At 41.5% G+C, this 218,519-nt stretch overlaps 3 protein-coding genes across 10 annotated transcripts; all 3 read right to left on the minus strand.

Moving 5' to 3' along the window:
* Positions 1–719: 719 nt before the first annotated feature.
* Positions 720–132,840, minus strand: TRPM6 (transient receptor potential cation channel subfamily M member 6). 7 transcript variants are annotated; one of them, XM_084773777.1, is made up of 40 exons: positions 131,832–132,840; positions 109,824–109,897; positions 105,576–105,614; positions 103,197–103,374; positions 99,123–99,336; positions 98,476–98,600; positions 92,443–92,614; positions 87,992–88,160; positions 87,349–87,472; positions 84,787–84,859; positions 84,563–84,663; positions 82,335–82,469; positions 80,250–80,303; positions 78,995–79,135; positions 76,934–77,068; positions 74,075–74,355; positions 71,672–71,900; positions 68,331–68,483; positions 64,571–64,717; positions 62,245–62,373; positions 60,648–60,899; positions 57,986–58,160; positions 57,763–57,877; positions 55,690–55,883; positions 49,719–49,851; positions 39,426–39,908; positions 38,770–39,347; positions 37,489–37,598; positions 31,436–31,553; positions 27,431–27,522; positions 25,623–25,681; positions 23,284–23,309; positions 21,589–21,639; positions 19,899–19,964; positions 17,676–17,962; positions 17,114–17,196; positions 16,206–16,411; positions 10,103–10,154; positions 4,494–4,600; positions 720–1,242 (listed from the first exon to the last, which is right to left on the minus strand). In XM_084773777.1, exons 1-40 carry the CDS (start codon positions 131,997–131,999, stop codon positions 1,109–1,111), a joined length of 6,162 nt encoding a protein of 2,053 aa, XP_084629903.1. In that variant the 5' UTR covers positions 132,000–132,840; the 3' UTR covers positions 720–1,108. The 7 variants fall into 7 exon arrangements, with proteins under 7 accessions (XP_084629903.1, XP_084629902.1, XP_084629905.1 ...); XM_084773776.1 differs by having other exon boundaries at positions 38,770–39,908; positions 131,832–132,839; XM_084773779.1 differs by having other exon boundaries at positions 38,770–39,908; positions 131,988–132,838.
* A 32,303-nt stretch (positions 132,841–165,143) lies between these two features.
* Positions 165,144–169,839, minus strand: LOC311608138 (uncharacterized protein C9orf40 homolog). The gene is made up of 2 exons (XM_084800447.1): positions 169,309–169,839; positions 165,144–166,492 (listed from the first exon to the last, which is right to left on the minus strand). The coding sequence occupies exons 1-2, from the start codon at positions 169,786–169,788 to the stop codon at positions 166,337–166,339; spliced, it is 636 nt and encodes a 211-aa protein (XP_084656573.1). The 5' UTR covers positions 169,789–169,839; the 3' UTR covers positions 165,144–166,336.
* Positions 169,840–176,208: 6,369 nt separating this feature from the next.
* Positions 176,209–204,640, minus strand: CARNMT1 (carnosine N-methyltransferase 1). Of its 2 annotated transcripts, XM_084769987.1 has the most exons (8): positions 204,218–204,640; positions 200,901–201,096; positions 200,034–200,197; positions 188,961–189,101; positions 187,879–188,057; positions 185,909–186,022; positions 179,454–179,557; positions 176,209–178,776 (listed from the first exon to the last, which is right to left on the minus strand). In XM_084769987.1, exons 1-8 carry the CDS (start codon positions 204,418–204,420, stop codon positions 178,675–178,677), a joined length of 1,203 nt encoding a protein of 400 aa, XP_084626113.1. In that variant the 5' UTR covers positions 204,421–204,640; the 3' UTR covers positions 176,209–178,674. The 2 variants fall into 2 exon arrangements, with proteins under 2 accessions (XP_084626113.1, XP_084626112.1); XM_084769986.1 differs by lacking the exon at positions 185,909–186,022 and having other exon boundaries at positions 204,218–204,554.
* Between the last annotated feature and the right edge of the window lie 13,879 nt (positions 204,641–218,519).

Genomic DNA, 218,519 nt, shown 5'->3' on the forward strand with positions numbered 1-218,519 from the left:
AAGGAGCTGCTCCCAAGACAGGGTTGCTTCCAGGAATACCTCTCTTCAAGTTCCAGACACTGATGAAGCATTCAAGTCATCGGAATTCTGCAATGGAAGTGGGGCAGGGGGGATACCTGCAAAGCACTGCAGTAGCTTTCCCCATAGGACTGGCCAAGGAGAAGGTAGATACGATACCAAACAGTGTTGAAAGGGAGAAGATGAACAGAGAGTGACAAGGGTCTCTAGCCATAGTGCTTCTGAGCTTAATAACGTGAAACCTTCTTGGTTTGCAGGATTGCATAGGCCATTTTCTTACAAACAAGACCACGTGAGAAAAAAATTGGTTTTAGATTGTCCTTTTCTTTCATTCAGAGACATTGGAAAAGTCCAAGCCTCATGTGATTTGATGGCAATACTCCAATGTATGTAGCGATCACCAGGACATGGACTTTTTATGGCTATTTATTCTCTAACCCAGGCCAACAGACACTCATCCCAGGGTTTTCCCTGCTGATGCTATTCAAATCTTATGTTGCTGTAGTGGGAAGAAGAAATCACATAAATACTATATATATATATATATATATATATATATATATATATATAAACACATACATACATACATATACACATAGACACACACACACACACACACACACACACACACACACACACACACACACAACACACGGCCCTTGGATGAAATAACGAATAGCAATAGAGATGGAGCCTGCAAACACAGTGAGAAAATAAATTAATTTATCCCCCGGTGCTTCAGTGCACCGCATTCTACTCCAACAGTTCCAAGTGGCCAGCTGAAGCAATGAGGTATACAGCAAAGTATTCCCAGCTGACTCATATAGTGTCTTCATGCAGAACCAGGGGATTAGAATGTGCGCCAAACATCTTGCTAGGAGGTCAAGATCCAGGAGGACCCCTCCATTATACACTGTGTCTTCCGGGCAGAGGGAAACAAGGCTCAGAGGACACATGTAAGGAGGTCCGCATTGTAAAGCTACGCTGAAAGAGATTCTGACACGGTTGGGACCATGTCAATCCATGCTTATCACCATGGGGCTTATGGTAAAGGGAGCTGAGGGACCATCCTCTTCCTTTGTGACCTTTTTCATAGGCGTGTGTGATCTTCCAGGGAACTTCTACTTGTGTCTCTTGCCGGAAGCCCCTCAGCTGGTTCAGTGTTTTTCTCAAGTCCTGAGTTGTAATTCGTCCTCGCAAGGGAATAATCATTTCTTCTTAAATCTACAAAGGAAAAAAAGACACTTTTAGTAGATGCCTTAGAACACATTGAGTCATGCAGGTAGACCGGACTTCAGGCTTAGTTGGAGTGTTCAGGGAGTTCCTGCTTGCCCAGGCCTTGGGCATATGGATTCCAAACATTCAACCATATCCAAACCCAGGGCTTCTCGCATCCCATGAGTCCATAAAACTCTTAATTCCCTATGTTGTCACTATGTGGGGTACTGGTCATCACCTAGCAGGGAGAGAAGATGTGACTGGCCAAAGTTCAATGAGGTCCAACGCGGACCTTAGGAAGGATCAAAGAGATGAGTTGAAATGGTGACTCAAGATTCCAGAGCTCAACTTTCCGCAAGAAAGCTGCCCTCAGCTCTATGGTGCCTACAAAAGTCCCATCATCTGAAGGTCACATCAGATGCTTCTGAAGCCCTTCCTCTTCTGTTCACAAAGGAAATGTAAAGAAAACATTAAATAGGGTAGTAGGCATTGGGGGAGACTATAGGGAAAAGGACATTAAACATTGTAAACATCTCTCTGGGCTGTGATTCCTGAGTAGATTCCAGCCGCCATTGGCTCCTGCCTCCCTTGCCTAGAGTTCTGATGTGCCTCAGCCCAGACCCAACCTCTTCTTGATAAGCAACCCAGAGGACTCAGGGCTGTGCTTTGATCTCTTAGCCCATCCACTGTGAATTCACATCATGGGCAGTTAGGAGAGTATAGCATTCTTTTTTTTATTCCTTTGACTTGTTAACCTTGAGCTAACTGGCCTCAAGGACTGACTGGAAGCTGTAGGTGATGGCTTTAGGGAGCCAAGGATGTCACTCAGGGGTAGAGTGTGTAGCTAGGGGTAGTGCAGGAAGCACTGAGCTCAACCTCTGGTACCAGGAGGAAAAAATATTTCTTTCTTAGTTTATGTTTTAATGTTAAATGGTGATTTTTCTAGACAAAAAAAAACTAACACGTGTATGTATAATGAGATATATTTAATAATATAACCAACATTTATTGAGCATATGCATAAGATAAATCTTCACACCAACTTTGTGAGACAAATACAATTATCTCTCGCTTGCAGATGAAGATGTTGAAGAACAAAGCCTTACAGTCAGCACATGAGTCCTACCTGCGTGGGTCTGGATTCCAGGTTCTTATGCATTGTCTTAACTTGCCTGTGCCTTAAAAACGAATTTAAAAAAAAACTAAAAGGTACTTCTTATTCTATTTGTATTCAATTACCAATGATACAAAATAGAGTATTTAATTACTTCAATTTAAATATTAAATTTTTAAAACTAGGGTTTCAGACATTGGGGAGAAAGAGATGGGGGAGTGAATGAGAATGAATACTCTAGAAATTCTTGCAGTTTGTAAATTTTAAGACTATTCACATATTAAGAAGATAAAAATGTTTGAGTTGGTAGGTCAGGATGAAAGAATAACAAAAGGCATGCACTTGCCTTTAGCGGTAAGAAACTACTGGTCGGTTAAATGGCTCAGCAGGTAAACGTGCTTGCTGCCAAGCTTCATGTCCAGAGTTCAATCTCCAGGATCCACACAGCACAGGGAGAAAACAGACAGCTGGCTTCCAGTCCTCCATAACATGCCTGCCTGTGCTCATGAACCCTAAGGCGTACTCAACAACTAACTAGACCCAATGATGGGAAGCAATGAGTAATGACTTGCATCCTCCTGTCTCCTGGAGGATTTGCTCTAGTCCTGGGTCTTCAAGAATAGAAGCTGCCCTGTTGAGGCTACAGTGAGTCAGCGTGGGCAGAGTCCAGTGCCTAAGGACAATGATTCCTGAGCAGATCCCAGGCCACAATTGTGGGATGACTCAGATATTCCTCGGCTCCTGCCTCCCTTTGCCTGGAGTCCTGATACCCCTCAGCCCAGCCCCAACCCCTTCCTGGGTTCCAGATGACCAGCCCAGAGGACACACATTGTGCATTCATCTCTTTGGCCATCTGCTCTGAGCTCACATCATGGACAGTTATGAGAATACAGCCTCCCTTCCCTCTGCTCCTTTGGCCTTCCCCTTGCAAGTACTCATCTGCCACTGCAGGATAACACACTCTTTTCCCACTGATGGAGGAAGGAGTAAAAGGCCTAACTCTAATCCCTTTCTTTTGCTAAGTCTTGCCTAAAAAAGAAATCCTCCCCTGATTTCAAAATTAGAAATTCTCTGTTTTTGTTATGGATGTACATAGGTCCACCCTGGGTTATAGTGGAAGATGCCCTTTTGCTGATTTCTAGTTAACGGTATGACTTTAAAAAAAAAAAAAAAAAAAAAATATATATATATATATATATATATATATAGAGAGAGAGAGAGAGAGAGAGAGAGAGAGAGAGAGAGAGAGAGAACCTAACTATGTTGCCCAAGCTGGCCATGCGCTCCTGGGTGTAACATCTTCAGCTCTAGCTATGGTCACACTGCCTTACTTAGGACTATACCTTTTGATATGTAAAATTCCAGAGTCAGGAGACTCTATGACCCAGGAAAGAGTTAAGCAGGGTGAGGCAAACAGCAAGCCCCCTTTCTGAAAAGTCCAAATAAACCCCAGAAGAGCCAGGATTTTGCTCACACACCGTGCATGCACACACACACACACACACACACACACACACACACACACACACACACACAGAGCAGGGGGCGGGGGGACAATCAAAATTTAATGTGCCAGGGTGTGGGAGCTGGGAGTGTACAGCCCAATAGCAGAGCGTTGACCTAGCATGGCAGAGTCCTGGGTTCTAAGCTCACTGCTGTAAAACAAACAAACAAATGAGTGAATAAAGGGGCCGTTGTTGTCACAGAATAAAGCAGTGCTTTAACTGACAGCTTTTCTTTCTCTCTGGGCCACACCCTCTCCGGTGCTGAATGGGCAAACTGGAACAGAATAAAAATGCTACAGGCATGCTGGCTGCAAGCGAACAGGACATTGGAAGGGCAGAGCGGTGCCTTCACCCTGTTTCCCTTCCTTTAAGTAGGAGGAACTATTTTTCTGTGGTGCGACTGTGACAAGCACTGGGCCCCAGGTTGTTTTATCACATTTTGGCAGAACCTCAAGCAATCCCTGTCCTTTTTTAAATCCCTCCTGAGACTTGAAATTTTTCAGTCAGAAAGTCAAGCTTGTGAATGGCTGCGAAGGAGATAAAAATGTGGTTAAGATTTTCACTCGATCCCAAGTTCTAATGACTGTTTTTCTATAAGAGTTTCTCAGAAGATACGGAGTCGAGCTGCCGAGCCTTACCGGGCAGCCTGAGCTTCCCACAGCAGGAATTACAGCGATGTTTTGCAATGAAGCTTCTAATTGCATCTTCTCCTAAATTGGCTGGTCCAAACACCATCCCTCTTGATCTAGAGGAAATATCAGAATATCAATTAGATCACAGCTGAGAAAGAGGAGTCCAACCAGGATTCTCTGAGATTGCGAACAGTATCCCTAGTAACCTAGCCACTTTAAAGGAGCCAACAAAGAACTGGGCGCTTTGGGAAAGTAACATTGTTAGGTTTGCAAATTTAAAATTCAAATGCACTTAAATCTTTGTACCCAACTCCAAGACCTACTGTGAAACTCATTCCAACACTAATCTGATAGAAGAGTGAATTTTCGATGTGCTACATTAAAACAAAATACAGTGAAACCCTTTTTAATGCATATGGGGTGAGAGAATGACATTCATTACCATATGCTGCACTAAAACACCCCAAAGGTAAAGGATAGAGTAACTTTGCTATGGAACACACCTTCTAAAAAGATGCCTAAGCATTGCCGCACGCCCAAATCCTTTTCTGAGAATGACTCTTCCCCAAATCAGACACTTCAGCGGGCAACAGAACACGGTATTCCTAGCATTCTGAAAGCCACTTTCAACCCTGCTAGCTACTCCAACTGGGCTCTTTGTGGAAAGTCAAGACAACTATTAGGCAAAAGAGTTTGTGGAAAGAATCCACAGATGCCCGGAGTAGGTAACAGAATTAATTACAAGTAGCTTCTCTCTCTGAGACACGTTTTGAACTTTCCAACATAAAGATCCTCAGCAGATTCCAGGCTTGCTGTTCACACAACCGTTATTCTTTAGAATTTGACCCTCCACACAGCACAGGACAGAGCGCACCAGAAATGCCTCCAAAGAAAGCTTATGAAAGCTAATATTTTATTTTAATGACATGCACAGTGGAAACAGCACATTTTAAAATCTGAACTCAATTACCGCTCTTAAATACCACGTCTTAAGAAAGAGGGGGAAAAAAATTTTAAAAAAGAGCCCAGCAGACTATCACAAAGGGAAACAATAAACTTTGCTTCTGAGGAATGTGGCTTTTCAAAAGGGACATGGTGTAAAAATGGACTTTTTTTTTCCATCCGAGGATTGAAACATTTATCTCAATTTCCACTTCCTTTTGGCAGAAGAACAGTGGCTCTCTGAAGATGTGCCAAGCTCAGAATGAGGGCTGATGTCAATTTGATCTCAGATTGCCTCGCGCTCTGTGCCGGGTAGGTGGAGAAAACCTCTTGGGAAGACAGGCTGGAAAGACACTGGGGATTAGCTTTCCTGGTCACTCAATCGCTCTCACAAAGCATAGCTCTCTGGTGGTATCTACCGGCAGCATAAGCCACTTCTTGTTAACAGTGCCTCGATTTCAGTCCAGCTGGAGCGACAGTACCTCAGTCAGGTGAAACTGGAGGTGGCAAGGAAAAAAAAAAAAAGAGGCAGACTTGGTATTTAGACCAGAGCTCTCTTATCTGATAAAGTGGGAGCATTTGTTCAGTCATTAGCATGGAAGACTCCCTTTGGAGTCTCTGGGTGACCTCATAGGAAAATTTCACTTGTTTGTGTCTCATACCATCCATTTCTGTCCTACTCAGAAGTCATAAAGACACCCAACTAAGATATAATATCTTCAAGTAAAATATGGATGCTATTTGTCTCTAGGAGCTTTGTGAAAATTAAAATAAAATCATCAAAATCCCCACAAAATTTATATATCAGGGTCATGATGACTCCGGAAGCAGGGAGAATGAAGGAGCTGCAGGGAGATTTCATTTGCATGGATACTCCACAGCATGCTCCAAGTCTTGCCTTCTCAGATAACTAAGTTTTCAAAGAAAACACAACTAGTTGTTTTGCAGATTTTTTTTTTTTTTTACAATACAGGAAAAGCAGGTGGTAGCTTGGTTCTACTTATAAGGAAACTCTAATTAGTGCCATCTATAGATAGTCACTAAAGCACATTTCATCACCATTTCGTACTTGTCAAATGCTCAAAACCATCAGGCAGGAGGCTAAACAGATACAGTCCCAAACTACCTAAGTGAGGCACGTCAGGGGGAGTTAGAAACCGCAGGAGGAGGCATGAGAAAAGATATTAGAATTATTCTACAAAGTCATAATCCCTGTGCATAAACAACTGTTCCCTTCCATTGACTCTTTGGCCTTACAAGGAAGTTAGAACCTTGAGTGAGTCTCCGTTTTCTCATGTGTAACCTGGGATTAAAACTAATGGGGGCGGGGGTGGAGCACATGGAGTTTCACGGAAGAGTTAGGGAACAGAAGGACTTGGAGGGGTCCAGAGCTCCACAAGGAGACCAGTGCAGGCAACAAATCCGGGTGGGGTGGGGGGAGGTGTGCAGAGACTGATTCACCAAGCAAGGACAATGCATGGTGAAGACCTAAACCCTCCACTCAGACGTAGTAGGTAGGCAGCCCAGCCTCCTTGTGAAACCCATCATATAGGAAGTCGGGGCTACTTCTGACATAGACTTTGGTCCCCACACGTTGATCACTTCTCCCTGTTGGGGTGGCCTTACCAGGCCACAGAGGAAGAGCATACCTGTATGCCATACAAGACTTGATAGGCTGAGGTCAGATATTAGGGGAGGAGGGATCTCCTTTCTGAGCACTCAGGGGAGGGAGGGTGGGCTGAGGAAGTGACGAGGGAGTTTGCTATAATGGAAAGTTAACAAATTTTAAAAACTGAGTTGTTGCATGGGTGAGATCAATTGCTTTAAATCTTGTGCACCTCAAGCTCGAATTTACATACCAGTTCACCAGAAGAGTTTATAAAAGTTCAGATTCCGGTTCAGTAGGTATAGAGAAGGCTCAAAGACCATGCATTCCCAGCAATGTCCCTGGTGGTGATGTTGACCTATGGCTCACACTTTGTTTAACGAAGATTTCACGTGAGCGTCATTGATTAATTAGATATAGTCCTAATGGAACTAATTAGTTGAGAGAGAGTAAAACTTAATGTCACTGTAAAAACCAAATTCACAGAGTTGGACATTTCCACAGTGGAACTATTCTGTGCATTTCAGGAGGCACTGTCCTCAAGTCATGGAAAGCAAACCTGCCATAATAATTTTATAGAATTACATTGAGGAACTTAAAAAAAAAAAGTACAGAGGTGAGCGCCCTATTCAGACATTGCAACAGAATGCCAAGCCTAAGCATGTTTTTTCTAATTCCCTGTGTGACCTTAATAGAAATTGAAACCCACTTCCTATAGAATGCAATTAAATACCCAACTGTCAGGTAGGATAATATAATCTTAGTTTCTAAAACGATAGAGTATTCAGGTCATATTAAGTGATATACACCAAGGTCAAAATTTAATGAACAATAGACGGAGTACACAAAAACTGTATTCATTATATATGCAAAAAGTCTGCACTGAAAAAAATTGTAAAGAAATTCTTCACAGAAAAAAAAAAGTTCCTAATACAAGCCCTTGAGCACAGAAGACTGCTAAAGAAATAATACACTTAGCTAAAAACACTTTAGCTGTGCTACACTAAAAAAACAAAATAGTTCATTATACCACAAGTCGAATATGGACTCAATAGTCAAATAAATATCTCAGGAGTTGGATGCTGCATTGAAGCACTGTGCACCCTCTGTATCTTCCTTAGCCCATCCGAGCCAACTAATACCTAACACACTTCTGGTAGATGAACATCTTCTCGGAGAACCCTGAAGATGAGTCATATTCAAATTTAGTAGAACCATTTGGTGAGAGACTGGTGCAGAAAAGCAGTCGACTATTTAATGAGATCCCGTAGCAGAAAAAGTAAAACTTACACCTTTCACTGTGTCAAAGATCTCCATTTATTTAGTCCCACATGTTTGCTGTGACCTGACAGCCAAGTGTAGTCTCTCAGTTTGACCAAAAGAGGAAATACTAACCCAGCGTGGCTAGCATAATCTCAGCAGTAAGGAGGCAGAGGCTCAACAATCCAAAGCTTAAAGCCACCGTGAGCTATACAGTGGTGAGACTTCATCACAATTAAAAAACCAAGTTCCTTAAGAACTAAAAGCGTTATTCCACCCGTGGTTCTCAAAGTACCCGTAGGCCTGGAGCATCAACCTCACATGCAACGGGTGAGAAACGCAGATCATTTAGCCCTACTTCAAAACAACTAGGTCAGAAACTCTGGAGGCAAAACCACAGCAATCTGTTTTCACCAGCTCTCCTGCAGACCATGATGGCAACACACACTTAAGAACTACTGTTGTTCTCCTCCATATTGATCAGTCGTCAGTCAGTCAGCACTGGCACGTCTTTTCATTCTACCTTTGACAGAACACCTAAGAGCCTTAGTGCTGAGACCTCCAAAAGTCAAAATAATAATAACAATAATAATAATAATAATAATAATAATGATGATGAGGAGGAGGAGGAGGAGGAGGAGAAGAAGAAGACAATGAAGAAGAAGGAAGAAGAAGAAGAAGAAGAAGAAGAAGAAGAAGAAGAAGAAGAAGAAGAAGAAGAAGAAGAAGAAGAAGAAGAAGAAGAAGAAGGAGTCATCCTGGGAACGCAAAAGATAAGTGAATGACTCATCCCTCTATATAAGTTGGCTCCGATTTAAGTTGGACAATGTGATGCCTCATATTTAAGCCATGTGGCTTTGAGCTCTAATAATGTGGCTACAGAATAGCACTCCATGTTCTCAACTAGTGCTCGGTTTGCCTTTAAAGAGGCTGGCTGGGGGCAGAGGCAGCCAGGCCACAGTGAAGGCAACACAGGAAGCTGTTTCTGCTCCTGTGTTGTTTTTTTATGTCAAACTAATCTCACAAGAGCAAGCCAAACTTACACCTTTTCCTCTTCATTCAGACCAGTAGAAAGCACAAGAGTCAAATTTGAAACTAAAGTTCGGAGACGGCACTGATCTTTATAATTTCCATTTATGCTGACTAACCCAGTTCTAGAATTGAATTTATTTCATTTTCATTCTTTCTTTTTAATCATTTCCTAATTGAGGTAGCTTAGAAAATCTTGTTTTTAAGTATAACAATCGTGACTTGAGTCTAAAAATCTTGTTTTACATTGATGTGCAATAACTATTGGGAAACTTTCCTGGGATCTAAAAGACACATATGTGTTTAAAATTCTCCAAAAAAAAAATTGAGACAGACCTCTGCTCACAATGTCTTGGTCATATCCACTCTCTTAATTTGCTTTTGAAAAAAGTAAAAGTACTGGGTTCAGTGGTAAACAGCACTGGCTGCTCTTCCAGAGGACCTAGGGTTCAATTTCCAACACCCATGGGGTCAATTCACAACTGTCTTTAACTCCAGTTCCAGGTGATCCAATGCCCTTTACTGGCCTCTATGGAAACCATGCATGTTCACAATGCATAAACATATATTCGGTCAAAACGCCCATAGATAGAATAATAATTTCATTTTTAAGTTATGAAAAAAGAACCATTAGGCAACATATAATCTATGCATATAACAAAACATTACATGATATGCAGTATAGTTTTTATATTTTTATGCAACAATTAAAAATAATGTTAAAGACATGAACAAACTGAATGCATTCTTCTAAATTATAACCCATAAGCCAACTCACTGTTTGTCTTCTGGTTTTATAACAGATGGGTCTGTCAAATTTTCTCCAACACCTTAAAAGAAGAAACAAACTTCACTTAGCAAATGAGCATTCGTTTTCTCAGAAAGGCGAAAAAAAAACAATAACCAAATTCTGTTTTCCATTTTTTTATGTTACATACAAGCCAGATGTGGTGACTTACCCCTGTCATCCCAGCATTCGGGGGGGCTAACCCAGGAGAATTGTCACCAGTTCAACGCCAGTCTGAGCTATATGGTGAATTCTAGGCCAGCCTGCTCTGTAGTATGAGACTCTGTCTCATTTACTCCAAAGTAAGTTAGTTAAAGACCATGCTAATTAAAGGCGCTATGTAAATTGTTCAGGAAAGTGTTTCAATATAGGGTGTCCTACATCAGCCCACTCTGAAATAATAAACACCTGGCCACAAGTTAGTGTTTTAATGGTGTCATTAGACTTGCTGATAGTGGCACCTATCAGTAGATCTATGTATCTGTCATTCGTTCACCAATTGTATGCACTAAGGCATCTAAATTTACTTTCTCTAATTCTCATGGAATTAAAATATTATCCTCATATCCTCAATTTACATCTTATCCTCATTTACATCAATAAGTACATTGATGTTCAAAGAGATTGAGGAATTTAAGATTGCTTATCCCAGTAGTGACCATAACACGATTAAAGCTGGGGCATTGCTGTGTTCCTCCCACCAGTTCATGGTCTCCTTAGATGGCCTCCCACAGCGCTCAGCGAGGGTGAGGCCCTGGGAGGTTTTGCAGGTACAGCCTCTATGCATCAAAGAGACACATCAAATGCTACATCTATATATAGCACTTATAAACAGTAGAATAAAACGACACCAAATTCTTGATCTGAGAGCCGGCTCCACCTGTGTGTTCAGCTGAGAAAATTCTTTGAGGTGCATGCTTATGCTCGGTGCACTTTGTGGAATGTATCTTCAATGAAATTTAGTTTTGAAAAGAAAAGAGCAAAGCCTAAAAAGATAACATGGGTGCAATTTAAGGCCAAACTTAATCAGAACTGGGTTCAATACCAAAAGTAAGCCTCTGTGACAACGTACAAGCACTGAGGGGGCCAGTTTCCAACAGTGATGACAGTTCATGGAAGCCAGTCAGACGACGCATGAGCCAGCTAAGGTGTGCCTAACCACTTCTGAGACCACTCCCTAACCAGGGCTTTTTTTTTTCCCCCTTCCCGAAACACTAACTTTTTAGGGTGATTATTCAAAAGTTGTATGAATTTTAGAATATTGTTGTGTATTGCCACTTGTTGGAAAAAAAGTTAATGTTTTGCGAAAGCGGAAGAGGGAAATTTCAAAGGACCCCATCCCTAGACAAAGTACTACAGAAACCGAGGACTGCTGAGAGAGAGAGAAAATTCATCTTCTCCAGGTGAGAGCTGCAATACTGGGGACCCAATACCCATCCCTGAAATCATGTGCATACGAGCAAAACTAAATGGGCTCTGCAAATTATATTTTACGCTTTTGTCTATATAGAATATATATTTTTTTCAAAGGAAAAGTGACCATGAATTTGAGTGGGCATTGGAGGAGGAACATGGGCATGCTTGAAGAAAGAGGTCACAGGAGAGGCTGGAGGGAGGAAAGGAAAGGAAGGAAGGATGTAAGTATATTTTAATTAAAATAAGAAATTCTTTTTAAAAAACAAATTATACATTTTTTTAAAAAACAAAAGCTCACGTTTGCAAAGCAATACCTTTTAAATATTTCTACTGTCGTCTCTCTCTTTTGGAATAGTAAGCCTTTCACATGAAACTGTAATTCTTACAAACTTTTCTGCTAAGAAATTGATTTCTTTTTTTTTTTTTTTTTTTTTTTAGGAAAATATCTTAAGTAGTCTAGAGACTAAAGCAGGAGTGTTCGCCATTTGTATGGGGGGAGGGGCTGGCTCACCACTCTGTGAACCTGGTGAAACTAAAGGGCCCTTTTCTGAAAAATGTTTTGATATATAATTTAAATATATCACACCTTAAAGGAAATCAACGATGCTGACAAAGTTATCAAGATATTTTCACTGCTGTATGACAGTACATACACCGGCTTCTTCATTAGTACGTTCAATAACAGGGTCTACCTGAGGCCGGCTGCTCACTAGCATATCTAACAAGGGACAGTTACAAACAGTGTTTTGAAATGTCTGCCCGCATCCCAAGGTGCCGTGTTAATATCTACTGCTCCTCTTGCATCACAGTTGATGGTGTCACTGTGAGTTTTGGTCTGGATAATAATGGAAAATGGTGAATTCCAGTTATGGGTTAGTAGCAATAAGGTATGAATTAGTTTTTCATCAACATTTACCAACACTCCGAGTGTGTCCTTTAACAGCCCCTAACCTGGCAGCTTTTCACATTGATTTTGAATAGGGCAAAAAAAAAAAAAAAACAGTTGGGCCAACGTACAAACACAAGGGAAGTATGAAAATCAGACCTGGTTAAGCCCTTGCGTTGTCAAAGCCATGAGAGGAGCTCTTTGTGCTCCTTTTCTTGTCACATAGACAAGAAGGGGCAGCTGATGGAGCCCTGAACAAACAGAAGCACAGGCCGAAGTGTATCCCAGCACCGCAGGTAGATAGGCTTCAGAGCCCTTACTGTTTTAATTAAGCACAGACCAACTTTAAGCCTGGAGCTTATGACAATGATTAAAGTTTTAGGCCCATGTCTAAATCAAGTTACATTTCAGCCAGGGTTATGTACAGTAGCTGAAGAAGGACAATTCATTGGAAAAGAAGAACATCTTTTGCAGGGTTAAAAGCGGGGAGTGGGGGGGAGGGGGAGGCGCCTGTCTAAATCTCATTCGATATCCCTGAGTTCCAGTTTTCACACTAAAAGTGTAGCATTCCCATCCTTATCAGAGAGAGCTATTGGGAAAATTCAATGTGCTGTATCTGACCCATAAGAAGTTTTAAATGTCGGCTGTTCTCCTCATTTTCTTTTCTCTATCTAGAACCTCTCGTGAAGTCAGATCTCAGCTTCTTACCAAGGGTAAAGTCATGTTTCTATCTCATTCCCCTAAAGTGTATTTCCTAACACTTACAGAGCACCTTGCAAAGAGGGGGTTAAAGAGTATTTAACCCATCAACCCATTTCTCTATGTTAAGGCTTAACTCCTAAATACACATTTTGAGTTGTTCTAATGGAAAACTGGCTTTGTGGTTTGTGCACAAAGAGAGAAGCCCCAAGTGCCAACAGTTCAGTGCCCTTCACATCCACCTAGCCAGGTTAATTCACAGGGCTCTCCCAGCCACGGCAGAACTTCCCAACCCAGTCCATCTGACTTCAGACTCTCCTGATAATTGGAAAATATAGAACAAATTTGATATCTAATTACTATCTTTACTGATGACCTGGGTATACCCAGAGAAGTCCCAGAAACTTTTGTAGAACCTTATCCAGCTTGGCAACACCAATGATCTTCGATTCCTTCTACACAATCACGTTATCTCTCTGTAGTAACATCACTCATGATGATGTAGGTAAAATTGCTTTATTGAACAAAAAATTAATATGGTATCACCAAAAATCCATTCAAAATAGGATAAGAAAAAAACTGAACATTAGTCTAATTTGAAATACAATTGTTTTTAAGTTCCATTGCTGGGAATTAACTATTGGGCCTCAATTATAATAATGATGATTCAAACCCTCCCATGTAAAAAGATTTTAAGTGGAAGAATACCAGAAAATGTCATTATAATTATAAATAATGGGAAATTGGTCACACCTCTCCTCAGAGTTGAGCCTCCTGGCCTGCTGTGGCCATTTCCAGGCTAACTGCTCATGTGTTCCTTCCTGCTTCGTGCCCTCACAGCAGTAAAGGCTTGATGCGTGTGCAGAACTTGCCCCACTTGAGCTTCTTAATGACTTAATAACTAAATGACTTAAGGCATAATATTATTTTTTCCATTTACAAATGAGGGAGGTGAGACTCAAGGCAAGTGGTCCTCAGGGCATACGGCTAGTTCACAGTGGATCCTGGCAGAGTACATCAACTTTCCAAAACTAGAAATACTCATAAACAAAAGGCAGTATAAATGTGAACAAAAAAAAAAATCTTAAAAACACAATTTTCGTTTCCAACTTTGTTTAGAGTTAGCCAGCAATAGTATTATAACTTTATACTTACTGTCATAGACTTATGTTCTTCCAGGAATTCCACCCAACAATTATCTAGTCCCCTAATACATTTTGTGATACCCATTCTGTATGTTCTGTGATGTCTACTCATGCCATCTTTGAAGGTCAATGTTTTGACATAGTTGACCTGCAGTGACCTATTTCAGCAAGTCACATAATTACTCAGGAAAAGAATAAAGTTAATTCCTCCCCCCACCCCCCTGCCCAAGACTATAATCACAGAATTTGTTCTGTTTAATGTCACTTTGGATTACTAAGAGACATAAAAATCCTCAAACATAAACATCATTAAACTAAACCCTATTCAAGTTGAAATACAAAACACACTAAAGAGTCATCATTAATTCCTTCCAGTTTTTCTTTGGTTGTTTGCTGTTGTTGTTTCTGGTTTTGTTTTTGAAAAATCTCCACCCAAGACTCAAAGCAAGAACACAAACAGTGGAGCACAGATGAAAACCATCAACATCTCTCCAACCAGAGCTACAAAACAGATGCCTTCAGCACCCCCACTCTGGGCATATATTCATCAAGTGCAAGCTGGAATCAGAAGCAGGATTCTTTTGGACGTATCCATTCAGTTTGTATCCCTTCCTGAAAAAATTGTGTTTGAGCTTAAGAAATATAATACAGTTTTGAGAACACAGGAATGCCAAGAGACAGACACACTTAATAATATGTTCAATGGTTTAAGTGTAGATGGGTCACTGAGCGTGTGACACAAATTTCAAAGTGAGTTTGCATATTCCTGGACATTGTTCCTGATGTCAATCTCAACATTTCCCAGCCCCCAACTTGGTGTTGGCAAGAACTGGAAAACTAGGAAAATCAGAAAAGAAAAGAAGAAAGTTTGGGCTGTTTAAATGTATGCTAAGATGGTTATTTCCTCTCAGAATGACACACTCAAAGAAATATAGCAGTGCAGCAAGGAGAAAAGAATATATAGGGTCAAACCAGCCTAAGTTGTACTTCCTGCTTCCCCTTTAAGAGCTGTGTAACCCAAGGCAATTTATTTAAACCTTCTGGTCCTAAGTTGTCAATAAAATATGTTTCAAGGTGCTACTTCTGGTATTAAGTGAGGTAACTATTATGACAGTTTCTAGGCCAAGTCTTTTATTTGAGTCCAAAGCTCCAGCCCATGAGTCCAAAGACCATAACACTTACTCTGTGCCCTCCTTACAAGGAACACCTTCTGGAGACTCTCTGTGTTCTGGGATTAGCCATCCTGCAGGAGGTCGTGACAGTGGGAAATACTCTGATAGGCTCCCATTAAGTAACAGTGCACTGCAGCCCTCTTTTGGGGCCAAGGACTTCCCTGAACTGTCACATCAAGGAATACATCAAAGAAAGCAAACTAAATTATAAATTGCCAAAGCAATAGATTCAGAATAATGGAAAGTATCCAGAATTTAAACTTTCCCATATATGTGAATACATATTACATTTTCTCATAAGCATAAGGCAAAGCAAAGGGATAACATTGAAACAAATGGTACAAAAATAATTCCCCATCTAGTTCACTGTTTAAGATCTAAATACTAGGGGGCTGGAGAGATGGCTTAGAGGTTAAGAGCACTGACTGTCCTTCCAGAGGACCCAGGTTCAAATCCCAGCACCTACATGGCAGCTCACACCTGTCTGTAACAGCCTTATACAGACACACATGCAGGCAAAAACACCAATCACCAATACACATAAAATGAAAAACAAATAAATGTTTAAAAAAATATCTAAATACTGTTGTCTGGCTACATTGCCCCCTCTATCTAAGAAGAAAGAATCAGCCTGGTACCCATGGTCATCACTGCACAGTATCTCTGAACTAAATACCTATATCTCTCTACCAAGTCAGGTAGAACACTTCCAGAGGCCCACCCCAGTTCTTGTGAGATTTCTGGAAGCTTTGCCTCCTGTATCTTCAATTAATTACCTTGCAAATCTAAAACCAGCAGCTCTCCCCGCGTATACTCATACGTCCAATGAGAGAAAGCCAACATCAGCTCCTCCAGGGTGTTAGTGGGAGCAATTTCATCACCATTGTTATTATTGTATTTCCGGAACTCCCCTGTCATATACTTCTCGATGGTTAACCATTGGCTGGCTGAATGGCAGTAGATCAAGAAAACCTCTAGAAACCTGTGAGGGAAGAAGAAGCCAATGATCGCCCACAAGGCAGCAAGCATGGCAGTTAGCCTACCAGAGCATTGGCCACAGAAGGCACCTACCCCTGGCCTTTCTGTGAAAAGAGGGAACACCACAGCCAGGAGGTTTGTTCCCATGTTTACTGGCCTCCCTTTTCTTTGAGAAAACCTTTCCAACTTTTTTTTTTTACAAGTACCGGATTCATCTTTTGTTGCTGGCCTCTATAAAATTCCTTATAAAATGGAGATAAAAAGGATTTATTCTAATTCCTCAGCACCAAGTTATGATCTGCCCCGATACGTGAATACAAGCATATCAAGACACCTAAGGGAAATTGTGAGGGTTCATGATTGCAAACTTCCTAATTGGTTTAGGATGCTAGGGAAGCAGCTAAGCTTTAAATAGACATGTTTTGGGGCCATGATACTCCTGGGTATTAGCAACTGCACCCAGCATCTGCCTGTCTCACCTAATTGAAATGTTGGTCATCAATCTGTCTGAACTTTTTTCCACTCGCATGATCAGGAACTTAAGCCCAGGTATGTCTGGAACATCTAATTCTATGGAAGAAAGAATCCCAAAAAAGGCCATTGAGGACTTTCCCATGGGTCTGGTATTTCTCAAGTCTAATGGGCTGAGAAGGGGTTAATAGGAATTCTTTTTATACTGAAGAACCACAGTGCCAGGTTTACCCACCTTGGTGTATAGGGAATGGTTTGTGGTTTTACTTGATTGAAGGTATAGATGAGTTTTTGAGCAGCTCTTTGCTGTTGAATTTCCTTTAAAAAAAAAAACAAGAATTAATTAAAATTATATTTTGTATATATTATCCATAATAATTATAGGAAAAGGGGTAATGAATTTGGGACAGAATCAGGGCCATGGGAGGTGTTGGAGAGAGAGAATGGGGTGGAAGTGCTATAAATAAAACACTGGTGAAATTCTTCTTAAAAGTTTAAGTATTGGTTTATTAACAAGATACTCTTACTATTAAAGATCAAACAGCTCCTAGACTGCCCAACATTTAATATTATTTAGCTTCTACCACTCTACACCCCAAAAGCAAGTGTTCTACATAACAAAAATAATTAAAACACACACACACACACACACACACACACACACACACACACACACACCTCTTCAAAAACAGATTCTCTTTGGCCTAGAAAAAACTATCTTAGACAAAGATGTAGCCAGACCTCAATAGTTTTAGGTGGTCCATCCCAGCTCTGGGTATTCTGAGTATCAGGCTTACCCTAAGGCAAAGATGAAGCACGGTGCTCTCCTGAAAGATTTTATACCACGTCTTCACCACCTCTGGGAGGAAGGACTTCACAATGAAAACCTGCCCAGGCTTCAGCACATCATCCTCGGACCAGGTGCTGAGGACTCGCATGGCTTTGCGGAGGCCCCCATCCATTTCCTCCTGTGACAAAACCTGGATCATAGCAGCTCTGCCATGCTGGGACCAAGAGGACATGCTCTTATCGAGGGTCAAAGGGGAACTTTCTTCAAGCTTGTAGATGGTCACTTCCTCCCCTGCTGCAATAAGAAGTGAAAGCTGGCTCAATAAGACACCAGGACTGGAGTGTGATCAGTGCCCTGAGCTCAGTTGTCCCTGTGACCAGAAGTGGAGGCTTCTAGCAGAAACAAGAGCAAAGTCAGGATATGAGCAGGCCTGGCTTGTCCTCTTGTGAAGGTGAGGAGAGGGAGGAAGAACAAAGGGTCAAATGGCACAGAAGAATTAAGTTGTACTTGTTGTAAACTAACTAGACAAAAACAGTATTGAAGCAGTATGAATATGTTGCCATTGTTAGAGTTTTTACTGGCTACATGGTTTGCTTTATAATCTTTATAAGGCTGACGTAGCAATCAATACGTATCCCACACAAGCTCCAAATCTCTGCCTTAGCTTCCTGACTGATGAGATTATAGGCATGTGATATGACAACTGGCTCAAGGCAAATATACCTCTAGAGACAGTTTAACCTCATGTTCTTCATTATGGCCCCCTCAGGAGCAGATATTTTATAGCTACTCTTCATATAATATTAATGCTATGCTATTTACTGTATGTAAATTATATGTGTATCCCTGTCTTATACATGCTGTTTTCTAGGTGTGGTTTTATTTGTTTCTCTTGCTCCATAAGGGGTAATTTTACCTCATCAATAATGCATGGTTTTACCCAGTGGAAATCACTCAGTACCAACAAGGTCATGCCCTGAGCTGCTACCTTTTTCTTCGGTACATTACAAAGCTACTGAAACCCTCCATTTTCTCATCAGCAGGAGTGAATGATAACATTTGTTTCAGTGGTTTGTTACACAGATCACATATGTTATTGGGGTTACAGCAAACTAGGACCTCAGATACAGATACAGTCCCACTTAAAAAGGCATCATATGCAACACACTGCTCCCACTTTGAGCTTATAGAAGAAACTTGGACCTCACCAACACAGTATTATTGCTACATAAGAGGAGTAACAATCCACAGAGGCTCCCTCGAGGTTGTGGCTCATTGGTTTCTTCTACCTTTGCCTCAAATATACCCTATTTGTTGTTGTTGCTGTTTTTGTTGTTTGCTTGCTTGCTTGTTTTCTGGGAACACCATATTAATCTACCAGAAAGGAAGCTCTCTACTCCCTCACCCTTGTATCTAATTCCTTATCAATAAATGTATCTGGAGAATATGTGGTATAGTCTCAAATGTCTATTCTCGATGCCCGAGTAAATGTCACTGAAGGGCTCTTTGGAGTCCTAATTCCTTTAGGACTTTTGAGGAGAGCTATTGATTTGCAAAATGAAACGATGGAGCCAAGTGGAAGAAGGAGGCATCTGCATGAACAATCAGAAGCCAACCTGGTCTCTGCCTCGTTGGAAGAGTGTGCGGAGAATGAAGATGGAGTGCAGGGCAGGGGTCTTTGTTATATTGTCAACTGCTGTGCTTTATCCTGCTAGGCAGAGAACCTCGGGTACCCTTGGCTAACACAAACTTGTTTTTCTTTACTGCTCCCGCTTTTAAAAGCTACACTTTCAGTCTGAAGAAAGAGCAACCCATGTACGTGAAACAAAACAAACAAATATAAAACAACAAACAAAGGATTTCTCTTCCCATGCCTGTCAGCTTTCAGCAAACTGACATGTAGCGCTTTCTTCTGTGTTCATTATATAAGGTTGGTTTGTTCTTTTCTTCCCTCTGCATGTCCAGCCTAGAAGCACTGAATGCCAGGTGCAGCATCACGCTTGCTTCCCAACTGCTGACCCTTGTAGGTCCCAGCCCCACAGCATCAGCTTCTAACTCTAAATGCTGGCCATTAACAAGAATTTCTACTTTGGGAAATGAATTTCTTTAAACTACAACATGGCCAAAATGAAATCCATGAGTCAAGTGAGGCAACGTGGTTTCCTTTCTGTCGCATGCCAGCATTTGGTCTACCCTCGCCTATCCTCAAGAAGTGGGAGATGTTACTCACCGAACAGCTGGATCGGTGTAAACGGTATGGTCTGAGACAGCCTCATTAAATTATTCCTTTCAATGGCTGCAAACAAAAACAGATTGACTACTTTGGGTCTGCATCAACGATGAAACTTACACAAAGCCCCACATACAAAAATACACATAAATTCCAGAATATTTCATCTCAAACATCCTTTATATTTTCCATTAGCAAAAATATTATAAATAATAGTTTTAAATATAAAATACACCTTAAACTGGAAGGATATCTTAGTCGTAGGAAATGTTTATATGAAGTCATATAACACCATCAAAGAAAGGGCTATCTTCTTGCTCTCCCAAATAACAAATTAGACACTAACTCACATATGTGAGTCTTTCTTATAAATGGATTTTAATCTATGTTCCACATTCTCTGTTGTTGTTTTTTTCCCCAAAGCAAGCCCAGTGCACAGTGGTCTGTGGGGACATCTACTGGTGGTTTTGTGAAGTTCTCCTTTTTTTTTTCCCAACACTAATTTTAATTAGAAGCAAGTGATCTGCATTTTCCTGCCAAGAGCCATAGCCTACAGATCAGAGACTGTATGAGTTACAGTATTCCTCCCCAGAGACTCTCTACAGCTGGTAGTTAGAGTCAAAATAATAGATTACTGCTGAGCTACAGGACTCAGTCATAGGAGCCTAGACTGAGGAAGCTGGAATCCACAGAACCATTATTCACCACAGAGGAGAATTCAGGATAAGACAGTCTACTATGGGACCCTAAACAAATGACCTTCATATAACAAGACTGGTAATTACAGTGCTGGTAAGATTGTGCTCACACTGAGTGCTAAACTCTGTGAAAGCCTTGTCCTTGTGTTATCTCAACCACTGAGAGCAGTGACCTCCAATGAACCACACATGGCACCAAGGCCAGCTGGGCTACATTGCTTTGCATCTCAAAATATTTGCCTCTTAATTCTCAACTAGCCCTTTGGCAGACTGTCCCTCAGAAAAGGCAAGGTCAGTCACTCCCACTCTGAAAGAAAGGCGGCTGAAGTGCTGTGAAGTATTTCTTAATAACAGAGACGAGACCCTTGACATCTCTATTTAATGGCATCTCTGCAAGGCACGTTTGTTGGCCTTATTCTGTGAAGGGTGGCATCGATCCAATGGTTATGTTCACTGAAGGAATGGGAGGGTACAGCCCTACCTTGAAGAAAGACTTTCAAGTCTGCTATTTTCCCATTCCAAAATATTAGCATCAGGCTGGGCTGTAGCTCAATGGTAGAGCACTTTTCCCGGAAGGTTCTGGGTTCAAGCCCCAGAATGGTAATAAAAAGGCAAGAGTACAAAGGAAGCTATTCAAAACACTAAGATGTCTAGTTTTTTGGCTAACTCCAAGCTGGCAAGGAAATTTTAGATACCAAGGGCATCTTCTCCTTCAAAATTTGGAACTTGCCAACACACACACACACACACACACACACACACACACACACACACACACGCAGAGTTTAATGTGAATTCTCTTACATCCCAACAACTTGTTTTTCTGAGTCGATGCCGTGCTTGGACAATCTAATTATTCTAATTACTAGAGTAAACAATTTTCTGAATTGAAGCTGTATTGATAACGTGGAGCTGAGGGATGCTCGTGTTTACAAGTACACAATCACACATATTTATCTCAGTTGGCCCATCTGTACACACACTCTTCCTACCTGAATAATGGTGGTGAGGCTCTTGAGGGCTTTTTAAGGAGGCTGAGATCTCTGAAATCATAGAAATGATTGGCATTTTAATTACATGGCTGGAGATAAGTACATGTTTGTACACTGCCTTCAGAGTTACCATTAAATGGCTTAATCAGAACAGCTTCTCACTATTCAGAAAAGTTTGCCCAATATCCTTTCATGCATTATTGTGTTTGGTATCCTGACAGCTTCCAATCACTGGTGTAATATCTCCAAGCATATTTATACAGGGAATTGGAGAAAGACAGGTAATATTAGCCTCAAAGATGTATTTCCTCTGAACCAATTACACCTCTGAGTTACAGAAGGCACACAGCTGCCCATCATGACATCCCAGAAGCATGATCCTCTAAGCTCCTTGCCAGCATGCTGGAACCCATGCAAATACAATATTAATGGCAAATTATTAGCATACTACCTCACTGACTGAAACTCATCACAAAACATAAGTCTGTGCAAACACATAAGAGGAGATGGCTAGTGTCACACTATGGGATTTGTTAAGCTGTACCAGTACCCTGTGTCGGGAACACCCCCTCCAATGTTAACTCACTCTTTTCTATCTGTTCCAGCTCTAGGTCATAAGGCTCCAGAGAAATCCTTTGAAACAGTTTTGCTGTTCCATGAAAATCAAAATTAAAGTGGAGAAACTTCAGTCTCATGGCAACACTGCTTTACACGTACTAGAAGAAACAGCAGAGTGAGCCCAACTCTACAGAGCTCTCTGGCTCATATTGCCAGATAGAGAATGGAGCAAGTGTCCTTTAAGGGGGCATGGTGGGGACTGTGGTCAGCAAAAACGGCTTTCATTTGTGAATTTAGTGTGTCATATAAACTTTCAGCTTCCAATCAGGCATGAGAGTGACTAAGGCAAGGTGCTTATCCTTCAGAAAAGTAAATACAGAGGACTAGAGAAAAACACATTCAACCATAGCCACAACAGTTTACTAAATGATTTAAAACCAGTGAGTACCAAGGCTTATGGCTTGCCCTAATGTCACCTAGAAGATAGAAAGTCATGGTCATCTGATAGTGACAAAGCCGAGTTTCAATCCAGACGTCAACATCTAAGGAGCTTCAAGACCTTAGTTGTATTTTCTGAACATCCTTTAACTAAGCACCAACTCACTACATGCCAGACAGCACAGTACTCTTTGTAAGAGGAAGAAAAAGATCACAGAGAGCTGTTGACTGTATGAACAGGCCCTAGCATCCTATTGAAACCATATAGGAAAAAGTTTCCACATGCAAGCACATGATTGGCTCTTAGTGTGTGTAAAACACAACACCATCAGTTGTTGAAGAGTCAAAATAAATCCAGTGGCTCTGCTCCAATTCAGAGAAACATCAAGAAAATTACAGTCAAAACAGGTTATTCAAGAAATTCCAAGGGAACAGTCCTTGGGTTCAATCCTCAGTACTACAAAATAGACAGACAGAGAGACAGACAGATAGGTAGATGATAGAAATGTAAAATCATATATCAGTCTTCATTCATCTAAGATATCTTAATTTTTTCTATTGAATTTTCTTTGTATGCATCCCCAAAACAAAGCAAAAAAGAATAGAAAGTTAAGATATACATAAGTCTTAACAGGACAATGAATTCTATCACCAGTAAGATGAAAAATCAAAAATAAATGTTTAAATATAAAAACTTACTGTCAGCTTCATTTGAGTTTCTTGTTCTGTTTAGGGGGAAACAAAATTATTTAGAAAATGCTTTTTTAAATCTTTCAACTACCAAAACACTGAAAATTTATCTGAAACAGCAATAAAGAGTATATATGTGTATACATATATAATCATGTATGTGTATGGAAGTCTTTGCTCTATCTTATCCCTATTTTACCAGTAGAGAAATTTGTAGCCATACAGTTATTTTCATAGAAAAATTAATGCCAGTAAGGCATGTAAACCACTTATTATCTATGCCCCAAGCTAATTGAGAAATGGTGGTGTTAGTGGTTTTAATTAGCTGTGTGATCACAGAACATACATAAGATTTAACTGTGTTTGTGTTGTTCTGGATCAATTAAACTAAAGGGTGCCTGAACTATGCGAAGCAGATGCCTACAAATGAGTCTGAGAATGTCTCTGGACAAGCCCACAAATCAGTTTCATTAGCCCACGTGGCCCCTAAATGTTCACAGGCTGAAATTAGCTCTCTTTAAATTGTTACTTGCCCTGCTCAAGTGCACAAGTGGCCACAGGCAAGTCTGAATAAATGCATTCAAAGAATATCTCCAGTATTTAGGGTCCTTGGGGAAGAAAGTACAATTACAATTATTGTTTAATTTCATGCTGCAATAACCCACAACTCTGCATGAGCACAAACTACTGAACCTTTGAGAAAAGAAAGTGATGTGTCCTTTAGGTCTTGAAGCAGCCTTACACGGGGCTATGGTGGCAGTTCCCAAGAAAGGCCATGTCAGTAGAGCTGAGGATCACAACTGAACATAACTTTCTACCTTCTTTTATCAGCTGGCCTTCCCGTGGGGTGAGTTCCCCTTACCTTCATGACTTTGTAGATATTTTGATGCTGAAGCCAGAAAAGCACACACACACACACACACACACACACATACACACACACACACACCATCAATACATACACACACACACACACACACTCAAAAACACCAACACACTCATACACAGACATACAGTCACATACCACACAGCAACACATACACACTCACAGACACACATATACACACCAATATGATCACACACATTTATACACACTCATGCACACATTCACACACTCACACACATCAACACACATATGCATTCACACACACATGTATATACCACATCAACACATACACTCACACACCCGCTCTCACATATCAACATACACACTCATACACACTCATACACTCTGACACATACTCCGGCACACACAAATACTATAGAAACACACCAACACACATACATGTACACACCACATGCACACTCACACACAAAGTGGAGTGGAAACATCATCCCAGCATAGTGCTAAACACCTGCAGCACTAGCTAACTGGGACATTGTGACAGGAAGATCACTTGAGGCCAGGAGTTTAGGGCAAGCCCAGGCAGCATAATGACAGCATGTCTTTTGAAAAAAATAATAAAATAAAATGGAATCATCTTTATTTGGTTGAGCTTCAAATTTTATTTCTCCTAATAAACAAAATTCAGGAATGTACTCAATTCTACAACCAAGTTCTCCCCTTCCCATCATCTCTCCGTCTCTGTCTCAGTCATGTCAGAGTTGATGCCTGCATAATCACAAGGCCACTGAAAACCAGGAAGTAAAGACAAGCCTGAGTCTGTAAGAGGAACACCTGGAGGGTGTGGCTTTCGAAGTCTAGAGAAGAAGGCCTGGAGTGACAGTATGGTGGGAAAGGGCACTTGCTGCCCTTGCAGTAGACTCAGGTCCAATTTCAAGCATCTACGTGGTTGATCCTAACCATCCACAACTCCACGCCCTCTGCTGGCCTCCATGGAAATCACACACACACACACACACACATAGATGCATACAGGCAAAACACACACTTAAATAAAGGTAAATAAATCATTTCTCAATACGGAGAATAAATTTAATCAGGCTTTCATGTTTTTTTAAAAGACAAAATAGGCGTATATTATCCTGAAAATCACATTCACAGGCTTACCTCTCTGAAGACACAATGACTGACCCAGGAATGGGGTTTTTTGTTTGTTTGTTTGTTTTTGTTTTTGTTTTTGTTTTTTTATTGTACAAAGGAATTGTTTGCCTGCTGTTGATGTATATGCTTTATCACTGGGTTCTTAAAGGGGCTTGGATGAGGAGCTATTGCCAGAAACCGAAAAAGTTGGAGAATATTTTTCCATTCTTGCTAACATAAGAAAAATAATGTCAGTTCACATGCATTTTTCTCTTCCTATTTTGACCAAATAAACCTGTATTCCTAATCGGCTTGGAGGACAGAATCTAAAAGCTCTTGCTGAGAGTCCCACAGAAATACTCACTGAAAACTCCTGTTGAGGCTGGTCCTCCTGGACCTCCACGAAGGGTCTTCATCCAGGTCCTGAGCAGAAGGGAGCAGACATTACAAGTGCACAACACACCCACCACATACGTGCAGGGACACATCAGCAAAGCACGCTCCTTTTCCCTATGCCCGGTTCAGTTTCTCTCTTTTAATAAACCAAGGAAACACAAGCTACGGAGATTGCAAGCATAACACCAGCATAGCTGATGATTTTAACTGAATGAAATTATTTTCATGGAGACAGTGAAAGGAAAACACAACACATGAGAAGTTTTACAGAAATAGAGATTAATCAGTTAATGGTCTAAAAGAAGGACTGGGGGTCCAACTTGGCAGATATAACAGATAATTCTTACTGTCAACTAAATATATTAAGAAACAGCTGAGGCAGGGGAAACACATGAGGCACACCTCTGTATGTTTGCATGGGGACATTTCAAGAGAGGGTCACCTGAAGTGAGAAAAGCCATCCTGAAGGAGGGTGGTGGCAGTACCCCATAGTCTAGGTTCCCAGACTGAGCTAGAAACAGAGAAACTGAATGTCAGCATCCCCTTTCTCTGCATTCTGGTCTATAGACTTGTGGGCAAACATGATAATTCTGCTACTCCCACTGCCAACTATGTTTTCCATGCCCACAATTGACAGTATGCTCAAACTACCAGCAAAGCAGCTTCTGGTCCTGTGAGGTTTGTTTGTTTGTTTGTTTGTTTGTTTTTTTCAGGGTATTTGGTAACATTGATCATCACATCCTAATATCCCTGACATAAGTATATCACTGCTCCCCATGAAGGATGGGAAAGAGTGTCTAAAAGAGCATTATGCTGAATTTTCTTCATTCTATTTCCTGTTTATCCATGTCATATTTCTTGAGACACGGTATACTTTAGGCATTGCACTAGGCATTTTCCTGTGAGTTATCTCAGTTGGATACTATTGATAGTCTTGTGATGATGGTGTTACGCAGAGGTAGTTAACAACACTCACAAGCTAACTGACACACACAGGAGAGAAAAAACTACAGAATCAGGGCTTGAACATAGGTTCTGTTTCCAAACATTCTCAAGTGAGCATTCATTTTATTTTCAAAATCTCTTAAATGCCACTGCTACTAGGACACCTAAGGATAATCTTATTGGTGGTGTTTATAGTTCCCAAGTTTAGTTATTCAAACCAAGACAAAATTTAGGTTTCGAAGGTTACTGTGTCACATAGCACACTCGAAGACAGCACTAAAGCAAGGCACACATTTGTAGGTGGCAGGAAAACAGAATGCAAAATTGGATTATCTGGACATTAGAGGAGCACAAAGGGACGTTCTTTCTGCAATGATTTCATCCCTTCCCCATGTCTGAGCAAATTCCTGCAGGCTATGCTAGATTAATCACACTTGGAATTCATTGTCTTCAGGATTGGACCACTCTGTCCTTGAAAGATTCCAATTGCTAGTAGTCTTTTCTCAGATTGGCTGTAACCTGTCCCACGGTAATTACACCATGATCTGCCTCTGAAAGGCATGCTGGAGAGAATCCATTTCTCGTGCATATGACAATATTCACACATCTGAAAAAGTGAATTCCTTCTCTTATGCTAAGCATCCCCAGAACAAGCAAACTGCACAAGGAAAGAGGATGTGGAAAGGTTTAAAAAGTAAGGATTAACCTGCGTAGTTCAATCTAATGTCAGTAAAGACAGAGGCCATATATGGGCTGTAGGAATAAAATCAGTACAGTAAAGAGAATTATTACATACACAAATATCTTATAAAACTATCAAAATAGTTTTACCTCTTCAGACTGCTTTAGGTAGTCACTGGCTTGTGTAGTATGTTGCTCAATTTTCTTCATTTTCATTTTTTGATACATATAAGGTTCTAAACCTTGTTTTTAAAAGAAGAAGAAAAATTAGAAAATTGGTTGAAATGTGTTACATTCAAATCACATTTCCCAAATAGAAAAATCTGGACACAGTAGATTTATTTAAACTTAGATATAGTTTTCTCTATTTTTAGCAAATTTTACCAAGTTTCATTTTTTCTTTTTTTCATAAGTGATTATGAAAACTGTATATTCTGTTTCTATTCTTCTACAGTGGCGTTCACACTTATAATAACTTCTGCTTCTCTTTCGTAAGTGGATTTTTATTATTGCAAGGCATGCACGTGAGGCATTTGCACATGGAGGTTAGAGGACAACTTTGTAACTTCTTGTCTCCCCTTCCACTTTTACATTGATCCTGGGGATTGAACTCACATCTTTAGGCTTGCACAGTGAGCCCTGTACCCTCTGAGCCATCACACCCACCCTAACTTTCAAAGTCTGGAATTTAAAAATCCATGATGTTTCTTTTTTCTATAAAACACATTCATCAATATTTACATTCACCATCTCCTGCACTTCATTACCCATACTTTAAAATATATTAAATTTTAGTTGTAAATTATTAACCCTTCCTTCATAAGGGCACCAAGCACAAAGTACAATAATAACAAAAGATGGGGTAAATGCTATTAATCAAGTTTAATTTTTATGCTTTTATTAGACTGGATAATGAAAGACTTTGTTTGATTATGATTACACTTGGTATCTACAAAGCTAAGAACTGTAACAAATGTGACAGACAATAACTATTTTTTCCATGTGGTTTTGTTCTAGAAAAAAAATGTTCTAAGAAGTACAAAGGAAGCTATTTCCATATAAATAAAATTACAATAAGTATAGTTTCAATTACAGGACTGTATTATCATTAAAACAAAAATATCGAGGCTGGAGAGATGGCTCAAAGGAGTACTGGCTGCTCTTCCAGAGGTCCTGAGCTCAATTCCCAGCAACCACTTGGTGGCTCAGAACCATCTATAATGAGATCTGGTGCCCTGTTCTGCCATGCAGGTGTGCATACAGGCAGAACACTGTATCCATAATAATAAACAAATAAATCTTTAAAATAAAAATCATTGAAAAACATTTCACATCTTCATAGGTTGCTTAGAATTTTTATGAGTATATAAAGAGAGCTATCTGAGAACTGGGGATTTACTTAGTTGATAGAGAGCCTAATATACACAGGCTCTGAGCTCAGTCCCCAGCACTGCCTAAACCTGGCATGGCAATGCACACCAGAATCCACAGCACGAAGGAGTCAGAGGCAGAAAGAGCAGAATTTCAAGGTCATTCTCACCTACGTATTAAGTTTGGGCTACATTGAGACCCTGATCCAAAGAGGGAGAGAGGGATAACTTTGCAACTCCCCAAATTTTATTTCCTCACCCATTTCCAATTATTTCTTAAGATGTTTCAAAAGAAACAATAAAGCTTCTCAATTCAATGTGTGTTCCAAGGATGACAACAGACCTCACCAGATCTGTTGGGTCCTTCCTTGGTGTTAGCCAGTTTCCCTGAACAAGATGTCTCCCCAGACCCTCCTGGCACATATATCTTCTTATATGAAATTCACTGGAAAAAATATAAGTGTTTAAGAATGATGTATTATGATCTAAGCATGAGTGTAAGTACCATGGAGTTCATTCAGTGTAAAGAACGAAATGATGTCATTTGAGGAAAATGAGCCGAAGTCATCACAGTAATTGTGGTGGTCTGAATGAAAATGGCCCCCATAGACTCCTAGAGACTGGGGTTATTGGAGGTGTGGCCTTGTGGTGGGTGTGGCCTTGTTGGAGGAAGTATGTCACTGAGGGATGGGCTTTGAGATTTCAGAAGCTCCAGCCATGCCAAGCGGCTCACTGTCTCTTCCTGATGTCTGCAGATCCAGATGTGTAGAACTCTCAGCTATCTCTCTAGCACCATGTTTGCCTGGATGCTGCCATGATGTCGATGGACTAAACCTCTGAACTGTGTTCCAGCTCCAACTAAATGTTTTCCTTTATATGTGTTGTGGTCATAGTGCCTTTTCACAGCAATAAAATCCTAACTAAGAGAGTAAGCAGGGCAGGACAAATATCAATGGTGTTTCTCTTCTGTGAACTCTGTTTTTAAAAAACATAGAATTACGATGATAACTATTTTGGAAAAGAGACTACCAGGAGAGGGAATGATGGCAAGAAAAGATAGCAGAGTAAATATGGTTGAATCAGTTTATATACATGTACAAAAATATCATGGCATGCCCATTTTCTAATATCCTAAAAAATAAAAACTAAGCACAGGTTATACTATTTATAAAATGCATAATATTATATATATATATATATATATATATATATATATATATATATATATATATTCTAAATGAATACTTCTAAATGAAAGGATATGATCCATCCTAAATTTATGTCAGGAGTTTTGTTTTTCTTTGCTTGCTTCCTGGCTTGCTTTTGCTTTTACTGTGGTGGAAGCTCTCACTATCTATCCCAGGCTGGCCTGGAAGACACAATCTTCTTGCCCCAGGCTTCTACAGATCAGGTTATTGTCAAGGAGTCCTCAGCCCAGCTAGAGTCATGTTTTATCCATGGATTTAATATATATAAAGGTATAGTCTCTTCACACATACTCTGGTGCCTCATATTTGACCATGTCCCCTGGAGGGGGAGACCTGGTGGCACTCAGAGGAAGGATAGCAGGTTACCAAGAAGAGACTTGATACCCTATGAGCATATACAGGGGGAGAAAATCCCCCTCAGGAACAGTCATAGGGGAGGGAAATAAGGGGAAAATGGGAGGGAGGGAAGAATGGGAGGATACAAGGGATGGGATAACCATTGAGATGTAACAAAAATAAATTAATTAAAAAATTAAAAAAATAAAGGTATAGTCCCTAGCTAACTGTGAGCTAAGGCAAGACAACTAATGCTGCCAGCTTTGTGTCCACTGGATTCACACTGGCTTCATAGAAGCTTCTGTGCTTTAAATACAAAATAGGGATCACCCACTTTGTCCTGGATAATTCATTGTCCTGAAGCCTGCACCATACATCAGAGGATGCCTCATAGTATCCCTGTCCTTTTTTCAGTAGATGCCAAAAGGACCCTCCTTTATTGTGCCAACAAAGCATATCTTCAGATTTTGCCCAATTTCCCCTGGGGAGGAGAAGGGGTTAGGGTTGGTACAAAAGATTACTATGTCATTAAGGACCACAGAGCATCTGAGCAAAGGGGGCTTATAAGGAAGTCGAGGACCCTGAAGTGCTTTATATTTAGTGTCTTAAGTAATTTCAAATGTGTTTGTCCTTGATCACATGCTTTCTTCTTTTTATATATATATAAAGATATTCCACTGCACAAGGTTCAAAGCTACATTTGTGTGTGTTCCTGTTTATAATCTGCCTAATATCACCGTATTTTTCATGCTATATCTTGCTTGTAGCTCTTCCCACACACATCTTATTAAGCTTAAGGGACATCCATCCACATGGAAACACCCTACATGAGACACATTGAATAACCAACAGTGGCTGACCTACTGATCCTTACTAGTATTTCATGACTTTTAAGGGTTATAAAAATGAGGCAAACTCTTCTCCCTACAAGTCACACTGAAGGAACCAACTTAAGCAAAACACTCTTGAAATATAAAAGATTATTTTTTAAATGTAAAAGATTTTGTCATCTAACTTTTAATATTTCTTTTCTCTATCCTGATAGCAATTCCTTTGTACAAATGAATTTTTATCCCTTTCAAAGGCATGACAAGCAGCAAAGAGCTGTTTCCCTTAGCAACTTCTGCCATCTCTTTACCTCATCTCTACACAAAAGAATGACAGAAGCCCGCAATGGTCTAAACATCACACCCTGGAGGATTCTGCCAGATGTTGGAATCCAAGGTTATGTAATCACATACTTATCTCGCTGAAGTTGGACACGGAGAGCCAGTTCTTGCTGTACTCCTCCATGGCGTTTGTCTCCCCTGGCTCTGAATTCACCTGGTCACTTTGATAGCAAGCATTGACTGTTATCACCTAGAGGGAAAGTCATTCGGTGGAACACAATGACATTAATCTGACAATATTTTACAGTATGTTAATAGAAGCACACAGTGGGTGGTAGTTATTAACCCTGGTCATATTTTGAATTACCTTAGACACTTGCAAACCCCTCATTCAAGCTAGCAGGACACACACATCCATGTACATTCTCTTTACAGTCGTGATTAAGAATGTGGAGTGGGACCGGAAGGAGCATCAAAATCACCAGGGCTCGCCATCAGTCATTAGCCTGCACCCTCAGGATTTCTACTCAGAAAAGCTAGAGGAGAGGTGGGACTCGGATCTCTAATGAGTTCCCAGGGGAAGCTCATACTGCTGATTGGAGATCATGTTTCAAAAAAAACACTGATAGAGAAGAGGGGAGATATTCCAATTCAAAGTACTTGCATTGGAATTCTGCTCGTATCAGAACTTGTGTGAGCTTGGAAAACAGTCTACTATTTCCACTGTTCACTGTCTCCAACACTGAATTAATAGATAGCTGGATTCCGTGCCTGTTTACACTGGTAAACTTCAAAGCAACAAATGAATGAATTTTTGAGTACTTGAGCTCGGGTGCAATTGCTAGTTTAACTCAGATCATTTGAAAGTTTATAAAACAAATCTCCTTAAATGCTTAACCCATAGGAGTCCAACAGGTCCTGGCATTGTCTGAGACTGCAGCCTTCATTGTCAAGTTAATTCTCTTCCCTAACAGATGATTTTACATAATGGTCTCCATTTTGTCTCTTTTCTTCTATTTAGTTTCTTAATTTAATTTGTGGGGATGGATTTTACACATGGGTACTGTACTTATGTCATTGCCAACTTTCCCAACTTCTTCCATGCTCCCAACTCCCTCTCAAATTCATGACATCTTTTATTATTGTTACATATATATGCATACATGATTATATGTGTATATACATATATGTATTATATACAATGAAATATATATACAATGTGTACATACATACATACATACAACATGCTGAGTCCATTTAGTTTTTATCATATACACATCTATTAAAGGTTGTCACTTATTGAGGGCTTGTCCCTGGAAAAGACTGATTCTCCCTCTCTCTGTAGTAATGAATTGCCTGTAGCTCTCCAGCTAGGGGTAGGGCCTTGTTGGGTAGCCTCCATCCATGTTGGCCTATCAACTACTGCCATTGTGTAGTTCTTGTGTAAACAACGATGATTTTGATATTTCATGAATCATATTTCCCTGTAATATATAGAAGATACTATCTCACAACCAATATCTTGGTCCTCTGGTTCTTCCAAACTTTCTGCTTCCTCCTTCTAAATACTCCCTGAGCCTTGGGTGTTGTGTTGTGGTGTTGATATCTACCAGTTGTGGATAGGCACCACGTAGTCAGCTGCTCTTGGCATTTGACCAGTTGTGGGCTTTTTATCATAGTTTCACTCTCCTTCATTAAAAAGAAAACTCTTTGATGAGGAGGGAGGAATAATGTGCTTCAACTTTCAAAATTATCACAAATGCCAACATGGAACACTGCAGCAGCAAAACTATGCCATAAGTGGAGACAGAAAAACTTTTCAAGGTACGAACATACTAAACTAATTTATATTTACCAAATCAGCCCTACAGAGAGTTTTGGAAGCCATAGTTCAGACTGAAGTAGGGAACGAGCAACCAAGAGATTATGTAAAAATAATAAGGTTATGATTACTAAAACACAAAGTAGGGCTAAGGGTACAAATGGAAAAATAACAATAATAACAACAAAATTACATCAACCAACAGGTACTTTTTAGTAATAAATTCAAATTTCATGGCTTTTACTCCCCATTCACCTAAGATTAGTAGGATAGATTAAGAAACAAAATCCTTTTTTTCATTATCTATGAAGAACTCAATTTACCTTCAAAGAGAGGTACCAACTAAAAAGACGAAAAGAAGTATCCCAGGCAAATGAAATCAAGAAGGAAGCAGCTGACATTATCCTAATAGCTAGCAAAAAATATAAATTAAACTAAAACTAATCAGAAGAGTAGTCAAAGGAACAATTAACCAAAAAGATACTGTAATCCTGAACACATATGCACCAAACACAGGTGGACTCCATCTCATAAAAAGGAGAATACTAGATGTAAAGATACAAAAAAAAAAAACTCTAGCTCAGTAATAGTGGGTGATTTCAGTCCCCCACTTTCTCCACTAGACAGGACATCAGGACAAAAAGAAAAAAGAAAAAGAAAGAGAGACCCATCAGAACTGAATGACAACATACATCTAATGGATCCAACAGATAGCTACAGAATATTCCTCCCAAAGACCAAAGAATACACATTCTACACAACAGCCCATGAAAGTTCTTCTAAAATAGACCACATCCTGGAACACAAAACAAATCTTAACAAATTCAGGAAATTTGAAATAAGTCCATGTGCTTTCGACCACAATGCAATAAAGCTTAAGATCAACACTAAATGAATCTCCAGTAATTACACAAATTCACAAAGATTAAACAGCACATTACTGAATCATGAATGGGGTCAAAGAAGAATTTTTAAAAAAAATAAATTAAAAGATTCCTGGTAATAAACTAAAATGAAAACAAAACACAACAAAACCTCTGGGACACAGTAAAAGCTGCCCAACAGGAAATTTTATAGACGTGAGCACTTACATTAAAAACTTTTTAAAGTCACAAATGAATGACTTAATGATACAACTTAAGAATTTGGAAAAACAAGAACAAACCAAACCTAGTAAATAGGAAGAAATAATAAAAAAAAATCAGAGCAAAAATTAATGAAAAGGAAGCAAGGAAAATAATACCAAGAATCAGTGAGTCTAATAAGAGCTGGTTCTGAGACAGTAAAAAAGATGACAGGCCCATGGCCCAACCAGCTAGAAGAAAGAAAAGGATCCAAAGTAACAGAGACAAAATGAATAGGGAAATATTACAGTCAACAACAAAGAAATTCAGAATATTATAAAGGAATACTTCAAAAGCCTGTACTTTATTAAGTAGAAAATTTAAAAAAGACAAATTTCTAGATTCATGCAAACCACTAATGTTAAGGCAAGAATAAGTGACCAGCAACTTAAACAGACCCACAACACATAAAAATATTAAAGCAGTAATAAAAAGACTTTAACTGCTTCTCATTACTGTAACAAAGAGAGATGAATATTTTAAACATAAGCTTATTTGGAAAAAAATAAATGTAAATAAAAAAACATGAGGGCCATAAAACGTGATTCTTACAAAATTAGATAAAATTATCCTGAGAATATATTTATAAAATTAACTGGACTAACATGAAAGCAGCACTAGAATTTGTAGGGCCTAATTAATGTATGCTTAGAGAAAATTTTATAACATTGAATGCCTGTATTCAAAAATAAAATAAATAATATTTACATTTAAAACTGCCAATGAGTAAATTGAAATATTATTTCTTTAAAAATTGGAAAGAAACTCCCAAATCATTAAGAAAATGTTCTAACTTTAAAGAGAAAGAGAAAAAATCAAGTCAAACTTAAAGTAAATTGAACAAGGGAAACAGAATTGAATTCAAGGGAAAAAAAATCAATAAAATTGAATTGATTTTTTTTCAAAAAAAAGAAAAAGAAAAACTAACAAGACAGATAAAAACCTACAGTCAGGCTGGTCATGAAACAAGAAAGATAATATAAATTTCAAATGTTCAGAAAGCAAGAGACAGGGTTGCTATAGGTCCTGCATGCAGCGGTAAAGTAATAACAAGATAATATTATAAGGTTGGTGGCACACACCGGTAGTCACAGCTTCTGCCTCAGTGAGGTGAGAGCAGCATGAGTTCCAGGCCAGCCAAGGCTACACAGTAATGCCATGTCTCAGAGAAGAGCTGGAGAGCGGCAGGGGAAGGGAGGACTATTACAGGTAACTAAGAAGAGGCACAGAGCCTTGACCCAACTAACCAAAAGCAAGAGATGACCCAAGTTATAGAAGGCATAGAAATGAACAGGAAACATTAAATGAAATGGATAGTCTTTAAATACAGGGACAGACAAAGCCAACTTAAGGCTCTGATCATCGGAAAACAGCCCTGTGACTGTTACAGATTACTTAATGTGTAGTTAAAGACTTTCCCACAAGGATGGTTTTATTGGATAATCCAACGGGATATGTAGTGTCGAATGGTTATCATCTTTTTACAAACTCTCAAAGGAAGCTTAAGATATATACAACAGTGTGGCCAATTATCCTGGGATAATCCTGATACCCAAACCAAAACTATGACAGTAAAGGAACTAAAGACAACGTCCCAGGAACACAGGTGCAAAAAGGACCAGCAAAATTAATATCCTAAGTAAGCATACACAGGTGGAGAAGTGGAGTTTATCAATATGCTGGTTTTATATATATATATATATATATATATATATATATATATATATATATAGAGAGAGAGAGAGAGAGAGAGAGAGAGAGAGAGGTATATTCACCACGATCACAGATAAATATGTACACACACTACAATCACAGATTTACTGTTTTAAAGTAACTACAATTATTATAATAAAATTTAAAAGTTTTTGTTACATATTTTCAATACTTAGACACCCATGTAACAGGACATATTCAAGTCATGAATGCTAAAAATTACAAAGAATTACTGAAAAAAGGTTTAAAAGACCCTGCTAGTTAGACACATCTCATGTCCGTGAATCAGACGCTTAGTTGCGGGTAAGATGTCAATTCTCTCACAGCTGGCATGCAGAGTCAGAGCATTCTGTTCCAATCCCAGAAGCCTTCTGGGTAAAAACTGGAATTTGAGACTAAATTTATATATAAATGCAAAGAACATAAAATAGCCAAATCATTTCTTGAAAAACGAAGGATTTCTTTTATGCATGATTTCACAACTTATAAAGCTTCAGTAGTTGGGATAGATTTAGTATTGGCATGGAGATAGACAAAAATAGAGCCACACATACTGTGGGTCTGGATAGTCAATTAGTTTTTGACAAATGTTAAGGTAATTCAATAGAAAAAAAAAGTCACATTTTAACCAAAAATGATAGAATTTTTTGATATCCATATGGGAGAGAAAATTCAATCCTTTCTTATCCCCATATATGAAAATTACCTTAAAGTGGACTCTAGAGCTAATGTAGAAACTATAACTATAGACATCCTATCAGAAAACAAGAGACAAAGTCTTAGGCTCAAAGCCTTGGGCTTGGGGGCAGGGAAGCAAACTTTTAGCTACAGAAGGAAAAAGTCAAATACCTGATCAAAATTTAAAAAATAATCCCATGTGCTTCTGACGACAGTTGTGACAAGGAAGAGATAACATGCCAGCTTGGAGAAAAGGTTTGCGAAAACAGTCATGAAAGGCTAGAACACACAGTAAGCATTTACAACTTCACAGTAAACAAACAAATCAATTTCTGCATTCTAGAAAAGACCCAGAGATATGTCCAACTGAACACATGGAGAGTCTCCTCAAAGCCTGGGCCAATGCTGACTAACCTCACGATGAGGCACACTGTGGAACCACCAGGGTGCCTGATATTAGGACGGAGCATCATGCAGGCAGATGTGGCAGCAGATCAGATGGCATCCTCCTAATCCACAGTTGGCACAGAGAGCCACACGGTGGCATCTTTGACAAGTACATACCACAGGACGCTGGCACTCCTCAACCTCTCCCAAGTACTCGACAAAGGGAAATGATAACAAATGTCCCTAGAAAGACTTGTTCACAAATGCTCACTCAGGCTTTCTTGGACTAGCTCTATCAGGAAACAACCCTAATGGCTTTCAGGTTATGAACAGATAAACAAGTCAAAATGTGTGTCTTCGCTCTTCCTGGAACGATGTTCTTGGCTGTACTCAAAAGGAACCAGGGGAAAGGCTGCTGACTCGGCTGCTCAACCTGAAAGTACAAAAGGAGGAATACTTACGGGTACCGGGAGTCCCTGGGTCTTCGTCCTTTTCTTTGACAGGCTCCTGTTCTTGCTTAGCAGTTTCGCTCTGATCCATGTTGAACTTGTCTCTGAGGATTTTGAATGGCCTAGAGGGAACATGGTATGCACAAGGATGCTGAAGGCGGTTTGCAGAGACGAGTTTGTTTTACAGAGGGCGCTGAGAGAAGGGGAAGAACGATGCTACCTTTAGTAGTCACAGACGTTGTTGTCGCTGCGGTAGCAGTGCCACTGAGCACACTTTTAAAAGTGCTCCCTTACTCAGCCGGCAATGGATATCTTTATCACGCCCCTGCCCTCAGAACTCAGGGATCAGCGCAGAAAAAGAGGTGACAAGAGAGACTGTTAAGGGCTGGAGAGATGGCTCAGTGGTTAAGAGCACTGACTGCTCTTCCAGGGGTCATGAGTTCAATTCCCAGCAACCACATGGTGGCTCACAACCGTCTATACTGTGATCTGATGCCCTCTTCTGGCTTGCAGGTGTACATGCAGACAGCACTGTATGCATAATAATAAATAAAACTTAGAGAGAGAGAGAGAGAGAGAGAGAGAGAGAGAGAGAGAGAGAGAGAGAGAGAGACTGTTAATGACAGCATGTGCAGGACCTGCACAAGTTCATGTAACACAAGAATTGCAGGAAAGAAAAGGGGAAGTAGACACTCATTTCCTCCCCTAACCAAGCAGCTGTGTGCAAATGGTAGAAACTGAGAGAGAAGGGGAAACGCTTGTCTCCAATGGAGTGACACTGGCCAAATCAACCACATCCCAGGCTGGACAGGCCCCATGCCCAGGAATAACTGCCAATACAAACCAATTCTATGATTTTTTTTTAATGCTTTTTACTTTGTTTGGGGCTTGGTTTTGTCGGTTAGTTGGTTGGTTGGTTAGTTGGTTGTTTTGGATGGTTGGTTGGTTTGTGGGTTGTTTGTTTGGTTGGTTGGTTTGGGTTTTGGTGTTTGATTGTTTGTTTTTCAAGGCAGGGTTTCTCAGTGTAACAAAGTTCTGGCTGCCCTGGACTATCCTCAAACTCAGACATCTATCAGCCTCTCCCTCAAGAGGGAGTGTGCTACCACCACCTGGCTGTTTGTTTTTTAAGAAAGAAAAAGAACATGGAATTGTGGGAGTAGGGGAAGATCTGTGAGGAGTTGGGGAAGAGAAGGTGATCAAAATATATTGTATAAAGGGTTTTAAAAAGGAAAAAAAATGAGAAATCGTATGACTAGGAAAAACAAAGATAAATTTAAAGCATTTGCTCCTTACTGCTGTTCTTCCAGCTCTTCTTCAGTTTCTCCTCCTTGTGGAATCTAAAGCTATGACTCTTGATGAGAGGTTTGTCTCTGCAGAGAGGATTGACCCAAAAGGTTCTTCTTGGGTGGGACCATGGTCCTGACACCACTGAGCACTCACTACCCGGGGCCAGTCTTCTTGAGCTGTCCAGTTCAGACCTGCCTCCAGTCTGCAGAGAGCAGTCCCCACCTGGAACAGAGTCACTGCTACAAGTGGAGGGCAAGCAAGTTTTCCACTTTTTTTCTAAACTAAACACACTTGTTTCGTCACTTTCTGAAAATGCCCAGTTCACATATCCACCTTCCTCTTGCACGCTGATGGCTCGGGAAGGAAGAGATGTCATTGTCACAGGAGCTGATATGCCACTGACCGTGACTGGATCTTCTTCTGCCTTGTCAGGATCGTCTGACACCTGCATGACTGCCTCACGTTGTTCTGTTACCAGTGCCTGGTGGGCGGCCGCAGGGGTCGGCCCAGGCAGGTGGATGGTGATATTACTGTGGTGTATATGTTCCAGTGTCAGATCGTCCATGTCTGCCTCTTCAGGTGATCTGAAAAGAGGGGAGGGGTTTCGTAAAGACAAAGGAACTTGCTTTCCAGAAGATGGGACCAGGAGAAACCGGCCATACTTAGAGTGTGCCTGTCTGACACGGGATGCCCCAGATGCAACTGTCCTCGATCCCATTTCTTGTTCCTCCTGGTCTTCTCTTACATGTGAGGCCTCTCTCTTGCTGTGTGTCACCTCTACGAGAGCACCTCTCTGCACTCTTGAGGGAAGCTGGCTTCTAGCAAGACTCCGAAGCAAAGAAGGGGGCATGCTATAGTACTGAAATTCCTTCTCTCCACGCCGCCCCGTGCTGCTTAGAACATCTGCACAGATGACATTGGTCCAGCTGTGGGGACGTTTTCTGCAAGTAGAGTGCTTTCGGCTGGACAAAAGAATCTCATCCTCTTGCAAGGTGTCAACAGCAGAAAGGACCTTTAGGGTGTCAACAGTCAAGGCAGAGAGGTCCTGTAGGTGTCCCACCTGGCTGTCCAAGGATAGTAGGGAGTCCTTTATAAAAGACACTTTTTCATTCATTTCTTTCAGTTGGAAGAACATCTCTGAAACCCTAATGGTGAAGATAGGAAGAAAATCAATAAACACATTAATCTGGTGGGAATTGTTCTTGATCTCTTCTCAGCAAAGTCACTGTTGCCAGAAGCTAAGCCTGCTTCCCGTGTTTTTCTCTAATATAGTACAGATCCTAATCCTAGGTGAGCTCGACTTCCCCCATCTTACCACTCCCACACTAGGAGAGGAAATTATAAAGCTATATTTCTAGTCCGTATGTCTTTCTAATGCCTCAGGACCAGCAATTCAGCTGCCAGCAGATTACCACTGCAGTTATCTGATGGGTCGGCCCATTGCTATTTGCTAATGCATCCATTCATTTTAATGACAAACCCTGGAATAGCTTCTACTGGCCAGATGATCCTTTGTCTGAGGTCCAAAGCGCCCTGAGCTTTCCCTTTTCCATATTATCATGTCCGTTAAGTTAAAAAAGGCTACACATTTGGCAGAGAGATGGGGGGGGAGGTTTGCGGGGGGCGATGCATACATGGAAGTAGTTGAAGGGGGGAAAGGGAAGGGAGAAAATATGTAATTGTATTATAACCTCAAAAAATTAAAAATACATATTATATATTAAAGACAGCCCATAAAGATTCAAAAAAGAAAATACATACAAACACAGAAGAAAGAAGATATGAAGACACAGTGAGAGAAGATGGCCTTGGTTCAACAAAAAGCAAAGAACTACAGCTGCCTGGAAGCCACCAGAAGTTAGCAAGACAAAGAATGACTTTTCCTAGAGACATCAGGTAGAGTGTAGCCCTGTGACACCTTGATTTTTGATATCTTGTTTCCAGAAACATGACACAATCATTTTTTTGCTAACATAAAACATTGAGTTTGGGCTAGGTTTCCTATAGGAAACCCAAGAAACTAATGCAGTTACCTAAGTATAGATAGCTGTGATGGTTTTAATTGTCAGTTTGACGTAGGTAAAAAAAATGGCTTAAAATGTATAAGTCCTTAAGGCCTGGGCTGTTGGTGTTCTGTTCAGGAAGTTGTCTCCTGTGCCAATGTGTTCCAAGCTCTTCCCCACTTTTTCCTCTAACCAACATAATATCTCTGGTTTTATGTTGAGGTCTTTAATCCATTTGGACTTGAGTTTTGTACATGGTGAGGCTGAGACGCTTCTGTAAGGCAGGAGACAGTCAACAGAACAAAGCAACAGCCTACAGACTGGGAAAAGATCTTCATCAACCCTACATCTGACAAAGGTCTAATTTCTAAAATATATAAAGAACTCAAGAAATTAAGCACCACCAAACCAAATAACCCAATTAAGAAATGGGGCTCAGAGCTAAACAGAGAATTCTCAACAGAGGAATATCGAATGGCTGAGAAACACTTAAAGAAATGCTCAACGTCATTAGTCATCAGAGAAGTGCAAATCAAAACAACTCTGAGATTCCATATTACACCCATCATAATGTCTAAGATCAAAAATTCAAGTAACACCACATGCTGGTGAGGATGTGGAGAAAGAGGAACGCTCCTTCGTTGTTGGTGGGATGCAAACTGGTACAACCACTTTGGAAATCTATCTGGAACTTTCCCAGAAAACTGGGAATAGGGCTTCCTCAAGACCCAGCTATTCCACTCCTTGGAATATACTCCACTCCTTGGAATATACCCAGAAAATGCTCCACCACACAACAGGGACATATGCTCAACCATGTTTATAGCAGCCTTACTCATAATAGCCAGAATCTAGAAACAGCCTAAATGTCCCTCAGTGGAAGAATGGATTAAAAAAAATTGGGGTACATTTACACTATAGAATACTACTCAGCTATAAAAAACAAGGAAATCCAGAAATTTGTGGACAAATGGAGGAAATTAGAAACAATCATACTGAATGAGTTAACCCAGAAACAGAAAGACTCACACAGTATTTACTCACTTATAATTGGACACTAGCCCAAAAGGCATGCCCCATGAATGTCTTCACTTACCAAGATATTGGGACAGATGTAAGGACATCCTACTGGGACTCTAGGTAAGAGAAATATAGGAGATGGGGAAATAGAAGGATCCAGAGGATCTTAGAAACCTACAAGAGGAATATTGTAATGGGTGGATCAGGGTCCAGGGATGTCTGCTCAAACTATTACACTAACCAAGGACAATACAAGTATTAAACATCAAACCCCTACTCTGATCTAGTCAATGGACAGGATATTCTCCACAGTTCTGTGGAGACCAGGGACTAACTCTGACATGAGCTCTGGTGCCCCACATTTGACGACTTCCCCTTTGTGGGGAGCCCTGGTAGCACTCAAAGAATAGGCAGACTACCAAGATGAGACTTGTTAGCCTGCGACCATAAAGCAGTCCTTCTTGGACATGGACCTAAGGGAGGGTAATAGGGTGGGGTGGGAGGGTAGGAGGAACAGAAGGATACAAGTGATGGGAGAACAATTGAGTTGAAATCTGAATAAATTAATTTAAAAAAAACATAAGGTAGAGATCACTAAAAAAAAAAAGATGTATAAGAGCAAATTATGCAAGTCTAACGAAGTAATTTTTTGGGGTTGGGTAGGTTTGGTTTTGGTTTTGGTTTTTCAAGACAGGGTTTCTCTGGGTAAGAGAACCGTGGCTGTCCTGGACTCACTATGTAGATCAGATCGGCCTCAAACTTGTTGAGATCCACCTGCCTTTTCCTCCTTAGTGCTGGAGTTAAAGGCATGCGCCACTATGCCTGGCCTAGGAAGCGATTTAAGACATGTGAAAAACCAAGAACTGTTTCAGCTTTCATTCCCTCCCTATGCTGTCGTTGTACTAAGATTTCAAACATCCAGAGTTTTCACACTGATCACAGGAGTTCTGATAAGCTGGTAAAGCACTGGCTACATCACAGGCACACGTTCAAGATTCTGAACTTCCTTTGGCTATCTTAAAGGTGCTTCTCATTGGGCTAAAAATCATCTGTGTACTCCATACATTCAGCCGTCCAGATAGAGAACAGGTACCCTCCGGAGTCAAGGTTTTGACTCAGGATATAGTGCAAGAGAGGAAGTAAAGGATAAAGTTAACTTTTAAGTTTAAATTGTTGGGCTTAAGAGATCTATAAAACAAAAATTCCTCTAACCTGTAAGCCTCACTTGTTCAAAAACAGATAACTTCCTGGTATGCTGGGGGCTGTTGTACACGTAAGATTACCAACCACATGTTTTTGCTTCTGCAAACAAGCTTGTTTGCCCCAACTGCACAGGAAGTGCTTGGTCACACTTAAGCAGGAAGTACATCAGGATATAGCTTGTCTCTCATTAGATAAAGACGGTAAGTATGAAGCTTTGTGGGCTTTGCCTTTATAACCTCTGACAAGTGTATTATGGTGTCATACTCTGGGAATCTCAGGTAACCACCTACTCAGTGTCCCTCGTCTTGGCTAGTGCCATGCCTGTCAGCCTGCTGGCTGCCATGCTCCCCACTGTGATGGTCATGTAGTCTAACCCTCTGAAACTTTAAGCCCACAATAAATTCTTTCTTCTATAAGTTGCTTTGGTCATTACATCTTATAACAAGAATACAAAATAACTAAGACAGAAGTTGGTCCCAGTGAGTGGGAATGCGGCTGTGACAGGCCTGACCATGTTGGGTTGTAGAAGAATGTGGAAGATGGAGATTTTGGACTAGAAAAGCAGTCACAAGCTGTAAGCAGCAGGGCTTAAGTGACCATCCTAGTAGGAGCTTGGTAGACTGTAATGCTAAGAGCAATGTGAACTATGTATGCCACAGCAAGAAGTTCATAGACTAACACTATTAGCAACTTAAGCTAGAGACCTTTTTTGTGATGTTTTGACCAAAAACATGGCTGCTTTTTATCCTTGTCCTAAAAATCTGCTAGAGGCTAAATTGAAGGGTTTTGTATTAATTTATTTGGCAGAGATTTCAAAAGAGCCTAATATTTACTCTGTTGTGTGGTTGTTAGTAATCCACATTTATGCAGCTCTATAATAAAAAATAGAAGTTGAGGCAAAAAATAAAATAGAAAATGTATAGTTTTAAGGATAAAAAAGAGCACCAGGAAATTTAAAGTTGGAGCCACGGGTTATGCTGAGAGATGAGAGACCTGATGGAGACAGTAGTAAAGAGAGTGGAAAACCCACCCAGCTAAGCTTTCAACATAGAGAAAGGAAACTTTGTAAAGAAAAAGATCAACAAATCAAAACTCATGAAAATATAATTCAAGGAGAAAGACAGGTTCCATTGCAAGCAGCAACAAAACTTATCAGACTAGGTTACACGGTCCTGGCTTTAGAGTCATGAAGTATAACCCAAGTAAAGGGGCCATAGAATCTTCTTCCACAATGAAGCAATGCCCCTGAGGTCAGCCATGTACAGGGGATGTCCATGGAGGTCATTGCCTGTAACTATGAAAGAAAAGCCTGTATTGTGTTGGAGACCTCTAGAGGCTGGAGATGCCAGAGCTGTGGGATGTTCACCAAGGAGATCTACAGCCAGGGAAAGGATCCAGCCTAAGAGAGTCAGCAAAGCTGGAAGAGAACAGCCATCCAAGCTCTGGCATCAGGCATGGTATTAGAGGATTTGGAGTTTGCCCCGCTGAAGTTGGATGTTGCTTTGGTTCAGTATTTCTTCCCTAGGCCCCATTCCGCCCCACCCCCCTTTTGAATGGGAACAGATCTTCCATGACACTGTATGTTGGAAGTATTTGATTTGCTTATTCGCTTTACTGGGGGTTACAGGTAAGAGATTGCCTTGCATCTCAGAAGAAACTTTGGACTTTTAAACTTTGTTCAGACTATGAAAATTTTTGGAAACTTTGAGAGTTCGACTGAATTCATGTTGCATTATAATACAGCTACAAGCTTGTGGGGACCAGAGAGTACAATGTGGTGGTAGTTGAATTAAAAATAACTCTTGTAGGTTCATATCTGTTAATAGACACCCTCTGGTTGGTAGAATTGTTTGGGAGGGATTAAAGATGGGACCTTCAAAGAGATTTCAAAAGCCCATGTCACACCTCTCTCTCTCTCTCTCTCTCTCTCTCTCTCTCTCTCTCTCTCTCTCTCTCTCTGTGTGTGTGTGTGTGTGTGTGTGTGTGTGTGTGTGTGTGTGTGTGTGTGTCCTTCTTGTGGATAAGGATGCAGGTCCTCAGCTACCGCTTTAATGCCTGCCTGCCTGCTACCATGCTCCCCGCCATGATTGCGCATGACGTTTCCTTCTGAAACCATAAGCCCCAATAAACTCTTCTGTCAGTAAAAATTGGCAAATTTATATTCTGACATTTATATCCCTTAATAAACAAAAAAAGCTTTTGTAAATCGCTAAGGAATAAAAAAAAAAGATCCCAAATGGCCTGAGAAGATAATTCCCCAAATACAAAATACAAAAGTAAGGAAAAATGGCTCATTAGGTAATAAATAAAAGTGAGATGATAACGATTCCCTCTACATTATAACATTTTAAACTATTTATAACATATAAGGAAGCTGTAGTGTCATTGTGTTAAAATGACAAATATTCCTTATAAGAGGAGATAGAATTATATGTGGTCATTAAAAGTAATAATTACATTATTGGTTGTTATTCTCCTTGTCTATTTCTGCTGGTGGTAGAAAGCTGTGGATTTCTATGTTCTGTCTTACACATCTTAATTCTTTGCACATGATTGTTTTAAGTTAAAAAATAAAAACTAAAATATTAGTTAAAGAATACTCTCAGGGAAGCTGGAGAAAGAGCTTCATGCTTGAGGGAACTGGCTGTTCTTCCAGAGAGGACTCAGGTTCAAGTCCCAGCACCCACATAGCAGCTCACATCTCTCTGTGACTCCAATTCCAGGTGATCCAACACCCTCTCCTGACCTCTTTGGACACTAGGCACACATGAGCTGTACATACATACATGCAGACAAGGCAACCGTGTACATAAAATGAAAATCTTTGCCAATGGGATTAAGCTGAAAAACAGCAAAGGAGGAAAGTTAACCAGTGATTTCCTAGCTGATGTGCTCATCAGCAGTCATGAAAAATACTCCCATTTTTCCTAGGGGCTGAGAGAAGGAAGTTCGCTCAACTTTGAGAAGAGCACTCAATTTTAGCATGTACCTCCAAAAGCAGTGCTCAAGTTCTTGCCTCTAGAACACACCTAAACCACAGGACTCACACGATCGCCCACCCCTTCTTTCTGAGACTGTGGTAGATAGGAACTTAACAAACAAAACAGGTAGTGTTTTTTTCATTTTCATTGTACTCTATATGGGCAGAGCCCTTTCTGGCTAATTTTATATAAAATCCAACTTCCGTAACTCACCAGTGGCTTAAAGCATGCGTGCTGACCTTCTGAAAACTACAAAGTTGGAACTGGCAAGGACAATGTGGGAAAGAGCACAAAGTATGTGTGTATTTCCTTCCAAATATGCTTAATTGGAACGTCTCCATCCAGGGCCCTGTTTCATCTAATTCAAAAACAGTACGGTCTGAGCAGCAGTAATGGAGACTCATTAAGTTCCATTAGCTGCAGACACATCGAATGGATACAATAGAATCCAGCCACTATTCACAGCAACAGGTGGCATGCCACAATAGAAACCTGTTAGGCGAATAACCTGGTCGCCTGAAATGGGCCCTCTTGCTTTTTTATGGGCACTCATTTTCTAAAACGCAGTGTCCTGTGAAGCATATTTTAATTATATTCCTAGACCACTGGCTGCATTAATTCAATGGAGCGACTCATTCTGACACATAAAACAAATCCTGACTATTGCATTTCCTCTGCGCACGGTCGGAGTGGAGGAAAGCCGGGCGTTGAGACTGCTTTACTCGTGGCCCATTAGCCAAGATTCTTTGAAATGAGATAATAAGAAACATAATTATAATCAGCCTGACAGTCCCATCCATGGGGTGGTGACTACGAGCAACGCATCACGTGAAAGTTCTACTTGCGCTGTCTTCTTTCACCACACCTCAGCTCTGCGAGGTAGGTATAACTGCCGTTCCCCTCACAGAAAAGGGTCACGTTCCCAATGTCACCGTGGCTGGCCATCAAGCCAGACAGTTAACATCCAACCCACCACCACAGCCAGTCATTTCCCCTCAGCAAGTCCTTTGGGATCAAAACAGGTTTGCCTAGGGAATCCTGCATGAAGGACAAGGTACCAGAGCTGCTCACAGATGCTGGTCAGCACAGCCTTAGCCAGATATGAATTTGCTGACGTTAAAAATGCACAGTGGGGTCACAGCGCACTTCGTGCTGGAGCTTCTACCAATCATAGGAAGCGTGGCATTACCCCAAACACAGTGCAGCCGATGTGCTGAAAGGAAAAGGATACCGCGGGCACCTTGCTCCACAGGGCAAAGGGAAAAGACACTTGGCAAGCGCTGCTGAGTGACAGCCGAAGCACGCGCTCCTGCTCAATATGTTATACACCTTAGTGCCCGTCCTCCATCCACACCTCAAAGGCGTTTCATTCTAGAAGGTAGAGAATGCCTTCTTTGGAGGTAGGTAAATGTGCAATGGCTTCTAAGATCTGCTTACAGTGCCTCTTAACAACATTGCTCAGTAGCATCCCTAGCACCCCTCATTTATGTTTCCCCAAAATGGCCTCAACAATGATGCTGATGTAAAAATCCTTGCCATTGCCACTGAGGATCATTGTGATATGAAACCATGATCATTGGAAGACATTCTACTAGAAAACCAGAGCCAGTTCAAACCCCCTTAGGAGTATCCATATTTTTCAGGAGTCAAGAACCACTTACTGTCTAACCTTCCCTCAGGTCTAAGAGAAATGGGGTGTCACATGAGGGTTAAGAGACTGAACATATTATGACCATCACTGCTGAAGTACCTTCTTTCTAAGTCCCTGGTTCTTGGGTCCTCAAGTCCAAGAGAAAGATGATGCATGACAGTGAGAGGACTGAAGGACTTGGAACCATCACCACCGATGTACTTGCTATGACTCATGGCACCGGGGCCTCACTCAGTATCACCTCGGCTTCTGATTACAGCCCTCTGCCAGGTCCAAAGAGGAGCGTGCACACCACACAAAGGCCTGAGCCCAGTAGCCCCACAGTGCTGTGTAAGCACAGCTGTCCAGAGACAGGATATGAAGGAGAGAGAAAGATGAAATGGCAAGAGTCTAAAGAGATTACTGAGATAAATTACAGTTCTACGCGTCCACAACCATCATTTGATTTTTTAACATTTTCTCAATACTGAAATTGATCTGAAGTTCAACCAGCTACATAAGCATATATTTACACAAGTATAATATCAACAGAAAAGTACAGAATTGCCTAAATATGGCATGCCTACTGCAAGAAAGTTCCTATTGTAAGTCTACTTGAGGTGAAGTTGTCTTTACGAACTCACGTCTATCTATCAGATTTGGGGGCATCAACAAAACACATAAAATCAGATTAAACATTCTATAGTCAGCCTCATGTATATTCAAAAGTAAAGGGATATATTTAATTTGTGTCAATTTGCTTCTACTTGCAAGAACAATTCTGTTTTTAAAAGTCCATAAAATCATGTGCACACCTGCACACTTTTAACACAATCCTGAACATGTACAATTATCATAGTTACACACCCACTGGGTTTCCTAATAGATTCCCTTTCCCCAACACATCTATCCTTTTCGCTCAAACCTCTGAATGGTCATCCTACAGCGCCCCCTTCCAGGAAGTTCAGGAACCACAAGCTCCCCGAGCCATAGCTTTACCTTAGGCTCCTGAGCACTCACGGCTCTACTCCTATAGGCTTGGTCGCTGCCCATGTTCTATCCTGGCTTCTTGTGATAAAACTCATGCAGATCATTTCCGGAGCCATGGAAATTTATTTTGTCATCACATACACAACAATAGCAGCGCATCATGTCCCCAAGTCACATCATTTTTCTCTTCACGGTCAACATGGTCACCTAAGTGGTCTGCTGCTGCTGACTCAAGCTTTGCTGTACTCTCCCCTTGACAATGACATTGTCTCCATCCCCACCAGTGGCAAATGACAACCAGGGGCTGCTACCGAAATCCACCCTCTCAGCCAGCTGCTGCCCTCTCTCAGCTGGATCTGCAGCTGCTTCTGGGCCAGCGCACAACCTGCAGTGACTGTGGGTGTCAGTTGTCTAAGAGCATCACTCCAGCATGTGGCCCTGCTGCCTACCTCCCTCATCTCCTTGAGGTCTCTCACAGCAACCTTCCTGGACTAAGCTATGTGAAGCCGAACAGCCCAAGCCACACACTGCAAATTCCCTCTTCTCCATCTTTTCTTTTTCCTTAAACTACCTCATGTTCTTCATAGTTTCTTATTTTATCATATTGGGTTTTTGTTTCCATGACAGGGTATCATTTTGTAGTCATGCTTGTCCTGGGACTCATTCTTTAGACCAGGCTAGACCTAAACTCAGAGAGACCTGCCTTCCTCTGCTGCCTCTATGCTGGGATTAAAGACATGCACAATGACATCCGGTTCTTCGTAGCTTTTTTTTTTAATCCAACCAACATTAACGTCTATATTTCCTCCATCTACTTCCTTGATTCTCTTGTGTTTTCTGCTTCTTCATTCCCCTTAACCCCTCCGCGTGCAAACACTGGATGTAACACTACCACACAGGAAATCTTGTCTCCCTGGCTCCACTTATCCCTGGGGATGGGGAGACTATGTAGAACCCAGTAATGCCCAACAAATGGATGCTGATTACATAATCAGTTTGCAATACATGCATCAAATTGTCCAGAACTCAGACCTCTGGGCTTTGGAAGTGGGCCCTTCTATTATTTCAGATATTATAGGACAATCATGATTTGGTAGCAGTTTGGGGAATTAAAGAGATATACTTTACCTTTCCGATGTCACTCTGATTTGTTCCTCAAAACTACGATTCAGACCTTCCGCCTTCTCATGAAAATATTTTTCCACACACTGCTCCTCAAAATCATGAAGCTTTTTCAGGTCGTCCTTTGTGAGGTAGAGTTCTGTGGAAATAAGCACGACACACACATAAAAGCTGCTCTTGGGAGGCTGGTACAGAGTGTGACACTCAGAGGCGTGGGTGGTGTCCCCTGTGGTACCTGTGCTGGAGGCTTGGTCCACCAGTGAGGCCTACATGGTGGGATCTTGGGTGACAGCTAAACCCTGAGGAATGGATTAATGGGCTGCCCACCTCAAACTAGCCCCTCTTAGCTCTCCTGCTTTCTTGCTTCCCATCTCTCTACGCAGTGCTCTCCATTGTCTTCTCTCTCCTTCCCTACCTCGTCTCCCCACTCCCCTACCTCGTCTCCCCACACCCCTACCTCATTCATTGGCACTACAGGAACTTATCCACCATGTTGTGGTGTGACCAGGAGGCCACTGCCAGAGGCTCACCAGAAACTGCAATCTTGGAATTCCAGCCTCCAAATGAACTAGACCCTTGAATGACAGAACTGCAGGCACTGATGTACCAACTGTCAAAAATCTACATATTAAATTTGATCTCTCAAAAATCAACATTGGCCAGACATTGTAGCAATAACATACAGGATCAAGATGTCTTTGCATGACATATGTATTATATGTGAAGAAATCACTTTTTAACTTTTTAAATTTAAGAAAAGGGGGCTGGAGTGATAGTTTAGTCTACAATGCACTTGTCATGCAAGCATGAAGACTAGAGTTTGATTTCCAGAACCCACATAAAATGACTTGGTGTAGTGGTACATTCTTTTATGCCCAACATCGGGAGGCAAATGAACTGCTCACAGTGATGAGATCACAGAGTGTTTTAAGCCAATGAACTCTATCTAGCTCATAAGGCAGCCACAGAAGGTGGCTATGAAGGGTCCCAGCACAGCTACAGTTAGCAGAGCGCAGTTGCAGTTTAATACAGTGTCTCTGTATTTGCTTACATTTCTCTTGAATAGAAGGACTACTTACATTCTGTGATGATAATTTTTGTGCATTTTACGGTTCTAAATGACAAAATACATTATTGTCTATGTATGCATTCTATGTACTCATGATATATCTAACTTACTCCATGTGTATTTGCGTGCCTGTGTGTTCATGGGTAAAGTGAACATGTGGGAGGGCACGTGTGTGCACATCCAGGTAGAGGCCAGAGGTCAACCCGGTAGTGTTACTAAAGCCAAGGGCTCTTACTAACATGGAACACACCAATTCATCCAGGCTGAATGGCAAGACTCCTGCCTTTCTCTGCCTCCCCAGTGCTAGGATTAAAAGAATGTACCAGCACACTAAGCTATTTTATGAGGGCTCTGAGACTCAAACACAAGGCAGCATGCTTATATAGCAAGTACTTTATAGACTGAACTATCACTGTAGTGCCTTTTTTCCCCTTAATTTTGCTCAAATTCCTAGGCTGTATCATTAGTACTTGAGAGTTTTTGTTTCCTTCTCATTTTCCTGTTTTAAACTTGTTTGATTGCCATTTTTTAAAATAACAGGCTCACTATGTAGCTCATTCTGGCCTCAAACCTGCAGATACTCTTTTTCTCCACTTCCCCATGTCTGAGATCACAGGCGTGTGTCACAATGCCTGGCATGGTCTTATGGTTTTGTTTTGTTTTTCAATTATTGCAAATCTTCAAAACCAAAATTCTCATATATATGTAAAAGTTGATTTTAATTTAAAAGGCTAAAACTTGGTTACTCAAAGGTCAACTGTAAGCCTCTTTTATTAAGTACCTCGCCTCGGGGATTTTGTGATGGCAGTGTGATAGGTGTAGGTGGCTTTTCTCCCAGGTGTAAGTGCTAGCTTATGTGACAGACACCTCCTCTCATCACACTGGGCTCCCAGAAAATCGGTACATACAACATGGTGAACACAGTGAACAAGCAGAAGCTTGCTGCCCAGTGCTTTCCTGTGTTATGCAAAATTCCCTGTATTCATATACAGCTAGAGAAAGAACTTCATTGTCTCTGTTCCCTGTTGACTGCTTTAGCTCCTAAAAGAACAATAAATGATTTACAGGTGAAAATTGAGTTTGTAGGAGGGTAGAGTATGCTGCTGTTGCTGGTGGTGATGGTGGTGGTGATGATGATGACAGAAAGTCCTCCCTTGTCAGGCTGAGCATAGATGGGCTCAGTTCTCCTCTGAAAGCTACCAACCAATAGACAGTCAACACTGCACCCTTCCCTGAGGTAATTAACTCATTAAGGACGTCCCACCCTGTGGTGCTGAGGCCAGTGCAGGCCTTCACCAAATGTTAGCATTCAGGTGGATACATTGGCATGTTTCTCAGTGAGTAGAATCAGAAATCAGCTTTAAGTGTGTTTCTAATACTTGGGAAATATCAAGAGGACACGATGTTGCTAAGGGGGCAAAATTGGAAAGTTCTTCATAAGTGTCTTCACTTAAGTCAGAAGAAAACTGAATATTAGTCAATAACTTATTAATAGTGACAACTTTCGTTATTTTCCAATTATATGAGCAATGAGGAATTAGTTTCAAATTGAAGATGTGTTTAGCTACAAAAACGTGCTTACAACTGAAATACACAGTGTTTTGTGTTTACATGGTGTGTAAGAATTCTTGAGACGTTAGGAAAAACTGGTCATTTCCCACAGCTGCCAGCTCTGAGGTCCTATAAGCATGAAGCTTTTCAGGATCAGGAAGCACACCAGCAGCCAATCTGCCCCAAACTCCCAAGGCCAGCTTGGAATATGTAGTTTTTAAAATTATCCACCAGGTGGCACTGCTGCCCCATTTGTTGCCAACTCTACCTTTAAAGGGGTGGAGAGAGGCCAGGATAGTAATGCTCTAGAGTTCCAGGTGAAGTCGCCTTGGAGAGAAAACTTTTCAGTCTTTCTTTTTCTACTTCCTACAAAGGGAAAGCCCCATGTTGGGATGAGGTGCTTAATTGAGCATGTTAGGAGAGCCAAAGGGGGCTTTTGATTGCTGGACTTCTATACTTTGATTGCTGGACCTTGGTAGTCAGCCTCAGGAGGAGGAAGTGGCCAAATAAAGGAACAGACTTGGTGGCTAGCTTTAGGAATGTGAGCTAATTTTTTTTTTCAGCAAGGCAGAGGGAATGGGAGAGAAGGGCAAGGCAGCCAGAGCCATGCTTGCCACACTCGAGCTGGCCAGGGTTCCTTCAAGATGTACATACACTCAAAACACTCATACACATAAAATATATACAAGTTAATAATTATTATATTATCATTATAACCACTTTTGAGTCTTATGTGGAAATCGTCCTATAAGTTCCAGTCAAGGGTGAGCCCAAGAAGACTTATCCACAAAGACTGGCCAGTCCTAGTTAGCCCACAGATCTTTTCAGGGTCACAAACTACCCTGGAGTCACCCTAGGTTTCCAGTAAGAGCCAGGATCATCTCTCTGCCCGAAGGGAAAAATATAAAGCTTGTGCCTCCACCTTAACTTCAGTTGTGCCTCCTTGTTTACTTTGTTTGTTATTTTGGTTTTTGAGACAGCATGTGGCCGCGCAGTCCAGGCCTATCACAATTCAAAGCTCTCCTTGTTCACCTCCCCCCCCTCCCCCCAGGGCTGGGGTGACAAGCTGCTGACGCCCTGCACTTGGCTTCCTTCCAAAGCACAAATCACTTTAGAGGAAATAAATAAATATCAAGAGTGACAAGATTCTTCAAAGAAAGCAAAACCTACTCAGAGGGCCGTGAACAATAGGCAACTGTTATTATCCTTCCAACCCCATGATAACACGTGGCAGGGGATAATGGAACCCTTAAGACCATGTGCATAGGACAATAGGCCTTTTCTGAAACTTCTGGAATCCGTAGTATCTAACAGCTCAGCTCAAGCCTTTTCTTTTTCCATTTCCCTCAGATCCCGATATCTACCAGGAAATACTTGGACAGTCAGGCTCTATGAAAAGTAAGTGGCTTTTGACTCAGCTCCTAATTCTGGGCTACTTCTGGACAAAGCAATCCTTTCCTGGTTCAGAAAAATTAAAGGATTCTCACTACATGCACGTATGTATACATACACACATGCATGCCATGGTACATGTGTGGAGGTCAGAAGATATTCTCCTTCTGCCATCTGGATCCCAGGACAGGACTCAGATTGCCAGGCTTAGAGACAAAGTCCTCGGAGGCATTTTTGAATTAAATATTTAGGATAAATATTCCTGTAGATATAGAAATGAGCCAGAAAAAAGGCCTGATGCCAACCATGGAATTGCTTGATAGAAACCATAGACAGCTGTGAAAACAGTAGGTGGAGTCCTCCTGTGACAGCTGTGATGGTCACACCATGCAGTCAAGATGAGAGCGAGAGAGGGAGAGTGTGAGTGTCAAAGCTTGCAGGCTTGTGACCTAGGCGCCACATTCCTCAACGGGTCACAGCCCACATGGGTTCACATAACTGAGTGAGGGTGGGGACAAATGTCCAACAAGAGTAAAAGGGTTGTTGAGTGTACAACAACCAACATCCAACTCAAAATCACACTCATGACTCGGGTGTGCGTGAAACCGTTCACTGTGCCATATCACGAGGCTTCGTTGCCGTCTTCATTCTAAGACTGCATCTGCTGTCATCCCAGGGACCACTGCCCCAAACACCCTAGCTCCAGCTCCAGACAAGTGCAAGTGTGGAACACTGGGAACTATAAGAACAATGTTGTCCTGCTCATATATGAACATGATTATTTAATTACCCCAAAAGCAAAGAATTGTAATGGGTTCCTCCTCAGAGAAATACTAAATAATATCTCTTTGAAGTGTTATCAGCAAACGTGCCTCTGCTATAGTCCTACATACCCAGGGTCACACTTGAACAAAAATATGAGCATCCTGCTTTAAATAAAACAAAATGAGAATACAGTTTGCCATATTTCTGCCCTTCATATTGGTACATCCTTTCTGGGCACTCATGTATTGGGGGATGGTCTGATGTCTTTTGACGCTAATTACAACTTGCTGTCTCTGTGACCCAACTTTTGCTTAATAAAAAGCCATCCCACCTGGTCAGGGCAGGAGATAGGTGGGGCTAGGAGAAAGAGGAATTCTGAGAAGATGAAAGGCTGCCACGAGGAGAAAAAAAAGAGACCTGAAGGGAAGAGAGGAAGGCTGCCATGGGTTAGATGGAGGAGAAGCACATGGCCGGCGTGGATGGAGAATCCGGCCCAGATGAAGAACATTTGCAAGTATTTGGGTTTATGCACAGGAGATAGCTTGATAGAAATTATTAGAAGCAGATGGCATGGGATTAAGACAGGGACTCCATGCCTGCCCCACTATGGGAGGTAGTTTAGAGGATTGATACCTGCCCTACCCCAGGTTAACTAAGGCTATTTTAAATATAACAAGTGTCTGTGTCTTGATTGATTGCTAGCCCGGCCTACTAATAATACTGGTAATTTAAAAACAATACTCATGCCTTGTTAGGAGGTGAGGAAAGCAGAGCTGTGATTCTGGCTGATCTGCTAGCCAAAGCTTGCTTCGCTGTTTCCCTGCATCTCAGACCTTTTGAATCACTGTTCTAGACAACAGAGCAATAAGTTCTACTCTCTAAAGAGATATTCAGAGGAGTTCCCAGGTCAGCAGAGAAAACCCAGTTTTTCTAGACGGTCTAAGCCTTCACACATTTAACCAAAGACACTGTCTCTTCTGCTTCTTTGTTTCCAAGAACCACTTAACAAAGGCAAAAATAATCACGAGCCCCCCCAGGCAAAGGTGAAGGTCTGCACCAGCATCGTCTCAGCACCCTCACGTGGTGCCCACACTGTAATTAGTAGCCTCCACATCTCCACCTTTTATCCCCTTCCCACCTTCAATCCCAGCGTCTCTGCCCCCTTGATTTTCTTCCTTCTGTTCCACCAGAGAAACTTACTTAGCCCTCCATCACCTTCCTCGTGGTCGTGTGGTGCTGGGCGGCAGCACAGCCCTCGGAGGAACAGGCACATGTGATTCAGCAGGATGAAGGGCGGGGGCAGCCAGGGCTTCTGGTGGTATGTCATGATGTAGCGATAGCGGTTGTATTTCCAGAGCTTATTCGAGATGGATTTTATATCTAAGTAAATGTTGCTGTAGGTTAAAAAGGAGAGGGACGGCATTTTAATCTGGGACCTTGAAATGTGACAGACTCTTTCTCCCAACCTTTCTCATTGGTTAACAGATCAGCAGCAGCAGTTAACCAATAACTATTATACTCCTATGATTTTTCTTTCATCAAATAAAATACAGTAAACAGTTTTTACCAAAAAAAAAAAAAATATATATATATATATGTTCATTGGAACAATGAACAAAATGCAGACGCTGATATCAGAGATTAGAAAATGGCAGCATTTTAGGCGAGGAACAGAAACTGCCGTGTTGCACACTCAGTGCTGTCAATGGGGCACCTTTGCTGTGCATGAAGGAAGCTCTTTTGCAGAACGTAACTCATTCTCCCATGTAAACAAGTGTGATATTCCTCTGTGCTAGGGAACGTATAAAGCTATCCCTCACAGGCCAGAAGCAAGAACCACTGGAGTCACTCTAGCCAAAGCATCTCAACAGAATCATATGAATGAAGAAGACATACGAGAGAATCGATTCCTCCTTAAATAAGCCAATACACAGAGCTTCCAAAGGGAACCTGATGAATTATTCACGTTAACATTCTAGTGGAAGTAGCCCCTATTGGTGCTCACTCTGGGTTTTCTCTTAAGTTACATCAGTTTTAAAGGAAGCCAATAAACATTGACACTGAAGAACTCCCAATGGAAATTTAAGAAGGTGGTAGAGTTCTTCAAAACAAGATATTCAAGATATTGCCCTGAACTGTTTATGTATTTAACACACAAGAGGGAGCAGGAATACCCATTGCAACATTCTGCTTAGATGTTTTTAATTAAGTTTCTTCCGAGGCAAAAAAAAAAAAAAAATGGCGGAGTAGAATTTGAGTCAAATTTAGCCGGTAAAAATATTGACAACCAAAACTGGACCAGTGATAGGAAGGAGCCACAACTATCCGTGAAAGAAGGATGGTGTGTCCCTTGATAGAAGTGTGTCCCAGGGCCCTCAAAGCAGAGGATTGACACAGGGCCAAGTTAGAATTCTGGTTCTCAGAGTGTGGTCATTGAGCTAATAGTGTCAGCATCACCTGAGTGCATGAGGACATGGACATTTGTGGGCTCTATCCGAGCATCGCCTGGACACATGAGGTCATGCCTGCCCATGGACTCCATCCCAACACTATCAAATGGGAAACTGTGAGGAGATCATTAGTCTGCAGTTCCACAAGCTCTCAAGTTTGGTCTCAAGTGCATGTCATCAATTCACAGGTGACTTTGCCTGCCCACCAGCAGGTGGTGACATTCACAGAGTATTTCAGGGACTTAAATGAAAAGAACTCTGTCTTCAAGGCCCCCTCGATACGTAATCAGGGGAAATGGAACAAGTCTATGTTGGGAAAGAGGGGGCTTCAAGAGTTTGCCACTGGGAGAGTCGGGACAATAAGCCAGGAAGTCAGTGAAGCAGCCCATAGAAATAAGATTTCCAAGATATATAAAAGAAGAAGAACATGAAAAGGTGCAGATAAAGGAAAAGTCCCAAGATGTAGGGTCATGTAAAATGGAGGAGTTGAGTCAGAAAGAGGAAGTGGGAAGAAAAACCAACTGTGAGAGAGAAGAAAGTGAGACCGACAGGGGCCACATGGGAAAAGCACAGGTCAAGCCCTTAGTGGGCCGTCAGCTCTGCAGAACTCTTAATTACACAGTATCAGCTTGGATCTCCTCTCATGCATGTACTTCAATTATGACTTCACTGTTTCAATAAGTTTCCTACCAATAGTTTTGTGTCCTTGCTTTAAAGCCACAGTAATAAAACACCGGACACCCATAAGAACAAAAGGTCATATACTCAATATAGCTATATTTTGGCAAATGAAACAATCATATATGTAATTAAGGTTACCTACTTGAAGCAGGCAATCAACAGGTTCACCATGATGATGTACTGCACAAAGAGGTAGACAGCCTGCAGGAACGGAGTCAGGAAGGAACCCGGAGGGCAAGGCGTTTCACTTGCACAAACTACAAAGAGACACAGTGAAAGGATTCTTGTGAACACGTCTCAGATTCGTTTTTACTCTGGGCATCTACAGGGGTTGTTTCTGCATGAGGGCAAAGCTCCATGTGTACCATCTATCTCGGAAGCGTAGACCTCTCCGTACATCATCCAATACGGCTCGAACACAATGTCCCGCGCCAGGCGCCATGAAGGGGGCTCCTTTGGTGAGAGGATGGCTTTGCGCGCCACGCCGAAACTCAGCAGGACAATAGCCATGATGATCACAATGTAGAACATGTTTGCTGCCTGCAAAACAGCACAGCACAACCAGAATTTACCACAAACTCAGCCCTAGTAGTCATCCCCACCACACGTGTGAACAGCTAGAGACTCTAGTCAGTGATTAAAATGCCTCCATCCAAAACAGCTGAGTTCTCTCTGGCTACGTTATTTTCTTTTCTCCACACCAGTGGCTCTCAGTGTTCCTGAAGCTGTGACCCCTTTATACAGTTCCTCATGTTACGGTAACCCCCAACTATAAAATTATTTCGTTGCTACTTCATAACTGTAATCTTGCTACTGTTATGAATCATTATGTAAATAGCTGATAAGCGACCCCTGTGCATTGAGAACTGCTGTTCTTCAGAGTATGTGCTTTAGGTCAGTGGCATTGATGGAGCCACGTGATGTGCAGAAAGTAGAAACAGAGACTCTCTCTGTAAGCAGCGATCAAATGTTAGCTGCTTTTGACTGGCTAGCACCCAACTTTTGACCAGTTAAAGCAAATATTTGGTTAGAACAAATTATTCCAATGATTCCTTGTTCCCAGAGTTACCTCCCAGAGCCACGTAGTGTCTTCGGGATTGATTACACTAGTTTCCTTCCATATTCTAAAATACATCAGCTCAACCTACTTGTTCACTACGCAGACTCAGAAGTCACCAACATCATCTCCCCTCTCTCCACATTTTTTATCTTATGAAGTGGTGACTACAAGATCCAAGTATCCAATGGGCTAAAGAGTGGTAACAGTGACTTTGCCTGAGCTGGACTTTAACTATCACTCTTGTTACTGCCATAGAAGCCCCTGCAAATGACTAAGTGGCATGGCTAAGCCACACACGGGAGAAGTTCTTCATCTTGGAGTCAGCACTCAAAGAACCTATCAAACCTGGCTTCAGGGGGAAGTGACCTGTGCCAATCACTGCGATGTACAAATTATCCACATAGATCTTCTAACAAATGGGACATTAACAAAATCAGAGGATGCACTTTTTGTCTAAAAGAAAAGGGGTAAGAAAATAGAAAAGCTAAGGGATGGGCTGGGGCTCAGCCATAAAGTGCTTGTCTCCTATGCATGAGGCCCTAGGTTCAAATCCCAGTCCTGCCATGAGAAAGAAGAGAGAAAGCGACAGAAGCAGAAGCAGTAAGGTCCATCTTGAGGCTCTTCAGGTCTTTCTCCCTCTGTCTTTATTTATTTCTGGACTACCCCTGTCCCTCCAGAACTTTCCTTGTTTGCTAGAAATATACGCCAAGATAATCTTGATGTTGTGTTTCAAGAGGGTAGATCTTTGGGTACTTTCAAAATTCTAGATGGCAAGAGCTGGCACAACGTTCAGCAAGCTCAGAGGACAGACCAGAGCCAATCCACCCACTGTGGAAGCCTAGATTCCCCACACATGCTCATGAGTGATTTACTTTATAATTTCCACTTCCCGGTATGTAAAAAGTAGACACTACTTATTTCATAAAGTTGCTGCAAACAGTATATGAGTTAATATATGCAAAATATCTAGTATAGTATGTGGTGAATCGTGAGGTCTGCTTAAGAGTAAGAGTGAGTGATAAAATAACGAATTAGTGCTTTCAGAGAGTACATTCTTGGTGGTGGCCTTACACAAATCAAAACACAATGTGACTCAATCCCACATGGCCAGCGCTCACAAAAGACTAAACTAAGTGTTCCTATTAACTACCCTGACCATTTTATATACACATTTATGATTAGGCAGAAATGAATATGCTTCTAGAAACAATTTCAAACTTTAACTAGAGGAGATGGCTCAGTATTAACATGCCTACTGGAGCTGAATTTGATTCCCAGGATGAATGTACAAGGCAGACATGGTACGGGACAGGTGGCCCTGGGATCTCACTGGCCAGCCAGTCTAGATAAAAGTGAGCTTCAAGTTCAATAAGAAGCCTCTGTTTCAAAACAGAAGGCAGAGAGCTATGGGGGCTTGAATGAAAATAGCCCCCATAAGGGCTCATATATTTGAATATTGGTCTCAGTTGGTGGAACTGTTTTGGAAGGATTAGGCAGTGTGGCTTTGTTGGACAGGGTGTGTTGCTGTGGGTGGGCTTTGACCTTTCAAAGGCCCACACCCTTCCCAGTTAGCTCTCTGTCTGCCTGATGCTTATGGGTCAGATGTAAGCTCCCATCGACTGTTCCAGCACCATGCCTGCCCACCTGTTGCCATGCTCCCTACCAAGATGGTCACGGCCTCCAACTCCCTGGAACCACGAGGCCCCAAGTAAATTCTTTTCTTTATAAATTGCTTTGGCCACAGTGTTTGTTCACAGCAATAGAAAATCACTAAGGCAAAAGCAGTAGTGGAAGCCACCCAACATTGACTTCTGTCCTCTACACAGGCAAGCACAGGTAAGGGCACCCAGAAACAAGCATGCTAGACATCCTTATAACACAAGAGAGAAAGTTAAAGTATGAGACTTGAAACATGAAGGTGGAGTCACTGAAGGGGACATTTATGTATAAAGTGAGACTATACACACCATTTTTGCAATCATGGTCACGTACGGCCCTGCATGTTGATTCACAGCAAAGAAGTCCATGAGCCGAGAGAACCAGAATATGATGTCTATGCAGTAAATGAGTCTTCCTATGGTGTGCAAAGGTGGGTGTCCCCACCGTAGGCCAAAGCCAACGGAAAATAGGCCAATAGCCACAGTCTCCATTAGGTTCCAGTATTCACTCAGCCACATCTTCACCTTTTGAGAAAACTTGCTTGGTTCTGAAATGCAGATCTAAAGGCAGAAGGAGAGAAAGGTTTAAAGAAAGGTACAGCGTGTGGATGGACTAGAGTTGTAGAACAGTCACTTGAAACACACAGGGCCTTTGAGCCCTAGTTTCAGTGCCCAAAACCACAGCTGGAGAGGGACGCCATCAATAGCATCCTTTTAAGTGAATTAATCTGTCATTTAGACAGTAAGCCAAGTCTTACCAAATTTTGCATACTAAGAGGACCTGAGGCTCAGATAACCCTTGCTAATGAGTTATTTAAACAACTCTATAAGTATATATTTAATGACTATTATCTAAGATTAATGAAGAATTAACTTTAATATCTAGAATCATTACCAATAACCCTAACCACCACTTGAGAACCTAGAAATGACAAAAAGGAAGAATTTTGTTCCAGCTTTCATGGATCCGAAGCAAATGTCCTGGAGCAACACCAGGACATTTCAGAACTCAGTACTGCAGAGCCTCTGCCAAATCACACTTCTGCTTCCTGAGCTGAGAGCAAAGAATACCAGCTAGAAACCAAGCAGTCCGCTGATGATCTGGTCCTCCAGCTGCTCCTGAGTGAGCTCCTAGCAAACCACTGAGAACATGATGTTGGAACTCGCTGGTATAAGCAACATCCCTTGCAATACGATAAGACACACAGCGATGTAAACAGTATGATTGTTTCGCCCAAAACATAAAAAAAGTTGGTAGAATTCAGATAGTGCTTCTCTTCTATAAAACTCATTAGCAGATGACACAGTATAATCTCTGAGAAAACACGTATTTAGCATGGAATCTTGGCCAAATTACCACTGGAACAAGACAGACACACACATATAGCTAAGACAGTCAAAGTCATAACTATTTGGATTATATTTACAATGCATTAAGAATGATGCAAATGCAAAGTAGAATGAAAATGGTTATTTCTTTCACTGTTTCTGCCAAAAAGATATTCAGCTTCAGTCTTCAGGGGTAGTTACAGGAACTTCCACACACTGAGAGTGTGTTCCTTATGTATTATGCAACTTTGGCCATTCATGTGACACTCCTTGGGGTAAACTGACAGTATGTGGGTAAGCTAATGATTAAAACTCCACACCACAAAGGAAGCCACATTGTGGAAGGCAACAGCTGCAGAGTTCAAAAACAAGTAGAGGGCATTGCCTCTTGCTCCCTGAGTACCAAAGTTCAACACAAGGTATTTGGCATAAGGAATGGCATCAGAAAATTTTCCCTGAGCAACATTCCTGTGTATTGTCTCTCCTTCACACACTTGACGTGAGTCCATTTTCATCCCCAGAGCCAAGAACACCTCTTCCGGGGTGTCCAGAAGACACAGTTAGAAGGAGCACTCACCTCCCTGACCTTCTCAAGGGCATTGGTGAAGATGTAAAGGATGACAAGCCACTCTTCCACGCTGGGTTGGGGCTGCATCTCCACCAACACTGTGTAAGTGAACAGCATGAGGAATGCCAAATAAGCCATCTGTGAGGGACACACATTCCCTGCATGTGAGCTCAAGTGACCATGAGGGATGATGCTAAGCAAAGGCAGACAGCCCAGAAGCACAGACAGGAACTTCCACATGGCAACATGAAAATACAACTGGAAATTACTTCTGATGAGTGATTGCTCAATGTCAAAGAAGGCATAGGTATCTATGGTCTAGGAATGAAAGTCACTGATTGCTGGCCCAGGAAGGAGATGTCAGCCCATTGGCACTAACTGTTGAGGCACGCACACTGGCAAGCTAGCAGCAAGCCAGGAAAGGACCTCATGCCTTCCCTCCAGTTTCAGCTTGAAACACATGTATGCCAAGATGAACAGCGTCACTGGATGCCTATCTTCATGGTAAGCTCACATTCATTACCTCAGGAGTGTTATTTTCTAATTATTAAATTGTTACTCTGGATAAGGAGATGGAGAGATGGCTCAGCAGCTAAGAGCACATACTGCTCTTGCTTGAGGAACTGACTTCAGTCCCTGGAACCCATGTTGGCCAGCTCACAACTGCCTGTAACTTGAGGGTATCTGAAATGGTCTTCTGGATTTTGGGGGTACCTGTACACAGACACAGACATGCCCACACACTCACACTCACACACACATGCACACACATACACAAACACACACTAAATAAATGGATAAATGCATAATCAAATGTTTTTAAAAGGTGAAAAGTAATCAAGGATGACACCTGATGTCGACCTATGGTCTTCACATACAAGCATGCACAACTGCACATATGCACCCATGTGAATATGAATATGGACACATGAAGAGCTTAGTAATCTAGGTATAGTATACAATATCTGACATAGTCTCCTAGGTATCAGACAGTGTTGAGCGCATGGTACAAGCCCATACAGACCGCAGCACAAGTGTGGGAGTCAGGACAGCTAGTGGGAGTGGGTCCTTTCCTTCCACCTTGTCGGTTCTTGGCCGCATATGTTCTCGCCTAGGAGCCATCTTGTTGAGCCAACTCTGCTTTACACTGAGTCATGGATGTTCACTGAACCTGGAACTCACTAATATAGCTGGACTGGCTGGCCAGTGAGCTGGAGGGATCTGTCTGTTTCTACCTCCCAAGTGTTGGAATCACAGAAATGCTGCACCATCCCAAGCTTTTCACATGGGTGCTGGGGATTTGAACCTGAGTCTTCTTGCTGTTTTATAAGCTACTGAGCCATCTTCTCAGTTCTAGATTTGATATTTAGAAGCAGATAACTGTCATTTGGAGTTGCACATTATTTAATATGTGCAACATGTATGGCTGCCAAGTCCATATTCTGAGATTATACATTACGTACATTTATATAGACATCCTGTAATTGTCACTCTTCAGATGTTTGCAGAATACGACACATTGGACGTGAGTCACCTAAGCATAGGTAAGCGTTAGAAAAATAAGTGCTATTAAATAAACGTGAGACACGCTCGCTCCATGTGTGCTTTCTCTGAATGGCCACTCTCCACCGCATATCGGAGTCTGGTCCTACAACTCATGTTCCCAACTTTAAATCGTCCTCTTACATTCAGAGCATAGGCTACTGAAGGCAAGAAAACACATTATTCCAAAACATCGATTCAACTGATGGTTTTTATGGATTACTTATTTATTTTTTGGCTGAGAAAGTAAGAAAAAAACCCATCATTCAATTCTACACTCAGGGCTGTTACATTCATTATACTTAAACACTCCAAATGCTCAGTCTTGGCTACACTGCGTGTAAACACTCTGAGAGAAAAACGTGACCTGAGAATGCTCTCCCACCTCTAATTCCAGCATTCGGGAGGCAGCGACAGGAGCATCTACTGCAAGTTCCAGGCCAGCCTAATCTCCCCCTACCTAGTAAGTTCCAGGCTGGCAAGGGTGTATAGTGAAAGTCTATGCCAAATTAAAACCAAGAGTGGAAAAAAAACAAGAGGCCAAGGCTGGTGAGAAAACAGGATGCCATTTAAGAGCTTAAAGTGCACGTGGTCTAACCTGTGCACACTTTTTTCTTGTCTTCTTCCAACACTCTCACCCTCCTGCTCTGCCATCTCCACTTTTATGTTTGTTATTTTTAATGGGACTCCTAAAATTTTAAGAAATTTTTATCTCAGGTTAGCAAATAACATACCATTAGTAACATTGTCATGAGCTACTGATAATCATTAACACTACTGTAACGACACCAACCGTGTAAAACCAAAACTTGACAAAGGGAGCGCTGTAGAATTCGTAGACTTTCCTCGTCCAGGGGAGACTCTGGGGCCCAGTTCTTAAGTCTAAGTGCACGTGTTCATCCATTTTCTCATCAGGGCCTCTTTCCAAATCATAGTCTTTCTGAAAAGTAAGCAACAATGCTTTAAGGAGAGGATAGAACGCAGTGGTAGAACTCATGTTGTTTGTATAAGATCCTGGGTTCAATTCCCTGCTCCTCTGCCACCAACAAGAATAATACAGGACCATAACTATATCCTGAACCCTCCTACCACCACCACCACCACCACCACGTTTTGATACATGGTCTCACCATATATGTCTAGCTGTCTTGGTACCCCCAGAGATCTGCCTGCCTCTGTGTCTCCAGTGCTGTGACTAAAGCCTTGCATCACTGCAGTCAGCCATAATTATCCCTTGTTGAGACAACTAACCTTAGTTATGAGCTTGACATATGGGAGAAATGGGATTATCAAGCAAAGAACTGCCTCCATAAGACTAGGCTGGCTACCAATCTATGTGGGCCAGCCCAGCCCACCGTGGGCATGGTCAGTGCCACCCCTGGGCAAGTAGGCCTTGCTGTCAATGGTTAATTCTCAGTCATACTTGCCTGCCCAACTGACTATTCATTTAAAATCCACTCTTTTCCTTTCTGTATCTTTTGCTACTGATCCTGGCTGACACCCTTATCCTTACTGCCCTTGATGGCCTTGCTGGTCCATGTTCTCCTGGATTCTAGCCTGTCTTCTTATGAAACTATGCTACACAATTAAGGCAGTGATCGTCCAACAAGCAGCTTGTCTTACCACGCTGGTCACAGACATTCACTGGTTCTCTGGTGAGTAAAAGAGAACGATGCTTTCGCACAAGGCATACGAGAGTCTCACAATCCTCTACATTTCCAGCCATGCCTGAAAACACTCCCTGCCTGTCCAGTACCCGCCACAACCACAAGTCCGCTAAATGGCCCCATGTGCCTTGCTTACTCTCTGCTTCATTACTTCCTGCCTCTGTGCCCTGTCTACACCTCATGAAGCTGTCACCAGTCCCTAGTCCTCACCCACTGGCCCTACTGAGAAGAGTCATTCATTCCTCTTGCTCCCCGGGTTTGCCACTTTGTTACCTTCATGCAGCTTAGTCCTGGGATAGTTTAGCCACAGAGGCCATGCTGCAAGAGACTAGTAGCTACACAATTTAAATGTCTCTTAGCAAAATTATTTTGGAAACTTCCGAAGAGAATTCTGACTTAGCATGGGAGTGTGTCCACGCAGTCCCAGCTACTCAGGAAGCTATGGCGAGAGGAACACTTGAGTCCAGAAACTCAAGGCCATTCTAGGAAACATAGCAAGACAGTGCAGTACACACACACACACACACACACACACACACACACACACACACACACACACACATACACGGAGGAGGTCCACCTCCGTTAATAGAACCTTACAAAGCACGTGGAACATCTGATAATATAGCTTCGGCTCCCCACGGGAACAAGAAGGAAAACTTACTACCACAAAGGCACACTAAACCTCATCTATTTCGATTGCTGCCTCCAGCTTTCTCCCACAGTTCACACTGTAAACAATGTTCCTCAACTAATCAAATACACGCACCTAATTAGTATGCTAAAAATCTTTGATAGCCTATCAAATCTCCTAGGTGAAAATTAATAATTGTGGGGGGCGGGGTGGGATGGGAGTCTAGTCAACAAAGTTTGCTTAAAATGATTCCAAAGGATAAAAAAAATCCATATTTATGACCCCAAGCTATTCATAATAGAATGTACCTTCACTAAGTTTTTGAAATTGAAGAATGCTAAGGTTTTGTGGATAGTTTCCTGATAATAAGCCCATCGTGGCAGAGGCCATATCTGACTTATGTAAATATTCATTGACTTAATCAGTGAATGTGACCACATCTAAGCCACCTGGGGGCACAAGTGCTCTAGAGGGACACCAGTCAGGAGGTTCAAGAACTTACTATATTTTTAATGTTAGGAACACACAATAACTGCCATTCTGTGAAGGAACTCCGAGTCTCCTTTGAGAACGGCTCTGAGAGGAAGGCACCCATTCTCCACAGTACCTTGAGTGTTGATGAGTCCATCATTCTACAGAGTCTGCAAGAGCCAAAAGTGGAATTGCATCCACTGGCAAGCTATGGCCTGTGTCCTGTGAGATTTGCATCTATACTTTTAAGTATATGGTGATGAACAGCTTTCTTCCTTGTTCAATTTCTACCAGCACCCTAAACTTGGCATGCACAACCAAACAGGCAGATGCTCAAATAGAGGACCACTGCACCAGGCCTTGGAATCTCTCTCTAGGGGTGGGGTCATCAAGGCATTCCTTCTCTTCGCTGGGTTTGGATCTGGGACTGGTACAAATGTAATCATGTGTCTAGCTCAGACTTTTAAGAGATTCTTTATACTCTCTACAGCCAGTAGAATGTACTCGATTTCCCAGGTCCAAGGGTTCAAGATGGAACTAGGAAGAAGGGAGGGAGGAAGAGGGGGATCACACATACACACATAGATAAACAGGAGCAATAACTAAAGCCCTTAGTGACCCAGGAGACGCAGATATTCAGGGCATCAGAATGTACAGATGCTCAATCAGTCACCAGCAACTGTCATCCACATGACACTAATCACAGTCAGTCCGCATTTAGTATTTGGTGAATAATATTTAAACAAGCATTAAATAAGTACATCATGCATGCTAAGGCACATCAGATAAGATGTTAAAGGCACATCATTCGGTGTAAGTATCAGAGAAGATGTTTATCACACCGTGGGGCAAAGGGCAGCTTGATGAGTCATGGTCGGAGTGGGAGCAGCAAGAGCATTCAGTGTCCTTGACGCTTGGCTGTGACAGTCGACTGCTCAGGAAGTGGCTCTCAGCCAGAGGAAAGCATACTCCAGAGCAAGCAAAACTGCCAAAGCCTCCAGATGTGACGGATGAGATGTGTGGGGCACAGCATGGAGGATCAACAGAAATGATTTGTTACATTTGCTTGGGGTTCATACATGTGTTACAGCATGTGTGTGGAGGTCAGAGGTCAACCTGTTTGGGTCATTTCTCTCCCTCCTCTACATGAGGGCTGGGATTGAACTGAGGTTGCCAAGCTGGGTGGCAAGCACCTTCTCACCCACTGAGCTGCCTCTCTAGCCTATCAACACAAATTCTAAATGTGTGTCTCTATAGACGAGAACCTGACGGGTGGTGTTCTGGGGGGCAGCGTTGATGGAGTCTTAAGGTGGTAAAGCAATCTGTTCTGCCATTCGCACAGCAATGCTGAAACAGCTGTCAGACACGATGACTCCCTTTCTCAAGCAGAAATGAGATACGTTGCTTACATACTCTACCTGACCAGTATATAACAAGATGGAGATGACATGGAGAAAACTAAAGGCTTGGTTGATGAATCAGCCCTAGGCTTCTAGACTAATATGTAACCCCAGGGCAATCTGTAAGTTCACTGGACTGAAACATTGGCCAGAAATTCAAAGCCATTCTGGGAAACATAGCAAGACAGCAGCACATACACACACAGAGAGGTATGTGTGTTGTATGTGTCTGGGCAGTGGGGGGGGGGCGTTAATAAATACTCTGCTAATGTTAAAAAGGCAGACATTTTGTTTACCAGATGCCTGCTATAGATAAGCTCTATGCTTGTGTATCTGTGCGCACAATTACGGAAGCTCTCTTTCCTATGGTAGTGTACTAACCGCACAAGCGCTCTCCTTGGTGCTGCTCGGGCTCTGATCACTGTAATTCCATGTGAACTGGAAATCCTGGGATTGTGGGACATGGGACATCTCTGCTTTGCTTTTAAATTCCAGTGTCAAAATCATGGGTGGTAAAAGGATACTGATGATTATCTGCAAAGGAAACAAGATATAGGATGAGCAGAGGACAAAGGACGCATGTGCCATCTTTACAACAGACATAAAAACCAGTGCGTGTAGATAGTCAGAGCCACTCCCAGATCAACTCCTGTCCTGAGTCTATGTATGTTGTAACTCTCGACAAATGTGTTGCTCAGCTCTGCACAAAGGCGGACGGAGAGGTGCTCATACACAGGTGTTTGCAAAGGCAAAAACCTAGTAACAATCTGAACGTCCAGCCATACCAGGACAGATGATATGGCTAACAGACAACCTAACAGTGCAATGCCTTGTTAGGATTGAATAGGCAAATGTAAGGGCTGGGACGCTTTCTCGGTGATTCAAAGCACTGCCTGTTCTTGTACAGGACCTGGGTTCAGTTCCCAGCATCTACATGGCAGCTTACAACAGTGTATACAACTCCAGGCTCCGAAGATCTGATGCCTAATTCGGGCCTCTGTTAGCACCAGGCATGCATGTAGTATACAAACATAAATACCTGCAAACACTCATATATGCATAAGTAAAAACAAATAAATGTATTTTAAAGACAGATAACACATTAAATATGTTTTAGAAAGGATAAAATTTAAAAATTAAATATACATACTTTAAAAGTTTTTTATTATTTTTAATGTTGTATAGGTATTTGATTGTACACTGTATGGCATGCAATATATCCAAAGTTCACAGAGGCCAGAAGATGATGTCATATTCCTTGGAGCTGAAGTTACAGACTGCCGTGTGCAACCATGTCAGTGCTGAAAGCCAAGCCTGAGTCTTCTGGAAGGGGCTACCAGTGCTCATCACCACAGTACAATCCCTCCAGGTCTACTTAAAAGTTTGAAATTACATATATGGCATTTGTTTCTTCTGAGGAAAACTGTACCTGAGTAGGCAGTTATGGGCATTCTTTGGTGATGACTACATTATTTTAATAATTTAAAGTCATTAAATAGATATCACCATATAAAATGTATTAAAATGTATATCATAAACTTAATACTATAAAAGACCCACCTCTCATATTGTACAAACCTGTTGTCTTCCAGGAAGACCTAATGGAAAGATGGCTCAAGCAATTTTCACTAGGCTACCATATTTTACACATTAACAGCCTTATGGAAAGAATTTTTTATGTTCAATGTTTATATCCTTGCAAGAGAAATAGTTTAAAGTATTTACTACATTTGTGAAGGCCAATTTGGTGACTGCTCTGTCTTTCTTCCAACTAAAGTTAGGTCTTAGCAGCTTGGAATTCACTGGCCAAATGTTAGATTAATCTGCCAGCCCACCCCCATGATTTTGTAGACCAAAGTAAAGACTTGCCAAACTTGCTCCTTCCCGCATGCTGAAATGACTTTCTAAGTATGTTTTAACCTCTGATCTGTAAAGACTTTCTAGGCTTTAGTTCTAACACAATTGTGTTTTCTGACCCAAATATGTTATTCCTCCAAGTGTAAAAAACACCACAGTCAGACGTACAGTGACAGCATTGTGTTATGTCTGCTTCTAGGGAGGCCTCCAAATCCTCTGGCCTGGAGAAGCAGTGTTCCGCCACAGACGGACTACAAATATCTACTTCTGGGGACAGATGGGAGTCTGTCATACTAAATTATTTAAATCACTTTTTCCATCCCAGTGGCTCTTCCTGGTGCTCCTACAAACTCCTCTACTTGGGACTGTTCTGACAAGGACATCCCAAACTTATTCACAAATCTGCTTCAGAAACTCAGAGACCAACATAGATAACTGGACTATTGGTGAAAAGAGTCATTAGTGGAGTTTGAGGAGTTCATGCATCAAGCTACTTCAGCCTCATAATCAACACATGTCGGAGGAAAACATTTAGAATTACCTTTCAATCCCCCCTTTCTCTCTCTCTCTCTCTCTCTCTCTCTCTCTCTCTCTCTCTCTCTCTCTCTCTCTCTCTCACACACACACACACACACACACACACACACACACGTATATAAAAGAAAAAATTCCACTAAGTTCTCAGAAACAGCATTTTTGGAAAGTAATGTGTGTAAGGGGCAGTGCTACCTCAGGTTCTCAGGCTACCTCAGGCTCTCAGCCATAGCCTTCTCATGACAAGGAATTTCCAAGCAGTTACTTCCAGATCTGGATAAGTGGAGGCAGACCCATGGCACCTCTGCTTTGTCACCTCCAGACCTGAAGTTAAAGAGGATCAAAGGAGAACTTTGGGAAATGATGGCTTTTTCTATGGTATTTTGTGAACCTATATAAGATAATTTTTGATTGGCATGTTTCGTATTTCTCTGGTCTCACTACCATGAATCAAAATACATGTAGCCTTTCCTACCTTATGTAATATTTATTTTGTTGAGTTAGTATCATATATCTAACCAAAAAAATCATATTTTTGTAATAGCTATTCTGTTTAACATATACTATGATTTTAGGAATTGTAGGAAGAAGACAATTAAAACGCAAAGTACAGTCTCACATAGACAGGTCTTAACATTTGTGTTTCCACCACTTGTATTGAGTTTCACAGATGTATGCATTTTGAGGTTGACCAGGTGGAAAGCTTTATGCATAGGTTCCATGATAAATGTTATAAATCTTAAGCACTGAACTAATGTGCTCTTGATTACATAACTGAAGAGGCTGAGAATTTAGAGATGATGAATGGTGTGAATTGTTGTTAGAGGGGACCCTTATGAACTAGCCCTGGAGTCCCTGAGGCAATGCACTGGATTAGGGGAGCAATAAAAAAATTGCTAATTCTATTTCGTGGTCTTATCTATTGATAATTATTTGCTTTATGATGCTGAGAACCAAACTCAAGTCTTTATGTATGTCACTCAAACATTCTGCAAGTAAGCTATGCACCCAACCCCTGTCAGTATTATTCTTAAAGCCTCATTCGTCTTGGAATTCTCAGATACACTGCCATTTGGCATAGCAAAGTGCTTCTTGTATTTGCTTTTTACTCTGAGCACCCTCACACAAGAGTGGTTTGGGGGTGGCAGGGCAGGTACAATCATCCAGTTTTGAAAAGTCACTCAGGCAAATTGGTTTCCAGAGATTTCTAAAGGATGAGTGAACTGCGCACCTGCAGGAAGCTGGTGTGTGCCAGAGGAACCCATCTGGAACTCAAAAGCACTGACCTTCACACTGCACCATCGATAGGAACATATGGCACGAGAACGTACCTTCAGCCAGGAGTTTTTCCTCATTTTCAGACGCCCCATCCACATGTCTGTCAGCAACATTTGGGTACAGGAATGTGACACAAAAGGCCGCAGTCCTCCAGACACGGCCAGCTTCAAGCAGGTGGAATTGCTCCAGTTCTTCAGTTCATAGGTCAACAGCTTCATGGCCATCGGCTCGTTCTGCTTAAAGGCTTTCTCCAACACATCCAGGGCGAGCTGGCCAAATTGCCTAAAGACACAGTGGTGAACACAGAACACAAAAGGTCAGTCAGAGCCCTAGAAATGTCTCCAAAGATTTACTACGGCACGTAAAAAACACCAGTTAATTGGGCTGTGTGGTCAAAAGAGAATTAAGCTGTATAATAAACAATAACTTAATCTCTGCTACAGAAGCTAAGGCACCTGCTGTGAAACAGATCTGTTCCCCATATGGAAGGAAGACAACTTGTATTTTCCTGGTAGCCCAGAATAGAATTTAGTGTTTGTGTCAGAAGCTGTTCCATGCTATGTGATATGCTACATTCACCCTGGTATGGGCAGGTCTACAGGGAAATTCTAACAGAGAAATTCTGACAAAACAAAAACAAATAAACACACACATACACAGACACACATGCACACACACATACACAGACACACATGCACACACACAGCACACACACACATACACAGACATGCACACACACACATACACAGACATGCACACACACATACACAGACATGCACACACATACACAGACATACATGCACACACACACATACACAGACATGCACACACACATACACAGACATGCACACACATACACAGACACACACACACACAGTGTCCAAGAAACATTGTGTAACTAATATTATTTTTTTCTAAAATCCTTAAATATTGAAGAAACTAGACCCATGAGCCCTCAGGAAATTTGCCAGGAGGCTTCCTTCTCTGAAAATGCGCTAGGTCTGTAAATCAAGCTACAGATTAGCTTCGATCATTCACTGAGCTTCACTGTTCACAGGTCTATAACACTTTAGTAATCAGATTAGTGGAACCATCTCTACTCTTTTTCTTTTTCACTTATTTATCTATTCATTTTGTTGTTGTTGTTGTTGCTGCTGCTGCTGCTGCTGCTGCTGCTGCTGTTGCTATTGTTAATCTCTACTTTTTTTCATTTCTACCAGTTACTTTCTGGTTCTTTACTACACTGTGTGTTTTTTCCCAGCCTGAAAGACACCTAAGGTAAGCAGCAATCTTAAAAAACACTGAAGACTTTGGGACTCTGGAGGGCACCAATGTTATCCACTTCAGTAAATTTCAAATCCCTACCCAGATCTAGCCAATGGACAGGACATTCTCCACAGTTGAGTGGAGACTGGGGACTGACTTTCACACAAATTCTGGTGCCCCATATTTGACCATGTCCCCTGGATGTGGAGGCCTGGTGGCACTCAGAGGAGGGATAGCAGGCTACCAAGAAGAGACTTGATACCCTATGAGCATATACAGGGGGAGGAGGTCCCCCTCATACACAGTCATAGGGGAGGGGAGTAAAGGGAAAATGGGAGGGAGGGAGGAATGGGAGGATACAAGGGATGGGACAACAATTGAGATGTAATATGAATAAATTAATAAAATATATTTTTAAAAAATCATTAGCCATCCTTAAGGAACTGAAAGCTAAAATCAGTTGGCTGACCTGGACAATTCAAATATAGTTATAAATAGGACTCAGCTCTCCTCAATGGAAGGTCACTTCCCTCCTGTATTCCACAGAATTCCTTCAAATCTTTATGGACCCTTTAACTACAAGAGTGCATGGCTAACGCTGGCTGATCAGGATTAAAGATACCTAGAAATCAGCATTATGTTGTATCTATGATGGTGTTTCTGAGACTTGGCATGTGAGACTAAGTGGACTGCATGAGGAAGATGCCTTTTCAAAGTAGGCACTACCTAGTCTTTCAATGGGCCGGGGGAGGATAAGTACAGAAAATAAATTGGCCTCCACCCCTGAGAGGTGAGACACCTGTCACCAGCCCTGGAAAACAGCAGTCCAGGATCCAAAGCCTGAAGATTCCACAGCTTACAGCAGAAACACCCTTCCCCAGATCACAGGCCTTGCATGGGATCCCTGGTTCCGGGGCCTCTGGACATGGGCCTAGCCATGTTTCTGGCACCCCTGGGTCTCCAGCCTCCACAGAGGTATGTCAGGAGTAATAAATTCTCCTATAAATCAATTCTCTTATAAATCTCCTCCTATAAAACTATCTATACACCCTACTGGTTCTGTTCCTCAGGGGATGTTTGAATAAAACACAATTCTCAGTAAGTCTATTTATCCTATGGTAAAAATGAGTGAGAAAAAAAATGTGTCTCCACATTCTCAAAACTGTTCAGTGTGAAGAAAGAAGACTTACTTGGAGTAATTTTTCAACTCTTCCGAAGTATCATCCACCATGTTGCTCTCCTTGGCTTCCCGGGCCATGGCTCTGTAGAGAATACTAGCAATGACCGCTTTGACCGTGGCCTCCTCGCCATGCTGCCAGAAGAACATGGCCATCTTCTGCCTCTTCATCAGCACAGCCCACACCAGCAGATCATTGTACGGATAGATGAAGCCAGCAGCCTCGGGATCCTCTGTTAGGCTGTGTCTTTCCTTGAACTTCTTCTTTGATTTATGAGAGTCTTCAGGCTTGTCCTATTACAAAGGAAAACACAATCCTGGCACTAAAGGGCACAGAAGCCAAACAAACAAAGAGCCCATATACTCACCATAGTGGAACTGTTGTTAGAATGTATCCAGTAAAACTTATATGGTGTGCCCATTGTGTAAGGCATACAAAAGCAATCAGTTGGGGATGTAGCTCTGTGACACAGAGACCAAGTGATGTGCACAAAGTCCTGGATTCAGTTCTCAGGACTATTTTTTTTCTAACTAAGCTTTATTGAACTACAATGTAGAACTGAGAAGGCCATGAGGACTGAGTTCAAACACAGACCTGACTCCATAGTGAAATCTTGCCTCAAAAATATGTAGAATATCATTAGTATAAACCAGTAAGCACAATTTGTGTTTTGATGGTAGTCTATTTGGTTGGTTGGTTTGTTTTGTTTTTGTTTTTGTTTTTTTAAGACAGGGTCTCTCTGTATATCCTTGGCTTGGCTGTCCTGGACTCACTTTGTAGACCAGGCTGCCCTTGAACTCACAGAAATCCACATGCCTCTGCCTCCCCAGTGCTGAGATTAAAGGCATGTGCCACAACACCCAGCCCAGTAGTCTATTTGGGTAAATAAGAATTTTATTTTTAAAATTCTCTACTTCTACCTTAATAAGTTGGTTTGTCATTGTTCCTTTGAAGAGTATCACTAGGGCTGCCAGCATACATTCAAATAGATCAGTCTGCTTTATTTTATTTGATGACAAGAAACATTGTGGCCCGCTCACCCTTTCCAGCTCAACCAACATGCCACTGAAGTTCCCTGTGTGCCTTTGTATGGCCTCCTGTCTCTGATTCAGTGTCCTATATAATGTTTACCACCTTGGGAAAGGTGGATCCATTTCTCAGTCAACATTTTATCTACCTCTACTTGCTCACTTTCCCAGATCAACCAAGTACTTAGCAAAATGCTTCAAAAATAATAAAGGTTTTTAAATAATTATTTGTAGTTTGAGGCATTACAACAAAAACTGTTAGAGCATTCTTCTCCTCATCCTAAAGATAAAAAGGATGTTTATTAATGGTGGCCAAGGACTGTGCCAACAGCTGTGGAAAGGAAGCATCTTATGGCTAATGGTGTATGGTTTCCATGGAAATACTTATGCAATAGCCTCCTGTCCCAGAGAAGAATGGGCTAAAGACACACACTCATTATTCTTTGTTATACTACAAAATTAGGCAAAACTAACTTCAAGAAAGACTTAGTTAGAGAAAAGAAGATACAAAAGGACCATCTCCCAAGAACTAAGAGCTACAAAGGGAGTGGTCCTCATACCAAGCAGGCTTCAGTAAGGAAGTTAAGAATGTCCTGTTACAAGCTGGAGACCTAAGTTAGGCTAGGCTCCGGGGAGGATATGAGAAGGACTCTAGAGAGATTCCTAGTAGCAGGGACCACAGAGACTGAAGAGGGCAACATCTAACTAGACAAGTCTGCTAGTAGAGGGAGGGGAATACCAACCCACCCACAAAAACTTCTACTCAAAATTCACCCTGCCTATAAGATGTGAAGGGATAAAGATAGAGCAGATAGACCAGAGATTGAGGGACTGTCCAACCAATGTCTGGTCCAACCAATGTCTAGCCGAACCCAAGACCCACACCCCCATGGGAGAGAACCAACCCCTGATACTATTAATGATACTCAGCTATGCTTGAAGACAGGAGCCTAGCGAAGTTGTCCTCTTAGAGGCTCCTCCCAGCAACACCTTGAAAGAGGTATTAAAACTTACAGCCAAACATTGGGCAATATGTAGGGAGTCTTGTAGAAAAGTGGGGAGAAGGAGAAAAGGATCTGGAGGTAAAAGGAGCTTCACAAGAAGCCCAAAAGAACCAACTAACCAGGGCCCAGAGGGACTTGCTGGGACTGAAGCACCAACCAAGGACCTTGCATGGACTGGACCTGGTTCCCCTACAAAGATGTAGCCAATGGGCATCTCATATTTCATGTGGGTCCTCTAGTAAGGGCGGTGGGAGCTGCCTCTGACATGGACTCTCTTGACAGCCTTTTTATCACATTCCTCTGATGAGACTGCCTTGCCAGGCCACAAGGGAAGAGGACAAGCTCAGCCCTGATACAACTTGATGAGATGGGGTAGATGGGAAGGGGGCTCCCCTTTTCTGAGGAATAGGGGAGGGGGAGGGGAAAGAGGGAAGAAGTGTAGGACTGGGAGTTGAGAAAGGATGTGGCTATGACCTGGGTATAAAGTGAATAAATAAATAAGTTATTTTTTTTTTTAAAGAGTGTCATGTTAGGCTAATGGTTATGAGTATTTAATACCATGGCATCCATAGCCTGACTGAGTCACCAACTTCACAGGGCAGAGGTGAAAACAAGGAAGAGAACCTGAGAGACAAGCCCAGACAATCACTGGGTTGTCAATGCTCCGCGTGGCTGAAGAACAGCTGTGTCAGCAGTGACACTTGGGAATTATACCATCTGTTTATGACGCTGGGGATTGACTCTTCATTGGCATCTCCCTTTCTCCAGCATGAATGAAGAGGCCACCTCAGTCTGCAAAACCAGCTTCATCTTCAACTGTACAAACAAAGGCCTCTTACCTTGGATTTGTAGGGCTGGGCAGTCCTGAAGAACTGGGAATGCAGTGTGCTTTCCGAAGATTCCTTTCTATTTCCCACGGAATGTCTCTGATGAAAAGGATGCTGGGAAAGGCTCTGGGCAAAGCTGCTCACACTCTGGCATGTGTTGTTATTTTGTTTTATCAAGAAAACAAAAGAAAGAGGTTTTTTTTTAAATTATAGTAGTGATTTTCTTTCCAGACAATGATGAAAACTGTATTTGTGTCCTCTCAAATAACACTCTGTCTCTTCTTCTAACGAACACTTCTGTTTCCTGACATCTTAGAAAATATATTCTTTTGTTCCCTGTTACGCACCCAAATTCCTCTCCTACATGGAAATTCCATTAGAATCAATAGATGTTGTAGCCTCAGACCTAGTTCAAAACAGGCAATAAAATTTTATAGTTTTTGATAAGGAAAACTTTCCATTCCCAAAGAACTCTAAGGTTAAAGTGAAGTTAGAAGGTTCTAGAGTTTTTCCAGGTGATATATAAAGTCTCTACTTCATGACCATCAAGTGATGTGTCAGCAGGAAGAAACAAATATATAGACATTGACATTAAGAGCATTGGATACAAGCCCCAGGTTTTGAAAAACTCTACCCTCCTTCAGTTTCTGTTCTATGGATGAAAAATGAACATAGAAAGAATAAAGTCAAGGCTTTTCAGTGACAAAATCCATGTTATTTTTGTCATTATTGTAATATCAACATGGCAATAATTACAAGGAATATTGTTACTTAATCACGTAAAGCTTTCTCTGTAGCAAGGCTGTGGATGGGTTTGGTATGATCACAACTTCATGGACCAGACATTAATATGTCCATTTGCTAGACCAGAGAGTGGGAACACAGACAGGTTGTGTTTCATATACCAAGTAAGAAGACTGCTAGGATTCGATGTCAGACCTCTCTAAATCCACACTATGTAGATGTTAGCACTACAGTCTGGTCACAGTGTACACTGAAATATCATCACCTACACTCAGGAAAAAGAAACTAGGGAGATGATCCATGTCATACTGATGGACCATTACCAGGAAGAACAGGAACGGAGCCTCAAATAAGCAGCAAAATAGTCACGTCAAGGTCACATGATGATCTTCTCCACACTGTCACACAGTAGTGTCACTCTTCAAAGGCAGTGGCCAATGCTGGGTGTCTTTTGTCCTCAGAAATCTTAGCAGAAGTTATTTCCTAGCTGAACTGTGGATTTCCATGTATTTTGCATGTTGGGGCAGGGGCTGTTCATTTCCTAAACTTAAATTGGGCTATCTCTTCCTTCGATTCTTTATAAAGGTCCTGAATAGCTGGATATCCCGGGTTCTTTATGAAACCTCCTCCCAAGAAATTTTCTAGTCTCATCCTTGCCCAGCGGTGCTGTAGAGCCCTGCCATGAGATCTGAGTGTTGTGTCCTTCTCTGTGCCCACTCTGCTCTCCACATCCGTGTCTAGTGCTCCTTTTCTGGCGTCTATATCTCTAAAAAGATCTAGACTCCTCAGCTATGGTTCAATGATGGCGACTCTCCCTTTATAATCTTAGTCCCCCAAAACTATGACAGAAAATATACTCATCTGTAAAGCTGGTTCTTGTTTAAGCTCACTCTGCTTACATCTTCTACTATAATCCTTACATGCTTAGCCCGATAGTCTCCAGACTATAGACCGTTACTGGTTTATAGAAGTAAATCTATTAAGTATTTGACCTTTGACCTCTTTGTTTTCAAGTGGAAGAAAAGACAGAGCAGCTGTTCTTTAACCAGATTCCATCACACCACCTACCTCTTCAATGTCAATACAGCATGTATAACATCCCACTTTGTATTGTGGGTGATTTACTTATCAATCTGTTTCTTCTTCTAAGAAGTTTCTTACCCATCTCATGCCAGCATGCAAAACTTTAACACAGCACTCTATAGACAGCAGGTGATACGCGCCCTCAGATGGAAGGCTCATTGCCCCTGGGACTCCTTTGGCCATTTTTCTAAAGCCACAGGTCACCCATCCCCTTCCCTTCACTGGAGTACCTTGTAACGATGTTACCTTGTGTTTTCTGTAGAGGTTGTTGTAGAGAACCCTGAAGCTTTTCCTTGTATAGCTGCTTCTATATGCTCCACCAATGAGGTACTCTATGACCAGCCCAACGTCAATGAGTGTTATTCTGTAGCTGGAGAGAAGAGTATGCTGCGAGGAAGAGCAAGGAGTCACAGCTTTAGGTTTTCTTCTGTCTCTTTTGCCACGCTCTCAGAGGACAACACGTTTAACTTACCCATCCCTTCCTCCTCAGCATATCACGATAAAGTTGTAGGAGATCGTTTAGGCAAGTCACTTTGCTAGAGCTTAAATCAATGGAGTTTACATTTATATCAGCATAGGCAAGTTGGCGTACTGGGAGTTTGCCAAGTAAATACGTTCCCGTCATCTAACTCTCCAACTAAGTCAATGGAAGCAGAAGGCTCATACTCTATCCAATGAGATACTAAGCTTCAAAAAATAGGGAACTTTTAAAATGTGACAAATGAAAGACACTTGAAATTGTCAAGTTGCAAATTATTCAACATTCGGTGAGAACATTCTGAGCAAAACACAAGCCAGGATATTAAACCACCCTAACTCCCTACAATGGAGCTTAGATGTACAAAAGTATTGTTTTGTAAGCTGCCACTGATACTCAAAAAATGATAAAAACAAACAAACAAATAAACAAACAAAAAAACACTAGAAATCACCACAATAGGCATCACCAAAAGGCCTGTGCTGCTGATGTTCTATTGGCTATGTGATGGATAGATTTCACTGAGGTGCTGGTCCATTGCTTATTTCTTTGTTTATTTTGGTTGTTTCTTTTGATATGGGGTCTAATACGTAGCCCAGGCTGCCCGTAAAACCTGGATCCTCATTGCTCAGCCACTTGAGTGTTAGAATTATAAGCATGAGCCACAAAATCTGGCCTGTTTGCTTGTTGTTTGTTTGTCTTTTTGTTTGTCTGTTTGTGTGGTGGTGACAACTGAACTTCAGGTCCTCTATAAGCATTGTGTCACTGAGCTACATCCTTTGATCCATGTTTGTCATAGCTAATGGTACTTATTTGGTGGTCCAGACTTTAAAAAGCAGAAACAAAGTGGGGAAACCTAGAAGACTAAAAGTTGGTGATTAAAGCATCTATAATACTACATAAAAAAAAGAGTAAGTAATTCACAATAAAATCCAGACTTACATTTCATAAACTTCCACTCCACTATCTCAAAGCTAAGGCACTATATACAAAGAGCATTTTCAACTTTCATAGTGAGGTTACCTGCTTTACATCTTGGACAAGATGACGCAAAAACATATTAGTTGGTCCTTGTTTCTGTGATTAAAAAAAAAGAAAATGAATGATTTCCTTTAATGGTCATGGCTGGAGGCACCTTATTTCAGAACATAGGTAACCAAGAATATAAAAAAAAAAACTTTTTCAACATCTTTGGTAATGATTCTAAACAAATCCCAAAGAGAGAGTTTCCCAAGAGAAGCTATGATTATTTATAATTAGTTTTCAAGGCATGTGTATGGATAAAGGCAGTAAGGATGTTAGTTTTATGTAGTAGGAATCACAAATTATAAGCATTTTTGACTACCCCTTATCATATACAAATTCTATTAAATAATCCCATCTCTGCGCACAAACGCATTCTGTAAATGGGTATTTTGCTGAGTCCTTCCTTATGCTGTTCATCTTTCTAAGGATTCAAGGAAGTGCTCACAATAGCAGTGAGGAGTAACTCATATCCTAAAAGGTAAGCAGCAGTGTGAAGATGTGTGCACTAAGAAAAAGCTGCAAGTACTGCAAATTCTAAAAGACATCGTTGTTAACTAACAGGAGAAATGAAGAGGACAGAATTACAATAACCTTTGAAGAGAGGACACTGTGAAAGGAACAGGAAGGGCAATCTAGGGAGGTGCCTGGCATGAGCAGTGGCCATTTTCACAATGGACAAGCCAGATCAGTTTCAACAGAGTTTTAGACAGGGAAGTTTTAAGAACATCTTTTATTTTTACATTTGGTGAGTGTGTGTGTGTGTGTGTGTATGTGTGTGTGTGTGTGTGTGTGTGTTTGTGTGTGTCTGTGTCTGTGTGTGTGTGTGTCTGCGTGTTTAGATAAGCATGCACACATGGAGGTCAAAGAACAACTTGCTAAAGTCAGTTTTCTCCTTCCACTGCTCAAGTCTCAAGGGTGGAACTTCATTGTCAGCCTTGGCCACAAACGCCTTTACACTGTGAGCCATTTCACTGGCCCAAGAACATCACAGTAATGTTAGGTTTATGTCAAGACACTCCAAGAAACTGAATAAAAAGCAAGTGGTTCTTATCCATACTGTCTCTGTCTTAAGATAAAATGGAATTGCAGGCAAATATGCGGAACTAGAAAACATCATTCTGAGTGAGATAACCCAGACCCAGAAAGATACACAGGTATGTACTCAGAAGCAGATATGAACCATAAAGTAAAGGATAACCGTGCTACAATCCACAGACCCAAAGAAGCCAAGGAGGGCCCAAGGGAAGATGCTGGATTCTCACTCAGAAGAGGAAAAAAATAGACATCTGAAGTAGATAAAGAGGGAACTGGGAGGGAGAGGGGGTGGGGAGGATAAAAAGGGTAGGCATCAGGTATGGGGAGAGTCGAGAGTGTGGGAAGCAGGGAGAACCAGGAGAGAGAACGGAAATTGGTTGGAGGCATCTCTGGGACAGCAGAGGCTCCCAGGAGTATACAGGGCGAGGGGTTACACTAGCTGAGACCTACAGAGTAAACTAACCTGGGCCCATGAGGGGCTCACAGAGACTGAACCACCAACCAAAGAGCATGCATGGGTTGGACCTAGATTCACCACACATATGCAGCAGGTGTGCAGCTTGGTCATCATGTGAGTACTGTGACAATGGGAGTGGGGCTGTCTCTGACTCTGTTGCCTGCCACTGGATCCCTTTCCTCTGGCTGGGCTGCATTGTCTGGCCTCAGTGGGAAAGGATGTGCTTAGTCCTGCTGCAATTTGAGGGCCTCCCCTTCTCTGAGAAGAGAGCAGGGAACTGGGTGGGAGGGTTGAGGGTGAAACTGGGAGGAGAGGAAGGAGGAGGCTGGAACCAGGCTGTAAAGTAATTAAATAAATAAACAAATTAAAAAAGGAAAATGCAATGACTCACATGGACACAGAGAGAGAGAGAGAGAGAGAGAGAGAGAGAGAGAGAGAGAGAGAGAGAGAATTGATTGTGACTTAAGTTGGAAAGTAAGTCTGGATTTCTGAAAACTATGTTGGTACATGAGCATTTGAGGAGACAGGCAAACCCTAAGCTAACTACAAATGAATCCTGAACAAGTTGACAGGAAGTGTTGCATACTCACTGTGTTGTAGAGATCTTCCAGGCGGGGGATGGTGAGGAAACGGTGGAGGTTCACTCCATTTTCTATCAAGAGTTTCACAAAATCCACCCGATCCATCACTAAGGCATCTAGCATTGCTTGTTCTAGAGCACCAGGCTTTGGGAGGTACAAATAAGGAAGTGGTATGAAGACAATTAGCATTAAAAAATTAAGAAAAATACTGCATAGATGTCATCATTATAAAATATAATATCCCTTAAAAATGTTCAGGGCCTAACTGAAAACATAGTCAAGAATGTTTCATGGTTTTGTGTGACAAAAACCAAACACTGTAACATTCTCAAAGTTCCCTGAAACTGACAGTGAGTCATAAAGGTAATTCAAATGAAAATCAAGGGTTTTCTGGGTTTATATTTAGTCTGAAAATGAAAGTAAATGTTGACTAATTCATTTGACTGGTGATTTTTTTTTTTTAAGTTTTGGTTTCAATTTTGTTGTTTGTTTATTTGTTTGTTTGTTTTGGTGCCATCAATCTTCCATTTAAACTTTACCTAGACTGGGGGTACAAATGGCATATTAAAAATATTCATCTAATTTTCCCCTATCAAAAATTCCACTCAAACTGTAGCAGAGGGATTTATTTAAACAAATCAGTTCACAAGTACTGCATGGGAGGCTGAGGCCATGAGAAAAGCGGGTGTGGAACGTGCAAAGCAGTGGTTGGCTCAATAGTCCCCCCAAACCAAGCAATCCACGTGAGCAGCACCAGGACACACACAGAGCTATGCTATATAGCAACCATACTACAGTGAAGTCCATGTACACATGCTTGGTCCAATGTGGGGACTTGGAAGTCATTGTCCCCACCTGACCCTTTACCACATGCAGTAAGGTTTGCACCTCACAGTCGGTATAGACATTTCTTTTCTGGCATTATCACCAATGGAAGAGAAGACAAGAATGTGCTGATACTGAGGGGAATCCTTCAGCAAACAATATCCCATGATCCTTTGATGAAGTGAAAACTACACTCACAGGGCACAAAATATTTCCCTGCCTGTCCTCCACCCTTGATTGAGATGTTCAACACAAATGGATCAAAAATCTAGGAGGAGCCAAATAATTCAGGCGGAAAGGCTCCAAACAACTATTATTGACAGTTTCAGACAGATAAAAATCAGATCTATTTCAGGTGCCACTCAACACAGAAAATCCACTCAGCCCTTAGGGATCAGTGGGCTAACCCTACACTACCAGAAAAACAAGGCTTCCCTGAGGCTGAAAAGTTGAGAAAACCCACAAAGTACAAACACAAGAAAAGCAAGAGATTAAATGAGCAGCAACTGACTAAATACCCAGAAAACAGGAATCCAGAAAAAGTAGAGAAAACAAAGGGAATAGAATGGACCTAGGACTGCAGGTTTGAAATGATGTGCATAATGAATCTATAGACCTGTGTAAATGAGAAAGGCCCCAGAGGTTCATATAGCCACACCCTGTTTCCGACTTTAGTCCTCTATCAGACAACTGTAGGCTCTCAAGCAGAGCCAGTAATTTTAGCTAAAGTGACTACAAAGTACCCTGGACAACAGTCATCACAGCCCACACATCAGCAGTGTGACCTGAGGCTGACTGGCATTCACTCTGATGGGATACTGACCTCTAAGGTGAACCCCAAGTCTTTCCGAGGACAACTTGGGAAATAAGTTTTTTTTTGGCAGTAATTACCCCTTTTATCTTTGCTTGCCATTTGTTTGGTCACTTCAGACCTCTCTGGTTTTTTATCTTGGTTTAGTCACAAGGGCTTCCAGTAGACAGTTTAGCCTTATGATCTAACCTGGCACTTTACAACAAAGCCGATGACAGAGGTGAAGGGCTCAGAATGCACTTGCTTTTAGTCTCCTTGTGATAGTCTCTACATGTTCCACCATAAATACTACATTTTAATGTAAAACAAAGCACTAAGAAAAGATTTAAGTTCTAAAAATTAAAACCCAAAACACACTCATTAAGAAATAAATTTTAAAAACTTCTCCATTGTGTTGATCTTTTAACTTCCAATTTAAATTTCCTTAACGCCTGGAAATTTTTGTTTTCAGGAAGACAAACCAAGGAAGAGACATGCGTTTGCTTCCCTGGGTGCTTGGCTATCAGAATGACACCTATGTCTCCTCCAATTCTCTCTTCATCCCGCCCTAATACACCAATACACAAAACACTTTTTTCAAATAACCTCATTTTCATTATACCTTCCAATGTTGTCCATAAATTAGGATGTGTTTCTTGGCAATGTCCATTCTGTCCCAAGCCATTGCCAGATTTAATTGTTCTGATATTGATAAGCTTGTACCTAGAGGGAAAGAAAGGAATAATCATATATTCTATTCAATACAATGTGGGTGAGAAGCACAGAAGCCTCTAGAACATGAGGACAGGAAGTGAGGCAGAACTGCAGGTCTGCTGGGTCACTCACCCTTCAGCAAAGCTGTGAGGATTGCCAGGTCAAGGTCTTGGTGCTCCTCGGAATCAGCATCAAATATGGTAATCTATGATGGGTGAAAGTCAGAAAGCCACACAGTTTAGAAACTACCTTAGAACTGGCTTCAAATGGTACCCAGAAGATCAACATTCAAACCACCAAAGAACATTGTCCTTATTTTGTCGTTTCAAAACATCATGGTTTTATTTCATTTATACAAGAAAAACAGAGAGTTAGCGCACCTGGTGAAAAGACAAACTTTTAAAAACCCATGTGTAGTGGTGCTTACTACTCACTGCCCTAGGGAAGGAGACTCTGGGCTAACTCCCAATACAAACCAACTCATCCACCTTCAGAATGAGAATGAGAAACTAAGACCTTTGCTTCATAGTAGTAAATGACTCCTCAAATGCTCCCCCATAAACTCAGTATGATGATGACCATAGACCGCGTGGATGATAGATGATGACCGTGGACCCCATGGATGGTAGATGATGACCATGGACCCCGTGGATGATAGAAGATGACCATGGACCCCATAGATGCTACATGATGACCATGGACCCCGTGGATGATAGATGATGACCATGGACCCCGTGGATGGTAGAAGATGACCATGGACCCCATAGATGGTACAATGAGCTGCAGCCCTTGCAGTGTCAAAGTGCCCAGGACATCCTTGTGTGTGAATGACTTTTAAAATAAATCAGCATATAATGTCATATACCACCATGACAATGAATGATGTTTTTGTGGTTCTTGTTTCCTCCCTGTCTCCCCACCCCCATGCTCTCTTGCACCCAACTTCTCCCCTTCTCACCAATTCTTTCTTCTTTATGTCCCACGCACACACACCTCTACACTTCATTATGTAGCATTGTCCCTTTTTGGTCTCCTTTCTATGGTTGTGAGCCTAGCCTTTAACAGCTGAGCCATCTCTCTAGTCCTTGGTCTCCTTTCTAAATGTTTAGACTCTACCCACATTTATACATGCACACAAACACACAATACACACACACACACACACACACACACACACACACACACGCACACACTCTTTCCAGATGAAAGTATATTTCATGTAATACAGGAAGCTACTTTAACAGAAGAGTCAGGGATGACAAATTCTAGTCCACATTGGGGACATATCTTAAAGCCACTGAATCTAAGTTATATATACACAAAATGAGAAAGAATCTAAAAAAATAAGTAAATAAAACTCACTAACGGTCTCAACATGCTACTGTGTACATAAACAAAATGAACTTTCAGCCACCAAATTCCACGGAGCTCAGTGGCTGTGGTGTGAGTGCCCCAGTTTCCTTCCTTCGCCTCTCTTGATCTTTCTGCTCACTGCTCGGTAATTATATTACATAATGACAGAAAGAAGCAAGCACTGTAGCAAGCTCATTCATGTGACCTTTTCTTCTAATTATGCAAAGCACGGCAGGGTGTCACCTCTGAGTTCAGATCTGCCATTTCTTAACTGAATGACTGGCCAAATCACTTAAATTGTTTACATTCAACTCCATAATTTCAAAAGTGGAATTGAGCAACGATTGCCATCTTGAACTCATTCCTGGGACTATTTCAGATGAAAGAGCAAATTTAAAAACATGTGACTACTTATAAACAGGGTTGTGGTCACTGAAGATGCCAAAGGGCTTTTTGTGTGCATTCTTGCCAGGCTTAACTTTGCTCCATTGGTTTTGTAAGGTTAGAAGCTTTAGCACCAACACAACTTTTTTAATGATTTCGCTAAGACTCCCATTTCTGGAGAGATAATACAAATGGTAACATATCTGCATATTTACTCTAATTTTCTGTTTCATGTCATCCTAGTAGTCATCAATTAAAAAAGAATTGGAAATAGTTCCCTAAAATGCAAAGCAGTTTCCCTGAATCCATATTATAGTCACGCTCTTTCTTGGCTTTCTGCTTTGCTCGAGATGGGGTCTCACTATGTAGCTCTGGCTAGCCTAGAGCTCACCATGTAAACCAGGCTGGCCTCAAACTCACAAAGACCAACCGCCTCTGCCTCTTGCCTCTCTGTGTCTGCATCTGCCTCTGACTCTCGGCCTATGCCTCCGTCTGTATGCTGGGATTACAGGCGTGCACCATCGTGCCCAGCTTGAACTACATTTTCGATTGCACACCTTATTCTCAATTTTGCCCTTGTCCAGTGCATACACGGAGGCCTCCTGCAGGTCTCGCTTGGGATGCTGGGACGTGGTTGTCTAGCACAGCAGGTGAATTCACTAGACACCTGGAGCTGCTAGCGGCTCTTTCAACCCTTACAGGTGTTTATGTTTGGTAACTCTTCTGTAAATCTACATGCTTTGTCCCAGATAGAATCTGATATTTAAAGCACAAAGAATAAGAATGAAGGTGGGGCAGTAGGAATCCAAGTTTACACACTCAACGGTCAAATTTTTCAAAATAATATCCATCAAAGTTCAAAATAAGTATTCCATGTAATACTTATTTTTTTAAATGTAAAAACAGTTGACTTCTGAAAGGTGGCCTTTTTTAAAGTCATCAGCTCATAATACTTACAGAGTCTTTGTGTGCCATGCACTCCATTAGAATCTCAAAAAGGTGCTTAGACTGTCTAATGCTAAAGTTGAACATGTTCTGAATCAAACAGAAGATCTCTTCTTTCACCTGAGGGCGCAGAATCCTGGCAGAGAAAATAAATGGGCATAACTTGATGCAACCCACAGGAGAGACCAAGCCAGTAGCACCAGTGCAAGAAACCCCACCTGGGTACCCAACCCAGAAGGCTGTCCTCAAGACTGCGCATGCGCAAGAAGCAAGTGCATGGCGGGAGAAGAGGGCTGCAGAGAAGGACGAACTCTAATGTGGCGGTATTCATCACCCAGGCCCCCTGAAGCAATACACGCTAAGGTAGTGTCCTCAAGCCGTCAAGGCTCCAGAAAGCAGTGGCTTTTCTTAGTTTGGACATAATAGTCTCAAACTGTCTGGACGCCTAAAATTAGGCCATTGCTCAGCTAAGAAAACAGTGACTCTCCCGGATACAAGCAGGGTCTGACACACAGTCCAGACACTGAGAGAGGAAATGACAGTCTCAGCCTGACCTGTGACAGTATCTGACCCACAAAAAATGCACAGCTTGAAAGCCCAAAGTGGAAGAACGAATAGTCACAGTGTTTTCAAAGCGGAAGGGACAACAACTCACCCCCCATCCTCCAAATGTTTGTAAGTGAAGGCCAAGAGGTCCGCAGCTCTGCCTGTGCCCTCACACACCACCACCGGCTCTTTGTTCTTCACCGTCTCCCATACCAAGAGGATGACATTGGGGCCTCCTTCCACCACCAGCCCCACCACAGGCACACCTTGTCTTGAGCCTGTTTCAGGTCACAAATAGTACCACACTGTTACAGAGTTGTCCTGTCTATGTCAGCCAGCCACATGGATTTCTACACTTAAACCCTTCAGCTACCACGAGTATTTTCCTGCTTCATTAAATCAAGACCAAATCAGAAACCTGGACTTCAGACAAAAGGCAGCACAAATATGGTGAGGGAATCTTCAAGCTTTTGCCAGGTAAAAGATCAATAAAAGCTTTCAACAATAACAACAACAAAAGGGCCTGAAAACTTTTTAATGTCTCATTGTTGCAAATTCTAAAAGAATTTAAAAATAAGCAGAACTATATAATAGATAACAGTGTCTCCATCATCATCAAAAACAGCCAAGCTTTGTCAGTTCAATAAACTTTTAATGGTGGGAAGGGCAACCCTCAATGTCTTTTCTATTTCCACGTGGTACATCTTTCACTATTTGAATTTCTTATCATGATTAAATATTACCTTATCAAATAAAGGAGACAAAAAAAGCTGCAGCAACTATGGGGCCATTCTTTTATAAAAGCTACTAAATGGAAAAGTTATAAAATGACATTTTATAGTAATACATGCTATGTATATTTTCAAAGTCCTAGATATAAATATGTATTTTATAGATATATATGCTCATGACTATATGTATAGCATGTTCTATAAGTGAACAGAAATATCTGAAAGAATATACCATAAACCACTTACAGTGTAGAAGATGATGATTTGGAAAAATGTTTAAAAGTGACTTTTTGGTACTTTGAAACAAATTCTAACTATAGAGCTGAGGTTGGCCTTTATAATATATCCTGCATGTTACTTTTACACATATATATACTTTTACATATAAATTGTGTGTGTATATATATATACATATATATATATATATATATATATATATATATGGTTTTACTTTTACAATATTTTATCCTTGAGCAACAGAGAAGTTACATTGGGTAAAATGTCTTCAGGGCCATGCTGTGGCCTTCCTTGTGTCATCGCCTACTCTCACAGATAGTGGGTTGTGGTAGTTTGAACGAAAATGTCCTCCATAGGCTCCAAGAGAGTGGAACTATTATGAGGTGTACTCTTGTGGAGTAAGTGTGGCCTTGTTGGAGGAAGTGTGCTGCTGGGAATGGGCTTTGAGGTTTGATATGGTCTGTCTGCTGTCTGCTGATCTGGATGTAGAACTTTCAGCTATCTCTCCAGCACCATATCTGCCTGTGTTGCCAATGCTTCCCACCATGATGGTAATGCGTAAAATCTCTGAAATTATAAGTCAGCCCCAACTAAATGTTTTCTTTCATAAAAGCGGCCATGATCATGGTGTCTCTTCACAGCAATAAAAGCTTAACTAAGACAGGAAGTAAAGCAAAGCATACAGGGGTCTACACAGGCTGACTTTCAAGAGAAGCTTGTAAGCACAACCCACTTCCTGAGGTTCATAATATCCTAAGATCTTGGTTTCCAGGGGCTGCTTGGGCCTCTGCTCCAAGTACATCTATCCTCTGCAAAGTATTGGAAAGTAGAGAGGAAGTAGAAAGATATTTAGTTTCTAGTGGGGTTACCTATACTGACAATGCTCCATCCTATGTCTCTAGTGAAATGAAGCCGTTTTTGCATATTATAATATAAAATATATTACAAGTATAACGCACAATCGTACAGGACAATCAGTTATAGAGAAATCAAATTGTACTTTTTAAAAGACACTTAACAAACATAAAGGGGTAACAAAGACAGTCCCAAGATAGATCACAGAATATTTTATCAACTTTAAATTTTTAAATGCTAGTGAGCAAAAAACTACAGTTGCCGAGAGACATTGGATTATGGAAAAAGCTGCTGAACTAAATCAACCTGTTTATATTAAGAATGTCCTTTTTTTGGTTTTGTTTTCTTTTTTTTACACAGGGTTTTTCTGTGTAGCCTAAGCTGTCCTGGACTCGCTTTTGTAGACTAGGCTGGTCTTAAACTCAGTGATCCGCCTGCCTCTGCCTCCCTTAGTGCTGGGATTAAAGGTATGTGCCACAACATCCAGTTTATTAAACATGTCTTAACTTCAGAATGGAAGGTAGGAAGTGTGTTGTGGTGGGGAAAAGGTTTTGTCTTTGTTTCAACAGGAGAGAAGAAAAGCTATGAATTCCTTCAAAATTAAAGAGTAGATTTGACCAGAGGAGACATCCTGAAGGTATAGGCAGGAAGAAAGAATCCAAGAAAAACAAAAAGACAGGTAACATAGAGTGCTGATCCCTCTCCATGGGAACAGCTCTAAGACTGGCCGAGACATGAGAAAATGTCTCTGCATAGCTAATAAATACGATTGCCTACAGAATACTCAGGAATTATCATGCCATCCTTTCATAGAGTTGGGATTTTTTTTTTCCTAAATACCAGTCTCAGGGCTTTGTACATGCTAAACTCTACCAGTGAGCTATACCTCCAAGCCTAGAGAAAAAAATTAAGAAAATCTCTTAGATTCTACACAATAGCGTGGACATTAAATTATGCTATTGCCAAGAAAATATATTATTCTTAATAAAGACTGAAAGACTATCAAAAGAAACATTGACAACAATTTTATGCCTAAGAACGGTGTGTGTGTGTGTGTGTGTGTGTGTGTGTGTGTGTGTGTGCATGTATGTGTGTGAAAAACTTCTAAAAATTTATATGTGAAAATGTTAATGGTTTTGACTGCAAAATTGTAAAAAATCATTTAATGCATGCTCCCCAAGTGTTAGAAAATGCAATACTTTACCACCAGAAAAAGAAATCAATAAGAGCATTTTGGGGAAGAGAAGAAAAAAGAATTTTATTCCTGCTAGGGATAACTTAAGTCAATAACTTATTCCTTCAAAAATAAATACATTTAAAATTGTTTTCTCTAAAACTTTCTTATTATAAAATTTAATCAGTAGGAGGGACAGGACAAAGGTTGACCAGTAGGTACCAAGCTGAAATTACATAAGACTTCAATAATTCCAGTGGATATTATACAGTAGGATGAGTATAGATCAAAATAATGTGGTGTAAATGTCATAAAGTTCATAATAAAGACATGAGAGATGTTTAACCTGATTAAGGCACTATACAATGCATTCATGTTACCGCAATAATGTATACAACTTTATTTTGTGAGTCTGTTTAAGAAGATACATTCAATAAATATTTTCAGTTAAAAATTTAAAATTCCAGTTCTAGGAAGGCTCATTAGACACCTGCTGGCTGCTGGCTGCCAATAAGAACCAAGAAGACCTCCCAGTCCTCCATGTCCCTCTCCCCTGGGACCTCTCATCAGGGTGCATGATGTGGAATTCCCAAGTAATCAATAGAAATATTATGTTAAAAAATAAAGGACTGAAAGTTGAAAAAGATAGTCCAGCCTGAGCTATATGGGGGGAGAGCCTTTCTCAGAAAAATAGTCACTTAATAAAAGGGATAAATACATAAAGGGAAGCAACTCAAGACAGTTTCATTCAGAAGGAAAAAGAAACAGACTGTCAAATCCTGTAAACAGTGTAACCACATATATGGATGTAACTTAAAGAGTTGCTTCAAGCCGCTGTTGCCTTAACTACCCACCACGATGGACCATCCCGTGGAACTGAGAGCCAGAACTTGCTCTATCCTTAGGAAGTTGCTGTTGTCAGGAGTACTTCATCACAGCATCAGCGGGGGGAGGTGGGGGAATAAGACAATATTGAACACATTTTTCTCAGTTTTTACAACAATAGTTATAAGTAAACAAATCCTTACACTTAAAAACTTTAAAAGCTTAGCAGCTGATAACTCTGTTGCCCAAGGTCACAGACAGCAAAGACAGACTTGTCTGTGTCTCATACCTGCTGTGGCCTCAAAGGAACAAGAACAAAACTAAAAGGAGCTCCTTTTCCAGACAACACTCAAAGGATGCAAAGAGACAGAGCCCCCTGCAAGGTACAGATGTCTCATGGAAGACTTGGTTCAGTGCAACTCAGGGCCCATTTAGTGATGCCGAAATAAAAGGCCTCCAACCCTCCCGAGACCCTTTCTGTAAGGGCTCTCTAACTTGCCTGCCTACTCCTGTTCCACAAATGTCAAAAGGCCGCCTATTATTTCTCCTCCGTCCTAACGTCCCCAACAATTCTGTATAAGCCTACGTCCTGCCTTCTTCTATCTTTTGGCTCACGTGTGTTAAGTGGCTCCTCTAAGGCAGCAAACCGCTTAGGTCTGTCCACCCTAAGCAAATGACAAGGAGGCTCCTTATTTACCGGCAAGCCCCAGCCAGAGGCCGACCTCTGATGGAACTTACAGCTGTGTATCTTCTGCATTGAGAGATGATTCTCCAGGTCCCGCCTGAGCTTCATTTCGTTTCCGTACTTGCCCACAGTCCCATCGTCACACAGGATGAAGTGGGAGTGCATGCAGTTGAGTGTGGTGAGCTTGCTGAGTGGGTTACCCAGAGTCTGGTACATGCACACCACCTGAGAGACAGCAAAGGCAAGAGGGTATCAGAGCTCCTAGTCCTTCCCCAGACTTCACTGATCTAAACCTTGTCCCTATGCACTAACGGAGGACCTTTCCAGATTAAAAGTCCAGTTTACTATTTAGGACAATGTTTCTCAACAAGCATATCTTTTTTAAAAAAATGTCCCGTCTCTTATAGGTCAAATGAGGTACTAGGTCAATATGCACCTCACAGTGCATGAAAAAGACATGTTCCGCAGTACCCACACTTACGCTCCCCCTTTCAACAGGATAAGCACACAACCACGGGATTTGGTGTTATGGTAGTCATATCAATAAAATGGGTCTAGGTACTGATTCCTCATTTTTGTACTTACCTTGTTTCTGGCCACTAAACTTTAGTTCAAGGTTGGATACCAGGCCAAGCCTACACTTCTCTTCAGAAGTTGTTCTAGTACACTTCAGAATATCATTTTGGCACTGTCTTCCACATATTCCAAATGAAATGTGGAATAATAAGCAGCTACATGGCGTCAAGGACCTTTTACATTTGTGGACTCTCCCTTAAGCCGCTGCACTTGTTATTTCCATATGTAAGACCAGCCTAACTTTAACTCTGAGTAATTTCTATCTCCCTTTTCTCGTGTATGAGTGAGGATAATGCCCATTCCAATGGCACGGGGTTTCTGTGAAATTTCAAAGAAACAACGGGCACTAGACTTTAACAGTTAACTTTATAATTCAAACTACAAGTCTAATGCCATGAACCAAAAAGAAAATCATTGGTAGGTTTACTACATGTTTTGTATTTATAGAAAGTGAGGATAAATAATACAAAGTAAAAACTGGGCGAGATGATGAATACTGGCAATATTATTGCTGGGCTGAATTATAATAGTGGGCAAGGAGGTGTACAGAGATCACAAATCTCATAAACAACCAGAGAATATAATCAGAAGACTTGGCTATTGCCAAAATGGAGAGGGAGGGGTAGATAAAAATGAGTTCCATTGCACCCTGTTGGTAAAATATAAATTTTTACCACTCTCTAAAAGACAATGTGTCGATGTACACAACTGCCTCCAGTTATTCCTAGGGAAATAAACAATCTAGGATTAAGTTGTATATTTTATTATAATATTAATAATATTGGCTGAAAATCTGAGAAACAGGAAACTATGTAACTGGACAATCAGGGGGATAATTGACTCAATTATAGAACAACAAAATACTATTAGCCATGAAAAGTCAAAGTCTGTTTACTGAAGCCTAAACAACAAGAAATTTCTCTAGGAAAAAAAAATCAGGTACAACTAGCTCATAATGCCTTCCTTTGTACTAAAAATCAAGAACATTCAAAATACTAAGAATATATAATTATATTATATATATAATTTATTATATATTATATATAATTATATAATTCCTGGTTGTTTCATGGTTCTTCTTACTCTAGGTAGTTTATTGTATACATATGTAATAATATAAAGGTATATATAAAAATAAGAAAATATTTAATAAAAAAATAAAAAGCTAAAAACAAAAAAAAGTCAAGAAAGTTGTGAGAGCAGATAGAATTTTGTTCAAGTACTCAGGATACAAAAAGGCTCCACTTGACAAAAATGGTACCTTTGAACATGAATCATCCATCACTCACTGGATGAATGGATGGGATGATTGGAACACTTCAATTTAAACTCATGAGCTTAGAACAAAGCCATTTCCACCTCTGAAGGATGATAGGTGAGCATCTCAAGGTTTTGAAAACTTGCCAAATAAGGTATCGCATATTATTCTGCTCTTCCTATGTTCTTGTGTACCATGAGATAAAATAGCTGTTAATGAAACATGTTGTTCTTTATAGGATGTTTAAGCTAATAAGTATACAAAGAATGCTATGATTAAATATCATTTGTAACCTACGTTGGTTTTGGGTTTTGGGTTTTGTTTTGTTTTTTGTTTTTGCAAGTTGATACAGGCTAGAGTGATCTGAAAAGAGGGAACCACAAATTAACAAAATACCTTGATCACATTGCCTTATAGGCAAGCTATGGAATGTTTTTTGATTGACAATTGATTTGGAAGAGTTCAGCCAGCTATGTGTGGTGCCAACCCTGGGCAAATGGTCTTGTGGTGCATAAGAAAGCAAAATGAGCATCTCAGAAGGAGTAAGTCAACATGCATCATTCCTTCATCGTACAGTTTATTGAAATTCTGATATTTAATATTCAATATCTTTATCAAACCCAGAAAATTTCAGTTATGAATAACAAGTCCTAAGCACTTACACACCTGTTAGTATGAAAAACTGAACATTGTTCATTATACTTATTTTAACTTAAGAATTCTGTTGCAAATGGTGCTGGTCTAACTGATGTCTATATGTAGAAAAATGCAAATAGATTCAAATTTATCACCCTGTACCAAACTCAAGTCCAGGTGGATTAAGATCCTCAACATAAAACCAGACACACAAAATCTGTTAGAAGAAAAAATGGAGAAGAGCCTTGAACTAATTGGCACAGGAGACAACTTCCTGAGCAGAACACCAACATCCCAGGCACTAAGATCCACAATTAATAAATGGGCCCTCATGAAACTGAAGAGCTTCTGTAAGGCAAAGGACACTGTCAACAGAACAAAGCAATAGCTTACAGATTGGGAAAAACATCTTTACCAGCCCTACATCCAACAAAGGGTTAATATGCAAAATATATAAAGAACTCAAGAAATTAAACACTAACCAACCAAATAATCCAATTTAAAAATGGGGTACAGAATTAAACAGAGAATTCTCAACAGAGGACTATCAAATGGCCTAGAAACACTTAAAGAAATGCTCACCTACATTTACACTATGGAATACTACTCAGCTATAAAAAAACAAGGAATTGTTGAAATTTGTGGACAAATGGATGGAACTAGAACCAGAGGGTTCTAGAAACCTACAAGAAGAACATCATGATGGGTGGACCGGGGACCGGGGGGAGGGCTGCTCAAACTATTGTACTAACCAAGGACAATACAATAGTAAACATCGAACCCCTACTCTGATCTACACAATGGACAGGACATTCTCCATAGTTATGTAGAGAGCAGGGACTGACTTTGACATGGACTCTGGTGCTCCATATTTGACCACCTCCCCTTGGTGGGGAGGCCTGGTGGCACTCAAAGAAAGAATAAGCAGGCTACCAAGATGAGACTTGATAGCCTATGACCATATAGTGGGGGTCAAGGTCCCCCTCAGTCATAGACTAAGGAGAGGGGAATAGTGTGAAAGCGGGAGGGAGGGAGGGATGGTAGGATACAAGGGATGGGATAACAATTGAGTTGTAATCTGAATAAATTAATAAAAAGTTTTTAAAAATGAAAGAAAAGAAGAAGATCATAATGAGAGAGTTAACCCAGAAGCAGAAAGACTCAAATGGTATATATTCACTTATAATTGGACACTAGCCCAAGGGGCATGTCCCATAAAAGTCTTCATTTACCAGGAAATTGTGATAGATGTGAGAACATCCTATTGGGACTCTAGGTGAAAGAAGTATGGGAGAATGGAGAAATAGTAGGATCCAGAGGGTCCTAGAAACCTACAAGAAGAACATTGTGATGGGCAGATCTGGGCCCAGGTGGTCTGCTCAAACTATGGCACCAACCAATGTCAATATGTGCAGTAAACATCGAATCCCTACCCAGATTTAGCCAATGGACAGGACATTCTCCACAGTTGAGTGGAGAGTGGGGACTGACTTTCACACAAATTCTGGTGCCCCATATTTTACCATGTCCCCTTGATGGGGAGGCCTGGTGGCACTCAGGGGAAGGATAACAGGCTAACAAGATGAGACTTGCTAGCATATGATCATATAGAGGGGGAGGAGATCCCCCTCAGTCACAGTCACAGGGGAGTAGGGGGAAAGCAGGAGGGAGGGAGGAAGGGTAGAATACAAGGGATGGGATAGCAATTGAGATGTAATATGAATAAATTAATAAAAAAGAAATGCTCACCATCCTTAGCTATCAGGGAAATGGAAATCAGAACAACTCTGAGATTCCATCTTACACCTATCAGAATTTTTAAGATAAAAAACTGGCAAGGATGTGGAGAAAGGAGAACGCTCCTCCATTGCTGGTGGAGTGCAGACTTACACAACCACATTGGAAATAAATCTGGTACTTTCTCAGAAATTTGGGAATAGTGTTACCTTAAGACCCAGCTATACCACTCCTGGGCATATACCTGAAAGATGTTCCACTATACACAAGGACATTTGCTCAACTATGTTCATAGCAGCATTATTCATAATAGCCAGAATCTGGAAACAACCTAGATATTCTTCAACCGAAGAATAGATAAAGAAACTGTGGTACATTTACACAGTGGAATACTATTCAGCTATTAAAACAAGGACATCTTGAAATTTGCAGGCAAATGGATGGAGTTAGAAATGATCATCCTAAGTGAGGTAACCCAGACCCAGAAAGACATGCATGGTATATATTCACTTGTAAGTGGATATTAACCCAAATTTGATCTCTGAGAGACTCCGCCCAGCAGGGAATTAGGACAGATACTGGGACTCGAAGCTAGACTCTGGGTGGGGTGCCGAGAGTTTTAGGGAAGAATGGGGAGATGGAAGGTCCAGGAGGGAGCAGGAGCTCCACAGGGAGACCATCAAGGCCTGCAGATTCGGATACAAGGGTCACCTGCACAAACGGATGCACCAATTGAGGACAATGGATGCAGAGACACAAGACCGTCAGTTTGGATGTAGCCGATGAACAGCTGGTTCTCCACATTGGTGAGCCGGACTTCTGCTGAACCTCTGACATGCACTCTAGTGCCCATGATTTGGGCATTGCAAAGAATTCAACCCCCAGAATGCACATTTTTAAAAAATCAGGGTGCTATGAGGTGGGATAAAAGCTAAGTGTGACAGTACATGTTTGTACTTCCAGCACTGGGGAGACAGAGTCGGCAGCCCCTGAGGTGGTCTCGCTGGCCAGTCCAGCCTACTCAATGAGATCCAGATCAGTGACAGACCTTGTCTCAAAAGAAAAAAGGCAAGGCATGTAGGGCACCTGAGGAACAATATCAAGACTGTGTTCTGGTCTCCACACAAGTCTACATACCTATATGTGCACCTGTATGCACACATACATACATCCTTACACACACATATTCCTACACACATACACACACATACACTCTCACACACATTCACTCACTGTTACACACACACACACACACACACACACACACACACACACTCAACACACAGGAATGAATAAAACAGTGTATGCTGGGGAAAGAGAATTAGAAGGTGCCAGCTAAACTGTGATTTGTACCCTGTGCAAAACACTGCAAGGATCCATACATTTAGCTGTGTGAAGAACGGACCCGCTGAAGAATCTGACAAGGAGAATAGCACGGTCCAATTTGTACCCCATAGGAATGATTCTGCTTTTGCACTGAGGCTAGACCACAACAGAGGACAATAGTGAGAGAAAAGAAGATGCTTACAGGTGTTTGTATGTCAAAGCACGGCCACTTGGATCTGCCTCCGCTTGGAAGGGGGAAGAAGTCAGATTCCCGGGATATTCCAAAGGTAGAGCTGAGAGTTGATTGATAGGGTGGGTTTGAGGCATAACACGATAGGGTTGCCCTAAACTTAACCCAAGCTTTTTGTCTTAGGAAGATACAAGATGGGACTGGCATCTTGTGAGAGAGGGTGACAGCTGCAGTGGGAAGGCAGATGACAGTTTGGGATGTATCACATTTGAGGTGACTTATCAGACATTTGGGTATATTGGAAAGTAGGCACTTCAGAGGCTTGCTCATTTTCCTCTGTTGTGGAAAGCATTGTCTACTCACGTCTTTTCCAACCAGTTCTCTCTGGTTCTCAATGACACCCCAAGGAGGGATTCCAACTGTACAGATTTTCCTCAGAGACATAGAAGAGTGGGCTTTTAGGGCATCCCCAACGTGCTTGGACACTCCTATGGAACAACCAGAATAGAAATTGAAATTCCGCTCACAGAGCATGCTGAGCAGACTCTCACAGACACAACGAAATGATGATGTGAAAACATCACTTTTAAGCTAGGCTCCTAGCACGGTGGGTTAGATGCTGGCTTCTTGGCTGTCTCTCTCTCCTCTCTTAACCGCTCTTCCTCTTATCTCTGAGCGAGGACCTAAATAATTCTCCTCTTCCTTAACAAATTTCTAACACTGGACACTTCTCTTGCCTTGCCAGAGGGTCCCGTTTACTGCTTGGCATCATGAGGATTCTAGTATTCTCCCATGAACCAGTAAAATACCATGCAGATTAACTCTGATGTAAAGGCATGTGGCTCAGAAATGGGCTTTTGGTTTGCATTGTTTTGCCTTTCTCCCTAATATCACCACATGTCCTGTGAGCGCCACAGAGCAGAGATTCAGTAACAAGCTACCTGACGCACGCACAGTTAGAGAGAAGAAGGAGAGAGGAAGGGAGGGAGGGAGGGAGGCATGAGCTTTACCTGAGTTTATGCCTTCTGTAATGATCCATGCTCCTGTGGTCTCTGCAGCCTTGACCAGACCCTGGCTAAAGGTCTCTTTGATCTTGGAGGACATCTTGAAGTTCTGGAGACCCCCGTGGACAGAGATCACAAGCTTGGGCAGTTCCATGTTCCACTCCTTCACCATTAAATGCAACAGGTGATCCGATTTTGTATCACAAGAAGTTCTAATGTACTGGAAGGACAGCACACAGCCATGAACAGAAGGCAGGGAAGCATGCAAGTCAGTAGAGACAACGAACACACAGCAGGGCCACTGAGGTGGCCACAGCCTGGCAGGATGTGCCCAGGGCCTCTCTCAAAGTTTAACTTTACCTAATGGTAATATTTGTTTTTAAAGGTGCCACATTCCCTCCAACTTCCTTCTGGGAATTGTAAATCACTACAAGGAAGTTGGTTTGGCCTCCACAGTTCTTCAGAAGGCTGGAGATGAGGCAAAACCACTTCCTCAGTCCCTCAGCAGAGCCATCTGGAGAGGGCTTTACAAGGCCGATGAAATGCGGCTTTTCATAAATGCCACGGCTTTGCATTTACTTGATCCACTTCATGTTTTTGTAAAATTTTAAAAATTCAGGAGCATGAATATTTATGCTATCTTTTTTAATGCACCTGCTAATCATTTCTTTGTATACAATTATTCCCCTGAGGAAATTTTTTTTCAAAATAATCACCCTCATCTGTGAGAGTCTCAGCCCAAAAAAGAAAGAAAGAAAGAAAGAAAGAAAGACAGAAAGAGAGAGAGAGAGAGAGAGAGAGAGAAAGAAAGAAAGAAAGAAAGAAAGAAAGAAAGAAAGAAAGAAAGAAAATTAGCAATGTCACATCAGAGAGAGCCACTGAGTCACTGCAGCTCCTCTGACATTCCTGGGCGTGACTGGCTACAGGCCACTTAAGTTTTGCACAGTGAGGTGAGTTTGCCTTCCTCAAACAGAATCCTAACCAACCACAGGGATAAGCCAGCATTATGAAAAGAAAGGTGGGCATTAATAGGAAACCATGAATTACAGGTCTATGTCCTCTCCCAAAAAACAGAAGGAGAGAGAGCATGGGTGGAACCACACACACAAGCAAGTACAAATGAGCACAGTGGCCTCTAAACGGATGACAGCGACTTAAAGTGTGTTACCGTTCATCCTTCAACTCGCTACTATAGGACCCCTTAATTTCATAATTAAAATATTGGAATTTCTAGCTAACAGCTGTCATAACACTGATGAAGAATAGTAGGCTGATCATGAACCCATCTGCGAGAGGTGCCACTGAGATGCCAGGCGTTACAGCACACTGCAGTAGCAGGGCAAACACAGGCAGACGCTTACTAGATGGTCTTGTTGCTGAGACCAATGGCGAGGGCAAAGGAGCAGCCTGGGTTCTGCCTGCCTACCCGTGCCTCTAACTCTTCTCTCAGGTGAGCTCTCTTCGCCTCTAAGTCCTCCCCCATACTCTCCATATGGACTATCCAAGGAGGTGCTCTTTCTTATATAAACATTGATGAGGAACTAAGTTATTAGCACTGGCCTCTTCCGCCCAACGGACGACTGAACACCTCTCTTCTATTTCTTTTCTAAGTGACTCACTCCTCTGGACAGAAGCTAATAGACAGATTGTCTCAGATCCGTTGTAGAATGAGGTGAGAGGGATTCTGGGAAGCAAACTGAAATAAAACAAAAAATAGCCTGTCTCTTTAGTGCTCTTCATGTAAGCCTGAAGGATAGAGGAAGCCCAGGCAGCCCTACCCTGCTGAGACACGTAGTAAAATGTACTCAGGTAAATACATTGTAACGACAGCCAAAAGCTGAGTCTAAAGCAAGCTAGTTGTAGGGACTGCAGAGATGGCTCAGGGGTTAAGAGCCCTAGGTGCTCTTCCAGAGGACGCAGGTACTCAAGTCCTACCACCCACATGGAGAGTTATAACCATCTGCAACTCCAGCTCCAGGGGGTCTAGTGTTCTCTTCGGACCTCCCTGGGCACCAGGCACACATGCGATGTGGACATACGTGCAGACAAACATCTGTAACACTTAAAATAAAGGCAATAAAAAAAAGCTAATCATCAAGAGATACGTCTAGCCATATTTTCAATTGTCCTGAATGTCCTTTGACCTTTTCACAAGCCAACCGGCAGCTTCACTGGGCCCATTCACCTTGTTCCCCTTCAGATCTCAGCTTAACACACACCAGCCTGTTTTCTCGACTTTTGAATGCTTTCTCACGGCACACAGTGTCACCTCATGGAAGGGGCTATCTTTTTCACATTCGCTCAAACAACCCGTGTTACATTCTCACGGCACCCTCCACTTCGTGATGTATGCATATTTCTTTCCTGTTTCCCTCAAGCAATGTTAGTACAGGAAACCTATTCTCTTTGGGCCATAAGGAGTAGAGAGGGACACAGTGAGTAATGAATGCACAGAAAAGGAAGTACATGGAGGTGGCTAGAATAAACAATGCCTGCGGTTGTGGTACAATAAAGAGAGTTCTTGGCTTGCACATAGAAGGTCCTGGGTTCTATCCCCAGTATTGCAACAAACAAACAATAACAACGAGAGAAAAACAAAAAGACATATATATATATATATATATATATATATATATATATATATAGAGAGAGAGAGAGAGAGAGAGAGAGAGAGAGAGAGAGAGAACACCAAGTGTTCTTTACCTGTTCTTCTACAAGATTCAAGTTCAATTCTTAGCACTCACAGTAGGTGGTTTACAACCACCTGTAACTCCAGCACCAGAGCATCCAATTCCTTCTTCTGGCCTCCACCAGCACCCCTACACATGTGTCAGACACACACACACACACACACACACACACACACACACACACACACACACACACAATCTTAGGGGGGAAATGACAAAAGAAAGGAGAATCAAACTTGAAGGAAAAATTGCGCAGAAGGGGTTTGGAAGATGAGGGGGATTTTTTTTCTGCCAACAAGAAGACATATCCACTACATGTGCACTGTAGCTCTATGAAAAGGAACATCTTTTTCCATCCAGCCATTTGATAGTCGCCTGCAGAAGATGGCTGGCACTCAGCTTTCCTAGGGTAGTTCCACTTGGGACATCTGCTGCTAAGAAAACAGCAGGCCATTAATTCTCTCAGAAGAGAGCAGCTGAGGGACAGCTGGCCTCCTAACACTGTATGCTAGAGTTTGGATCTGCAGTATCCCCAAATGCACACCAGTAAAGGCCCACACACCAGCCTGTGGCAGGCGTGGGAGATGGTACAAGCTATAGAAGGTAGAGCCCAGTGGGAAGAAGTTAGGACAATGGGGTTGCAGCCTGTAAAAACATTGTTACCCTTGTCCCTGTGCCCCACTTTTTCCTGGGTGCTGTTTAAAATCGGGCTGTGCCGTGCCCAAGTCACTGCATGTCGTGGAAAACCACAGTGCTACAGGCTGCACCTCGCCTGAGCGACTCTGTTTTACAGGGGTCATTTACCGCCACTTTGCCTGTAAATGCGCAGGTGGGGTGACTCTTCACATTGATTGGCCACACAAATAGCCCAAGGAACAGACTGTGAAACATACCCCTAAAACTTAAGCGAGTACAACTCTACAAATTTATAAAGTTCACTGAGACCATATAAGGGCACATAGCTGTATTAAAGTCATATCAAGAAAGCTAACTTTGAGAACTTACTAAACACACCATACTGAAGAAGGGGTAGAGCACCCTTACCGGGACTCCATGATGCCAAAACCACCTAACAATAAAGTGATGATGAACTCTGAAATACTGTCATCTGATCACCCTCGGCATGTGCAAAGGGACTACTGTCCCAGGAGCCTCAGCCCAGCTTGGTCCCCACTGTTAAATTGTCATCCGTTCACCCATCTGGACCTAGTCCTATACCTGGAATGCAGACAATGCCCCTCATACCTAAGGGAAGAGAGGACAAGGGTGGATTTGTCAATGACATTGACACCTTTTCAATGAAGCCACGTCATGTGGCTCTCTGGCCTTAGATGTACATTGGCAGGGTCTTTTGTCCAAGACTAGTGAAGTGGTTGGGTGATCAGCAGACCTTGGAGTGGTAGATATGCTCTCCATCTTGGAAGTTAATGGTGCCAAAGGTGTCCGTAGGGCTCTTCACTGTGTGCTTCTCAACAGACCACTGTTCATTTCCATTGCCTTCAACAGCGGAGAGGCTCCAGGCATAATCTAGCCCATGATGTTCATGAATCAGCCGGCCACAGTAACACCTGAATTCAGGAAAACAAGTCACTCAGAGTGGAAAATTGGTGCAGTACTTCTAATCTTAATAACTCTTAAAATTTCACATTAGGCTCACTAAACTTGGCTGTAAGCTCCTTTACCCTGTAAGCCATCTCACCAGCCCATACTTCTCCTTTGTAACACGGATATATACTCTGTCAACCATGTGATAAAGGATCATAACTATATGTAACTGGACTTTATTTCTTCTCTCTCCTCCTCCCTCTCTCTCTCTTCTGTTGTTTCATTTGTTCATCTGGCTTTTTTTTTTTTAAGATAGAATCTCACCAGGATGCTCTAGCTAGTATTGAAATCCTGCTTTGGAAATAAGTGATTCTTCTGCCTCAGCCTCATGAGTAGTTGGACCACAGAAGGTGCCATTAGATGTGACTCTACATCCTTTTAAATAAAAATAGTTGGGATGAGGGAAACAAAAGCTTTTTCTATTGATATAATGTTTCAGTGTTCTTCATCTATTTTTCCCTTCCCTTTATAACTCTACTAATATACAGTATATATTTATATAATTTGTAAGTAAGCATGCATACAATACATACATTTGAATACATATCTCAAAATGTTCAGTGGTGTGATATCGAGTAAAGCATGTGAACTCCATGTTTTGTTTTGTTTCAGGGAAGGCTGTGTGTTTTTGTTCTGTTTTGTTGGGTTTTTTTTTTTTGAGACAAAGTTTCTTTGTGTAGCCTAGGCTATCCTAGACTCACTTTGTAGACCAAGCTGGCCTCAAACTCACAGAGATCCACCCGCCTCTGCCTCCCTGAGTGCTGAGATTATAGGTATATGCCACTGTGCCCAGCTTCAAAGGCAGAAATCTTTACCATGGTCCCTAACATATGTATATTCATTTATAAATAATATTATATGCTCATATCAGTCCACATAGTAAATGTTGGTCAAGATAGAAGTTGAATTATAAATGCACTGAATCATTCACTGTTTTTCTGCTCATAATTATTATAAAATATTGTAAGTGACTAAGTAACCTGAACATTCATCAATAAGGATGCACATATGGGCCTAGGTACATTGCTCCACTGGAAGAATACTTGTCTTAGCACGAGAGAAGGCCTAGGCTTGATCATAAACATGGGGCATGGTGGAATACACAAATAACTTCATCAGTACAAAAGTGGAGAAGGGTGAATCAGAAGTTCAAGGTTACCCTTAGCTCATTTACTAATATCTGAATAACAAGTTTAAGGACAGCTGGACCTACGTGAGACCCTGTCTGAAAAACAAGAAGCCAGCAAGTCAGGTGCGGTGATGAACTCCTGTAATCTCAGCTACTAATGAGAATAATACCAAACAATTAGAAATTGGAGGCTACCCTGGGCAAGTCAGCAAGACTTCAAGACTCTCTCAAAATTTAAAAATATAAAAATCAAATAATTTAAAAAGTTAAAGTTCCTGAGTTTAACCAATATTAACTTTGTTCTACTGACAAAAAGGAAAGGTAAACCCATTTGTTGACATGTACATTAAAATATGCATCACTATTAAAATTTGTACAGCAGTTCAGTTTTGTTTATTGTGCAGTGTAGGTGTTTTGCCTGTTTTATGCAAATAATCATATGTCAAATGTCTCACTGTATAGCCAGCACAGAGCTACATTTTATCCAAATACAATGCGATAGGAAAATAAAATGTAATGTTCCATACATGCTTTATGTGGTAAAAGTTCTTGTCAAATATCCTAAGATGTTTCCATGTCTCAATAACTCAGGACTTCTCTTAGATTCAAGTACTATGCTCAACCAAGCCAACAAAAAATACACACACACACACATACACTCCCCACATCCCTTTTGTACCTCCATCTTTTGCAAAGGAAAATAACAGACGCCTTACTCTGAGTCTTTAACTGTGAACAGTCGGACACATCTGTCACCCACTCATCAACAGAGCTGTTCCCACTGATCCAGCCAGTACTCAGGTGCCTGCTTTTCCCCCTCACTCTTACATGGGTGTCCCTCACTAAGATGTGTGCTTCAGTGAAGTGGTCAGCCTTCCCTGATAAAGGAGACGGTTTTTCAGTCTATAATTTATAAAGACCTGAGCTCCCTGCTGGAACCTTCAAAAAAGCTCTTGAGACCTGAAGAAACCCTCCCAAGTACTTCTCAGCACAGTGCCTTAAAAGAAAAAGGAAGCTGATTTGTCAAAGTCTCACCTGACCAAGTTCTGGCAGACTTGGCAGCCTGGAGTGCATCTGAGTCAAAGAAATAAAATTATGGTTAGTTTACTAATATATGCAGCAATAACTTAAAGCTTATCTAGTAAATATTTATCATTTTCTATTGTCTAAAGATAAGAATTTGTTAAATATTTATGTATAATTTACTTCTCATGTCATTTCTTGTATATAATTCTACTGTAGAAACAATGATAAAATTAATAAAACGTGGACAATGAAACCAAAACAGATTTGAATGCTGTTGATTCAGTGACTCTTCTAAGCCCCAGTTCTCACATTTAAAAATAATTTTAAACACTTTATGACCCCCATAAGGTAATAAGAAGGATTATCTTGACTAATACATCTGAAGTAGCTCACGCTGCCTGGTGCATTGGTACATGTAATAAAAATAGTACATCAGTTACTATTTCTCACAAAATACCTGATACAGGCAACTTAAGGAATGAAGGGAGGGTTTATTTTGGCTCACAGTTTGAGGGGACACAGTCCATCATGGTGGTAAGTCATGAAGGTGGGAGTGTGAGGCAGCTGTTCTCACTGTGTCATCAGTCGGGCACCAGAGAGAAGAATGATGCTGCTCAACCTTTCCTCTCTTATTCATTCTGACTCCAGCCTATGGGAAGGTACCAACCACATCCTGGGTGGGTCTTACCTCCTCACTTAAACATCTCTGGAAATACTCTCATAAACACACCCAGAGGTATGGCTCATTAATCCAGTAGGTGATTCTTAATTCAGTCAAATTTACTAAGCTATTTAATCCAGTCAATCTAACAACAGAGGTTAACCATTGAAGGTAGATAGTATTATTATCGTTGCTATTACAGTTACTAAACAGCAACGCTAGCACAGAATTCTAGGAAATCAAATAATAAAACATATTTTAAAATATTTTAAAGTCATAAAACAGGACCAGTGATGTAGCTCAGTAGATAGAGTGCTTGCCTAGCACTCAAGAGGCTCTGGGTTCTACTCCTTGTACCTCATAAAGTGTGAATGATGGCACACACCCATAATCCCTACACTTCAGAGGTGGAATGAGGAAGATCAGAAGTTCACTTTCGTGCTCTGTGACATAGTGAGTTCCAGACCATCCAGAGACACTGTGTGTGAGTGAGTGAGTGAGTGAGTGAGTGAGTGAGTGAGTGAGTGAGTTGAGTGAATGTGTGTGTGTGTGTGTGTGTGTGTGTGTGTGTGTGTGTGTGTGTGTGTTTATCCACCTGCACTGCCTAGTGCCACTCTGTTCATTAACACTGTTTTGTTGGAGTGTTTCGTTTGGTTTGGTTTGGTTTAGTTTGGTTAGTTTAGTTAGTTTGATTTGGTTGGTTTGGTTTAGTTAGTTTCTTTTGGTTGGGTTAGCTTAATTTATTTGGTTGGTTTAGTTGGTTTGGTTTAGTGAACTGGTTTGATTAACTTTTGGCTTGATTGGTTTCATTTGGTTAGTTCAAACTGGTTTGATTTGATCTTGTTTGGTTTAGTTGGAATGGTTTGGTTTATTTTAGTTAACTTTGTTTCATTAGTTTTAAGATGGTTTCATTTGCTTTGGCTTATTTGTTTGGCATGGTGCTGATAATGGAAACTAAGGCTTTGTACACGCCAGGCTCTGCCACAGAGCTCCAGAGCCTCTTCTCATTGTTGTTGCCTGGCAACTCTTCTTTCGTATACTATTCTATTTTTCTTAACTGGGGAGTCTATGATGTCCTAGGTTCCATCTCCAGTGTCAAAATAAATAAAAGGAAAAAGAAGGGTTAAATCTGCTTTACTTTTCTATACACATACATATGCATATAATTTTTTCAAATCTCTTAAGAATTCTTTTATTGAACATGTAAAATGATTCAGGACTTAATATAATTATTTTCCCCATTAGTTTCCTCTTTACAGCTCAGAGAAACTTTCCTGGCTTAGCCATCAATGATTATACTTTCAGTGTAATTTTTTTAAACATAGTTTTTTTTTTAAGAGGAAAAAAGAAGACGTTGTTCATAAAATAATAAAATAAGCTGTTCAGAACCTGGCATTCTAACTTTCACTTTTTCCAGTACCAGCCTTTGTGTCTTTTCTTAAAAAGGGGAAAAAGAGGTTATAATTGATTCTGTTCCGATTTGTGTTTTTATTAGGAGCTAAAATAAGATTTAGTAAAAGAAGAAATTTTGTTGCTACTAAATAGTGAAATACTAGTATTTTTTGTGTGAATCTGACCCCACCCTCACCCCAGTCTAATGTTTTGAATGGTTAATTTCCAGGCCCACAGCCCTCAGCTTGTGGTCCTGTGGGAAGGCTTACAGCCTTCAGGAGGTGTGGCCTGGCTGGCAAATCTATTTCACTTCAAGGCAGACCCTTGAAGGTAATGACTCACCACTCATTCCAACCACAGTTTCTGTTTTCTTGTCTGGACAGTATAAACAATGTCTTGCCACCCACAGGAGGCAGAGTGGACTACCGTACATGTTGTGCTAAGACCTTCTCAAGTTGAAAGTCAAAATAAATCCTTCATCCCTAAATGCTTCCTCCATCCATTTTGTCACATGGATAAAAAGTGACAAATACACTACCATTTCCCTACCCGTTACAATGACAAAAACACATAAAGGCTATCCTTTTGAGAATCTTACTGGAATCCAAGAAAATGGACTGTATAAAAGGAATGGCCGTAGTATCATCTGTTACATTTTTTGTAATCGCACAAACATAAGAGACTTGGGTTTTTTTTTTTCTCCATAAAATGTAGAAGTCTTGAGTCTTTCATAGAATTATAACCGATGGAGCCAGGTATAGTGGCGTGTGTTTATAGTTCCAGGTCCAGGGAGCTAAGGCAGAAGAATGATGAATTTAAAGCCAACCCGGGATGCATACTGACACACTATCTTAAAATAAATATACAGCAATGGTTTTCTTCTCTCTGATAACTGGGGCTTGATTGCAGGGCCCCATGCACACTAAGTGCATGCTCCAACACTGAGCTCTGTTCCAGATTCAGCACTCTCCTTGCATCTTAGGGCTGACTTTTCCTGAGGTCCAAGATGATGATGAAGATTGTTTCCCACTTAAAAGTGAGAGGAGTGACTTGGGACTCAGCCTGCTTTGCTACACCTAGCATCACATCACATGACACTATAAAAGATGAATGGGGGGAGGGGGAACGGTGTTACCTTGGCATCTATAAACATTTTGTAAACAGGTAAAATGAGAATTTCCAATCGCAGGGCTTACCAACCATAGGTGATTCAGTGAGGGTGGGACTGGTGAATGTTTAACAAAGGCAAAGGACACCATTTTAGTCCTTGCCAGAGGACCTTAACCATGCTTTCCACGTACTCATGACTTCTAAACTTTAAACGAATATGAGGCCAATGACACGAGGAAATCTAAAATAGACTGGCTACCCTAATTAAAATATTTCTCTCCTACTTCCATATCAATTTTCCACCAGGTCAATGACATCCAGTTCTAACTTCACGGGCCTGATTACCCTGAGGAATTTTCCGTAGTCCTTTCTTCCCCTGTTTCTCACCAGCTGCCTTGCTGAACTTTGCTCTCCAAGTGGAGTTTCCATAGGGTTGTTCAGAACGCAGCGTTCTCTAACTCAGCTCTGCTGCCTACAGTAAACACAAAGCCCCCCCCACCCCCAGAGGAAAATACAACTAAGCCTGGTGACCCCTTTAGATCTCTGCTGTGTCCCTAATGTGTCCTCAACAACCATCATTTCCCAGGGGTACTTTAGCTGGGATAAAGAATAGTCACAAAATTTTGAATACTCAATATGCAGAGAATAAAATTGATTTGCCCACACTTGGTGAGTTTCAGCCTTATATCCCTATGATACCTATCCTGCCTGAAAGGGGTGCTGCATGGAGTGGAATCCACCACAGTGCAGCAAGTATTGTTATTGTATGTATTTTTCCCTCTTTTGAGTTGACTACTTACTTAAACAGGCTTTTTAACAGGAACATATTGGTGATAGGCACAGGGACTGTTGTGAGACAATTGACAAAGTCTCTTTTCTTATTAGGTTTTCTACAACATTTGTGGCATGTTTTTATGAAGTAAAGGAAGAAACACATTGAAGTGAATAAATACCCTCACTTCATAGATATCATCAAACCAAGTGATATTTCTAAATTTCTTCAAATGCACTAGCAGAAGGAGGAGGAGGAGGAGGAGGAGGAGGAGGAGGAGGAGGAGGAAGAGGAGGAGGAGGAGGTAATTGAAAAACTGTACCTGTGAGGGTCTTTTGAGCTGGGTATGAATTTGTTACATTCTCTCTTGTAGAATACTCCTTCAATCCAGGATTTCTGAAACAGAGAAAAGCATTATTTTGTGATCTGTTTTAATGAAATGAGAGTACGGTATAACAGTGGTAATTCAGATAGGCAAGAGATGCATAATTATCATGATAATCATTCAAACACTGAGACCAAGGGCTGGCGACACAGCCCACTTTGCAAAGCATTTGGTGCACCAACATGAGACCTGAGTTCAGAGCCTAGGTCCCAGCAGAAAAGCCACGTGTGGCAGAATGCTCCTGTAATCCACACTCAGGGAGGTGGGGAGAAGAAAATCCCTGGGGCCTACTGAAAACTAATCTAGCTGACTCATCAACAGAGGAAGACAGCAATGTCAGCTACCACGTGCATAACCACAAATGTGTGCATTCATGTACACACACACACACACACACACAAACACACACACACACACTGCCAAGACCAACCAAAGCAAAATAGGCTAAGCACTCAGTAGCTTCTATAGCCAAATGTTCACACAAAATACAAAGCTAATTCACACAGAATCTCACCTTAAGTAACAAGATCTTAGTAAAGCTGTAACTGATACATTCTCTTAAACCTAAGACTGAGTTCCATATCTTGTGCCACAATTCTAACACATGCATATTATACGTCAATACTTTTAACTTATCAGTACCTAAATACCTATACAGATAAGGTATCAAAAGACTGTAAAGTATATCTAAGGACAGTTATAAAGTATATCAAAGGACAGTTATTATCTTGGCATATTCTTTAGATAATCTGTGAGCACATTTTACCATTGGCAGCATCTCTTCATGATACAAAACCTACATGGGGAATTGGGACTCACTCTTCCTTCTAACAAAGAGCATTAATTCTACAAAATTCAAGTCTTATCCAGCCTCCTCCACAAGCTGCATTAGAAATCTGGAAACACAAGAAAGCTTGGCTTTGTCAAAGTATGAAAAAAGTTTTTGATTTAGGTTATATATTTATTTGTAAGATGTCATTTTTTATGTGTAAAAGCGTTTTGCCTGCGCAAGTGTGTATGTACCACATGCACACTTAGCTGCTCCCAGGAAGCCAAAAGATGGCATCAGATCCCCTGGAACTGGAGATGTGAACCACAGTGTGGATTCTGGAAACCAAAACCAAGTCCTCTGAAAGATCATCAAATGCTTTTACCACATTTCTCCAGCCCTCTAATATGAAAATATTTTTATGCCATAAGGCCTAAGATCACATGTGTGGATGTATCCTTGGGCAGCCATACAAACTATAACAGAAGGCGAAGGAAATATTCTTTTTCTAAGTTCACACTCTCTAAATCTGAGAGTTTACTACTAAAAACAACAAAGATGTCAGAGTGTAGATTTTAAGCAGAATAGAGAGGGCAAACGTGGATCCTGTGCATTATTAGCACCTACATCCATTTAATCAAAACTTTCCAAGTGAAGGCCAGGACCACCTTAAGTCTGTCTAGCCTCCTATCCCTTTTGCAGTCTACAACTATTTTTGTGTATTAAGAACCACCCAATAAATTGAGGGAGCCACTGAAAATATAGATCTGGAATAATGTAAAGCCACATAATTTAAAATAAACTGAACGGTCAGGAGCTCATAGCATATTTATTATAACAATAAATGGCATAATTGTTTAGAATCATTAAGCTCCATCCCTATTAAAAAATATTAACAGTTTTACCTAGCTACTCCACACATATATTTAAAATCTAATTTTTGCAAAGTGACAACAAAAAAAAAAGCTACAAAGGCATTAATATGTCCTCAAGCAATTTCCTCACTCTGAACTTGAAATATTTGAATCTACTGAATAATTTTTTGAGAGTTTTGAACAGGCCTTCATGCTGAATCCTTGGAATTGTGTAGATTCCCGGTGTTAAGAAAAGTAGGCATAGTGGTGCACACCTTTGATCCCAGCACCCAGGGAAGCAGAGGCAGATGGGATGGATTGCTAGCCTGGGCTACAAAGCAAATCTGGCACAGCCTGGGCTACAAAGCAAGTCTGGCACAGCCAAGGCTACACAAAGAAACTCTGTCTCGAGAAAAGAAAAAAAGAAAAAGAAAAAGTCAAACTAAAGGAGAAAGAGGTAAAGACTGATATAACACCTCATGTGCACAATTAGCTATTAAGAACAGTTGTAAACCAGACACAGTGACATCCAATATTGCCCCAGCTACTTCAAAAGCTGAAGTAGGAGGACCAACTGGCTCAAGAGTTGGAGACAGCACAGCAAGATGCTATCTCTAAACACAAGCATATAACAAATAAACAGCTGACTGACTGCTAGTTTAGGAGCCTATATACACACACTAAGCAAGCTCAGCTCAGCCTATTCCTTTTTTCAAAGAATTATTTTTATTTTTGATGGATATGAGTGTTTTGTATGCGTGTGTGTAACTGCACTGCATGTGTGTCTGTTGCCTCCAGAGGCCAGAAGAGGGCACAGGGTCCTCTGGAACTAGAGTGTTATGGACAGTTGGGAGTAACCATGTGTGTACTGGGAATTGAACCCAGGTTCTCTGAGACTCAGTCACAGAGCTATTGGACAGTTTGTTCACTAAATGCTTAGATTTCTTCCAAGGACTTATTAGGTCTCCACAAAGCTTAGCTATCATCATCAGCCATTGCACAGGCTAAAATGAGCTTTTGGTTGTGGGCAACTTAACTTCCATGGTAATTTTCTCCACAGAGCAAGGTGGAGCCCTCCAAATCCTCCTCACTGGACTTCTCATAAGATGATGCAATGGGCTTACAAGTCCACTTTCTCCTTAAACTCCAGGGAAGGTAGGTCCAGTGCCGGTCATTTATGTTGCTCCAACCCAAAGATTGGTGACTGAACATCCGAAACAAACACACTAAAAATAGACCGTCAGGTGCCCTCGTATAGAATTTTCCTTTCAAAAACAGGAAGCCTGTGACATAATAAGAACATAGAAACTTTCTTTCTGCAGTTCCTGTATCTTACCTCAAAACACAGCAAAGGCCTCTAATCCCGGGGCTCAGGAGGCCGAGGTAGAAGGATGGATCGTTCAAAGCCTGCCTGGGCTACACAGTGAAGATATAACTCCTTTATAGATTGGCTTTTTTCTTTCTTTCTTTTCTTTTTCTTTTTTAATTTGACCTTGGGGGAGGAAATTTTAACCTTAAGTTAAAATTAGCTTTTACATCCAATCTTAGACCTGAGGTAAAAGTGAGGAAATACAAAGAAACATACAGAGATGGGCCCTGCAACAGCCATCATCCACAGATGGTTCTACATCATGGTATTGCTTTTTTTCTTTGCAGGGCTGGTGATTGAAAGCTCCATATCACACATGCCAGGCAAGGGCTCTACCACCATGCCATGCTCCCAGACCCTGGCGCTTTGGACTGTCTTCAGAATACAGATTCTCTCTGGGGAATCTCTGAAAAGACAGTCTTAGAGGAGCCCCCTTATTTTCAAACCCTGGTCTTTTTTTTGTTTTAACATCCACAGGGTTAAGTGACTGAGGAAAAGGAAGCAAAGGAACAGATCATTTCTTTTCTTCTTAAAACTTTTCCATACCTTCAAAGGGCTCACAAACACCTGTCTGATGACGATGGCACTTGTTCTAAGAGGCACACAGCACAACACTGACACGATTTAGCGGCACCCACTCTACTGTCTTTATTTACTAACTTTATTATGGCCTAGTTAAAAGAAAGGCAATGAACTATAGATACAAGTCAGTAGCAGTATGTTTGGTTTGCCTAGCATGTACAAGACCCTGCACTCCCAACCCAGGCCATCTAAAAGAGAAGGGGAAAAGAGCATTGTCTGGACTACAGCAGTGCATCAGTAGATAAGCACTTGCTGTGCAACAGTGAGGTCTGAAGTTAAAATCCCCAGCACCTGCAGAGTGTGTGTGGTGCCACCTGTAGTCCCAACATGCTGTAGCAGATATAATGAGTCTCTGGAACAGTCTATGTAGCTAGACTAGTGGTATCAGTGTGCTCTGGGATCAAGTGGAAGACCAAGCCTCCATCTGCAGGATAGAGAGCAACCAAGGTACCCAATATCAACTTCTAGCTGCCATGTGCACACACACATGCACATACATATACATACATACATATGCACACATACACACACATACATATGCACACATACAGAGAGAGAGGGGGGGGGAGGATGGAGGGAAGGAGCGAGAGAGAGATCAAACCATTCCCTGTGGATTCTACTTAAAGAGGCTAGTATCATATGTATCTTGGAAGTCACAATCTTTAGGAAACAATAAGAATGCCTCAAATGAAAAACCTAATCATTTCAGATTTCAGAGGGATATTTGGTGATTTCTGTGTAGGACTTCTCTCTTAGAGAAATCCCTTCATTCAAACTAAGCCTCCCTCAGATGAACCTGGCCTGTCTTCCCTGGCCACTCCTATGGGAGGTTCAGCTCTGGGAAGTATTGTATGCATATTTTGTGATCTCTGCAAGAATGATTCCTCTGACTCAATTGACCCAAGAGGAATAATTTCAGAAAGAAATAGTATCCAAACCCAAAATACCTAGAAATGTAGCAACGGTTCCACAAACACTACCATGAAGTGTATTGACTGATTTTCCATTAAATGTTCTTTCCAGGAGGCAGAAAGAAAATGGAGAAGTACCTATTATTCTTTCTCTTTTTTGAAAGTAGCAACATCAAAAATCTCTCTCTCTTTTTTTTTTTTTACAACAACCCTAAAAGGGAATGTCAGCCAAATGACCCACAAATGATTAAAATGCAATTTCTTCTGTGTAAAGATCTTCCCACATTGCTGTGTTAGGCAAAAGCATTTAGAATCTCAGAATCAATTTCTAGGCTACATGAACTCATGGGTTAATAAAGAATACATTTATGTGTTAGCAGCAATAGCAGTTACCTCCCATATATAATAAAATTGCAAATGAAGTGCGACTGTGTCCCTTCCTGACCCTCCTTACATCACTTAAATCTCTCAAGCCCTTAGGATTTCAAAAATATCAGTGAATGATAACTTTTTCCTCAGTTGTCACACACAGTCATCCTGTCTTCTAAGGAGTAAAAATGCAGGTATAAGACACTTAGAACTTCTGGGCATGTTCAGTCATTTTGGCAAGAAAAGAAGAGGAAATAGAAACCTCTTCTATTAGTTCTTTTACAAGTGTCCCAGATAATTAAATAAAGAGCTTTAAAGGGAATTCCAGGATACCTGTTGTATAATAGTTCTAGCCTGTAAGCCTTTCCAGGCAGTCATAAAAGGCCCTCCCGCTTCCAAGGAGCCAAATACCTCCAACCGTGTTGTTTATGAGCTCAAGATCAAACCCACAGGCCTATGTACGCTGGGCAGTGATCAACCACCGAGCTACATCCCAGCTCTACAGGTGGTCTTTATGCTCAAAAACAAACAAACTATCCAAAACATTAATAAGACTACACCCACGTCTGCTACATAGTCTAAGACACACGTTCTGCGACAGCTAACTGCGTTATTTTCGTACTGCTGTGACACATACCTGACTGAACAACTTCAGGAGGAAAGGTCAGTCATGACTCGTAGTTTCCAAAGTGTTAGTCTGCCATTGCGGGAAGGCAGGGAACACAGGAGCACAGAGGTCCTGGCCAGCCGAGTGGAACAGAAAACAGAGAACTCACGCCCAAGCAGAAATAGATATTACCTTCAAGGCCCACCCAAGTATCCTAGCTCTGCTAGCTAGGCTACATACCTCCAAACAGCTTCACAGCCACCAAAACAGCAGCAGCATCCCCTGCATCCCTGGGAACTAACTGTTCAGACACATGGTCTTTGAAGGGTGTCTTTGCACGCAGATTATAACCCTCATAAAATTATATGTCTAAAATAATTAACCAAAAGTTAAACTTAAAGGAAATATAACCTTCTGGGGGGATATATAGGGAATTTCAGGCTGAAGGTGACTTAGTTAGCCACAGTAACACCTGTGCTGGGTATAGCAGGGCAGAAAGGACGCGAGAACTTGGCTTCATAAAGTCGGCTGCATCTGGACACAGTGCACTGGGTTATCAGTCCACCACTCATGAGGCTGGAGACTGCCAAGAATTCCAGGCCTCCTTGGGCTGAACAGTAAGAAACTGTCTCACACTGCGGGTGGGAGTGAGGATAAATAGTAGAAACGCATGCCATTAAAATTAGACAAATTCAAAAAATCTCTTCCAAAAGCAGGAAATGACGGTATGTGCTCTCAACCCTAGCAGTCAGGAGGCATAGGCAGTCTGTGAATTTGAGGCCAGCCTAATGTACTTAGCCAGTTCCAGGATAGCAAACACTACATAGAGAGACATTAGTTCTCAATGTGTGTGTGTGTGTGTGTGTGTGTATGTGTGTGTGTGTGTGTGTATAAACAAACAAGCAAGCAAGCACTTCCTAACAGAATAAGAGAAAAGAGAGAGCCAGTGTGGTGGCTCATGTCTATAATACCAGTATTCAGGGGCCAATTCAGGAGAATCACTGTGGCCCCAGGACTAGCCTGTGACATATAACAAGTTCCAGGGAAGCCTGAGAAGCAGATCTAAACATGTAGCTATATCTAAGTCAAACTTCCAGTACCAAAATGGGTTATATCTTGAGTCATTGGACAAAGGGGCCCATAAAACCCCCCAGACATTACAGACTATTGTCAAGACAATGGGTTGCCCTCCACAACCTAATGGGAAAGCCCAAATTGCAGAAAACAGCACTTAACTTATATCCTTGAACACAGAGAACTGGAGCTAGTGCACAGCTAGAAGCTTCAGCCCTACTGACTAGCATTCATGGTGCTGGAAGGTTCTATGTATGCTACTGGAGAAGAAAGGTAATCATAAATATCTCCCAGCTACAAACTCTGAGACATAATGTCCCTGCAAGATCTATTGGTACAATAGTAGCATAAATGTGATGAGTGCAACCAACGACTTAGATAGGTCATGGGACTAGAAGAAAATGTACTACTATTATCCAACTAAAGGAACATAGCAATAAAAGGTGCTAATGACACTCTGCTATGCTCATCTATTAGTATCTCAGTCAGCCATCCCCAGAGAAGCAGTAGATGGGAACTAATACAGAGATCCACACATGGACAACGTGCAGAGAGTTAGAGACCTTGGGAATCTCAGCCCTAACTAGATGTCTTTATCACACTCCCTTCCCTCGGGGCTCAGGGAACCCTGCAGAACAGGAGGCAGAAGGATTGTAAGAGCCAGACATAATAAATGACTCCAAGGAAACAGTATCTTCCAGGTACAACAGGACTGATGCACAGAGGAACTCACAGAGACTGTGGCAGCGGGCATAAGACCTGCCCAGGTTCAAGCCAGAAAGGGTCCTAGCCTTGAGGGGGAAAATGGTGTCTTAATCTAACCAAGAAGTGCTTTGCAATTAATACCTGCTGGCAAAGGGACAATCAGTTGTCTACCCTGGAGTGTTACTGGGTGTATCAACTATACTCCAGGACAGGCCCACACCTAGTAGTAATTGATCAACACAAAATGAACTCCATGGTTTCCCCCTGAATGTTTTGTTTCGTCTTATTGGTCTTTTGAATGTTCTGACTCTTGTTTTTGTAGGGTTTTTTTTTTGGGGGGGGGGGGGTGATGTTTGTTTGTTTTTGGTTTGTGGGTTGTTTTTTTTTTTTTTTTTTAAATAAAGAGCCAAAAACCATGAAGTTAGATGGCATGGGAAGTGGAGAGAAGTTAGAAAGAACTGGAGAAATGGAGAATCATCAAAATAGATTGTATGAAAAAATTTTAATTAAAAAAAGCAAAAGGTGTAGGCGTGACCAGGTCGATGGCTCAGCAGCTAAAGGAACATGCTGCCGAGTCTAACAACCCAAGTTCAGTGCCCCAGACTCACATGGTAAAGGGAGAGGAATCCACAAGTTATCTTCTGACAACCACACATGGCACATACATGTATACACACATAAATGAATACATATTATAAAGTTATTGTTTAAGTGTGGGTGATTTGTCTCTATTCCTCATCAGTAACAGCTCATGTTGAAGAGCAATGTTTTTCAAGTTTGGAGAATTTAAGATTCCTTAATACCCTAAAAAAAAAAAAACTACTAAGGATCCTTGACAAGTTTTATTGAGTTATGTCTGCTGGGATTGACCCCAGTGACTAGAGAATTGAGACACTGTCATGTTAAGATGTTTATAAAAACCATGTGGTCATGGAGGAACAGAGAAATGTAGAATCAAAATCCAAGTACACAGGGACTAAAGGACCACTCTTATCTACATGGTGACCTAGCACCTGAATTCAAAGCAGGTTTGGTCTCAATGAAAATAGATGTATTGTTACACAGGTAAGAAATCTCAAAGAGATACTTCCTTTGTGATTAAAACTGCAAACAAACTGAAGAGGATGGCAATTCTGTCCATGATGACCAAACTGAATGAGAGATGGAGAAATTGGGAGGAAACAGCTAAGTAGAAGAAGGCATTCTGGGGAAAACCAACACTGCTGTAAACAGCAGTCATGTGTGCACAGACACAAATACACATATGTGCATGTATTCATTCTCTCTCTCTCTCTCTCTCTCTCTCTCTCTCTCTCTCTCTCTCTCTCTCTCTCTCTCTCTCCCATTCAAAATTGCAGAGAATTCTCATTCCCTTGAGACACAAAGAGTTGTTGACAAACTTATTTTTCTTGGCATTTTTGCCTGAGACTCTATTTTCCATGTTCTACAAAGTCACAATTTAGCTCTGAAGGCTATAACTCTCAGTGCTCACTTTTGTCACTCTTGTTCAGAAAGAAAAGGCAAGAAAAAACCACAGTGTATTCACCACCCTTTCTCTTACTACTCACACCCTACAACTCAGTGCCACAGCAGTGTGTTTTCCATAGTGTGTCTTGCAAAGCTTTGGCTCACCATGCACATAAAATTCTCTTATAATTTCACATCGTTTGATTGAAAAATTCCACCATAGACTTATAGACTTATATATTTGAATGCTTGGTTCCCAGTTGTGGAACTGTTTGATTAATATTAGGAAGTTCAGCCTTGTTGGAAAAGACGTATCTCTGCAGAATGGAGATCTCTCTCTCTCTCTCTCTCTCTCCTGATTTCCTGATTGTGGGTCAGAAGTAAGCTCCCAGCCTGTCTCATGCCATGCCCCTCGCCATGATGTACATGGACTCATTCTCTGGAACTCGAAGCCCCAGTAAACCTCTTCCTCTATACATTGGTCATGATGCTTTGTCACAACAGTAGAAAAGTAACTAAGACATAATTACAAGCACCCACTAGATTTGAGATAGACTGTGGACACTGAAGAAGGTATACAATGTTCTTGCTACATAATAAATAGGAATATCTCTTAAAATTGAATTTAAAAAAAAATAATCGCCTCAAAATTACTGCATATGCAGATACCTGCACTCAAGGAACAGGAATTTGAGGTAAAGGGAAGACATAGAGGGAAGAAAGAAAAAAAGCAACCTTACTCTCTTCTGTAGCCTACAGGTGACTCCAACCAGAAAAATGGATAAGACTTTTTAAAGATTTTTATTTATAATGAACCATTTGTTGGGTATGTTTGGCCCACAAAAGCCAAGAGGGCATTGGAGCCAGTGTTGTAGGCAGTTGTGAGCCACCCAAAGTAGGTTCTTGAGACCAAGAATATGTCCTCTGGAGGAGCAGCAAGTGTTCTTAACCAGTGAGCCATATTCCCAGGCCAAAATATATATACTCTTCCTTGGTAAATTACTGCAGGGGCCTATTATTATTCTCCAACAACAAACTTTCTTGAACATTCATTTGCTGCATATAAACACTCTATCTCCATTTTAAAGGCCACCTCAAACCCTGTACAATTGTGTTGTCACATAGCAACAAATTTTTAAAAGGTAGTTGTAATGTTATAATGGCACATCCTATAATTTCATTCTATAACCCCTCGAAAAGGCTAAACCGGGTCCCAGCATGTCTTTTTTTCTTAGGGAGTGGAGTTTTTCTTCTCCCAGTTCCAGAGATCAAACTCAGGCTTCACATACACTAGGCAAGTACTCTACTTCTGAGCAATCTTCCTACAATACACTTTTAAGAGGTAATGCTGCAAACGGTACAGAACCAATAAAAGACAACAGATGCTAGTGTGAAAGTGAGCTGGCGTCTCTCCCCTGTAGCCCAGTCACCACTTTCCCTGTTCAAAGCTAAGCTCTGTTGCACTTCAGTGAACATTCCTCCATGTTAGAGAAAGTTCTCGCCATAATGCACTTCTATTGCCCCAGATAATTAACAACTTGTAGTTATGTAAAGAGTTAAACTTCCTTCCAAAAGGGTTTTTGAAGTAACTGAATTCTTCCACTTAAAAGTAATAATGACAAAGGAAATAGGTAGCAAAATACATTTTACTGCTAGAAAACCAAACTCCTTTCACTGCCTTGAATGTTTACAAGTTTGAAAGCCCCCGTAGTTGCACCCTGAAAGCATGGGATTATTGAACAACAAAGACAGCAGAAGTCTTATCTAAGAGAGTATTCTGTGCTCAGGGATTTCTGACTATACATCAACTGTGGTCATGTGCATTGAAGGGGAGGACAAAGTACAGTGACCTCTTGTTGCCACTGATGATAGCGAGTCTGCTCATCTGTCTACAATTCAACTAACTGTGTACACAGCACATAGCCAGTCACCTTGTCAGGTGTGAGAAGGAATACCACAGTTTAATTGCAAACTTAGCCTGTCCATCATTTCCCCGACTAAAACTGCCACCCGTCATGGTCTCCTTATGGTGCCTCATTGTACCCAAGTGTCCATGTTAGAAACCAAGACGTTCCTATCCTTACTGAAGTGCACTCTGAGTTAAAAGGGGGGATTACTTTTCCTCCTCTCTTTCTTCTCTTCTATTAATGAGTACAACTTTGCTTCCTCCCTGCATTCTGCTCCAAATCTTTACGACTAATTGCGGAGTGTGTTAGAAGCACAAACCACATTGTCCCTGCTCTCTCCATTCCCGGTTCCAGGAAAGGTCCCAATTAAAAGATAATTGTCAGAAAAGTACAAAGCAGATACTGGCTGTAGTGGAAGCGGGAATCATGTTTTCTTAGATGCACAGGTCTAGTACACTTGGTGACCTCTAGATTACGACACCCACGGTCCATGTTTTCAGAGCTGGCCATTTTTCAAAACTAACGAACCACCCTGTCCCCACCTGCTGGACTCCAGAATACATTCTCAAAAAGATACCGTGCACTTTCTCTTTCGGCACCAAACAAGATGAATACCATTTATTTTCCAATATCTGGCTTGTTGCTCAGGAAAAAAAAAGTGTTTTCTTCTCCTATCCATGTGTTAAGTTACTAAGTCTTTCAACCAAAGCAAAACCAGACCTCTAGCGGTTGCTGCTTCCTATTCAGTCATCCATGAGGAGTGCTGGCCCTATCTCTGAAATAGCATCTATATTACCAATATATATATATCGGTATCTATATCACCACTAACCTTGACAGTGGCTCCACTTCCCTAGATAAAGTCATCGTAATGTTTTATGTTGATTGTCCCTAGACCTTCCTGACTCTACTTTGCTCTCCTTTTGCCCGGTCTCTGCAGTAAAGCCTGGAGTCTTCAGTTCATGTCTCACTCACTGTCAATCATATCCTGCGTGTTCTCCTCCCTGCCTCACTCTCCATATTTTATATGCACCTGAACATCTTCCAAGGCCCTGAATTCACCTCCAGGAGTTCTCTTCAGCCGGCTCTCCCTGCAGGCTATGCTCTACTCCTCTGCTGTCTAGAATAAAATCTGGATCAAATTCTCCTCTGTGTGCCCACCATACACTGGTGCATGATGGCCTACTTACGCCCACTGGACTCTGCCCACTGGCAGACAGTGCCACACCCTCCTTTCCTACCTGGGCTGTATGCCAGCATGGCCACTGCTTTCTGTCCTGCAAAACAAAGGTGTAACTTGGAAGAAGTAATGTACTGTGCCATATACGTGTGTGCAAATATTGAGAGTCTCCAGAGGTGATAAACTGTTGTCAATTCCTCTAAACATCTGGCCAGGGGTTTCTCTGAGGAGATCAGAGACACAGTTGTTTGGGTTTTTTTTTTGGTTGGTTGGTTTTTGGTTTTTTGGTGTGTGTGTGTGTGTGTGTGTGTGTGTGTGTGTGTGTGTGTGTGTGTGTGACTCTTTTTCTAGATTTTTGAAATTTTCAATAAAGAACACTCCTTGTCTAATCCCCACCTTTTTTTAAAAAAGTTATCATGTTAAGATCTTTAATCTTAATTTTTAGGTGTTATTTTAAAAATAGGAACATTTTGGGCCATTGATGTGCTCTTTATGGTTATGTTTTCTATCCTTTCCACCCTGTCCACCCTTCTGTTTGTTTTTGCTCAGATGTTGGGGTTAGAGTTTGATGTATGCTGGGTTTTAACTCTACCAAGAGCTGCTAGGGGCCTGAGATTCCCCAATACAGTTTGTTCAAACAAGAGGACCTGAATTCAAATGTCCAGAAAGCACACAAAACCTGAGGCCAAAGGCTTGTTTCTGTCAGCCCAGCACTGATGGGTAGAAAACAGATTAGAAAAAAAAAATCTTTATTTCTCTACTGGGGCAACCCCAGAGCTCACTGGCCAGCCAGGCTAGAAAAATCAGTAAGCTCCAGGTGCATGGGGGACCCTGTCTCAGAAAACAAAGGGGAAAGTGATCGAGGAAGACTACACACACACACACACACACACACACACAGAGGCACATACATGTACACAGACAAACATGTATATACACATGACCCACACATAAAAATTAATAAATATAGTAAACCTTTCAGATTTTAACATCAAATTTTCCACATTCAGAACAACTGATTCTCCTAAAATTCAATGACGAAAAAAAAAATGCTTTGTGGGAGTGAGGGTGGTTCAGGAAGTGAAGCCTCAGCAGTCGGTCTGTCAGTAGGAAAGCAGGAATGCTGTGACTAACGGAGGTTGGCAGGCATGAAGTATTTGCTAGGCCCATTTCCCGACTTGTGTTTGTTGTTGTTACTCTGGTGTTCAAAGCCCCGGTGATGGTCTGTGAAGGTTGAATGCACATAAGGCCACTCAGGAAGGAACGAGGGCACTGCCACCACACAGCACCTCCCTCTTAAGAGTCACCCAGCAGCCAACTACAGGGCAGGTTCCATTTCCACTGGGCTTGGATTCTTAAGACGGCCCTTCTGTGTTCGACTTCTCGTGACATTGTAAGATGAGAAGGAATGCATTCGATCCATAACGAAGAGCCTTTGACTCAAAAGGGCGGCTACAAAAGAAGGATTAAACAAAAAGAACAGCAAACTTCCTACTCCAGAACGCATCACCCAGATGCTTATAACATCTCATAACGAGCAACGTTTCACTCTAGCTGCTTCCAAGCACGAACCCAAACTATAAGAAGATAAAGCAATTTAAAGGAACCCACCATCGTGCTCTACAAACAGGAATTCCAGTACCTTCTAGATGAGCCCCTGTACCAGCTGCACCACAGACTTGCCCTCTTCTGACCCGAGGGGCCCAGATGCCAACCGGACACCCCAGCACAAGGACAGTGAAAGGCTCCTTCGGGGTTCCTGGTCCTTCACCTGCAAACCCTGCTCTTCAGCTAGATGTTTGCTGAACTGAGGTGGTAGCCAGCAAAACACAATTTCTGTCTGAAGGTCTCCGAGATAAGACCTCCTTGTGAGGAGTGCTTACCCAAACAGCGGGAGTGGCTACAAGAAACTTGAGAAAAGCCAAATACGGGCTCCTCTGTGTTCCCTGAAAGAATAAAAATCTAGTTTGAAAGTGTCTTATGTCAGTTTGCTTTAACTGAAGCTGTCGTTAGAATAGCACTAATATTTTGGAGATTTTTAATTGCAACGTTTTGGACCCCTGGAGCTAAGGACATGGGTGTTCCCCTGTAATCCCAGCCAAATGGGAGGCTGAGAAAGGAGAATCATTTGGGGCCACGAATTCCCTCTGACCAAAATATAGAGCTTTTGTCTTTATTTTTTTTTTCATTAAAGATTTAAAATCTTCTTCTCTATACATTCAAAAATATCTCCTTACTTGGTCTTGGAGTCAAACAGGAAAGCTGGCTGTGTAGAAGGCACTTTATCTAGCATAGATAAGGTCAGAGATTGGGATTTGTTTTGTTTTATTTTGCTTGAGACTCTTTGTGAAGAACAGGCTGACAGTGATGACAAAGGCTGCAGAGGATTAATGGATACCAGCCAAGTGTCTGTGAAATGCCCTCTTAGGCTTAGATCCATCTGGGATGAAAACCATCTCTCAGAGATGTTTACAAGGCTCAGCTTACAAAACTGCTTGATCCTTAAATCGGTGGATGATATCTACTTTCTGCAGAAAGAAGAAAGAGGTCTCCATATTCAAAATCTAGTCCAGCTTGTAAAATAATATTAACCGTGGGGTGACCATTTATTTTGTCCTCTCCAGGCACTCATCGGCACACAGCCAAGTACTTAATCTGCCCAGGAGCACCTGAATGCAATTATATTCTTTCTACCAATGAGGTACTAAATCTATATAAAGGGTGAATAATTTTCCCAAGGGACCCAACAGCTCATAAAAGTACTGCAACAGTAAGATTTATATGATGGCAGTCGGACCCAGGGTTTGTCTGTAGGTGCTCGGATCTAGTATTCATATTTGGGCAAGCTGACTCAGGATCCATAGGCAGACTCATTCAGGTTCATGCCCTTAGCAACTCAATGCATGCTCACTTATCTGCAGAACTCATGGCTAATTCCAAGCTATGACTGGTGACATATACTTTCACGGTTTACATTCTTGGACATGAACTCAAACCATTATATAAAGCCCAGGCAGCTGATCCCAAGTACCACATACACTGCCTTCAGATGAAGTTTCTAGACCGTTAACCCTGACCAGTCCACTACTACTTAGGATTTCTTAGTAAGAACAATAACCCCCAGATTATCCCCATTTGGCATTAGTCTGCCTCTCGTTTGCATCCAACGTAGGTTTGGGAGTACCATGTGTGATTTCTTTCCCCAAATTACTGTTTCAGAAATGCTCTAAGGAGCTGGAGAGATGGCTCTGTGGATAAAGTACTTGCTGTGGAAACATGACATCCATGTTCAGACTCCCTAGGACCCGTAGTCCAAAGCTCGCCAGCTTTGGAATTCACTACTTGGAATTCAGCAGTCGGCAAGAGGAAGTTTGTCTCAAAACACAAACTGGAAAGCAAGGACTAGCACCTGAGTTGTCCTTTGACCTCCAATACCCACAATGGTATACACACACCTCCATCTCAAGCAGGGTTGGGAGCTTGAAAGAAGGACAGATCTGGGGATATGAGCAGTTTTCCAGAGGACCTGGGGTCAGTTCCTGGCATCCACATGGTGGCTCACACTCATCTGTAACTCCAGTTCCAAGGGACCGGATCTCCCTCTTTTAATCTCCACAAATACCAGGTACCCACATGGTACACATCCACACAAGCAAAATACTCATATACATAAGATAAATGCATCTTTTAAAAAAAAAACGAGAATTCAACAGCGTGTTTTATGGTTTTAAAATTAATATCTTGAATGTTGTTTCATACTGTGAGGACCCTCATCTATCAAGCATGGAAAATGCCCAGCAAAATTCCTGCAACACAGAAGAATGTCCTCTGTGCAATTCCTGAGACCCACAGAGATGACAAGAGGGTGGTGGCCACTAAGCATTGCAAACTGACTCTTCTGTGAGGGTGAATACACAGATTTTCAGGAGATGATCTCAAGTTCTGGTTCAAATATAAGTGCCACAGAAAGGATCTGAGTAGACAGTCCTCCAACGAAAACATCCAAACAGCTGTAAGCACACAAAACAAGTCAAAGCCAAGAGGTGGTCTGTGCATACACTACGATGGCTATTGCCAGAAAGTTAAAAAATACAAAAGTTGTGGGGGAAAAAAATGAAACTATCATAGACTGCTGGTAAGAATGTAAAATGGTACCGTGGCTCTAGGAAAGAAGTCTATAGCTTCTCAAGAAGCTAAACAGTTTACTGTGTCTCCCAGCAATTCTACTCCTAAGTGTCTACCCGAGAAAAATGAAGACAAACCCACTTAAAACTTTATATGAATTCTTTCATAAAAATCATCCTTGCATGATCCAAGAAACAGAAACAACCCAATGTCCATCAAATGACTAATGAAAAGATTATCATTATATATGGGTGCAATGGAAGAGTGTTTAATAAAACACAGAAATGGAGTGAGTGCTTACATGCTCTGCAACATGGGTATCACTGAACACATCTGGATGAGATGAGCTTGTCACAAACAACTGTCAATAGCACGAAACCATTTAAACACAATGCCAGAAGGGAGGCTGACAGTGACAGAAGGCAGAGCAGTGGTTGTCGGGTAGTGCAGAGGCTGGAGAAGGAGGTGATAACTAACTAACACCAGTGGGTTTCCTTTAGGGTACAGTGAGTATTTTAATATTGACTGCAGGAAATGGATTCTCAACTCTGGGACTGTATGAAAACCTATCAAGTTAGACATTTAAGTGAATTTAAGATAGATATAATCTATCTTAATAAAAGTGTTCACTGATTCTTCTTTAAAAATGCAAAAGGCTGGAGGGATAGATGAATCAGTAGTTAGAGTCCTTGCTGTTTAAGTATAAAAGCCTGGGTTCAGAGTCACAGAACCCACATTTAAAAGTCAGATGTGGCTGCTCACACTTGTAACAAACCACTGGGGCCAGGGGCCAGGGGCGGTGCAGAGACAGGCAGATAAATCCCAGGGACTTGTTGCCTAGCTAGTCTAGCCAAAGCTGCAAGTGCCAGGGTTCAGTGAGGAACCTAATCTCAAAGAACAAGGTGAAGAAGTAATTGTGGACATCTGACGTCAACCTCTGGTCTCTGTGTGGGCAAGCGCACCTGTGCACAGGCGCACAAACCCATATATCACACACACACACACACACACACACACAATTTTTTCTTAAAAATAAAAAAGAACGCAACACAGACAGAAAGAAAGCCTCCCCTCAGAAAATAAACAAAAATATGTAGAAACAAATGAGGAGCAGCCTGTGCGGAGACCACAAATCATAGATGTTGCTAGCATTTCCAAATATTTATCGCTGATATATCTTGATTCTTATTTCATCCCAACAGAGAGGACTCCATGAAATGGTAACACAATGTGCATTCTGAAAACAGCACGTGGTGGTTTTTTTCAGACACTGTGATCTAATCATAAGCAAAGAGTTCTGCCTCCCCCCCCCCCCCCGCCCCGACATCCACTATGGTTTTCACGGGCAGGTTGAGCTCCTAACTGTAAAGAGGGTGAAGAGAATGTCAAACACAACAGGCAGTGAGCGTCCTCCATGGTCTCCTAACACAGCTGCTGTAGAAAGTACTTATTTCTCAACAAGCTCTTTTCTTCCTTGGTCAGCTGTTTGCTTAAATAAAAAGGGGCCATTTGTCAGAAGTCCATAACTGGCCAAGTAAGGTAAGCACTTTGGGGAACTATAGTTCTTCAGAGACCTAGGCTTTGAGTCTAGCAAAGGAAATTACTGGTAGTTGAAGGAAAGATAAACCTGTTTTTGATATGATACCAAGTGTGGGATCTGAATCATCTTGTGAGAACAGGTGAGGTTAATCTACTAGCAATCAAACCACCTTGTTGGGGGAGCTTGATTGTTGCCAGCTGAAAAGATCCCATGAACAGACTCTGGGAGGAGATATATATATATGAGGCCAAAACTGGAGGAGGGGCCTTTGGAGACTCGGGATAGTTTTGGCTGTTCATCGTTCCACTTTGAGATGCTCCTAGAGAGAACTGCAGGAGGGAAGGCTTTGGGTCTCCAGCTCCTGCTGAGGTTCTGGGTTCTGGCTACTCCAGGTCCCAGCAGAAGAAATCCTGCTGATTACACCAGGAGAATCATTGCTCAGAACTGATATCCTTACGGTTTTGTTATTATCTAATCCTCTTCCCCTGTTGTTTAGGTTAGTCGGGTTATAAAGGACGTGTGCTCGGTTAATAAGTTGCTAATAAAATATATTGGTTAAGAAAACTGAACCTACAGTTAGTGCCCACACACAGTTTAAGAATGGGCCAGAAATAAAGAAAAACCCGTTTCACCAGCTTGATCTTACCATTTAAGGCACTGAAGTTAGAAAGTTGGGATGTCTGAAGTCCATCTGGCTCTGGGCTATCTCAAGAGGCCCTGGAGCCAGCCTGCGGCAGAGAATGCAATGCCTTCCACTAGTGAGTTCACTAGGGTGAAAGCTATTCCAGGCTTTCACAGGCTGCTACATCGCTCAGGTCAGCAGGGGAAAGGCAATGCAAGCACGGCTAGGAAGGCGGCTCGCTGAGCTCTGAGTAAACTGCTTTCCTAGTCAAAATGGATTGCAGGTAACTGGAATCGTGGCTCACTAGGCAACATTTCCACAAGCACAGGATCTGAGTTTGATCCCCTAACACTCCCAGAAGAAGTCAGACACTTTACATGCTGTTATCTCAGTGTTGGGGAGGAGAGGCCGGAAGTGTCCTGGCCTCCCAAACCATCCAGCATAACCCAAGCAGGAAAACACCAGATCCCAGGGGGAGACCTTGTCTCAAAACAAGGTGGACAGCCATCCTGAGGAACAACACCTGAGGCTGACCTCTGGCCTCCACAGGCATGTCTACAGAGATGGACTGTAGGGCTGAGGTAGAAGGACACGCTAGCCAAACCCTGAGAAAGCATCCAGCCTCCAAGGCAAATTAAATGAGTGCTTCGCATTGCTGGAAACTGGTTAGGACACTCTGAAACAATCTTAAGAGTTTTCCTATACAGATTACACAATCATCTTTTTCCAAAGTTTGGAGGAGGGAGTCATATTAATTTGGGGGTGGTTTGGTTTAGTGCACTGTGTTTTCAAATGCTGATTTCTGCACTCAGAGATCTGGTTGCAGTCCTGGATGTTGACACTGTCGTCATTACTGAAGCAACTCCTGTCTCAATGTTGTATATGAAAACTGTTCTCCATCATTCTCTGATTGGTTAAAAAAGAGCTGAACAGCCTATAGCTGGACAAAAGAGGTAACACGGGACTTCTAATCCCAGGAGGGGGACCGCAGGTGGAGGAGGGGGGGAAGAGAAGGTCGCCATGAGGGAATTGCCATGAGGATATGAATGGAGCAGGAGCAGCCAAGGCGGGCCTAAGACGGCAGGTAATGGGGGAAGGGGGAAGACACTGTGGCTGGGAAGTAGGGCCGGGCCAGCATAGTCCGATAGGAATAGATGAGTGTCTGCCCAGCTACAGTGCTTGAAACTTACTAATAAGTAGAATCGGTCTCTGTGTCATTATTTGGGAGCTTGAGCAGGCCTCTAACAGTACACAGCCCAGGCCGGCTTCCATTCAGGATCTTTCTGCATCTGCTTCCTGAGTGCTGGCCCTATAAGCATGGGCCACCATAACCTATAACTGGTCTGTTTCTATTGTTAATTGTGGTAAAACATCCAGGATATAATATTTACCATCCTGTATATTCACATGGTTATGCAGCCATCTCTGGAACTGCTCTGTGCTCCAAAGCTGGGACTCCAGCCCCACTCAGCAGCTCTGTCTTCTCTCTCCTCCTCGTCTGGCAATCACCATTCTACATTTTATTTTTATAAAGTTGGCATCCTTTTAGCTCATACGTGCAATCGTTTGTTTATCTTCCATGACTGGCTCATACCATTTAACACAGTGGCCTCAGTTCTTATTCATCTGCTAGAAAATGTCAAAACTTCCTGGTGTGTGTGTGTGTGTGTGTGTGTGTGTGTGTGTGTGTGTGTGTGTGTGTTCTTTCAAGACAGGGTTTCTTTGTGTAGCCTTGGCTGTCCTGTACTTGCTTTGTAGATCAGGCTGGCCTTGAACTCACAAAGATCCATTTACCTCTGCCTCCCCAAGTACTGGGATTACAGGTATGTGCCACTGGGCCCAGCTAACTTCCTACCTTTTTAAGTCTATAAATATTCTGTTGCATATATGTACGTGTCATGACGTTTGTCCATTCAGAAAGTCTATTTCTTTATCTCAAGGGTGCAGTTCTGAGGGTCTGATGGCACACAAGCTAACAGTTATGACTTTATGGGGAGGGAAGCATGGGAGAGCTGCTTGACTGGATGACACGTGCACTCTAGGGAAGGTTCAGAAGCTAACAGTAGCTGAGGCTGAACTCAGTCCCATTGGGCTTGTCATCCTTTCTTCATCTCAGTAAAAGTCCTGCATTCCCAGGTTCCGAGTGAGGCCTTATCACATAGCTGACATTCCACAAACTTGTGTTGGCTAGATGAATATAGAGAAGTGATAGTCATATGGAGAAAATGCTGTGTACATGGTCTTAATTTGAGCAAGCACCAAATATATTGACAAAAATTTTTTCCTCTAGAAACTATTAACAGTGCAATATATACAATCTGATTCCTTTTATGTGAAAAATAAATGCACAAATTAAAATAATGGGTATATATACATATATATCCTAAATAAATATATGTTTATAAATATAAAAATATAGATAATTGAGCCAAATAGTGGTGGCACATGCCTTTAACCCCAGTACTCGGGAGGCAGAGGCATGTAGATTGCTGTGACTTCAATGCCAGCCTGGACTACAAAGCGAGTCCAGGACAGCCAAGGCTACACAGAGAAACCCTGTCTCAAAAAAAAAAAAAAACCAAAAAAAAAAAAGATAGATAAATAGTAGATAAATAGATAACTGGTCTACAAAGTGAATCCAGGACAACCAAGACTACACAGAGAAACTGTCTCAAAAAAAAATCCAAATAAATACATAAATATTAAAATATGTCCTAAATATAATCTATAAATATATATTTAGGATATATATAAAAATAATGGGGATATATATGTATATATATCCTAAATATATATACTTAAAGGATATATTTATTATGTATGTTTTATATTTACATATTTCATATTTATAAATATATATCTAGGCTATATACTTATATGACATGTTTAGTATATATGCATTCTGTATATAATATATGTATACATATATCCCAATATATAATTTGTTTGATTCCATATGGTTACAACCTCTGATGAGAAATAAACAGCCAAGCAAATTCTCACAAATTAAACCCAAATGCCAATCCAGCTAAATATTTAATGCTATATTGGTTGTGGAGGACTCCAAAGCAAAGAACAAATTAATGCATCAAAGTCATACCGAAGCCTGAGAGATGGTGCATCAAGTGAAAGTGTATAATCAATTATCCTGCAAGCCTGATAACCAAAATCCTTCCCCAGATCCCACAGGGGAAGGAGAGAGCCAACTCCTGACGCTTTATTTGCTCTCACATGCACACCCCAGCAACCCACACGATAATATTTCAGTCTGTACACAGGGACAAAGGAACTGAAGACTGCATTTCCTGCTGAGCAGTTCTGTAGAACAAACCAATGTGTGTGGCTAAGATTATCCCTGCTTTCTACACCTTGACATGGCTTCAGACCTCAATTCTACTTTTGCCCCTCGCCTTCCTTTTTTTCCCCGGAGGAAGGAGGCTGTGGGAAGAGTGATGACATTTAGGACAGTACAGAATTAGTAAGTCAGGCGGGTGGTGCAGACCCCTTATTCCAGCTACTGAAGAGACTGAGTAGGCTACAAAGTGTAGCTCAGCGGTAGAGAGCATGGGAACTGGAAGCAGTATTTTTAGGGCACATGGTGTTTCATATCCCACTTAATCTTCAAATAGTACTTTCCAGTCTCCCCAAATGTGAAAGCCAAAGCTAAGCTCCCAGGGTCACATGTGGTGATGGAGCGGAGAAGACAGCAGAGAATGCGTTCCTAGCAGCCAGCTCAGGCTGAAAAAAAGCCAATGCGTGGCAAGCCTGAACTATGCCAGCACATCCGGGGACAATAAATGATAGTATTTCTCAAAGCGCCGAAGTCAAGAAAAACCCAGGCCGCTTGCGCCCCAGCTGTCTTACAGGACACCCAGCCAGGCACAGCACCCTGTTTCCTCTCAAGCGCTGTCCCTCTCTAGGACCTTGGAACTTCAGGAACTTCAACCGCTCGCGCGCGCTCAGGGCCCACAGTGGCTGTGGACAGGGGCCAATGCGGACATCCGCAGGCCCAACTTTTACCTTGACCTTCATTCTTGCCGCCACAGGAACTCAAGCGGCAGCGGATTCCTCCGGGACCCAGACGCCTCTCTCGGTACTCTATTCCTCCAGGACTCCGATTCCGGAGACCCGGGCTCACACACGCGCCCAGTCACCCCGGCCCGGGGTTCGGTTTCCGCTCGGCCAGGACCCAGCTCTGGCTCTGTCCCAACTCCCGGAGGAAAGGCTACGGGTCCTGCCCTTCGGGAGGGTCCACGCGGTTGCCAAAACTTCAGCTATGATAATCATCTTCGGGTGGAGACTAGAGGACTTGAAAGCCAGCATTTCGCAAATCCTACCTATTCTAGATCGCAGATACGCGTGCGCCTGGCTCCACCCACAGCCACCTGGGGCCCCTGGGCCTGACCTGTGCGGATCAGAGAGAGCTCAGCTGCAGTCCCGCTTTCATCCTAGATTTTCCAGTCCTGCTACCAACACATTGTCTGGACTTTCGACCGTGGAGTCAAAAAATAAAATAAAATCTGGACTCTACCTTCACGTGGACACTGCCTTCTATAGCCCTGTGAAGTTGTCACGATGCCTTTTGGGCTCTGCTGCCTAATATGTAGGAACGGGATGGCTCCAAAGAAGTAGACTGACATCAGATGAGATAGTTACTCTCATCAGACAGATTTTTAGCTGTAGGTAAGGAGACACGCAATTTAGGTTCTCGGTGTTTCTTAAACGCCTCTGAGTTGCTGAGCATAACAAGCAACCCTTCTTATGTACTTACCTGTACAGAGAGAATAATAAAGAAAACCCACCTTCCTCACAGAGGTGAACGAAGTCAGTTACCTTGGTCTATTTATGAAGTATCAGACAAATGCTTTTTGTGCGTGTGCGTGCGTGTGTGTGTGTGTGTGTGTGTGTGTGTGTGTGTGTGTGTGTGTGTGTAACTTCCGTTATTTTGGGGATTTCCTCTAACTAGGCAGTTTTGACTAAGGCTGTGGTCAGTAACTCCAGATGTAGCTCTGCATGTCGGAGGAGATGACACAGAGAAGAGGTGATGCTCAAAGGATTAACAAATACTATAATGAACAATACAAGGTCTTTATCACAGACAGGTGACGCTTAATTGACTCCACCTACTATTAAGTCCAATCTGGATTTTCTGCCTGGTGAGCCCGCGTTTACAGACACAGTAAATAAAATTTGCTCCCTCGCTTCTCAATGTAGTTTCAGTGATCACTTCTTTGTTAAATTAGTACATTGACATGCTGTTGCTTTGTCTATTAAGAAATGAAAAGTCAAGCCAGGCACAGTGGCTCACACCTGCAATATCAGCACTTGGGGAGGCAGAGGCAGGTTGATCTCTGTGAGTTCGAGGCCAGCTTGGTCCTCAAAGCCAGTCCAGGACAGCCAAGGCTAAAAAAGAGAAACTCTGTCTCAGAAAAGAGAAGGAGAAGAAGAAGGAAAAAAGAAGAAGAAAGAGAAGAAGAAGAAAAGAAGAAGGAGAAGAAGAAAAGGAGGAGGAAGAAGAAACAAAGGAAGGAAGGAAGGAATGAAGGAAAAATCATTTCCTCTTGGTTCATCTCCTCAAATAGTTAATGATCTGTAGACATTTAACAAGCACAGTCACTCTTATAAGGCAAACCAGAGCCTATGTGTCCTCCATAGACCATCTCTGTTAGCTCTCTTCACAACCCTGGGAACTTAGAAATCAACAGACTCACCCCAGAGGGGAAGGATTTGGAGTAGAACATGCTGACATCTCTGGGTGCCCTGTGACTTTCATCTTCTACTTTAATCTCTACAATAATCATGCACGTTAGCAGTCACACATGCTTTTCAGATCAAGCTTCGAGACACGCTGAGCCCAAGGTGACTCTAATTGCTTTGATTTTCTAATGCACTGGTTTACCAGGTGCTGTGCCACAAGTGTGTTTCCAAAGCCAGAGCTGCTACTCACTCCACACCTGGTCAGTTATGCCCAGAGACAAGGTATTAAGGCCAGGAAAGTAACTTGATTAGAAAAAGCACCTCAGTCAGAAGTTAGAGGACACCAGTCACAAAACCCAACTCTCAAGAAAGCTGATTTAGGGGTGTCTTCTAGGAGCCATTAGTGGGTGTTTCTGGGCTATGAATATGAGGTGGGAGCAAATGATGCACATCCGATTGGAAGTCCCAGTCACAGATATACCTCTTCTGGTCTGTTAATTTAAAAATCAAAGGCCATTATTTCCTTGGGCTGCTCTTGCCACAGATTAATGTAGCTTTCTGTAGCTATTGCAAAATTAGCAAGTAGAGGCCAGCTGAGGTCTTCGTGCTGTTCACCAAATTCACAGTAATGGGAGAAAGTATCTCAAATGACTCACAAAACAGTCCCTAGGGACCTGTGCTCAATGCTGGGCTTCACACTCCCCCCAGAATTTCTAAGACAGAACCCAAGAGTCTCTTTCCCAGGTCCCTCGTTTAGTTGAAAAGATTGTCATGGCTAGCCAGGAGCAGTGGCACACACTTGTAATCCCAGCACTCAGGGAGGCAGAGGCAGGCAGACCTCTGTGAGTTCAAGGCCAGCCTGGTCTGCAAAGTAAGTCCAGGACAACCAAGACTACCCAGAGAAAGCCTGTCTAGAGACAACAACAACAGCAACAACAAAAACCATATAAACAATCAAAAAAGCATTCTGGCCATAGATGCATCTCTAGCTATGAAACGTAAGTTTCAGAATGTTCATTACTTGTCTGGAGCGGGCTGAGTCAGACCAACAAATAGTCCATGAAACAAAGACTGTCTGTCAGACAATGCTGCATGCCAGAAAGTCAAAGGTGAATAGATATTGCTCAGCCTTCAAAGAGCTCAAGTTTATATGACAGTGAACAATCAAAACTGAAAGCACGCCTGGGCACCATCCACAAGCCTCAACAACTTAAAGGGCTTCATTTTCTCCCCGTTGGCCACGCCTCCACCCCCTCTTTCTTCCTCTGTCCAGTCTTAGGCTTTCTTCTCTTTTGCCTGATCTCTCCTTTTACCGCGAGCTTTCAAAGTGTCAAGCCTTCTAACGGGCACGTGCCCATGGAGAGTTGATATCTGATCTAACAGGTCTTAAGATGGGGCTTCAGCATTAAAGCTTAAGCTAATGAGTTTAGAATGGAGGTGAACAGCTGATTTGTTTTTAACTGAGAAGGATGGTGCCCCAGGGATGCTTTCTTTTCTTAATGGGCCCCAAATATCAAGACCGTCAAGGGGTAATTTCTAGTATACATATTTGGTTCTGAAGGAAAAAGGTTGCAGGCTTGAATCTGAATTTAGTTTTGGTTTCATTTCCTTTCCGTGGAAGGATGGACTGTTAGGAGATTTTCCGAAGTAATACCCCTCCCCCCCCCATTCTTTTAGGACAAACTAAGGGGAAAGAAAAAAAATCAATGACTTTTCCTTTGCACCAGGAAGAAAAAGCACCATATATGGAAATCTTCTTGCCCAGTTCGTTGTAGCTCGCTGTCACGCCCGGCTTGTGGTTTTCACTTTGAGCCACCACTCTTTTCCTTTCAGAAGCACAGTATCATCCTGAAAGGCTGCGAGAGGCCTAGTTACAAATGTAATAAGCACTTGTACAATTGGGGAAAATATAAAAGTATAGGCTATTAAGGCACTCAGACCAGGTGTGCTGGCTTATACTTGTATCCCAGCACATCTGAGACTGCGACAGGAGACTTTCTGGCATGTTCAAGGCCAGGTTAGGCTATAGAGCAAAACCTAGGCTCAAAATATAATTTTTGAAAGTTGGAGAAAGTAAAAAAATAAAATATTTAAATTTAAATAAAAAAAAAAAAGGAAAAAAGTCACTCACTCCTACTTTTGGGCGGTGGTGGCGCACGCCTTTAATCCAAGCACTCAGGAGGCAGAGGCAGGCAGATCTCTGTGAGCTTGAGGCCAGCCTGGTCTACAGAGTCCAGGACAACCAGAGCTATTACACAGAGAAACCCCATCTTGAAAAAAAAAAAATTGGAGAAAAGTTAATATTAAAGGACAGAATTCAGCCTTTTCTGGGTAGCTGTTTCTGTTTTCAGACATTTGTCCTGCTAGTTCTGTCAGTTTGTCACAAGTTAAAGTCATCGAAGAGAGGGAAGCCTCAGTTGAGAAAACGGCCTTCGTGAGAGCATGCTGTGGGCAGGCAAGCCTATAAGAGCATTGTCTTAATTAGTGTAGATAAGGGAGGAGGGCCCTGAGCATTGTGGGTAGGGACACTCTGGGCTGCTAGTTCTTGGTGCTAGAAGAAAGCTGGCTGACAGATGGGGCCCCAATACTGAGAAGGAGACTGCACATGATGCCCCATCCCTCATCCAAAAGCTCTCCCCAGATGATAGCCACTCACAAAGGAAAACGTAGTCTCCTCCACTAGAGTCTCACTAGGTACAGAAACCACCCTTAAGCAGACTCCTCACCCAGCAGTAGATAGCCAACACAAAACAAACTCACGGTAGCGTTGATGTTTTGTCTCATAGCTCTTTGTTAGTTGCACTGTTCTACCTTACATGTCTTTTGGTTATCTACTATGATTGTGTGTGTGTGTGTGTGTGTGTGTGTGTGTGTGTGTGTGTGTCTGTGTGTGAATGTATGTATCTCTCATGTTTTTTTTCTATCTGTTTGCTTTGTTTTATACTGATTTTTTGGGGGGCCTATTTGTTTTCTAAAGAAAGATGTGAAATTGATGAGTCAGGTAATGGGGGAAGGGAGTCTGAGAGAAAACCATAATCAAGATATATTGTATGAAAAAAAATATTTTCAATTTAAAAAAAGCATGCTGAGCAGGCAGGCCATGAGGAAGAAGCCGGAAGTAGCTCTCTTCCACAGCCTCTGCGTCAGCCCCAGCTCCAGGTTCCTAACCTGTTTGAGTTCTTGCTCCATCTGCTTTTTTTTTTTTTCTTTTTTTTAATTTGGAGGGTGGTGTTCATTTTTGTTTGGTTCATTTGGTTTTTCAAGACAGGGTTTATCTGTGTAGCTTTGGCTGTCCTGGACTCATTTTTATAGACCAGGCTGGCCTTGAACTCACAGAGATCCACTTGTCTCTGCCTCCCCAAGTGCTGGGATTGCAGTCATGCACCACCAAACCCAGTTACCCCAGATGCTTTCAATGACGGATGAGCTGTTGTGCGGAAGTGTGAGTGAAGTAAACCCTTTCCGCTGAATTGCTTTTCCTCATTGGTGTTTCATTACAGCAACAGAAACCTTGACTAAAATGACATTTATGTGCAAACTGCAAGTGGAGCTTAATTCCATCCAATCAGTCTCTTAAACTGTTGCAAACCCAAATTCCTGTAGCACAGGAAGCGCTGTAATCTTTTTCACTTCCTGAATAATGCTTATCTGGTGTGCTCCAGGGTTGTCTATTTGCCATGAAGACAGATGACTTCTCCTGCCACACAAGCGGAAAGTAGAATGTTCTTTTTGGGTTTGTTGTTGTTGTTGTTGTTGTTATTTGTTTGTTTGTTTGTTTTTGAAGATCTGTTTCTCTATGTAGCCTTGGCTGTCCTGTAACTTACTCTGTGGACCAGGCTGGCCTTGATCTCTCAGAGATCTACCTGCTTCTGCCTCTTGAGTGCTAGGACTAAAGACATTGGCCACCATCACCAGGCTCTGAGTGTGTGTGTGTGTGTGTGTGTGTGTGTGTGTGTGTGTGTGTGTATGTGTGTTTAAAATATTGCTAATTGGGATGAGGGACTCTAGCAGTCTGGATACAAGCCATATCCCTTTTCATCACAATTCTAATCCCAGGACTTCATACTTCCAAAATCCACCAAAGCCAGGCATGGTGGCACACACCAAAACCCCAACACTTGGAAAGCTGAGGGAGAAGTGTTGTCTCAAGTACAAGGACTGGAGTTCAAGTCCTCAACACCCAAGTAAATGCTAGGGAGTCATGGCAGCCCATTTGCAATCCCTGCAGGGTTAAGATAAGGATTCTCTAGAGGAAGATGGCTGCCACCTAGACTAAGCCAAAGCAGCAGGCTCTGCATTCAAATGCGAAACCCTGCTGCAACACAGGTGATGAAGAACAAATAAGGAAGACACTGAGCATCAACCTCTGTCCTCCATATCCATATGTGCACACATGCGTGTGCGCACGCGCACATGCACACACATGCACACACACACTTTTTTACTTTAAAAAGTAGAAAAAAATAATTATTTTTCTTTTCAGTGCTAAGGATTAGACCAGGGGCCTTGCACATGTTAGGCAAGTAGTCTACCACTAAACTACTAATTATATTGTAATAACATATGCATTATATGTAAATTGGAATGTTAGACTTTGTGTTAGAAAAGGGAAAATTTGGACACAGGAACGTGTGACAGGAAACACATGGAGAAGGCAGCCGGAGCAGATGACCCCTCACCACCTGCACAGGTAGCCACCCCACAGATACTTGATTTCAAACTCATAGGCTCCACAAATGCAAGGCAACATAACCATGTACACCATCAAGGCTGCCAGATATCGTGCCCAAGCAGATTAACACTCTTCTCTACCAGTCAAATGGCTGTGGCACAAGTGTAAACACTATTTACACCCTCTTTTGCCCTTAAGAGTGTCTGTCTGTGCAGCCACTTTCCCTCACGGGCCACCCACAACCCTCCCTGTGAGCCCTCAGCCAGGAGATTTGTCTACTTGCTTTCACGTCTCTAAATACTCCAGACTTCCCTTGGTACAATAGCAAACAGGATATGCATTTAAAAGCTTCCAAACAGTTTTGTTTTGACTCGTTTTAAGCTCTGTAAAGATAGGCACTTCTCCCTTCACTCCACATTTACAGCTTTCCTAATCAGGCCGAATCCAGGGTCCCAAACACACTAAGCCAGGAGTTGTTCGCATTGCTCCTCCCTAGCCATTTTAGGGTTAGGGTTAGGGTTAGGGTTAGGGTTAGGGTTAGGGTTAAGGTTAGGGTTAGGGTTAGGGTTAGGGTTAGGGTTAAGGTTAGGGTTAGTCTTTAACATGACCACACTGCCTTAAAATCACCCTCTCCTACCTTAAGTGATATTTGAAAATAAGTACAACTTATGCAGTCTCCTCACTTTCATTGTTGTGACTAAAGGCCCAAGAAAAAAATAACTTAAAGAAGCAAAGGTTTATTCCAACTCATGGTGGCAGAATGTTCAATCCATGGTCACTTGGCCCCATATAGTCAGATAGAACATCGTCATATGTGGTAAAGGAAGTTCTCATCTCATCCAGACAGGAAGCATAAAGAGCATGAAGGAAAGGGGCCAGGAATAGCATCCGCCCCAAGAACCCATCCTGAGTGACCTAGTTCACCCAGAAAGTCCCACCTTCCGAAGTTTCTAGAGCCCCACAAAATACTGCTGTTACCCAGTGAACAACCTTGTAATGTGTGAGTGTGTTTAAGGCAATTCTTCATATCTGAGTCACACTAAGTCACAGTTTATAGGACTAGGAGGTTTTCCTTAAAAAGCGCAAAGCTCTAAGAAACATCGAGCCGACGTTTTAGTGTGGCATGGCGATGCTGACGCCAGCATGAGTGTCTACAGAGAGAAACGGAACACACTGCATGGGTGTTGCTATCAGCTGTCCCTACCACGTTTGCCAAAGATGAAGTAGCACAATAAAAATAAAGACAACAAAAGGAGACTGTCACTGCAAACAAAGCCAGTCCCTGTCCAGACACAGGTGGCGAAACACTTTGGGCTGAACACTATCAAAACTGCGTGGCATGCAGGTTCACAGAGCCTTGCCGTCCCACCCAGGCCAGCACAGACAGGACTAGGAAGCTCAGCCTGTGCTGTATGAGACACCAACGGGAAAAGCAAAAACTAGTTTTTATGCTCATAGGACTGATTTCAAGGTCAGAGCCAGCCAGGGAAGCAAAGTCATTTCGGGAGGACACTTGCTCTTCGTTCTCTCTCTATCAAGGAGCCTGAGCATTTGATGACACCAAGTTCGGCTTCCATACGAGCTGCATGTTTGTCAGCAGTCCGGGGGGGAGTGACGCCCACTGAGGACTGGCAGGAAAAGGTGTTGCCTGGTGGCTTTACATCCCAAGAAAATATAGTAAGAGCTCTTTCTCCACATAGATACTGCTCTTTGGTTAAGTTCTAAATCGTGAGTGTGCGCAGCACTCAGAAACCTCTCCGGTATGTGTAAGTGTGTGGTAGGTAAGTTCTAGATCCAGAAGCCTCCTCACCTCCACCTCAAAGGGGCTCGGGGCACTACAACCATCTCCACTGCCAAAGTCAGTATAGAGAAGGCTCTGAGCAGCTGCACCTCCTTTGGCACAACTTATAAAAGCCATACACCGTAACTGTAGGCAGGAGCCAATCCAAAGGGTGTAGGAAAGACAAAGGATGAGAAGAAAGGACAAGATGGTGGGAGGAAGAATGAGCTACTGGCAACTCTATCTAACATAGCAGAGTCCCCAGTTAAAGTGCATCTTCCCTTAACTTGCAAAATGTCTGCCTCTTTGCCAACCACATCCTACCATCATGTCCAGAAAGTACAAATACTGCTATGAGCAAGAATTAGTTGCAGCCAGGCCTGTAATTCCAGCACTCGGGGCAGCAGAGTCAGACAAATCTCTGAGTTCGAGGCCATCCTGGTCTACAAAGCGAGTCAAGGACAGCCAATGCTACACAAAGAAAACTTTGTCTCGAAAAGAAAAAAACAAAAAAAGAATTAATTGCATTACTATCTGCATAGGTCCGGAGCTAGAGCAAGAAACTTAGAACCTGAGTGCCAATCTAAAAAAATAAGAAAATCTGTTCCTGGTTTCATATGACTTATTTACAAAAAACATCCTAGGGAGAAAACAGTATGTCTGGCTTTCCCAGCATAGTCCATCACTGAGGAAATCCCTCCGGGCAGGAGTTCAAGCAGAAACTTGGAGCAGAACACTGCTTACTGGTTGGCTACCCATTGCTAATTCAATTTGCTTTCTTATACCACCCAGGATGACTGCCAAGGATGATGCCGCCCACAGTGGGAGGGACCCTCCTACATCAATCATTATTCAAGAAAATGCCTCACAGACTTCCTACAGGCCAACCTGATGGAGACAGTTTTTCAACTGAGACTCCCTCTTCCCAGTTTACGCTAGTTTGTGTCAAGTTGACAAAAACCAAGAAGCACACCAGTTTTTTAAATTTTTTTATTTTTATTTTTATTTTTATGGGCTGGGAGGGAGAGGGCCACTAACTGTTTTCTAGGAGGAGTTTAGAATACTGAAATAAGAGAGCAGAAATAATATTAGTGAGAAGTTTGGGACTGGAGGCAACAAATTATCCCATAAGGGAGCAGTAACCCACCTGCCTTTGCCTCCTAAATGCTGGGATTAAAGGCAAGCACCACCAAGCCCAGTGTGAGGGTCAATTTACATAGGATTATGTGGAATGCTTGCAAGTTGAGGACCCAGAAAGAAAACAGTTCTTCTCAGACAGGCCCTGCTTATCCAGTGAGATAAATGAGTGTTTGTCTCATTCCTCATCTTTGAACTCTTTGATGACAACTGGGCTCCACACTGGACTGCTGCTCCAATGCTAGGAACAACTGGGAAAGGTCTATAAGTGGTCTAACCTTTGATTTGCTCTGTTTGGTATCGGTCTATAGTTATAAGGAACTGGCAAGAAAAATTCATGGGACCTCTCTTTGTACGATTTTTGCTAGTTTCTGTGAGTCTATAATTATTTCAAAAGGGAAAGGGAAAGAGCTCCAGAACTTTCTGCAACTTTGTTGCCTTATATGCAGAATCATGTGGTTTTCCAACCACTTTTACTCCTGCCTTTTCACATAATCCCCACTCTAACCCTGCATGGTCTCCAGGCCACACTGCTTAGCATGCAGTGTATGTCACACTTACTGTATTTCGTTAAATCATGGGCCTGCCACTTTAACACAGTTACATCTCCTTAACACCGAGACACAAGCACAAAAATATAAATATATTACTGCTAACTAGCCGTGTCATACACAGCAATACACTGGCCCTCTCAAAGTTCTGTGTGTTTGTATCTCTTTCCTTCAAACTCAGGGTACCAAATACTTCAAACTCCATAGATGGCTTGAAACAATTACTTAGAGTACCTGAAAATCAGAACTATTAAAAGAAGTAAGAGACAGTTAAAACACAAAGTTTAAAACAAAAGAAAAAAAGTATTTAAGAAGCATAATATAATTTGGTGCCTAGAAAAACATTTACTAGCCCAGGACTATAGTTTAAAAGCCATAGAAGCCTCCTTAATCCCAGTTATTACTATGAGCCGGTTGTTATCAACGAAAAAGCACAAAGGTTAGTCACCAGTGTGTTGTGTCAACATTTGCCATAAAAAATATATATATCCAAGAGTTCATTGAGAGGAATGTTGAGGAATTCTAACTCCAGAATTCACCTTTCCCCCAAATGTAAAAGGTAAGTACATTTGCTTAAATTGAAAATGGATGGAGGAATATAATTTACACATTATGAAGGGCATATCCCTTCAAAATCAGCGAGCAAAAGTCCACGCACTAAGATATTCAGACTAAGCAGAGTATGTTCTCAGACCAGGTACCTGCTCATGAAGCTGATGCTTACAGATTAAAGGGTAGAACTAGCAACATCCTAGTTTTTATTCAACTTGACTGCTGCTGACACAGAAAAAAATAGAAAATATTCAATGAAATAAGCAAAGAGTAGAAGTTGTGTATCCACCCATGTTAGAATAAGACAATTTTACTCATATTTTCTGGAATTTTTGCATCTTCAGAAGTGTTGCTTTGCCTTTTATTATAAAATAAACAGAGATGCAGAAATCAATCACCCTAGAGAAGTGTTACCAGGTGAACATGCTTATAACTACATCCTGGTGACAAAGGAAATCCTGCAGGAAATCATCAGCTTCTCAGAATGTCACGTTCCAACCATGGGGCCACAACCTGGCCTCACTACTACACTAGCAGTTGTTTCAGTCTGTGATCCTGGCTTTTGTTTATTTGTCTGTTTGCTTGCTTGCTTGTTGTGTTTTGTTTTGTTTTGGTTGGTTGGTTTAGTTTGGTTTTAAGACAGGGTCTCTCTGGCTGTCCTAGAACTCTCTATGTAGACCAGGCTGGCCTTGAACTCAGGAATTCTGAGTTCACCTGCATCTGCCTCCTGAGTACTGCAATTAAAGGTATGAGGCACTACACTGGACTCCTTTCATTTCTTTATGATGTTTTTCAGCTAAATAAATATTCCTAGATTCTATACTTAGTTTTACCCATTTTTGTAAAAATGATCTTTTGTATTTCCTCCTGCCCCGCCACAAGTTGAATCTTCCCATTTTATTAGTTATTTGTCATTAAAAACTGGTGTAAACAGTTTATATGGACTAGCCTATGTACACAAAAGTCACATTTTAAAGTTAGATTTTTTTCCCTTTGGCAATATCATACATGATATAATGCATTCTGATTACTCTCACCTCCTACCTTCTCTTATCTCCTTCCCACCTTTATCAATCCCCTTTTCCCCTCTCCAGCACCCCACCCTCCCAAAGCCCTTTCTTTCCTGTATTTCTTGTTTTTCTGAGTTATCATGGGTTTGGGGTATCGATTGGAACTTCATAGGCTCACCAGTGGGTAACAACTAAAGACAATGACTCCACCTCTTTCAGAATCTATCAGTAGTCAATAGTTCAGCAGTGAAGGCATGTGCCTGCCTCACACACACAAAGGTATACACAACACAACATAGCACATACAGAGAAGATTTAAAAAAAAAAAAACAGAAATACAGAGAAACATCACGCATAGATTTAAATTAAGAAAACAGAAATACATCACTCCCCTGGCATATGGAAGAAAGAGGAACCTAAGGTTAGCAGTAAGAAGCTCCTTGGAGAGAAACAGTGTGCTTTCTATGTCTGGGAGCCATGTTATGACTTCACCAACCAAGCCAACAATTAAATGTCCTTCCTTTCCACAGTGTAAAGAACTTGACATAAAGTAATTCAGGATTACATCCACTGAGTTCATTATAAGCATGTAAGAATAAAAAGAAAAGTCAAACATCCATTAGAAAAATGAAAAAAAAATGTACAAAAGAGCAATGATAGAAGATACTGAAATGTCTAGATTTCAGAATTTATTAGTAAACAGTAATGACTAGTAAGAAACAATGGGATATTAACTTTGCTTCTGACAAGCAAAACTAGAAAGCTGGCAGGGCTAAGTTCTGCATTACACTTTATGCACAACTCTGGATATTGGATGAGTGCTGGGGTTCATAAACAGCTAACATTTAGCAAAAGAAAACAGAAAAACACCGCACTTCTTAGTCAGATTAAATACATGCCCACATCCTGAGATCCAGCGAGACATTCTTAAATAAATATTCCAGCAAACACTGATGTAGAATAGCAGGGGGATGTTCAGTGTACCTTGTAGTATAAGGAATCAGGAGGAATATTGATTCCACTAACAGATGGAAATAAAGCATTTGTATGATTTACCAATCAGAAACAACAAATTTATAACACAGTAACATGTATAAAAATTTGAAATCCTGACTACTTAGTAAAAATAAAGAAAAAGGGAAGAAACAAAACATAACTTCATTTATAGTCCTTGAAATATATTCCTCAAAGCTACGAATACAAATCCTAATTTGAATGGTTTCCTAAGGTCTGCGTGCTTGGTCTCTGGGTGGAACACTTGGGTTGGGAGGTAACAGAGCCCTTAACAGGTGGGACCTGGTGAGACAAACTGAGGTCATTGGAGACATCCCTGTGAAGGGACAGTGGAACCCCAGGCTGTTGTTTTCTTCTCCTTTGCTTCTTGGTATGAAGTGAGCAGGCTTTGATCACCATTTGTTTCTGTAATCGTGTCCTGTTTCTTCAGAGGTCCAAAGCATGGGGTCAACTGGTCCTGGCCTAGAACCTTCTAGACTGTCAGTCAAAACAAACCTTTTCTTTTTTAAGTCAATTGCTTTGGGTTTTTTGTTATGATAATGGAGCACAAACTGACACAAAGGCCTATAATTCCACCTGAGTCAGAAAGATCTCAAGTTTGTGACCCACCTAGGCTATACAGAGACCCCCCCCCATCTCAAACACAAGCCCACAAAATTGTCAAAGATACATTTGAATATTCCTCATAAAACGCAAGCAGCTTGGACTGGAGAGATGGCTCAGAGGTTAAGAGCACTGACTGCTCTTCCAGAGGTCCCGAGTTCAATTCCCAGCAACCACATAGTGGCTCACAACCATCTATAATGTGATCTGATGCCCTCTTCTGGCCTAATTGAAACAGACAAACAAAAAACAAAAACCAAAACCAGAGCTGCCTGAGAATACCTCTAACCTCGAAGTCCTAACTACTGTCTGTTCTCTGATTTCTTTCAGCAGAGTTTCATTTCAACCTTTTAACTTATTCATCCGACTCATTCATTTATTTATTCAACAAGGACTTATGTGTCCACTCAAATATTAGGTTATTGTGGTGGTTTGAATGAGAAATATCCCCCATAGGCTCAGTTATTTGAACATGTGGTCCCCAGTTGATGGCACTGTTCCGGATGCTTCTGGATCTTTAGGAGATAGAAACCTTGCTAGAGGAAGTACACCACTGGGGGTAGGCTAGCCCCCCACCACTTCCTGTTAGTTCTCTGCTTTGTCTTTACAGTTAAAGATGTAGTCTCTCAGCTTCCCACTCTAGCTGCCTCTACCATTACAGACTCTCCCTCTGGAACCGTAAGCAAAAATAAAGCTTTGGATAAGTTGCCGTGGTCATAGTGTTCTATCATAGCAACAGAAAAGTATAGATGTGAAGGAAAAGTCATTGAGACCTGTTTCCTGGAACTTGTAATATAATGATGGGCACAAACATTAACCAATGAGATCGTTCAAATAATCTGAGCAGCACTGATTCCAAAAGTACGAAGAAGATGACAGGTACAACTAATCCAAAAATTGCAAAAAGAATGTCCGTGAGATGGGAGAGGTGTGCCGGGAAGTCTATGGCTGGGTTGGCCTTATTTAGGAGGTGGCATGCCAAGAAGGAAAAGTTATGGTGGAACACTGCATAATCCCAAAGCAAAAACCCAGGAAGTAGCATCTAAGCAGGGAAGTCAGATGAACCAGCAGAAAGGAAACCTCAGACACCTTGGAGGACCTCCCGAGAAGTTTTGATTTTTATCCCATAGACAACGGGAAGCTCCTGGGAGCTTTTGACTCGGGAACTTAATAGATTTTTCGAGGCTAGATATCACATCCACATGCGCACACAGCATTGCTGACATCTTGGGCCACAAAGTGATGCACCCTGTCCTGGGTTGGCCCATGGATTTCTCAGGAGAACTGGTTCCTCTGTGCTGGCCTCCTCATTTCCAACTTTCCTCCTCTTTTTCCTTCCACCTCTGCAGCTGCAAGCTTGACTTCATTGCATCACAACCCACATTACAGCCATCCTCTGGCTTCCGTTGCTCACCCCCTAATGCATTCATTTGTTTAATTAATGGTTCACCAAAGATTTGATATGACTCCTTCTGCCTAACCACAGTGAGGACAAAAGCAGAATATGCCCTCCTATCACCTGGAGACAGAGAAAGTTGTTGTATTGTAGCATGTTATCTTTTACTGTAAAGTTTACTAGCTTCATCCTGTTTTCCTTTGTCTTCTCAATATACTCTAAGCTCTTAATGGCAAGTATATTATAGGTGATCCATAAACGTTTACTGCTTAAGTGAATGTATGGACATTTGGGAGAATGTCACATGCATAACCACGAGAGTCGTCATCAGTCTTGAGTTGGAGATATGAGATAAAGAAATGCCCTCCCTCAAAGGGAAGGAAAATGCAAAAATGTCAGCTCTTCCCATGGCTTGCAAAGTAGTCCTGTGAATTGCTAGACAGCAAAAACTTTAGCCGGCATAAAAAGTAAATCATCTATTGCCTGCCCTATGCTTTCCCATCACAATACAAGGTACCTGTGGACAGGGTTGGGGGAATGGAAGGTGGCTGCGCCCATATAAATATGTATTTACAGAAACAAGCAGGAGGTAGGGCAAGGCCCTTGTGGGCTCTAGTAATCCACCCATGCCCTGGACAGTGTTCCCTCTGTCAGCCTTCAGGCCTGCCCTGATGGCTGACTCATAGTCTGTTCTCTAGTCAAGGAAATTTTGTTGCTACCGCAATCCACAGCATTCACCTTTAAACTCTTACAGTTTAAAGTTGTGCTGGGAACGAGAGAAATGTAGACCCTGGTGACTCTGCCTTACTTAGCATTTTTGAGCAGATCCTGGGTTTTTACTCTGGTTTTCTGACCCCCTTGTTCTTTCCTGTGAATGGAGGCTTTTGACTTTGTTTCTTTGCTCTGTTTTTCAAGACAGGGTTTCTCTGTGTAGCCCTGGCTGTCCTGGAACTCACTCTGTAGAATAGGCCAGCCTAGAACTCAGAGATCCACCTGCCTCTGCCTCTGCCTCTGCCTCTGTTTCTGGAGAGCTGGGATTAAAAGTGTGTGTCACCAGGAGGCTTTTCAATCCTGACTGGAAAAATGAAGGTGGAGTTGCTGGAATACTGATCACGAGCTAGAATGGGACAGCCAGTGGCAAATGCATGTCGTTGCCTGCCTTTATCCTTCCCTCCCTCGAAAAACAAGTCAGCAGAGAAGTATTTGCTGAGAATTTACTTTATCCTAAGCAGTTTGAGATCTTAAAAACTTAGAATACCTTTTTGACATTGGTTCTCAAAGTTGGCTCGACCATAACTTCCTTGGTGTCTAAAGGTGCTGCTATTTGCACCCCAACATTAGGGACTCTTCTGTGGTTGGTTTCCAGAGTTGTCTGGGAATAAAAAGTACCCCTGGCACATTTGAAAGCCACTGCTCTTGACCAGCACTCTTGGTTCCAACCAATTCAACATGCTCTCTCCTTACATCTTCCTACCCTCCTCCTCCTCCTCCTCTTCCTCCTCTTCCTCCTCCTCCTCCTCTTCCTCCTCTTCCTCCTCTTCCTCCTCTTCTTCCTCCACCTCTTCCCAACAGATACTACTTGTGACCGTGGCACCTCTTCTTAGAACTGGAATTGGATGAATATTTCACAGATGGAGAGTGAGAAGGGCATTGAAATCATCTTCCTTTGTGTTCGACACTGGCCATGTGGTTGTGAGGCATCTATCTGACCTGGATGCAGCACTGCCCTTATTTCCACTTGAGGACTCGCCTCTCCCTCATGCGGTCACTGGTTCTGCCTGTGGCTCTGTCCTTGCCAACAAGGCTATCAAACCCATCCTTTGACTGTCTTGGCCAGGGTTCCTATTGAGTGGATCGCCCCCACCCTGAGTGGGTGTCGCGATTTTGCTTCTAGAACTGCTCAGGCGAAGATTAGCTTTTTCCTGCTGCATCTGGAACTGAAAGAGCATTTTATGGTTCCTGGAGACTCTAGCAGCTATTTTGCAACCTCAGGAAAAAAATTAACCCAATAACAAAACAAGGGAGGAGGGAGAAAGGAGGTAAAGAGAGAGGGAGGGAGAGAGGAAACAAGGAAGGCAGAAAGAGATATTCTGAGCCGTACAGTCTAGCTATTTCTCATACCAGGAGCATCTTCAATATGTCACCTGCCAATTTTACTTTATTTACATTTAAAATTATTTGGGGAAATTAAAATATTTATTTACGTGTGTGTGTGTGTTAGATGTGTCTCATACATGTACTTACACGCACACATGCCAGCACACCATGGCACACATGTATAGGTCAGAGGACGACTTACAGAAGTCAGCTCTCTCCTTCCTCTATGTGGATCCTGGGGATCGCATTCAGATCAATAGGCTTAGCAGCAAACACCTTTACCTACTGAACTGTCTACTAGCCCTAATTTAGTCTTGCAAGTACAACACAATGGATTTCTTCATGACATTTTCATACACATATATATCATATATATGTATATATATATACACAAACATACTTTGTTCATTTTTTTCTTTCTGTTCTTCCCTCATGTTTCTTTCTCCCCAAATAATAATCTCCTTCCTGTTTTCTATTTTCATATATATTATATTATATTATATTATATTATATTATATTATATTATTATGCTGTGTTATATCTTTTAATTCTGATTATTTTGTCACAGTGTTCTGTCACTGGTCACAAAAATTATCTCAAACCAAGATAACCTACTTCTGTTTTCCTCAGAGCCAAACAGAACCAGCCACAACTACAGAGGCCCTGCTCTAGAGATGAGTTCCACTCAGTCACTAAGTATGCATGCATCATGCCTGCTGTGCCAACGGCTGTGCTTCACACTGTCCTTAGGAAGCATGAAAGTGTTTGAAGGAAGAGCGCCAGCAACAAAACTACTGAACGAAACATTCCCGCCAAGGGCAAGCAGAGTCTTTGCTTCTGTAATCAAAGACCTGCTTCTATATGTACAAATATAATTTCATTTTTCAGGAAGAAACTGAAATATTATTCGGCATGACATTCTCTCTCTCTCTCTCTCTCTCTCTCTCTCTCTCTCTCTCTCTCTCTCTCTCTCTCTCTGTGTGTGTGTGTGTGTGTGTGTGTGTGTGTGTGTCTGTGTGTCTGTGTGTCTGTGTGTGTGTGTCTCTGTGTCTCTCTCTCTGTCTCTCTGTGTCTCTGTCTCTGTCTCTCTCTCTCTCTGTCTCCCCCCTCCCCTTTCTATTTTTTCTTTGTTTTTGTTTTGGTTTGTTGAGCCAGGGTTTCTCTGTGTAGCCTTGGCTGTCCAGGACTCTCTTTGTAGACCAGGCTGGCCGGAAACTCACAGCGATCTTCTTGCCTCTGCCTGCTCCTCAAGTGCTGGGATTACAGAGGTGCACCACTGTGCCCAGCTGACCGAGACATTTTCAAGTAGATTTAGAGATAAAAATATTGCCTTGCTGAATAGGAATGCACAACCATAAGATAATAATACTTCTATTTGGATGGGAATTATTGGTCACTTGACATCTGACACTGGAGAATCCATACAACTTCCATCCTGCTGCTTATAACAGACAAAATAATGTATGTATGTCCTTTCCTTCACATAAAATTATCCCCAGTCTATTTACCGAGTGGTCAAAGATCACAATCGCATAGAAGACCATCTCCTAATAGGTTAGTTAACTAAGAACATTGTTTCATCAATAACAATAAAAGTTTGTTTTTCTAAGAAATTGAAGCAATGTGGTTTGCCACCCATGTCTCCCTGCACAGCTTGATTTCTCTATTCAGATCTAGGTTCGCCTAAACACAACTCACCACCTAAAGGCAGTTGCCCTTGTGACAGCATGTCACCATCACATGCGCTGAGCATTTTGTGATGTATAATATCTCACATTATTAAAAAAAAAAAAAGAATGTAAGTAGAAGCAATGAGAATGTTGGCTGACTTACCCTCTTCATTCCCACAGCCAGTATACTCTCAACTCAGTCTTCAGACACTGAATTTTGTCCTTCAGATTGTATCCACCACACCATCAGATACACCTCAGCTGGTGGGAATAGCGGAAAGTGTGCTGTAAAGAGAATTGCCCAACATACTTCCCAGGTGCTTACTCTACCAGGGAGAAACGTGAATGTTCACCGAATAAAAAGCATTTAGCTTCACTTAGACCAGAGGAAGTGATTTCACTTTTAGCAGGAACTTGTGAGGAAGGTTGTGTGGAAAGAAAATGATTAACGCCCCTGTTGACATGCGCTAGAGCTCTCCAGCTGCAGGCGCCTGGCTGCAAGACCTTATCAATCCTGGGAATGTGAGTTGTAAATTCCTTGTCCCACTGAGCCTGTTTGTCCCCACTTCTACTCAAGTGCTCAGATACTCTAAATAAAAATGTGCCAGTGACAGTGGCTAACTTCATGAGTGGCCACTTTTTAGCAGGGTGTATTTCTGAGAGATTTTATTTCCATTCCCACTTCTGTGGCCCATAATAAAATATGGATTATCGCTTTGACCGTTTTCTTTAAAAATCCAAAGGTTTGTAAGTAACAGTAGCAGAATCTGTGTTCCCGTAGCCTTGTTTGTCTCTTAATGACACTTACTTCTAAAGCAAGTGGCCTTTTGGACTGTCAGTTCTTACTCCTCTGGAGCCTAGGTTAATAGACAGAAGGCGGATGGTGAGCAGTAGCAACACCTAACTTACAGGCACAGGAAAGTCCCCAAAGATTCACAAGTTCTCTGTCTACGTGGTTTGTTATGAACCAAAACATTATGTAATCCTTCATAGACACTTCTAGAAGAAGGGAGATATACTCACCCCGTAAGAGGAACGGCAGAGATTTATTGGTCAGCTATCTATGCAGTGTTTAAACCAGGAGCCCGCGAAGATGGCACGAGTACAGTCTTCTCTCTGGCTCTCCTCCAGTGCTCCACTCCAGCAGGGCAAAGTGGATCATGTGATGCTGGCTAAATGTGCATTGACCGTAAAAACCGGGGTTCAAATTCGGTGCTGCGGAAGAGCAGAAGAGCTAGCCTCAGTTGTGTTTATTGTGTTATAAACTTCACTTTCCCGATAGCCCTGGCTGGGACTGCTGATTTAGGAGGAGATTGATGACTCAGAGCTCTTACCATTTTTTTTTCTGCCAAGTTAGTTCTGAGAAAGCAAAGGCATCTTTCAATCCTCATTCCTCCACACCCTACCAAGCAAACCAAGCTCTAATGATTTCAGCGCTGCTGAGCATTTAAATGGATTTGGCCCGCCTCCTTCTCTTCACCTATGCATTGCTGTCATTCTGTGTGAGCTTCAAACATTCCATAAAGGGACTGAAATGCTGTGGGTACTCACAGATTCATCTGCCACTCTCTCTTTCTTTTTGCCTAGCTACATTTAAGTCAGAAATTGAGAGAAAATAGTCACATGTGCATGCACGCATGGGCACACAGACACACACACACACACACACACACACACACACACACACACACACACACACCCCATCATTATCATCATCATCATCACCATCATCTATGTAGTTAGTACTCTCATGGTGCCTGCCTGCTATATTGTAAGCATAAGACAAAATCAATTCTCATTATTCATCTGTTGTCAGACTGATGTCCCCAAGTGTGTAAAATCATGGGACAAATAAAAAATTTCAGAACTTACTCTAGACCTCTGATTTGTCTAGATATAATGCAAATCAAGGGCCTTGCAAATATCCCTGAAAGTATATGACTGGGTGACTATTTCTAGAGAAACTAGTGTTATAATTTTAAGATCCTAAACTGAAGCGTCAATGACACCGAAAATAAAAGGAAATCCACTGCTGCACAGAACTGAAGATGTGGAGGGCTGGAGAGATGGCTCAGCAGCTCAGAACACTTGTTGGTCTTCCAGAGGACCTGAGTTCAGTTCCCAGCAACCATGCTGAGAGGCTCACAACCATCTGGAATTTCAGCTCCAAGAGACCCAACTCCTTCCCTGGCCTCCACAGACACCTGTACATGTGTGACAAATCCACAGAAAGACACATAAATAAAAATAAATCTTCAAAAAAAAACCATAGTGTTCTGTGGTAAGCATGTGGTATAGACTTTAGAACTGGATTATAGATATCAGGGAAAGACGGTATAATCTCCATAAAATGGCAAAGCCCAATATTAACTCTTTTGAGTTACAATGTTTGTGCTCTTATCACAAACATTCTAAGCTGGGTATCATCAGAACAGAACACACACAGGCGCCCGATCATAGTACACGCTCGGCTGAATCAGAGCAGCCTAATGATGACCATATAAGGTTTTAGCTGTGTACAAAAAGGACATGTAAATGCCTGAAGCCTATATTGCTTTTTACACAGTCATAACTAGTCTTTCTCTTCTTGATTTAGCTTTTCATAAGCTGCAATAACCCAGAAGTAATTATTCCAAGTGATGTCATCCACCTCCACACAGAAGAGCTGGTGCTGGAAGGCAGAGAAATCACAAGATGAGATCGTCCTCACTTGGTATTTGGGAAGACAGGAGGGTCAAGTGGGGAAAAAAAGGACAGAGGACTCACGTTATGATTCCAGTCTTCAATGCTCTCCAAAAGTCCATGTGCTGAAGGCTTGACCTGTAGCTAGTGATGCACTGGGAGCTGGGAAAAGGTCAGGCAGGACCTAGTTAGAGGAAGCAGGACGTTGAGACGTGACTCGAAGGGTATATTGGGTCCTGGTTCTTTCCTCTCAGCCTTTTTGCTCCCTAGATCACATGAGTTGAGGAACTTTGCTCCACCAAGTACGTCCCAGCGTGATATTCCACTTTGCCACAAACCCAGTGCCACAGTGCAGCCATGGGGGAAAAAAGCCAGGAGGCAAAATAAATCGTTCCCCCTTTAACTTGGTCTACCTCGGTTGTTTTGTCACAGTGATGACAAGCTGCCTGACACAGAAAGTTGGCACTGAGAATTGGGGCTTGTGGCTGTGTCTGGTACACTGAAAACACAGAAAAAGCATTTCTCATTACTATTCAGAGAACTGGGAGCAAGGAACAAAAAAAGAAAAACTTTCACTTCCCCTTGATGGGGAGGGATGGGGGGGAGACACAGAGGAAGGGAAAGCAGGCTATCCAGATGAGACTTGATAGGCTGTGGTCATATGGTGGGGGAGGGGGTCCCTTTCTGTCAGAGGTCTAGGGGAAGGGAAGAGGGTAGAAGAGGGCGGGAGGGTGGGAATGGGAAGATACAAGCGACGGGATAACAATCAGGATGTAATCTGAATAAATTATAATAAACTAATTTTTTTTAAAAGAAATACTTGAGAAACACGCAGTTTGATCAAAAAAGAAGCACATTGAAAATTTCACCCAAGGAGGGTATAGCACCTAAAAAGATGAGTAACATTAAAGGGGACTTGCAAAATGGTGCAGCAGTTGAGAGAATGCACTGTGCTTGCAGAGGTTCTGAGTCCATTCAGAGTACTCACCTCAGGAGGCTCACAGCCACCTTTTAACTCCAGCTCTGGGAACTCCCACACCTCTGTCGTCTGCCTCCATCTGCACATAGGTACACACATCCCACATAGAAACGCCTACACATAACTAAAAATTAGACAGCTAAAGAAATCAAGTACTCAAAAAAAAAAAAAAGAAAAAGAAAAAAAAGAAAGAAAAGAAAAGAAAAAGAAATCAAGTACTTTGAAGGAGAGCAGTTGGAAAAATGTTATCAGGGTATCTCACCAATCAGAAAGACCCTTCTCACCACATGCTCCAAGACGGAAAATGTGAACTCTTTGGGCTAGAGAGGTGGCTCAGCAGAGGACCCAGGTTCAGTTTCTAGAATCCGCACAGTGGCTCACATCTGTATGGAAGCCCAGCTCCGTGGGATCCACTGCTCTCTTCTGATTTCCATGGGCATCGGGCATGCACATGGTATACACACATCCACGAATGCAGACAAAACACTGATATACATAAAATAAAAGAAAGATGTATTTTTAAATACAAAGTCCTTTCAAAGACTTTTGTTTGAAAAACCCTGAGGACTCCAGCTCTCAGAGCCACTTAGAAAACTGTCTCTGTGTATATCTTTATGTCTAGTTGTACGGGACTCAGGTCACCCTGCAGCTATGGTTTGAGCAGACCTAACTAGTGTAGTCCACGCTAGTAGAAGACAGTAGCATTGGCTTTGTGGGCACATAAAATGCAGGTACTCTCAGTCATGGAGAAAGAGGCCAAATGATATATGCTGGGCGAGACACCCTGGGTCTTATAAAAGACAAATAAATGTTTGGCACTATAGGACAAGAAGTGGAGACCGACGAACTAGCGCCTCAGTGGCTATGTAAGAATTGATAAGTCTACATAAGCAAATGTAATTGATCAGCTGAGGAAGATGGTTTCCATTGTGTGTTATGAGAGAACGCTGAGGCAAAGCAGGTGTGGTTTAGTGTGTCTTTGTAGCTGGAAGTTTGCAGCAGTGACAGGCCTTCTTGTTCCCAGGGTTAGCTAAATTCATCTCTCTGTCTGTCTGTCTGTCTGTCTGTCTGTCTCTCTCTCTCTCTCTCTGTCTCTCTCTCTCTCTCTCTCTCTCTCTCTCTGTCTCTCTCTCTCTGTCTCTCTCTCTCTCTCTGTCTCTGTCTCTCTCTCTCTCTCTCTCTCTCTCCTCCTCCTCCTCCTCCTCCTCCTCTTTCTCTCTCATCCTGTCTCTCTCATTCTCTTGTTTCATTCCTTTTCTAAATGTCCTACAATGGAAGCATCTAGGTCATGAGCTGTTGTGTTGTTTTTTTTTTTAATGGGGAGAGGTGAATGCAAGAAGTTTACTGAAAGTGCAAAGAAATGTGTTAAAAGCCTAAAAGAAAGGGGAACCTAGGACACCTCCCCTCAAGCTAAGAGACAAGTGCACAGAACTCTTCAGATGTGGAGAAGAAGATGCGTGCACCTTCTTGCTGTTGTTGCCCTTGTGTTGCTTTCTATAATCTTGCTTTTTGACTTTCAACCTGTGCTCTCTTAAGCAAATGCAATGAAGAGATATCTATGTCTGGCCTACGAAAGAGAGTGCAAGGCTCCCAAGCCTATAGTCAAACACTGTGCGTTCAATCTCCTGGCCCTCAACTTTGATGTAAGCCTTTTAATTACACTAAAAGAGAGATAAAAAATGTAAGAGAAACATTTATCTGAAGAATAGCATTTTCTTTTGTTTTATTTCTTTCATGAAATTAGAATAAAGTTGTATGTAAATTTTTCATCATAAATTTCATGTAAAATGATGTCCATTAATGCCAGTGTGGTGGTGCACACCTTTAATCCCAGCACTTGGGAGGTAGAGGCAGACAGAGCTCTGTGAGTTTGAGGCCAGCCTCGTCTACAGAAGCGAATCCAGGACAGTCATAGCTGCACACAGAAACACTGCTTCAAAAAAAAAAAAAAGCGCAAAAATACCCACCTATAAAACGATGTCCAAAAAAATAATAAATAAATAAATAAAAATATAACAATGTCCATAAATAAAACCGTATTTCTGTTTACCGCTCCCCTTTCCGTCCACAGTTGCCATTCATCTGTCTATCCAGTGTCCATCAAGAGAGGCCAGGTGAGATGTTCATCTTGTGCTATTAAGCATTACTTCTAAGTTATCCTGGCATCATTTAAAAAAAAATCACTATGTGTTAAGCTCTTTGTTTACATATTTATAAGCTGCTTCTTTTTAATAAACTGAAAGTCCATATATATGTATATATGTGTATATATGAAATTGTCAAATAATATGTTACTTAATATGTTATATATAATTATATATTATTTTATTATATGTAATATTTATATCTAACTATATGTTATATTACATAATGATATATTATCTTTGACAGTTTCATATGTGAATATATGAGCACATTCATTTGTGAGTCTTGAGCACATTTATACAGCACCATATTTTTCTTCATTACTCTCTCTCTCTCATTCAAAACTTGGAAATTTCAGGCTCAAATAAAATCCAAAAGACAGAAGTATGATAAAACAATAAAAAAAAAAACCTGGTGGCAGGGGAATCAAATGTGTTTAACAATGGTTATGAATTGCTTTGAGTAAAAAAATTATACACCCAAATGTATTTGTACTATAGATAAAAAATAACAAACCAAAATATTGGCTATAGTTGTCTCTGGGGAATAGAATTTCAATTTTCCCCTTTGCACTTTGTGTTTCCTAAATTTAGTTCTGCATAGATAGAGAGGTCAGCACGGGGTGAGCACCTTTGTCAGATTCCCTGCTACTACCCTGGCCTGGAACTCTGCATTCAGAAGATGCCAATAAAGCAGGGCTGGAATGCAATTGGGTAGCAGCGAGTGATCCCACACTTCTGCACCTGCCATTTTACGAGTCCACGTTAGAAAACTGTGTCACTGTAAGTAAAACTATTGTCTTGAAATTTTAATAAGCATCATGCAATAGCTCCACCTTTCTCTGGAGGGCGAGCCAGTGTATTTGAACGCTGGCTGAAATGCTAAGCTATATACACACTATACACAGGGCCACGTTACTTCAACGACCTCGAATTTCCAAAGACTCATAAGCCTCATGAGTATTCAAAGCATGTTCAGGACAAACCGTGACTGCAGCATCTCTCTATCTTGGATTAAAACACAAAATGAAATAAATATGCAGATGAAAAACAATTAGATAAGTATAAGGGTAAAAGAATGTCTATTAAACTCATCACTGGAGGCCAAAGAGGAATGTGTAAATCTATGCTATTGGCTTTACAACATGAACAGAAAAGTGTTTTTCCACATTTCACTTTTCTGAAGGAATTGTGTTGTTTCTGCTTTAAATGATTGGAAGAGTTATCCCACAAAATTACATGACTGCACAATTTTACTATTGGAAGGTCTCAAGCTATGAATTCAGTGTCTTTAATAGACATGCGACTGTTAAGATTACTTATTTATTGATGAAAATACAGTAGTTTATGCCTATAAAGAAATTTATTGGACAGGTGTGGTGGCGCACACCTTTAATCCGAGCACTCAGGAGGCAAAGGCAGGTGAGTTTGAGGCCAGCCTGGGCTACAAAGCAAGTCTAGCACAGCCAGAGCTACACAGAGAAACCTTGTCTCAAAAAGACTCCCCCCCCCCAAAAAAAAATTATCCACTTGATCTAATTCCTCACAATAAAGTTGAATGTAATATATATGCTGTGAGTGGGGAGGGTTGTCCGTGGAGCTGGTTTGTGTCTGTTTCTTTCTTTATTACTGAACCCAGGGCCTCGTCACACACAAATAGAGCAAACATTCTACCACTGAGCTGCATACCCAGCTCAATAATCCCCAGGGCTTCAGTGACACCATGAGCCACTGATTCTGTTTTCTCCTTGTGTTGGAGGCGTAACCATCCCTTTTGGCCCACTGTCAAGTCCACTGGTTCCTTCCTGTCATCGCCTTTGCTCTACTTAGCAAATCTACCAGGTCTTTTTATTTTATTTAATTTTTTTAACCTCTAAAGGCACTATTTACAGTTTAGGTGTGTATGTGGCTCAGTGAGTAGAGTGCTTGCCTGGTATGCAGGAAACTCTAGGTTTGATTCTTAGCAACACATAAACCAGGTGTAGTCCCTGTACACCTGTACACACCTGAAACACACCTGTAATCCCAGCATGGAGGTATAGGCAAGGGGGTCATAAGTTCAAGGTTCTTTTCACCCACTGAAGGGATTCAAAGCCAGCCAGGGCTAGAAATCCACCCTCACTACCTCCCACACATACACAAAAATACAAAAACAAAAACTTTATTATTTTTCTTCAAGTGTGTTTTTCTGAGAAATCACAATTTTAATAGTTGTATGAATTCTGGTAGTTCTAACATTTGCATCATCTTGGGGGTCAACATGTGTTGACTATCTTTTCCTTTGAAAGTCCATCCTCTTTGGTGTGTCTCATATTTGTATGTCTCGTATTTTAAATGGTGTCCTGGTCATTATAAATGTTCCACTAGAGAATGCTAAGTGTCTTTCAAAGTATGCCTCCTTCTGCTTGTCCTGAAAACATGGGCGCTCTGATTGGTCCCTCTTTCATTCTTGCCTCAAAGCTTTAAGAGAAGAGACACCACCTAGTAAACTCCTTGGTCTCAGTCACTTTGTCTGGTAAGAAGGCCACTTCCACTTAACACTATTTTCAATATTGTTTAAAGACGGTGATTGTATTCTATCTAAAGCTACTCATGAGAGATACAGGCGGCCACTGCTCGCTCAAGCTGCATCAACTCTCACGTTCTTTTTCCTCGTTTACATACTTGCCTCACTGAAATTCTTTAAAACGTCATTTCACAACTTTGTTATGTTCCATTGCATTCATTTTAACTTGCCTAGTATCTACTTACCCACTCACTGTTAGTTTTCATTATTTTTTTTAGTCAGTGTACAAAACAATGGAGTTGGTGCCATCTTCATACATTTATCACTGCATTTTGCTCACAGCTGCCCATCGCCCTGCTTTGTTCTCCTTCCACTCATATGCTGGGCAGCTCCTCACAAGCACTAAATAGTCCCTCTTCTCCCATGCCACATACACATATAAATTCTGCATATAAGAGAAAACATGCAGCATTCATCTTTTTGCCCCCAGAATCCTACCTGCCTACTCAATGACATGTGAATTTGTATATAATTATCTCATAATTTTTAGGAATTTTGTTTAGTACTAGAAATTGAATCACCATGCTAGGCAGCTGCTCTACCACTGTGCTACATCTCCAGCCCTCTAAGAAATATGTATTTTAAAATTTTTATTTTTTATTATTATTATCATTATGATGATGATGGTGTGTGTGTGTGTGTGTGTGTGTGTGTGTGTGTGTGTGTGTGTGTGTGTGTTTCGCCAGTGCACCACATGCATGCAGTTCCTACAAAGGACAAAAAAGGGCATCAGATCACCCAGAACTGGCATTACAGACAGTTCTGAGCCATCCTATGGGTGTTGTGTGTCAAACCAGGGGCCTCTGAAAGAGCAGCCAGTGCTCTTATCCACTGAACAATCTCTCTAGGGACCTCTAAGACATACTTTTAAAATATAGTCACCAACTCAATCATTATAAGGTACTTTGTTTACATATTTTAGGTATATTGAGACAGGGACTCACTGCATAGTCCAGGAGGCTGAGACTCTGTAGCCAGGCCTGGCCTGTAACATGGCAAGCCACATCTCAGTATCTCACATCCTGGGAAAACAGGTGTGAGCTATCACACTTAGCTTGTGACAAGGCTCTAAAACTGTATTAGAAATTTACCTTCTGGAAAGTCTTCTCATGTGACAAGCATTATGTGAAACCTTTACTGCTTTAACTCAGGAAAATGGTACCTTTTTTAAGTTTGAGAGTCACAACCAAATAGAATTATTCATTCTTCATGGTAATCCTTATTACTTCATTCTGTAAACCATTTGTTCCTGTTCACTACTCACTTAATGGACTCAGTGTTTCAAAAAGAATTTTCACAAATTACATATAGAAATGAAGAAAGTGTATTTTCCTACTTGTACAAATTAGGAAAACCAGGGTGAACATCAACAAACGAGATCAGCCAATTGCAAGAATAAGAGGAAGAAAAGTAGAAAAAGTGAGGGAATTTAGAAGAAAGGTTATTGGAAACGATACTTTTATCACACATTTCTACTGGTTGGAGACGTTAATCACATCTGTAAGATCTGGGTAGCACCTAACAATGGCTGGTGACATACTTGGATACGTCACCAAGCTGGGAACGTGGGGTCATTTAATAATCCTGCCAGCACAAAGCCATGCCAAAAGATGCAGCAGTCAGCCTGCATATGCTGCAAGAATGTTACTGTTAAGGTGTGTACACTGGAGAGAATTCCACAGATGTATTTCTCTTTCTTTCTTGTTTCTTTCTTTGTTTCTGTTTGTTTTGAGACAGGGTCTCTCCACCTGTTCCTGGCTGTCTTGGAACCCACTATGTAAATCAGGCTAGACTGGAACTCACAGAGATCATAGGTCTGCCTGCTTCTAAAGGCATGTGCTACGCAGTTTCACTGCTGGATTCTTAAAGGTGATCCTAGTCAGTGTTTGCCTGGATCAACTCTGAGGCAGGTGCCGGTGTCCTCATTTCCTGAGAAGATGCCAGGGCTCAAGCTGCTCAGGAATGACAATATAAATACTGAGCTGAAAACTAATGCTAGCATTCACATAACAAGCAAGAAAGCTTTTTTTAAAAAAAATGGAATGAGCGCCCGGCGTGGTAGCGCATACCTTTAATCCCAGCACTAGGGAGGCAGAGGCAGGCGGATCGCTGTGAGTTCGAGGCCAGCCTGGTCTTCAAAGCCAAGGACAGCCAAGTCTACATTGAGAACCCTGCCTTGGAAAACAAAACAAAACAAACAGAAACCAAACTAAATCAAAACAAAAACCTCAGTAGCTTTTTTTTCCCACATACCAGTAATGAACTCGCTGAAAAAGAAAATTGGCGGGGGGGAATGCCATTTTCCAATAGCTTAAAACAATAAAAAAGACAAAACAAAACAAAACAAAACAAAACAAAAGGAAGGAGCTGAAAACCCCCTACAACAAAAAATGTTAAAACAAAAAAGATGAGGAGTTTAATTTCTTGAGTTCTTTATATATTTTGGATATTAGACCTTTGTCAGATGAAGGGTTGGTGAAGATCTTTTCCCAGTCTGTAGGCTGTCGCTTTGTTCTACTGACAGTGTCTCCTGCCTTACAGAAGCTTCTCGGCCTCATGAGATCCCATTTATTAATTGTTGACAGTAGGCCTGGGCTGTTGGTGTACTGTTCAGGAAGTTGTCTCCTGTGCCTATGTGTCCCAGGCTCTTCCCCACTTTTTCCTCTAACTGAATTAATGGTTCTGGTTTTAAGTTGAGGTCTTTAATCCACTTGAACTTGAGTTTTGTACATGGTGACAAATAGGAGTCTAATTGCATTTTTCTACATGTAGACATTCAGTTAGACCAGTACCATTTAAGAACTCAAGAAATTAAACACCACAAAGCAAAACAACCCAATTGCGAAATGGGGCTTGGAACTTAACAGAGAATTCTCAACAGAGGAATATCAAATAGCTGAGAAACACTTAAAGAAATGCTCGTCCTCGTTAGTCATCAGAGAAATGCAAATCAAAATGACACTGAGATTCCATCTTACACCCATCAGAATGGCTAAGATCAATAACTCAAATGACACCACATGTTGGCAAGGATGTGGAGAGAGAGGAACACTCCTTCATTGCTGGTAATTATGCAAACTAGTACAACCACTTTGGAAAGCTATCTGGCGCTATCTCAGAAAAATGGGAATAGGGCTTCCTCAAGACCCAGCTATCCCACTCCTTAGAATATACCCAGAAAATGCCCTACCACACAACAGGGACATATGCTCAGCCATGTTCATAGCTGCTTTATACATAATAGCCAGAACATGGAAACAGCCTAAGTGGTCCTCAGTAGAAGAATGGACTAAGAAACTGTGGTACGTTTACACTATGGAATACTACTCAGCTATTAAAAACAAGGAATTCCCGAAATTTGTGGACAAATGGATTGATCTAGAAATTATCGTAACGAGTGAGTTCACCCAGAAGCAAAAAGAGACAAACGGTATATACTCACTTATATCAAAACACTAGTCCAAGGAATACGTCCCATGAAACACTTTACTTACCAGGAAAGTGGGTCAGAGGAGAGGACATCCTATTGAGACTTTAGGCAAGAGTAGCATGGAAGAATGGGGAAATAGTAGGACCCACAGGGTCCTGGAAACCTACAAGAACTACTTTATGACAGGCAGATCTGGGTCCTGGGGTCCTCCTCAAACTAAGGCACCAGCCAAGGAGAATATAGGCAATAAACTTTGAACCCCTACCAAGACCTAGCCGACGAACAGGATATTCTCCACCATTGAGTGGAGAGTGAGATCTGACTCTCACACGAACTCTGGTGCCCCTTTTCTGACCACATCCCCTGGATGGGGAGGCCTGGTGGCACTCAGAGGAAGAATAGCAAGTTACCAAGAAGAGACTCGATAATCTTAGAGCATATATAGGGGAAGGAGGTCTCCCTCAATCACAGACATAGGGGAGGGGAGAAGGGGGGAAATGGGAGGGAGGGAGGAATAGGAGGAAACAAGGGAAGAGCTAACAATTGAGATGTAATATGAATAAATTAATTAAAAAAAAGATGAGGAAAATAACTACCAAGAGTGTTTAATCTGTTGACACCTCATTGAAGTGTTTTCACTTGAGAGCCACACAACTGAGTTACAAAACAAAGTGCACAATACCCTCGTTACCTCAGCTGACGGTTTTATCTCCACACTCATGCTTTGGTTCATGTGGCGCTCAGAATGCAGACTGAATAGATGCAATGAGGAGAAGACTCCCCACGCTCAGAGCGCAGGAACTACTATTGTGAGTCAAAAGTAATGTGTAGGTTCAATGCACTCCTCACTAAAATTCCACTGACACTCTTCAGGGATCTAGAAAAAATAAATAAATAAATAAATAAATGAAAACAATCCTAGAGCTTATATGGATGCGCAAGGGATGGAAAGCCATAGCAGTCCTAAGAAAAGTCTGCCAGAGGAATTGTGAGTGTCTGACTTCAAATTACACTAGAGAGCCAAAGCGTCAAAGACGGCGGAGTTCTGGCCCTCAAACAGGCATGTAGCCAAAGGGGTAAAATGAGAAGCAAACATAAACCTGTACAGCAATGGCTACCTAAATTTTGTCAATAATGTACACTGGGCCAGGGAAACCTGCTTAATGAATGTGCTTGCAGAACTGGGTACTCACCCACAGAAGAGTTGTTAGCTCTGCATCTCTCAAGCTAAACAGAACAAATCCAAGGTGGACCAAAGGCATTAAAGCATGAAATGGTGAAACTGCTAGAGGAAAGCATAGAAGCAACACTTCAAAACGTAGGTCTAGATAACATTTTCTGAACAGTATTCCAACACCACAGAAAGCAGCCCAAGAATTAACAACCAGGATTACATGAAACTGAAAGGCTCCTGCAATATCAAAGAACCTTCAGTAGGACAAAGAGATGGCCAAAACAATAGAAGACTTTGTCAGCCATATTTCAGACAAATAGTTCAGGAGCTAATAGCCAGTATACAAAGGACTGTGACACTAACTCTCTGGCCAACCAATAAATATGCCTCTGAACTGAACAGGCCAAAAAGTATTTTAAGAGTTTCATGTGTTTCACCAGCAGAGAAATGCAAATTAAAACTACTTAGTGATCACGTCTCATGCCAGTTAAAACGGCTATCAAGAAAATAGATACTGGGCTGCATAGATGGCTCAGAGGTTAAGAGCACTGGCTGCTCTTCCAAAGGTCGTGAGTTCAATCCCCAGAAACAACATGTGGCTCACAACCACCTATACTGAGATCTGGTGCCCTCTTCTGGCGCAGGCAGAACATTGTATAGCTAATAAATGAAAATAAATTTAAAAAAAAAAAAAAGACATGCCAAGCTGGGTGTAGTAGAACACACCTTGAATCCCAGCACATGGACTGTGAGGCACAGATGTCTCAGTTCAAGGCCAGGATGGTCTACATAGAGTTCCAAGATAGTCAGTGCTACACAGAGACAGTCTCAAAAGAAAAAAAGTGAAAAAAAAAAAAGAACCCTTATTGTTTATAGGAGTATAAACTAGTGCAGTTACTATGTCTGTGAAGTTCTCAAAAAAAAAAAAAAAAAAAAAACCCAAAAAACTGAAATAAAAATGGAACTACCATATGACCCAGCTATAACATTTCTAGGCATGTATCCAAATGTCCCTACATCCTACCAGAAATATGTGCACATCCATGTTTATTACTGGTCTAGTCATAACAGGAGCAAAAAATAAAAAAAATCAGTCTCGTCGTCTACCAGCAGACAAAGAAAATGTGCTACATACTGACAATCAAATTTTATTTTAAAAAAATAATAAAGTAGTAGGAAAATGTATGGAGTGGAAAGCACTAGGTGAGGTGACCCAAGTTCAGAAAAACAAGTAACAAATGTTCTGTCCTAAGGATCTGATCTGCTTCTAGCACATTTATGAGGCACAACGCATAGGAATGTGTCACGAACTAGACAGGGTCTGTGATGGTGGTCTCAACCTGGCAAGCCCACAATGACCTGGGAGATAGGCCTCAGTACACCTGAGGTATGATTTTGACCCTAATTGAGGTAGGAGGTCTTGCCACTGTGGGTGGAACCATCCCTTGGGCTGGAATCCTGGACCATATAAAAAGAAGGTGAGGGCCAATGAGTTGGCTTAACAGGTTTGGTCCCCAGAAACCATAGTGAAGACGACCAACTCTCAAGTTGTTCCCTGTCCACCATGCAGTGACACAAAGGCGTCCACACACATACACAGATAAATAAAGGTATAATTTTAACAAGTTAGCTGAGCATACACATGCATTCAGTACCTCCTGCTCGACAAAGGATGCAGTACGACCAGCTGTCTCTGCTTCTTGTGGCTACGACGCAAACATGGTGGATTACAGCCTCAACAGTGAGCAACATTAGACCTTTTCTGCCATACGCTGCTTTTGTCAAAGTTTTCATCACAACAGGAAAAGACACTAAGATCCAAGGAAGGTGAAGAGGTTGAAAGAACAGTCCACAGAAGGTGAAGAGGCTGAAAGAACAGTGACATGCAGGTAGAGCCCTATGGACAAAAAAACATCAAGGCAAACTGATGAGCAGATGGGGGTGGGGAGCAGACAAAGCAAAAGCATGAATGAAAATGTCATACATGCTAATTAAACATAAAAATGTAAAAACTACTCAGTCTGAGGTAGATACTATTTATTATTTGTTTTTCCTCTCATTGACATCAACTATCTTTTCTGAATTTTGGATTGGATTTAATGTCAAAAATACACAAATGTAGACAAAATTATTCAGTAACAAAGACAGAATTATTATACATTATATTATGAATACAATATAAAAATGAAGTCACCAATACATAACTCAAACATAAAGTGTACTTTATTAACAATAAAACTATAATATAATAACTTAATAGTAACCAGTCAAATAAGACAGCAAGATAAGAAAAAACTAACAGCATTGCTACAATTCACACTAGCGATCTCCTTTAAACAGGAAAGGCTACTAGTCCAGTGGTTCTGGTCCTATCAGCATAGTACAAGAATAAAGAATCCAGCACAAACAAAAACAAAACAAAAAACTTTATGGAAAGTTACCTTCAAATAACTGAATGAAATCTCTCTAGAATGGGGCTCAAGCAGACATGCTTAAAGTGCTACCAGTGTTGAGAACGGCAGATCTAAAGTAATCAACAATAAGAAAATGTCCTCAAAACAAAAATCAACACTGACTATATCATTTCTTTCCTTTTATCTCAGAAAAGGTAAGGAGGGTCAGGCCTACTGCTTTATTCATGTTTTGGCTGTGTCCATTGGCGGCAGTATTTTAAGAAAGAGCAAATACTGAAAGTTCAAACAAGCTACCCAAATGGAAATTCTCACTAGTTTAAATTTACACTCTTTTAAAACAATATTAGATTTCAGTAACAATCTCACATTTTAATTTTGCATAGATACTCAAGTCTCTTATTTGTTCAATCAAGGGGAGCCAACCAGCAAGTGTTTTACCAGCATCGGTTGGATAATGTATTCATTCCATGTGCCTTGTGGTGCAAAAGAACACGGGACAGAACGACAGGAAGATGTGAATGTTCTCTCTAAAACTGCCCAAATCCCCTTTTCCAAGATAAGCATCTTCAAAGTTAAAGCGTGAGCAAAACTCTTTCATTAAAAACGCAGACACAAAGCCTTGCCTCCAGCTGGACCATATCCTTGACAACTCTCCACTAGGAGATGAAGTAGTAAGCTCAGTTATTTAGCTTCAGAATTCTTCATTTTTCAGGTTTAAAAACAGTTTCATGTCAAGTATGGAAAATAACTTTTCCCTCAGGTCTCCGCATGCTCAATGGAGCCCGTCTTCAGCTCCTCCTGTCAGGACTCCATGTCAACCTCAACTTCTTCGTGCTTGTCCTGGAGTGTTCCCGTCAGGCTGTTTGCACTCAGGTCGTCAAGAGCTGCCAGGTCGATAGGTGGTAGCGGGTTCCTCCAGTACTGGAATGTGTTATACTGCCAAAACTCCTCACTGTGCTGTAAGGAAAGGAGGAGGATACAAATAGATGACTGGATTAGAAAACCACGCTCCCATAACTGTGGAGAATGTCCTGTCCGTTGGCTAGATCCGAATGGGGGTTTGATGTTTACTGCTTGTACTGTCCTTGATTAGTACAGTAGTTTGAGCAAATAAAATTTAAAAAACAACAACAAAACCCACACTCCCAACACACACACACACACACACACACACACACACACACACACACACACACACACACCAGGAAATAAATGCCTTGTTTCAGCAGGGCAGGCTGACACGCCCATAATCACAACACTCAAAGTTTAAGGCCATCCTGGGCTACACGGTCTGAAAAAAATAAAAGAAAAGAAAAGAATATATATATATTTACATTGATTTATTTAGGGATAGGTCAGAGAACAACTTTCAGGCAACAGGATTCCCCTTCTATCATGTGAGTTCTGGGGACTGAACTCAAGTCCTCAGGCTTGGCAGCAAGCGTCTTTCTTGCCAACCCAATAACTACTTTTTAAATTCCTCATTTAAAAAAATAAACTCAAATATATTTTACAGAAATTTCATTTTCAACAAATGGTTTTGATTTTGGACAAAGCACTTCACATACCCAATGAAATCTGCGGGCTTGTATACACTAATAGTTAATTTTTAAAGAATTTTTTCCAGTAGCATCGTTTCAAAAAAAAAGTGTAATGCTTTTAAATTTTTATTTATATATATTAGTGTTTTGCCTGATGTATGTCTGTGTACCGTGGGCATGCAGTGCCCAAGGAATCCAGAAGAGGTCACGAGATCCTCTGAGACTGGAGTTTAGAGACTGTTATGAGCCACTATGTGGATTCTGGGAATTATACCCAGGGCCTCTGGAAAAGCAGCCAGTGTTAAGTTTCAATGATAAATATGAAATTTAAAACACATACACACGTTATAACCTACTTTTGTTTTTTCTCTGATGTTTAGTATTGAGACTAACAAAAGCTAAAACATTTCATGGCCTTCTATAAAGTTTGGGATATAAATCTGATAAAGTGAAAAAAATGCTGAGTTGACAAGTGGTATACCTGACAAACCAAGCCAATGAGCAGTGGCCCCTAGAGCTAAAGTTTACTCTAAACGATAAAAGAATTACTTTAAACTGTGAAGTTAAAATTGGCACAACATCCTCAAAATACTCCATGCAAAGAACGCAGCTCTGGAGCGCCAACAGACTGACAGGTAGTAATTCTCAACTTGAAGTCCCTTGCCAGAGCGACGTCTAATACTCTGGGTTAAGTTTACACTTGCTACCATAACGACATTGCTCACGCGGAGTGACAGTGGCATGTACTATTGCTCCAACGATATCAAAGAAATAAAAACAAGTGAATTTAACTTTAGTCTTTACTCCAATATAGCCAAAACATTGCTTCAACATTTCAAAACTTAATGGTATGATACTTTTCTCCCCCTCAAAATTAAGGGTGTCTCTTGCACTTCTATACTCCTCAAATATGGCTGCATGGCAATGCTCAGAGAGCACGTGAGGAAGTGGAGAGCAGGGTGAGCATTTCCCTCAGGAGTCTATGGGGCCGGGCCAAGGACTGAAGCCCTAAGTGAGCAGGCAGAAATCAGGCAGACATGATGTCAGCTTCCCTCTTGTTATGCCCCTTTCCCCTCGATGACTACGTCTTAAACCAAAACTGTATTTGAAGGCAAGAGAGATACAGAACTCATATCTTCTCATGGTTCTGGAAGGAACTCAAGAAGCAGACCGAGCAGAGCATTCCCGGTCCCCAAGGTCGGCTGCTGGCAGCAACTAACATAAAGTAAGACCTGTCAAGTCTAGCCAGCTGTGCCCAGCAGAGTTCAAGCAGGCATGGTGTCAGCTTATTAAAAACTCCCCCTGATTAATTTGTTTCTCCCTCCCTAACTCCCCCCCATCACTGTGCACATACAGACTGCACCTACAACATCGCACCCAGTATGTTCTGGTAGGAAAGAAAATCTGCATATGCATGGCTTGCCAAAAATGGTCTGAAGAGAAAGGTTTCACCCTAGGCTGGTCTTTCCATCCACTACTTCTGGAAGACTATGATTCTCTTTTCAGGAAGTTGGTTTTGAACTTCTAATAGCAATCTGAAGAAATGTCTGGATAAGGCCCATGCTTTCAAGAATTAGATATCTCCAATTTGTATTTTCACCTAAAAACAGTCACTGTACTATTGAAAGATAATCTCTTCCCACACCTTTAATCCCAGCAGTCTGAAGACAGGGGCAGGTGGATCTCTGAGTTCAAGGCCAGCCTGGTCCAGGACATCACACAGAGAAACACTGAAAAATAGAGAGATTTTCTCACAACCCCAGCGGGGAAAGTGGTTCCAGCTAAAAAATTTCCGTTGCCTTATCAGATTTCTCATGAAAAACAATGGCAAAAGAATCTCAAGTATTTATTTTTTGCATGGTTGTTAACTTTGACTCTAGTGACTAAAGGCAGACATTGGACAGATACGTTCCAAGGTGGTTGGTGTGAGTTTGGCTGATTCTGAGAGTTACACTTGCTTCTTCACCCCCAACTCATACAAGAACTGCTTTAAAGAAGGCTCTCGAGTTCCTGTCAGGCCAAAGTTGTGTGATGCATATAGACTATGGATTGTAAACTCACTTGGGACTTACCGAGACATGCGTTTAAAAAGTAAACATTTCATTCCACCCGATATGTGACAAGTTACTTCATGTGTAATGCAGCACAGACCCCAATCTTGCATCTTAACCAAATTTTGGGCGCCTACATCGTTTACACCTACAACACATAAATTTGGCCCGTCGGACCTACCTGGCTGTGCGCCCCGACGGCTCCCGGCGGGCTGCCGGCGCTCTCCAGCCCGTCGCCGCCCCCCGGGGCCCGGCTGACCCGGGGTTCCTCCTGCTCGTCCGGAGGTGGCTCTCCCGGTTCCAGGCCAGAGTCCCGCAGCTCCTGGCCGCCGTCCCCGCCGCCGCGTCGCTTGCGGGGCGCAGCCGCTGGCTCCGCCATGGTCCCCGCGTCTCCCAGGCGTTTGCGGGGCCGAGCCGCCCCAGACGGCTGGACCCAGAGCGGCGGCTCCTCGGGGAAGTCGCTGAGCAGGAGCCGCTTCCAAGGCACGCGGAACGCGAGCGGCTCAGCCGCACGCCGCTTGGCCATGGGCCGGGGCTGGGCGGCGGGCGCGCGGACAGCGGCGGGAGGGCGGAGGGCGTCCCGAGGGCGCCAGGGACGTTGGGAAGCTGCAGCACAGCGCCGGAGATTCGAACCTGCGCCGTGATGCGCGCGCACTCGCATCGGTCCGGCGCAGCCGCTGGTTGGTGGAAGCTCGATGCTCGCGTTCCCGAGCGCCCTTGCGGCCGGAAAAACGAGCCCCGAGGAGGCGGGGCGTGGAGGGTATGAAGTTTGGAGGAGGCGGGGCGCGGCCTCTGGTCCTGCGTCCCGGCGGCGTCCACCTTACTCACATGGTTTTTCAGGTTCCTGCGGTCCCTTTGCCTCTCCAAGGCGTGCTTTGCCCGAGGCCCCGCTTACTCTGAAGCGGCCCGCGGGATTCCAAGACCTTCTTTCCAGTAGGCGGTGTCTGGCAAATAAAATACAGACTGTGACGGGTTTGCATCAACCTGTATTTTAATCTTTTGGTAAAACCACTAACTTGGGGTCATAACTCAAGGGTAGAGTGCTTGCCTACTGTGCCCAAGGCTGTAGGTTCAGTCCCCAATGCTATAAGGAAAAAGCAGCAACCAAACAAAACTAGAAGAAAATAAGGCCATCAGTATTCCGAAGAAATAATCTTCTAGGGCGAGGAATATGTTTTAGCTGATAGGTACTGAGCGTCTTAAATAAATAAAACCTTACTGGGTATGGGTGCGTTTCTTTATGTGCACCATGTGCATGCTTAGCCACCTGAATCTAGTGTAAGGGCCAGACAAACTCCCCCATTTTGTGTTAAACCTGGCCAACGGCTGAACCCAGATTCCAGGAAAAAACACAAAGTAGTCTAAACAGAAAAATTCCCTAGCAACACAATCAGCTCACCTTGGGAAAGCACCCAGAGTCCAAATACACTCTCAGCTGGTCAAGCTGTCCAGCAGATGGTCTGGCACATAGCAACAGCCAATTAGGAGGATCCAGGCCAAAGTTCCTAACACCCTCTTCCCCCACCCCCAGATACATTCTTAGCCATCTGAGGTCTGGCATGACCGCTTTAACCAATCTTTTCTATAGGTCAACTTGTTCCTACACCTGTTACCCAACAGTGCAAGGTGTCCTCTGATTCATGCCCTATGTGTACAAGTTCACACACACAGAATAAATTTTATTGTGTTTATTAAGAGATTTTGACAGCTGTAGAGCAATCCTCGACTTTCTTCAGGATTGTCTACACTACATTTGGCCCCTGACTCTTCCATATGGACCCATCTGTAGCATTTCCCTTTGAGTCTTCTGAATTACAGTGGCGTTACAGATGTTTCGGGAGAATTTTCATCTTTACACTATCAAGCCCGCATAATTCAAGAGTTCTAGTAAGAATCTAAGTGTCCTTTATTAGAATATTAGAGTTTTTGTGAGTGTCTACCTTTTGACCAGGTTTAACTCTATCACTTTATATAATATCTTCTTTACAAGACCTTCAAAGTAGCCCTTGGGATCACTTTGTCCTCAGTTGGATCTGCTTAGTCAAGGGAATTTGTCCACTTCACCCAAGTTAGCATACTTTCTTCTTTGTTTTCTATTTTCTGTTTCATTGATATCTGTTCAATTTGTGTTTACTTTTTTCCTTCTCTAGTTTGTTCTCATGGAGCCAAAACTTGAGTAGAGCCTTTCTGCTTTAGTTTTTTTTGTTTTTGTTTTTGTTTTTGTTTTTTTTTTTTTGGTTTGTTTTTCTTTTGTTGTTTTTGTAGACAGGATTTCTCTGTGTAGCCTTCGGGGTCCTGGATTCGCTTTGTAGACCAGCCTGGCCTCAAACTCAAAAGATCCATCCTCCTGCCTGTGCCTCCCCGAGTGCTGGGATTACAGGCGTGCACCACCGTGCCCAACTATTATTTGACCTTTTAAAAGACATGCTCTTGTTCTTGTAGGCCAGGGTTGTCTCCTCAGATCCACTACATTCCTGAAGCAGATGCTGGGACTGTGGACACGCAGTGGGCCCAGCTGTTGTCTTTTCCAGTCCTAACATGGAAGCTCTGATGCTCCCAATGCTCCCACGTCAGCTACAGTCTGCAATTCCTGGTACGGTGTTTTCATTGTTCTTGCGGCTTGAAATACCTCTGATTTTTTTCTCTTTTTTCACTTCTAATAAGCAACTTGAATGGCTTAAATTTCATTTTATTTAACCCATTGGCACTTTAGCTCCACCTCATTGCATTAATAGTCAGATGGTTCCCCTGAAGGCAATGTGCATCTTCACCTGGTTTTCAGTCTGTGTTCAAACTTTCTACTGCTTATGTAAAACATAACCCCCTCCATAGCTACTTTCAGTGTCCTCTACCAATTCTGATGTCCCACAGTTTGGTATAAAATGCAAGCTACCAAACTTGACATCCTGAATTCCGGGCCTGTATAGGGTAGGAGAAACCGAACTGAAAAGTCATCCTCTGACAGTCACCTACATGCTGTGTGGCTGGCGAATCTACACACATACAATAAACAGATGTAACAAAAATAAAGTGCAGCCTCCTTTCTTTTTTTCAACCCTATCAGTAATGAAGCAGAAGGTGGTTTTTAATTATTTCCCCATCCTCTTGGTAAAGGAGGAACACATACTGTTTAGTGTTTTTGAGAGTTTCACTATTTCATGCAGACTGTCCTCCCATCCCGGATTCAGGCAGTCCTTCTGCCTCTGCTTTACCCAGTGTGGCGCCACCTGCAGGAACCTCTGCTCTTGGCTTTATTCTGCTTATTTGTAAACAGGTCTGTTGCAGACTGGAGGAACCTTACAGAGAAGTTGTAAATGGTTAGGCTTTGTTTTGCAGACCTTGCACAGACCCCAGTTTTTAAAACGATTGAATCAGATATTCCCAATTGAGCAGGTTCTCCTCCCCTAAGCATCAAATCCATGTCAACATTTCAGCATGTCCAACTCTTGTCACCATACTGGAAACTCCAACTCACACTTGTTATTGTCTCCCACACAAGAAGCAGGTTCCTGGTAAGTGCGGCTCTTTTTCAAAATTACTGTGATGTATTTAGTTTTTAAAACTAGACTATTTCCTCCCTTTCCTCCTTCCACCCTTCCCCCAACTCTTTATAAATTCAAAGCCATTGTGTGTGTCTGTATTACTAAATATGTAAGTACTTATATTTAAGTACATGCTCAGCTTGTATGTTATTTGTATGTATATATGCAAAATACTGTGTGGTATTTACACCTAATTGGTGTGTTCTTCCCTGGGGAAGACTTTTTCCTGCTCTCAGCAGTCCTCAGTTGCCTAGTGGTTTGTTGTTTTGTAACTAGGGTTGAGACCTCCAGAGCGTCGCCCGTCCCATCCCATGCCAGCATGTCTCCTGGTGGTGTCCTTCTTCAGTTCATGTTTAGGCAGTCACGTTCTTGAGACATCATGGCAGTGATCCTCAACCTTCCTACTGCAGCAACCTTTAATACATTTCCTCACATTGTGGTGACCCCCCGCCCTAAAATTCTCAATGCTACTTCGTAACTGTAATTTTGCTGTTATGAATTATACTGTAAATATGTGATGTGAGACCCTAAACAGGTGAGACGCACAGGCTGAGCACCGTTTCATGGGTGGTTTCTCTGACACTGGGCTCTTTGTATTTTCACTGATACACTCAAGTGTGTGGTATATATTAGGTAGTTACTATTTGTTCAAATAGTAACTGTCCTTTCTTCTTAGGTCATTACTGTATCCCACTGCTTTCCCTATTGTTCTTCTACTCAGGCATTCATACCAGACATAGCTGTGTTCCCTCATAAGCTTGTATTTACTCATAGTTCACTGTTTGATTAACCCCTTTTGAGCATCTGGTATGGACCAAGTTAAACAACCTTTGCCCTCCAGCTCTCAGTGAAGCTTGTATTGAGGGAGATAGATATTAAATAAGGACATCTAATAAATGTGATCGAAAATAAAGGCAGTTAAAAAATGTTAGTGGGTAAAAAGGACCTCTACTTTGACTGCCCAGTAAAGGCCTAAGGAGAAGTGAAGGGAAAGTGAGCATGACGCTCAGAAGTCACAGCTAGTATGAAATGTTCCCAAGTCCAAAACTCACAAAGGCAAGCCTGCCTAAGCAAAGAAGCTACTCAGCGGTCTCTCCTCAGTACTAAGGTTTCAGGCGGCTGTTTTCAAGTCTGCCGTTATAGCCAGCCTATTTTTCATCTTACAATGCATACTCTTCACCTTTACAAATTTGTTAGACCTTTCCATTTATCTGATAATGTCTCATCCTATGTGATCAGTTTTAATTGTTCTCTGCTAATTTCATAGTGTCAGTGTGAGGCTCTTTTCCATGTCCTGCTTTTTGACCCACATAGCAACCAAACAAATTTTACTTTTATCTGTACACATGGGTCTGTGTATGGATATGTGTACCTTTGAGCCCATAAGTGGTGTCAGATTCCCTGGATCTAGAAACACAGGGAGCCTGACATGGGTGCTTGGAATTGAATGTGGGCCCTCTTTAAGAGTAGCATGTGAGAAAGTAATATCCCACTCTCCACTCTACTGTGGAGAGTGTTCTGCCCATTGGCTAGATCTGGGTAGGGGCTTAAGGTTTACCGCCTGTATTGTCCTTGGCTGGTGCCTTAGTTTGAGCGGGACCCCTGTGCCCAAATCTGCCTATCATAATGTTCTACTTGTAGGCTTCTAGGACCCTCTGGGTCCTTCTACTTTGCCATTCTCCCATGATTCTCTCATCTAGAGTCCCACTAGAATGTCCTCTCCTCTGTCGCAGTTTCCTGGTAAGTGAAGGCTTTCGTGGGGAGACCTGGTGGCAAACAGAGGAAGGACAGCAGGTTACCAAGAAGAGACTTGATACCCTATGATCATATAGAGGGGGAGGAAATCCCCCTCAGGAACAGTCATAGGGGAGGGGAATAAGGGGAAATTGGGAGGGAGGGAAGAATGGGAGGATACAAGGGATGGGATAACCATTGAGATGTAACAAGAATAAATTAATAAAGGAGGAAAAAAAAAAAGAGTAGCATGTGCTCCTAATTGTTTTTCTCCAGCCCCGTGTAACATTTTTTGATTGGCCACATACTGAATTTTGTTTGACAGGTATTAGATATTTTTGTATTCCTATAGCTATTCTTGCTCTGGCCGGCTGTTAGATAGTCACAGCGTGACCCTCTATGAAGCAGGATGGCATGTGCACAAAGAGAAAGCAAAGGCTCCTCCTGGAGGATCAGAACTAGAGGCAGAGATGAGTGTGCCAGTATTAAACAACAAATTTAAAGAAGCAAAGATGAAAGTAGACATGCTAGGCAGTTTTATGTCAACTTATCACAAGCTAAAACCACTTTTGGAAGAGGGAACATTAATGAAAACACATCCCCACCCACTTCCCCACTAGACTGGCCTATGGGGCATTTTCTGGATTGATGTGAGAGGGCTCAGCTCAAAGTGCTCTATGCCACCCATTGACAGGTGATCCTGGGATACAAGAAACTGAGCAAGCTATAATGGGCAAGCCAGTGAGCACTGGTGCTCCATGGCCGCTGCATCAACTACTGCTGCCAGATTTCTGCCCTGTTTGAGTTCCTACCCTGACTTGCCCCAGTGATCAAATATGCCATGGAACTCTGAGTTGAAATAAACCTTTCCCTTCTCAAGTTGCTTTTGGACACTGTTTTCACACAGCAACACAAGTCCTAAGACAGTAATAGTCAAGGTTTTATTTACATGGTGAAATAGAGTAAAAGACTAAACTAACAAAGGGATCTATTTCCCTTTCGACCTTCCCACAACATCGCCAAGGTCAGCTGCATTAACAAATATGTCTTCACCACTCAGAGGACCGGAGGAACTTCTGCAGTTTTGGGGATGGGCAAAACTGGGATGGAGTATAAACATCAGCCAATGGTGCATGTGTTAAAGGCTTCATCCCCACTGATTGCCTAACGGCCTCATGAATGGATTCATCTTTTGATGACTTCATACTTGGATGGACTGGCTATTGGAAGGGGAAATCTAGCCCGCGGACTAGTTCTGTCTCTGGCCCTTCCCATCTCCTTCCCTCTGCTTCCCTGCTGCCATGAGCTTCTCTCCCCACCCTCCCCATACCAACCAAGTGAGCAAGGAGTGAAACTGTGAGACAAAACAATAAACTTATCAACCTTTTTACTTTAAAGGTATGTTGTCACAGTAATAGGAAATTGACAATCCAGAGAGAAAGGACTAGGCATGGAGAAAATACCAAATGAGAATAAATAAAGTGTGAAGTCCTCCCCCAAGAGACACTGTGGAGGCTTCTGGCAAAAGTCCTCAGAAACGCCCCTCACTCCAATTGAGAAGTCAAGAGTTTAGGAATATGGTCCCAGATGATAAAAATGCTCTTCCTGAAACCTTTTTCCTGCTTTTAGCGTCTGTAGTTCCTTTACCTTAACAATACTAAGGATCAAGGCTAATCTTTCTTTCCTTGACATACCTTGGCAAACTCAGAGGTCAGATACTCACTATTACTAACTTTCTAGAAGAATACAGAAAATAGGATAACCAAGAGTTGAGAAGAAAAAAAAAAAGAATTGAGAAGAAGGTGCTTAAGTAATATTCCCATTATGGCCATTATTTCATTGAGGGAAACAAGCAAGAAGGGTTATTATAGCAATTGGCAAACTTTAATATTTAAGAAAAATTAAGTCCATATACACATTGAAAATATAGGAAATTTCATGCAAACATGAAGCTTCCAATTCAACCTTTCTGGCAATGTTTAGAATGTAAAGTACATAGAAATCCCATACACTTCACAGTTCCCAAACTTGATTATTTCATACTGTGATTTTTGCAGTTCCCTGTATATTTTATGTGCCCTATCTTGTTCATTGATCACAATCTAAATCTGTACCACCTCAGAAAATGGAAATTTAAAACCAGCAAGCACATGATCACCTTATGAAGATAAGAGTACTTATGTATAGCATTAATTTAAGAAAAAATTTAAAACTTCAAGGCTAATACACTCCAGAAGCTAGACCTAAATTTAAGAAATACAAAATTAAACTCCTCCAGTGACACTTCCATTATTGATTTATACCACACTTTCAAGTTTAGAATATATGAACTTCAAAAGTCACAAGAGAAAGTGATGCAAATTTATAAAGAATATTTTTAAAATATTCATATGATGAAAACTAAAAATAAATGAAATAACTGATTTCAGAGTTAAGTAAAATATATAATTTAGAAATATAAGTAACATTATTAAAGTTTAAAACATAACAGGAGGAAAAAAAAACCCTTAGGTAACAAAACCAACCCACTGGTATCTGTTCTTGTCTTTGTTAACAAAAACCAGGCTGTAAAAAAAGTACTACTCAATGAATAAAAAGCATTCCTAAATAAAAACTAAAAAAGCATGCATTCCTTGCTGTTCAATGGATGTCTTTTAAAATATATTTAATTTAGGGTTTTCTCCCTTTAAAAAAATAATTCTGGGAGATTTTCCCACCTTGCAAAAGTAAGTAATGAGAATTTCCACCAAATGAACACTTGTAAAGTACAGAGCGATGGAAGAACCAGGAATAGCTTTAAAAGAAAAGCAGACCTAGGAAGTAAAATGTACTCCGTGGAGCCATGTTCTGCATAATGGGAGGACAGATGACAAAAATTTCCACAACCTGGAAAGGTAGCAGCTCGTATAGACTCCCAAACCTAAGCAACACACGTAAGGCTTCCTGTTACAGTGGGGCCACGTGGCAGTAATGCCAGCAGTACATGTCATTCATCTACTCTGAATGTCACAGAGGCCACACCATTTGTGCAATACTCGGCAAGAGCTTTCTTTTCTTGTAGAGTTAAAACACCTGTCACCTCTACCTTCCTAGCTAAGGGAAACAGAATAACAAACATTAAAATTAACAAGGAAAGCTCCATCTGACACAGGCCTCCTTAGAGGTAGAAAATTTACAGCAGCTCCCACTGTTTCAATTCCAACTCTATCAGGGGACAAAACGGCTATTAATTTGAAATCCATACATGGCTGCTGCCTAGGATATTAAAGACACAGACCATGGGCATTAATTTATCCCTGAATTTCATACTCAAAACTTCTCACATTAATTCTATTATGACAGTTTTATTAGAATATATTTTAACTAAAAAAGTGCTTGCTTTCATATGCCACATACTTAAATAAAGACACCATTGTAAACATCACACCGACAAACTTTGTAATTCATTTCTAATTTGAAGTTATCTATTTCAGATGGGCAGATTTTATTATTTTTCCAGTTTCTTAACACTGCTTTTAAAAAAAGCTTTTGTGGCTCTGAATGTTTCTCTTACACATTTCAAAAGGATCCACAAATTAATACAAGATTCAGTTTAGCATGGAAAAAGACTGAATTTTTCTGTTACTGTATTTCATTGAAATTTCACCTGTAATAAAACTGAATTAGCATTTCATACAAGACATATTTGATGCTTATTCAGCTGAATTTTTTTTAAACTAATTTTAATAATGAAAGAATAGTTTCAAAATCCTGTGAGTATAGCTGACTTAGGTCCAAGGAGAACAAAGTTCCAGTTCCAGATGCTGAATATAACAGAGGATCCTTAGCCTCTGCTAAACACAACACAGGCAATGCAGAATCCAAGAGGGAGACGTTTACGGACTTTAGACAATCAATCATTAACACTGCAGACTTGCAAAGGCTTCATGAATACTGGAATTTAGGTTTATTTTCTTAAAGACAGACAACTCTGGGCTTCAAAGAAAAAAGTACTTGAAGATATTTCCTCCACTATATATCTGCATGGGAGATACTTTCTTCATGTTTTTGAAGTTGTGCAGTATAAATCTGCATGGTATAGTATATTTCTGGAAAAAAGCAATAGACATCATTAAGAAAATAGACACTATTTCTAAATTTTGTTAGGAATAAGAAGGCACCACTGATTTGAGGTTGTGTCCTGTTGTCACTGATAGTTGACTGTGAATTGTTTATTTCGACATTTATTCTCATTAAACTTTTTTTTTTCTGGGAAATATCATGTAAGACCATTATTGTGGCTTCCGGACCACAAACAAAACACATTCATAGTAGTATTTCATCATAGAGAGATCATTCACAGTATATGTTGACAATACAGATTCTTTTTCCACCTGTAATACAAACAACAATCACAGTAAGATCATGATAGCAACACTTGTAATAAATACCAAGAAGTAGTAGTGGCAGGCATTTGATCATAAGCACATTTAAACAGATACCCCAAAAGAATAGTAGCACCCATAATTCCTTTACAAAATAAACAGGTCATGTAGTTCAGCATCACTCCATTAACTACAAAGTGTTATAAATGCATTCCTTCTCTTCGTTCTTAAGAATAAATCCTGGGGGGGGGGGGCGATAAGTCAGTGGAATCATCCTAAATAAGTAAACAACCAACAAAACTGCCAAAGTACCATGAGGTCTTATTTACTACAGGAAGTGAAGAAAGGAGAAAGGCCAGGAAGTAGAAAATAATATACAGAGAACTGTTTGACACCTGCCTTCGTACCATCCACCTCCTCCAGAGCCTAGTCTACTGGAAATCTGTCAGTGATACCCAGGCCACTGTCAGCTACCATTACTGAAAGTCTATTTTAACAGGAATTTTAGCTTCCCCTTTACATACATACTGTCTCAAATCTTTACAATTAAGAAAGCTATGCAATAGTAATCTCCTAGAAAAAGGAGAAGCAAAGAAACAAGGCAGTAACTGCTATGTTGTCTGTATCCTGTTTAGAATTAAAGGCTCTCCACGTTAAATTCTGGTAGTGTTTCTTTCCATTCTTACCTCTAGCTGGAATCCATACTGCAGAACAACGTTTTTAATATCCTCATAGCTCAATTCTATAGAAAGTTCATTTGCCAGATTTTCAAAATGGTATAGAAGAGGACCTATGGTTTCAAGATATTATAAATGAGTTCATGAATAGCTTTGTACACTGAATTCTAGATGTACTACTTGAGTCCAAGATAAGGTAAAAATGAAAAGAACAGTCACTACATTTGCTGAAGCAATTGTTCAAACCTTTGTAACACAAACCTTGTCTTTACCTTTAAATGAGTAAATCATAAATCCTACACCCAACTAGCTGTACTTAAACTCGTCAGACAATACTGAGATGATTTAAAAAAAAAAAAGGCAAGGGAGATAAAGGTAATAGGTCAAACAGTTTCTGCTCCTTTATTTTCAGGTAGGGTTTTTCCAGTGTAGTCCTGGAGCCTTACACAATAGATTCTCCTGCCTCAGCTTCTCGAACACTAGGAATCTAGTCATGCTGTCCCCCCTTCTATTTTTACCCTACCTAGACCACTAGAATAAATAACCATGAATATACTTTATATGTTAGCACATTCTTCGAAATAACAGTTCCTAAAAAACCTACTGAGACAGCTTCTGGCCATCTGTTCAGTTCTAAACTGTATCAACACCTTTTTACAAAGCAAAAAGCCTCACAGTAATCTTTATAGCTTTTGAAGCGTATTCCTGCAAGTATGTAGATGAACCACACGGAGGCCAGAAGAGGGCATCAGAACCTTCTGGAACTCTAGTTACAGAAGGGTGTGAGCCACCATAATGTGAATGCTGGGACTAAACCTGGGTCCTCTGCAAGAGTAGTAACTTCTCATCTTTACCACCCCCTTGCTTTAAGAGCATCTAAAAATATAGTTTTGTAGGTATACACACATTCCTGTAAGTCATGCTTTCCTTCCACTGTCATGTTTGAGCTCACAAGCCTATAAAACCCTATCCCTCAAACTTTAGCTATGCTTCAAAACTTGCTTGTCTTCAGCCTGATTGTTCATTCCTCCTAATCTTGGTTGTCAACTTGATTCACCTGGGAGAGGTGTTGGCTCAGTTTATTAACAATTAAACTTTATTATACAACCCAACTAACACACACAAGAAGGAAAAAAAGGTTAAAGGGATAGAAGAATAAACCTCCTGGAATCCTTCGGCAGGACGGGTCCTTAGGTGTCTGTCCCACGAGCTGGTCCAGTCCCTTCCTCTCTCTCCGCGCCTCCTCCTTCTCTCCTTCTACCTCTTGTTTTTCTCTCCCCCACCTTCCCAGTCATATGCAAAGGGCGGTCCCTTCTCCCTTCGAGGGTCAATTAGGAAAACAATAGCCACGGTGGGGTTCCTAGGTAGGCTTCCTGAATTCCAAGCCCAGGAAGGCTCCAAACAGTCTCTCACAAGGTATTCATGGTGTGCCCCAAGGGTAAAGCCCGCCAAGACTGCTTCCACCTGCGACAAAGCTTAATCTTTCCCACAGAGAGGTCTATCTTTCAACTGAGGACTGTCTCCGTAAGACTGACTGTGGACATGTTAGTTAGGCATTTTCTCATTGCTAATTGATATAAAAGAGCCCAATCCACTGCGGCAGTACCATTCTTAGACAGGTGGGTCCAGGGCGTATAGAAAAAGTATCAAGCAAGACAGAGGTAGCAACCCAGGAAGGAGAATTCCTGTTGTTTTTCTCTTCAAGATGCTGCCTACCTTGACTTCCTGCCTTGGCTTCCGCTCATGATCAAATATAATGTGTAAGCTAAAATAAACTGTTTCATAGTATGACATTCTTTAAAACTCATTGACTGAAGTGTTATATCACACACTACCCTCAAGTAAATATCAACATTCTCTAATTTGCAAACTAAGCATCAACAATATGACACATATGTGTGGTCTATGTGCCACACAAAGGTCAGAGGATGACACAGGATGTCCTCCTCTATCACTCTCCATTTTATTTCTTTGAGACAAGGTCTCTCACTAAACCTGAGACCATATACGGTGGTGGCCAGCAAGCCCCAGTGATCCTCTTACCTGTCCCCCACAGGTATTAGGGTTTCAGGCATGTGCATGGCAACATCTCGCTTTTCGTTTTATAAAATTTATTCTTATTTTATTTATGTGTATGTGTCTGTGTTGAGTGTATGCTACATGTATGTGTGCAGGAGCCTGCAGAAGCCAGAAGAAGGCATCAGATTCATCCAGTGCTTAAGATGCAGGCTGTTGTAAGCTATGCAACAAGGGTCTGGAAACCAAACTCTGGTCCTCTGAAAGAGTAGAAAGTGCTAGGACTCAAACTCAGGTTCTTATGCTTGCAATAACAAGCACTCCTATCCACATAACCAGCTTACCAGCTCACAAAAAGATGTCTTTATAATCTTCTTTTCAGACTGTACAACTTAAGTGTTATACTATTACCAGTCAAGGACAGTTAACTGTGGTGTGAATATGTTCTATAGTCTTTTATATAAATTGTGATTTGACAAAGATCATCTCTTACACAAAGACATTTCTCGAGGGTCAAAGACAAATATTTTTACAGATTTGGTTCAAACTGCCTAAAGAGTTACAGATGAAAGGTCCCTTATCTGAAATGTTTGAGAATAGAGGTATTTTAGATTTTAGAATATTTACATATACAAAATGAGGTATCTAAAGGAAGGAAACAAGTCCAACCAAAAAGCTAGGTTTTTTCATCTATACTTAATTGTACAGCCTAATAGTTTGTCTGGACAGTACTGGGAAACCCAGTGCTTTGCTTATAGTAAGTAGGGTTCTACCAATGGGTTATATAAACCTATACCCTAAAACTAATTTTGTACAGTATTTTTAGTGCATGTACATGCTGCCTGTGGTCTGCTAGATGAGCTCATGTATAGACTTTGCTACTGGGCATGTCAACATTTTAGATTTTTAAGCAATTTAGACTTTGAAGATAGGAAAGATCTGTACACATTTTCACTCACAACTGCAGGAAGAGCAATGTTTCAAACACGTTAGTAGGAATGGGAAGCAATGGTAGTTAATCTGGAAAAGATGTTAGTAGAGTCTGGCAAAATTTGCTATGCACACATCACAAATAACTAAGGAATTTCTTTACTAGGGGCTAACTCAAGAGAAATGAAATCTTGCAGCACACTAAGATTTCTGTGACAAATGTTGATAACAACTTTATTCCTAACTAGCAGAGACTGAAAAAAAATCAAATGTCCATGCACAGAGAACAGATAAACGAAATGTCACCCATCCAGTGAAGGTTCACTCAGCAAAAATGGAAACAGCACACTGGTTTCTGAAGCAACGTAAGGGAGTCTCAACAGCATCATGCTAGTTAACGTGAGCCAAAGACAGAAAGTGCCACATTATATGGTTGTCTTATGATATTTTGGAATGGGGGAAACTGGAATAACAGCAACCCAAAGAGCAGCTGCCAGTTTTTCCCCCAACTAAGCATCTTTTTCATATTAAGAGAAAGAATAAAGATGTATTTTTCCTTGATCATGAAAGAGAGTAAGCTCATAATAGAAAGTTAATGCAATGTGGAAAAGTGTGGTTCTGCATTCCGCTCCATTGCTGGGGGTAGGGGTGGGTCCCAAAGCCAAGAGAATGAAGCAGGATCACGAATGGGCAGGGTTTACGATTACAGCCCTTCACCAAGAAGGACGAGAAGCAGGGCAGTCTGGTAGCCAGTGCAACAATCAGCTGGCAGCAGGAGCAACGTGGAACTATAAAACCAAAGAAAGCCTTCCCCCGCCCCCCCATTTGCTTTGGTCATGGTGTTTCATGATTATTATTTTTATATCATCTTTATTCTTCTTTATAGATTCTTTATTAATTTTAAAGGTTGTTTCTAATTATGTCTACATGTATGGGAATATGAGCATGAGTACTGGTGACTGAGGAGCCTAGAAGCACCTGCAGTTGGGAGTTGGGGGCCACCTGATGTGGGGGCTGGGAAGTGACTTCCAGTTCTCTGCAGGAACAGTATGCAGTCAGAACTGCTGAGCCATTTTCCAGTCCTGATTTATAATTTTTAATATTCTTTAACTTATACATGCAAAATATTCTATTTGTGAAGTATTAAGCTAGAGTAGGTTTTTTTTTTTAAGATTTATTTATTTCTTAATGTGCATGATTGCTATATCTGCACACCAGAAGAGGGCATCAGATCACATTATAGATGGTTGTGAGCCACCATGCGGTTGCTGGGAATTGAACTCGGGACCTCTGGAAGAGCAGGTGGAGCTCTTAACAGCTTCGCCATCTCTCCAGCCCTAGGGTAAATTTTTTCATTGTTAATTCCTCAGATTATTTTGAAACCCTGTGGCTAGAAGGTCTAACTGTCTTCTAGTAAGGAAGGTACCTGCTCCATGACTTCTGTTGCCCCCAACACATTAGACAGTATATCACAACTACCTTTAGCTAACAGCTCTCCTGCTTATATGGACCAACTTTTTTCAGGTATTTATTATACAGCTTAAATGTTCATAGACAAGGTTGCTTTTGTATGAGTTCAATCCAGTACCTTAAAAGAAGAAAAAAACTTACCATAACTCAGTAAGTAGATCCAAACCTTCGTTATTTAAATAACATACTAGATACAGTGTCATGTGGCAGTTTCAGGCTGCGAGCCTGCCTCTTACCATAAGCTACAGGATTATCCTGCTGGTTATTTAACTCAAGACCTGTTTTCCCCCACTATTCAAACAGTGCCTTTCCATTAGGGTCGCTCTGAGGGGCTGAGGATGTAGCTTAGTGGCAAATGCTCTTGTCTAGTGCCCAAGGCCCTACTCTAACTTCTAGAACCACAAAACAGAACACAAGATAGGATTGCTAGGAACTGAAAGTATTTATAAGGTTACCTAATTCACACGAAACCATTAAATTCTCAGTAGGATCCTTCATTTATTCCTTGGGCCAAGTTTCCCAAGGCATTTACTTTGAAAGACCTAAGGTTTAAGATATTTAATTCTTATGATGACTGCATTTTACAACTTGTCCCACAGAATTCTGAAGAGAAAGTGGGAAGACATTCTACTTCTAGTCTTGGTCCTGATGAAAACAGTTCTAGTAAAAATAAAATAATTACACAGTATAGTTGACAGAATCTCAGCAATAAGTGAGGTCTTTCATGTATCTATCCTTTTCTGTGGTAGAGCCTCATCATGAAAGTCTTCTAACTTGGTTAGGTTTCTGAACATAGGATGCACATCACACTTAAGGAAAACATGCACACTTACATGGACATTTATTTCACCATACTTCTCTTACCTTTAAGAGAAGAAAATAGGTGCTGCATGTGGTGGCGCACAGCTTTAATCTCAGCACTCAGGAGGCAGAGGCAGGCAGATCACTATGAGTTCAAGGCCAGCCTGGTCTACAAAGCAAGTCCAGGACAGCCAAGGATACACAGAGAAACCCTCTTTTGAAAAACCAAAAAGAAGGAGGAGGAGGAGGAGGAGGAAGAAGAAGAAGAGGAGGAGAAGGAGGAAGAAGAAAGGTAATTCCCTTTAGATTCTTGATGAAGGAACATATAATACAATTCGATTTCTATTATGAAGCAGTAGGCTCAAAGTACAAGAGATTAATATATATATATATATTGCTTCTTAAACTCATGGTATCTCATTTACTGGGATACTATGACTGATACATTCCATGATGGATGTAAAACCTTTTCCTTCCTTGGGAGCACACAAGGGATGGGATAACAATTGAGATGTAATATGAATGAATTAATTTAAAAAATGGTATTAAAAAAATCTTTTCCTTCCTCCAAAGTTTAAAAAACAACAAAAATATTTTCTTTTTAGAAAAAAAATTAAAAATGGATTCTTTTCTTATATGATACATCCCAATCAGTTTCCCCTTCCTTTCTTCCTCCTTCCTCTTCAGAAAAGAGTAGGGCTCCAAGAGATGACAGCAAGATAAGACAAAAAAAAAAAAAAAAAAAAAGAAAGAAAAGAAAAGATACAATAAGAAAAGACAAAAGCCCTCATTATCAAGGTTGGATAGGGCAACTCAATAGGAGGCAAAGATTCTCAAGAGCAGGCAAACCAGTCAGAGAGATACACCCACTCCCACTGTTAGAAGCCTCACAAGAACACCCAGCTAACAGCCACAACATACATGCAAAGGGCCTGGTGTAGACCCATGCAGGCCCTGTGCTTGCCATTTCAGTCTCTGAAAACACACTTAAAAGAGTGAAATGCCACTGTCTGCACAGAGCGATGGAAGGGAAACAACAGACTAAGTGTGGAGTCAGCAGATCAAACGTAATATTCTCTGAAGGTAGGACCCACAAGAGAGGGTCACTCCACTGCTTAGACTGCCACTGCCTTCAGAAGGCATCACCAACTACAATGTGGTCTAACAAATAATACAGCCAGCAAATTGGAAAGGCAGCTCTAAATATTCAGACTGATGCATAAAATTTTTATATATTTATCACTCACCAAGATTTATCCAAATTCCACCTGGCTTGAGTATTCTCCATATTGTATCAATGTAATCAATTACATTGTGAGCTGTGTCTATGAAGAAACAGGTGGCAATACAGTCCCAGGTATCTATTCAACAGAGAACAGACCACTGCATCTGTTACTTTGTTTTTGTTTCTTTTACCCTTTAAACTTTCCAGCTAACTCTTACAGAGAACTAATATATCATTTCACTGAAGGGAAAGAGACATGGTCAACACTATACTCAAGTTGATTATAACATATTAGATACAGCAATGTTTGGAAATAATTTGTTATTGACACATCACTACTGTTAAGGAGTTGTTTACCATCTACTCAGCTGCTAGCCTTTAGTTTCAGAGTGGACTGAACCAAGCATCTTGAGCTAGGAAAGTGCTCTGTTTACTGGGCTACCCTAGCTCTCATTTTCAATCTAGTCAAACAAAGTAGTCTTCATCTTAATTTTTGAGTTCTGGTTTAAACCAATGTTAACCACTGATTCTGGCAGGATTGATTGATTGATTGATTGATTGATTGATTGATTTTTCTGGCAGGTTTTAGAAGTAGGTTTTCTTGGCAACTTGAGAATATGTGACATCAAAATAACCAAATACCTTCCATGATTTGATAATCACGGGGAAGTTCGCCTGGGGAAGTCATATATGCGGAGGTGGCCCCAACAAGAACACTGTTTAGCTTTTGGAAGCTATAGCCAGGCAGAGGTAGGGACCAGGTTCAAGATAAAGTATCTATTTCAATCCTGATGTGGCAAAAGTGCCTGGCCCAAGAGAGATCACCCACACCCTACTAGACCTTCAGTTGGGAGGAAAGTGGGTCTCAGGCGCACCATGAGGCTTCCCACTAACTTCACCCCTATTTGAGATCCTGTTCCTTACCATTTACCCCACAGCTTAACTTCTTCCAGTTGTCCCTTCCTAACTTCAGAATGTAGGTTGTCCCAATCTCAGAATTTAAGAGAAATAAAAATCTATTTTAGGAAATTAGGTACATAAATCTTTCTATGTTGCTACTCCCTGTTCCAAGCCATCTTCCTAGTGGCTTCCTGTCTCTCTCAGAGGGCACTCATCTTGTTGCTTTGAATTGTCTTAACCAAGCCTCTGCCCTCCTGTCTCCCTCATGCCCACTACTAGCTCCACCATAGCTCTACCGAACACAGCCAAGTGCTCTCCCCCAACCTCCTTACCCTCCCTGAGCATGAAAATGACAATCCCCTTGTTAGTTCCTATTCTTATACTCAGTATTTTATTTCCTTCCAAACAAGATTGTATGCTATGGCCTCTTTGTCCCTTCCAGAGTTTTAAGTTCCTGTGGCTACAGACTTTTGCCCTACTATCTCTGGTGTTTTGAATGTCTAGAATATAATTGGCTTTTAACAAGTGCCAAACATACTTACTGGAAGAATGCTCTTGCTACAGCTCAGAATTCTGTTGTCCTTCTTCCTGCTGTGCAGTCCACACTCTTCCCACTCCCATTCCCATCTCCCTCCAAGGTCTTCAGTAACCTGCCAGGCTGAAATCTAACTTCCAACCTGACACACGTCTTCTACAACCAAAGCTAACCTGCCTTTTAAGACATGTCTTTCCTTGCCAGTCTTCCCTGCTGCAGTCCCCGTAACTTTATTTTTTTCTATCTTTGTACCTCGAGTACTATTCATATCTGTCCATCAAGCCACAGCCTCTTTACGGAGAGTTCCATTCCCATACTAGCTTATTTCCATCTTTACTGCATTTGGAGTATTTATAAGTTGCCTTTTATTAACAGAGTCAACATCTGTTGAATTTACATATATTTCTTTACATTTCCTGTCACTGCCTTTTTCATGATCTTGGAAATTGTCACTGACCTTGCATACTTCATATTCTGCCAAAAAAATAAATGGTTACAACACATGGTGAGTTTTAGAATAATGAGTAAGAGCTTTTGAATACTTGCTTTGAACTTACTGCATTCTGAGTAAATCTCCTGAAAGTCTCCTGCTGTCATGGAAAAGTTAGAACCAGAAGGAAGACTATGGGGGTCAACGTCAGGAAAAAAAATGGGTCGAATCTGATCAGCTGATCTCCGATTATTGCTAAACTGATGAATCCAAGGATAAAGTTTATATTTGTTAATTTCAGAACATCTGTAAAATATGAGCATAAAGTTCAATGTTAACCACGCATTTTACGAAAGAAAAAAAAGAAAGAAAAAAAAAGCTACTTTAAGCACTAATATATTATCTATTGACCGAAATTTTTCGCATATAATTCATTAGACTTAAACAATGTCAAGGCTACACTGCACTCAGGTATCTGAAGCTGTGTCTACATGTAGATGACCAACCATGGATTAAAAGAAATTCAGAGATTCACATGTGCTATGCATTCAAATTTATTTCAAAACTTATGCAAATTTTGTTGTTTTTGAAACAGGGTCTTATGCAGTCCAGACTGGCCTTGAACTCACTGTGCAACTGAGGATAGCATTTTGAATTCGTGATCCTCCTGTTTTCACCCCACAACAGCTGAGATTAGAGGCCGGTGTTATTGAAACAAGCAGCTAGGTGTTTGTCTCTATCTTTTGACTTAAAAAATAACAATTCTCTTCTAATGTCTTCACAGAAGGTAGAGGACACAGAAGTTCTCAGACCTCATTCCAAGGCAGTCATGTGAACATGGCTACGTACTGTAAAGTCAGTTAGGGAAAATAGTTACAAATGCTACAATAAACTTGTACAAAAAACAAAAAGTGAATAAGCTTTAAAAAATGAGAAAACTCCCCTCCTATATTACAATTAACTCTGAAGAGATGACATTTTAGTTTTATGGGATGCCCAGTTACGTTCTAAAACACTGTTTGCTTGCCCTGTGTGAACACTTACCTAATCAACACTGGCAATCAACATAAGCATCATGAATGTAATGTAAATATGATCTATATCAATCAAGTACTACATACTTTTCTTCTAAATCAGAATTGTTCAAAAATAGGTAAAGCAATTTGATTTTGAGAAATTACTATTTTCAGCAAAAAGTAAATTAAATACCTGTTGAGTACAAAGTTGGAAGAAAAGAGCATAAAAAAACTCCATTCATTTCCTTGACAAGCATAACCTAGCATAGCTATTTCCCAGGCCAATCTTCCTAGTCCAGCACCAGGTACCAGAATATTTACTTTAGAAGGATCCCTGAAATGAAACAAGCAATTATATCCAGCCCCTCAAAGAGGAAAAAAAAAAGAGGAAAAAAAAGGCAAAATGCACATTAACAACTAAAACCTTAATTATTCAAAAGAATAAGCTTACTCTTGACATCTTAAAGCTGATGTATTTCTAAATAGCAATAAAAATAAGAGATGGACGGAATTATTATGCTATCAAGTGAGGGCTTTATTCCCCACCCAAAAAAACAAAAACAAAAACAAAACACACATACACTTTTCCGGGGGGGAGAAAAAAATGGAATCACATTGTATTTAAAGACTTATAGTCATTCTTATTTCTGAGAAGATAAATTGTCCCAAAGTAATCCCTCATTCCATGTGGATGTGACTTCACCATGAGGCAGAGAACAAAAATTACTTCTAAGTTCATACAGCACAAAGATTTACAGAACGAAATAAATTAATTACATTTAGATTTTAATGTATTAAGTTTACCTCTAAAATTATATAGGTCTCAGTTACAGTACAGTACAAAGGTACTGGGCACAGTAGCTCATACCTGTAACTTCAGATTGTGAGGCTCAAAGGATTGTCATGAGTTTGAGTTTAGCCTGGTCTATACAGTAAATTCCAGAAATGGCCTGGGAGATAAAATATATAAGACTCTGTCTCTGCTACCCCTACCCTCTCTTCCAAAAAAGAGGGGGCAAAGAGTCAGAGGGATAGATATTCTCTTAGAAAATGGGCATCCACTGTCTTCTAGTTATAAACAGCCCCAGGCTGGCCTCAAACTCAAGACTTTCCTGCCACAGCTCCCTCGCAAGTACTCTGGGCAAGCATTTATGACAAATACACTGCACCAAGCCAGAGACTCTACCTCATCACATTGCCACTGCATGTTTCCTTTTCTCTAAACTCTGCTATTCTTTCAATAGAACTGCAATAAGTTTTAGGACGGGAAAGTAGGGGGCAAGGACCTTTTCTCAAGAACCTGGCAAATCAAAGTATAGGGTTGGGAAGATGCTGAGTGGGTAAAGGCAGTTCAGATTAAGGCTGATAATCCAAGCTTAATTCATGGGACCCACACAGTGGGAAAACAGAACCAACCCTTTTTAGACTGCCATCTGATCTCCACATGCACTGACACATGCATGCATTAACTGAAAGTAACTTTTTTTTAAAAGACAAGGTTGCTCTGTGTACCCTTGGCTGTCCTGGAGCTCGCTCTGTAAACCAGACTGGCCTCAAACTCAGAGAAAAAAGTAACTTTTTTTAAAAATGAGAAAAATGACATTTGTATGGGAACCCAAAGGAAAAATCTATGTAATCAGTTGGTATGTCTGTAAAAAGGGAATCCAACTATCTTGTTTTCAAAATTTGGTTCACAAATCCAATTCAATTTCAAACCATTCAAATCTTATAAACTACCTGTTTTCTGAGGCCTTCACACTCAGAAAGCAACACAGTATTTTTAGTAGTATCATATTCTATGGAATAATCTTTGCATACTGCATTTTAAAATAAAAAAAATAAAAGAAATTGGAGGCCAGGGAAATGGCTCAATCAGTAAAGTGGTTTTATATATCTATTTAAGGAATATATGCTTGTATAATACACCTTCGAGGAATGGACACACATCTTTAGTCCCAGCACTTATGAGACAGAGGCAGGTGGATCATTTGAATTTGAGGCCATCCTTGTCTACATAGTAAGTTCTAGGCCATCCAGGGCTAGAGTGAAAAGTCTTTTTTTTTTCCTTTTAATATTTACTTCGTTGAAAACTCTTGTCCTTAAAGAAACTAAACCAAAGTACCAAGAACAATTTAGTAACTTATAGAAGATTACACTTACGATTTATCAATATTTCCCTAACCAGAACCATGAACTCTCTATCTCTACATCGTGCCAAGAAGTACACTGTTGTTTTTTTTGTTTTGTTTTGTTTGTTTGTTTTGGTTTGGTTTGGTTTGGTTTTGGTTTTATGAGACCTTGCCTGTCCTAGACTCACTTTGTAGACCAGGCTGGCCTCGAACTCACAGCGATCCGCCTGCCTCTGCCTCCTGAGTGCTGGCATTAAAGGCATGTGCCACCACGCCCAGCTCAGTACACTGGTATTTTAAGTGTATAAGACTGCTATTAAAAGGCACAAGACAAGGGACTGGAGAGATGGCTCAGTGGTTAAGAACACTGGCTGCTCTTCCAGAGGTAATGAGTTCAATTCCCAACAACCACATGGTGGCTCATAGTCACCTATAATGTGATCTGATGCCCTCTTCTGGCATGCAGGTGTACATGCAGGTAGAGCACTGTATACATTGTAAATAAATAAATAAAAATTTTTAAAAAGGCACAAGACAAAAAGTATAAAACACACCATTTCTACTTCACAAATTGATGAGACTACTGAAATTCTTCAAACTATTTGCATTATGACAAAATGGTGTTCTCAATGGGCCTTAAAACAAGTTCAGAGCACCCACGGCTGTCTCTCCAGCCACACACACACACAAAATTCAGTAGAATATGATTGATCAAGAACCAAACAAGGAATGGGTGAGATGGCAAGAACACTTTCCTAAATGTATAATCTTAACTAGATTTGCCCCAAAAGACAAACTGCTATGAATCTGTGAGAAGTCCCAAATATTTCTTGTTTAAATGGAGAAGAGAAACAAACTTTAAATATAGATGTGATTTTAAACATTTAAAAACTGGAAACAGACAAATTGTGACTAAATAATCAAATGTTGCCTGCTTGAGATTCTTAGCAAAAAAAAAAAAAGTAGCAAATTTACCAAGTTCATAGGGCGCATTTACTATAAATGTGACCCTAATTCACAAGGGAGAAGTCTCAGCAGGGCATGAGGTACGTCGATAAGGACAAAATTAAGGACACAAGCAGATTAGGCCTTTTTTACCAACAGTAAATGTTCTTGACAGGTTTAATTAACTGTATCTTTGCTTTACAAATTAGCAAGCTCCAATACAATATCCTTTGTTTTGTGATATTGGCATGGTGACATTTGGCTGGCAGCTAGTGGTAGGAATGTACAAAGCTTCTTCACCGCCTCCCCCTCATATGTGTTCTCCCATGCACCACAGCATGCATGTAGAGGTCAAAGGACAACTTGCAGGAATTGGGTCTGTCTTTCTACGATGTGTCAGGAAAACAGTACAGGTCATCCAGGCTATGAAACAAGCGTCCTTACCTAGTCAGTCACCGGCAATTTTTAAGCAGCAAAAGCAGTTCTCTGAATCCCAGTCATTCTGTTCAATGCAGCAGATGGCACCATATCCATATTATTTAAAGTATATAAAGTGATATATGTTCTAAGTGTAAACTAAGTTGGACCTCAAAAACTTGACAGAAGAATGAATGAAAAAAATCTCACTAATAATATTTTATGTTAATATAGTTTGAAATAATATTCTGGAAATTCTAGTTTATTAACTTCATGTGTTTCCACTTTTGTCCTTTTTTTTTTTTTGGTAGCTATCAAAGTATTTAAAATTACATTAGGACATATATATTCACAGCCTGATTATGTCAATAAATTCTGAACAGTGGTCTATACAAATGAATCATTAAAGCAGGACAGAGATGCAGCTCTATTAGAGCTATCATATAGGATGCCCTGGAGCTGAATCCCAGCTGGCATAAATAGGCATGGTGGTGCATGCCTAAATCCCAACATCCAGGGTGTACAACAGGAGGACCAGGAGTTCAAGGCCAGCCTGGGGTATATGAGATACTCTCTTAAAAAACAACAAACAAAAACCAAAAAACAATTACAGACATCTACACTACTCCTAATATTTTGGTATTATAATATTAAGATAATTTCTACACAAAAGTATATCTGTACATCAGATTCAACAATATTGAACTCTAAGATTGGCAAATACCATCGAATTGTCCTCTATAAAATTTTTACTAATTGGATTCTTTCACAAGAAACATGTTGCTCCACAGCTTTGCTGTTTCCTAATTTTCAAATTTTGCCAAACATTGTAAAAAAATGACTTATCATAGTTTTTACATTTGAATTTTCTTGTGAGATTGTCTTATATTCCTTTATGTCAATTTATACCACTTTCTTTTGAATTATTAATCTTGGAATGCTTTATTACAGAATTATGAACAACTGAAATTCTGATTTGGTGCCTTCTTCTGGTGTGCAGGTATACATACAGGATACTGTATACATAATAAAAAATCTTTTTTTAAAAAAAGAGCTGGAGAGATGGCTCAGAGGGTAAAAGCACTTCTAAAGGTCCTGAGTTCAATTCTCAGCAACCACATGGTAGCTCACAACCATCTATAATGAGATCTGATGTGCAAGTGTGCAGGCAGAACACTCTATACATAATCATTCAATCAATCAATCTTAAAAAAAAAAAAAAGAAAAGAAAAATGAAATTCTGTCTTGGAAGAAGTCGAAAACACAGCTGTTTCCAGTCAAGAAAGCTTTCAGAATGAGATAGTGTTCTTTACTATACAACTGCGTGTGGCAGTCTATATCTCCTTCATTTTCTCTTCTAAAATGGGTTATTTTAAGTTAGTAAATCCCTTCTTAAATATAATTAATTCCTTTATTTTAATATAAATAGAAAAGTGCTTTTTTCAAGCTCAGTATTTTTCCTAAAAAAACTATGTGAAAGATACACTTTAGTCAGTCTATCAATGTACAGTGAGTATTGACATACTCATAAATAAATATCACCCCAAATAGTACTACAATAGGCTAATGAATTAAGATCTGAAAACAACAGTAACAGAAGCAGTTTAATAGTTTTTAGGATAAAAGAAATATCAGTCTTTAAGTTATGTTCAAATGTGTCTTTCCTTCAAATGTATGTACTTTATAGCATTGAACCAGCAGACGCTTGGGAAAACTCAATATTGGTTTTGCTGTTTTTCTTTATTATTTTGTGATGATTTCAGTACATACTATTCTATCAAATGTTTTCGCATTACACTCTCCTTGTGTTCACATGAGAAAACAGTTTCGACCTTGAGCTCACATACGTTTTTGCTTGCGACAGGGTCTCAATGCGTAGCCGTGGCTAGTCTAAAACAAGCTGTAGCATACTGGCCTCGAGCTTGTGTTGGTCCTCTTATCTCACGCTCATGAATGCTAGAATCCATGATATAAAAGCCACCACGCTGAGCTTGAATTTTAAGTGAAAAATAAAACAAAAACAAAGAGTACTGTTTGCTAACTTCAATGATCACCTGTTCACAAGAGCAACACAGAAAATCCCTTTTAGGTAAAACCAAAGCTGAGGCCAATGACTTGGCATTTGGCAAAATGTAGAAAGCATTTCCTTACCAACAAACCGACCCATGCAGAAACCAATCTGTGCCTTCAAAATTGCGTATACCTAAAAACTCAATCACGTTCGTCTCCAACATGGACAAACAGGTAAAATAAATGTGTTTACATAAACATTTTAATGATCAAATACAGGCAGTCCTATGGATATTCATTAAATCAGCTACCCTTCATAGCCACCTCAGGATGACCATCACCAAAATCTCAGTAAGGAAAAGCAGTTGAAACTGAGTTAAATCATCCAGCTCAAGTATAAGTAATGATATTAAGTTTTTATGCCTGTTGTGGTTCAATCTGAGACCCAAATGACACTTTATACAGAGCTAACTTGCATTTCGAATGGCTATAATTAAGACGCCTCATTTAGGCACTTTCCTTTCTCTGAAACGGGGTTTTGCTGTGCAATGCAGGCTGACCTCAACTTCACAATCATCCTGCCTCAGCCATGTAGGAACCCAGCTAACACAACACCACACCTCCACCTGGCTCTGGGGGTTTACATTTGATGAGAAAGCTTTGACTTTAATATGTATGTGCCCTTACTATTCAACTTTCTTATCTACTATAAAGAAACTAAGTAAAACAAAACAAAATGATATAGAAAGAAATATGTATTTTCCCATCAGGTCCAATGGGAATAAACAGGAGGAATAAGCACTTCCCCCAGTATATTTCATTTAACGTTTATGAGTGTGTGAATGTATATCCTGATCATATCTGTAATAGTCATTGCTTTCAGGGATGGGAAGGGGCAGCTGGAGAGCAGTAAGTACCTGCTTACACTGTAAAAGCAGAAAAATAACTATAAGACAGTACTGAGTATACAAGCTTTCCAAATACCTTTACTATGGCATGCTCTTTATGGTAGATGAGTGTTGAAAGACTGATTAACACAATAGCACATATTACTCAATATCTCAGAATAAATAAACTGATAAACATCTGATGTTTCAGCCTTTGAAATTCACTTAAACTTTGGTGCATTCTAATTTTAAAGAGCTTTACTTTACAACCTACTTTCTGAATCAGAGATGCTTTGATTTTTCAGGGATATTTAGAAGGTAAAGAAACCATTATCTAGAACTTTATTGAGGAAAGCATTGATGAGATTCAGAGAGAATAAAAACTAGAAACTAAAAAACAAATAATATCCCCATAAAAGTAATGGTGTTCATAAAGGTTCATATAATTTAAATCAATTATAAAATCTATAAGCCAGGCTGAGGTGGCTCACGCCTTTAATCCCAGGCAAATGCAGGTGGATCTCTGGGAGCTCAAGGCCAACCTGGTCTATAAGAGTGGGTTCCACAACAGCAAGGGCTCTATTACACAGAGAAACCCTGTCTCAAAAAACCAAAAGCAAGTAAACAAACAAATAAATGAATGAATAAATAAAAATTATAAAAAGTAAATACAAGAGATTAGTTCATTATTTTAGTAGCTATGGAACCCTTTGTGAAATGGCGCTGATAAAAATCTTAGAGACAAGAGTGCAGCTCAACGGTAGGGTCCATGTAAAGAAAGTAAACAGATTACTTGTAGTAGCACTGAAGTCGGAACACAAGCAGCATTTAAAAGCTACAATTTGTAGTATTCCAACTCAAAGTAAATCTCAAAATGATTCTTACTGGAGGTTATTTCCTGTATTCCAGAGAAGAAGAATAAAACAACTGTCGGAAGAGTAAGCAGGCTACCAGGAAGAGACCTGATAGGCTGTGACCTTATAGTGGGGGACAAGGTCCCTTTCTGCCACAGTCCTAGGGGAGGGGAACAGGATGAAAGGGGCAGGGAGGGGGAGCAGGAAGATACAAGTGAGGGGAATAACAATTTAGATGTAATCTGAATAAATTACTTAAATGAAAATTAAAAAATAAAATAAAATAAAACTGTCATCATCTCAATGTCCCATGGGCAGACGATAAGGGTTACTCCCAGCAAAAGAAAATTATTGACTACTACTATCCCTTAAAATTAAGTGTAGAAATGTCAAACAAAATATTAGCAAACCTAACCCATCAATATGCTTAGGAAATTATTTACTATAACCAAATGTGCCTTATCCAAAGAAAGCAAGGTGGTTTAACACAAGAAAAATGAGATTTTATTAAAATCGTGGGGGGAGGGGGCCTCAACAAGGTTGTCTCAATAGAATCAAAAAGTATTCAACAATATCCAACATCCATTTTAAGATGGAAAAATATTCAGTAAGAAAAGGGGAATTATAAAAACTCCACAGTTAGCATTATACTCTGTGGTGAAAAAAGAGAACACTGTCCCCTAAGAAAACAAACAAAGATTAAAGGGTAGTCAGGTTGAAAAGGAAGAAATAAAGACTTTTTGCATGATATGATATTACATATGAAATCCTCCCCCGGAAAAAAAAAATCTGTAAGAAATCTAGATCCTATTCAGAAAGTACAGTCCAAAGTGTCAAAAAGCCATAAGGATATACAACATGACTTTTAAGATGTATGTTCTCCTGAAAATAACCACAAGACACAGTGGATGAATAAAAGCCATGTTTGACATATATGAATGAAACTGCCATAATGAAACCCATTATGTTGTTTGCTAACTTTAAAAAAAAAAAAAAAGAGTATTTCAAAAGTTAAAACCAATTACTCTACCTTTGACTATACTAGTTTCTTGACCTGTGCCCCCCCCCGGGCCCCCCTCCCCCCAAAAAGACATTCAACTAAAACTAAACTGTTAATACAAAAACTCAAAAAAACCAAAGGACTCAAAAAAAATTTCTCTGGAGGAAGATCTAAACAGAAGGATTTTAAGTTCAAGGCCAGCATGAGCTTGTGAGCTCCAATGAGACCCTGCCTCAGAAAACCATAAAGTTAAAGCACCTAATGTTAGAGAGAGAGACCAGGGCTACAAAGGAGGAATTCAGCACTGAGTATTAATTAATGTGTGCTTGTATCTGTGCAGCAGAATGCTCAAAGCAACTGACATCTTAGCATTCCAAATTAAAAGGAACCAAATCCTTTGAGAGATAGCCAACCCTTAAAGGTATCTACAACATGGGTCTTAAACACCTTATTTTTTCAGTAAACGAAATCCTCAAGGAATACAGGAATTTGAACAACAAAATTAAAACAATAGTAACAGATCACTGAATAAAATAAGAACTGTAAGTCCTTGAAATAAATATTACAGGAGACTGAAGAGTCTCCTTTCAGTGGAAAACAGCCTGCGTACTGTGTCCCTCACCACAGCACGGACTGCCTCATGTCCTCACGTGAGAACTACCCTAGTGCAGTATAATTCTAAGTGAGAAGTGTACGGTAACAGGGTATGATCTGCACAGTCTAAAAATGGCTCGGCAGAAATTACTTGTAAGTTAATATAACATTAATACTAGCAGAAGTGTAGAGAAGCCAGGTAATACTTGAAGTGAGTTATTAAAAAATTAAAATTTCTACAACCAGGCAATGGTGGTGCACAGCACTTAGGGGGGCAGAGACAGGCAGATCTGCGAGTTCAAGGCCAGCCTGATGTACAAAGAGAGTCTGAGACAGACAAGGCTACATAGAGAAACCCTGTCTCAAAAGCCAAACCAAACAAATCACAAAAATAAAATAATATAAATAAAATATCTAATGGTGGAGTCACAGCTATTTTGTCTGTGCACATGGTTATCTGGAAAAGGATTTAATAAGTCTACAAAATAATTTTCTTGTATTCCTCAAAAGACATCAATGTCATGAAAGTTGCTGGTTAAAGACTAGATATTAGCAATTAAACGAACGCAATAGCCTAAACTGTACTGAAATGGACAGGAAATGTTATAAGGAGACTATAAAGGCAATTATGAAATCTGAGTATATACTATCAAGTTCCATCACCGTGTACAAGGATCAATTTCCTGACTCTGGTAAATTAAAAGGAACAGATTTGTTTTGAAGAATAAACTATGTGCTTGTGTGGTAGAGCACACCTTTAAACCAATACCCAGGAGGCAGAGGTACATGGATCTCTATGCTCGGGGTCAGCCTGGTCTACACAGTGAGTTCCAGGCCACTCATGGCTAAACAGTGTGACCCTGTAGACTAACACTGTGAAGTATTAAGCAGTAAGAAAACATGACAAGTACTACCTGAAGTCTCACATGGCTTTACAGTAATTTTGAATGTGTGGTTTTAGACATCAATATGCTGGAAGGAGGGAAGAAGGTGGAATGATATAGTGATGTTTCAAAACGCCAAAACTTGATGAATTTTGGTAAAGAGTATATGGATGGCGGTTGTACAATTCATGAACCATAATTTTGAAGCTACTTCAAAATTAAAAGGTCAATAGATAGAAAAAGAGACATAGGTACTGACACTCCTCCAATGATACACTCAAACTCTGGAGTTTTGAACACAGTGACCTATGGATCCTAGGGGTCTGAGGACAAAATTCACTGGGCCTAAGAACATGGGAACATTTTTTATTTTATTATTTTTTTAAAAATAGTCTACTTTATAAGTCTGTACTTATAGTTGTGTGTGTGTGTGTGTGTGTGTGTGCGCGCGCGCGCGGATATGAGCACAGATGCCTGCAGGGTCCACAGAGGGTATCAGATCCCTTGGAGCTAGACTCACAGGTGGCTGTGAGCTGTGATGATGCTCAGCTGGAGACAGAACTTGGGTTCCCTGCAAAAGCAGTAAGCATGTATTCTAAATACTGAGCCTTCTCTCCAGCTCCTAACAGGTTCTAACTGCAATAATCTCTAGTTGATGCTTGTCCTCAGTGACAAAATGCAGGCAATGAGCAATAGTAGCTTTAGGAATTTTATTACTAATTGGAATCACATTTTTATCAAAGTATTCAGCATTTTCATAATATAGTACTTATACTCACTGCCAGGTTGTGTTTACTCAATACATAGCACAGTATTTGCTTTAATTAAAAAATTGAGTGTGTGTGTGTGTGTGTGTGTGCGCGCGCGCGCTGCACTAGTAATTTACAATGAGTGTCTTATGCAGTGACTTCCCACCTTATATTTTGAGACAGAATGGGTTATTCAGGCTCTGGGACTACGAAGAGCCTGGCTTTTTAAAGCAGGAGCTAGGGATCCAAACAAAAGCCCTCATGTATGTCAACAAGCATCACTCAACCTGCCACAGATTTGCTTTTAAAGATTTCAGTAACTTTACTTCAAAATAAGTGGTTCTTTGTAGCCATATGCATTTCATTTTATTTATTTACAGATATAAGTCTGAAAAGCAAAACACAAACTTCAGAATGCCCAAAGGGACTATGTCCAAAAAGATAATTACTTCTCTAGGGTATGGATCCCTCATTCCTTTTAAGTAGGTCATAATGAGATACAGTAAAATCTACCACTATTGCTTTGCTATGAAAACAACTTATAAGGCAGTGTGCATTGTTGACTATACATGTTTATTCTAATGTTAGTTTCAATTTTTCATATTTGCTAGAGCAAATGTTACCGAACATGAAACCTTTAATCTCACAGAGCTGAAGCACTCACTAACAAATGTACCACTCGCACACACAAACACACACAGGCACAGAGTGGCTGTGAGAGTGGATCACAAGGTGAAATGTCATAGCTAAGTGCTTGACACCTTGAAGAAAGTGATTTAAAATGCAGGAGTATTTACCATCTGTCTTTTGGAAAATTTTTTACGATTTCTTTAATGATTGGCTTATAGCAGGCGTCTCTTTCTGTTTTCCCGGTTTCACTCCAGTCTCTTACAAACTGTTTCAGTGTAGATTTTAACTTATCCATATCAAATGTTGATGCTGGCATAATCTTCCCATTGCCCTGTTTAAAAGGGGGGAAAAGAATTATTTTCTTAGAGTCAATGTTGGATATGGCTAGATGAGCATACTAAGATATGGTGGGTCAGTGGATAGCCACTGGCCTCTCACCTAACCAGGGGCTCAAGTGCAGCTTGAGGTCCTACATGAATAAAAGCTGGCTGTGTTTACTCCTATCCTCAGTCGAGGAAGACTCCACAAAGTAAAGCTGACCTTACTCAGGAAGGACCAGCACTGAACACCCCACCCTCCAAGAGAGGGAAGAAAATCCTTCTAGTGTATTGATGGGCAGCCTGTGTGGCTCACGCTGAACTGGCCAAAAGCTACCTACCTTGTGGATAATAAACAGACTTCAATTGCTATTACTGCTAGTCACTTAAAATTTAAGTGAAAAAATTTTAAGTAAAAGATGAATATTTATAGATGATACTGAAAAAGCAACAAGAAAAAGTCACTAAGATAACTAGTATAGATATTATAGCATATAATACTATATAGTATAGTATATTATAATATAGTACAGTCCAAACACCATGTGAAGTATCAACAATTGTCTAGGTCTTAAGAAAATAGTAGTGAACAAATGCAATTTCTAGTAAACCGTTCTTCCAGTTTCATAAAACATCCTTCAGTAGGGTGGATGACCATCACAAACCTTAGCCATACAAATATAACCTTAAAATGAAAAGAGAACAAGTTTTACATACATCTTCTCCATATTCTTTATTTTCGAACATATGAATGCAATCATTCACAATGGTCAGCAGTATTTCCTGATTATGGTCAATGCATTTCCGGATCTTGTCCAAGTGAAGAGGAAACTGAGGAAGCAGCTTCTGCTGGTGATCTGGAAGTGATCGGAACTGTCTTTCTGTTCGGTTCACTCGTTCATGCATACTGGTGCTAAAACAGAAAAGGTGTTTTATTTTAATTGTCATAAAGAATTCTCTCACCAGAGGCCAACCATTTTAAGACTGCCAGCCTATGTGATCATATGGTGGGGGAAGAGGTCCTTCTGTCAGAGGTCCAGGGAAGGGGCGGTGGTGGGAAGATACAAACGAGAAGATAACAATTGGGATGTAATCTGAATAAATTATTAATAAAACAACAACATTTTGTCAGCCTACATAACCATTCCCTAGTTATCTTGGCCACCACCCTTATTTCCCACCCTCTGACTTCTAAAGAAGTTTGGTTATGTTTTTACTTTATGAGGAATATTTCTCAGAGCAATCAACAACAACAAAATGGTTTATAACAAGTAAGAACAGACACATATACTAATAAGGACTAATAACTTATAATTATTTTTAATAAGTTCAATTTTCAAATTAAACATTTTGTGCGAAACTAGAGGACGGCTTGGCTACATCATCAAGTAGTAACATGATGCTGTAAAAGTGAGTTAAAATGGCCTCAGTTTAATCCCCACAATCAAACAGTAAAAAATGGCATATAAAATATGTCTTGAAACCAATTAAAGCCAGTCAAGTTGAATTTTGAAAAATATACATATACAATATTCACAATTTGCATTCCAAAGCTTTACTAAGTCGAATGGTTACTTTGGGGACTGCTTATTCATGAAGTAAAAAAAGAGAGTCTCATTTTTAAAAGCTAAAAGTCATTTTATATAAATCAAATTGGCAAAAATCTGTAAATACAACTAGGTCCAATGCTGGTGAAATTGTGGAAAAATAGAACATTTACACACGAATAGTGAATGCATAAATGAATACATCTACCTTGCAAAAGAACAGTATCCTTAGTAAAGCTTAATATTTATCTACTCTATGATCTAGAAATCATACTCCTACACAAGCCATTTTTACTACAGCACTGTCCAACAACAAATATAAAACACCGTAAACAACAGAAAGCCCATGATCAGTGGTCAGGATACAACTGATAGGTAACTGCTGGATGAGAGGAAGCACATTTCTTAACACCACCACCACCACCACCCAGGAACCTAGCGGTCTTCAGAGCTGCCAGAAACAAAACACAATGGGAACTTCTTAAAGGGTTTGGGCTGAAGGTGTACAGCTTCATGTAGTACAGCACATGTTTATGTACAAACTGTGGAACCACACAAATACACAGACACCACAAAGTTAGAAAACAGAGGGGAGGGGGACATTTTACCAGAGCTGAAAGCAGTCTGATCCTGCAAAGTTGTAACTGTAACTAACTTCGCTACCACAGAAGCTATCAGGTATTTGGTCATTCTGTACCCTCCTAGTGGAGCAGCCAGCCAAGCCCTTTTGTTTACATTATGCTCATGGGTATGGAGTTGAACAGCTGTGAAGACCTCATTGGCCAAGAACTTTACTCTTTGGTAAAATAATGAAAATTGGACGGCACCCTGCTTTTTAAGGATGTCTTCAAACACCAGATTTTTTGGTACACTCAGGAGCCAAAAGGCATTTCTTGCCCTATGATCTTTAATCTAAGTATTCTACTCACTGTAACATTTAGTGGTAAAGTACGCCCTCCAAAAGGAGTCTGGAACAGGACTTGCTGTCAAAACTGACTTTGATGAAGACTACTATCCACACACCACAATATGGCACACTAGCAACAGGTGGCACATTGAAGTGTGCTAGTGAGACTGCACAACTGAGTTCTGTTAATTAACTTATGTCTAAATCCCTCCGGATGTGACTAGTGCTGCAGTGCGCACACTTCAAAGCCAGACTATCTAAAAATGCTGGAAAGCAGCACAACGCTAGCCAAGCCACTCACGCCATATGACCTGTGCTACGCTACTTTTTCCAGAGATTCGGAGTGTTTCACACAGACAGTACATAAAAATAAAGAAAAAGTTTTAGTGAAAATTCCCTTCAATCCCACATTCAACTGGTAAAGAGAGACGAAAGCGCTGGGAACCAGGTCACAACTTGAGAACGCACACAGCATCCTTTTCTATAGTGCAACACTCAAGACGAATCCAGGTCAAAGGTCCATTTCCCCAGGCCAAGGGGAATGTCTAATAATAAGCACCAATTCTTGGCTCCAATATATAAAAACCGAATACAGTTAAATAAGTTCAACTGAGTCTGCTAGATGCCAAGGTGTTTCCCATAACCGCTACTTCTGAGTTTAATTAGTAAATGGTTTCATCGAAATCTCTGATCCAAGAAGCGTGCCTAAATGGTAGCTAACCATCTAGAGAGCTTGAGGTCTTGGGTCCCATGCGCCTTCTACACCTGCTACAATATAACTGAGATCCTAAATAGCTACTCAATTCAAAACAGTAACAAAGTAATGTAACTCTTGGCCAAAACTGGCTAGGGCTGTATGGGAGGGTCCTTCTTTGCCACCATATTCTATTCGTTAAAAATAGAGCTTCAACATTGCCAAGCGCTGTGACATAAAATAAGGCTCAGTCCCTGCCCTTGAGAGGGCCAAAGCTAGGCAAAAGAGTTACATACATAAACAGCAGGAGGGTCCACTCTCGGATGGTTTGACGTGCACAGGGGGGTCATGTCCATCTCGCTGGCTCCAACTTCAGGCTCAGAACACAGCTACTAGTGGACTTTATCACTTACTAAAATAAATGTATGAGCTCTGCCTGAAAACCCAGGTGCACGAAGACACTTTCAGATGTGCACTTACGCATTGTTATTGGGCTATCTAAATACCTACCTAGACGGAAGTCAGGAAGCTGTATTACGAATGGGGAGCACACTTAAGGGTCCTCCATCCATGCCTAGCTTACGAAAGGAATTCCATACTTACTTGCAGATTATAAGAACATAAAGGCGGCTCCGGTGCCTGCTCTCTTTTCCTTACCAAGGCTGCACAATTTAGAATTCCGGGATTACTTCCACCCTCCACCACCCGGTTAGAGCCACTCAGCAGCACCGTTCAGTTCTCTACCAAAGTGCACGCTCGTTCCGGCGGCTCCAGGTGAGGTGGGGAGCCGTCGCACAGGACCGCGCGCAGGTGACGGCGGGCTCCGCGAACCGGCCACGAGGCGGGCCCCGAGGCTGCGGGCGGGCGGGCGGAGGGCGCGCCTTACCCGTAGTAGCGGAACGCGTTGATGACCTTCCAGAAGTGCTCGCGCTCCAGCCGCTCCTCGTCCTCGGTGGTGCCGCGCGCCGGGGGCCCGGCAGGAGCGGCCGAGCCCAAACACCCGGAGGAGAACTGCACCTCCACATCCTCGCCGCGCCCGCCGTCCTGGGGCGGCTGGGACGCGGGCGGAGCGCGCCGCCGTCGCTGCATCGCCGCCGCGGCCCACGGCCCGACCCGCCTGCGCTTCACCGCGCCCGAATGCGTGGTGGCGGATGGCCCGGCCTCCTCTAGACGGCGCCCGCCGCGGCCACGGCCCCCGCTCGCGGCGCGCCCCGCCCCCGCCGCCCTCAGGCCTCCATTCGCGCTGCGCTCCGCCAGGGTTCCGGGACCCGCGCACTCTGCGCGCACGCGCCGACAACGAGGCTGAGGCTGAGGCCGCGGCAGCCAGCGCTCATTCGCTGCCGGGCTTCCGCTACGACGCGCTGACGTACGCTGACGCGGAGGGCGGGGCTTCGGGCCAGGTGGAGGAGGTGGAGCTCCTCCTTGGGGCGGGGCTTGAGCAGCCGGCACCTGGCCGAGCCTCGTGGGTGGGGGAGTCCGACTGGTTGGTTGACGTAGGGCGGGCTCTGAGGCTAGAAGGGAAGGGCAAGAAATACCAGTAGTGGGGTTTCGATGTATTAATTAACGAATGTTTTAACTTTAGAAACCCCAAAAGGCTTCCCTTAACGTTCACCTTTTAAACTAATTTTCTAAGTGGATTCCTATGTACCCGAGGAGCTGGGAGACACAATCACTCGTGGTTAGTGACCTATGTGACCTGCCTGGTCCAGTGGCGACCTTCTCTAGTCCCAGTTACACTCAAAACACAAAATAAAAACATACAAAAAGCCCTCATTGCTATTTTATGCCGGCAGATGTTTGGGGAAACCCTGATGCTTCGGAATCCTGCAGTGGCCCTTGGCCTTCCTGGGTCTGATGACTTCCCCTGTGTTGCTTACTTTCCTTTATTTACTTTCTGTCTCATTTCTCTTTGGACTCGGTATTAAAACAGCCGCCCCTATATGCCCTTAATGTTATTCTTAGGAAGTAACTCGGATGAATTTAGTACATCACCTTACAGCAGTTTTACAGAATAATCGTAAAAAGGAAAAGATTTATTCAGAAGTTCAATGATCACAAACTTTGTTGAAAAGATATGAAAATAAACTAGCTTCATATTTTCATGGCTATTAAATGAAATGAAAGTAATGCAAAAAAATGTATTTATGAAAAAAGTATTTATGTGCTAAACTTACAGTTTACATGAGAATTCTCTAAAATCTCAGTGTATTTCCTTTTTTTGTTTTAAAGATTCATTTTTATTTAGATGTATATGGAGTAGGGGTAATGTCACGTGTGTGCGGGAGCCTACAGAGGGCAGAAGAGAACTTCAAATTGCTCTGGAGCTGGAGTTACAAGCAAATGTGGTTTCTGGAAACCAAACCCCAGCCTCTGGGGTAGCAGCAAATGTTCTTAACTGCTGAGCTGTCTCTCCAACCCCTTTTTCTTCTTTTAAATGGAAACTGATGGTATAGAATTACCATCAGTTCTACAAAAATACGGGGAACAAATTCCCAAGGAATGAAGTGTAAAACGGCAGCACGTGAGCTAATACCCTTCGCTTGCATCCTTTCCTTCCACTCTATCTTCCAGCCTCTTAAGCCTTTTCTGGGGCAGCCGTGTTATCTTGGGCCCCAGAAAAACTCTTCTTCCTCCATGCCCTCAGCCACATAGTAGTACACAAAGGCATGCTTGGCATATCTCAGATGAAACTTGTGATCTAGGTGAGCCTGAGGCCTGACAATGTCTGTGGTGTTGCCAGAACACACACAGCTTAGTGTACCTTGGCTAGGTCTTCACCAGGTCATATGTAGTCAGAGGGAAGCAGAGTGAGGATAGGGTACCAGGTTGGTCTCGAATTCTGTTGAGTCAACATTCAGGACTCCATCAAATCTGGAAGAAAAAAAAAAGCAGTGTTGGAAACATCATTGGGTGATGAGGTGGTTCCGGTCAGTGTAGGTTGGGTGCTGGTTTATCGTGGTGTCTATGATAGATGTCACAGATGGTCTCTTGCCTGCCATGAAGGCACAGTTAGAGTGGTCCAGGGATGAGTGGTGGTGGGTGACCAATGGAGGACACCCCAATCAAGAAAGAGCCGTTCCTAGCCGAGAGTGGTGGCGCACGCCTTTAATCCCAGCAGAGGCAGAGGCAAGCAGATCGCTGTGAGTTTGAGGCCAGCTTGGTCTACAAAGTGAGTCCAGGACAGCCAAGGCTAACACAGAGAAACCCTGTCTCAAAAAACAAGAACAAAACAAAACAAAACAAAAAAGGAGCCATGCCATTAGCAGGGCGATGAACCAGAATTAGTGTTTCCAATCAAATCTTTGGAAAACCAAGAAGCAAGCCCTGAAGACTTGTGAGGTGGTCGGTCATCTTGTAAATTCATTCCACAGTGAAGACAGTGACCTTCTTGCCCTTGGTCTACAGGTAGGTCTACAGGAATAGTTACTGCCAGCATCTTCCTTGCCTATGATAAGCTACTCAGGGTGAAAGTGTAACAGGGCCCCAGATTGTAATAGGCCCTGAGACCTTAGCACAACTGACTCCATGATGGAAGTACCATTAAGGCTGTAAAACTCAGCACTCAGACAGTACCACCTGCCAAAACTAAAACAACATCCATCAAAGTCCATAGTTCTGTGGGCGTCCCTAAATGTACTAACTTTGCTTTTTAGCTTCCATAGTTCTGCTTCTGGCTACCTGTTCCTATTAACTGAAGTGTATCAACCCAGAACATGGTTTTTGTGCGTAAAAGCTCATCTTGAAAAGGGCTCAGTGCCACACTGAGTTGCTGGCCGGCTAATAAAGCTTTCTGTTGGCTGAAGACCATGTGTGAGCAGTCTTCTCTGGCGAATACCTCACAACAGACGAGCTGGCAATAGGTAAAAGTGTGAACTTCCTTAATGGCTGAGTTCCAGGTCTACACACACTGCTCTGCCAGTGTCTGTCTTCCCAAATAAGGTGAATAACTTTTCCTCAGCAACGGTCCTGTCACTTGGTGTCTTGTCATTAGGCTGCCATGTTCCAGGCAGTAGAGCTCCCAGCAGGCATTGCCCATCTGGACATCCGTCTGGGCAATGTGGATACAGGTGCATTCATAAAATCTGAGCCTTGTAGCAAGAGAGGAATTAAGGGATGATGTTTCAGTGTACTCGTGTATTGGAGGTTGGTCTGGTGTGTTTTGATACTGATTATTGCTTGTTGTCTCTGTGCCCCACTGTACCTTGCCTAAGAGCCTAAACTGTTTGACCAATAAAAGGTCATCACACCTGGGCAGGGCAAATGGGATAGGCGTGGCTAAGGCTCCAGGGCTTGGGGGAGACAGAGTCTTGGGAGGAGGAGAGACCAGAGGAGAGGAGAGAAGAAGGCTGCACCATAGGTTAAGCAGAGGAGAAGCATATGGCCAGTGTGGATGGAGACTTGGCCCAGATGATGATAATTAGCAAGTATTTGGGATTATGAATGGGAGGTAGCTTGATAGAAAATATTACAAGCAGATGGCATGGGATTGGGGCAGGTATGGGATACCTGCCCTATTCTGGCAAGTAGTTTAGGGCATTAATATATGTCCTGACTCAGAAAAACTAAGGCTATTTTAAAATATAACAGGTGTCTGTCTTGAGTGCTGAAATAATAATTATAGGGCTAATAATAAACATTATTAGGCCACACTGGTAAAATAATTGCAACACTCACATGCGTGTGTGTGTGTGTGTGTGAGAGAGAGAGAGAGAGAGAGAGAGAGAGAGAGAGAGAGAGAGAGAGAGAGAGAGAGAGAGAGAAGAGAGAGAGAGAAGAGCCTCATTATGAAGTTCCAGCTGGCCAAGAACTCAGTATGTAGTCCTGGCTGGCCTAAAACTCAGAGATTCCACTGGGTGGTAGTGATGAAGATCTTTGATTAATCCCAGTACTCTCAGGAGACAGAGGCAAGCAGATCTTGTTGAGTTCAAGGCCAGCCTAATCTACAGACCTAGTTTTAGGACAATCAAGACTATATAAAAAAATCTCAAAAAACCAAAACAAATGAAAAATAAAACAGACAAACAAACTCAAAGATCCACCTGCTTCTCCCTCTTATGTGCATGACTTGCACGACCACACCCTGCCCTGAGTTTCAAACTTCAAGCTTCCAATAAAGAAAGCAAAAGAGTATAAATATGATTTATTTATTTATTTTCAAGACAGGGTTTCTCTGTGTAACAGAGCCCTGGCTGTCCTGGACTCACTCTGTATACTGGGCTGGCCTTTAACTCACAGATATCTATCTGCCTGCCTCTGTCTCCTGAGTGCTGGGATTAAAGGCAAGCGTCACTGTGCCTGGCTCAAATATAATTTATCTTTGTTCCTACCCATGCATATTCCATCTCTAGACACAACCCACCAATTCTTCCTTTGCTAATTCAGATTTTTAAAATCTAATTCCCATTTTTTAAAAAACACTGGTGTTTGGAAATTATGTGTAAATCCTTATAATTTTAGCCATTACTAATTCTGTTTACACACACACACACACACACACACACACTCACATACCAGATATCATACATATATATACAGTATGAACAGAATGTGTGTGTGTGTGTGTGTGTGTGTGTGAGAGAGAGAGAGAGAGAGAGAGAGAGAGAGAGAGAGAGAGAGAGAGAGAGAGAGAGAGAATGTCGTCCCCCAGGAGGTCATGTCCAAGAATAACCAAAAAGCACAGTCCTCCTCCCTCCTGTGACACTAAAGCCTTTCCTGTGCCTTTGCCATCTGTTGTTGAGGGGAACGTGAAGTGACAGGCCTGCCTGCTCTGGGAGAATGCAGAGAGCCGTAAAGTGTGATGGGTTTCCAAGCCCTGCATCTACCGAGGCAGAAACCCTGCATCTATTAGTTACACGAAGCAGTCTCATTGTGTACAGATGGGCAGCAAGGGTCAGTGGAATCCTGGAATCCATTATGAGCTGGTCCTGCCAATGCTCAGGAAGGATGCCCAGGGAGGCTGGAGTCTCATTGGTGCATGTGTCCTCTACATCACAGCTGAGGGCCATGGAAAGCAGACCACCCCCCTGGGTTTTACATCCTGGGGCCATATGCTGGGCTAAACTGCTGAAGACCATCTTGTTTTTAAGGCACAGGAACAGAGGCCAGGCTTATTTCAGGAGGTTGAGCTCCCAGCAGTCTTATTATTCATAATAATCGTAGGCGAGGGCTGGAGAGACAGCTCAGTGGTTAGGAGCACTTTCTGTTCTGCCTGAGGACCTGAAATTAGTTTCCAGAACCCACGTGGTAACTTACAGCTGTCTGTAATTGCGGTTACAAGAGATCCAATGCCCTCTGTGATTTATATGCACTCAGGCATATACAGGCAAAATAATTTTTAAAAAGAAGAAATACGAGTGATCTGTCTAAAGCTATGTGAAGACCTGTTTAGTAAAGATCTAGTGGCTTCTTATAAAACCAATTTCCTAACTGTGGTCCCCTAAAAAAAAAAATCAAGAAATACATTACATACTTCCAACATGCAATGGCAGTTATTCACCACCTGTAATGCAGACACACAGGCATGATCATAGCATAATGATCAAAACAAGGGACTAGTGCAGTAGAGTGAACTATAAAGCTTATTTCCAGGCAAGCTATTTCCCCATTACTGCTCCAAAATCTAACCCAGGTCTGAAATTGTATACAGTTGTCTTGTCTCTTTAGTGTTCTCCAGTTAGGGACAGGCCCTCACTATGTTTGTTTGTTTGTTTGTTTGTTTGTTTTCATGGCACTGACACTTTGGAAGAGGACTAGTTTGTTTCATGGGATGCCTGTGGTTTGGGTTTCTTTGAGGTCTTCTCATGAGTAGACAGAGGGTATCCATTTTCAACAACTGCACTGCAGAAGTGACCACCTACACAGTGAGTACAGGAGAGGGCGAGGTGCCAGCGATGGCAGGCTTCTACTTAAACCAGAAGTAGACACACAATGCACACAATGCATTATCAAAAATCTTGCAGCAAAGACTGCCTGGCAGAAGATATCCTTGGAAATGGTTGTTAAGAGGCTTTGGGATTGATTAGGCAAGGGATGAGATACGTGATGGTCACCTGGACAAAGCGGGAATATGATGAGACGTCTATACGGTAAAGGTAAAGGATTTGGGGAAGCTTCTGTATGTGGAAAGTCAGAGGAACTGAGGAAATTGCTAGGAAATTGGGATAGTACGTGGATCGACTGTTACCAATTGGCAGTCAAGTTCTTTGCAATAAGATTGAAAACCAGTAACAGGAGGCTGGAGAGATGGCTCAGAGGTTAAGAGCACTGTCAGTTCTTCCAAAGATCCTGAATTCAATTCCCAGCAACCACATACTGGCTCACAACCATCTACAATGAGATCTGGTGTCCTCTTCTGGTGTGCAGGCACACATACTGGAAGAATACTGTATAAATAATACCTAAATAAATCTTAAAAACCAAAAACAAAAGAAAACCAGCAACAGCTTTAGTGTCAAGGCTGCAAACAGATGCTCGCCTGTCCAGGAAACAGACAAGAGAGGCAGGAAAAGATGCTCTGCCTTCTGAGATATCCCCGCCCAACACCCCTGTCTATCTTAACTCATAACATTAAAGCCAAGATTAAAGTGTAACAGCAAGGCAATGAAAACTAACCGTTCTTGGCTCTCTCTTAGAGAGCTAGAAGGGACACAAACTGGTTTCCCTAGTGTGGGAAAGTAAAGGTAGGCTCCTAATGAATTGTGGAAAGGTTATTAGCTGGTTTGAAGCAAGTGGTGTATAATTACAGTAAATAGCTCAATCCCAGCTGAAGCAGAGAGTTTCAACTGGCTCTTCACCATTATCACTAGCAGGGCTTTAAAAATATATATTGATGCCCGAGACCCATGCCAAACGATTTTAATACTGTTCATATATTCTTCAGAATGGCTGGGCGAGGCAGAGACTCAAAGCGCTCTCAGCCAGCAGTCTGGAGTGGGTTGTGCTATTAGTTTGCTGCATGGTAAATTACTCAAGGCTTAGCAACCAAAACACAGTCTTCTTTACAGTTGGGGTGGGGCTAGGATTTTAGGAGTGGCTAAGTTGTTGGCTTGCACTTCAAGTCTCTTATGTTAGAGCAAAGACATCATCTGGACTTCAGTTATCTTGGGTGACAAGTGGCTTGACTGGGACTGGAGGGCCCACTGGCAAGATGGCTCAGTCTTCTAGGTGGTGCACTGGCACTGGCACATAGATTGGATGATTTTCTCCAGAAAGACTGGTCCAAGAGAACAAGGCAGAAGCAGCTTCATAGATTGGTAGGGCTGGGGTTAAGCTTCCCTTGGGGAGTGGGAGGGACAGAACTCACAGGCTGAACAACCTCTCGCAGAGGCTGAGGACCACCCTCTTACCATCCCCTATCCTAGAGAAAATGTGCTATTCACCATACCTACTCAATTCCTACAGAACGAAACTAAGTAAAATGAGTATCAAGAGAAGCTTTGACAGGGAAAGAATCATAAATTTAAAACCCCTAAGGGTTGTGGGGGACTCGCCTCTAGCCACAGTGACAGGCTTAGATCGGTCTCATAAACTTTTAACAGCTTTAGCATTTGTGCAGCCTCGTAGACTTTCCCAGATGATTTCATAACACGTTATTTGATCTTGAGAACAGTTTTAGGTCTGTAGGATGGAGTCAAGAGGGCTGGGATTGAAGGATGGATCTAATAATAGCAAGCCCTTGCCAGGTGCCAGGCGTTTGATGATACTTTCTATCAGCTCGTAATCAGTTGCGTCAGGCACAACGGAATAAAGTCAATGTTGGGCTTAATTCGGTTTCCTTAGGTTTGGAGAGGTCAACGGCACGGATGTGCTCAAGGTTCCAAGTAAAATGTGAACACAGGCTTTCCTTCTCTGTTCTATGCAATTTCTACTCACTCTCTATAAGTATTTTGTTGAAAAGTGTAATTTCCAGGCAGCACACAGCATCTTTATTAGTGCCTCCCACTGGTTAGTTACTCTTCTAACGCCCAAGTCCATCTGAATGTGAAGCAAATTGTGGTTTTCAACTACAGCAAGTAAACATTACTTCTCCACATGATTTGTGACTTACTGTATGCACTAATAATAATCTGAGATAATCCGATATACACGTGTAACTTTTCCTTCAGGTGGCTTCCATGGTATTATAATAATGAGCACAGAATATTAAAACAGTTGAAGGTGTCTCTAGGAGTTGTTAGATTTTAACTATGAAGCTTTTAATAGTGTACAAAGTGAACAGATAAGGAGGTGCTGGTACAACTGAAAGGGGAGTTCAGGAAGCTGGATGTGTTCGTCACTATGCTACTGCTGTGAAGAGACACCACGACCAAGGCAACTCTTAGGGCTTGTTTACAGTTTCAGAGGCTTAGTCCAGTATCATCATGGCAAAGAACATGGTCACATGCCTGGCACTGGAGCAGTAGCTGAGAGCTGCATCCTGGTCTGCAGGTGGTGTGGGCGGGGGCAGAGAGAGAGAGAGAGACAGACAGACAGAGTCAGACAGACAGACAGAGGGACTAGGCCTGACTTGGGCTTTTGTAACCTCAAAGTCCACCCCCAGTGACACACTTCCTCCAACAAGGCCACACCTCCCAATCCTACCAATCCTTTCAAATAGTGCCACTCCCGGGTGATTAAGCATTCAAATGTATGAGCCTATGGAGTTTGGGGACTGGCCTGGCCTCATAAGATAGAACAGCATGGTGGTTAAGAGTGTCACTATTTGAATCACAAAACTGGGGTTCCCAATCTGTCTCCTCTGAATGTTGGAAGAGTAACTTTGGGTAGTTATTGTACCATTCACAGTCTCATAATTATATGATTACTTAAACATTAATGTATTTTACTTTTCATACAGTTAAAAATATGACTTATAGAATGTAAAGTAAGCAAGTCTTAAAGATTCAGTTAAGATATTAATAAGCTGGCAAGATATTCAGGCTGGCTCCAAGACCATCAGAGGCGGATTTGTGGTGTCTGAAAGAAAAGCACTGGAACAGTATCACTTTGATACAGATCTGGCCCCTGTAGACAGCACTAAAGCTTTTAGGATTATTGTCTCTACTAGAAAAATAATTTGCGTCTCTGCCAACCAAATTTATTTTGCTTCATTCAGCTGTTTTCAGGTGGGGAGTGGTTTTGTTCCCCGGGGGGATATTGGCAGTGGGAAGCATGCTAGTTGTTACAACTCGGGGTGCGGGGGTGGGGGTGCATTAGAAGACGGGGATGGCTGTAAGCACTCTTTGGTGTGTAGAGCACCCCACATACAAGACCTCAAATGTGAGCAGGGCTGAGGAAATAAAACCTGGCAATGTTTGTACAAGTTAACATCTACACTTACAAGATGTAAACTATTCTGCCCAGGAGAGAATTCCAAGTCAAACAGTACCGAAAGAGAAGTGGATGATCTTTGGCTGAGTCATCTAACCCCTAAGGAACAGGGAAAAACAAAAAAACAAAAAAACTCAAAACTTGCCTCTTCCTGTTTCCAGGCTTTAGGGCATGTATCTTCCCTCCCACCCTTCCTTTTGTGGTGATTTTGAGGTAGGAAGGCTATTGCTACATAATCCAGGATTGCCTGGAACTGGCAATTCGCCTTCATTAGTGTCCTAAATGCTAGGATTACAGGCATCATGAACAGTCGAACCAGAGCTTTGTTTGCTTGGTTTTGATTTTCATTTTTTGTTGTTGTTGAATTTTCCCTTTTGAGAGTTTGATGCCAAGCTGACCCCAAACTCAGTATGCAGCTGAGGCTGGCCTTGAACTCCTGATCCTCCTGACCCCACCCCAGTGTGTGTGTGTGTGTTATCACATCAGGCAGCACCTTTTCTCACTAGCATTTGACATTCACTAGCATTTACCCATACCCACAGATATGGGTAAATGCTCAATAAGGATTATGTTCGTAAAATTTCAGGTTCTATGTAATATCTGTATGTTTGTGCAATGAACTAAATCCTAGGCAGACTTTGAATCTTTAATGAACATTGTGACAGCGTCACTGTAGGAAATGACCTTTTTTTGGCAGACGATTTCTTCATGGTCACTTTGAAATGTTAAGAAAACCCATAGTATCTTTAAACTAATGGATGGTAGGTTGTGTTTAAAAAGGCAGGCCATATTTTAAAGGTGATTTGAAATACTAGATTTAAAAACATGGCCTCTCTTTTTTCCTCCAAGAGGCTGTACTGTCAAATGGAGAGCATCGAAGCTGTAGAAAGAGAATCCACTAGGTATCTGATGTGAAAAGGGTATGAAAGTGCGGAGTCACAGGATGGCAGTTTGTCACACATTGATTGGTTGGTTTATTGATGGGTAGGGCCAGGGACTATGTAAACTAGGCAGGTTCTCTGCTGTGGGACTGTAATGGCCCAGGGTTACGGAGGAAGGGTCAAGGGAGATTCAACCCTAGAAACTCCCAGGAGTTGGCTACCTCCCCCTCTGGCTCCCCCACTATCAATTCTAGTAAGAATGTTTTACCCTGGCAATTGTCAGCCTTCACTCCTTGTTTGACCTTATAAGGTTGAACTCCACTCCACAGCCGCTCCTGCCCCTGCAGCCACTAAGTGTGCAGATGAAGCGTTTTTTCAACACCCCTGCCTTGGCCAAAGGTACATGACCAATACAAACCTTGCCCCAGAGACCCTGGCCACCCCCCATCCCTCCAACCCGTGCCCCAATAACCTGAAGCAGTTCTTCAAAGCTGTTCCCAGGTGTGTTCACTGCCCACGCACTCATGGCCAACTGAGATCCTGCACAGCACTCATCTGTCTGTGCCTGGCTAAGCTTCAGGCTCTCCAGTGCACAATGGGCCAGGTTACTCCCATGGTGCGGCACTTTATTTTTGAGCTACATCTCAGCTTTGTCTGGGGCACTTCTGATAGACAAACACATTTTTTCCTTTTTTTTTAATTTTTATTTTTGATACAGGGTTTCTCTGTATAGCCTTGGCTGTCCAGGACTTGCTTTGTAGACCAGGCTGGCCTCAAACTCACAGAGATCTGCCTGCTTTTGTCTCCCAGAGTTCTGGGACTACAGGTGCGTGCCATCATGCTCGGCTCATTTTTTTTTTTGTCTTTATAGGTAAATGATGTATTCATAATATCTCAGAAATAAGAAGTGGCAAATTAAAAAAAATTCAGGAAAAAATTCATAGTTTCTCAAATCTGTTTTCTATAATCAGTTGATCAGTGTGCCTAATAATTGTATTTGTCTGAGACCAATTGGCAGAAAGGCCAAATAATGAAATCAATAATTACTTCTAACTCTATATTTATATAAATGTGATAATATATACAATATGCAAATGCATGGAATGTTTTGAAATATATCTATATATTTAAAGGAGGTAAAATGTAAACCAATAGGACATACACACAACTGCATAAATAGGAGTAGATACTTATATAAACAAAAAATAATCAAAGCATTGGGGTTAGTGAAAAGCACAAAGAACTATAAAAAAGACATAAAACTCCCCCGCCCCCTAGGGCTGAGAAGGCACCCATGGAACCTTCTCTGCCATCCTCCCTCTGCACCAAGGATGGCCAGGTCTTGGAGATGGCTCTGCCATGACACACTGTAGACATGCTGGCACATTTGTTGAGGTTCATTCTCTAGAGTGTTGAACAAGTCCACCCTCTGTAGAGGTCTCTGCCACAGTCGCTGGCCTCTGGGGGCTGCTGCCTGCCCTGTATCTACAATCTGAACCCTGGGGGAAGCCATGATTGCTGCATGCTCCTGGCCAGGAAACCCCAGGAAACCTCCGGACACCCCAGGAACACAAAGCAAAACCCTTTCTTCCTATTGTTTCTCTAGTCGATCCTCCAGATAATTGGCTTTTAGTGTCCACACACATTCAATGTGAGCTCTTCTGTGCGGGCAGCTGCTATCAGCCGACTACGCAACAGTAGCTGAAAGGATCCTCCCTGGGTTATTGATGGCACCAAAGCCTAGAAATGTGTTATGTCAGTGCTATGACCCTACTGCAATCTACAGAATCAGAAGTTTGGGGATGGGACCGGTAGTCTGTGTGTTTAGCAAATCTTCCAAAAAATTCTCAGCTATACTACAGGGTAGGCACAAGTGAAGTTTCAGGAACATGTGTGTGTGTGTGTGTTTGTGTGTGTGTGTGTGTGTGTGTGTGTGTGTGTGTGTGCATAACAGAGGGGCAGCATGAGAGAGAAAGCAGAGGGGTGAGACAGAAGAGAGAGGGAAGAGGAGAGAGAGAGAGAGAGAGAGAGAGAGAGAGAGAGAGAGAGAGAGAGAGATTGATTGATTGATTGATTGATTGAGGATTTAAAAGAAAAGCCCACTGAGATTTTTTTCCACTCTTAGCTTCAGTTTAAACGTCTTTAGCATCAGGATCTATGAGCACAATCACATCAGATACGCTCACTTCAGTGCCACCCAGTTTCTGGTGTTGCCTGTCTAGGACATGCTATTCCAACTAGAACCTCTAAGCTACTATTAAACACTTCAATAAACTTCTGTGTCCACAGTAGTGAACAATGTCTACCTAGCCCCTGACTACGTTTCCCTCATTCTGCACCACTGAATGCATATTGAAGGCTCAGCTTGTGCCCCAAACTCAAGGTCAGCACAGTCAGTCAGCCAGCACCTTGGAGCTCCCAGGAGCTTATCACAGTGCCCTGCCCTGTGGCTAACCTCATGAGATGGCTTGCTTCCCTGACTAGGCTCCAAAACTCCAGAACAGAATGCTTCATTTCCCCCTGATGCAGCTCTTGCCTTCTTGGGGGCCCTTGCTTTGTTCCTTTCCAGGGAGGTAGAGGTGGCACATTTTAGCAGGCTGTCTATGGTTCTTTGCTCTAACATGGAAAATCTACGTGTCTATGCTGGTGTATTGTGGGGTCTTGGCCTGGCCCTGTTCCTGCCATTACCTAGTTGTGTGGAGTAGGCTAGCTCACGAGCTCTGGTTTCACTGTCCATACCGAGGAAGCAGAATTGGGGCAGATGGTTGTACTCTAATATGGTTCTACGTAATATATAAGCACACCCTTAAAAAGTTAGCTGGTAGCCGGGAGTGTGGCACACTCTTTTAATCCCAGCACTTGAGAGGCAGAGACAGGTGGAGCTCTCTGAGTTCAAGGCCAGCCTTGTTTACAAAGCCAGTCCAGGACAGCCAGGGCTACATAGAGAAACCCAGACTAAAAAATTAAACAAACAAAAACAAAATAAAACAACAACAACAACAACAAGTTAGCTGGTATCTAAAAAGGTGAAGCCTGAATCTCATCCACTAGGGAGAGGTTGTGCATCTCAGTGTAGTCTTTACTCAATCTTTACCACAGTAGTCTAGTCTTTGTGTGTGTGTGTGTGTTGCATATATGTACATGTGTTTCTGTACATATGAATGCACACTAATATGCACTTGTATTCAAAGGCCAGAGTTTGACACTGGCATCTGCCTATATTGCTTTTTACCTTATTTTTTTGTGATAGGGTCCCAGAGCTCGCCAGTTCAGTCTGAGCGGTGGACCAGTGAGCCCCAGGGATCCTCTTGGCTCTGCCTCCCAGCTGCTGCGCCAGGGCTTTTAAAAATGAGTCCTTGGATCCCGAACTCTCAAGCCTATGCAACAAGTACTTCTCCTTGGAAGCCTTAGCCTTTAATGGCTGAGCTACTTCTTCAGCCCCAGTCTTGTCTGTTCAGTCTTCTGCCATGTTTAATACTGAGTACAAGTCTTCAGACTGTGCACATCCTAAAGGGATTGAGAAAGTGCAGACTTCAGCAGACTTGCTCCTTGTTAGTTCAAAGAACAGACCCTTGCTCCCTGTATCTTTCTTCAGTAATGATCACAAACTGTTAAAGGGAAACTGCCATATTTATCAGCACATACAGAAACAAAGCACTTTTTAATTTTAAATTCCTGGTATCAGTAAATAAAAGATGGCAGGTTTATCAAACTTAGGACAATGTTTTCATTTTTCTCTTTCAGGTTTTTGTTTGTTTGTGTTGTTTTTTTGTTTTTGGATCCAGGGTTTCTCTGTGTAGCCCTGGCTGTCCTGGACTTAATTTGTATAGCAGGTGGCCTTGAACTGACAAGAGTACCGCCTGCCTCTGCCTCCCCAGGCGCTGGGATCAAAGCCATGTGCCACCGGCCTGGCTTAATGTTTCCCTTTTTAATATCTGTTGTTTAGTTTCCTCAGTACATTCCCTCCTAAGGGAACCCTTCTCTTACTTATTCAAATGC

Source organism: Acomys minous, assembly GCF_964271855.1.
Source record: "Acomys minous genome assembly, chromosome: 2".
NCBI lineage: Eukaryota > Metazoa > Chordata > Mammalia > Rodentia > Muridae > Acomys > Acomys minous.

Excerpts from the sequence above, each read along its gene's own strand:
- LOC311608138 (XM_084800447.1), bottom strand. The coding sequence starts at position 169,788 with ATGCGAGTGCGCGCGCATCACGGCGCAGGTTCGAATCTCCGGCGCTGT. Across the intron at positions 166,493-169,308 it reads CCGTCGGGGCGCACAGCCAG|CACAGTGAGGAGTTTTGGCA; the intron begins GTAGGTCCGACG and ends CTTTCCTTACAG.
- TRPM6 (XM_084773776.1), bottom strand. The coding sequence starts at position 131,999 with ATGAAGGTCAAGGTAAAAGTTGGGCCTGCGGATGTCCGCATTGGCCCC. Across the intron at positions 105,615-109,823 it reads AGCTCAAAAGACCCTCACAG|ATGCACTCCAGGCTGCCAAG; the intron begins GTACAGTTTTTC and ends TCTTTGACTCAG. Across the intron at positions 60,900-62,244 it reads CCCTTGAGAAGGTCAGGGAG|ATCTGCATTTCAGAACCAAG; the intron begins GTGAGTGCTCCT and ends TTCTGCCTTTAG.
- CARNMT1 (XM_084769987.1), bottom strand. The coding sequence starts at position 204,420 with ATGCAGCGACGGCGGCGCGCTCCGCCCGCGTCCCAGCCGCCCCAGGAC. Across the intron at positions 188,058-188,960 it reads TCCAACTTTGTACTCAACAG|ATGTTCTGAAATTAACAAAT; the intron begins GTATTTAATTTA and ends CATATTTTACAG. Across the intron at positions 186,023-187,878 it reads GGAGATTTACTCAGAATGCA|ATACCTGGGACTGTATTGCC; the intron begins GTAAGTTCAAAG and ends TCTGTTGAATAG.